Source organism: Saimiri boliviensis, chromosome 1, assembly GCF_048565385.1.
Source record: "Saimiri boliviensis isolate mSaiBol1 chromosome 1, mSaiBol1.pri, whole genome shotgun sequence".
Classification (NCBI taxonomy): domain Eukaryota; kingdom Metazoa; phylum Chordata; class Mammalia; order Primates; family Cebidae; genus Saimiri; species Saimiri boliviensis.
The window spans coordinates 296,655,212-296,943,569 of NC_133449.1; the positions used below are offsets into that span (position 1 = coordinate 296,655,212).

At 42.7% G+C, this 288,358-nt stretch overlaps 3 protein-coding genes across 3 annotated transcripts; all 3 read right to left on the minus strand.

Annotated features, from left to right (window-relative positions):
* Nucleotides 1-10,348: 10,348 nt before the first annotated feature.
* On the minus strand, nt 10,349-192,965 carry ADAMTS16 (ADAM metallopeptidase with thrombospondin type 1 motif 16). Its single transcript, XM_003932512.4, has 23 exons — nt 192,688-192,965; nt 192,460-192,562; nt 184,716-185,041; nt 148,183-148,444; nt 144,078-144,277; nt 142,575-142,658; nt 140,240-140,399; nt 138,442-138,547; nt 126,323-126,460; nt 117,401-117,554; nt 104,097-104,192; nt 94,775-94,923; nt 92,385-92,557; nt 90,536-90,666; nt 88,465-88,588; nt 87,833-88,077; nt 85,638-85,776; nt 64,914-65,040; nt 28,247-28,448; nt 27,950-28,144; nt 25,291-25,515; nt 12,330-12,477; nt 10,349-11,623 (listed from the first exon to the last, which is right to left on the minus strand). Exons 1-23 carry the CDS (start codon nt 192,757-192,759, stop codon nt 11,508-11,510), a joined length of 3,675 nt encoding a protein of 1,224 aa, XP_003932561.1. The 5' UTR covers nt 192,760-192,965; the 3' UTR covers nt 10,349-11,507.
* A 46,259-nt stretch (nt 192,966-239,224) lies between these two features.
* On the minus strand, nt 239,225-247,429 carry LOC141581550 (syncytin-1-like). Its single transcript, XM_074387360.1, has 2 exons — nt 247,239-247,429; nt 239,225-241,557 (listed from the first exon to the last, which is right to left on the minus strand). Exon 2 carries the CDS (start codon nt 241,550-241,552, stop codon nt 239,825-239,827), a length of 1,728 nt encoding a protein of 575 aa, XP_074243461.1. The 5' UTR covers nt 241,553-241,557; nt 247,239-247,429; the 3' UTR covers nt 239,225-239,824.
* A 4,170-nt stretch (nt 247,430-251,599) lies between these two features.
* On the minus strand, nt 251,600-259,738 carry LOC141581554 (syncytin-1-like). Its single transcript, XM_074387361.1, has 2 exons — nt 259,657-259,738; nt 251,600-253,975 (listed from the first exon to the last, which is right to left on the minus strand). The coding sequence occupies exon 2, from the start codon at nt 253,968-253,970 to the stop codon at nt 252,243-252,245; it is 1,728 nt and encodes a 575-aa protein (XP_074243462.1). The 5' UTR covers nt 253,971-253,975; nt 259,657-259,738; the 3' UTR covers nt 251,600-252,242.
* Nucleotides 259,739-288,358: the final 28,620 nt, after the last annotated feature.

A 288,358-nucleotide genomic window follows, 5' to 3' on the forward strand; every position in this document is an offset into this window, starting at 1 on the left:
TCCCCACCCCACTGACATTTACCATGCAGAATCTTCCTGTAGGAGTTCACTTCCCTGCCTCATTGACATTGGAGTTGACCCTGTGTCTTGCTTTGGCCAGTGGGGCATCAGTGTGTGACAGGGTGCTGGTTGTGGGCAAAAGCATGAAGAGGCAGCTGACACTTTAGCAGATTTTCACTCTTTTCCCTCAGCCAAAACAACAGGATAGGGGCTGTGCTTCAGTCTGGATTCTGGACTGAAGAAAATGCAGACAACAGACCCACGGGCAATGTGCAGCCGGGATATAACAAGTTGAAGAAATAAACCTTTATGGTTGTAAGTGGCTGAGATCATGAGGCTGTTGTTTCAGTGACCAAGTCGACAGAGACCGTGGTGTGCAGTGACCACAGTGAATGAATGGAAGGACAAATGTCCAGGAATAAAGGTTATTTCTTTCCATGCCCTCTAGATACTGTGGTGTTCATCTGCATTTCAGGCCACTACTTTTACAAGTTGGTGATGTGATAGGGAAAATGTGGTACATATACACCATGGAATATTACACAGCCATCAAAAACAATGAGTTCACGTCCTTTGTAGGAACATAGATGAACCTGGAAACCATCATTCTCAGCAAACTGACACGAGAGCAGAAAATCAAACACCGCATGTTCTCACTCACAGGCGGGTGTTGAACAATGAGAACACATGGACACAGGGAAGGGAGCACTACACACTGGGGTCTGTTGGGGGGAAATGGGGGAGGGACGGGGGGTGGGGAGGTGGGAAGAGATAGCATGGGGAGAAATGACAGGTACAGGCGAGGGGACAGAAGGCAGAAAACCACACTGCCATGTGTGTACCTATGCAACAATCTTGCATGTTCTTCACATGTACCCCAAAACCTAAAATGCAATTAAAAAAAAAAAGAATTTGGGCATGGACAAGAGATACCAAGATGAAGGCGCATCCTCGAGAATACAGCCTAAAGCCGGTGTGGACCCAGCGTGGTGACAGTGCCAACATGGGTGCCTCACACGGCTCTGCAGATGACCAGCCGCATAGTGTGACAGATCGAGAGCATCAGCTCCTGCTGCTGCCACTTCCGGCGAGTACGAGTGAAGCCATTGTCTCGCCTGGAGGGGACTAAAAGCAGTTCCAGTGAAGGGGCGACAGCAGCGTGCTGCGTGTGCTGGTGAGCCTGTGCCAGAAGGGTGTGTCATTCTGCCCTTTCTTGTCCTCAGAAGTGGAGTGAACCTGCTTGGTGATGAGACACCTGGCTGACCTAGGGATGGCTCAGCCCCAAATGCAGAACTAGTTCATCTGGATAGTAGTAGATCAGACTAGCTGAAGTCTAAGCAAAAAAGTCTTTAATAACTTTGGGTTGAAGATAATTAAAATGAATTGATATGAAAAGAACTTATTATGTATCTATCTGTCTTACTGATAAGTCAAATACACACACTATACTTAAATATTGCATTCACATATCTGAATGTCTGTGTAGAAATAAAACAGGCTCCTGAATTCACAGGCTTGTGTTTCCAATCCCTCATCACAACACCCCTTTTCCATGTCTAGGTGACCAGGCATAGCTGGGTTTTGATTCCAGGGCAGACGGTCATCCCAGTGTGATCTCTGCTTGATCCTGTGACTCTGCTCACCTGAATTACGCTCTCAACCTGGACAGGTCATGGCAGCTCTTCTTCTGGTGAACCGCAGGCTCTTTTAAGTCTGCTGCCATGACATGGAGGACAATGGCATGTAGATGGTTACTGAGCCCGGAGGAAAACTAGCACACCAAGTTCACCCAAGATGAGTGCGTTAGTCAGCGTTCTTCTGTGAAACGGAACCGACAGGGTACATGCATACATACATAGGCAGGTGTGAATATAGCTGGATAGATACCCCAGAGGGGATTTATGATGGGAATTGGCTCACATGGCTACGGACGTTGAGAAGTCCCCTCTAGTCCCTCTGCAGGCTGCAGAACCAGGGAAACTGGTGCTGTGATTTAGTCCAAGGCAGAAGACCTGAGAACTGCAGGGTTTGGGAAGAGGCTGGTGTAAAGTCCTGGGGTCTAAAGGCCCCAGACTGAGGGGAGCTCTGATGTCCGAGTGCAGGAGAAGATTGGTGTGTGTCCCTGTTCATGCAGAAAGAGCCGATGTGCCCTTTTTCTGCCTTTTTGTTCTATTTGGGCCTTCAGTGGATTGGATAGTGCCCACCCAGTTAGGTGAGAGCAGATCCTTACACAGTTTGCCAATTCAAATGTTAATCTCTTCCAGAAACATCCTCCTAGACATGACCAGAAACAATAATTATGGAAGCTTGTCTGACCCGAGGCCTGCGGGCTGCATGCTGCCCAGGATGGTTTTGAATACAGCTAACATAAAACATTCTTTCTTAGAACATTGTAAGATGTTGTGTGTGTGTGTGTGTGTGTGTGTGTGTGTGTGTGCTTGTGTGTGTGTGTGTGTGTGAGCTCATCAGCTATCGTTAGTGTCAGTGCATTTTATGTGTGGTCCAAACAATTATTCTTTTTTCAATGAGGCCCATGAAAGCTAAAAGATTGGACATTCCTGGGTTAAAGGGACCTGGGCATCCCTTAACCCAGTCAAGTTGACACCTAAAATTAACCAGCACAAAGAGAAATGATGTGAGAGCTGGGTGCTGGCCTCTGATGACCGGCTTGTCTGCCCGCGCCTACTCAGCCTGACAATGCAGACCCACCTCTCTGCTTGCAGCAGCGAAACCATTTTCCAGACTGGCTGCTCCATGACCTCACCAGGCTCCTGGGCTGCCCACACCCAGAGAAATCCTTTTCAAGCATCTGAATTTATGGCACTGTTGAAGGGCCGCCATTTAGTATTAGAGTTTCATTGCATTCCAAACTCTGCATGACTTTATAAAAATGGCCTTTTAAAGAGCAGAATCTTCTACAGGGTAAGAGGAGATGGTGAGTTCTGTGAGGCTGAGCTTGCAATGAGGTGATAATCTGTTCTAGGATCCAGCAGAGGAAATGAGAGCCTATTAGATGTTCTTGATATCTTATAAATAGAAAAGAGTACATAAAATGTACCTACTGATGACTTTTACTTAAGTAAAAATAATTACTTAGGTAAAAGTCATCAGTAGGTACATTTTATGTACTCTTCTATTTATAAGAGTACATTTGACAATGTATAGTTGAAAAGTAAAACTAATCAGTGGGCACTTTTTTTTTTTGACAATGTATACAGTGGAATCAATGATGATTTAGGAGCAGAAAAAATAAATGTGCTTAAAATAACTGAGATGGCCTTGGGCTGGGACCATGTCCTTTTTAGTGTGAGCCAAATCATGGTAATTTACACTGGAATAGGTTTCCCCCCATTCTAGCAACTGCAAAATGGCATCTGAATTAAATGTCAAAATACAGGACTCTTCTATTTAACCTTTAATCTCAATCTTGATATTAATTTTTTTTTTTGCAAAAAAAAATTATAAAACATTGTTGAATGAGGTGCTGATGTTTCTTTCCAAGTGGTGGCTGCTTTTCTTTCTGAGGTTGACAGTTTGCCATTGAATAGTAAAGGCAAAAAGCGAAGGCTTTCCTTGAGCTGTGAAATCCTGGGGAAGGCACTTGTCTTTCTTGGGCATCTGGGTCTTTCTCTATGAAGTTTGGCCTGGACTGCAGCATTTCTAAGATTCTTTTTTTTGTTTTTGTTTGTATAAAGTGATTTATTTAGAAAGAGAGAGCGAAACCAGAGAAGGAGAGAGAAATAAAGAGTTAACTCTCACACAAGAAAGATGGAATCCAGGAGAGGAAAGCAGCTTCCACACTGAGTGGGAGGGAATAGAGAGAGACGGAGTTTAGGAGGGGAAGACAGGCTCCCACGAGAGAGTGTGGAAGGGGACTCCAGAGGGGAAATCCAGGAGAGAGAAAAACAGCTTCCATGAGCAAGAGAGTGTTCATGGAAGCCAATCCAAACATGGAGTCCTCTCTCTAAATTTCTTTTCAGCTCTGACAGCCTGTACCCCTGTGATATGGTTTGACTGTGTCCCCACCCAAATCTCATCTTGAATTGTAGCTCTTGTAATTCCCACATACCCTGGGAGAGACCCAGTGGGAGATGATGGAATTTTGGGGGTGGATTTTCCCATCCTGTTCTCATGGTAGTGAATAAGTCTCACAAGATCTGATGGTTTAATAAAAGGTTTTCCCTTTCCTTTGGTTTCATTCTCTCTTGCCTGCCGCCATATAAGATGTGCTTTTCACCTTCTGCCGTGATCGTGAGGCCTCCCCAGTGACATAGAACTGTGAATCCATTAACCCTCTTTTTCTTTATAAATTACTCAGTCTCAGATATGTCTTCATTAGCAGTGTGAAAACGAATGAACACACCCTGGTTCTCACACACATTTTGATCCCATGGGGTTCAAATCTCTTGGAGCCCTTTCTACAGGGTCTCTGGTGTTGGTGAGCCAGAGCCCAGCACATCACGTCCCTGGAGCCTGTGTCCCACCTTTGCTCATTATTTTCCTCTTTCTTGGGACCTCTTATTTGGTACCACTCTTGACGACCTTTCCCTATTTCTCTGACTTCCTCTTGCATAAAGTCTTTTCTTCTTGAACCTTTATACTCGGTGTTTGCTGAGGCTCACTAGAGGCCAGACCCTGGCTAATCCCAGGATATGCACGCTTGGCTGAAAGCGAAGTTTCTACCCTTGAAGAAATCCCCCTGAGGTGAAGAGGCAGGAGGCTCACCCCCCTCACACGCTGTGGCTGGTGCTGTGATGGGGTCTCCACGGCCTAGTACTGGTGGCTAGAGGAACTTGGGAGGATGATCAAGGCCTCTCAAAGGTGTCTGTGTTTGAGGGGTGGGCAGTGATTAAAGAATAAGCTGGACTTTTCCACCTGCACTAGAGAGAAAAGTGCGTTCCTGGCTGAGAGGTGACTGGAGATTTCCCGTGAAAGGCTGTTGCTAATTAGGAGGAACGAAGGAAGCGTGTTGGGGGAGCGGGGGAGCAGAGGGGGTGGAGGAAGCTCAGGCCACAGTGAGGGGATCTGCGCCCCCACTGAGAAGCACGGGGATTTTCCCACATGTCCTTTATTCAGCAGCTGACTGTGATCTGATGGGTTCAGTTTGGTGGCTAGAGTGAAAGGAGACAACAGAATGGAGACCATTTAAAAGACTATTGCAACAATCTAGGCACGACGATAGAAGGAACACTTTTTTCTTTATTTTGCTGCGGAGTTTTGCTTTTGTTGCCCAGGCTGGAGTCCAATGGTGCACTCTCGGCTCACCACAACCTCCGCCTCCTGGATTCAAGTGATTCTCCTGCCTCAGCCTCCTGAGTAGCTGGGACTACAGGCGCCAGCCACCACACCTGGCTAATTTTTTATTTTTAGTAGAAACGGGGTTTCCCTATGAGACCAGGCTGGTCTCGAACTCCTGACCTCGTGATCGACCCACTTCAGCCTCCCAAAGTGTTGGGATTACAGGAGTGATCCACCACGCCCGGTCCAGAAGAAATACTTTTTAAGACCAGACAGTGGCAACGCTCAGGAAATGATTTGGAGGGGGTCATAGCATGGAGTTTGAGCAAGAGAGTCGGCCAAGGGCGACCTTAAGTTTCTAGTTTAGGACACTGTGAGTAATGACCCCGGGATGCAGCAGACAAGAGACATAGCTTTGGGGGCTGAGAAGTAGGAAACAGTGAGCTTGGCCTGGGGTGTGCCACACCACAGTGTCTGGGAGCATTTGGAGAACTAGGAGGAGACAGAAGAAAGGTATGCCCCAGGCCCATCACGACGAGCGCTGCGGCGGAGGACATGTCTACAGTGAGGGTGCCTGACAGAGGCTGTGGAAGACAGCAATGACCAGGGTGCCTCGATTCGGTAACCAGGAGGCTGTCAGTGCTGTAGCAACAGCAGTGTCCCAAGAGAGCTCAGGGCAGGAACCAGAGACAGTAGACGAGGGGTCGCCGAAATGGACCCTCTCTCCCCTTTCTAGATTACTTTTGATTACTTAAGCCACAATGAGACACCAAGGCAGAGAGGGTTGGTGACAGTGTTTGATGTGCCCTCGGCGCTCTGTCCATGCAATGTCCAAACAATAGTGAGATGCAACCACAAGGTCTTGGCTTCCAGCCTTCTAAGGTCTGCGCCCTGAGCCCCCGTGCTGGGAGGGACGGCGGGCCTCTGCATATCCCCTCCAGGTGTGCCCTGTGCAGGGCTTGGGGACTCCATTCCAGGGGAGTACTGGGTCCTCTGCCTTGTCTTATCACAGTGTCTAGGCTGGGGTGAGAGGCTGGGGGAAAGCTCATGATTACCTCCCCCAGAACGGAGACTTGCTGCCTCTGCCGGTGGCCCCTCCAGACACAACTGACCAATACTGCCTCAACAGGGAAAGAGAATAGGTTTTTCTTTTCATGCATGCAGGATTAGGTAAATGGCAAGAGGGAGCGAACAGCTCTCTTCCCACAGGGGCTTCCAGGCAGGTGGATTTATGGTCCTTATGCAGAGCCGAGGAGCAGCTGTCAGGGAGGGAAGGGACTGGCCTTGCCTATGGACCCTGGACATGATTCTCTTTAAGGGGATGAGCACTAGAGGCAGGTTTCAGGGGTGCCCCAGATGACCCTGTCCTCATGGTGGAAGTCAGAAAGTAAACACAGGGACCGGGGCACACAACTTGTGTAAGTGAGGGAAGGGCGCAGTGCCTGGGATTGCTGAAGCTCTTGGAAGGGTGCTGGAAGAAGTGGAACAACAAGAAGAGGGCACAGAGTGGGCTCAGGGGGGTGAAGGGAGGCCTCGGGCAGCCTGGCCTCCTGCCTTGGGGAGCAGACTCCGCTGGCAAACAGGCCCTGGGAGCCTCTGAACCTGTCCTGTGCGATGCAGAAGTGAGAACGGCAGGCTGAGAAAGGGCCTGCGCTGAGCCTCTGGTCCAGGCTCACACACACCGTTCAGTATGCAGACAGCAGACAGCATCCTGAACTGGGATCCTCACTGGGTCCCAGTTACTGCTGGTTAAATTTAACCCTGGGGAAAGGGGCATAATGGTGAATTTTATGTGGCAGTGTGTCTGGGCTGTTTGGTCAAACGCTAGAGTAGATATGGCTGTGAAGGTATTTTTAAAGAAGCGCTTAATGTTTCAATCAATTGACTGTTAGCAGAAGACCCTCCCTAATATGGGTGGGCCTCATCCAATTAGATGAAAGCTTTAAGAGCGAAGACTGAGAAGCAGCAATTCTGCATCAAGACAGCAACAGCAAAACTCTGCCTGGCAGCAGTAAATAGCTTTCCAACCAAAAAGAGCCCAGGACCAGACGGATTCACAGATGAATTCTACCAGAGGCACAAAGAGAAGCTGGTACCATTTCTACTGCAATTATTCCAAAGAATTGAAAAGGAGGGACTCCTTTCTAACTCATTTTATGAGGCCAGCATCATCCTAATACCAAAACCTCACAGAGACATAACAACAAAAAAGAAAACTTCAGATCTATATCCCTGATGAACACCGATGCAAAAATCCTCAATAAAATACTGGCAAACTGAATCAAAAAGTTTTCCACCATGATCAAGTTGGCTTCACCCCTGCGATGCAAGTTTGGTTCAACATTCACAAATCAATAAATGCAATTCATCGCATAAACAGGCTAAAGACAAAAACCATATGATTTATCTCAACAGATCCAGAAAAGGCCTTCAATAAAATTCAACACCACTTCATGTTAAAAACTTTCAATAAACTAGGTTTTGAAGGAAGAACATACCTCAAAATAGTAAGAGCCATATATGACAAACCCACAGCAAATATCATAGCGAATGGGCAAAACTGGAAGCATTGCCCTTGAAAACTGGCATGATAACAGGATGCCCTCTCATATCACTCCTATTCAGCATAGTATTGAAGTTCTCTGGCCAGGATAATCAGGCAAGAGAAAGAAATAAGGGATATTCAAATGGGAAGAGAGGAAGTCAAATTATCTGTGTTTGCAGATGAAGTTCTGACCAAAATAATCAGGCAAGAGAAAGAAATAAAAGCTGTTCAAATAGGAAGAGAGGAAGTCTAACTATCTGTGTTTGCAGATGACATGATCCTATATCTAGAGAACCCCATTTTCTCAGCCCAAAACTTCTTAAGCTGATGAGCAACTTCGGCATAGTCTCAGGATACAAAATCAAAGTGCAAAAATTGCTAGCATTCCTATACACCAAAAGGCAAGCTGAGAGCCAAATCGTGAATGAACTTTCATTCACAATAGCTACAAAAAGAATAAAATATCCAGGAATACAGATAACAAGGGACGTGAAGAACCTGTTGAAGGAGAACTACAAACCTCTGGTCAAAAAAATCAGTGATGACACAAACCATTCGATGCTCATGAGGTCATGGAAATGGCCATACCACCCAAAGTGATTTATAGATTCAATGCTATTCTCATTAAACTACCTTTGACGTTTTCACAGAAGTAGAAAAAAACTATTTTAAAATTCATATGGAACCCCAAAAAAGCCAAAATAGCCAAGACAATCATAAGCAGAAAGAACAAAGCTGGAGACATCACGCTAGCCAACTTCAAACTATATTACAAGGCTGCAGTTCCAGCATGCTGCTGGTACAAGGACAGGCATATAGATCAATAGAACAAAATAAACAATGTAGAAACAACTCACACCCCTACAGTCACCTGATGTTTGACAAACCTGACGAAAACAAGCGACGAGGAAAGGAGTCCGTGTTTAATAAATGGCGTTGCGAGAACTGGCAAGCCACATGCAGAAAATTGAAACTGGACCCCTTCCTTATACCATATACAAAAATCAACTAAGATGGATTAAAGACTTAAGTGTAACACCCTAAACTATAAAAACCCTAGAAGAAAATCTAGGCAATACCATTCAGGACATAGGCAGGTGCAATTGTAACAAAAGCAAAAATTGACAAATGACATCTTATTAAAAGCTTCTGCACGGCAAAAGAAACTATCATCAGAGTGAACAGACAACCTAAAAATGGGAAAAAACTTTTGCAATATATTCATCTGACAAAGATCTAATATCCAGCATTTACAACAAACTTAAATTTACAAAAAAAAAACACCCTCGTTATAAAGTGGTCAAAGCACATGACTAGACACTTCTCAAAAAAGGACATACATGCAGCCAAAAAACAAATGAAGAAAAGCTCAGCATCACTGATCGTTAGAGAAATTCAAATCAAAACCACAGTGAGATGCCGTCTCACACCAGTCAGAATAGCTATTTTTTTTTTCAAAAAGTAAAAAAAAAAAAACAAAAAAAAAAAACAGATGCTAGCAAGGTTGCGGAGAAGAAGGAACACTTTGTACACTGAGAGGGTGAGGCAGGCAGATCACGAGGTTAGGAGATTGAGACCATCCTGGCTAACACAGTGAAACCCTGTCTCTACTAAAAATATAAAAAAATTAGCCAGGTGTGGTGGCGGGTGCCTGTAATCCCAGCCACTCGGGAGGCTGAGGCAGGAAAATCGCTCGAACTCAGGAGACAGATGTTGCAGTGAGCCGAGATCGCACCACTGTACTGCAGCCCAGGTGACAGAGCGAGACTCTCTCAAAACAACAACAAAAACAACAACAAAAACCCTAAGTGATGGGCTGATCTGTGCAGCAAGCCACCATGACACACATTTACCTGTGTAACAAACCTGCCCATCCTGAACATGTACCTCTGAACTTAAAAGAAAAGTTGGAAAAAAAGAAAGTAAGGAAGGAAGAAATGAAGGAAGGAATGAAGGAAGGAAGGAATGAAGGAAGGAAGGAAGGAAGGAAGAAAGAAAAGAAAAGAAAAGAAAAGAAAAGAAAAGAAAAGAAAAGAAAAGAAAAGAAAAGAAAAGAAAAGAAAAGAAATAAAAGAAAAGAAAAGAAATCCTGCTTGAGGTGCCAGGCTACTGTTCTGTGGAATTCAGACTAGAAGCTACAACATCACCTTTTACCATTTCTCCAACCTGCTGGCCTGCCCTACAGATTCCAAAACTGTCGGCCTCCACAGTCCTGAAAGTCAGTTTCATAAAACAATTTACTCCCCACCCCCCGCCCCACCAACGCTTGATATGTCCTTTTGCTGCTTCTCTGAAGAAGCCTGACTAATATAAGCTGGGGTGGCAGGGGGAGGTCCCACCTCGTTTTAATTAAAAGCAGCAGGAAGCCACCAGCACCAACCCCCGCCCTCTCCCCTGCAGCCTCCTCCTCACTCAGGGGGGCACTTTTCTTCTGGGCCACTTCTAGTTTTCTCCTACAGTCTAGAGCTTCATTTCTTCCGCTTTGAGACCTGTTTCCTAGTATCTTTGCTCCATCCTTCGATTTCAGAAGCAAACCTTGTGAAGAATCATGAGATAGTTCAGAAGCACATTGTACCATATAAACTTTATTATAAAACTTCAGCAAATATAAATATCCAGGTGCCCCTTCAGAATGGAGCCACAGCTCTGGAGAGGACAGCAGTGGCGCTGAGGATGGCAGGGAGGGCGCCGGAGACAGCGGGCAGATTCCCACCGGGACACCCGCGACCTTGCTTCCCACCTGGCGTTATAGAAATGGCCAGACTCACAGAAGAAAAAAAAAGGTTAAAATCTCAGAACACACAGAAACAAAACACAGGCTTCTAAGGTTATTATCGCATCGGCTGCGTGGCTGACGTCTGCTGTAGTAGAACCGCAACTCTTCTCAGGATGGCAGGGTTTTGATGTCACCTAGGCTTCCGATCTGTCATTTACAAAGAAAAGCATGAAGAGGTGGGTTTTCAAAAGGACACTCACTTGCAAATAACTGAGAAAGGTAAAACATAAAATACAAAACATCTCTCCTTCAATGCACGAATCTGAAAGAGGTGGGAGCACCTTAGCAGGGATTTCATTTTTCCCATTTCCATAGGCAGAGTCCCAAATCAGAATGCAGTCCCCTGGCCAGTGACCCTACAGATGATGCTGGCTCTGGTGGTGGCTCCAGATCCCTGGCAAGAGATGCCTGGGAGGAGAAGGAGGAGCTGGGCAGCCTCCTGGAGCTCCCCGGCCCTCCACTCAGGACGTTGGTCACTCCTGATGGTCCGAGCAGCCTCCCCGATGGGAGGGAATGCTGGTAAACTTGGTGGCAGATATTTCACATTTTCCTTATTTTATGGCCTTTCCTTCTTTTTACAAGGCATCATACCTTTTGCAAGTTCAGCCCCGCCTGTCGGTTTGACCTGATTTAGCTGTAATATAAGCAGGGATGAGTGCTGCCTCTCCGGCTGTGGAGCTTGCCTTCTGTCTCACATGCCCTAGCTCTGCCTGGCAGGGTGCCACATTTCAGCCTAACAGGAGAGGCTGTGCACACGGGGACACAGGTCTGCATCCAGGCTCACAGTGAAACATACACACATACACTCCTGGTCAAAGAGCCCTAACACGGATTTCTTCTTTCGGCTTTGATCTTCCTTGGATGTATTCCGAGTCAATTGCACAGCTCACTGGTGGGAAATTCCTCTGCCACGCAGGCACTGTCTCTGCTGTGGAAAGCTGTCCTGACTCACAGATTGGACTTGGAGCAAGTCTTGCAGCACTGCCTGCCGTAGAACTTGTGGCTACACATTCCGTGCTGGGGCACCAGGTAGCACCAATGAAAGTAGTCTTTGCAGAAGGCATCTGAAAAGGAGCAGAGCCATATTACTCAGTGGTCCCGAGCGCACTGACTGACACTGCCAGCTAATAGCTCTGTCTGGCAAATAAAAAAATTTGTCACACTCGACAGCACGGCACAAAGACAGTCCCCAGGTCTAATGGTGGCCCCGTTTAAACTATTATTTCCTCAAGACCCTGAAATTTTCTTCTTGTGCAGAACCTACTCACTCAACCACACATCTACCCATTGGAGCCTCTGTTGGCTGAAGTTCAATTGTCCAATTCTCTGGTTGAGCCAAACCCCTCACCTTCCTTGAGTGACATTCTCTCTTGGAATAGCCTTAACGGGTGTCCATCTGTCTCTGCAATGCTGGGGGAGTTTGTGTGTGCACAGGGATGGCATTTAGAGAGCACCCAATGAATAAGGGAGGCTTTTGTTTAACTTAGGGAGGAAAGCTGCTTTAGTTAAGATTGCTTTCTTTAAATACAGTGAATAGCACTGACAGGAAAGAAGTCATGCTGATGCCATGACCATCTATGTTGTCCTGGGGTGTCATGAGAGGCAGCAGGTCTGCTCTGTGGGCCATTTTATTGGAAAACTGAAGAAGATGTAAGGAGAGAAAAGGTAGATCAGAGGCAGGACCCCAACTCCAGGCCCTCCAAGGAACTGCTCCAGAAACCGACATTCCAGCCCCATGCCCAGGCCATGTTGAGGGCCCCAGGCACTCACCTTTCTTCTCTGCAATGGGACAGAAGTGAGTGTTGCAGGCCAAGGAGGCCGAAGGCTTCTGGTGCAAGAGGCAGCCCGAGGCTGGCCGGCCCCCGGCCAGGCACTGCACGGACCGTGTCTGAACGCCACCCCCACAGCTGGCTGTGCACTGCAAGACCAACACATACATGTCACCATGGCCCCAGGCTCCCAGGCACCTGGTCAACCTCCAGGTGCCTGCGCTTTTTTTTGAGACAGAGTTTTGCTCTTGTTGCCCAGGCTGGAGTGCAATGGCACAATCAGCTCACCGCAACCTCCACCTCCCAAGTTCAAGAAATTTTCCTGCCTCAGCCTCCTGAGTAGCTTGGATTACAGGTGTCAGCCATCATGCCCACCTAATGTTTTGTATTTTTAGTAGAGACGGGGTTTCACTATGTTGGCCAGGCTGGTCTCAAACTCCTGACCTGAGGCGATCCACCCACCGTGGCTTCCCAAAGTGTTGGGATTACAGGCGTGAGCCACTGCCCCTGACGGTACCTGCCTTTCTAAGAGGGTGGCTGCTGCATCCCAGTGAGGGAAGAGTGACAGCTGGGAAGAGAGCCTTGTAGAGGCAGGTGGAGTTACAGTTGGCCACGATGTGTGTGAGCAAAGTCCCTGCTCACCTTTTCCAGAAACAAGCACCAGGCGTGTGCCAGGCCAGGCCTCTAGCTGAGCATTCTAAACCAGCCAGGTGACATGGCTCCTGGTCCCTTCCTGTTGTTCCTGTCTTCCACTCAGACAGCCTTGGTGGTGACAGGATTGCTCAGGCTTGTATTTGAACTGCTAGAGTTAAATGCTACAGTCTCAACAGAGGGCTGCAGGTCTCAGGCTTTTCGCGGGGCTGAGTTCACTTTTATAAAAATAAGTATACTGCTGGGTATGGTGGCTCATGCTTATAATCCCAGCACTTTGGGAGGCTGAAGCAGGTGGATCACCTGAGGTCAGGAGTTCGAGAACAGCCTGGCCATCATGGTGAAACCCCATCTCTACTAAAAGTATAAAAAAATTAGCTGGGCATGGTAGCGGGTACCTGTAATCCTAGCTACTCAGGAGGCTGAGTCAGGAGAATCGCCTGAACCCAGCAAGTAGAAGTTGCAGTGAGCTGAGCTTGCACCATTACACTCTAGCCTGGGCAACAAGAGCAAAATTTCATCTCAAAAAGAAAAAAAAAAGTAAGTATACTGATTATAAAGCTGATACTCATGGATTGGCATATTATCTCCTCAAATCACAGGCGGTGAGGAAGAACGAACTTAGATCCCCTCTGTCAGTCAATTTACCTACAGGTTATCCTTCTGATTGAAAACCACGAAAAGACTTAACATTTTGGTTTCTATTTATGTTATTTCAGAGCACACGATTGCTGACGTTACCAGCTGGGACCCGGCACAAAGGTTCTTACTTACGTGGGCTGGGTTCTTCCATAACCCTTGTCCCCAGGGCCAGCCCTTGTAACTGCTGGTTGGGGTAACCCCTCATTTCCTCTTGCCTCTCCACTTGAAAGCACCACCCCCTCCACCAGGACCATTGGAGGTAGTTTCTCTCTACAACTGTGGGTGGCTGGTCAACATTAATCTCGGGTATGGACAGGAGGAGAAGCGCCTGGAAGTCTAGAGTATTCTTGGGTGTCGCTGATGGTTGCGTGGCCACAGGGAAATGAGTACATATCTGGCAATACCAGGATTGCTCTCTGAGCCTAGCATGAGAGAAGCAGTTCGCTTTAAGGAATGCCCTTGCCAAGCTGCCCTTTCTGGTGGTCCACAAAGGAGAAGCTTGACAAGCCAATCTTCACAGTTACACCATCATCCACATTTCTAGGCCCCCGATGCAGGAGGGTGGGCACTGCCAGGTGCTGGGGGTCATTTTCCTAAGGTGTTGGCATTCTACTGAGGCCTCCCTGCCCCGAACACTCAGAGTATCAACACCACAGGGAGAGAGAGAGAAGGAAGGGAGTGAGCTTGGTTAGATCATTTTTCATGAGCCAGCCTGGTGCACATGACGCAGAACACGAGCGGGACCCATCTGAGATCAACCACCACAAAGAAATCAGGGGATAGGCAACTAAAGAGATGGAGACACTGGTATCTGTGATTGAGTCATTTGAAAAATAAAACTACCCACTGTCTAGACTAAATCATGTAAATTGTGCGCAAATGAGGTTAGGGGTTGGAATATGTTGACAATGTAAGCGATTAAAGGAGAACCTGCAAGAAGATTGAGTCAGATAATGATTTGGAAGTCCTGGCGTGTGGTGGGTGAACAAAACAAAACTTTGCTTTAAAATGCAAGGATCAGACTGAAAAATGGGCCAGGCATGACTCCCTTTGCTACCCCAAAGTTACAAGAAAGTATGTCAGAGCCCATTCCAGTAAGTGAAGGCATCGGGCCTGGGGCTGGTTCTCCACAGCCCAGACTAGCCCGCGGGTGAACAGCAAGGGACTGAACCTGCTCTTGCACCTTTCTGGGACCTCCTGCAATCAGAGATTTGCATAGTGACTTGAATCACAGGGGATGGGACTCAGTGATGGAGCAAGTTGAACCTCTTCATCTTCCCATTGACAGTAGAAAAGTTGAAGATACAAATGGCCCTGAAAGTTACAAGCTGAAGTTATTTGTTCTGGATTTTTCTTTCTTGAATGAAGAATGGCGGAGCCCCTGAGTAAGTGTCTGGAACGTATCTGGGAGGCTTACTCCCTTTGCTTAAAACCCAGTTTTAGCAAAAGTTGTCAATAATTCAGTTTTAATATATGACTCTGGAAGCTAGAAAAAAATAATGCGGGTAGATTCATCTTTGATTTCAGAATTATCAGGGTCACAAGGATAGAGCCAGGTGTGGTCCATCGCATGTTACATATTTTTGAACATCCCACAGAGCCACGCTTCTGCCTCTGTTCTCTGCTGTCTGCATTCCAGATGCCCTCTTAGCTCACACAGCATGCCCAGAACCCTGAGGCTGTGGTCACCCTGCTGAGACAGCAGTTCACAAAACTCTTTGGTCATACCTACAGCCATCAGTGTCCACAACATTTTTCATTTCTTGGGTTAGATTTCTTTCATGATAAGCAGTTTGGACGGAATTACATTCTCGCTCAAGATATACCTCAATCAGAAATCAAGAGATCTCACCTTTTTTTGGTATCATTTAAACAGTTCCAAAATAAGGAAATGTGGTTTGATTCATTTTTGTGCTTATTCACTTATTCAGCAGATTTAAATCACTGATATGGTTTGGCTGTGTCCCCACCCAAATCTCATCTCGAACTGTAGTTCCCATAATCCCCATGTGTCATAATCCCATAATCCCCAAGTCACCAGGCGGGAGGTAATTGAATCATGGAGGTGATTAGCCCCATGCTGTTCTCGTGATATTGAGTGAGTTCTCACAAGAGCTGATAGTTTTATAAGGAGCTTTTCCTCCTTTCCTCAGCACTTATCCTTGCTGCGGCCATGCGAAGAAGGACGTGTTTGCTTCCCCTTCCACCGTGACTGTCCGTTTCCTGAGGCCTCCCCAGCCATGCTGAACTGTGAGTCAATTAAACCTCTTTCCTTTATGAATTACCCAGTCTCAGGTGTGTCTTTATCAGCAGTGTGAGAAAGGACTAACACAATCGCCCACCCTCCCAGTACAAGGCACTGTTCTAGGCCCTTGATATAAGCAGTGAACACAAGCTATTGGGCCCTGAGCCTTAGGACAGCTGCGAAACCTCAATATTCACGGTGAGAACCTTGGCCCAGGTGCAGGGGCCTGCGTGGGAAAACTTGTTAGCAGGGCCGACTGTCAGCATCCCTGCTTCTGATACTCACAGCATCAGAATCTGCGCCACTCCTGGATGATTCCTACGCACAGGAAGTATGAGAAGCACCAGTCCAGAGAGTTTTACAATTCCTCATGGAAAAAAATTCATGGGGAAAGAAGCTTCCATATTTCTCAAAATTTGCATGCCTTCATGTAAAATGAAAGAACGTTTTGAAAATATTTTGAATGGCTAAAGATGGTGATATACTAGGAGACGGAAAAGAAGAAACCCAAAAACATTTATTCACTTTTCCTTTCAGGAAGAAAAAAACTGCAAATTTTTCCTCAGTCTCACAAATACAATAGCTTAAAACTCAGCACAACTGTTTAGAATTCACCTTCCAGACGTTCCTTTGGACCTGAGACTTCCAAACAGAAGGATCCTAAAAATTACCTGGAGCCTTGACAATCACACAGACTCCTGGGTGACCACAGAGGAGCCAGGGGGTCTGGGAGCAACCAGGAGGCTGCAGTCCGACAGGCGTGGTGGGTAAGTCATACGACACAGGACCTTTGGGAAACACACTCAAAGGTGGAAGTGGGGCCTGGGATTTGGAAATGGAAGTCAGTGCTTAGTGCTTCCTCCTCCACCTTTATGGGCTCCAACCAGAGCATCCTACCGATGGCACAGAGAGAGGGGACATCCTGCTGTGCTGTGCCATGGTGGTGACCTGCACCTGGACTTCCTACCTATCCACTGTCCGAGCCAGCTGTCCAAATCGCCTTGATGGTAGCTCCACCCCCAGACCAGTGGCTCTCCAATTTGAATGTGCATTAGAATCACCGGGAGGGCTTATTAAAACACGCCGACTGCAGGACCCCACCGCAAAGGGCTCCAGCTTGAGGTGGTCTGGGTGGTGCCCGAGAGCCTGCACGTCTAACCGTGACGCTGCTACTGCACTGCAGGTGGGGGCCACACCAGGAGAACCACCACCCTAGGTTTGCAGAATTATGTTGGCAAATGCCTTTCTGCCTTCTCTTATTTTCAGAATTGACTTCAACCACATCTGCATCTAACAAAAGTGATGCAGAGAGCCCATGTGTGGCCTGACTGTAGACATTAAAGAGACTGAGACTCCTTTCCCCTCATTCCAGACAGATGGTTCCCCACCCTGCCCCGGCCCTGTCACAGCCTGCAGAGACCCCATGACCCTGTTCTACAGAGCTCTCTCCTTGGGGAGACCCCTCTTCTGTGCACAGAGCAGCTCTGTCTTCAAGGCTTGCCTCTCCTCCAGCTGTGAAAAATCCCCAGGGGCAGGGGAGGGTAAGCCTTGGCAGGCATCCTATCTGAATGGCTGGGGTTGATTCAACCCACATGGGAGCGTGCAGCAGTGTGGCACGGAAGCATCCCAGGCTCCCATGAGCCATCCTCGGGCTGGTCATCCCACAGCCAGTCAATCTTCCAGTGTAAGCCTCTGGGTCTGCCTCCCTCACGGTGGGACGCAGCCGTGCCCAGCTGTCTACCTGGGGCCTGGTGCCAGTACCAAGTGAGCTCAGGGGCTCTTGCCAAGACACTATCCGATTTGGGAAACTGGGTGAGGAAAACCATCAACGCAGTGTCCAGGAGATAGTTCTCCCCGAGGCCCCACAAGCGGGGCTTTTTGTCACCCTAGGATTCAGTGACTTCCTCAAGAAGACAGCAGCTTTATCTTCACTTGAAGACCACCTTGCTGACCTACACACTCTGAGAGAAGCTCAGCAGACAGCATTAGACAGACAGCAGACAGATAGCTCCACCCCCTTCCAGCAAGTCTAACCTAAGACACGGACTTTGCACCCCGTTTCCAGAATGCTGAAGGACTAGAAAACCTCTCCCTCCTGATCTTCCGTATTCTCCTGTCTCAGCGGCAGTCTCCACACTTTTAGAGAGTTCAGCAGCTCATGTACGAGAGGCGAACCACACAACTACACTAACACGACAGAAGAATGGGAAAAATCAATCATTACTTAGTCCTTCGTAAAACAAAAGAGATGCATTTTGCATTAGAACATTTACCTCTAGTACATTTTTAAATTACAGCAATTCCTCCTAGTTACATCACTGCTGTTCGCGGAAAGGAGCTGGTGGGAATTGAGGCTGCCGTCTCTATCACAGCGGAAGCTCTGGTGGCCTCTCCATCATGCTCAGGGCACAGCTCATCTCCCGGACAAAGGGAACAGCAGATAAACAAGTACAGGACAATTCCCGGAGGCCACAGGCTTGACACGTTCGTTTTCTAACTGTGAAGTCTCTCCTGAGAGCCTGCTCCAAGGCCCTCTCTTTATTCACCTTCTTCCTGAGGGTCTCAGTGTGCTCTCTGTCTCCCAGTCTGTAGCTTCTGCCCTGTAACTTTCCCACTATCCTAGGACCAAATATCTACGCTCCTCTCAGGACGGTATGGAACAGACCTCAATGGTCTTCTTTACAGAAACCTCTGCTGTCCATATAACTGAGCTCATGGATTCCTGTACAAATCCCACTGGCTACAAATACCAACGCCCTCAACCTCAGGAGGTGCGTATGGTGACCTTCTCCATCCAGCAGCAGGCCGGTTCTTGTTTTCCTGGACACCACCTCGTTTTGAAAGAGCATGAGAGCAGATTTCGCATGGACTAACCTGGGAGGCTAGACCAGGCTTCAGGGCAACACTCCGTGATGGGCTGCCTGGCGCTCTCCCAGTCCTCATCGGGTGAGCTCTCTGTGCACTCTGTGTGTGTTTGTGACACACGCATGCACCTGTGTGCTCCTGTGTGCACTGGGCTCAGCATGCAGTCTTAATTGCCATGGTGGAAAAATCAAATTTGTGGTCTCTGACATGGCAGCTGCCTGTCAGTGCCCGTGAGTTTCCAAGTCAGCTTTGTGCACTGCCCTAGTCACAAATTGCCCAAACTGTGGGAGCCCCAGAATAAGCCAGGGCCCCCACACTGCCCAGCGCAGAGGGCACATCCCGTCTCTGCCTGTGGGGTCAGGGTCCAACAGGTGATTGCACACATGCCATTCCCAGACCAAATGAGCGTGGGAACACCCTGACACTAAGCCCAAATGACTGCAGTGATTGAAATCAGTCCCACGCTGCCTTGCACCAGGAAATGTGAAGATAAGCAAACCATTTCAATCAATAGAAATCCTGTAGACCAAATAATAGGAACAGCGATCTTCAGACTGTCACAAGAATAAACCTGTCTGGTGGCAAAGTTCAGCCAGGCCTGGGCCATTCATTATCATCTGACAATTTCCCACAGCGTGAGGGCAGAGACTTGGTCACAAGTGCCACGGCAAACATGGCCCTTCCAGCCATTACCACCCCCTGGGGAAAGTGACGACCTCAGAACACAGCAGAGGAATCACGGCGGATAAAAACTTTAGCCAGCTTATGGTAAAAATGACTTAGACAGACGGATTGAATATCTCCGACCAGCAACAGCTATTAAAGATGCATTTTAGGTTTTAGATGTATTTTAGGCTTGAAGTTACATAACAATAAACCTTGTTTTCCACTTTCTAAATTTGCCTGAAGTCTGCAGTAAGCAGGGGGCTGGCAAACGCTGGCCTGGCAGCCAGAGGACAGGGGTCAGTTCCAGGCCCCTCAGTGTCCTCTCTTAGTCCCTGACCCACACTTCTCATAGAGAAGGCAATGAGTCTGCCTGAGAAATGGCTCGGCTCAGCTGCCCAGCTCACTTGCTGCTTCACCTGGCTCAAAAGACAGCAGACCCAGAAGAAAATGAAAGGAAGGGGGCCGGGGGCTGTGGCTCATGCCTGGAATCCCGGCACTCTGGGAGGCCCAGGTAGGCAAATCACCTGAGGTCAGGAGTTCGAGACCAGCCTGGCCAACATAGCAAAACCTGGTCTCTGCTAAAAATACAAAAAATAGCTGGGAGTGGTGGTGCACACCTGTAATCCCAGCTACTTGGGAGGCTGAGGTAGGAGAATCGCTTAAACCTGGAAGGCGGAGGTTGCAGTGAACTGAGATTGCACCACTGACTCCAGCTTGGATGACAAGAGTGAAACTCTGTCTCAGAATGAAAGAAAAAAAGAGAGAGAAAATGAAAGGATATCTCCTGGTCAAAGTTTGTGGCTACTGATATATTTTGTCCATTTCAAATAAGACATGCTTGCAAAGGATATAGTTTGAATGCCCCCTGCTCCAGTAATTTAATTGCAATTATTTATTTCTAGCTGGAATACGTCTATGAAAAAGCCACACCTGGTTTGGAGGTAACAGGAAGCAGAAGAGGAGCTGGCACACAGCTCGGTGTAGCACAGAGCTGGGGAGATGCCTCCTCCCCGGTTTCCTTTTGCAGAGCTCAGGGACTGGGACCAAGAATTACATGAAGAAATATAGAAAAACAGTCATGGCCGGGCTCAGACGCTACGGTTTTAAAGAAGCAGACGGATACATGGCAGCCCTGTCTCACACATGCACACCCGGAGCTCCAGGGAGCGGAATAAAGCCGTGGTGTCATTGGGAGGGCATTCTGAACTGCTTTCATTTTAGTAAAATTTTAGCTAGTACTGAAAAAAGGATTCCAGGGTGGATTGAATTGATTCAAATACATATTTGTTTGTTTCCTTTAGATTTAGATAAAACAATAAGAATGTGTGATGTTTGTTTGTTTGTTTGTTTGTTGTTTGTTTTTGTCCATGTCAAACTCACCTGGCTCATTGCAGCTTCCCATGCAGGGCTGGGCTTAAGTTGGCGGATGCTGATTTGGGGTCTCGGTGGGTGGTGGGTGTGAGTGAAGGTAGAGGGCTGCAGAGCTGGGGCTACCTCGGTTCGGGGGGAGTCAGGAAAGCCCAAGTCTGGCACTTCTCAATGTCCTGGCCACAGGGACTGTGAGGCAGTGGGCCCTGAGGTCTTGATTCTGTGTCTCTTGCTTGACACAGAAGAAGTCCAAGTGCCAGCAGCAGCCTCGGGCATTCGGTGAGACCCAGCCCCCGCTGCTTACATACCCTTGGCCCTCATGGCTCTGGGCTAGGGCTCTGCAGCATATGAAGTGAGGGAGGACGCTCGCCTTCGGGCAGCTGACCCTCTCTGGGTCAGAAACAGATGAAACAAGACAAGAACACAAATAACACCCATGTCAGTTCCCTGGGGCTGCTGTGATGATTGCTACAAACTAGGGGCTCGAAACATCAGAAGGTTCGTCTTTCGCAGTTCAGGATGCCAGAAATCCAAAATCACGGTCTGAGCAGCTGAGCTGCTTCCTCCTGGAGGCTGAGGGAGAACTCGTCATGACTGTTCCAGAATCTGGTGGTGCCGCACTCCTCGGCGTTCTTTGCCATATGCACCCCTCTCCCATCTCTGCCTCTGTCTTCCATCACGCAGCCAGTGCCACCCACCACTTGCTCCCCATGTGAGAAGCCTGTGTCTTCCGTGGTCTTCTCACGAGAACAGCCAGTCCTTGGGTTTAGTGCCCACTCTAACCCAGGATGATGTCAGCCCAGATAATACATGTGCATCTATTTCCAGTAAGGCTACACTCTGAGGTCCTGGGTGGACATGAGTTTTGGAGACATTACTCAGTGCAGAACACTGCCAATGAGACACAGTGTGGGGTCCCTCTCCAGAGGGGAGATGACCGGTGGCAGCTGGAAGTGGCCACAGAAAAGGGATTTGGGGGCTAGAAAGGATGAGAGATGGGCTGTGCAGTGTGGGTGGGGTCCTACGAGGTACAGGATCGGGGACAGGAGAGGAGAGACTCAGGCTTGGGGAGAGCCAGTCACAGTCAGAGACCAGTGGCTCCATCTGACCAAGCACTGGGAAGACTCTTTGGTTGCTGAGCTCAGCCTCCCTTGTTCACTCCTTGATCCTGGGTGCCCAACAGGTACCTGCACTGATTTCTGTTCCAGGACAGGGTGTGCAGACAGGGAAGCCTCTGCCTGCGGAGCGGCCTGTGGTGGGCTTTGCCCCATGGGCAGGTTGGTCTTAGGAATTCTTCAATCCTTACAAACCCAACCAAATTGGTTACTAGGGGACCTGGTCACCTGACCGGGACATGAACTGTGATGACTATGAGCTCGTCTGAACACATTTTGTTTGCTTTCTCTGGCAGTGCCCCTCCCTCTTCTGAACACACACACACACACACACACACACACACACACACGCATAAACACATGAGAGCATGGCCTGGATCTCCTAAACCTGCAGGTACACTCTCCAGCCTACCCCAAACCAGCCACTCGGGTGTGTCTATTTCCACATGCATCAGGGGTCAGCAGCCAGGAAGCATATGGTTGGCCAATGAGGGTCACCTTTGGCTTTTAAAGATGACACTGTCACAAACAGGTCCCTCCACAGATGCACAGTATCCATGGGCAATGAAAGCAAAAGGCCAAGACACGTGTGTGCTTTGATGGTCTATGCTGCAGGAGGAAAGTTCTCCAAAGACGAAATATTGGCAGCTGCCAGGACTCGCTCATTGAATTTGCTTTTCCTTTACAATCTGCCATGCAGCAAGCATTTCCTGAATTCGTCGTGCAGGTCAGGTGCACGGCTGGCGTACAAATGCTATCTCAAAGACAGTGAGCCCTCCTTATCCGTGGGTTCCACAGCCCTGAAATCAACCAATCAAATCAACCAGCTGCAGATCAAAAATATTTGGAAAAAATGTTCACAAAATGCCAAAAAGTGTACCACACACTTCACTGACTCTGTGAGAAGGAAGTGGCGTGCGGGCATTGTGCTGGGTATTATAAACCATCCAGAGATGACTGAAGGCACCGGGAGAGTGCATAGGCTGCGGGCAAACTCTGGGCCATCTTCTATCAGGAACTGGTGCATCCTCAGATTTTGGTATCTGTGGGGAGTCCTGGAATCAATTTCCATGGACGGAGAGGGATGACTGCATATGTGTTTATTGTATGCATGTGTGAGTACATACATGTGTGAATATGCATACACGTAAATATACAAAATGTACAAGCAAAACGTGTAATTCTTGATGGTTTTTATGTGATCCTATCTGATTTTTTTTTTTTTTTTGAGATGGAGTCTCTCTCTGTTGCCCAGACTGGAGTGCTGTGGCACCATCTGTGCTCACTGCAACCTCCACCTCCCAAGTTCAAGCAATTCTCCTGCTTCAGCCTCCTGAGTAGCTGAGATTCCAGACATGCACCACCAGGTCCAGCTAATTTTTGTATTTTTTGGTAGAGATGGGACTTCACCATGTTGGGCAGGCTGGTCTCGAACTCCTGACCTCAAGTGATTTACCTGCCTCAGCCTCCCAACATGCTGGAGTTACTGGGATCCTATCTACTTCTGAGCAGCCTTGATCGATGCTGACCTTACTTGGCTTGAGGTCCACAATGGGATAGGAAGTGTGTCCAGGCAGCTGTGTGCTTTCTTTCCATTCTTCCTTTTAACCCAGGCCCTGGGGGAGGCGGAGGGTGTGGGGTTCTCCCTGGGAGGATGCTCCCTCTTTCATGGCATGGGCTCGTTATGCTGACAGCTCACAGCAACACCTGGTACAGTGCAGGGTCCCCGAACAGGCTGGCCTGAAGAGGCGGATGAGTGGGCGAACCGGGAAGAGAACTTTTGGAGGAGTCCAAGCAGGGACTTCTCTGTGAATCATGGACGAGGCAGGCAGAGAGGAGAGGCTATGTGTACGCTGCAGATAACGTTACTCCCATAACGCCAGCCACCAAGCTGGTCGTTTGGGAAGTGTCTTTGGAGAGAGACAAGGACCCGTGAAAGATTTTCTGAATGACAGAGCACAGGCCACAGCCCAGTTCCTTCTGAAATCGGATGCTGGGAACCATGGAGGACGCCTTGGTGACAGGCATCTTGGTGGCACGGTAAATGTAGGACTTCACCTTGTGTGTGTTGCAGCCAATGCCACCTGTTATGGTCAGGCAACCCTGGCCCGGGCGGACGTGTTTCAATAAGGTGGGAAGGGGAAGCACACACATGAGGTCGTTTTCATTTGCCTTTTAGCAACCAACACTCAGCCACCGTGACAACAGACTCGGACCGGGTCTTTGTTCTGCTGCCCTCACCCAGGGAAGGCAACCTCTGTCTGCCTCCCGGAAATGGGGATATAGAGCAGAGGGACCAGGCAGGACCATCACTAGGATCCAAGGACCCCGGCGTGGCACTGACTGTTCTCCGAAGCCACATGACACATGTGAACCCCACTGAGCAGGTGGGCTCGTGACCCTCACAAGTGCTGTCGGGGCTGACTCTGTGCCTCAGTTGCCTCATCAGGAGAGAGAAAGGAATCAACTCAGCAGTGCCAGTACACGGGGCTCTCTGCGGGGGTAGCTGTTGTCCCTGTGCTGATTCCTGTTCATTCCACTGTGCTACCCAGTTAGGTACCCTCATGGAGATGGGCAAGACAGTGAGAGTGCACACATGGGGGGCTGCTGCCACACAGGGTCACTCCTGTTCCCTCCCGCGCGTTTCCTTCCACTTCCGTCTCTCTGAAACCAGAATCAGAGCTGGGGCCTTTGCAGCAGGCAGAGAATGTCTGTGTAAATTGGAAAGAGGCTCACTTTCCCAGCCAAGAGATGGGAAGACGAGGCCAGGTAAAGGGCGCTCTGCCAGGCAGCCACAAGCCGGTGCACATGCTCACGGTGGGCTGCAGAGAACCGAGTGGCAGCCTCAGGAACTCCTAACAGGTCTGGGCCCACTGCGGCCCAAAAGCAGAAATGCCAGCAACATCAAGGGGTCTGATGGAAGCACAGGAACAGACGTGAACGAGGAGGAACACAGTTACAAAGACCCCGAGGAAGGGATCCCTGCTCCATGGTGGGTGTGAGGCTGCTAGGGACCCAAGCAGGAAACAGGGCTGAGGGTGGGCCGAAACTGACTGAAAACTTACAACCACCGATTTATTCCAGAGCTCACATTCCTTTCCTGCTCACACTCATCTCTGGGGAATTCAGCTCAGATTTTACCCAAAGCATTGCATCTCCTTATACTTAATTGGGTGACATTTAGAACAAAACACATGCGCCCTAAAAGATTCCGTAACACTTGGAGACCATCCTCAGAAAGCCACACCCACACCCAGGAACCAGGCCACCCACCCGCACATGGCCTGGAAAGAAAGCCTCATGCAGTAGCTTGGCCAGCTTTGAGAAAACACCCTCGCAGAAGCATCACTGGAGCCAGCGGCCAACTCCAGGCCCAAGCTGCACTTGCCCACACCGAGAGCCTCCCCTACCTGAGACCAGGGTGAGGCAAACCAGCTGCCCCTTGAGGGTCCCACAGCAGCAAACGAGGGGTGTTTGGGGCATGGAAGTGGGGCGCAGGCACGTTCCAGCTCCAGGCTGGGCTTCGGTAAATGTGAGCACTTCTTTGAGGCCAGCTCTCGGTACTTCCCGGAAACGTACTTTTCCGCACATTTTAAGAATCTTTTCTGTGTTCCTCTTTCACAGGTCACAGAGCACTAAAAATAAGAGGACAAAAGATGTCAGTGAAAAAAAAACTCTTCTTTTTTGCAAAATCTGTGGGTTAAAATATCAAAGATATCCATTTGAACATTTATATAAGTGTAAACATTCAGTGAAAATTATTGGACCTTAGCATTTTGAAAAGACATTATAAAATCTATCATTAAAAGTAAGAAGATCTTGGGGTCATAGTGGCAGAGCATCACAGGACATACGTAGGGGCAGGGCAGTCAGAAACCACGAAGGTAGTAATTCTAAAGCTACCATTTCACTGGAAAATTAAAATGCTGTTCTGTCTCTGATATTAGAACATATTGAAACTTAATATGTAAGGACATGTGGTAACTACCACAGTTCCATGGATTAACCCGCCCCACCCCACGTGTGATGTTGGCCCCTAAAGCAGGGACAGGTAGAAGGAATTCAGGGCTCCCAATCTTCCCTAGGAATCTGAGTGCTGCCTGTGAGGAAAGGAAGCGTGCGTGGAGAGCAAATTCCTTTGCTTCCCTCGAGGGCAGACTCTAAGCTTGAGCTGCCCCAGCTTAAAAATACAAAAACTTGTCTGGGCACGGTGGTGCATGCCTGTACTCCCAGTTACTTGGGAGGCTGAAGGAGGAGAACTGCTTGAGCCCGAGAAGCAGAGGTTGCAGTGAGTCTAGATGGCGCCACTGCACTTCAGCCTGGGCGACAGAAAGGGACTCTGCCCAAAAATAAAAAGCAGATAGGATCACATGAAAACCATCAAGAATGACGTGTACCCAGATTGCAGACACCCTGGCTGTGCAGAGGTGCCCTGGGCAAACCAGCAGGCCGGGCAGGAGGCTGCAGCTCTCGCTTGCAGGGAGAACACACGGGAGAAAGGCACATGGTCCCTCCACAGACTGGTCACGGGGGTCTCTGGGCCAGAGGTCCCGGACCCTGGTGCTGCTGTCTCTTGCTGGGGTGGACTGGGCGCTACTGTGCAGCCCAGTGGACGTCTGCAGGTTCCCAGCAGAGGAGCCCAGATGACTACACCTGCCCAGGTCCTGACCTCACGCTCGCAGGTGTGCTTACAGGTATATTGCTTGGGAAGAAATGGTACCTATTTCCTGAGACAAGTTCTACTTGTGAAAGGGCACACCTTTAGGCTTACAGGTGTGCCCTTCGTGCATCCTGGTCGAAGATGGAGAGGAGTTGGAACACTCCTCTCAGCTGCTCGCTGATCCAGGCACATGCTCTGGCATGTGCGTGTGTGGTGTGGGATATGTGTGTACATGTATTACATTTCAGGGCAAGGACGTTCTACCTGGACACTGCCCACAGATCATGCAGCCCATGTCGCTTGTTTTCTGTAGACTCTGCCTCTAGGGATATGCACCTGGGGATATGTCTTTCCCAATGACAGTGCATTAGGTTCTATGGGGCGCTCATTCCTGCCCTCCAGGAGAAAGAGGACACGAAGTGCGTTGTTCGCAATGACAAGCTCACTGAAACCAGCAAGGGGATTCTTACCTTTTAGTGACAAACTGAAATACTGTCTCAACAGGATTCAGTGCCTTGCTTGGCACTTCCTACCATTCTGAACAAAGAAGGCATCGTCAAAGGGTGGGAAAAATGCAGTGTCTGATGAGACCCAGGCCCCTCCCTGAAGAATGTGGGGTCAGGGAGGAGATTTTTCCCATGACTGCTGTGGGAATGCAGAGGCGCGGGCCTGGGTGATCTCACAGTACCCTGTTCAGACGGGCTCATGCTTGCCTGGTGGTGCTGTTACCACTCTGTGGCGCATAAGATTTCCCAAGTGCTTTTGGAACCATCTGGTCCAAAGCTAGTCACAAAACCATCAGTATTCCAAACTCATGATTCCAAAGTTATTCCCATCATGAAGCGGCCCAGGGCAGCTCCTGAGTGGTGCACAGGAAAGGACTTCCCACCTCCTACAGCACCAGGCGATCGATTTCAACAAAACGAATGTGAGAGGCTCCTTTTACAAGTAGAACTTGTCTTAGGAAATGGGTACCATTTCTTCCCCAGCAACACGTTTTCCCTGTTCTCCAGCCTCTGTGCATTTCCTGGAATATGGCTCCACCTGCCCGGGAGGGAGGTGAGTCCCCAGTGCCCCGCTGTCAGCGACACGAGTGAAGCCCTATTCTCACGCTCACACCCCACAACCCTCTCGTCTTCTGCTCCATGCTGGACCAATGATGATGATGTGGATCCTCCGGGTGAGATGCTCCCAGGACATGTCAAAAGCCGAAGGAGATTGAGCAAGGCCATGAGGCTGACGGAAGCCGAAGGGGTGTCCAGCGCTGGGGACCAGAACCTTGGTGGTGCAAAGAAGCCAAGAGGAGATAAAAAGGGAGGAGAGGAACAGGAAGAGGAAAAGAGGCGGGGAAGAGGCAGCCCTGAGAAGAGAGCTGGCCGGCCTCGCTCCCTGGAGACCAGCGCGCCTACCTGGGACCAGGCGGACACCAGCCACTGCAGCTTCCTGGGCTTGTGGCAGCGCTGGAGCAGACAGGCTTCGTGCGTCCTGGGCCTGGGCTCCGAGGTGCAGACGGCGTCAGGCAGCAGCTGTGCTCTGGCCGAAGGGCTGGTGCTCTTACAGGCCACTGCCCGCTTCCTCCACCCCTTCCCGCAGGTGTGCGAGCACTGCACGGAACAGCCAGGATCAGCGCCCAGCGAGGGCCACAAGCAACACAGCACATCATGCGGGGGCCCTGACGCCACCCTTGCCAACCTCGCCCAGGTTACCTCTGCCCACGGCCCGGCGCTCCATGCGGGTGGGCAGCTCTGAGCGTTGCAGGCCTGCCTGCTGGAGGGAGCAGGCTGCGGGCACAGGCTGGCCGGGACTGGTTCCGACTCATAGTGCACCTGCCGTGTGCACTTCACGGGGCGGCTCTGGGCACCCCCGCCGCACGTCCGGCTGCAGGCACTCCAGTTCCCCACGGACCAGCTGTGGAAGGACAAAGAGACCTCAGTGAGGAACGGCACCATCACTCTGACAGAAGCAGCCCCACGTCTGCTGTGGAGGCGGCAGTGAGGTTTCCCAGCCACGGTCTGCAGTTAACTTCAGTTCCACCTTTCCCGGGCGAGCACTCCTCCCGGACTCTCCCCACCCCTGCTGTTTCTCACCTCCCTGATCCTGATTAATGCTCTGCCGTTTCTTCCCTTTCCCTGGCCTTTGGGTTCCAGTGGAGTTGGAAAGAACCCTATTTGGCACAGTGTGTCTGTTCTCTTCTTTTTTTTTAAAAAAAGCAAAATTACAAACATATAAAAAATACGATACTCTGGGTTCCTGTCTGCTCAACTTTGGCAATTTTCAGCATATGCCCCCAATTCCTACAGCATTTTGAAGGTGGTTCCAGACATGAGCATATCTCAGTATGCATCCCTAAAAAATAAGGAATTTTTTAACATAACCATAATATCATCATAACATCTCAAGCATTAATGATTCTTTAACATCCTTGAACGTTTAGTGTTCCATTTCCCAGCTGTGTAATCGATGTCATAACATAATGTGTTTGAGGAATCCAAATAAACTCCAGATATTGCAACAGATTCACATCTTCTCTTTTATTCTTTAGGACTTTCCTCAAATTTTCGTTTGTTTTTGTGTTCAATATATTTGTTAAAGAAACCGGATCTTTCCCTCACTGAGTCTCCCACAGTGTGTTTTGCTGATTACAGGACTCCTGGAATGGCACTTCTGTGGTGCTGGTTCTCATGTTCCTCTGTCCTCTGTCTTTTAATTCTTTTCTTTTAGTGGTTGGATCTAGAAGCTTCTTCAGATTCGGGTTCCATTTGCTCATATGATTATTTCACAAGTGATCCTGCATTCTTCCAGCAGAAGGCTCATGGTGTCTGATTATCTTTCTTTTGACTCGTTAGCAGCTATTGATGCTTGTAAATGCATTTTCCTTCCCTAGTGATAAAACTACACCCCATTAAGATGTATGTTGTCAGGTGATGGGGTGCAGAGTGGAGTCGGAGCCAGGCTTTGCCCAGTGGCATCACCTTTAATCAAGATACTGCACCTGAGTGTGTCTGCCAAGCCTCAGCTGGTTTTGCACAAGCCCATCCGTGCACCCTGGAGGGGCTGTCAAGAGGAAGGGGGAAACATGGCTCCATAACAGGGACTCACTGGGCAGCAGAGCTTGGGCTCCTTCCTGGAGTCACTTCTGAGAACTTGATGATTTCAATTCCTGTAAATTTCCCTGCGCAACTCCTGGTGGGCCAGGGGCAAGGGGATGGGAGGTGAGCTGGCTTCCTCACCACCTTCTTCCAGCACATCAGTGCAGAGCACCAGGGGTCACAACTAGGGGCCGCCTGCGAGGCTCTGCCTGTAGCTGTGTCTGTGCTGAGGACCCGGTGCGGGGACATCCTGTCTTCCACTCTACAGCATTGCTGAGTAGAGTTAGGGCAACAGTGATTTTCTCCTGAAATTCGGGGTAAACCCGAGGACTTGTGGAAATGTCCAGGCTTCTCCTTTGACCCTCCATCCTGTTCCCAACACTGAACCCCACAGTCACTGTCAGGTTTAAGTGTCAAAGCAGAAGGCCAGAGAGCTTGGCCAGGAACTCGAGGTGCCTCTGGCAGCAGCCACGTCACCTGGGAGAGGAATCCTGGAGAATGGCATTTGTGGACACAAGTTACACAGAGAGACACATAAAGGAGAAGGGAAATCCCACCATAATCCCTCCTACGAACACCACTGCGATGACTTCCTCACTCTTGTTCCTGCTGTTTTCCGTGTAAACATATTTTTTAACATGGTTAAGAGCAGGTAGTATATCCAAGTTTGTTTGTTTGTTTGTTTGTTTGTTTTTTGAGACGGAACTTCGCTTTTGTTATTCGGGCTGGAGTACAATGGCGCGATCTCAGCTCACTGCAACCTCCGCCTCCTGGGTTCAGGCAATTCTCCTGCCTCAGCCTCCTGAGTAGCTGGGATTACAGGCACGTGCCACCATGCCCAGCTAATTTCTTGTATTTTTAGTAGAGATGGGGTTTCACCATGTTGACCAGGATGGTCTTGATCTCTTGACCTCGTGATCCACCCGCCTCAGCCTCCCAAAGTGCTGGGATTACAGGCGTGAGCCACCGCGTCTGGCCATATATGCAAGTTTTATTAAGCATTCAAAAAATTCAATGTGTAGGCTGGGTGTGGTTGTTTATGTCGGGAATCGCAGCTCTGTCATTCCAGCCTGAGGCGGGAGGAAAAAGGCTAGGAGGAGAATGCTTAAGCCTAGGAGCTTGAGACCAGCCTGGGCAACACGACAACACCCCATCTCCACACACACAAAATACAAAAATTAGCTGGGTGAGGTGGGACACACCGGAAGTCCCAGCTACTCGGGAGGATCACTTGAGCCCAGGCAGTTGAGGCAGCAGTGAGCTGTGACTGCATCACTGCACTCCAACCTGGCTGACATAAGTGGACTCTGTCTCAAAAAAATACAACAATACAATACAGTAAATAAAAATTCATGGTCCAAAGCAAGCGTTTTGCTTATACTTGAAAGCCTTTATAAACACATTTCAGTGTCTCTAATTCCACAGTCTGGACCAAGGTATACAGACATTCAAAAAGAAAATACAGACAAAAAAGCTTTGGACCCCAAGCTCCAGGAGATCTAGGGACATCCTGAAACTATCCCAGTTCTATGCGTGCCTGGCCAGATGTGGTTTCTGAGCAAAATGAGTGCCTTTTCTCAAGTTCTCCAGAAGTCTGTGACTCAAGTAATTTTAAAGCCAAGGTCTGGACTCTTCTGAAAGTCCCGAGGATGAATTAGGTGGTGGCACCTCCAAGTAGAGGGAAATTGATGCTACTTCCTGGATGGAAAACAGAATCGATCCCACCCTGAACTCTTGACAGCCACGCTGCATTACTTACGGCCTTCAGACAAGCACTGTGATCGTTTTACTTACTTGTGTTCATAGAAGCCTTGAATTTATTTTGTACCAAGTGTTTTTACTGGAAAGAGTCGATATTTTTAAGAAAATTATAAAAAGACAAAAATGCAAATTTGTGTACACATAAAAAGGAAACACATCAGGGCTGCATGAGTTCCCCATGTGGATTGTGGTAACGCTTCAATTTTTCAGCGTCAACAAGATTAGTGTGTTGTTTTTATTTAATTCCATGTTAAGCCACCTAAATTGCACAACACTCATTGTGAAAGACTGATCCTTGGCTTCCTGGCTGTGATAATTCTGCCGGAAAGCCTCTCAGTTACTCTGCTGCCGCTTCTATGTGAGTTCATGCTGTTTTTAACTTTCCTCCTATTTCTTACATTTGCTCTCTCAATCCTGCAGCCTTATAAATTGTATCGGGTGTTCTCCATGGAGGCTGTAAAAGTCACGCTGGCTGTTCAAGCGCTTTTCACACCGCCCCGTTAAGTCTTCTGTCTCCACCATCTTAAGGCATTCCAACTGGGTCAATCCACTCTCTGCCTTCCCTCTTAGCTGCACATCATTAAAAAAATCCTCCTGAACAAAGCTCCTTCATACCACATCTGGAAACCCCATGCGTCTGTTTCATTTAACAAATAGAGCTTTAGGAAAATGTCTTCCTTTCAGCTCACGAATGAGTCGACCTCCACGCAAGCTTCTGTGCTAATATCTCAGGGTTCCATGAAGAGAAACAAGCTGTTAGGTAGCGCACCGATGGCCACAGGGTTCCCACTTTGTTTTGGTTTTCCTAAGTCCGCCAACTGTAAGAACGCAAAGTGGCTGGTATCACCCAAATCGGTTTCCAAGGCGAGACTCTGGAGACGCAGCCCCCACATGCCCTCGGGACCTCCGCTGCCCAACGCTCCCTCCCAGGGTGCTCCTCTGTGGCTCTCAGCACTGCCCAGAAAGATGATGGAGTTTATAGCTTCACTCAACAGTGTAGCCAGGATTTCCTGGTATCATCTAATCAATATGCAACATCCTTAATGGCAAACAGTCTTGAGTCATTTCTCAATGAAATCACTCCCTCTTTCCCATTAAAAAAATTTAAAATAACATTTTGGTTTTTGCATGTAGTACTTTCTTTAAAAATGCAAGTTTCCAAAAAGGGTTTAGCAAAATCCCTTGTCATGACGCATCACACCAGCGGGCTACGTGTCGTGATGACAATTCAGACACAGAGGCCAGTGCCGGGCAGACCCCAGCTGCTGCAACAGGCTGAGCACCACCAGGGCGGCCACACTCTGCCGGTGGCTTTCACATCCGCAAGTCTCCCTGAGTCCTCCCTTTTAGAATTTAGTTTCAGTTTCCTCTGTCTGCTGATTCTTTTTGAAGGTTCACCATCCAGCACTCTGTTGTTCTATTTTGAAGAATAACTCTTGGCCTCCTTTACAGTCTTGTCTCATAACACAATAAAGACAGGGAATAACATTGGGGCAGAAACCTTGTCATGAGACAAACCTACAAGAGGCAGTGATGAACACTAGGGGCTCCAGCTGCCGGCTGGATTCAGTTCCAGCGGGGTGGGTGCTGGATGCTGTGAGACAACATTAGAACACAGCATTCGCTAGGCGGTGCCTGTTCAGCATCAGAGTTGGGCGTGGGCACTCCTGATGTCCACATGCTGCTGTATGGTCACAGTTTTCCAGTAGGCTGTTCTAAATTAAACTGTTCATGTCACTGACTGTATTCAGATACTCACACGCTGCAGACTCAATGGCCAACACAGCTGCCAGCATGGTCTGACAGGATCAGCGTTACTTGGCTTTTGAAGACGCAACAACCTTGTCATCATATAAAATAGCAGCATACTCACGTGTATGATTTGAGATCTAATGTAATTGTGAGTAAACGGAATGTTTTAGGGATAACAATGCACATTCAACAATAAACAGATGACAGTCGGAAAAATCTGCCTCTTCTCTAGGAAGATTAGTTAACAAATTAACTAAGAAGGCAGGCTGGCTGTAAGCTGAAAGAAAGTACAGTGGCCAAGAGCAGCAGAACTTGGAAGTCACTGATGTCCCAAGCCTGTGTGGCAGGTGGCCGAGGGCCTTTTTAGCTTGTTTTCCTCCTCTCTGGCTTGGAGGTTTGCTATGGGTCTAGGACAAATGACATTTCATCAGTGTCACCTGATGCCAGCTACACTCCAGGCAAGTTCAGAGGTAGAAGTCCAGCTCTGAAACAATGTTCTCCTTAACCAGGTGTGTAAATGAGCATAATGGGTAGACCCAGCTATTAGATATAATGCACTATGTCCACACCCAGTGCCTTCTGGAGCAAAGCGCTCCAGTCTCCAAAACCTCCTGAAATCCACAAGTCAGTGCATCAGAAATCAAATTCTCCAGAACCCAACAGTCAGGACGTCAGAAATGACAGCAACATGCCAGCCCTCAGTCACAGTTCACACAGATGTTCCTGACACTGCCTGGCACAGAAAGACCCTCAGACTGTCTCCTGGAAGGTGCCCGTCTAGGAGTTAATGCCAGGTTCTGTCTGGTTTTTCACATGGGAACGGACAACCTAGTTCTAACAGCTGGTTGACAAGGAACAGGGCCAGCACCGCAGGCCTCGCCGTGAGCATTTGGAAGCTTGTGACTTGACGGTCACTTCATTTTTTTCAGCCTCAAAAGTCAAACCACTTTGCTCAGCTTGTGAAACTGAAGGAGAGGTTTACAGCCAGACACAAACACGGAACTGTTTTCATCTCTAAAGGCAGGATTTCTTTCCTGAAGCACACAAAGCCAAACCCAGGACATCAAAGCTCCCCACACAGGCGGAGCTGAGGGTGTCCGCTTCATGGACTATGAGCAGCCAAAGGTATGTGCAGAGTTACTGCTCTGAGGCCGGCATGCCGTTTTTACCAGGTTTTCCTGTCTCACCATCCTGTCATCAGATCTTATCTTAAAAGGAATCAGTATGATCTACAGAGCTTTCACTGACAGGGGAAAGACAGGGAACATGGAATTACGAGACACACAGACCAAAGAAACTGACCTCGCTTTTCAAAACAGACAGCCTCAATAATTCCCTCTTTCAACAAAAAACCCTCATCTGAGGCTTTCCTCTGCAGAACACTGGGGGCTTTTGCATCCCCATTTAAAAGGGGAGCCATTCAACTCTAAATGGCGACAGCACTCTGGTTCTTGGGAGGCTGCCCCTCTGCCTGCTTTCCAGGCAAGACTGGAAGAACGAGCAAGGCACTCTACTTTTTTCATCAGAGTAAGAGGTCTTCTCCTCCTGTCTGGTGTTGATTCCTGCGTCCTCTCTGCTGCGCTCTGCAGCCATATAAACCACTGCTTGCGGACGTCTCCATCGGGGGTGGAAAGGGCATCCAGAGCCAGTGATCCTCATCTTTGCCCTCTATGCACTGGGAAGGGCTCCAGCATTATCACGTTTACCAGCCTTGCCTTATGTTTGCGGAGACTGAGCTCCCAGAACCAAGGAGATGCACACCTGACTGCCAGTCCTTCTCCAGAACAGCGCTGCCGTCACAATCGGAATCATTCTTGGACTGCGCAAAAGAATGAGAGTCTTTTGGCCTCTTCACGTTTCTCTGCTGGAAGAACACCTCTCCTTTGTTACTTCTGTGCCCCTTCAACACCCGCCCATTGAGCCAACGATTTCTACTACAAACACCTTTGCTGTGGACTAAAAACGATCGGGGTGGAAACACACGGGCAGGCAACCTAATGATCTGGACCTGATTGCATCTGAAGTTGAGTCCTGTCTCAGTTAAGAGGTAACTCCTTCCACTACCAGGCTTAACATCCAACGTTCTCACGCCCAAGGATAGCACAAAGGGGCACCTGCAGTGGGACTATCAAACACTTGCAAATTCCTGGTCTCGCTCCTCTTCTGTATGAACCAGAAATCCGATGGCCCTGGTCTCTAAGGGTTAGGGATCAGGAATCTGAAACTGCGCAAAGCCCTGAGGGCCTGGATGACTGGCAGCTTTGGAAATATGATTTTGGAAATGTAACATCCAACTCTTCAGAAAATCCCCGAGACTGGCCACGAAAATTCTGAACTACCCTCCCTTCCCCTTTGTGGCCTCAATTTCTTGTATTAAAGTTGTACTATTTTTATTTTTTAACCACTATGAGAACTAACTAGAATGTGCCAATACAAAAACTGGGGATGGTGGGGGAGTCTGGTCAGTTGATTCTTCCAAAGGAAAACAGATGCGTTCGTTCCCTGTCATTAGCATCTCAGCAAAGCCCATCTGAGGTCCTCTGTGGAGCAGCCTCTCTGGTTCTGCACAGCCCTCCTGGTTTGGAAGAGCATGTCTGTAGCAGGCTGCTGGCCCAGAGCCCGTGACTTAGCCTCTGTGAGTGCAGCCATGGAAGCCTGAGTTCCTTCTCAAAGGGGGACCCTCCCAGAACCCAAGGTGTTTCAGAGCTGGGATAGACCCCAGCTGCTTCCTTTTATATACTGACTCTTCCAAGATTGAAATAAAGAGTTCTGAAAAGTAAAGGTAATGGTCTCCAATATGAACATTCTCACAAGCATCTTGAACAACCCAGTTTACGAACTGTGGAGATATTCCTAGCCAAGGATTCTCTACCCTCAGGGCGAGATCTTATACTTAAACGCTGCGTTTGGACATGGAAGGTTGTAATGGAGATACTGGTTACTGGGGACACTGTTTGGGTTACAAAGATTCTTCTGCTACCCAGACATCGAAACACACAGTGGTTTTCCATAGGGTATATAACTTCCGGTGTGAGACCCCTCAGCTTTCCACTCTAGGGAGGGCAGAGCACTAGCGTATTCTGTGTGCTCGATCGACTTCTGTCCTGGTGGCTTTCTACCTGTCTGTTCCGTTCATCTCTGGACACTAGATGTGCTGCCTAGTTGGGCTCCTCCCTGCCCACTGGTTTGCTTCCAGCCTTGTTAAAAACTCTTCTTCAGTCATTCTGAACTGACACATCAGACTCACCGCGCCTTTCCATCCCTTGGCAAAGTACATTGGCAGCTGCCCACACTGTGCCAGGTGCCAGAGACTGAGGTGCCAGCCTTGCCCAGGGATGTCAGCATCATTCTGCTGTCACTCCAGGGCTCACAGGGAATGGGTCGTTGTCTGTCCTCCAATCTGTTTATGGCAGCTGAGCTTGTCACTGGAATTGCGTAATATAATTAAATTTGGTGTAGCTCCATGAAACACAAGCCTTAGAAAAGAAAAGCTGTTTCTATGAAAACGAAGCTAAATCTTTGGGATGACTCAGTTGAGACAGTCATTAAATGGCATTGCTGTCAAATTAGGTGTGGGTGAGACAAAAGTAAAATACTGAGGAAATATAAAAATTTTAAAATGACTTCCCACTCAGATAAACGGGGCGAGTTTCCTTCTTCTTTAAAGAAACCCAGGCTGGAAATCACATGCCATGAGTATGTTTGATGAAATGACCCACGGAGAGACTTCCATAGGCAGTCCCTACTCAAAAAAAGTTTGGACCTCAGTTAAAAGAATTAGCAAATGAATGCACATGTATGTCTTTCAAGTGAAAATAAATGTTTCAGGTATATATGTGTGTGCATTTTTTAAAATAATTTTTTCCCTCCGTCTACTTTTTCCATCAGAGTAAGAGGTCTTCTCCTCGGTCTGGTGATGACTTCTGCATGCTCTCTGCTGCACTCCACAGCTGTAGAAACCATTGCAGACATCTCCGTCTGGTGGGTAAGGGGCATGCAGAGTCAGCAGCCCCCATCTTTGCTCCCTCTTCCCTTCCTGCCACCTACCTTTCTTTCACCCCAGAAGCGGGAGGCCCCTGGCCTCATCCTCCAGCCTCTTCCTGATGCCACCAAATCACACAGACTCTGCTTCTCTGTTTTCTAGCAAAGCTACTCCCTCCTGTGTATCTGATATTCATGTTGGCTGAGTCCAGGCCTGTGATGGTTAAGTTTATGTGTCAACTTCTCTAGACTGCAGTAGACAAATATTTAGCCCAGCATTATTATAGGCATGTCGGTGAGAGCGTATTTAGGTGAGATAAACACTCAAATCTGTAGACTTTGAGTGAAGTTGATGACCTCCCATAATGGGGCTGGGCCTTATCCAGTCTGTTGAAGGCCCGAATAGAAGAAGGTCCCCCCAAAAGGAGGAAATTCTGGACTTCAGACTTGAACTGCAATACTGAACTCTTTCCTGGGCTTCTGGACTGCTGATCTGTCCTGCAGATTTTGGACTTGCCAGTCCCCACAATCACATGAGCTGATTCCTTAAAATAAATCTTTCTGGCCGGGCATGGTGGCTCAAGCCTGTAATCCCAGCACTTTGGGAGGCCGAGGTGGGTGGATCACGAGGTCAAGAGATCGAGACCATCCTAGTCAACATGGTGAAACCCCGTCTCTACTAAAAATACAAAACATTAGCTGGGCATGGTGGTGCATTCCTGTAATCCCAGCTACTCAGGAGGCTGAGGCAGGAGAATTGCCTGAACCCAGGAGGCGGAGGTTGCGGTGAGCCGAGATCGCGCCATTGCACTCCAGCCTGGGTAACAAGAGCGAAACTCCACCTCAAAAAAAAAAATAAAATAAAATAAAATAAAAAATAAAAATAAATAAAACAAATGTTTCTTTGTCTCTTGTCAGCTAACAACAACAAAAAAAAAGGTGGGGGGGCAGGCTTTGAAGAATTAAAGTTAGTTTTATTTAGAAGTCGTATCGAGGCTGCAGTGCAGGAGGGCCCTCACCTCACACAGCCACATCCGCACCTGATTGGTGTTGGTTCTTCGCAGAACTCTAATAATACAAGATCCCTGTCATTTTTCACAGGAATTGCTCCGTAATTGCCCCCTAGCTTCTGGGTCTGAGTTGATAAAAGCCAGTCTCCACTCTGCTGCCAGGAAGAAGCGTTTTCAGTGCGAACACGACACAGAGTTACCATAATATTAGAAGTTCTCCATGGCTCCCCATTTCCCAGGGCACAGGGCTCAAGCACATGGACCTGTGGCACTTGCCCCCCACCTCTCTGAATGCTCGGGAGCCCCCGTGTGTCAGAGCCTCGGGAGTTCAAAGCTCCCAGGAAAGGGTCCCGCAGCTGTTGAGTAAAGAGGGGCTGTGTTGGCAAGATGCCCAGGATGGCAAACGTCTGGAGTCACACTGCCTTTAGGTCCAGACCTACGGGTTTGTTTGGTTGCTCCGAGTAACCTAACTAACATGTCCACTGGTTGCTTCCTTTACCAAACGCTCTATTTGGCAATCTTGCCCTATCAGCAATGTGGTAAACTCTTCACCTTTTAGGGGAAAGGAACACACGCTCGCCACGAGCACACCGGAAAGGCACGGGCAAGGTGGGAAACACAGCTGCTCACCATCTCGGGACAGAGAAGCCCCCTCTCATAGCACCTAGGCTCTGGGACAGGCCTGCGCACCTCAGCTCCTGACACCCAGCCAGCGCCTTTCTGTCAGTGCCAGAGGGAGACATCGTGACGCAGGGATGGCAAGAATGAAATCACATATTTTAAGGAAATGAGAGACTGATTTGCCGAGTGAGCGGAAACAGCATGCAAGGCCTCTGAGGGCTTCGTCCTGGGCAGGAGGCCACTTTGCCCACGGAGTATTTTCTTCTTCTCACACAAAGGACTTGTGTGAGGGAACCGAGAAAGCAAACTGGGAACACATACTGCCACAGGAGGCAGTGACTCCTGACCATCCTCAGGTTCAATGCCACACTCATCAAGCTAAGAAGGTGCCAGGGCCGTCATCAGAAAAATAATGTTAGGAATTACATCTCATAAATGAAAACAGGGCTAGAAAGCTGACGCCACCAGAGGCCTCTTCCTGCCACCTGCACACAGGCCAGGAAATGGCCTGTGAAGGTCCTCTCCGTCTCTGTGCCCTTCACGGGGTCCCCTGGACTCACAGCGTCACTGTGGCTTCCATTAGCATGAAACACACCACCTGTGCCTTTCCCTCCATCCACAGCATTTGCTCTGTTGAAGGGAATAAGGGAATGTCTGTTGTCCCTGTCACAGACCCCACGTAGGGCCCATGGGCCAGGCACCACGAGCCCATGCACCCAGCCACACCCGACCGAGGGCCTTGCTGAATATGAAGAATGGCTATGGGTTGGGCGCGGTGGCTCACACCTGTAATCCCAGCATTTTGAGAGGCCAAAGGCGGGGGATCTCGAGTTTGGGAGCTCAAGACCAGCCTGGCCAAGATGGTGAAATCCCGTCTCCACTAAAAATACAAAAATTAGCCAGGCGTGATGGCCAGCGCCTGTAATCCCATGGGAGGCTGAGGCAGGAGAGTCGTTTGAACCTGGGAGGGGGAGGTCGCAGCAAGCTGAGATCGCGCCACTGCACTCCATCCTGGGCAACAGAGCGAGATTCCATCTCAAAAAAGAGAAAAACAAAGAGAGAGAGAGAATGGCTATGAAGAGGGACGACAAACAGATGTGTTCCAAGAAGGAGTGAACGTTAAGATAGGCCGTACAGGAGGTCAGCAGTGAAAGGTTATGGTGATAGCAGGGCAAGGAGGACCTCAGTGTGGCAGGAATGAGGGCTGCAGGGACAGGGCTTCCAAAGACACTGGTGGAGGCAGCGGGAGGTCCTGGAGGGTCATGGAGGCCACATGACAGCATTTGGGTTCCAAGCAATTGACAACGGAGAGCCAAGGAAGACTTGGAGAAGTGTCTTTACTGGGTTTGTATTTTATTTTATTTGCAATTTTATTATTATTATTTTTATTATTACTATTTTGAGATGGAGTCCCACTCTGTCACACAGGCTGGAGTGCAGTGGTGCAATCTCAGCTCACTGCAACCTCTGCCTCCTGGGTTCAAGCCTTTTTCCTCCTGCCTCAGTCTCCCCAGTAGCTGCCCAGCTAATTTTTTGTATTTTTAGTAGAAACGGGTTTCCATCATGTTGGCCAGGCTAGTCTCAAACTCCTGACCTCAGGTGATCTGCCCCCTCGGCTGCCCAAAGTTCTGGGATTACAAGTGTGAGCCACCGCACCTGGCCTGGGTTTGTATTTTCCTTTTTCTTTTCCTTTTTTTTTTTTCTTTTTTCCCCAAAGTCAGCCTTCATCCCAATCCAAGGGTTTGTACTTTAGAAAGATCACTGTCGCTGCAGAGTGAATAAGACACTAGAGGAAGCTAGACTATAGGTAGAAATTTCTACTCAAATCTTCTGAGGCTACACGGGTGAGAGCTGGTGGCCTAACTATGACTAGAGGCTTATTTCCACTAGAGGGGGCCATTCTGTCTGTCCACAAAACCTACACTTCATGACATTTCATCAGTGCCTCCATGAAACTCACAGGACTGGGCACATCAAAAATGCTAAACATTTGTTGATGAGTTGACAATGAACATCAGCCTCCTCAATTCACAGATACAGAACTATGTTATTTGTTAAATATAGTAACCCCACTAGAAGTTTCCTGTGGATAGAGAAGTCCATAAAGTTATAACCATGCACCAACAAGGCAACCCAAATTGAAGTTCTCTGGAAAGCCTTGCTCTGGTCCATGACGCTGGCTGGCTGATTGCCTGAGGACAGCCTTCCCTGTGTCTGAAGCCTTGCAGCGTGCGGGACCGGGGGAAGAAGTGGTGCCTCTGTGGTCAGGATGCCTGTGCTCCAATCTCAGCTCCACCCTTGCCAGCTGGGAAGCCTTCAGGAAATCACTGGACACCAACATTTCCATTTTCTCCTCTCCAAAGGGGAGACGGTCACAGTATCTTTCCTATGCAGTGCTGGGCAGGCTGGGAGGACTAGCAGAGAGGAAGTGCTGGGGAAGGGCTGGCTGTGGTTATCACGATTTCATTCCTTCACGTTTTCTTCATCCTGCCCCCTGCCTCTGCTCCTCCTCTACATCACCTGGGAAAGGGAGGTCGTTCACATGTGGTTCAGCCTATGTACAAGAGGGAAAGCCATGTTTCCCATAGCAGTATTATTTTATACTTATTTTATATAACCCTTCTGAAAATCAACAAAGAACCACTCAACACATGGCTGGTAAATACGAATTTTTAAAAAGAAAAAAATCACAGAGACATAGAAATGAATTTCGTGTGTTGCCTCCTAGTGATTTTTCTGGCATGGGTAAAAATGTAATGACGTGGCCATTACACGCAAACAATGTAATTCTGGAATATTTACTCTTGTGAGAACGATTAAGAAATTTTAGAATTTCTACAATTAGAAGGATGGGGAGGATGAAAGACTGCAGAAAGCAATGCTCCCAAGCAGCGGTCACTGGACAGATTTATTTAAACCCAATGAAAAGAAAGTGATGCCATCTCAATGACACCAGATGAGCCCTACGCAGGTGTTCTCCACCTCACCTGGGGAGAGAATGTGAGCAAATGGCCACAGAGGGAAGAGCAGGCCATTCAGATCCTATGCCGTGAAGGTTTACAAGGGGAAAGAAAAGACTTCCAGAGCCTCTTACAAATCCCGTCTTTCAAACAGAAAAATGATATTAAATACTTGATTAACTCCCAAGAGAAGTTGCTGAAACCTACTGCACCATGGAAACAAGGAAAATTTTACGAACTCTTGAACTGCCTTTGGGCAACATCTTTTTTTTTTTTTTTTTTTTTTTTTGAGACAGAGGTTGCTCTTGTTGCCCAGGCTGGAGTGCAATGGCGCCATCTCAGCTCACTGCAATCTCTGCCTCCCAGGTTCAGGCTCCTGTCTCAGCCTCCTGAGTAGCTGGGATTACAGGCATGTGCCGCCACATCCAGCTATTCTTTGTATTTTTAGTATTTTAAACCCCATATATTTAGATATGGGGTTTCGCCATGTTGGTCAGGCTGGTCTTGAACTCCCGACCTCAGATGATCCACCCGCCTCACTTCCCAAAGTGTTGAGATTACAGGACTGAGCCACGTGCCTGGCCTGGGCAATACCTTATTAGCATTCCCAGGGGAGAAGTGGCCCTTCTGCCGCAAAGTTCATGGACCATGATCGTGAGACCACTGACTTCGTTTAGACATTTTAGCAGCTGGCTAGAAATGCCTTCCTCATCCAATTTAGGTGAAAGCCAGCTACAAGAACACAAGCTCTTGTGTTACACAGATTGGATGATTTCAGATCTAACTTGCTGCTTTACCTAGTGAAATTTTCCTCTCCTGAAGATAAGCCATTTTCTTGAGAAAGGAAATATGTTTCCTAAATTGCTGAGAAGGTACATGTACTAAACAACACATCATCTAAATCAACAAAACATACTTGCACACTAATAATGAGAAGACCGTAGACTGAAACCAGGTTTAGGTTTTCTGAACTACTTGTAAATCCATGGCCATTAACACTGTTATTTTGCCCTGATTAAAAAGTGATGTAACACTTTTGATTAAGACACTCGTTTTGCTGGAGGATGCTGTCATCTAGCTCAAAAGCTGGCAAATATCTTATTGAAGGGCCAGATAGGAAATATTTCCGGCTGGTGGCAATCTCTGCTCGGAGGACTCACTCCCGCTGCATCAGTGAGAAAACCACTGGAGACACCATGTCAATGAACAGGCCTGAATATTCTGATGAAATCTCACTTACACAATCAGGTATGGCAGGCTGCACTTGGCACACAGATCGTAGGTTGCCACCTACTGATTTAACCAACATTATTTATAAAAAAACAGGATTGAACATGTCTATGGAAGCCAGAAAGCAAGTAGTGTTGTTACAACACTCAAGACACCTTCCGAGATAGGCCTGTTGGAGTTTGGTATCTATGTTGAGCCTAGCCACCGTGGATTACTAGATTAGGACAAACGACCCCGTTGTTGGGAATGTTAACAATGAAATAACAGCAATAGCAAAAAACAGCAATAAGCGCCACATACTAAAGCCTGAAGTCCTTAGAAATTATTAGCAAATCTTAAAGGGACAAAATGAGTCTTATGCAGACAGCTTCGAATATTGCAGCAGGTAAGAGAGCAAACCAGCCGCGCCTTCCATGTCGTATGTGAATTTGGTTATTAACAGCCACGCTGAGTTAGTGCGCCTGGAGGACGCACCCAATGCAAGGCAGGGCACTCAGCTTCTTATTGCTGTTCTCTATTGACTGGATTAATTTACCCCACAAACCAGTGATGTGAACAATGATGTGGACAGATGCTGTTATTTCCTAAAAGTGAAGTGCGGAAAGGTGACCTAAGTGGTGTGGGATGGGATTTAAACCCGGAAAGTCCAGCTTCAGGGCCTGGACTCTCATGACCAGCTCTCGCACCCTTGGAAGCACACATACACACCAAGTGACCCATTCACATTCATCAACTCACTTAACAACCCTACGGGGCAATGTTAGGGTTAGAGTTTCATTTCACGGACTAGGACTTTGTCTGCAGCCACAGCTGGTCGTGGATGGTCAGCATCACACCACTGGAGTGGCAGGACCAGGAAGGATGCCCAGTAAGTCTGGGTTTCTAGCCACTGTGCTGCGGTGCTCCCAGATACACACAACTTCTACAAGGCTGGCTCGTCAGCTGGAGAAAAATCTGCTGTGAGGTCGTAACTTAACGTTGCTTAGCTCTAAAATGACCTAGGAAAAATGCATATATTTAGTGATTTTGTGGGCTTGAATATGTTAATTGGACCATTACAATTTATGTGATACCTATCTATTTTATACCCAGATAACTATAGTATTCATTAATCTTGGTAAAAGTTGTGTATTTCTACTTTCTGGCTAATTATCCACTCAGAGCAGTTTTCTGAAAATTCCTGAATGATTCGGTATTGAATCAGTGTCAAAATACTCAGTGCCTCGATCTTTCCAAAGAAGTTTCCCTGAGTCGTTATGCACATACAGATCGTCTGTAACATCTGAAATGCCTTTTCCTGACTCTCACGGGACCCTACTACATGGTATTCTAGGGAAAGCCTACGTGTCTAACATGAATTTAAACATTTCATGACTCACTTAGGTTCATTTTTCTTTCTTTGAAATGAATGACCTTCCAACAGGAGATGGTTTAATTCATTTCTCAAGGTGAGAGATGCCATTTAAATCGTGGAGGATTCACTAGCAATGGTGGATGGGCTCCAGTTCTCCGGCTCTTTGTTTTCTTGGGCACAAGATGTGCCCAAGAAAAGTAGAATGTTTCCCATTCTATTACAGACGTAAACCCCTACCCACCCCGCTGCGACTTCTTTCTTTTGTGACAAGGATTTTAAAATGATGGCTTCCCTCCTCCTCTAGTTTCTGGCTTTTCTGGCATTTTTGCATTAGGGTTTCTTGGATGTTCACTCTGAGATTAATACTTAGAAATGATCTTCTCCAGGCTCTTGAGCTGTTTTTCCAAGAACGAGCTCCAGGTGTCCTCCTGCAGCAAACCTGGATGCTTTGAGGCTGGCCTGCAGACGAATGGCTCCTAAGGCTCCTGAGCTCCACCAGTGCGGGGGCTGTAAGGGTCAGGGCAGAGCAGGACTGGGCAGTTAGGACCATCCACACAGGTATTATGTGAAGTATTCAGTGACAAGGTCACCAGGAATCACCATAAATCCAATGGATTTTAAGAGAGTAACCAAAGAAGTGGATTAAATCCGTATTTTACACAGATCAAATCCTCAAGCAAGCTGACATTGTGCATGAAATCAACATCAGTATCCTGCTTGTACTCTCAGGCACATTCTTTACTGTCAGGCAGTAAGAGTATCTCGATCACATCGATCACATCATTGGAGCTCTCTCCATCGCTTTCTAAGTGGTTAGCCTGCTCATGCTAAACAAAACTAGGAATTGAGTTGCCTTGCTTTCAAAGAGATTGGTGAAAGCAGTCAATGGTGACTAAAGGATGTGGCATACGAGGTATATGCCTCTGTAAAGGATCTAGGCAAAGAATTAAAAAGTAAAGAGCTGAAATGACAGCAAACCCAGGAATACTGACTCATTTCCACATAGGATTTGGCTTTTTCCAATGATTTGTAAGAATCTGCAAGTTTTATCTTTTTAGCTTTCAAATAGCTACCACGCCGAGACTCAGGTGTGAAGGCATCACGTGCTGCAGACAGTTTTTCTGGCCAATAGATGCTGTTCGGCCAGGGTTCTGCCAAGAATACACGGCTAACGTTTGACATCCAGTCATCTTTCTTGATAAGGCTGGGACAATTCCATTCCCTTCAGGAAGGACTTCGCACTGTGGCACTTTGAGGAGATTAATTAGATCCGGGAAATGAACATATTGAGTAGGTAGAACAACATTTATGTAACCTCCTGGCTCCCGTCCCTTGGAACTCCTTTTCAGATGCCTTCATTCTTCTTCAAGACACCTTCAGATTAGCTATTTCTGATTTTCTTATAAAGTCTTAGGTTCTCATTGGTTGAATGTTTTCCCCATCAAGTGGGTTCTGTGTATGAGCAGATATAAGTCATAAAAACTCTTTAAAATATTTAAATAATGTTGTTAGATGTTTAGTCAGCTAAATAATTAAAAAACAGTTACTGCTTCATTCTTTGGAGTCAAATTCCTAAGTAAAGCTCTAGCCATTACGTCACAAAACTTATCAAATGAATCATGTTGAAAATGTCATATTTATCTATTGCTCTTAAAAACATTTGTCCAGAAAATGAAGGGAATATGAGGAGGAATATACTGTACCGGTAGATTTCATTAATACAATCAGCTGTGGTATAGTTGGCATAATTTATTATTCTATGTTGCAAAAATCTAATGATTCTGTGGTATTTACGTATATATACAGACATCAGAAAACACTCTATTTTAAATAGAGTTCAATGACTTCACATATGCTCAGTATTCTTACGATGAGTTGGGGTAGAACAAGCCTGTGTTTAAATACCTCATTCTCTAGTTCACCTGGTTTAAATGGAAAAGCAGCCAACCTGTGTAACTTTTATAATAATTCATTCTGAAGAATCATATGCAGAACAGAGGAGCAGTGTCTGGGTAGTTTAGGCAGTGTTATGACGTCTTCCTTCAACTACCCCTATGATGCAAAGTCTACATACACACGAGGTACATGAGAGAATTGCATTAGCATTCACAGACTCAGGAAAGCACTGGGGGAATTCAGTTCTTTGAGCTAAAGAAAAGATTCTCAAGAAGAAGAAGAAGAAGAAGAAGGAGGAGGAGGAGGAGGAGGAGGAGGAAGAAGAAGAGAAGGAGGAGGAGGAGGAGAAGGAGGAGAAGGAGGAGGAGGAGGAGAAGGGGGAGGAGGAAGAGAAGGAGAAGGAGAAGGAGGAGGAGGAGGAAGAGGAAAAAGAGGAAGAGGAGAAGGAGGAGGAGGAGAAGAAAAAGAAGTGAAGGCATCTGAAATGTGAGATTAGTAGACAGCTGAATGCAGGTGTCTAATATGCAGTTTGTTGTGTATTATGAGCTAAAAGGCATTAAGTGACATTGAACAGACAGTGAAAAATCTCATTGTCTTAAAGAAACCAACATCTATTGCATGTCTCCAAACCATGTACAGTCAAATGATTCCTGCTGATGAATCCAATGCCCAAATCTCTCTAGTTTACAGAGTTCCTATAATACTAATAGCTAGCATTTAAATCTGTGTGGTAGGTTTTATTATTTTGCACATTTCAGAGATGAATAAACAGGTACAGAAATGCTAATGAATGTACCCAAGGCTATGCAGGAGCACGTGGTGGAGGCAGGATCCCAGCACAGACAGGCAGATGGGGCTGCACCTGACTTCTGGAACACCATGAGACCCACCATTCAGAGGCTGACTGGAGACTCAGCCCACATGTGGGCACAGGGACCACTGGGAAAATGTGGCCCCTGCCAGTGCTGGGGAAACATTTCACAAGCATCCTTCACTGCAGGTGGAAAGGCAGTATGGTTTTAAGAGAGAAGTGACACTCCTGTTGATCAACACACCAGCTTCTGAGTTAATGTCTTTGGTAACTATAAGGCTATACAATTATTTGATGGGTGTGGACCACTGTTTGATAGATTTATAAAGAAAACTCATCTCTCTGAAACTTCTTTTTTATCTTAAACATCATGGTGGACGTTTTGGGATGGATGGTGCAAGTGAGATGCTACAGATTCCTTTTTCCCCAAATCAAATAGAGGTAGAAAAACTTTGAACATCTCAAAAGAACCAAAACAAAAGCACTCTTGTTACAAGTCATTGGTACTGATTCCATACAGCACTCAGAATAAGTGCACCGGAGGAACAAGGCCCACAGCAGAGAGACCAGCTACATTTTTGGTCTATAAATGACTTGTATGGAAATGCCCTGGTCCAAATAAGTTGGGAAAAAGAAACGTCACATGCAACCTACAGAAAAATTACAAACCTCTCCCAACAAAAACACATATGTGAAAAAGGTATCTTAAAAATATTCTGAAAGAAGATTGACTTCAGCGAATCAGTTTCACAAAATGTAATTACACTGTTGGGTGACATAAGAGTATGAGAATTCAATGAAGATAACAAGTGGAGATATGAAGAAAGAATTCTACTAACAGGAGCTGGCGTGGGGCAACAGAGAAGCAGCCAGCAGCCAGGAAATCCAGAAGTAATCCTCCTTCTGAAGGAAACCCCTGAGACACTCACTCACTGAGCAGGGAGACTGATACCATCAAGCTTGAGAATCGGAAAGCTATGGGGCACAGGACTGGCAAGGCCACTGAATCCACTTAAACAGACAATTCAACCTGAGCAATTGTGGTCAAGATTGTAAAACAGAATTTACATGCATTACTATTGAAAGGTTAGAGGTACACAGTGTAAACATAATATTAAAGCTAAACCGAAATGATGAAACTGCAAGCAATTATAACAAAGATTGGAGCCTGAACTGAAATGACAAGACCAGAAAATGAAATATGTAGAAATGTGTCAATTGCTTTATTTTGCCCATGAAGGTCTTTATGGCTTTAGTTTAATTTGTAACATTAATAAGTGAAGAAAGAGTGGCATAAGCATATGGTTTTAAATTGTAGTAGTGTTAGAAATATAGTGTATGTTTACCAAATAACCAAAGGGTACAAAAAAGAAGAAAGTCATATCGCAAAAGCTATAAAAGGTTAAAAAAAAATGAACTCATCCAAAGAAGAAGAAAACTTAGATGAAACAATATAAGACATCTTTTGAAAGGTAACTCACAAATAATATCATAAACCAATCTTATGAAATGTATAAAAACTATAAAGAAAATACTACTAAAGCCACCAGATCATTAAAGAATACATAAAAATCAACTGTGACTCATTACAGGAGTACAAGGTTGGTTTAGTTACTCACACACCCCAAGCCTCATTGGGGTGTGTAAGTAATTGCAATTGTAAGGCCTGCTGCCTTGCAGAGGGTTAAATGGACACATCCATCTCTCTCTGCACCTGATAACTGCGTCATCACCCAAGCTCATTATCTGGCCTCGTGCATAGCTTCCTTGTACCCACCTCTGCATACCAGACCCAAGCCCACATTCAGCACTAAATTATGCATCTGACCCCCAGTCCGCCATTGAAAAACCTGGCAGAAAAATTTTTAATGAAGGCCCATCAGACCCTGCCCGGTAGCAGTCTGCTCTGTATGCCCCTGCAAGGCCCACTTACCCAAGGTCCCGCCCGCCTACCCATGATCACTAGCTCCAGGTATTTCCTGCTTCTTAATAGCCAATAAGATTACCTTCATTTTGTTTCCCCAACAGTCAATCAAGGCCCATTTACCCAAGGTCCCACCTGCCTACCTATGACAACTAGCTCCAGGTATTTCCTGCTTTTTACTAGCCAATAAGATTGCCTCCAACAGCCAATCAAGGCCCACTCTCCCAAAGTCCCGCCCACCTACCAATGGCAACTAGTTGCAGGTATTTCCTGTTTCCTGACAGCCAATAAAATTGCCTTCACTTTGTTTCCCCAATAGCCAATCGATCGCCTTCCCTCCCCATACCCCATGACCTGAACAGCCGGCATGAATTCTTTGGCCCCTTCCTGGACCACAGAACCTCTCTGGGAGCTGAATAAATTAACCTCTCATTTTCTTATACTTGCCTCAGTTTCCTCATTTTACCTTGGCAATAAATCTTACATCATTCACCTAAAGTTATAGAATGAGATGTGCTTTTCTTCACTAATGTAAACTCATGACTATTCACTTCTTTTGAGTGATGAAAGTGTGAATGAGTTCAAGTGTTCTTCATTGATGGGGCTAACACAGTGTCATTAACACAAAGACACAGAACATCAGTCAACACTCAGCATCTTCTGTGACTATGTGGTCTTGTGAGTTTACACCTTTTGCCTATTAAGCCCAGGATCCTGCATGACTGGACAAAGCCAATCTTCTTGATGAAAGAAATAGTTACTAAGAATTGGTAGCCACAGAACTTAAGGTGACCACTGTCCTGTGGACTTTCTGGGGATGAGGTGGGGGTAGGGGTATGGGTCTCTTCCTTGTGCTGTTTACAGACCCTCACAAACTTTAAAAAACATATTTGTCAACTTCTTTTCTTACAGTCTCTCCAAGGCCACTATAGAATAATGCAGGAGAAAAGCCTTGAGTAAAAATTTAGTCATGCAGATAAGATGGAAATAGGTGAATTTTCCATAATTGGATGAACAAATTACAATGTAATAGGCAATACATATGAAGTGAAGAGCCAGCACTTAATTGTGAAAATGCAGAAGCATTCCAACTGAGATGAGAAATAGGAAAGAATACATTGTTGTATTGTTCTAGAAATATGTGCCATTGCCATTAAACTCAGGGCAGGGGTGAACAAGAGAAATAAACACTAGAGAAGGAAGACAAAATTATCAGTATTGACTTATGATATTAAAAATAGATCATTGAAAAAATATAAAAATATAAAATTTTAGCATTGGGTTACAAAACGAATGTTTTACTCTATAAAAATAATGCTAAATAAAATATAAAATTTTATTCCCAATATTAATAAAAATTATTAAATATTCAGGAAAAAATAAAAACACTCATATTCCCCTATATAAATAAAGCGATAAACTGTTCTTTAGAAAACCAGTGACTAAATAAAGTAAAATTTTTAAAAAGTGGTTTCTGACAGTTAGCTTCCAAGTTTTTGAGATTTCAACTTTGCCTAAATTTATCTAATAATACAATGTAATCCCAACCAAAATTTCAGGAAGATTATTTTTCATTTTAAAACTTGACAACAAAAATATAAAATTCTTCTGGAAAAAAAAAACATTCAGGAAGATCCCTAAACCTTCTAAGAAAGACAAGTGTTGAGAGGTGGGCTTTCCCTCTGGGGGAGTAAACTTTAGGAACAGCTGTAGGGATGGAACAGCAGGGAGGAGGAGCCAGTATGCACCACAGGGAAGGGCGGAGAAGGACAGCCAGACTTGGTGAACCTCGCATGGATTTAAGTGAGGAGAGGGCTGGCCTTCCAACTCAATGCAGAGAAAGTGAATTTTTCAATAAATGGTGTTGGAACAGATTGGTGGGCATTGGAAGAATAACTGGGAAAATTATACTTCATTCCTTATATCAAAACAAATCACATTTTCATCAAAATCAAATATTTAAAGTAATCAAAATGTTTGAAGAGAATATGAGTAAATATTTCATAATACTAGAGTATTAAAAACTTTCCAAGTGTGTCATGTAAACAAGAATCTATTAAGGGAAACTCCATTACATAACACAAATATAATATGTAACAGTAACAAATCAGTGTGTCTGGCAAGATGCTACAACAAAAACCGGCTACCCAGAGCGTGAGGGTGATGCGCTGAGGGCCACACAGTTTATCGCCCAAGCCAGGCTGCTCACGAGGGTTGGAGACTGCTAGCCAACAAAAGCGCAAAGGGTGAGCAAACACCGCAAGAGAAAAAAAGCAAAAGAAAGAGAGAGAGAGAAAGAGAAAGAGAAAGAGAAAGAAAGAAACCAAAAACTCTTGTGTCTTTATAGAGAAACAAGTAGAGCTGGATGCCTTAAAAGAGAAGAAACAAAGATTAAAAAACAAAATGAGCATTTGAAAATATAAAAGAGGATAGTCACGTATAAATCAAACAAACGAAAGCAAAATAAAATCAGAAAACCTGGAAGATGAAATTAAAAAAAAAAAAATCTTCCAGAACAAAAAGACAAAGAGATGGACGTTTGAAAAGAAAAGAACATCACAACATTTGTCTGCCGTGTCAGAGTTCAGAAGGCAAGAGTGTAAACAAATGAAGGAGAGTATTAGCAAAACCCTTTTTCCCCAAATGAAAAGGAACCACTGTGGACTCATCAAATGAGTGAAAATACAAAGCCATTAAAGCACTTCAGAGACCAGAGGCAAGTAAAAGTCCCTAAAACTTCCAGATAGAGGAGAGGAAAATCAAAAAAGAACATTCCCAAATGAAGGAGGGGACTGGAGTAGCAATGGACTTCCCAGTAGCCGCAGTGGATGGGGGACAAGGACATCATGCTACGACTCCTGTGGAAAGTAAATTCGACCCCAGAATTCCGTTCTCTGACTCTCTGTTAGTTGAGAAGCCTTAGAGGCAATCAGAAGACTGCTTCTGTGTTTCCCACATACAGACAATGCCTGGCATCCAAAAACAGGGTGTTCAGCATGGCAGAGACACACAGGAAACTCCAGGGGGGTGACAGTCCCAGTCTGGAACAAGGATGGCAGCACTGGGAATGACAAGTGCAGGAACAAAGGGAGGGAGAGACTAGGCTGTGTTGGGAGACACTGTGTGGGCATTTCACACGCTCACCTCCTCCTAACCTTTGTTTAGACGGCTCTTTCTCATTCAGTCTATCCTACAACCCGCACCTCCTTCTCTGGGAATTCTAATCTCCCTTTCTACCTTCATTTTTTTCCCCTTGTTTTTGTTTTCATTTTCAATGCATGCCACTTATCACTTTATAAAATATACTATCATTTAAAATACATTATAAACACCTATAAATAAAAATAGAACTAAACATAAAGTCTAACGAAGCATATGGTCTAAATAAACACTATATTGTTGACTCTATGTCACCCCCAACTTAAACACACCCTCCTCCAGGACAGGGAGCTTTGTCTATTTATTCACTAAGGCATCCCAAGGGCCCGGCACATAATAGACACTCAATTATATTTGTTAATTGAATCCATGAACTTAATATGTCTTTTGGAGTTTATACAACAAACCTAAGCAAACAAAAGTCAGAGAATCATTAGCTTTTAGACAAACAACATTTTGTACATGAAAGGAAGCGGAATCAAGCAGCTCTGCTTAGCCAGCAGCAATAGTAAGTAATGATGACAATGAGCATCCGTGGGTTCCAATCACATAAGCAGGACAGAGGGACAGGAAGCTGGTGGTAGAGAGCTGAGTGACAGAAAACTGGTAAAAGGTGCCACAAAAAGGCCAAGTCCTCACTTGCAATGAATAATAGGATAATCTTTAAATTCAATACATAGAAAAACGGCTATCACGCACGTTATTTCCAAATATCGGGATACCAGAACAGAGAACCAAAGTCACTGCAATTCTCAGCAGCAGGTCATTGAGGTTGGAGTTGGGTGGGTGGCCAGGGCAGGAAATTGGGACTTCTGATAGTTGGCTTTAAAGTACAACACAGGGGAGAGAGATCCAATCTGGCTGATTATTAGCAGCTCAAGACTGTAGCTCCCAGTGAAAGCACAGAGAACGAGAGGACGCCACACTTTCAGACGAATTTTTTTGCTCACGGACCAGGTTATTCCCAGTGGAGGAGCCCTCCAGGTCGTCAGCCCGACTCTTGTGGCCAGCGCGGTGGTTCTTGGTGTAGAGTAAATGGGACGGAGTCCCCTTTTGGTCGACATTGGGAGCTCCGGGAAGGCAGAGTCGCCTATTCAGCTGATTGAAAAAGGGACTCAAGAAGGAAGCCAGACCCGAGATTCTCGGGTAGAAAAGCACCACGAATCTTAGTGCTGCTGTTTTGGCTGGCACAGTGGGTTGCTCAGATTCCGGCGCTGGGAATCAACAAGTTGGACGTCCACTCAGAGACCTAATTTGAAAGTCGGTAATTACAAAGACACAGGTGGATAAATTTACAATGATGGGAAGAAACCAGCATAAAAAGGCTGAGAATACCCAAAATCAGAATGCCTCTCCCTCTACAGGGGATCACAGTTCCTTCCTTGTTACAAGGTAACAAGGCCTGATGGAGCACGAGTGCGTTGCATGAACAGATTTAGGCTTCAGAAGGTGGATAATAAGAAACTTCTGTGAGTTAAAAGAACATGTTCTAGCCCAATGTAAAGAAACTAAGAACTTTGAAAAAAGGTTTGACGAAATCCTAAGGAGAATAGACAGACAATCTAGAGAGGAATATAAGTGAATTAGTGGAACTGAAGAACACAATAGGAGAACTCTGTGAAGTATGCACAGGTTTTAACAGTTGAATTGATCAAGCAGAAGAAAGGATATCAGAGGTCGAAGACCAACTTAATGAAATAAAACGAGAAGACAAGACTAGAGGAGAAAGAGTAAAAAGGAATGAGAAAAGTCTCCAAGAAATACAGGACTATGTGAAAAGACCTAATTTACATTTGATAGGTGTACCTGAATGTCATGAAGAGCATGAATCCAAGCTGGAAAATATTCTTCAGGATATTATTCAGGAAAACTTCCCTAACCGAGAAAGGCAGGAAAATACTCAACTTCAGGTAATACAAAGAACACCACAAAGACATTCCTCAAGTAGGGCAACCCCAAGACACATAATTGTTAGATTCACCAGGGTTGAAATAAAGGAGAAAATTCTAAGGGCAGCCAGAGAGAAAGGTCAGGTTACAACAAAGGGAAGCCTATCAGACTCACAGCAGATCTCTCAGCTGAAACCCTACAAACTAGAAGAGAGTGAGGGTCAATATTCAATATCCTCAAAGAAAAGAATTTTCAACCCAGAATCTCATATCCAGCCAAATTAAGCTTCATAAATGAAGGAAAATTTTTCATGAACAAGCAAGCACTCTGAGATTTCATCGCCACCAGGCCTGCTTTACAAGAGCTTCTGAAAGAACCACTATACACAGGAACAACCAGTATCAGTCATCCCAAAAACTTACGAAAAGGTAAAGAGTATCTCATAATGTAGAATCTATGTCAACTAATGGGCAAAATAGCCAGCTAGCATTAAACAACAAAATTAAACTCACAAATATCAATATTAATCCTAAATTTAAATGGATTAAATACCCCAATCAAAGACACAGACAGGCAAATTGAATAACAAGTCAAATCACAGACTTAAATGAAATATTGGTTGGCTGTTATTTTCTTCTCTTATTCCTTCCTGTCTCCGCTGTTAAGCACAATTATTGGCATAAAAGAGGTTTTTAATATCCATTTTTAGATTGCATTCCAGCCTAGGCAATAGAGCAAGACTCCTGTTCTCTCTCCCTCTTTCTCTTTCTTTCTTTCAAAAAAATAAAAAATAAAAAATAAAGTACAACACAATGTTTCAAAGAGTATTCATGTGGTGACTAATAATAAAAGTTAATTGATATAATAGATGTGAAAACAAAAACCTAGATTTAGTTTAAATGTTGAATGTTAACAATTTAAACAGATTCATCTCTTTAGTCTTTGTTTTTGTTTGTTTGTTTGTTTGTTTGTTTGAGACAGTCTTGTTTACACAGGCTGGACCCTTGACCTCTCAGGCTCAAACAATCATACTCACTGTACCCTTGACCTCTCAGGCTCAAACAATCCTCCTGCCTCAGCCTCCTAAGTAGCTGGGACTATAAATGCATGCTATCACACCTGGCTAATTTTTAAAATTATTACAATTTGTGTCCGTGGGGTTCTCACTGCGTTGCACAGGCTGATTTCAAACTTTTATCCTCAAGCAATCCTCTGACCTCACCCTCTCAAAGTGCTGGAATTACAGGTGTGAGTCACCACACCTGGCCTAGTCTTTGTAAGTTAAGGAAATATATCATGAACGAATCAAAATAATGAAAAAAGTCCTAATTATTAGAATTTCATTTGGCATAAAACAAAATCAGATTCTAGGACAATGTGGGTGACTAGAGCCGAGAGGGGAATTCTTGAATGGATTCGTACCTTGCATTGGGTCCACACAAACCCCACACATTCTAGGAGACTGTGTTCTTCCTTTATGATGACTGCATTCACGGAGCAAACCTTGAAATGATTCTGTGCATTCACTGGTCGGCCTGGTGAACAACCATCCCTCTCTAGCTCCCTGGCCCTATAGCTCAGGGGCCATTTCCAAACCATCTAGTACGGGGCGGGTGCTGGGCTGTCTATCACTCAGTAACTATCTTCGGAGTAACTGAACACATACTGTAGTATACATAATCTCCCTGATAAAAGCTGTCTCATTGAACAGGGAGGAAGCCTGGTTTTCTTCTGTGATGTGATTGTAGCATCTGGCCTTCCACTGACATTTGATTGTTCTTTCAAATTACATTAGCAAACTTCATGCTGTGGACAGCATAAGGAGAGATTTCAATCCAACTCTGTCATTGAAAGTCACAAATTCTAAATTAGTGACGTCTTTATAAATTTCATGTCCAACACATTTAGGATCTGTGATTTTCAGAATCAAAGCATGTTTCAAAGACTGCGAAGTTCAGCCATGTTTTCTTTAACAGAGTTCAATGCTCTCCAAAATGAGGCTTACATGAGTGTCTTGAAAGAAATCAGTGACACGAGCATATTTACTCTGACTAAACACAGGGTTAATGAAGCACTTTTTTCCTTTGCATTTTTCTTGGTTTTGTTTTGTTTCTTGTTTTTGGCAAGAAGAAAGAGAAAACTGAGGCTAGTGGTCACACTCTGAGGGAGACGTTCCCTTTCTGGGGCCAGTTGTGCTGGGTCCTGTTTCTAGCTTCAATAGCCCTGGCTGACCCCACTCCAAATGCGAGCGGTCCCACTGTGTGAGTCCGGGAAGGCATCCCCTGTGCTTGCTGGCCCAGCCTCCTCAGAGACCTTCCATGCTAGTGTGTCAGCTGTGTAGCCCCTGGCTCTTGCCCCCCTTGCTTTCCAACACTCTTTGAAGAATGTTGCACAGAAAATCTAGCAATATTGCATCATGGAACTGCAAAGAGATCTAATCTTCAGTTCAAGCTCATCACAGTTCACTTAGGTCTTTGTAAAAATTACTTATTTCTAAGAGTTTTAAGATTGAATCATGTGTGAGTAATCCTGGTTATTAGCAAGTTACAGTAATTCATACTAAAGTCTGTCTTATAGAAAAATTTATCACGTCTAGCAGTAGTGGAAATGGAAGAGAATAAAGACATGATATGATAAGAAGAAAAGAGGACATGGTGAATAGAAGACACATAATAAATTGGCGGACCTAAATCCAAATAAATATAACCACACTCCATGAGAACAGATTCAGCTTATATTTAAAAAGGTAGATTTGGCCGCGTGTGGTAATTACGCCTGTAATCCCAGCACTTTGGGAGTCTGAGACGGGTGGATCACCTGAGGTCAGGAGTTCAAGACCAGACTGACCAACATGGCAAAACCCCATCTCTACTAAAAATACACAAATTAGCTGGGTGTGGTGGCACCCGCCTGTATTCCCAGCTACTTGAGAGGCTGAGACAGGAGAATCGCTGGAACCCGGGAGGCGGAGGTTGCAGTGAGCTGAGATCGCACGACTGCACTCCAGCCTGGGCAACAGAATGAAACTCTGTCTCCAAAAAAAAAAAAAAAAAAAAAGATAAATTCTTCACTGGATAAAATCAAAAGCCAGCAGAATACTATTTGCTAAAGACATAGAAAAAACTAATGACACAAACATTTAAAAATAAAGAGAATTAAGAAATGTAAGTCAGGTCAAAAAATAATAATAATAAATGGAGCTAGTGTTCATAATGTTAATTTCAGACAAAATAAATCATAAATTGGAAAGCAATATTAGAAACAAGGATGGTCATTACTTAATAATAAAAGAACAATTCACATGGAAACTATAACTAACAATACAAATTGGAATTTTAAAGTCAATTGTCAATTATGAAGTAAAACTAAGAGAAGAAATTGAAAAACAATCAATCATAATGTGAGATTTTAATAGGCTTCTCTCAGAAGCAGAGAAAGCAGATAAATATAGGAACATAACAGATTTGACAAAATAACTGATGAATTTGATCTAGTTGCCACATGAATAACCCCATTCAGAACACATTCCTTAATTCTCACAGGAAATATTTATAAAAATTCTCATTGCTAAGCCATAAAGGAAGTCTCAAAAATGCCAAAAATAAGATAACTTTAAAACTTTCTTTTATTTCAACATAAGAACATTTTAAATAACAGAAAAAATTTACCCTGAAGCTTCCCTACATTTGGAAATGTAGAACCTCAATTCTAAATTATTGATGGATCAGATAATAGAACAATGGTGTGTCATTGTATCTAAAAACAATATATTGTATTCTTCCCTCCAATACCAGAACTTTGATTCTAAATGAAACGTAGTTTTCAACAAATATTTCAGGAAGTACTTATTAATACTGCAATCATTTGCAGTAATTGCATGGACATAAATATAAACAGGTTTGTACTGCAATCTATCTATTCTATCTATCTAGCAGTTTGTGTTGTATTCTCATTCCAAAATATCTGAAGCATATGCTACGGTTTTAATTATGAGGGGACAGTTACGCTGAGTGTGGGGAATCCTAGTGAATTTTAAAACCAACCACGCTGAGTTCCAGAAAACAGAGTAATAAAAATATTATGACAAATTTAATGATTTAGCCTAAATAACCACCTAAGTTTCCTGAAAACCAGAAGTATTCTTAAGTTTGCAAGATACCACATATACATCTACATATGTGTGTATGTATGTATGCATGTGTATACATATATAAAATTCTAAAAATATAGTAAAAGTAAAGCAACCAAGATATCTGTAAGCAGGTGACTGGATAAATGAAACTGGTATATCCAGACAATAAATGTTCTTTAATGCTAAGAAAAAAATAGCTACAAAAGACATGGAGGAAATGTAAATGCATGTTACTAAGTGACAGAAGCCAATCTGAAGAGATCACGTGCTGTGTGATTCCAACTCTACGACATTCTGGAAAAGGCAACACTCTGGAGCAGGCGTCCCCAAACTTTTTACACAGGGGGCCAGTTCACTGTCCCTCAGACTGTTGGAGGGCTGCCACATACTGTGCTCCTCTCACTGACCACCAATGAAAGAGGTGCCCCTTCCTGAAGTGCGGGGTGGGGGGAGGGGGGTGCTGGATAACTGGCCTCAGGGGGCCGCATGTGGCCCGTGGGCCGGGGCCGTAGTTTGGGGACGCCTGCTCTGGAGACAGTGAAAAGGTCAGTGGTTGCCAGGGGTTGAGGGGAGGGAGGGATGAACAGGCAGAGCACAGAGAATCTGCAGGGCAGTGACGCTCCTCTGTATTACACCACCATGGTGGGCCGTCTGTCCACACCCACAGAATGTACGACACTCAGAGTGAACGCCCATGTAAACTGTGGACTTGGGTGATAGGGATGTGTTAATGTGCGTTCTTATAAATGTTAGCAAATGAATGGAGCACTCTGGTGGGGAATGTTGATGGTGAGGAAGGGTGGATGTGCATGGGCCTAGGAAAGAGATGGGAACTCTCTACTTTCTGCTTAATTTTGTTATGAAGCTAAGATTGCTGGGAAAAAAATAGTCTTTACAAGTAAGTAAATAAAACAAAACACATACACATACAACAAAATGAAAATCAAATAAAAAATAAAAACCCAAAGTACAAAATGCTTTACAGAATGACTTAAGGCACACTTCCAGATGTACAATGACACATTCAGATTTAGAAAGTTAATGTTATGTCCCCATGGCTCCTGCAATGCTTTCTATGTTAACATTCTGGCGTTTCATGAAATACGTCCACTCAGTCTGGCTTATGGTTTGTCGTGTTTGTCTATAGTTATAATTGACTTTCATTAGAGATGTATATAGGCCAATGTCTGTACCTGATTAAATACAATGCAAGCTCATTGTTTCGGTGTGAAGTGACATTTTCCCCAGGGAAGATAGTAAGGTATCATCTTTTATGCCTCGGAATCAACATATTGAAGTGATTAGACAGTATCAAGTCACGGCATTCCTACCTGATCTGGTGACGTCACATTGTAGCTGAACAGCTCCCTAACAGTGTTTCTCTTTTGTTTTAGTTTAGTTTATTTTTTTGAGGTACGGTTTCACTCTGGCCCAGGCTGGAGTGTGGAGTGTGCAACAGCTTCCTGAGCTCGAGTACTGAACCCTCCTGGGTTCAGGCAATTCTCCTGCCTCAGCCTCCTGAGTAGCTGGGATTACAGACACGCCCCACCATGCCCAGCTAATTTTTTGTACTTTTAGTAGGGACGGGGTTTCACCATGTTGACCAGGATGGTCTCGATCTCTTGACCTCATGATCCACCCGCCTCGGCCTCCCAAAGTGCTGGGATTACAGGCTTGAGCCACCGCACCTGGCTTTTTTTTTTTTTTTTTTTTTTTTTTCCTATCAATATGGTTTATTTCTGCTCCAGCTCAGCTTCTTTGCACCCTGGCTGGGGAAAAGGGACTCTGGGTGCCGGAAGTTCCAGTCACTGCAGGCAGTGGTGCAATCAGTGCAACCTCTGCCTCTGGGCTCAAGTGATCCTCCCACCTCTGCCTCCCAAATAGTTGAGAGCACAGGCATGTGCCATCACACCAGCAATTTTTTTTTTTTTTTTTTTTTTGTATTTTTGGCAGCGCTGGGGTTTCACCATGTTGCCCAGTCTGGTCTTGAACTCCTGAGCTCAAGCTACCCACTTGTCCCAAAGTGCTGGGTTTACAGGCGTTAGCCACTGCGCCAGGCCCAGAATTCATTCTGGAGGGTCCATAGCATTTCTGGTTTCCCTGATTAGTCTGAGATTGGTGAGATGTCTTTGCAGAGGGCTCAGTGGTGGGCAAACAGGTCACCCAAGAACAATCAGATAGACCTCAGCAAGGTGGCTTCTGCGGGTGAGACGCAAAGTCCTGTGCCCACTCCACTGGGCTCTCTGCCGGCAGAGCAGGAAAAATCTCTTGGGATCTAGAGAAAAAATCTCTAACGACTCTGGAAGTTCCCCTGTTACTTCTTTCCCCTGCAAGTAATCCAACGTTCAGTAAAACTGGCACTCATCCCAGCAGCAAAAAGAAAGTAACAGCAGAGAATGGCTGCCTGTGCTCGCAGCCAGGGTTTGACAACAGTATGCAACAGCTTCCTGAGCTCGAGTACTGAATCCAGAGTCGAGTTGCTAAAACACCAAGCATCCTAATATAATCCCCAAATATTCCAGAGAGCCATGTTGACACAGAAGTGGGGCTGCTTGCCATCCCGGCTGTGCCATTCGTGGGTCCCAGTGCAAAACCAATGTGCCAAGTCCCTTGTTAAAAACCCTTCGGAATCAGCAACAGCAGAGAATAAAATCACACCGGAGGCTCCTCTGAGCAGGGAGCCGGTGGGCTACACGGGCCTCACCCCCAGGAAGCCCATCCTACTGCTTGGGAGCACTCAGCTACTCGGATAATTAAATGCATGGAGCTGTTCACTTCTCCAGCATTCCTGTGAGCGAAACCCTCTCTTAGACAAACACCACCTCAGCAACCAGGTTTCTTTTCATTCCCTTGGTAACCTGCGCATTACTGGGTGGTTAGTTATTTTCAGGGCCTCACTTTGAAGAGAGATAAGAAACATCAGAAAAGGAAATTTCTCTCCTCTTTTCATTGCAGGTGTTTCTATAGGAGAGCAGTGGAAATAAAGCTGTCTGCTGAGTCTTCTGCTTCACTTCTAGCGTGCATGCAGCAGGCAGAGCTGCGGGCCTATGTATCTTGGTTGTAAAAGGAATTATTCCACTAATGGGTTTGTATAAGCAAGAAGAATAAAGCATCCAAATATCAAGTGGAGACAGGGCTGCAGAGAAAACAAAGCATTTGATCACGATACGTGATCCAGACTCTTACTAGGTGTTATCTAGACTCTTATTTGGCATCCCTAGTAGAGTCCTGAAAACAGAGGTAAAGTCTCCGTTTACCATCTGGAAATCATTTCCTGCTGTATCTTCAATCCCCTGTCCAGGAAGGTGTGTGATTAGCGTTAATGCTTAGAAAACGAGACTGAAGATGAATGGTCTGAAGAGCCACTCCATTTAGATAAACTAAGAAGTATAAAGGGAATAAATGTTTGTGTGATTTATCATCCGTGTCTCAAAAGCAAGTGATAAAAATGACTGATTCCTGCTGGAATGCAGATGGAGGCGGGGCAGCCGCGGGAGGGCCGGGAGGGCCGAGGGCTGCCTGTCTGGGCCGTGCCAGCACCGGGAGGAGGCTCAGTGTGAGGGAGGAGTGGGAGCTGGAGGCGCAGGTGGGAAGGGCTGATGCCTGTTGTTTCTCCAGGATACTCCTGCTGACTGAGGCTGCACAGACGTTTTAAGATAATCTCCAGCAAGAAGACACCTGGACACCTAACACCCTGCCCCCTGCAGCAATTTCTGGCCTAGGGGACTCCATCTGGCAAGACAATTGCGGGAGCCTGAGAGGCAGGACCGCCTCTGGGTGCTGAGGCGGAGGCTGGGGCCCCAGCCAGCACAGCTGAAACTAAACATTTCCTTTTCTATTTAAGTTAAACATGAGAAGGCTGCGGATTAAGATCCTTTACAGGTCCCACTCCCCAATCCTTGTGGGTCTCTCCTTCAACTTGAACATGAAACATCAGATAACACCCCACTGAGCCCCACTTAGTGTCAGACAGAGCACGGGCTGTGGAGAAGGAGAGCACTGCCCAATCCTTCAGGGCTGTGGCTCCAGCTTTGCCAGGCTGCCGAGGACACAGCTCGGAGCACCTGCAGCCTAGAGGCCGGGAAGCCTCGCAGGGAGAGAATCCGGTAAGAAGGATGCACAGGAGGAGAAGAGCTCCCTTCTCACTGGAGCCATCCCCAACGTCCCAGGTTTCCTCTCACTGTGAGTGCCAAGGGGGACATATCTGTGAGCAGTATGGGGGAGGTGGCAAGAAAGAAAACAACCGACCAACATGCAGATTGCAACCGTGGGCAACCATGATTTCAAAACTCTTCTGCTCTTTCCAAGAAAGCGCTGAAGCAGCTGCCAGCATCGTCCCAGGTGGTAGGGCACAGGCCCGTCCTGGGGAAAGGACCCATCCTGAGCAGCTGCTCCCTCTGCTGCTGCTTTTCTCTGATGCCCTGGGGTCACCGGCTCTCCTGCTTTCTACGCCTCAGTACTGTGGGGTTTGCAGATGCAAAGGGGCCTCTCCAGGGGTGTCCCAACTATCACTTCAGAGCTAACTATGTGATATTTCAAAGCACACAATTAGGATCCCAGACACTGGTAACTTCTTCCCATGTTGGGGTGAGCTTTCTCTAGCATTCTCTCTAGATGGACTTCACTGAGTAGACCAGGGCTGACTAGATTGCCAGAGTACGCTTGATCCATTAACATGGCCACCTTGAGAACTATCATGCAAGCACTCACTAACATTGCCAATTACCCTGAGCTTTAACATGAACATTCTGATGGATTGGCTTCCACATGGAACTAGTAAGCCCAGTCCCTCCTGCATGTGAAAGTCACATATGCACACACACACATATGCACACACACACACACACATGCACACACACAGATTTCTTTAAGTCTAATTTAGTGGTTTCTCTGCTTCACAGCACTGGTAAGTAGGTGCCTTGAGGAGTCACAGAGGCTTCTTCCTTAACAAACCTGAACTAAACACAGTATGGAAGGAAATTCAGCACAGAAAGCAGTGTTTCCAACTTCCACATGGCAAGGCAAGGACCTGCAATCAAGATCACAGTGATATCAACACCAGCTGAAACACAAGCAGAGCCCACTGTCCAGTCAGCAGGAGAGGGGAGGTCAAGCTGGTGCAGCAGTTGACAATGCTCTGTCCTTGGCCAAACTCTAGCCACGTTCCTCGGAGCTCTCTTCACCACGAGGCCTCACCTTGGCCTCTAAAGTCGTGAATAAACACAAACATGGTTTCTAACAGCTCGAAGCAACATCCCTAAGATGACCCCAGCCCCACTTAAAGTGCCTGTCTGAAAAATCTCAAGGCTTCCCAAGAATTTCCTGTCGGTTCCGGCTGACATCTGAAGAGAGGACCCCTGTCTTCCAGTCTCTGTGGGAAGGCGGAGCCTCACTTCTATGATCACCAGCTGACAAACCAAGATAGATTTCACAGGGACCAACGCTCCTTCATGCTTTTTGTAATTCTTCACCTCTTCATTCTGTGCCTCTAAAGACCCCAGGTTCAGTTGGTAGGAGGGGAAATGGCCTGGCTTCAGGGGAGAGACCTCCTGTCTTCGGGAGAAGATGACCTGCTCTTCTCATCCCCACTCCAGCTCCCCTCTCTGCTGAGAACTGTTTTCATCACTCAATACAATTCTCCACCCTCACCATCTCCAATCATCAATCATGATCTGATTCTTTTTGGATGCTAGACTAGAGTTTGGGATCCACTGAGTGTGGGTACCAGAAAGGCTGTCACACTGGCCCTTTGCCCCTGATGGTGGAAGGCAGCTGCCCCACACTACAGAGTCAGGGGCTGACCGAGCTGCTAACACATCTCTGTCCACTGGGCTGTGGACGATGAAACTAAAAGAGCTAATTACCACATTGACGCCCCCTCTGGAGAGTTGAGGTTTGGGTACCCTTGCCTGGGTACCACCATGCTCTGCTCCTGGCAACACACCTGGTCTGGCCGTGGGCTCTGCACGCAGCTTTCTCCTGTGTCTTCAGAGTGGCCAGCTGCATCTGGTACTCATTTTGCTCACATGCTTCCTCCCACAAGGGGCTGAACACAGCTGGCCGAGCAGATGAGGTGCCCCTGCTGGGAGTCCAGCAAAGGGGCAGAGAAAAATCCTGCATCAACTTTCACAACCCTCTGTGATGTGTCCCCAAGTACAGATGAAGACAGTGAGGACCAGAAAGATCAAGGTTTTGCCCAGACTTGATGGCTCCTGACAGCCCAGTAGGACCGTGGCTGCCTCTAGGCGTCTTTCCCCACCTCCTGCCTTAGAGAACCCAAGCTTGGGTTTAGGAACTCTTAGGGGCAGCAGCAGTGAGAGGAGAGGGGAATGATCAGTGCCCCGGTTTTTTGTGGCTCCAGATCTCACCCCTGCATGTTTGCAGGGCACTGAGGAACCCAGGATCCCTTCCCCCGGCAGGCCTTGTGGTGGGTTCTTCTAGCAGGTTTCATTCGGCAAGAAAAGCACACATTAGTGATCACAACAGCAGGCTGAGAATGCATCACCGTCACCGTGGTGTGTTACCACTGCTGCCAGCCTGCTGCTGATTCAAGCACAAATACAACCAACAGGACACCATTCTAAGAATGTCCACTTACAATCACGAACATTTCCAGACCACTTCCAGCCCAAACGTTCTCTCTAGGTCTCTTGTCCAGGCAGCTTTTGTCCCCTTTGCTTCTCTGCTATTATGAGTGACGTGATGGCAATCAGCACTTCTCTTTCTAAACTCAGGAACTCCAAGACTCACTGAAGGCATCTGCAAACTGGGAAACCCGCTTCCATGAATACGGTGTTTCTTACCTGGGAGGACAGGCAGACACTTTGCAAGGCACCACCCCTGTGATAGGTCGGGTCTTGGGATTGCAGAAGGACATATTGACTTGAAACTTCAGGTCTCTGTAGCAGCCCTCTCTCACGGTCATCTGTCCTGTAGGAAAGGAAGAAATGCAGAATAAAGACTCCCATGCACGCCTCACAATAAAAGGCAGGTGAAGAGCTAATAAAATCTCTTTTAAAAAATCTTAGCCATATTTACATGTCTCTGTGTTAATGACCAACTGGCCAACTATTAATATTTCCCTTTTCCCATCTGTCTTCATAAGTTGTCATTAGCGAATTTCATTCATTCTAAGATGCACATATCTTCCCTCCATATTTTTATTTTAACATCTTTAAAGACAACGTTTGTTTTGCAATTGATGTCATCATACGTGTCGTGAAATTTACTGGTTTGTTTTCTACTCTTTCCATAGTTTTAAACACCAGTTGTTTTTCAGCAGAAACACCAATATTAAATATACCTGTTTCACATTTCCATTTGAGATGACAACAAGAAAAAGTAATCCATCAGCAGGAAACATAGGCAGCAAAATAATAAACAGTTTGTCACCAGAGAGTTCATAGAGCTCAATCTGAAAGGCACACTTTCAGTCATGACTCAGGTGTTGCATAGAAGGAATGGAAATGGAAGTGTGTTTGATTCTCAGCCTCCATCTGTCCAAGACTTTGTGAAATTCTCTATATTTGTTCAATATTTCAATTAATTAAATTTACCCCAAAGGGGACTTTAACTTAAGTAAGGGAACAGGGGTAGTCAGTTCATTAGGACAGAAAGTAGAATGGTGGTTGCCAGGGTCCTGAGGAGGAGGAATTAGGAACTAATGTCTAATGGACACGGAGTTTCCATTTGAGAAGATGAAAACGTTCTGGAGACGACAGTGGTGATGGTTGTACATCAGTGCGAATGTACCTCATAGTACTAAAATGTACATTCAAAAATGGCGAAAGTGGCAAATTTCACATATATTTTGCCACGATAAAAAAGAGACTATAACTAAAAGACACTTTAAGGAATGATATTAAAGAGTGAATGCAGGGCCAGGCATGGTGGCTCACTTGAGTCCCAGCACTATGAGAGGCTTAGGCATGTGACTCGCTTGAGTCCAGGAGTTTGAGACCAGTCTGAGCAATACGGCAAAACTCCATCTCTACATAAAATACAAAGACCAGCCAGTCATGGCGGTATGCACTTGTAGTCATAGGTCAGGAGGCTGAGGGGAGGATCACTGGAGCCCGGAAGGCAGCGTTGCAGTGAGCCGAGATGGCACTGCCCTGTACTCCCACCTGGATGACAAAGGGAGACCCTGTCTTGAAAAAGTTAAGGAGTAGGGAAAAAATAAATAGAACCAAACTAGTGTTGATTTAAAATTAACACAAATTATATTTAGATCTAAAAATGATTTTATCACTGCACTTGCAAAGACCGACGAAGGAGTCCTAAAGGTTGGATGGAACTCCTGTTCTCATTCCTCTGCAGCCCAAGCCGTGTACAACTCAGACTCTGACAACTCAGAGTTTGCTCATAAGGAAATACAACAAAAAGATTGTCTCAGAGGAGCAAAGGAGCAGGTTGTAGACACTAGGCACAAAAATCTCTAATGCCAGTTCCACGGAAGTCAAAACCCTCCTGGCTTAAGGAAAATTAAAAGTTTCTAACATATACATTGAAAACAAGTTTGACATTTTGGCGTTGCTTAGTCAAAAGGAATAAGGCCATTCAGAAGGGAAAGTTATACTCCATACAGTGTCCGTCTTCTTAAGTGTAAGGAGGCGGGCAGCTCCCCTAAGCTCCAAAGCAGGAAGCCACTGTAGGAACTCATGGCTCCAAGCCACAGACCACCCATTTCCTTTAGCCTTTTGAGCACTGATGAAGCAGAAAGAGAGGTGACATAGGACCCTCACAGTTCTGTAAAATCAGTCATCTCTCTGCTAACCTGGCAGAATTATATATTTAACCCAGGTAAGTGGTTTTTACATGGTGCTCCCTTCAGGTGAATTTTGCAATTATTTCTTTGCTTTTAGCAATCTCTGATCAGGAATAGGTTATTTAAAAATGACTTTGAAAGCAGACGCAGTGGCTCATGCCTGTAATCCCAGTACTTTGGGAGGCCGAGATGGGCGGATCACAAGGTCAGAAGTTCAAGACCAGCTTGACCAATAAGGTGATACCCCGTCTCTACTAAAAATACAAAAATTAGCTGGGTGTGGTGACACATGCCTGTAATCCCAGCTACTCAGGAAGCTGAGGCAGGAGAATTGCCTGAACCTGGGAGGTGGAGGTTGCAGTGAGCCAAGATCGTGCTACTGCATCCAGTCTGAGTGACAGAGTGAGACTTTGTCTCCAAAAAAAAAAAAAAAAAAAAAAAAAAACCAATGATTTTGATACATACTCTAGAAATGTAAGAAAATTATTTAAACATATTGAGCCTCTTGAAGAAAAATGTTCCCATGAAATAACAAGATTTTACCAGCTGTAGACTAATAGCAAGAAGGCCAAGGTGGCGATCATTGAAGACGGACCTCAATCCCTTGGGGCAACGGAAAGGAAGTCCGAGAAAATATGTCTAGGACTGGTAAGTTTGCAGCTTCAGCATCTGTTCTAAAAGATCAATTTAGGAAAATCAAAGATGGATTTGGGATTGGCCTTTGAATGTCCAATACCCCGCCGGGCAGGTGCAGTGGCCTTTGAAAGGGGGGCGAGACAGTGGGGCAAGAGAAATGCTAAAAGAAAATAAAAACTTGGGATTTCAATTCACTACACCGAAAGGAAAATTTAAGCTGAAAGCTGAGTCATGCAAAAAGCACCTTTCCTTTGGTTCTTAGCAAGAAAGCTGCGGATACAAGGTTAAACACCCCCACGGGTAGCTACCCATGTTCACCTTATCCTGTCCAGTGCCAATTTACTGACTGAGATGCTTACTCAATTGACAATTTCCTGCCTGTTCCTTTTCCCTTGCCACCTGTGGATCCAGTAATGGGGGCATATCCGTCATCTTTCCCCTCCAGTCCGCTTCTCCCCTTTAAATATCGAAGCCCTCAAATTAAACCATCTTTGGAGAAAGGAGCAGGCCACAGACTGTTTCTGAGCTTCTGGATTCCCTTTTCCTGGCATATCCTTAACCCTGACAAAATAAACTTCTAAATTGACTGAGACTTGTCTCGGATACTTTTTACAGTAAACAGGGTGGACTTCTAGAATTCTGCTGCTCAGCTGCCTGAACCTCGATTCAGCAGATGTGTTCTTGTGTTGGAGACAGAGCAGAAGCAGAATTTGCAGAAGCCTGGGTGGGCACAGGGTCCGGATTCATCAGCGGTGCTGGGAAAGGCTGAGTTTCGGCTCAGGTGGGACTTAGCGGGCCAGAGACATGCGCAGGTGTGTGCAGGATCACAGAGGCTGTGCACGACGACCCAAAGGGCTGCACAGTGAAACTCACTTCAAAAGGAAGTGATGTCCCAGAAACTCATCACTGCCAGTGTTCCTGAGATAGTAACGGACCAGCTCTGTGAACCATCATGTTGCACCCAGCACAGACATAGGTACCGAGGGGTGGGCAATGATACGCCCCAAATCCCTTGTAGTCGAGGCCTCACGGCAGCTCCTGCCCGCAGGAGGGAGGAGCAGCACTGTTCTGGATCAGCTTCTGTTTTCCAGCAAATGAATGTCCTTTTTAAAATGGCATTTCCTTTTAAAAATATACATACACATGCACACATTCCTGCCCCTCCCCGATTCAAAGCCCATATTTCTGTTTTTAAGCTCTGGACTTCCTAGCCTTGCTCTTCTAGCCTGTGATGCTGGGACCTTGCCCTGCAACCTTTCCTTTGTCCTCTGACTCTCCAGGGCAGCCCACCTGCTGTTCTCTCCATCTGGAGTGCTGTCCTCTACAGCCGTGCCTCTGGGCTTACCCAGCGGGTTTCTTCTCATCCCTTTCAATCAGGCCCAGACACACCAGCTTCTCTAGATTCCTTGGCTCACTGGTTCTCAAGCTTAAATGTGTATCAGAGCATTCTGGAAGGGCTTGTTCATTAAAACATGGAGTGCCAGGCTCTGCTTCTAGATTTCAGCTGCAGCAGGTCTGTGGTTGGGTCTTAGAATTTGCATTTCTAACAAAGGCTCAGTTGCTACTGCTCTTGCTAGACCAAGGACTACACTTTGAGAAATGTTAAGTCAGCTCTGGGCAAACTTAGAAGCCGCGGTTGATTCCTGTTTCAGTTTACCCAGGTGGGTTGAGTGCACACAGCTCCTAAGATCCCCAGGACCTCTGGAGTATGGGACTTTCAGTTCCCACTCCCCCACCTCACCAACCTCCAGAAAGGGGAGAGAGATGGGTAGTTGATAAACATATACACGTGGTGCGGGTGGCACATCTCAACTCCATGGCGACAAAAGCTCCTGTGCTTGGGACTGTTCGAGACCCCAAGACTTATGCAACTCTTCATCATTTGTAGCCCTTGTAGTAAACCCATGATGGTAAATCAAGTGGCTTCTTGAGTTTTATGAGACATTTCAGCAGATCAGCAAACCTGAAAGGGAAAGCCTGTGGGAACCCCTGACTTTGTAGGCAAGTTGTGGGTATCCATGAGATCCAAGACTGGAAACTCACATCAAGGTGAGGAAAGTCTTGGGGAATTGAGCTCTTACCCCTCTGGGGTTTGAAGCTAATTCCAGGTGGTCAGTATCAGAACTGAACTGAATTGTAGGATACCAAGCTAGCAGCATCTAGAGAACTGAAGAACTGGCTGTTAGGGTGGAAAATTCCCACCTATTTGGTGTCGGAAGTGCTGTGAGTAAAAACAGTTCATGTCAGGCTAGCTCAGCTTTATGCACATTTGTCCTGGAAAAATGATAGCAGTAACACCTTTCCCTCTCAAAGCCTCCCAGTTGCTTGCATTATGCTGCAGTTTGCATTACATGACACTTTGTATTACATGGCAGTTTGCATTACACCCCACTTTGCATCCCAGTAATTCATTACATGGTGACTCTAATTATAAGGTTCTGTTAACATTTATGTGTCATCTGTTGGAACAGAGTTCTCCGGAGGCAGAGTGCATTTGTTATTCGTTGTTATAATTTCAGTAGCATGCCTGGATTAGTTTGTCACTTCACTTAGTTTTTGAGCCACTGGGCAATTCTGCTACATTCATTAACTTCTAAGCTCCAACAAGTTAGTAGAGGATTAACTAATACTTAGCCCCCACAAACATCATCAAAATAAGGATATATTCTTTTCTTTACATATTACTTAAGGACAAACTGGGGCACAATTTTGATGACTGACACATGTATCAATGCTGAGATGCAATTTGAAGATGCTTTATGAACCCACTTTCCACTTGCTAACTAGGACTGAGAGACTATTAAATTGGAAAAAGAAACAAATGTTTGTTTAAAACTGTTTTGCAGAAAATCTTCTGGACTTCCTTAAGTGTAATAGTTATGATGACCCAATTTAAATAAGAAATATACAGAATAACCACACTATTTTTTGAAAACTGTTAGAAATCTAATGAATACAAATGAAAGTTAAACTGTTTCTCTATTCACACTTACTTTTCAGGTTCAAAGTCCATTTTAACCAAACTTTTATGGCTTTTTTAGGAGGTGTGATTTTATAAACAATGGCTTCAGTTTGGTTTCCTGTTTTGAAATTAAAAACATGTGAAATTCAAATCTTCTGTTCAAGTCTGAACAATTATGCCTTTATGATCACTGATGATTCTGAGCAAGGTACAGTGTCTCAATAACTAAGCAAATAAGAAATTTGTTTTGCTTTGAAATAAACACAGAAGTAGGCTTTATTAATATAGTTAGTTTCCTTTCTTACTGGAGACATTTGCTTGGCTTCACCCTTAAGCTGCCTCAGTGTGGGCCATGTACCAGGTCCGAGTCACAGAACTTTTACCTGTTAACTGGATAACAGGGAAGCCTGGATTTAGTAAGTCATGTGATAATTTAGTAACAACGTAGTAAAAAATATATTAAAAACTCAATGAAAAGCACTGTGTTTGTCCAATGTATGTGCAAGTCTTGCCCCAGCCAGTTAATTTTTAGCTTTGACCTTAGAAATCTTTTGTTTTCCTTAATGACATGTAACTATCATTTTAGGCAACAACATTCCTTGTTATGTAACACAGCAGTGCATATTGCAAGACTTTTGTCATCCCTGGATCCTACCCATTAAATATCAGTAGCATCCCTCTCCCAATTACAATGACAACTAAAATAGTGCCACAGGTTTCTAAATGCACCTTATGAGAGACAGTAGACTCTTCAGTTGAGAATGCTGACAGATGGCAAGCACATAAGGTAAGTGTATAATTAGGAAACAAAAGAGGAATGTACAGTGTCCCTTTGAAAGTTTTAGCAATTAATGGAAATAAAGAAGTTAGCAGGTTACAAAAAATTTACTTAAGAAAATAATGATGAAAATGCTAAAAAAGATAATCTGTGGAATGTAGCTAAAGCAGTATTCAGAGGACAATTCGTGGCCTTAAATACTTATGTCGATAAATGAGTAAGAATGAAAATAAGTGAGCTGGGCACGGTGGCTCAAGCTTGTAATCCCAGCACTTTGGGAGGCTGAGGTGGGTGGATCACGAGGTCAAGAGATCGAGACCATCCTGGTCAACATGGTGAAACCTCGTCTCTAAAAATAGAAAAAAATAGCTGGGCATGGTGGCACATGCCTGTAATCCCAGCTACTCAGGAGGCTGAGGTAGGAGAATTGCTTGAACCCAGGAGGCGGAGGTTGCGGTGAGCCGAGATCGCACCATTGCACTCCAGCCTGGGTAACAAGAGCGAAACTCCGTCTCAAAAAAAAAATAATAATAATGAAAATAAGTTAACAAAATATTTTAATTAAGATGTTACAAATAAAGGATAGCCCAAGAAAGCAGAAAGAGAAATTTGATATATAAAAACAGAAGTCAATATATTAGAAACAGAAGTCAATATATTGACTATAATAATGTACGACTTTGTGTACCTTCTTTCACACTCTCCTCCGTATCACAAGAAAATCAGGAGTAAATTTTCTAACTCTCTTGTCTGTGAGGCTTTCAGTTAGATCCACCAATCAGAGGCACTAGCACGAGATTTGGAAGGTGGGAGTGAGAAGCCACATGCTCCCAAGGATGGGCCTTGGCAGATGCAAAGGTCTGTGGTCATCTTTGGGCATTTTCTAGGAATCACTTGCTCCAATGCTGGATTATCTGTAATCATCACCTGTGACCTCTAAAATTTTCTGCAGCTTTCTGGCTTTTCAAAAGCCAGAGTATCTATGAGAGCTACAGATGTCTGGCCTTTACTCTTTCAATCTTTCAATTTGATAAACAACCAATCCTCTGTATTAAATAACTTACTGCTTGAAATACATAGAATGGTTTCTATTTTCTTGATAAAACTGTCACTGATATGTTGACTTCATGAAGTAAATAAGTAGGAAGCACAAATGAGCAAGATGAGAAATGAGAATAAGAAAATATTTACATATAGAAGAAATGAAAATAATCTAATGGGCTAGTCTTTTCAAATATATAAAAACTAAGTTTTAAATTCTACATTTAAAAAGATGGTGTTCTTAATTAGAAAACTACCTCCAGAAGGGATAAACAATCTAAGAAATCTAATTACCATACATAATAATATAAAAATTTATCAAAGATTTAAATCCTTCAAAAACAATAGATACAGATTCTTCAAATATATTTTACCAAATGTTAGTAGACAGATAACACTAAAGCTATTAAATTGTTCTGGAACATAAAAAATAGGAAAGATTTCCAACACTTATGAAAATGAATGTCTCATATTTTAGCACATAAAAGAAAACTACAGCTCAATAATACTTAGGAGTATTAACATGAAAAATGCTAAATAAGCTAAGAGAAGGAAGGATCAAGTAGCATATTAGAAAGAAATACATCACCAGATAATGATTCATAACAAGAATGCAGGGATGGTTCAATGTTAAGAACAGATGTTAATATATTTCACCATTTAATGGATTAAAGGATGAACACAAACTCCATCATAAATGTAATGAAGTTCAGCATGTCATAAATTTAGCCTCCATTTTTGATAAAAACATTAATAAAACAGATGACAGATGGATATTTACATCAATATATCTGCATATTTGTATGAGTTTGTGTGTTTATGTGTGTATATTTGTATCTACATATATAAATATAGGTAATTGAATGTTTATTTAAACCTAGAAACTAGCATTATGGGAAACACTAGAACTATTCCCATTAAGGTCAGAAATAAAGAAAGAATTTTAACTATTATTAGTCAAAATTATTTTGGAAACACTGGCTGGCACAATTCGACAAAATAAAAAGAATATAAGGAGTATGAAACTTATGACAAGAGGTAAGCTTATGTGGTATGATTATGTATCTAGGAAGCTCAAGAGAATAGGTGTTAAGATGGGTTTGTTAACTGATTATTGGGGGTGGAGAAAAGAAAGGACTAGAAACAGGGAGAGCAAGATGAATAATCAGAGATTCTTGGGTAACTTGAAAAAAAAGCAAGCCTGGATGTAAAAAGACCAGAGAATTCTTTAAAGTAACTGGGAAATTGACCCCTGTTGCCACGATGATATGAATTCGCTACAATGTGGAAAACCAAGCAAAGGTGTCCTTCAGGCCAGTGTAGGTGTGGTACTGACGAGGGATCAGAGATGGAGGCAGAGATTTGCATGAAAAGACACAAGCCGCTTCCTGGATAGTGATGATGGGGAAAAGCATTCAACGAGCCATCACTCTAAAGGAGAGTACAAAGAAAGGAGGCCACTGACCTTGTTAGAGAAGAATTCATGGAAATAAAAAGGTCTTGGAAATCCAGAGGAAAGAAGTTTCAAGGGAGGAGTGGCCAGCTGTTGAAGGCTGCAGGGAGGTCAGGGAGAAGGGGCTGAGAAAGAGCCTGTGGACGTGGTGACCGGGCAGGGTCTGGACTGGAGGGTCTTCGAAGATGTGGACTGCAGAGATGAAACTGAGGCACTGGGGAAGAGTCGGTGGTCTCTGGGTGAGAATGCAAGCAGGAAGTGCAGATTGCACTGATAAGCTTGTGAAAGGAAAATAAATCTTGGGACCTCAAAATTACTAAGCTAAAGGGAAAAGTCAAGCTGGGAACTGCTTGGGCAAACCTGCCTCCCCTTCTGTCCAAAGTCATCCCTCTGAGGCTCATGTGAGACAAACGCACATCTGATTGCTTCCTCACTCCTATTGTTTATGTAAAAATGCAGAAACATTGAGCCAGACTAAATTGTGTCCTCAGTGGAAGGCTGATCGAGGACTCAAAAGAATACAACCTTTTGTCTGTTACCTACTTCTAAACTGGAAGCCCCCACTTCGAGTTGTTCCGCCTTACCGGACTGAACAAATGTACATCTTACACATATTAATTGATGTCTCATGTCTCCCTAAAAATGTATAAAAGTAAACTGTACCCCGACCACCTTGGGCACATACCTCAGGAGTTTCTGAGGCTGTGTCACGGGAGTGTCCTTAACCTTGGCAAAATAAACTTTCTAAATTGACCGAGACCTGTCTCAGTTGTTTTGCATTCACAAGCTTCACACTGAAAAGCAAAAGAAGGAAGAGAAGGAGTAGAAGAATGAAGAGTTTAAGATTAACGAGGCTCGAGCACATTTAAGAAAAAGGAATGGTTGGTAAGGAGAGGGAGGAATGACATTGAATGAAAAGAAAAAAAGGTACATTTGATGATAAGAAATGTGGATAATGGGATGAAGAGCACCAGTGGAGAATTTCATTTAGAAAGGAGGAGAAGCATCCCCTCTGGGGCAAAAAGACATGACAAGATGAATAACAGAGGACCCTTGAGCGAAGGCCGTGGGAGCAAGCTGATGCTTACGTGTGGCACGGCCTTTCCTGCATAGGGGGTTGGAAAATGCCTGGTGTATACACAGAGATCCAGGCTGATGGAGACAAAAACATATGGAAACTATTGCAGCATACTTCATAGTGGGTTTGGCTTTCAATTTGCTTCTGAGGGTAAAGTGTTGACTTTAATCTACAAAGATTAGTAGGATTTGGGATTCTGTTAACAGAAATTGTTTTCCTCTTTTTACAAATTACCATAATTAAAGTCATGTGGCGGGGAGGGGTCTGCTAATGATCCTCAGGCTTGCATCCTGGGAGTTCTCCAGGGAAACACTTGTCTTCAGTTTTCACCCCCACCCACTGAGGCATCTACACTCACCTTCCCAGGTCATAAAGGCAGGCCTCTTCCTACCCCAATCCCTGAGAGGCAATCTTCTGATTGCCACTTTAAAATTAACTGCTGCGAAAATCAAACACCGCATGTTCTCACTCATAGGCGGGCGCTGAACAATGAGAACACATGGACACAGGGAGGGGAGCATCACACACTGGGGTCTGTTGGGGGGATATAGGGGAGGGACAGCGGGGAGGTGGGGAGTTGGGGAGGGATAATATGGGGAGAAATGCCAGATATAGGTGATGGGGAGGAAGGCAGCAAATCACACTGCCACGTGTGTACCTATGCAACAATCTTGCATGTTCTTCACATGTGCCTCAAAACCTAAAATGCAATAAAAAAAAATCTAGACCAAAAAAAAAAAATTAACTGCTGTATTCAGTGGAGTTACAGTTTTTCTTTTAAAATGCAGTTTTCCTCCCAGGGCAATCGTTTTCTTATTGTAATTCTGAATGCCAGGGATTCCAGAAATCTCTCTGGGGGCTCCCTGGAGTAAAAGACAGCGACTGGTGAGTGTTGTTTGCATGCAATGTGTTTGGAGAGAAGTCCCCTGGTAAAAACACAATGGAAAGCAACTTCCATGGGCGTCGTAGACACTGGGACATGGTATCAAAAGCATGGACTACTTGGCCCCATACCCAGGCCTTTTGATTCAGCAGGTCTGGGCTGGAGGCCCAAGAATCTGCATTTCTCGGCAGTTCCCAAGTGATACTGATGCTGCTGGCCTGGGGTCCTACCATGCCGAGAGCATCTCAGTTACTCTTCCACAAGATTTCCCATACAGTGATCTTACACTGTAGGCATCCAGGTTCATGAGAGTGAAATCAGAATCTTTATAACTCCATCTCATTTCAGTCTCTGTGCCACAGAAAACTAAAAATCTCCGTGTGTGTGTCACGCACACACATATTTGTGGTCAGGGTTTTCCCAAGAGAAAAGGTTTTAGACTTTTAAAAACCACCCCATTTGAAACACTCTCCATAAAAGTGAAGCCACTATTTGTAATTTCTAAGAAACTTTCCTCGGCATATGGAAGCATTATTTGTTTATAGTATGTTGAAAGTTGGAATAACACTTGGATATAGTAATAATTGCTCAAGAATGTGACCGGCCACATTAGAAGTGGGCTGTTCATGCACATAACTAAGGAGAAACTCTCTGCAAATAGAGGACACAGATGACATAGTGACATAGAAAAAGCCGATCGCTAGGCCCCTCCTGAAGGAAGGTATGCATTTGCAGAGCTGTGCATGGAGAGAGAGACGAGATGGATGCACTAAGATGCTCACAGTAGCATCTTTTTATTTATTTATTTTTTCTCTATCAAGATGATTTATTAGGCCAAACTACTTACTATGAAAATGCTTCAAAACGCAGTAGGAGAAGATGTAAACGCAAACAAGCGCACAGTGACGATGCCTATCAGAACACACTAAAGAATCAACACTGCTTCCCCCTTTACCTAGACAAGGAAGCTTCTAGACTACCTCCTCCTCCTCAGCACACTCCTCGAACTCCTCCTCCTCAGCTGTGGCATGTTGGTATTGCTGGTATTGTGACACCAGGTGTTTTCACTGGTGAAGCGGTAATTGTATGTATATAATTGTCTCAGGAATGATTTGTGTTCTCTACTTCTGTTTATTTGTGACATTTATAATGAAAAACATGCCCCAAACTAGCAAATCTGAGCCTTTATGAAGGTGAATATCCTGTCTTGCTGATACCTGAGGCAGGCTTGGCTCAAGGACACTGGGCAAGGGGCCCCCGACTGCTCCAAACATTCTTATCTGCCTGCACTCTCTCTGTTCACAGCTGCTCTGGCCTCTCCTTACCGAGTGCCCTGAGGGCTCTTCATTCAAAGGCCTAAAGGGGTGAATGGAAGGAGGAAGGAGCCAGGGGCTAAAGGGCAGCTGACATTTGGTTTTACTTTTGATCCATCTTATATATTGACTGACACAGACCACAGGACATCAAACTGGAAAGACATTAGAGGCCCCTTTAAAACACACATCAGTGTGCCTGTACAGGAGTACACACACACACACACACACACACACACACACACACACACACAGAAGACAGGGTGGTGAACCAGTATAAGTACTTTCCGCAGCAGAAGGCAGAGTGGAAGTCAGTCCCAAACAGCACCCTCTCTACCACACCATCCATCACACCAGAGTCCTGCTCCTGGGCCTGGGCCTGGGCCCCAACACTTACTAAACTCTCGGGTATCATGTGGCGGTCACGTGGTTGGGTTATGAAAGAGTAGGTTTGAGTTATGCTTTAGGAAACCATTTTTCATGGTTAATCCAGTGCTATGGGGAATCACGTGAGATCAGAAGGTCTTTGCTTAGCTGCAGAACCTGAAAATCTGAGGTCATAGGCTGGCCAGGGACATTCGGATTTCTTCTTCCATATCTTTGATTTTGTCCCTTGTTTTCTGCATGGCTCCCATCAGACTAGTTCCCCTGAAGGTTTTCTCCCCTAACCCACTCTCAAACTCTTGCTTTTCTGTTGTCTATTTGATACAAACAGAAGGGAGGGAAATACTGGCTAGAAGAAGGCAGGGTCCCTGGCAAGGGCTCCACCCTCAAGCCTGGACCCACAGCCCAAAGTGAGAACTGTCCCTGTTGTTTTGCCAGAATGTTGCCTTTAGGTTCACCTAGCCCCCTGTCCTGTGCCCATAAGAACCCCAAACCTCAGACTCAGTGGACACATGCACACAGAAGATAGAAGCATCTGAACATCGAGAGAAGTAGCTGGACATCGGAGACTATGGTTGGAGAGGAGCACAGCCAGGGACAGTCAGAGTCAAGTTTGGCTGTGGACAGCCAGATTCCAGGGGAAGATGATCTTCCTACTCCATCCCCTTTCCAGTTCCTCTTCCTGCTGAGAGTCACTTCCACCACTCAGTAAAGTCCTCCACGTTCACCACCCTTCAGTTTGTTCCTGTGACCTGATTATTCCTGGACCCTGGACAAGACCTGGGGTACCAAGAGGGCAGAGTTTCAAAGGCTGTTACCTGATCTTTCACTGAACTGGTTAATAACAGTTAGCAGTCTGCAAATGTTAAAAGAGCATTGATTGTAACAAAGGCCCTCTGGGGCTCCAGGGGTGTGGTTACCCCTTCCTGGATGGCAGAGCTAAGAGAGCACTGTAACACAGTTGGATGCTGCTGTGGGGCCTGCACAAAGCCTGCTTCTGCCACTGAGGAGCTATCAGCAGATTCCAGCACTCATCACACCGGTTCTTATACCCATCTGCTCATGTGCTCCCTCTCGTAAGGGATTGAGCACGGTGTCCAAGTAAACGAATCACTCCTCCATGAGTCTCATGCAGAGGGTCAAGGGCACTCTCCCACCTCATATTCAGAACACTGTGCCAATCCATTATCCAGTCATAAGACATTTATTTCCTACATGACTGCATCACATGTAGGAAAAACTGTAAGAGCTAAAAATGAAGCAAAAGAAACGACACACCAGTTCTTGCATACTACGTCTGTTTTCAAAGAGTTTTTCTTGGATCTTTAATCAGAGACTTGAGACAATACACACATAATTCGCTTGCTCAAGATCTTGGATTAGTCTACTTAGATCTAAAGTATTAAGCTCTTATATTTGACATCAGCAGTCCTGGTCCTCTGGCCTTCAGGCTTTAGGACTCATGCCATTCTCCTCTAGCCATCACCTTCAGTCTCAGACTGGAAGACATCTCTCTGGTTATCCTGATTCTCTAGCTTGCATACAGTGAATTGTGAGACTTCACAGCCTCTGTAATTGCGTAAGCCAATCTCTCCCCATCAATCTCCTTTTCTCTACATAAAACAGATGAGTAGAGAGACAGATACCTCCTTCCGGTTGTTTCTTTAGAGGACTCTAATATACCAACCCATATAAACAGTAATTGACATAAAAGTGAATTTATATATTTATGCCATTGACTAATTTCAAATGTCATATGTTCAATAGCATTGAGGTTTTCCAAGGTCTATTATTATACCAGATTTTGGATTATTATGTTTTCAGATGTATCTCGCATGATGGAATGGGGTCTCCTTGGCTGTTTAGCTCAGGTATTACTTCTCTGGACACGTATGGAGACTCTAGTATTATTTCTCTGACTAAGGGCATGTCCAGGAAATAAGTTCTCAGCAGTACATAAAATCACTTAACTTTTTTAGAACGAAAAATCACAGAATTCATGGGAATGCCAGAATCACGCAGGCCAATTTTGTAAATGATCTATATTAATAGATAAGAGAGGGGAAGGGCATAAGCTTCGAAAGATAATTTAAGAAGCTCAGAGAGAACAATCCATTAGCTGCGGAAAGACAAACCGTGGCCATGGGGTGGTGAGTTTGATGAGCAATGTGCTTGGGCACTGCTTTCATCTTTTTACAGAAACCAGCTCTGGCCAGGTCTTTGGAAACCACTTAAAAATCATCACATTCGCCAGACTGTCTAGAAGAAGAGTCTTAAGTCTGGAAGAGCATGATTTCATCGAAGAATTGCTGAGTTTTCCAAAATTTGAACTATAGAATGAATTTCAGCTGTTGCCAAAAGCTTTATCCTTCTTTCATAAAGAAAAAGAAAAACCAATTCCATAAGCAAACCTGCATGGAAAACTGGATGATATTCCACAAACGAACACATGAGCTCTCAAAAGAAGCATGCGTTGTTTCTATCACATGTGCTAGATATATTATTGATGCCTCGTGCATGAACATTGCAGGACCTTGAACCCAGAAGAGGAAAGACAGCTCGAGGGAACTGGTATATTCCTGGATGCTGTCTGGATTCTGAGTGGTTCCCAGTGTATTGAAGTGAGAGCTTGGCCTGGCAGGATTGCTGTGGACACATGTTATCCCAACATTTATTAGAGCTTGGAGGCTGAGGCACCTTCACGAGTTTACCAGAGGCAGATTCCCTGCTTCACAGGGAACTGGCTTCACTAGACTATTTCCCTGACAGCCTTGACCCGTCAACGGCAGAGGGACGTGCAGCCCATCTGGATATAGGCAGTAATTGCCCATTTTTAAGGCTCCAAGTTTGCAGACTTTAAGTCCTGTGGGCACAAGTGAGTCTCACAGCAAGAGTGGAGAAGAACAGGCATGGCGTTCTCCCATAGTGGGAACGTGGGAGGGACCCTGGTACCCCTAATGAGGAGAGGCTTGCTGGAACTGCAGACTCTGGGAACGAAAAGGAATTCCTGCTTTTTTTGGAAGATGTGGGCTTATTTCACTCTGGACCTCTGTGCACACTTGAAGAAATGGGCCTGTGTGACATCACGTCACCCAGGACCCTGAGGCATACACCCCACTCTCTGAGAGACAAACCTCTGTTTTTCTCTCTGCTTTTTTGGGAAGAAAGAGGTTGGGGTGGGTAATATATTTTATAATTCATAGGGACTTGGATAAAGAACAGGAGACATTTTTGTAGATCAGCTCAAAGGTGACCCAAGGCAGGGAAAAAGAAACCAGAATCATTTCAACTTGAACTCTGGGACTCAACCCTGTAGGGGAAGTTTAAAAGAAAAAGAGACACACCCACTAAGATTCAGAACATTCTAGCACACAAAGTGAGGATAGGGCAGTTCTAATTTAAAGCAGTTCCTGTGAAAAAGATCTAGAGATTTTAGCCTATCAGATGAGCAATAGCAACCAAGACCCGCTGCTGGTCTTTAAAGCCATCTTAGCGATGGAATGCGGAGGAAGACAGGCATCCCTTCTCCAGCTGAGCTGAGACTCTTCCCGTGAACAGGCCTGGAGATAGCTCTGAACTCTCACAGTTCTTAGAACACAACACAGGCTACCGTCTTCCATTGTTACACGTGGGCATATGGGTACCTCCTTGCTCCAGATTGCAAATGATTTTGAGGACAGGGTCAAGTATATACCATCTTGACTTATAAACTTAGCACTCAGCATAGTGGCTCCCACATTTAAGAAAAAATTGCTGAAGTATTTGATTCACTGGTTAAGATGTACAAATGTACAATACCTCAACTAGCTATGACATGAAAGAGGCACTAAATAGTTTTCATGTAAAGCAACATCTATTTAAGCATTTCATTGCTCAATTCAGATAGAGAAGAAATCAAGCAAAGGCCTCTTGCATTTCCCCAGGTGGCTTAAGGATGTTTAAGGTTCAGATCCAAACATGCAAGCATTTGCTGACTGAGCAAGTACATGAATGAATGAATCAATGGCTGGCTGGCTTGATATCAACATAGCAGGGCAAGTTTGCAAGGGATTTCAATCATTTTTCTAAACTTCATCCCTAAAGGAATTAATCCTTAAGCCCCAGATATATTCGTAGATGGTGAAGATAATAATATTAAAAAACTGTAAGAGAGGATGGTTTACAAGCTAGTTTTAAGATTTGTTTGAGAAATTTTAATTGTGAATTAGATGAATTTTTTCATTTGAATAAAAATGCCTCATCCCCAGACATTACAGGATACATGTTGGACAATTTAAGACACACGCCAAATTATAATAAGTACTTTTATTTGGAAATAAATCAGAGGTTGAAGATTAATGACTTGGAATACATTGGGCCAAATGAGTTGTAGGTACTGACTTTAAAAGATGACAGCATATATAATTTTGAGAAAAGGCTGATGTTTTAAAAGGTAAACAAAAGTCTAGTGAAGTCATTACCACATCAAAAAGTATCCATCTCCGAGACAGCCACAATAGGATAAGCTATCTCTGGGTAATATTCTTGGCATGTCTCTCTAGTTGAGTTTTATGCCCCATTACCAATGCCCCAGATGCTCACTGAGTGTCCAGTTAGGGCACGATGAAACAGGAACATTGAAATAAAAAAAAAATGAATTATATCATAAAAGTGAGAGGAGAGAAGAAAGGAACAGAAGAAGCTGTCAGAAAGAGAGACAGAGGCATTACCTGGCTGTGGAAACCGTATTTCCTACAGAGAGATGGACCCATTGCAGGAGATAAGGAAATGAAATCTCTTTAAATCAAAAAGAATTATTCGTCCTTTTTTGACACCAGGTAATGTTTCTGGAATGAAGCAAGAGGTGGGGGAAAGTTTCCAGCTGTCTTCTTCCCATTCATTAATTCCATAACTCCCTTTGTAGATGCTTAAATTCTCAAAAAGAGAGCTAAGAAAAAGATGATTTAAAAGTTTCAAATCCAGAACATTGGGAAGTCTATGTAACTAGAAGTCTTAAAAAATATATAAAATATGCAGATAAGATAAAAATGGCATTTATACTTTCCCTTTTTTTTTTTTTTTTGAAGAATCAGGTCAAGAATTTTCAGGTGATACATTAACCTAATCCTCTAAGAAATGAGAACAATACTCAAAGGTTTTTATATCACGCTCATTGGGAAAGTTAGTTATTCTCTCACAAAATGGAAAAACCGAGGAAGAGACTCATTTTCGGTTTTCATCCTCCAGCATCAATCATCCAAGCAATTAAAATATGCTATTGTCAGATAACGCAGAATTTAATCTTTTGAAATGTAGAAGGCTCCAACAGGATATACCTAATGAAGCATTTAATAAACTTAAAGTAATTGAGGTTTTAGTTCTAAAGGATCTGTGTCATCAGATGTCATCAACTCCCAAAGTTCAGTAAGGCAGAGACAGTAAATTCTAATAAACTACTTAATCAAAACAACCACTTATAATTGAGCAATGAAGTATTGAAAAATAAAAGTCCTTACCTCAAAATCAGTCACTGTGATTAACATTCAGTGAGTAACTATGTAACTTAAGATTATCAGGGGAAATTTGACAAGTCCACCAAATACAGATCAAAGGAAAACTGAATAGCGCAACTGAATGAGATCAGCCTTCACCCTGAACGACCATGAAATGTAGGCGCCTCCCACATGTGAGGGCACCTCCTCACTGCTGACATTTCAGTCTTATGTTCGTTGGACGGCAGCTCCCATTGCCAGGTAGAAGCTGTATTATGACAGGAAGACAGGAAGTCGAAGACTTCCTGTTGTTCTTCCAAGGCAGAATCATCTTTGTTAAAGAGTGTTAACATCAGCAATGTGCTCAGTTGCAGTCTGGCTGTGGTGGGGTGACATAAGAACAGAGCCAGTAAACCCACTTGAACCAAGTTACCTGCCATCTCTGAGATGAGAATAATGCTTGCTTCCAGTCATGGATATTCATAAAATCATTAAGCTTCACATACATAAAAGGCAGTTTCAAAATTTCTAAGGAATGTGGCCTGATGAAGCCAAGACTTGAATCTGATATGGCTGCCTTGCACCTGTGGTCTTTCTACCCTTAACCTGTCAAAGGTTTTGACAAGATAATATGTGTGAAAGCACATAGTAGGTGCTCAATACATGGCAATAATGTGTTTCTTACTTTCATCTTGCTTGAATAGAAAGTAATTCTGGGGATACTAGGGAAGGAAAGAGAATAAGAGAGTGAGGCTATGTGTTTAAGCATCTATGAAAACAGAGGAGGATCAACCGTAACTCAGCCCTGCTGGATAACCATGTGCAAATGTTCCCCTTCCTAATTATGCATACATGGCCAGTGACAGGTTGCCCTGATTAGGTGCTGAGTCTTTCATCCTATGAAGAGCTCAGGTTTTTTTACCAGGAAGACTACAGAGCATTATCCTACAGAAGACAGGAAAGTACAGACATCCTGCACTCCCTCCAGCTGTTGAATTGAGAATCCCTGTTTTCCATCAATTTCCCATTAAAATTGAAAACAAACAACACTCACTGACTCTCTAATGCAGCTCTTTAGAAAAGCGATTAGGGAATGGATTTTGGGTTGATTTACCCCAGAAACTCTCACTTATTTGGTAGGGATAGTTAGGTGCACTAATCATCCATTCAGTGTTTCAGGATACTGAGACGAATAACCTGGTAGCAGCTGAGAAAACTAAGAGTTCCTCTGAATGCTTGATGCTCAACGGAAAGGCACCAGTGAACCTGGTGGAATGAAATAGAATCATCGACTGGCCATTCTTTACAGACGTTTCCATGGAATTCATTATACATTTTTCACAAAATGAAAAGGAACAAGAAAGAGTTCCAAAATTCATACTTTCCGTACACAAATATGAAGCTTTGTGATTCCATTATTATCCTAACCAATTACTATGTATTTGAAGATCCTAAATAGGAGAGGTAAAGTCAAGTGCATTCAACAGAATCCGTGAAAACATGGGTATAGTTACAAGATCAGAGGAAAAGGGAAGGAAAACACATACGGTGAGAAACAACTTTTCCCATGTCACACAGAGAGAAGAGCATACAAGGTGGTTCTGTTCCACTATATTCTAAATGAAGTCAACCGGTGGCTGAGGCGGGCCGTATCACTAGTATGAGATTTCACAGATTTCTCTCTGGTCGCTCCTAGAGCAACATGCTTGCTATCCTTCCGTGCAGAAGGTAGCTATGATTTTCCTCAGACGGTGTTTCACTCAGAGTCACTAGCTTTGCCAGCACCCATAATTTAACTATTTCATCCTTAGTTCATACTGGGAAGAATGAACATATGTCAAGCACTTTTCGGACTATTTAAGCTTTTTGCTCGTCTTTCAGTTTTCCTTTAGTTTCTTCATCTTATTTATTTAGAGCAACTATTGAGAACATACAAATTTATTTTTATTTATTTTTTTATTCATTCATTATCTTCTTACTTGATGCCAGTTCTCATTTGGGAATCACTTTTCTTTACTTAAATATAATATTATGTAAATTAACTTCTTAGTTATTAAAACTCTGATTTTTCAAAGCTGAAATCCACTTGGCCAGATGGAAACTTGTGTACTTGATAAATATCAGATAGAATTTATTATGTTGTTTTAAATTTGCGAATATTTGCTCACCACTGTTGATATCAGACAGTCAGTACATGTGCAGTTCTTTTTGGCATGTTTTTTCTTGATGTTTTCTTTGCAACTTTCAAAATATTCTTTTATTTTCTGGGCAAATCTGACTATATAACTGGAAGGCAAAGCTCTTTCCAGGAAGCGTTTTGAACGAGATTAGCTGGATTAAAAAACCCACTCTAGGTCAGTGCATTTTCCATGAGGGTTTCTGTTTCTCACTATCAACATGATGCATTTCATAATTACAGTGACTTTCACTTGACTAATCTCAATTAACAAAATTATCTTTTAAAATATCTTAAATTAGATGAAAAGCAGGAACCAAAGCACCCACTGACTTCCTCAGAGTCACACACTGAAGTAGATAAACTGGAGAAGGCAGCTCAAGCTTACAAGTGACACTCCCCACCTTGGGAATGTCACCACTCCCCACCTTGGGAATGTCACTGCTACTGGCTGGGAGAAGCCCTGGGCTACTCATTAGGACTCAAGAAGGGCGGGTGCCGTGCACCCCATGGCTGAAGGCTGACATGCTGCCTCCAGGAGCAGCATGGGAGGAACCTCCAAGAACAGCACAGGAAGGGACCTACCCCCTCCGCAGGACACGGAGCACTCAGAACGCACGATGGCCCAGGTGTAGCTGGGCTGGGCAGGGGGCTGCTTCTTGGCCCCCAAGCGAGGCATGGAGTATTCCCAGGCAATGCCTGGATTCCTTCCCTGAAACAGGAGCTGCAAAATAAGAAAGGGGAAAAAGAAAACAAATTAATGCAAAACCAGCCAATGCATGCTAATGTGGCTTAGACTACTTAAAACAACAATCACCCAATAAAAGGTTTGTCATCATGAGAAACTAAATTCAGACTATCATCTAAAGTTACATAAAATTTCTAAACAGGAATAACCCTCTTATCTAGACTCAAGCTCGTCTAAAAAAAAATCTAGACTTTCCATCCTTCTCCTTAGTTAGTGTATGCCTGCATGCAAAACTTCAAACACCTTTGCAACTTAGAAAAAGCAGTTTCAAATTACCATTTTTATTGATACATAATAGAAATACATATTTGGGGGTACATGTAATAATTTGATACATCCTAACAAAAGCATTCGGTTATCTCCCTTGGTGTTTCTTTGGGATCCCCTACAAATTCCCTGCGTCTGAGCAAATCAGAAAGAGATACCTGCAAACACTGTCACGCTTTCTGGTAAGTTCTAATAACCCAGGACCATTCAACAGCAATAGACAGTATTCATGAATGACCAAAGCTAAGTTAGAGTACTTTTTACTGGGAGAGATGAAGGGGACTTTTGCCTACTGGCAGATACCCATCAAATCCAGGGGAAAAGGTATTTTATTAGTAAAAAAGATCACTCAGTCATAGTTTAGGCCATGGAATCAGGTTTGGACTCTACATTTCCTAGCTTGAAACCCAATCATGCGGACCAGCCACCATTTCTCTCATAAATGTATTAGATCCTTGAATTCTGGTTAGACTTTTCTGGAAAACTCACCATAACCTGTTTACATAAATCCCATACCAGCACCTGAGAGTCTTTGCATCCTGATATGATGCCCATGTAGACAAACAGATTCACCCTCCCCTAAGCACCCTGGCCCCATGCTCCACCCTTTGCCTGATGACACAGCTCCAGTCTCAGTGGTGCTGATGTTGCAGGACAGGAACAAGCCCAGGACAGGAGGTTGCTCTGCAAGGCCACTGAGAAGATCTCCAGCCCTGACATTCTGAGCCTTTGCCACGCTTCTTCCATCAAGAACAGTTTCCTAACAAGGCTCGCTTATTTTCAATCCAGAGGCATCTATCTTTCTCTCTGATTGTTAAAGCTAAAAGCCTCCGATGGTGGGAGACATGATCAAGAAAAGAATTCAAAATAACTATGTTTAGGAAGGGGTAGAATGAAAGCATTGAGAGGCAGGACAGGAGATGGAAGTAGAACCTGTGGAGATGCAGCAGCTGCTCCAGCTACTCCACACCTGACTGCCTGGGGAAGCATGTCCCAGGAAGACACAAGAGGATGGGACAGGGAGGCCAGCCCCGGGGAACAGGTGGGGGCATCCAGGTGGCTGGACCACCATAGCAAGGTGTAGACTGATGGGACAACTGTTCACAGAAACGTAACAAGGTGGGGAGTTAGAGCATCCACTACCCAACACTGCCATCTGCACAGTCCCATGCGATAGGTGGTGGTGTCAGAATCCGACTGTATTTTGTGAGCCTCTGCATTCATGAGTAAACAGAATGGTTCGGTTTCGGAGGTGACCTACCCACTGGACACTGGGTTGATGTGACTGCAGAGCTGTGGCCAGCCAAGATCAATGCTGTGACACAGGTAGGTCATCACACAGCAAGGGGCTTCACCTCTTATTTCTCTTCTCCTATTGCCACAGGACACAGCAGAAATGCGGATCCCACCCTAGACACCGGTGAAGTCATAATCCACCTCCCTCCCTGAAGAGTGGCCACTTCTCACAGCTGTCGAGCTTATACAACAGAAGACTTTTGCAAACATCTCCTGCTAAAACTCCCAAATGGGAATGCAGGTGAGCACTTAAATAGAAATGTAATCATACACCAAAAAGTGAATGATAAGAAAAACAAGCCTGCTGCCCCATTTAGCCTGTAGATGGATCACTCTTTTCTATAACTGTTTTTTTAATAACTGTTTACATTCTTCTGTATTCTTAAAATTATGCCAACAGCCATGAATTTACACAAACGCCAGAACACCCTCAAAATCTAAGCCCCCAAACCAAGAGGCTGGACTTTACCTCCACAATCAGTGTTTCGTTGGTTGGTCCAGCAGCGATTAAGTTCTCAGGCTCGTTGTAGGACCGTCTATAGTCAAAAGTAGTGCCTGAAAACTTGTACCGGCCGGGCCAGTCCACAGTCCAGTGTCCATTCAGGTAGTACCTTCTGAGAGCATTGCACACAGAAATGTAGGAGGTAGATACGTTCATTTCATAGATGCGAATACTCCGGGCTCCAGAAGGAATGGTGACCATGTGGTAATACTCTAGATAAAGGAAATGGGGAAGATACAGCTTTTCATTCCATAAAGCCAAGGAGAACCAAGCAACCCCAGTCCTCAGAAAATAAAACCTGAGTATCCACATTTGGAACTGGGGGAAGATGTGTTCTGGTGATCAGTTACCATAGAACTATACCCGACTGCTTTTTATTAATTGGAGCAGAGCTCCCATGATGTTCACTCTTCCTAAGAACAATTTTAATTCAAATAACCGGCTACCACATCCAGTCAAAGCAAGAGACTCAAGAAGCAAAGAGCTAGCTGAGGCAGTGGAAGGAGGGCCTGCTGTTTTCAGTGTCACCTCAAGCTCCTCGGCTAAGAAGCCCCAGTTACAATTTTCTTTGCCCAAGGCTTGTAGACAGCTCTACTCACGGTTGGTGTGGTGGTGCTTGGTGTAGAGACCCCTGTGAATCGTGCAGGCTGAGTTATTCCCCTTACACACCCCACAGGTGTCTTCAACAGCATCAGATCCAAGGACATTGTCACATCCAACTCTCTGGAGGGCCCACAAGGTCACATGTCATTCATGCAAGAAAGGACAATACAGCAATAATGTCACCAATCTCATGCAAGAAATCTCCTCCCCACTAGAGTTGAAAATTTCACCAACATAGGGTAGTTAACAAATATTTATTGGATACCCAATATGTGCACAGTGGGACTACAGTGTTACCCTTCAAAAATGTAGGAAGCTTTTAAAATGTGAAACATAACCTGCCCCCTTTAGTACTGTCACACAAGTGGACCTAAATTAAACCTGTAGGTTGTCACTTTGGAGCCATGGGTGAATTTCATTAGTACAATGATAACCAATGTGTCTAGGCAAGGTTCTATCAAAATATGCCATTGGGGGTTTTAATCGTCCTATGCAATGACAGAGAAGGAGCAGATGACATACAGAAATTCTCCTCAGTAGTAATTATTTAAAGGGCATGTTTATTCACTTGCTTAGAATTTTAGGAGCTCTGTAAAATTTCTGCACTTTCTAACAGAGAATAGGCTCTACATGTCAAAAAACATCCATTTGGAAGCAAAATAACTACAATTCTGGGCTTGAAATCCATAGGGCTAGATGTATTTCAGAACTTAGAGTGTTTTTTTAACTTTAGAAAAGTAATAGATATTATGTATGTAATGCATATGAGAATCCCATAAGGGCCTAGGGTGGCAGCCCATAATCAACACATTAATGTTTCTATAGTAAAACCCCACATATTTACAGAAAGTGAGATAAATAAAACCAATCAGTAGTCTCACATCAGTTCAGGGCAGGCTTTGCCACCAAACAAATTCGGGTCCCCCCAGATTTTCACAGCTTTTTGGATTTCAGAGTTACAAATAAGGGATTACGACACTATATCATTAAAAATACCTACATGCGATAAAAGTGAACACATCAATTAACAGACAAAATTGAGACTGTACAGCTGAAAGAGATCTTAATGGAATCATCCAGCCTAACCCTCATGTATTAAAACTGATTACGCTATCAATCTCAGGGGATAATTTGACTTTAACATGGTCAATAACATAGGGGAAGTGAGAACTGGAAGAGAGGATTTTGGACTCCATAGGATATGCGGATTGAATACCTTCTTCCTCTGAAACCCCACTGTCTACATGGGATGTGTTTGATCTGCTAACACCTTTGCTTGGTTTATAATAACATTTTCCCGCCTCTTCCCTCTGCCAGTAAGGGTAAGGCTACCATCAGCCACTTATGTTCACTTAGCCACTGACACTTTCCCAGCTTGTCTCTTGCACCCCTGGCCACCCACCTTCCTCAGCCAAAGTGTACTTGCTGAATGTTGCTGAGGCCCCTCCTGCAGCTGCAAAGTGACCCACCCAGGCTCTCTCACCCATCCCTGCTTCACTGACTCGCCACACTACTGCCTACAAACTGCAACCGAATCCTGTGAATCCACTGTTCCCAGACTCAGTGCCTGCTCTATCTACTTGGACACAGGATACAAGTCCCAACCGTTCAGACAGCCTTGGAGAGGGCCTTGGAAATCTTCTTCTCGCCTCATCTCATCCCACAGCATCCCCGCAGACCCCACCTTCCCTCTGGCATTCTGACGACTGCATCGGCTGCTAGCAGCCCATGCATCTGGCACCACCACGTCCCTGACATCCCTCTCCAACTCATCCTTTCAGATCTGGCTTGGATGCGGATGTTCCCTTCTCCTAAAAGCCCCAGACCCACATGTCCCAGACCCACATCTAAGACAGGATGGGCCCCTCCCTCTCCTCATGCTCTGCACACACTTCCACTGCAGCAAAGCGGCATGTCATCCCCGTGTTCTGGCTGTCTCCTCACAGGGATATGGCTTAGAGGGAAAGGCTTGTCCTATAGGTCCGGTCTTTCTAGCCTCTGCAGGATGCCTGACACAAAGCAGACTGTCTGGAATCATTTGTTGAATGAATGAAGGATCATGATTACCTCACATATCCCATCTATACAAACATTACGGCTATCCTCCGAGCATGGAGTCCCATCTTTGACTTTATTTGACAAAGAAAAGAAGAAATCAAATCCTTCTGCGATACAGTAGAGTTTGCATAAGTCCTGATCTTAAAAAGAAATACACACACAAACACAAATAAGAAAGATACTTAAGCTCGATCATTTTTGCTCTGAATTTTAGATAGACTTTCTTTCTTCCCCCATAAAATAACTCCCACACAATAATACATTGCAATGGCACTTTTAATGGTTGCCTCGTTATGTTTTGTTTCCTTCATTTTTTTATTGCTTCACTATTAAATTTTACTGTACAGTGTCCTTTAAGTTCTTTGATTTTTATACAGTGTTTGGCACATAGTAGGCATTCAATAAATATTGGTTGGCTACATTAATGCTTTACTATTTCACTAGCATAATTAGCTACCATCTTGTAGAAATGCAAAATAAGTCACTACCATTTTGTAGTAATACACAAAATTCTTACAGATAAAATGTAATAAAAGAATAACAAATCACTGAATTTCTTAATGTATTTAATAGAAAACATTAAAAGTTAAACTAATAAAAGGGATAACTTAGATGAAATCTCTTGAGAACAATGTTTTCTACAGATACAGTAAATTTTTTTAAAATATTGGTCCCTAGAGGAATAAGAAATTCACTTCCTTCCTGGAGAATCCATTTCAAGGTTTTTTTGGTTTATATTTAATATGAACTTTTATTGAAACCATTTCCCCCTTTTGTTCTCTTCTGGGTAAAACTGGGACAATTAATGATGAAAACTTTGCCTGTCTTAGAAATTTCTATAGGCCTAACTCATCTACAGATATTTTCCTTATCATTCAAGATCAGAGGCCCAACTGACTAATTCCATGAATCAAATTTAGTGTGTGTTTCCACGACTAATGAGATTATTCACTGAAGACTGGCAGCCAGGAGGAACACACACACATTTTTGGACCGCGATTTCAAAGTGCATTCTCCCTTTCTCTCACTCCTGGCAGCCTGTAGCACACTGGCTTCATTTGCACAGGTTTAGGAGTAAAGGGACAACCAAACATGCTTGGGGAAATAGTAATTTTCTTTCAGAATTTTCTACCTTTATGAACCTGACACTGTGGAAACACTGTATACATTGAGATGATGAAAGTGGATGTCACCGGGGGCATCCCACTTAAGCATGTCCAAAGGGCTTCTGTCATTTTCTGGGGCAATATTCCCAGTTTCAAGCAATGAGATGGTTAGGTTTTCTCTGAATTTCTCCTTAATGATGCCACTTGAGCTACTGACCTTAAGTTATTTTAATCATGAAAATAACACTTATTTCTTTCCCACTGGGGAGTAAAATCTTATACATGCCACCAATAAACTTCTTGGTTCATAGTTATAGATCAAGACTTTCTGAGCATAGTATACTTCGAAATTATTAAATTTTCCAAAATATACTGAGATTTCTCTTTCATTCTTTGACAATTATAAGTATTCAGTGGGTAACTTGCTTATAACAACATCACCATCAACTACTGTCACTCTTAATCCAAAAAACACTGACTCAGTTTCCATACAGCATCTACTTTATATTTTGATCACTTCTTTGATGAGTTTCATTGTATCATGCACAAGATTTCTATCTGGTGTGTTGATTTCTGACCTCACAGCTGGTCAGGTTTAGATAAGAAATCGTGACAGTGGAGCTGGCAAAATAAAACCAAATCACAGAGTGGTGTCTGGTTTACTTGGGCACCACACTCTCAATCCTGTCCTGCTTTAAAAAGTAAAGGTAGTAAAGCATGAGGCTGCCACGCAAAAGCAGTCTGCAATTTACCTTCTACTTGAGTGTAAGGCTTCCACCTGTAGTGCCGCCCTCGGAACCGTCGGCTGTTGTGCTCAGCGCACTGCGCGGAGCGAAAGTCGACACTGTCCCGGGGACACTTCTGACTGTTGCAGAGCTTCAGAGTGCGAGTGGAGCCCTCGCAAAACCTGCCTCCATGTGATGGCCTGGAATGCGTATTTTGAAGTTAGAATTTTCATATTTTAGTAGCTACTCAGACTTTCTTTGAAATTAGGCTGATGGAAGAGATGAAGCGAAGAGTGTCAGAATGGGTAATTAGGAAAAGTGGATTTCTAAGTGGTCAAGAACACATTCTTGCACGTGACTGGTAAGGTCGTGTTGCCTTTTCTGTTGAGTGAATCTTTTACAAGAGCACAGGGCAGGCTGGCCTGTGCTTGCTCCTCTCTGGGCCCAGTGCCTCTGCAGGAGTGAGCAGGGTGGGCATGGTGGTACAGCGAGCAGGGCTGTCCTCACCTTGCACAGGGAGGGGCTGACTGAGGAGGACCACACTTTCCCAGAATGGCACATTTGAGAGAACGTGGAACTCAGAGTGAAGCTCAATGACTTTGCTTTCCAGACCGAAACTGCTTTCCCTTACCAGTCTTCAGGTGAAAGCCAGGACCGACCCAAAGACGAAGACTAAAGACCCAGTCACCTCTGCTGCTTGGCACTGACAGCCCATCCCTGCTTGCCCCAGAGAATTTGCATGTACACACTTGTAAGGTGCAGGGAGCCCAAGGGGTACAGTGGGGATGGAGGGGGTTTACGAGAGTTCGTGCTTTAAAGATAGGACTGAAACAAGAAGCCGAGTGACACATCTTAAACAAGCTTAGGGGCAAAGGGAGATATAAAAAAACACCGGTCAGAATGGCCGCTATTAAAAGGTTAAAAGATAACAACTGCTGGCGAGGTTGTGGAGAGAATGGACACTTATACGCTCTGGTAGGAGTGTAAATTAGTTCAACCATTGTGGAAGACAGTGTGGCAATTCCTCAAAGACCTGCAGACGAAATACCCTCTGACCTAGCAACCCCATTACTGAGCATATATCTGAAGGAATATAAATCATTTTACCATAAAGACACGTGCACATGAATGTTCACTGCAGCACCATTCACAATACCAAAGACATGGAGTCAACCTAAATGCCCATCAATGGTAGACCAGATAATAAAAATGTGGGACATATACACCATGGAATGCTATACAGCTGTAAAAACGAAAGCGATCATGTTGTTTGCAGGAACATGGACGGAGTCTAGCAGCCTTCATCCTTAATAAACTAACACAGGGACAGAAAACCAAATCTGCATGTTCTCACTTGTAAGTGAGAGCCGAAAGATGAGCACAGACGAACACATAAAGGGGAACTGCCCACACAGGGCCTGTTGGAGGGTGCAGGGTAGGAGGAAGGAGCGGACTATACACAATAACTAATGAATACTAGGCTTAACACCGGGTGATGAAATAATCTGCTTAACACACACCATGACACAAGTTTACCTACGTAACAAACCTGTACTGTACCCTGAACTTAAATTAAAAGTTGAACTAAAAAAACTAAAAATCAAAGTCTGTTCACTTCCCCAAATTGGTGATGCTTCCCAGATTCATTCTAACTTCTTACAGAAGCTGACAATTAAACCACCTATTGTGAAAGTAAATATATTTGATGAAAAACCCCAAATTTTTTTTTCTGAATAAACAGTTGCTCTTCTTCTTCTTCTTCTTATTATTATTATTGCATTCTATATACTTTTCTTATGATTTCTTTATTTGTTTTAAGCGGATCCTTGGTATGTCAAGTAAATGTGGTTAAAATCAAATCCCTGAATATCACTATTGGTGCTGTTATTTTTTTCTGCGGTCAGGTAGTTATAAACCTCTTAAGTTCTAGCACAGAGAGGTAATTAAGAAATGCTGGAGTGAAATAACTTTCCTACTCAGTGCTCCTTACAATCATATGCACAGCACAGACTTGCTATTAAGAGCTGAGGCCGGGTGTGATGGCTTATATCTATAATCCCAGCTCTTTGGGAGGCCGAGGTGGGCAGATTGCCTGAGGTCAGGAGTTGGAGACCAGCCTGACCAACATCATGAAACTGTGTTGAAAACCATGGTGAAAAATACAAAAGTTAGCAGGCATGGTGGTGGCACCTGTAGTCCCAGCTACATAGGAGACTGAGGCAGGAGAATAGCTTGAATCCGGGAGGTAGAGGTTTCAGTGAGCCAAGATAATATCACTGCACACCAACCTGGGTGACCGAGCAAGACTCCGTCTCAAAAAAAAAGAGCTGAGGACCTGAGACACAGGTGTGCTGCCTGCAGGGTTCAGGGCCTGGAAATCACTCATTTGTGAGGAAAAGAGGTAAAGGTATACTTACTTGGGGTTGGTGCAGACGCGACTCCTGTGAGACACCCCTCCTCCGCAGGTCCTGGAGCATGGGGACCAAGGAGACCAGTCAGACCAGTGGCCATGAATGGGCTTGGGGCCTTCATCACCATATTTCACACACTGCCCTCCACGGCACCACTAAAATTTTCAACATAAATAAGTTTATCTGACTCAGACAGATAGGTAGATGGGTTCATCTCATTACTACTGAAAGACTGAGTGGTGGGGAATTTTGTTAATTGTGCAGACATTAGCTTCCCTACCCTCAATTAGCACCTAATACAAATACAATAAATTCAATGTTGCTTTTTTTTTTTTTTTTCCTTTCCAAACCTAGCATCGTCCTGTAAATCCACATACCGGGAAGATGAATAGAAAAATCATTTTCAAATGTCTGAGCTCCTGGAAACTTAACACATTTAATGAAGGAGTGTTATCTGAATACTCAGTCTGGCTGTTCAACTCCCAAGTCGGTGAACTCTGACCTGTCCTGAAAACAAGGTGCTTTTCACATCTCATGTTCAGAACAGAGAGAGTCTCAGGTAGGAAAGTGCAGCTGGAGGCTCCGTGTGGCTCAACACCTTGTCATTTCGGGCCGGTGCTCTGTGCTTTCTCCCCAAAGCACCTGGGCTCGGAGCCTTGGACAATTAACTGGTGGCGTGTTAGAGGTCAGGCAGCTTCCAAGGCAATGAAGCAATCCATGTGGAATTATGTCTGTCTGCAGGAAGGCCGGAGATGCTATCTGTTCCCCTTTCTCCAGAGAAGTGCTCATCCACTTTAATTCATGCTAAATTCCACGTGGCAAATTCACTGTGCCACACATCAGTGCTATGAACTATTTAACACCGTGTCCAACAGCGGTGGTCCCTGGGGTGGTTTGGTGTGGACTTCAAAGATCTTAAAGGTCTAGACTGTCCGTTGGGAGGAAGAAGGAAGATGTTTGTCCCTTGTCCTGGCCCCACTGGAGTGAGAAGAGCTGTGGGCTGCAGAGAACTGAAGTTGAGTTCTCTTTTATCTCCAAGATTAGAGACACTAGATTTGCACTGAGAAAAAAAAAAAAAAAAAGGCTACCTTCATAGGAGGAAAGTGATACTTCTATTATTAATTGATGTATTAGGGTAACACATATGAGACCACTGAGATTTGACCAGTGTCGGCACATACAATGGCAGTTCAAATGGCTCCATTTAATGCTACTGAAGTAAGAACGATTCAATTTAAAAACAAGACATTCTGAGGAGTAACCCTCATCCACTCAATTCTTCAATCCTTTTCTTTAAGCAAAGCATAATCTCTTCCATCCCTACCTGCCCTGCCCTCAGGTGTAGAACAAAGTCCACAGTCCTAGGCTCAAGGAGAAGCCCACTGCCTGGAATAGGTCCCTGCTCCTGGACAGCCTCCCACAGGTGTGGGGGCAGGAGTAGGTTGCACTGGTTGTGCAGAGGAAGGAGATGCCTGGTGTGTGCTAGTTGTCATTGTTGTTTATTTTTTTCCATTTTAAAAAACCATCTGGTCATAGCTTTCTAATGCAGGAGACAGGAAACATGAAAACAAAATTTCAACAGGTCGAAGAACTCTGAAAATATTTCCAGGAAAACATGTCTTTGTTTGAAGAAGAACAGGATTTGAAGCCCCAGAATGAAGTCAGGCTAGTGGAACACAGGAGCGCTGTCTTGAAAGCAAGGATGTTGAACTTACCAAAGAACCACCCTTTTTACAGAGCAGCTGTGAGCAAACTCAGTGTGCATCATAACATGGTTGTTGACTTGCTGTTATTGGCAAAGTTCACAGACTCAGAAGGGGGTACTAACATGGGAATAGCTTTCACTTTTTTGTTTGTCTAAAAGCTTATTTCTTAATGAAAAGTTTAAAGATATACACAAGTAAATAGCAGAGGAGCCCTCGAAACCAGCAGTCCTGCCTCAACATTTATCAACTCACACCCACTCTCACGTCACCTAAATGCCCATCCACTTTCTCTCTCCCAACACTGACTCCCAGACTTGAAACCATCCTTCAAAGCTCTTGCATGAAGGGTTCCCCAAATTAAGGACTTTAGAAAACTTAACCACAACACCATTATCATACCTAGAAACCTACAATCATTCCTTAATATCACCAAATGCCTAGTGAGTGTTCAAAATTCCAATTTGGTGCCTTTTTTCTATTAGTTAACATAGAATCACAATCGAAACACGGTCCGTTTACTGCATTTGGTTGACATGCTTCTCACGATTCTCTCCACTTTCAGACTCTCCCTTGACGTTCTCTTTTACCTGAATTCACGTGATAAAGGAAGGGATCTCTTTGTTGGGAGTTTGTATATTCTGGACCTTGCCGGCTGCATCTCTGTGGTGACATTGCACATGTCCTTGGGATCCCTAGGTCTGCTGCAATCGGGCAGTTGGATGTAAGGTGTTGGTTAGGTTTAGAATTGGATTTTGGCAAGAGTACGCCATTGATGGCTTTATGAATATGCACACAGAATGCTTGGTAACGCTTGAAACGTTGGTGTTAGGATGCTTCAGTGTTCAGGGAATTGCTTCAGTGTTCAGGCTGACTTGCAAAGGTCCCCACCAGCTTCCAAGCTAATGCTTTCAGCAGCCGTTAACAATCATTTCCTAGATCCTTTACGTCTTTGAGTGTTGCAAGAATAATGATATTCTAATTCTGCCTTTTTTTTTCTTTTTCATGATTGGCTGGCTTACTTCTTTTTTTTGTTTGTTTTTGAGACAGAGTCTGACTCTGTTGCCAGGCACCAGGCGGTGGTGCAGTGGCATGATCTTGGCTCACTGCAACCTCCACCTCCCGGGTTCAAGCAATTCTCCTACCTCAGCCTCCTGAGTAGCTGGGAATACAGGCACACGCCACCACACCAAGCTAATTTTTGTATTTTTTAGTAGAGACAGGGCTTCATCATGTTGGCCAAGATGGTCTTGATCTCTTGACCTCGTGATCCACTCGCCTCGGCCTCCCAAAGTGCTGGGATTATAGGCGTGAGCCACCACACCCGGCCTGGATTACTTCTTTTAAGAAAAAACAGCCTTCATCAAATGTCTCTGTACCCTGAGTTTGAGTTCGTACAGGAAAACCATGAATGATGCTTTCTCTAAATGATAAAGAAAAATATGCTAATGTCATATGTTTCTTTTGGAAATGTTGCTTGAGTTTCCTCTTGACAGGAGCCAGGAATCTTTGGCAGGCTTCTGGCTTTCTGAGTCAGCAAGGTATTCCAGGCTCATTCTGTACATCCCTTGTTATAGGCCTGGAATCATCAATTTACATAAGAGGATCTGGCTTCTTTTATTGGGAAAACTAGATTAAGAGGCTGCAGCCTCTTAATCTGTGTGAAAGGTGGTCATTGTTACTGAGTTGGTAAACGAACAGCGCTTTTATGTGTGTGTGTCTTTAAAAATTTTAATTTTAAAGAAAAAAATACTTTATTTGTTCTTAGAAGTGTATTAATTTTAAAATTAGAACTATAAATGTTAATGATTTTCTTTAATTTTATATATGTATCTCTTTTCTCTTACATACTAAATATCTTGATTTTTAACAATATAAGCACATTTAGTACTTCCTTTATCCTAGCAAAGTAAATCCATCAATAATAGCATGATTACTGTGAATAGTTTATTACTTATAGTACCTTTTCCTCCACTGAATCTATCCCAGTTGAAATATACAGTATAATTACTGGGTTTTAAAGTTGCTTGAAATAATTCCTCTGTTAGGATTCTGGTTAAGCCAACAACTTGATACATTATAGGTCAAAATGTGGCATTCTGCTTTTGATATTTAGGGATTGTTTAATAGCATTTTAAGTTACCTAAAATATTTACAAGACTTTTCAGCATTTAAGGTTTATCTTTTTTTAATATAATCAAATAACTGTATTAATCAGTATTTCCTTTTCTTTGATAAGTGATAGTGTATTACACAGAATTTTTTCCATTCTTCTTTTCCACTTAACAATATGTTCTGTACATCATTCCACAGAAGCATATAGACGCATCCCTCATACCACTTTTACAGATGCATAATATTTCATGGGGTGTTTATCCAACCAGTCCTCTATCAATGGACATTTGCATAATTTCCAGTTTTTTGCTGTGATGATGGCTGTTGCAATTAATTTCCTTGTATTAGGCTGATGCAAAAGTAATTGCAGTTTTTGCAAATAAAAGTAATGGCAAAAGAAATAGCAAAAGATGCATTTATTAAGTTGATGCAAAAGTAACTGCGGCTCATACATCTTTTGCTATTTCTGCTAGAGTATCCTTAAATGATTTTCCTACTTTTAAAAAGTCTTAAAACAAAAAAAACTTCTTGAGAATCTGATGAGAAAGCACTATATCTTCTCCTAAGGGGTTGGGGGGTTGGGGGAAATACACACACACACACACACACACACACACACACACACACAATATTAGATATAATTTTGGGCAGATCACATCGGGTCAGGATTAAGAATGCTGTGTTAGATATACATACAGATGTCCACTGAAATCCTAACTAGGTTTCTTAGGACTGACTTTTTCGCAGTTTTGTATTTCACTGACAGATACTGTGGCTTATGAAAAAGGCTTTGTCTTAGAGAGTCTGATGACACAACCAAGTGCTTCTGCCTGTGAATAGATTACTGTTCACAACGTAAGCACGTCACACTAAATGCAGCAGATGCAGGGGAGCAGTGTAGTAAAGCAGAAGAAGCAGCACGGAGTCATCAAATAGGCATCACAGACCCGCTCTGTGACCTGTGTGACCTGGGGAAGGCACCCATGTGCTCTGAGCCCCATGTCCTCCTCTGAAATTGCAGGTGAACTACCAGAAGGAGTTCAGAAGGAGGGTTCAATGTGAGGACCGGGCCAAGTGTCTAGCACTGGACCTGATGGAATCACACAGTGACAGCTGGTTTGACTGAAGAGCTAGACTCCGTCAGGCAAGCAGCTCAGCTGTGGTCCCCACCCCTTGCCCTGGATTTCTCCTGGGGTGAGCAGTTGATCCTAGGATCCCTTTCCCAGAGGAACTCTGGTATGTCCAGTGGGGACTGCACTAGTCTCACCTGTAGGGTTATTTTGAGGATGAAATGTACACAATGTACTAAGTTTAGAATTTGGCATTAAAACTGAAATAAATCTCAGTCCATTTTATGACCTTATGCAACTACTGTGGAGCCTCAGCAGCATCCTCAGTAACAGAGGGAGGAGACAGGTTCCCATCAAGAAGAACGGCACTGGGATACTGCCCACTGGCCACACACACGTCTAAACTGATAAACTTCAGGTGCACACGCAACCTAATGACACATAGACACATGACTAATATCAGAAGGGATTATTTATATGAGACTTGGATGTCTTATATGGTTTGACTGTGTCCCCACCCAAATCTCGTCTTGAATTGTAGCTCCCACAATTCCCATGTGTGGTGAAAGGGACCTGGTGGAAGGTAATTGAATCATGGAGCAGTTTTTTGCCATGCCCTTCTCATGATAGTGAATAAGTCTCAAGAGATCTGATGGTTTTTTTTTTTTTTTTTTTTTTGAGACGGAGTTTCGCTTTTGTTACCCAGGCTGGAGTGCAATGGCACGATCTCGGCTCACCGCAACCTCCGCCTCCTGGGTTCAGGCAATTCTCCTGCCTCAGCCTCCTGAGTAGCTGGGACTACAGGCACGCATCACCATGCCCAGCTAATTTTTTGTATTTTTAGTAGAGACGGGGTTTCACCATGTTGACCAGGATGGTCTCGATCTCTTAACCTCATGATCCACCCGCCTCGGCCTCCCAAAGTGCTGGGATTACAAGTGTGAGCCACTGCGCCCGGCGAGATCTGATGGTTTTATACATGGGAGTTTCCCTACACAAGCTCTATCTTGCCTGCACCATGTAAGACATGACTTTGCTTCTCCTTTGCCTTCCACCATGATTGTGAGACCTCCCCAGTCACGTAGAACTGTGAGTCCATTAAACCTCTTTCCTTTATAAATTATCCAGCCTCAGGTATGTCTTTGCTAGCAGCCTGAGGGAAGACTAATACAATGTGAGAAAGGAAAATAAAACCTTGGAACTTCACGTTCACTAAACCAAAAGGAAAAATTGAGCTTGAGAACAGAGTTGTGCAAAAACTGCCTGGCATTTTGTTTCTAAATAGAGAGCTGCGAAGATGGGAGGTGTGGAGGTCTCCACAGGTGGCCTCCCTCACAAATTGCTCACAAGGAAATTCTTTGTGGGCTCCCAAATGTTTACCCTAAAACAGAGCTCCATTGAATTTCCTCATGACCATGTGAATTAACAGCTTGTTTTCACAGGTACAGGACAAAGATAAGAGTAAAACGCCCTTCCACCCGCCCCAGACAAATGCATATTTGCCTGCTTCCTCCACTTCACATGTAAAATGTGGATTCAGTGAGTGTCCAATGAAGCATCAAAAGAATGCAGCTACTTGCCTCATTTCTCCATCCTCACCCTTTTCTTCTTTCCTGCTTCCCTTGCTGCTCTTTCCTGCTTCCCTTGCTGCTCTTTCCTCTTTAAATATTGAAGTCATCAAGTCCTGGGCCGGGCGCGGTGGATCAAGCCTGTAATCCCAGCACTTTGGGAGGCCGAGGTGGGTGGATCACGAGGTCGAGAGTTCGAGACCATCCTGGTCGACATGGTGAAACCCCGTCTCTACTAAAAATACAAAAAATCAGCTGGGCATGGTGGCGTGTGCCTGTAATCCCAGCTACTCAGGAGGCTGAGGCAGGAGAATTGCCTGAACCCAGGAGGCGGAGGTTGCGGTGAGCCGAGATCGTGCCATTGCACTCCAGCCTGGGTAACGAGTGAAACTCTGCCTCAAAAAAAAAAAAAAAAAATGAAGTCATCAAGTCCTCTCTGCAAAGAGCAGGGGGTCACAGATACTTCTGTGATTTGTGTCCTGCCCCCTCCCAGAGCATGTCCTCAACCTTGGAAAAGTAAACCTCTACATTCATTGAGATTTGCCTCCGTTATTTGCTTTGGTTTAGAGTCCCACACTGGCCACTGAACAGCAAGATGACCCTGGACAGAATACTTTATTGCTTTGGCCCAGGGTTCAGACGTGTAATTTGTAGAAACCTACTCTATCTCAACATAGGTTTCTTTTCGTTCTTTCTTTTTTTTTTTTTTTAATTTGGTACAAATAAAAAAGCTATTTTTGAAATACAAGGGAAAATAATGTCAAATATCAATGGAAATTAATTTAATGGTGATTTTGAGATAAATAAAATGTAACTAGAACATTTGGGTTATTTTGAAAGAGCATCACAGCTACATTATTCAGGAAAAAGTAGCATCTGATCACAAAGAAAGCAGGATGCCTAGAGAACCACCTCATGTTTCATGCAGGCAATAATTCAAGGGCAACATCAGAAAGGCTGTTGGTCTTTAAAGAAATAGGCATAATTTTGCAAATGATCACCTGAAGAATACATTGTGATCAATGACAGCAGAAAAGTCATGATTATCCTCAGCTTAACACTCAAGTAAGTTGCCTGAGGTCCTTTGACAATTAGAATTTTCCATGCCACATCTCATTATACCCATTTTCTTTCAAGAAACTGAAAGCATTGTTATTTATTATGGATTAATTCAACTATTGTCGTCTGTATGACTAACATAAGAATTCAATGAATTAGAGAATTCAATGATCAATCTCATGCCCTTTGAGGGACTGAATAAAAAAGCACATTAGCAATGTGCCCAGAATGAATGGTTGCTGGGGGCTAGTCTCAAATAAGTTTATCTTATTTCTGTTCATTTCTTCAGTTGGCAATGCAATAATTTTAACCTGAAAACATATGTTAACATTTAAAAACTTCTCTGTCTGTAGTCACTTTGAATATGTATAAGCTCTGATATGTTTTCTCTGGTATTTAAATATAATAGATCAATGATAATTAGGCATGTTCAAATATACTAGATCAATGCCTAAATATCGTTTTATATTCACTAGTATCACTAAAAAGCTCAGATACATAAAAAGCAAAAATGAGCCGGGTGCGGTGGCTCAAGCCTGTAATCCCAGCACTTTGGGAGGCTGAGGCGGGTGGATCACAAGGTCGAGAGATCGAGACCATCCTGGTCAACATGGTGAAACCCCGTCTCTACTAAAGATACAAAAAATTAGCTGGGCATGGTGGCACATGCCTGTAATCCCAGCTACTCAGGAGGCTGAGGCAGGAGAATTGCTTGAGCCCAGGAGGCAGAGGTTGTGGTGAGCCGAGATCGCGCCATTGCACTCCAGCCTGGGTAACAAGAGCGAAACTCCGTCTCAAAAAAAAAAAAAAAAGCAAAAATGAACACAGTGATAATTTGGATCCCAGATCTTTCTATTTTTATCAATAGTCTTTTCTATTTAAAAATGCAATCATAAGTTAAATCAAAAGACTTAAAATGTTATTGTGGAGTATTATAATAATTTTTTAAAGGTTTAATAATAAATTGTCAGTCTTTACCATTTAGTAATAAACTTGTGATCTTGCATATTTATTTTTTTCTGATTTTTATTTTAGCTTCAGAGGTACATGTGCAGATTTGTTACACGGGTAAATTCCGTGTCCCTAAAGTCTGGTACTCGAATACCCTCTTCACCCATGCAGCAAGCATAATACTGGACAATTTTTCAACCCTTGCCCCCTCCTACTATTCCCTTTCAAGTAGTTCCTGGGGTCTACGGGTCCCATCTTTGTGTCCATGTGTACTCAATGTTTATCTCCTGCTCACTAGGCAACACGCGGTATTTGGTTTTCTGTTCCTGTATTGGTTTGCTTAGGACACTGGCCTTCAGCTTCATCCGCATTGCTGCAACATCTTGTATACTTCTTTTCTTTACCATAGCTCTGTCTCTTTTCCCAGGAGCAACAAAAGGTGAAAATCATGTGCCTCAGGCTCTTCAAACCGAAGTTCTGTGGCTTTCACAGCACTGCTTCATGCTGGTCCTTTCCATGGATAAATGGTGGTCAGTGGCTTAATGTTTCCCCTCAATAGGTCAGTTCGGTCATCACCTATTGTCTGAATTCTATGTCTATGAATTCCAGGTAGCTCATCAGTTTTATTTTCACAAAAGTGAAAAAAAGATTCCTCTTCACATTATCAATATAAAATAAACACAGTATTTGATAGGAGCATGGGTATTTATATGTATATGAAAAATACAGGTTTTAAAAATACCAATGCCAGAGAAGCAAAGATGCATAGGTTGAAAGGCTAGCATCTGAATATGTTGCTGCACCTCTAGGAGCATGCATACGTAAGTGAAGGAGTGAATAAATGAATGTGAAAGCTTCTTACCATGTCATTCCCACACATAGTGCCTTCTGCTGCTGGCATAAATTTAGTCTCACACTTCCTTCCAATACGATGGCACCACAGGGCTTTACAGATGTCCTAAAGAATTTTTTTAAAAGTTCATTAGGATTACATCATATTGTTCATCTATGATAAAAACACTACTGAAAGATTTAAGGTGAAAACAACAGATAAAATTCACAAGGAAATGCCTACTTAGCAATATGATAGAATACAATAGAGTGAGGAGTGAAGAGACTCATGTTCTAGACTAGTTCAAATTCATTCCACCTCTTAATATGTTATCTATTTAACAAAATTATATTTTCTAAATTAAAAAGTAAAGCATGCTTAATTCAGACATTGTAGAAAACTATAAAAAATTAAAATTAAAAAACTAATATTTCATAATATATCCTTCTCAACCCCACCTTCCATGAATCTCTCCAAGTCTGAATTCTTATTTTTGAGTTAAGGATCTTTAGGATGCTTGCTGGCTTGCCCATCCATCCATCCATCCGTCCATTTAACAATGAATCTACCATCCCCAAATCTGGGATTAAAGCTTAAAATATGTTAGGCATATTGCCAGTCAAGAGGTTCCATTGTGAATATGACCCTCTTTGCGTCTTGGTCTTCATAAGGTAAACAAGGAATTTTCTGTAAATCACCATTTGGCGCATACGAATGAGAAGTCCCAATGAAAAGAAGAACATAATGCAGGGTGAACTCAGAAAGCCAAAAGGGTGGCTCCTAAGAACTCAGATGTGAGCTCAGAGAAGACATAATCCCTGAGCCAAACCCTGAGCAAGAGGAGCCTGTCAGGAGGAAAGGGGCCAGCATTTAAGGAATAAGGGTGTATGAATGAAAGATTCAGGAGTGAAAGGTGTTTGTGAGGGAAGAAGACCCACAGGGCTGACCTGGCAGCAAAATAAGACAAAGTCTAAGATTTATAAACTATGAAAGACTCTCCAAGTGCAAGGAGGAGTTTTTTACTGAGTCCGAAGGAATGTCTCAATGAAGGGCAAACGGTAGGACTTGTGAAATGATGGAACCTTCTGGAATGCTGGTGGTAGATTCAACTGGACATGATGAAAACATTTCTTAAATTGTCTGCACAACTGTTTAGAATATTTAAACAAGTGTTACATTATTCCTCAGGAATTTAAATGGCTGCATCTACTGGGTAATTCGTGTTCTAAAGAAAATGCAGCGCAGTGAGGCATGTCAACCTAGCGCAGCTTGGAAGATGGCGTTTGGCTGCATGGTGATCTCATTCCATGTTTGAGCAATGTTAAAGGAAGGTTTTCTGCATTGTGTGAGTCATCTCATGAGATTTTCACACTAGTTCTTCAATCTCCTGCAGATATTTAATTATATAATTAGAAGCTAAGGTATTTATTAAAGACATAGCCTCATATTTTCCCTGGCTATATCTCCTTCAGCAATAAACCAGATTTTGGTGCTTGAAATATTAACAAGTAAACGTTCAGTGTTTTAATTCAGATAGCAATTGCTTTCACGTGGTGCTATTGTTTAAAAGCTCATATGGTTACAATCACTGTGCAATTAAATGTCATGAACTTTTGCGTCCCCCCGAGATCCTCGCCACTGTGGTGAATGTGTTGTGTTGAGGGCCGGGGCTTTGCCTGGCTGAGGTCTTTGTCAGCAGGGAACAGTGATGCTCCCATAGCTGCTCCTGTGAAGACTGCTGCAGAGCACCCGGGTTTGCTCTCCTTCAGACAGGCTTTAATTATGTCCATTAGTATACAGTGTCAGGGGCCTCTGTTCTGGGCCAGAATGATGTTTAGAGATAAAAAATGTATGAAGAACCCAAGGAATCCATGAATGCAAATGCTCTGAATGTAACTTTCTAAAGAGACGACTTGACAACTCTATTTGCCTGCAGGAATGACAACTTGATAGAATGCCAGGATAAAAATAAACTCTCTTAGAACCACAGTGTGTGAACCCCAGCTTGATATCTGAGTAGCAATATGATGGGTCAGAAATGGAGACTAGAGAGAGAGGTGGGGCAGGCCCTGAGTGGCTCAGAGATACCTCCTGGACCAATGGGGTGTAGGGATCTACTGCTTCAGGAGGCAGAGCGTACATACTGAAGTGAAGGAATGAATGAACGAATGTGAGAGCAGAAGCTGCTCGTGTGGTTGGGTGATCTGGGAGATGGCCAGAATGGTCCAGCGGAGTTTAGGATTCCCAGGTAGCTAAGCAGATCCAGTGTGGATTGCGCAGGCAGATCTGGGCAGGCAGGACCCCCGAGTCCTCACTGTGCACACAAGGATAACAACATTCAATCATTGACTTTCCTGGGGGCTACATGAAGTGGTTCTAGGTGACGCGTTCAGCTCAGGGCTGGGCACCTAAGGGCACTAAGGCACTGCACATTTTCTTTCTCACTTCAAGGGCTCGAGGGGACTCTGGCCCAGGTATCCATCTGCATTTGGGGCTCTGCCATGTGGTTGCTGTGATGTTAGGGAGCTAGGGTCCTAATTCACAGCTGTCTCTAAGACTACTCAAGACAATACAAAGTAAATGGTGTTTTAAAATGTTAAATTATTTTACTATGTTCCTTATCATTGCCTGTTACAGTACTTGCTACCTGTCTTTTAATAAACACTTTCTGGGTACATTGAACACGTATTCATTTGCTCCTATGAACACCAGTGACAGAGGAGCAGGAAAGCTTTACGTACAATAACATTCACAAAAATCAGTAAACTGTGATGGTAAAAAGTCAAAGACGACTTAAGATGGCCGTGATTCAGACTACCATTCAGAATAACTTCAGAATATTCCTGTGTTTTAGTTTTGGAGAGCATTTTGCAGAATGAATACTGATGGAAGACACTGATAAAGGTATGAGCTTTCAACTTCTTAAAGTAAAAAGCCTTCAAATACAGGCTGCTGGTGATAGCTTACCACCAAATTATGTGGCTCTCTGATTCAGTCTGTGCTTCAGCTCAGGCCATCTGTGATTTTCAGCCTCATTTTGGGACCTGATTGATCCCCAACTCCAGTCCTCAGGGCCGGAAAACACCATAAAGTTAGAAGAAACTTGAAAGATCATATAACCCATGTTACTGTCTTTCAACATTTAAAACATCATTTGGGGCCAGGCACGGTGCCTCACATCTGTAATCCCAGCACTTTGGGAGGCCAAGGCAGGTGGATCACAAGGTCAGGAGATCGAGAACATATGGGCCAACATGGTGAAACCCCATCTCTACTAAAAATACAAAAATTAGCCAGGTGTGGTGGCACGTGCCTGTAGTCCCAGCTATTCTGGAGGCTGAGGCAGGAGAATTGCTTGAACCCAGGAGGCAGAGGTTGCAGTGAGCAGAGATTGCACCACTGCACTCCAGTCTGGGAGACAGAGCAAAACTTTGTCTCAAAACAAACAAACAAAAATAAATAAAGTGAAACAAAATATCATTTTGGACCTTGCTATTCTAGAGATGTACTTGTCTGCTATTTAATAAACATGACACTCTGTCCCAGACAAACAAATCAAAACAGTAGTGTCTTAAAGAGTTGCAATGACAAAAATAAAATATTGCACATTCTAAGTCACATGTGGGAGTGAAAAAATGGATTTGGTAGTGGTGGAATGATGGTTAGGAGAGGCTGAGAAGTGTGGGGAAGTGGGGTGGGAGGAATAATGAGGAGCTGGTTAATGGACTCAATGGCACAGTCAGATAGAAGGAACAACACCTAATGTTCAGTAGCACCATAGGGTGACTGTAGATAACAACTTACTGTACATTTCAAAATAACTAGAAGAGTGTGATATTCTTTTTTTTTAAATTGCATTTTAGGTTTTGGGGTACATGTGAAGAACATGCAAGATTGTTGCATAGGTACACACGTGGCAGTGTGGTTTGCTGCCTTCCTTCCCCTCACCTGTATCTGTCATTTCTCCCCATGCTATCTCTTCCCACCTCCCCACCCCATCCCTCCCCCATTTCCCCCCAACAGACCCCAGTGTGTAGTGCTCCCCTCCCTGTGTCCATGTGTTCTCATTGTTCAACACCCGCCTATGAGTGAGAACATGCGGTGTTTGATTTTCTGCTCTTGTGTCAGTTTGCTGAGAATGATGGTTTCCAGGTTCATCCATGACCCTACAAAGGACACGAACTCATCGTTTTTGATGGCTGCATAATATTCCATGGTGTATATGGACCACATTTTCCCTATCCAGTCTATCATCGATTGGCATTTGGGTTGGTTCCAGGTCTTTGCTATTGTGAACAGTGCTGCAACGAACATTCGTGTGCATGTGTCCTTATAGTAGAATGATTTATAATCCTTTGGATATATACCCAGTAATGGGATTGCTGGGTCAAAGGGATTTCTATTTTTGGGTCATTGCAGAATCGCCACACTGTCTTCCACAATGGTTGAATTAATTTACAGTCCCACCAACAGTGTAAAAGTGTTCCTATTTCTCTACATCCTCTCCAGCATCTGTTGTCTCCAGATTTTTTAATGATCGCCATTCTAACTGGTGTGAGATGGTATCTCAATGTGGTTTTGATCTGCATATCTCTAATGACCAGTGATGATGAGCATTAAAGAAATGATGAACATTGAAGGTGATCATTACACATTGTATGCCTGTACTGACAGGGGAGGGGACAGGATAGTGCTGGGTAGAGAAGGGAGGGGTCCCTGGTGAGGGCTCCACCCCCGGGCCTGAGCTCACAGACCTAAGTAAGAACAGGCACTCCTGTTTTTGTGCCCAAATGTTTCATTTTCCAAGACTATCCTGGCCTACCATGCCCCCATTCTGTGCCCATATAAACCTGACACCTTAATGGGCAAACAAGCAGTGGCTGAACATTGAGAGAAGTAGAGGAACGGACCAGCAGACACCAGCAGACTGGCATACCAGTGACAGTGGAATGAGGAAGGACGTGGCAGAGGAAGAGAGGAGGGATGTCTGGATACTAAGAAGAATTCCTCTGGGGGCGGTCAGAGAAGAGTCCATCCCACTAGGCAGCCTGACTCCAGGGGAAGACCAACTTCCCACTCCTGGGGAAGACCTGACTCCAGGGGAAGACCAAGTTCCCCATCCATCTTGCTGAGAGCCACTTCCAACACTCAATAAAACTTCACACTCATCTTTGAGCCCACATGGGTGACCCAATTTTTCCAGTACACTGGGAAAGAGCTTGAGATACAGAATGCTATCACACTGGCCCTCTGCCCTTGGAATAAGGCAGAGGGTCTACTGAGCTGGGCAACACAAGCAGTCTGCAGATGGCAAAGCTGAAGGAGTGCACTGGAACACATGCCCACCAGGGCTTTGGGAGTTGCAGACACCCACCCCTAGACACCGCGGTGGGGCCAGAACCCAAAAGTGCTCCCCACAGTCTCTATACTTGCCTGCCTGCATGCTCCCCCTCAGGGTTTGAGCAGATGGGTGACAGAAGGAGTGAACCACACCCCTGTCTCATGTCCTGAGAGGGGGATAAGGGAGCTCTTCTGTTTCAGTATCAATGTATCACATGTACCCCATAAATATCTGCAACTACTGTGTATTCATAAAAATTAAAAAGTTAAAAAGCAAACTACAAATGAATAGCCAAAACCCAACTGTTCCCTCCAACTTCATCACTTTGACTTAACTGCTAACTTCATGGTATATAACATACCAGGATTTTATTAAAGTATGATTGTTGTAGGCCATTACATCCTTAGTGAAACTTCAGAGTCTTCTTGGAACAAAGATTCTATTAAATCATGGTTCTAGAGTCCAGGCAGTTGAAATATAAGACTTGCTGGGTTTTCAGGAGCTCCCAATTTAACAACAATACCTCGGATGTTAAGGTGATCAAATTTCAAAGCAATTCTGGTGGGTTATGTTTCAGACTGCAGGGTCAGGCCACCAAAGCAATGCTGACAAAGCATAATAGGTACGTAAGCAAGACAAAATGTAATAACAAATACTTAGCTTGGGCAGAAAAGAGTTAAAACCTATGCAGAGTATTTACTCTCACTTAATCTTTGCAGCTAAGGTATACTCTCATTAATGAAGCCTCTCCCGTTTTATTCTAGTCCATAATTTAAGAGTTAAGTTCACAAAGACCAGTTTCAGTAATGCAAACTTGGTTAAGGTTTCACATCACAACATAACACCTCAGATAAAACAGACATTTCAGATTGCTGGGCTGACACTGTATTGTGGTGCTTCAATATTGTGAAGGGCACGCCACCAGATTCACCTCCTCAAACTGCCTGTACTGCACTCTTCAACTCGAGATGAATTAAGGACTTAAAGCTAAGACCTGAAACTATAAAAGTTCCAGAAGACGGCATTGGAAAAACACTTCTAGACATTGGCTTAGGAAAGAATTTTATGACCAAGAACCCAAAAGCAAATACAATGCAAACTAAGATACATGGGGACCGAATTAAAATAAAGAGGTTTTGCACGGCAAGAGGAACAGTCGGCAGAGTAAACAAACAACCTACAGAGTGGGAGAAAATCTTCACAATCTATACATCCGACAAAGGACTAATATCCAGAACCTACAACAAACTCAAACAAATCAGTAAGAAAAAAAAAAAAAAGGCAAACAATCCCATTAAAAAATGGGCTAAGGACATGAATAGGCAATTCTCAAAAAAAGATATGCAAATGGCCAACAAACGTATGAAAAAATTCTCCACATCACTAATGATCAGGGAAATGCAAATCAAAACCACAATGGGATACCACCTTACTCCTACAAGAATGGCCATGACCAAAAAATGAAAAACCAGTAGATGTTGGCACAGATCCGGTGAGTAGGGAGCACTTCTTCACCACTGGTGGGAATGTAAACTAGCACAGCCACTAGCATGAAAAAGTGTGTAGGTTCCTTAAAGAACTAAAAGTAGAATTACCATCTGATCCAGCAATCCCACTACTGAGTATCTACCCAGAGGAAAATAAGTCATTATTCAAAAAAGATACCTGCACATGCATGTTTATAATAGCACAATTCACAATTGCAAAACTGTGAAAACAGCCCACATGCCTATCAATCAACAAGTGGATAAAGAAACTGTGATACATATGATGGAATATATATATATATATATGATGAAATACTAGCCATAAAAAGGAATGAATTAACAGCATTTGCAGTGAGCTGGATGAGATTGGATTCTATTATTCTAAGTTTAGTAACTCAGGAATGGAAAACCACACATCCTATGTTCTCACTGACCTGTGGGAGCAAAGCTATGAGAACACAAAGGCCTAAGAATGACACAATGCACTTTGGGGACTTGTAGGGAAGAGTGGGAGTGGGACAAGAAATAAAAGGCTACAAATATGCTACAGTGTGTACTGCTTGGGTGATGGGTGCACGAAAATCTCACAAATCACCACTGAAGAGCTTACTCATGTAACCAAATACCACCTGTACCCCAATAACTTACAGAAAAAAAAGAATGCAGTTATGATTGATGTTATAGTCAGATATACAGTGCATTGTCATTGTTTATTTTTTAAGCAGAGGGATGCTTTTATCACTAATTCTGATTATCACTTCACATCAGTGTACAGAGAAAGCCACTGTTATATATGTAAACATACATATTCACCAAATATACATTCATTTATACAAAAGAAGGATGCATATGAATTCACATTGTCTATTCACTTTTGAAACTAGTGATAGGTATTTAAAAGAGATTTCTTCCTTTCTAAAATATCATCCATCCATCATATAGATTAGCACATTTCTGAGTGACTCTTATGTGCCCAAGGCTGGTCTGGGCACTGGGTTATTTGCTTCTTATTGTTATTTCCTGTTTTATGTCTTCCATTAGGAAACTTCCTGATCTCCACATTTCATCTGAACTGACTAGGCCCTTTTAAATAACAGTTTAATGGATGTTAATTAAAAAAATAAGTTTTATAGTTTAAATTGTTCTGAGATATTTCAATTCACATAGAAAATAAAAATATCTCTAATTGCCGCATCATATTTAATTTTGAGATTTGGTGTCTGAGAGATACTGGTCACACAAATAGCTTTAAATTTTTAAAAGAAAATACAGAACTGGGTGCTGTGGCTCACACCTGTAATTCCAGAACTTTGGGAGGCCAAGGTGGGTGGATTGCTTGAGATCAGGAGTTCAAGACCAGCCTGGCCAACATGGTGAAACCCTATCTCAACAAAAAATTTAAAAATTAGCTGGGCAAGGTGGTACACGCCTGTAATCCTAGCTACTCAGGAGGCTGAGGCATGATAATTGCTTGAGCCTGAGAGTCAGAGGTTGCCCTGAGCTGAGAGCCGGATGGTGTCACTATACTCCAGCTTGGCAACAGAGTGAGAATCTATCTAAAAAAAAAAAAAAAAAAAAAAAAAAAAAAAAAAAAAAGAAAGAAAGAAAGAAAAAGAAAATAAAATACATAAAGTTTGTGTTCAAGAACAATTTTATATTGTAAGGAGTGATCTGACATTATCTGATTTTAATAGATGTATTGTTTGTTTAATTTCAAAAGATACTTCTACCACCCACTACGAAGTAACTGGTATCAAATTCACTTTTCTGCAAAACAAAATGAAACAACAAAACCTCCACAAAACTATAAAATTACGTACACTACATAGATGGACCAATTGTTTCAGGTTTTGACAGTAGTCAACACATTACTATGATGCTCGAGAGAAGGAAAACACACAAGGAGAATGCCACATTTGCCCACCTCTCTGCTTGGGAGCACTTTGCAGACCCTGCTGTGGGGAGGTGGGTCCAGGCAGATGACAGCAGTCTCACGGATTGGAGGATGCAGAGATCAGAGCTGAGGTCTGTTCAGTAGCTAGGTGGGAGTTGGCTCATATACAAAAAAGTTGCATTGGGCTGAGGGCCCCAGGAGTCTGTCTTAAAATTTACTGCAGGTCCTGATGGTGAGGGGTCGGCAGCTGACACATAGGAGATTCCAGGTGGCCTCACAGAGGACCAAAGCTGCAGGCTGAAAGCTGATAAGGGCTTCAAGACAGAGGATGCACAGAGCTGGGAGAAACTAGAGTTTTGGCTCACACAGAATCAGAGACCTCAATGAGCATCCTGGGCACTGAGTGGAGAGCCCGAAGTCCATGCCTCATGGGGAAGAACCACACACGAGAGTACAGGTTACACCACAGGGCCCAGAGAAAACTGAAATAGATGAGCCCAATGAAGAATAAAACAAAGTCTTCAAGGATCTGAAGGATTCACCTTATATGTAACAACATAATATGACAGAAATATCTATAGCATAAAATAATATACTATTCAAGAAAAAGTAGAGATAATAAGTGAACAAGTTGGGAAAATGCAGAAAAGAAAGTATAAAACATGGAATTCAGGAACTAAAACTTAAACCAAATGTATATTTCACTAAGTTGTCTAAACAGTTTTCATCTTCAAAACTGAGGATGAATTCATGGCATTTTCAGATAAAGAAAACTGAAGGTAATTGGTGGCTCGCAGGTATGTGCTGTAAGAAATACTAAAGGAAGTTCTTTAGGCCTTAGGGAAATGACACCAATTTGAAACAGATCTATAGGAAAACATAGATACCAAACAGTAAATATAAAAGATGGTCTAAATTCTTGTCTTATTTAAAAGCAACTATTTTGAAACAAAAATGGCAGCACTGCATTATGTGGCATTTAATTTGCAGAGAAATAAAGTACGTGTCAATGATAGTGCAAAGAAAATGGAGGCATGGATTTACTTGCTGTGAGGATCTTGCGTTTTGCACAAAGTGGGCACACTGTTCATTCTACATAGGCTTTAAATTAGGGATGCATGCTGTAATCTCTAAAGCAACTACTATAAATTAACTTAAGGACGTATAGTTAAAAAGCAAGTCAAGGTAAAATACTGAATCAAACAAATAGTTTAATCTGAACGAAGGCAGAAAAAAGCGAACAGAGAAACAAAATAGAAATGAGACTAATGGAAAATAAATAGCAAAGTGGTAGATTTAAATCTGCTATATAATTTTTTCATTAAATGTAAATAGGTTAAACATACTGGTGAAAGGTCAGAGATTGTTCAACTGAACAGAAAAGATATTAGATAAAAGGTTATTTACAGCAGGCATGTTTTGTATAAACACACACATCCATTGAACGTTAAAGAACGGAAAATGTGATCACGCAAAGAGCAATCCCAAGTGAGCTGCTGTGGTTATATTAATAACAGATAAGCAGTATTCAAGCAAAGTGATATTACCCACCAATCAAGAAGGGTATTTTATAACAAGAAAAGAGTTAGAAGACATAGCCATCCTAAATGTATGTGCACCTGATTATGGAGCTTCAAAATATATAAAGCAGAAACTAATAGAACAAACATGAGAAATAGAAACATATATAACCATTGCTGGAGATTTTAACACTCATCTTTGTGAAACTGGTGGAACAAGTAACAAATAAGATGAATTATGCAGAAGATGTAAGAAATTTTGCTAAAAAATAGTTAATTCTTAAACACTCTACCCAACCACTGCAGAATTTATATTCAAGTCTCCACAGAAGGTTCACCAAGATAGGATGATATGTGAAGCTATGCAAAATGGGTCAATATATTTCAAAAGTATATGGAGAGTATATTCTCTGACAAAATTACTAAATTAGAAATCAAAACTAGTAAGTTATCTAGAGAGTTAATTATTTGGCAATTAAATGATATTTAATGTATTTCAAATACATTGGTTAATGAAGAAATTACTAGTTAAAGTAGAAAATATTTTATGCATATAATATTAAAAATCCAATATGTAAACATTTTCAGGATACAGATAATGTGCTTGGAAAGAAATTAATAGCTTTACATATATTTAATGGTTATTAGGAAAATAAGAAAGATTTAAAGTCAATTATCTAAGCTGCTACTCCAAAGAGCAAGAAAAAGACAGGCATGCTAAGCCTTGGTATATATTAAGGACAAAAGAAAACTCAGTGAAATAGAAAAGAATCCAACAAACAATTCTTAAAAATTAACATTAAGCCCAAAATTGATGTTTTTGAAAGGATTAATCTGATAAACTCTTAACTAGACTGATAAGAAAAAAAGTTTTAAAAATACATATTATCATTGTAAGGAATGAAAGAGGATATATCATTATAGATCTAACAGTAATTAAAGGAATTCATAGATATTCATTAAAAAAAATCTCCTTTAGTTTGACTTTTAATGATTCCTTTACTTTTTCCAATGTATTTGATCAGTCTGGCTAGGAGTGTCTTCTGAATATCCTTTATATGTTAGTGTTGTTGAATCAATAATTACAAAAACCCTTCCATAGACAGAACTCACTGGTAAATTCTAATCAACACTTAAGGAAGAAACAACAACATTCTTTTACAAACTCTTCAAGAAAACAGAAGAGTAGGGTATATGCTCAGCTGATTTTATTAGGTCAGCACTACTCTGATAATCAATTTTTGAAAAGAAATTATGAGAAAGAAATTTCCCAATATCAATCAAGAACACAAATGTAAAAATCATGAGCAAATATTAGCAAATCAACTCAGTAAATTATAAAAATGAGCAATAGATTACGACCAAGTGAGGTTATCCCAGGAATGCAGATTGACTTAACCTTGAAAGTCCAATGGAAAAAACTAAAGATCAATCAGTAAAATTTACCACATTAATAGAATGAAGGAGGAAACCACATAACTGTATCAATAGATCTAGGAAAAAATTTGACAAAATTCAACACAATTGTGTGATAAAATCTCTCAATGAATTGGGATTAGAGATGGACTTCTTCCTCAGTCTGATAAGCAGCATGTGTATAATAACCAACAGCTAACATCATACTAATGGTGAAATAGCATACACTTTACTTTTCTTATTAATATATGGAGCAAGGTAATTATGATGTTCAAGGGCAGGCAACACTTAGCCAATTATGATAGAAAGGAGAATAATCGTAACTTACTGGATATGGGGAGGGGCTGAAGGAGGGGGCACAGCCCCCTTTTTATTTACATAAAGCCAGAACCACAGGGAAGGTTTTGGCTTAATGTAAATAAAACGTGTCTTGAATAAGATGCTGGTAACATGGGAGAACACATTTGTTAAAATTCAAATTGTACATGCAAAATGAATGTGTGTCTCTGCATGTAAATATTTCCTCAATAACAAAAATGCACCCTGCATTTAACTTTTTATTGCTTATGTTTTCCAAATGACACCAGGGCACCATGAATGACACAGCCCATGGTCACAAAGCTAACTACCGAGGAAACCAGAAGCACAATCTAAAAGATCCTATCTTTGACAAAACCCATTCGTTTTTATCCCTTTTCCTTAACAAACAGAAAAGTAACGCTCAAGACAAATTTCTTAGGGAACTCCTATCTTCTGCCCACAAAGAAAGCAGCATTGAGAATGTCTGCTGCTGCTGCTGATGGATTTACAGCTCTTGCTCCAGTCTGGGACTCCCCAGCTGAGGAGATAAAGATCCAGTTCTGGCACACAGCTGGAGTTGATCTTTGGGGGAGCTCTCTCTGCCTGAGTTTCTAAGAAAGAAGACTATCATGTTAGATTTAAGTTGGAAGTATTCCCAATGCATTTTGAAATGTTTGGAAGTTTCTGGAGGACTATATTTTCATCTACTTTCTTGATTTCATTATAAAATAGAATAAAAGAAACCTTAAAAATAGTGACTTTTATTTAATTTATGGGTTGCTTTTCCTGTGTTTGATAGAGCAAGTTCCTAAATCTCGATTTTCCCTTTCTAGCAAGAGCATATGACTCTGTGTTACATGAGGAAATGATGTTAGGAAATCACTCTGGTAAAGTCCCTGGGGTTGACGGAATGGATACTACCTTCCATGAGAGACAACTCTATAAATACATTATTTGGGGAAATTTATTAATCAGTAGCCCTAGATAGGCCGTTGCTTTATACTAAATTATGCTTATATTGGAAGAGAGGAGGGGACTTTTTTTTTAAAACCATTTTTTAAAATGCAGAGTATTAATTTGCCAACTTACACTGACTAAAAGTTATTGCTGAGCTCCCACATGATAAATCAGAAAGAAAGATCCGACCTAACAGGCCAAGTCAGTTCTCTAACGAAAACTGATACCCACAATAGTATCTCCTGTCATCTTCTTTGCCAGTAAAGCATGTGTTTCCTGTTATACAGGACCAGCCTTAACATACAGGGTTTGACATTTGGTAGGTACCCAATAAATGCAGAATACATCAACATCAGTTACACTAAATAAAACAGTTTTATGAATCATGTTGCACTGAGCATGTGCCAATAATCACTTGCCTTTTTGAAGTCCAGCATGCAGAGCTTGGCTTTCTCTCCGAACTGCCACTTGCATTGTGTGTTTGCATCATACAATTCTCCTGGCAGTTTCTCAGGATACTTGTATTCCTTTACAGGCTTTGGCTGATCAGCGAGGCAGATAGCTTGGGCCGTACTAAAACAAAGAGGAGACAAGCTACTGGCGACTGTCCACAGAGTTACCAAAGGATGTGCCACTAAGTATGTCTTTCTTCCCCATGCAATTTTACAACATATATTGTGTATGGAGAACTTTTTTCTCCTAAGGTACCTATAATATTTATTTTAATTACATTTAAATACAGATATTTCATTTTCTGAAATTATTTATTATATATTGTACCTGTTCCAGGAAGAGGAAAGGTTTGAAAGTTTCTGAAGAACTATACTTTTGAAATTTAAATTTATTAAATTTCTCAAACTTATGAGGAAAACTGCAACTGAATAATGACAACCAAGTGTTCAGTGTGAGAAGCTCTTATTACGGACACTTTTTATGCATTCTTCTTGCCAGAATCAGCCAACATATGGGCATTGTAAAAATAAAACACAGTCTATCTCAAAGACTGGAATTTTCTTTCTTTGCTTTTTATTCTTTTTTCCCCATAGGCTAAGAGTCACCTGTATAGTATCTTCCAGATTCCAGAGTTTCTTCGTGGAACACTGGATTTTTACCAGCAATGCTCTTTGCTCAGGATGATTTCTGATCAAGAAAATTTCTGATCAAGAAAAAGATTAATTTTCTGCTTGACCCCCAAGTCAAGCAGAAAATTAATCTTGCTAAAATTCACTGGTAGATGGCTAAAGACCACCTAATAATTTCTTTTTCCATAAATAGAGTGTTCTCTTCTCTACCAAGATATTCTTTGGTATAATTTATGCTTTTGGGGAAGAGTATTAAAATATTTTTGTTTTTTCAAATAGCAACTAAGTCCCTCCTATAAATTTCAATAGGCCCTTCCCCCAGTAAACCAAAAAACAAAAACCTATAATCACAATACAATGAGCAACAACAGATCATCCTCCAAACTTGGTTTCGAGTGGTTGCCCACCTCAATTGGAAAATTTCTGGCTCATTTCTAGGACCCTGGTCTTACGTTTCACTGCTTCAGAGGTCAGGACTCTATGCATAAAAAACAACAAATAGCCCAGATGGGTTCTCTGTGAATTACACCAGAGATTAGGGAAGAAATTATACCAATTCTCTACAACCTCTTCCAAAAAATGGGAGCAAAGAGAATGCTTCCTAAATTATAATATGAGGTCAGTATTATCCTAATACCAAAACCAGACAAACACATTACAAAAGAAGAAAGCTTTTCTTATCTCTCACAAGCATAGATACAAAAATCCTCAACAAAACATTAGCAAATTGGATCCAACAATTCATGAAAAGAACTATGCACTATGACCAAGTGGGATGAATCCTAGGTATGCAAGGCCTGTTTAGTGTTCAAAAGTCAATTAATGTAATCTATTGCATCAACAGGCTAAAGAAGAAAAAACTCACGATCGTATCAATAGATGAAGAAAAGGCCGGGTGCGGTGGCTCAAGCCTGTAATCCCAGCACTTTGGGAGGCCGAGGCGGGTGGATCACGAGGTCGAGAGATCGAGACCATCCTGGTCAACATGGTGAAACCCTGTCTCTACTACAAATACAAAAAAAAAAAAGTAGCTGGGCATGGTGGCACATGCCTGTAATCCCAGCTACTCAGGAGGCTGAGGCAGAAGAATTGCCTGAACCCAGGAGGCGGAGGTTGCGGTGAGCCGAGATCACGCCATTGCACTCCAGCCTGGGTAACAAGAGCGAAACTCAGTCTCAAAAAAAAAAAAAAAAAAAAAAAAAAAAAAAAAAAAAGGCCGGGCGCGGTGGCTCAAGCCTGTAATCCCAGCACTTTGGGAGGCCGAGGCGGGTGGATCACAAGGTCAAGAGATCGAGACCATCTTGGTCAACATGGTGAAACCTCGTCTCTACTAAAAATACAAAAAAAATAGCTGGGCATGGTGGTGCGTGCCTGTAATCCCAGCTACTCAGGAGGCTGAGGCAGGAGAATTGCCTGAACCCAGGAGGCGGAGGTTGCGGTGAGCCGAGATCGCGCCATTGCACTCCAGCCTGGGTAACAAGAGCGAAACTCCGTCTCAAAAAAAAAAAAAAAAAAAAAAATAGATGAAGAAAAAAAGTTTGATAAAATCTAACACTTATTCATGATAAATGTAACTCCTGGCAAACTAGGAATAGAGAATTTCCATTTACAAAAATACACAGTTAACATTATAATTAATGGTGAGAAACTTTTTTTCTTTTTTTTTTCTTTTTCTTTTTTTTTTTTTTGAGACAGAATTTCGCTCTTGTTACCCAGGCTGTAGTGCAATGGTGCGATCTCGGCTCACCGCGACCTCCGCCTCCTGGGTTCAGGCAATTCTCCTGCCTCAGCCTCCTGAGTAACTGTGATTACAGGCATACGCCACCATGCCCAGCTAATTTTTATATTTTTAGTAGAGACGGGGTTTCACCATGTTGACCAGGACAGTCTCGATCTCTTGACCTCGTGATCCACCCGCCTTGGCCTCCCAAAGTGCTGGGATTATACGCGTGAGCCACCGCGCCCGGCCAATGGTGAGAAACTTAAAGCTTCTCCACTAAAATCAGGAACAAATAAGAATGACTCCTCTCATTACTCCTTTTCAACATTGTAATGGAAGTACTAGCTAGTGCAGTAAGGCAAGAAAATTACATAAAAGGTTTACAGATTGAAAAAGAATAAATAAAACCTTCATAGATGACATGATTGCCTATGCAGAAATTTGAAAGAATCTACCAGGGAACTCCTGGAACAAATAAGTTATGTCAAAGTTGCAGGACAAAGGTCAATATGCAAAACTCAACTGGTTTTCTATATACCAGTGACAACCAAGCAGAATTTATTGAAAATTTAAAACATGTCATTTATATTAGCACCCCCCAAATGAAACAGATATAAATCTAGCAAAATACGTACAAAGCCTACATGAGCAAATCTACAAAACTCTGATGAAAGAAATCAAAGAAAAACTAAATAAATGGAAAGATCCTTCATGTTCATAGATAGGAAGACTCAATCTTGTCAGATTAATTCTTTCTGTTTTAATCTATAGCTTCAACGCGATGCCAATCAAAATTAAAGGAAGTTATTTTGAGGATATAAACAAATTGATTTGAAAGTTTATGTGGAGAGGCAAAACACTCAAAATAACCAGAGCAATACTTAAAGAAGAGAACAAAGACTGACAATATCGTACTTCAAGAAGAAGTGGTATTGTAAAAAGAATGGACAATTAGATCAATAGAACAGTTTAGAAAGGCCAATAATATACCCACATAAATATAATCAAATGATACTTGACAAAGGAGCAAAGTCAATGAAATGGAGAAAAGATAGCCTTTTAAAATGATCATACTGAAACAATTGGTCATCTACATGCAAAAAAAAAATGAATCTGCTGGGAGCAGTGGCTCACACCTGTGATCCCAGCACTTTGGAAGGCTGAGGATGATAGATCACTTGAGGTCAGGAGTTCAAGACCAACCTGGCCAATATGGTGAAACCTCATCACTACTAAAAATACAAAAATATTAGCCAGGTGTGGTGGTGTGCATCTGTAATTCCAGCTACTCAAGAGGCTGTGGCAGAAGAATCACTTGAATCCAGGAGGTAGAAGTCACAGTGAGCCAAGATCGCACCACTGCACTTCAGCCTGGGCAACAGAATGAGACTTTGTTTCAAAGAGTAAAATAAAAATAAAATAATTAAAAAATGAATCTAAATGCAGACCTTATACCCCATATAAAAACAAACTCACAATAGATCATTGAGCTAAATATAAAATGTACAACTATAGAACTAACATAGGAGAAAATCTAGGTGAACTTGGATATGATAATTACTTTTTTGATATAACATCGAAGGCATAATCAATGAAAGAAATAATTGATAATGTGTACTTCATTAAAATAAAAAATGTCTGCTCTGTGAAATAAATGTCAAGAAAATGAGAAGACAAGATACAGACAGAGAATATAGTTGTAAAAGACATAGCCAATAAAGGATTGTTATAGAAAACATGAAAATAACACTTCTAATTCAAGAATAAGAAAACAAACAAAAAGTGGACAAAAATCGGGACGCCTAATCAAAGAATAGATAAAGATGGCAAATAAGCATATAAAAAGATCTCAACATCATATGCCATTAGGGAATCGCAAACTAAAACATCAATGAGACATCACTACACAGCGGCCTTCAGAAAAGGTTATATTACCTGCGAAGGTCAAGACATCCCCACACATGGGTAAGCACGACATGACCTGATTCCCTCCGCCCTTCTCTCCTCCTCAGCAAAGTGCCTACCCTCCAACCTTAAAGTCAGTCACACTTAGCACCACAAAGACGACAATTGGCCATGACCTGAGATGAGCTTTGTAGCCCAGAGCAGGGTCTGAGTCAAAATGTATTCTTTTCATTATGTGCAAAAGCAAGCTTACTGGGCTCTCAGGTCACATCTCATTTTCCTATCAACAGAAGTAGCATGGGGTATAACACCACCTATGCTCCCAGTTTCCTGTGATGACGGTCACCTTTCACATGCTTGGATGTGTTCAGATTCACGTGGTCGGAGAGCTGGCATTTTCACTGATCTGCAGGGCATGACTTAAATGTTTTCAAAGTAAACTGAAGATGAGTCCCTGCTTCACTCAATGTAAAATAATGAGCTAGAATTTCCCTAAGCCATAGACCTCCTGGACGCAGACGTGAATACTCTGATGAGGTCTGTGTCTGTTAATGGAAAATGACACAAGACTTTGTTGACTAGGTTGATGATTCAGCCCAAACGAGCCTCTGGCCTTCGCAACTCTACCAAGAATGGAGAAAAGTTGTACTGAAAACACTTGAGGCCAATTGAGTTCCCTTACATTTTTTCCACTATCAAATGCTAGACTACTAATAAAGAGAACAGATTCATCTTAAAAGGTAGCCATCTGTCCTTACTCATTGTTGGGATCATATCCAAAAAGCCATCTAATTGGTGGAGAATATGATGGTATTTTGATTAGTTGGAAATCAGGAAGTCAGCAAACAATCAAATAAGTCAGATTCATTAAATCAGTGAAAAAGCAAGATTCAACACTGTAGAAGTGTCCAATTTGCAACTTGTTTTCCAGTAAAACGAACCTTAATAGTGAATTTGACAAGAGACTTTCTTGGAAAATTTAACCATTCAAGAAAACAAATTTGTAAGCATGTAAAACATTACCTATTTATTCATATTCACATGGTCCAAAGAAATTAGTAAAGTCCCTGAAAATAAATGTTTACCATTGAAATGCTACAGAAGTGTTTTGCTGGATTAGCCAAAAACACATCAGCACACTTCAGCTTATAGTTCAGGTGTTCCAGTATCACATACTGAAAACGACTTTTAATTTAAGTATCTTAATAATATTTCTTAGGACTATATTACGTTTTCAAGATTACATTCTATTTTCAATGTCCTTGAAATAATTATTCCCTGAGCATGCAATTATTTTCTTTCCATGAGTCTGTCTATATTTCTTGGCAGTTTCAAAACTTTCTTTGGACTTTCATGATGCTGGTTCTCACGACACACCCAAATTATAATTCCCTCAGTTTTTAAGTTGTCAGAGGATATTTCAAAATATAAAAAGTGTTACTATATCTTCCTCATAACCATTAAGATGAAAAAGAGGTTTAAAAAATTCTTAATCTAGAAAAATTATAGAAAGGATCTGGGATATGGAAAACTCCAAATTTTCCTCGTTAATGCAAATAAAAGCATGGTGAGCCTAAAGTGAATGAGAGAGAAAAAGAGAGAGAGAGAGAGAGAGAAAGAGAGAGAGAGAGAAATGTGAACAGCTGTAAGAAACAGCTAAAAACAATGCTAACAATCCCCAGCTTGACTCTGACAATACCATGCAGGGAAAAAAAATCCTAAATGTACTCGTATGCATTATGCTAATTGCAGAATAGCTTTAACATTGTCTTTTTTGGTAATAGAAGTTAAAAAAAAAGAATCAAGTGTATACTCCTAGAATATGGGTTTATATTACCTGATACACATATTGTCCAAAATATTGCCACTTATTCTGGGTGGCATAAACTACGAAACACAGTCGTTCCTTAATGCGTTAAAATACCTTGAGTTAGGCCTTGGAGTACGAACACCAAAAAGGATGAAGCTAGAGGAACAGAGCCCCAGGAGACTGGTGATCAAGATTCTGGCTGGGAAGATGGAGTGTCAGGATCTCTAGAGAATGAAGGAAGAGGCAGCCATAGGGGCACCCCGGCCACAGGTGGGTCCTGGGGCAACAGGCCACTGGAAAATAAACTGGAGTAAAACCAGCAGAAGTACTGGTGTGATCCCACTCAAATAGCGTCCTAGGAATAAGAAGATTTAATTTGCGCAACAGGAAGAAAAGAGCTCTATTAATTAAATAAGTGAATAAAAAAGAAAGAAAGAAAAAGTGGGACACAGAGAAGTCAGGTCAGTGAAAGGCACCGAAGAGGCCAGTTAAGCACTGAAGAGTCTACAGGATCCAACAGTGTAGGGGAACTTTGTCCTTGGTTCTCAGTTTGGAATAGCTAGTTCCTAGTTTTGACTGCAAGAACGTGTAACTTACAAAGACCCAGAAGGTAGATATTGGTTTCCTGGCCTGAGGACTTCATGAGTGCTGCCAAGATATTTTTTCTTCCCCCAAATCTGGTGGAATCTCCAAGGAGATTATTTTATTGGTTCGTGCAAATGTCTAAACTCATCTTACTGTATACATTAAATATGTGTAGTTTTGTATATTAATTTTATTTTATTAAAGCTGTTACTTAAAAAAAAAGCCTTTGCTTTTGTTGGAAGGATTAGTATTTGCCCTACTTTCTAATAATAGAAATATATTTCCTTTCTTGTCAAATTTCAAACTTTCCTGTCACAAGCAGGTAGCTCCTTAGAATCTATACATTTGTGTCCTTACCTCTGTTGTTCATTTTAAAATTTTTATTTGCTTTTCTTCCTCATCTGACTTTCAATTTTACTAGTAATCTTGTAATTTCTTGTGTAATCTTCTCGAAATTCTTAAGGTGGTTGTGTTTATTAGTGTTCCCCAAGATCATTCCCTTGAATTAAGAATAACTTTTATACTTTGATGAATCTCAAAAATAAAATTTTCAAAAACATTGTGAATGATTTTAATTGAGAACTAAACACAGCAGTCCATTTCCCTTTAGTATTTTCAAGCATTAGTGTATTTTGAAAATAAGGAAACATTTTTGTGTATCTTCTCTACTAGAATCAGTGAACTACTGTGAGTCAACGTGTTTGTTAAGAGCAAACACAATCCTATGTGTCTAACAAAGTACATGTCTGCCTAATGAATAAACATATCCTCCATCCTGAATAAGAGTAGGTCTTTCTGCAAGGGCTGAAGAAACAGTATTCCTTAGACAGCAAAGCTGTAAATCGGTGTGTCTTTCATGAGGAGCAAAAAAAATCAAGCTGCAGTCTGTCCCGGGTGCTGCCATTCAATCTGAGCAGAAGTGTTCAGAACGGAAGGAAAGGAGTGTTGAGTTTAGGCGGGTCCAGCAGAGCCCGTGAATGCAGACCTAGCATGTGCCCTGCCTCTGCTGGTTCTCACAGATCAGTCATCTTCAAGACACAAAAGCTGCTTTCTAAACACATACAGACTCTCAATCACCTTTTTAGTAGTTGACCAAATTGTTTTGTTAGTACTTAAGGATCAACAATAGTAATAATAATAATCAAGACTAGATTGCAACACAGTTGCTTTTCCTCTGCCGGCTGCATCCATTGTTCTTGAGTTAAATTCAGGGAGATCAACTTTAGGGTCCAGAACGCCTGGGTTCTACTCACAATTTGGCCACCAACCAGCTGGTCCCTCCCGGTTTCATTTACTTTTCTGCAATAGGATTTGGGGTTCATCATGTGGCACAGACGGCGCTCTGTCACCTGAGCACACGGGTAGAGGCCACTTCTCGGTGCCCCTTGCACTTCTGGGAGGTCATGTGAATTCCTCCAAGAACACCACCCTTGTCCCGCATGCCCTCCTGTGCTCTCTATCCTCAGTCCCCGATGGCTGCAGTGGGGGACTAGGTCTTGGAAGAGAAAAGACCACTAGGTCCTGGAAGAGGAAAGCCTGGGTCTCTGAATGACTGTGTGGAGCAGAGACATGCCAATCCACACGGCAATGTAATGTCAGAAATAAAGTTTTGGCTTAAGATTTAAACCAAGCTTCAAACTTAAAGCCAAAGAGATTTGAAAAATAGTGTATAAACTAGCAGTCCTAAGAATGTTTTATAAAGTTCCTCATTTCTCTGAAATTTTCCAATCTACTAACTATTTTTTAAGGGTCAAACCCTGCCTCTCCAATGTTTTATCTCCTAAATAAGTCAGTGCTTAGAGAAAATTTCTGAAAATATTATTGCTGATTATAGAACATTAGGGCTAGCTTAAAGTTTATATACACACATGTCTTCAGGTAATGAGGAATGCATTTAGTAAAATGAAAGAAAGGGAGAGAAAAAAGGAAGAAAGAGAAAGAAAGAAAAAGAAAGAAAAGAAGAAAAAGAAAAAAAAATAAAGAGAAGAAAATTCAAAAAAGTTATGCTTCATTATTGTGTATGGAGATGTGTACACCTCCGATCTTTCTACTCACTTACTGAAGATTCCTAATTATAGATGTGAGAATTGTAAAACTTAAGTGTCTTACGGCTCCCTTTTAGTCTCAAGACATTGATTCCCTTTGAAGCACAGCCTGGGGCTGCTTGCACAGGATCTGGCTGACCAGGCAGTGAGCATCAGAGGCACCAAAAAATCAGAACAGTTTGAAGAGTTCCTACCTTAGAAATTTGTGTAGATACTGGCGGCTGCAGGGTGACCAGGAGAAGACTCCATTGCGTCCTGCCAACGTAGGGGACATGATGTTGCCCTCTGACTTTTTGCACACGTTTCCTTCTCCATCATGAATCATGCCAAAGCTATGAGAGAGAGAGAGAGACAGAGAGAGAGAGAGAGAGAGAGAGAGAGAGAGAGAGAGAGAGATGATTCTTTCAGAATAAAAACAGTTTAAATTATCTAATACACTCTGCCAATTATAAGTCAAGATTCTGAGACTCCCTTACTCCTGTATACCAGGCAGGCAAAAGTAAAAGCCACACCAGCTGATTGGTTGAGAATATTCACATGTTCACAGTTTCTGAAGAATGGACCATCCACCAAATTGCTTGAAAGTGTACACCAATATCAAAGTACAGTAAATGTCCAGATGCCTGCATTTCAAATGGGGTGGAGGTGAGGAAGGAGACCCAGGCATCTGGGATTCCCTCCCCCTCTGTCATCCACTGCAGCTCAATAGAAGAGAGAGCAGGCCAGCTGGTGCCTCCTGAATCTCCTTCCTGAAAATAACGTGCTTGGTCTACGGGGAAACTCTCTGGCAGACACTATTTTTACTTAAAACAAGATTAAACCAGAGACCTTTTCACATGTGAATCCTAAAACTGTAAACCAGCACCCTTTCATATGTGATTCCTGAAACGGTAAACAGAGATCTTTTTGCATGTGAGTCCTAAACTGTAAACTGGAACCCTTTCATATGTGATTCCTAAAGCTATAAACCTAAGATTCTTCCAAGTGTAACATCTAAAGTATAAGCCTATTTAAAGGCAGAACCTTCCTTTGTTAAATGAGCTGGGCTTTTGATAAATTACTGCCTGGTCTCCTGGCCGAATAAACTCTTCCCTCCTTTACTTGGTGTTCGAGAGATCCATTTCCCGTGGCCACTCCTGCTACATTTTCGTGTATGGGCTGGGAAGCAAGTCTCAGATAGCAGATGGCAGGGCGGGGTGGGAGGGAGTCTCTTAGGTAGTTTGCCTAGCCCTGTGGAACATCCCTGTATGGGGACTCCTGCTCGCTAGGGTGACGCATCCTGAGAGCGCTCCTGGGCAGGTATTTGCCTGGTGGAAGAGCCTCGCTAGAGTGGTGCAGGGAGACCCTGCAGTGTGGATCCACCCAGTGGCTGAACACCGAGGAGGAACGAGTATTTGGGGAAATCCAGACCACTGAATTTGGTAAGATTGAAGCCGGGAAAGTAGCCCACCCCATTTTGGGTGGAAGCGTGGCCTGATCACTCACAGGTACCAGACCAGCACTTTTGAAGGTAGCTCTCTCTGTAACTAACCTTGGAAGCTTTTTGCTTATGGTTTTGAATTGGAAGGAGAGCAACTGGATGTGCCTCTGTCTGCGTAGATGTGTCCAGCCGGACTCATCAGTCGTAAAAGATATTGGGCCCATTAGGAAGGGCCTCATGTGTCAAGCAATTTATAATTAGAGACAGCCATGGAAGCCTGAGTGAAGAAGCCTCTGGGCATTATGAAAGGATTGAAGTGAGTGTAAATCGGGGAGTGCTGTGTGCTGCCTCTTGCTAGGTGGTAAGGGGAACTGCTGTGAGTGAACTAACACTCTCCTAACTGTGGGAATTGTTTCTTTGAAGTGTTATTATGGGTCACTCCCATAGCTATTCCACCCCTTTAGAAACCATAATGAAAAATTTCGAGAAGGGATTTAGTGGGAATTACAAAGTAACTATGACACTAGAGAAATTAAGGGTTTTATGTAGGGAATATTGGCCAGCATTTGGGGTCGGTTGGCCCCCAGAGGGGACGCTGGACAGGTCCCTTGTCTCCAAAGTAAGGTATGAGGTTATATTCAGAGAGCTAGAACACCTCGATCAATTTCCATACATAGACTCGTGGTTGCAGTTAGTGTTAAACCCTCCGAAGTGGCTAAGAGAGCAGGCAGCAATTGTTTTAGTAGCCAAGGGACAGACTGCTAGAAACCACCATCCCCCTCGTCACCAAGAAAAGCGGACTCCCAAGGTTTTGGTCGACCCAGCAGCAGAAGAGTTTTTGCCAATAATGCCTCCTCTTCCTCCTTAAGGACTCCCTGCCCCTGAGCCAGAAGCCTCAGCATCCCCACCAGAGCTGCACACCCCTACATCCTCCAGAGCAGACAAAAGAGAGTGTGGAAAAACTCCGCCCATTGCTGCCCACTTCCCAGAGAGAACTCCTCCTCTGGCAGCTGGTCTGCGACCCAAGGCCGGGATGCAGATGCCTTTAAGAGAGCAGAGGAGCCGGGCGCGGTGGCTCAAGCCTGTAATCCCAGCACTTTGGGAGGCCGAGGCGGGTGGATCACGAGGTCGAGAGATCGAGACCATCCTGGTCAACATGGTGAAACCCCGTCTCTACTAAAAAGTGCAAAAAATTAGCTGGGCATGGTGGCACGTGCCTGTAATCCCAGCTACTCAGGAGGCTGAGGCAGGAGAATTGCCTGAACCCAGGAGGCGGAGGTTGCGGTGAGCCGAGATCGCGCCATTGCACTCCAGCCTGGGTAACAAGGGCGAAACTCCGTCTCAAAAAAAAAAAAAAAAAAAAAGAGAGAGCAGAGGTACACGGGAGTGGACGAGGATGGCCATATTGTAGAAAGGCGTGTTTTCACGTATCTGCCGTTCACCTCGGCTGATCCTATCAATTGGAAGAATAACAGCCCGTCTTATACCGAGAAACCCCAAGCTCTCATTGATCTACTGCAAACTATTATTCAGACTCATAACCCCATTTGGGCTGATTGCCATCAGCTGCTTATGCATCTTTTTAACATGGACGAAAGGCGGAGAATACTTCAAGCAGCTTCTAATTGGCTGGAGGAGCATGTTCCTGCAGATTACCAGAACCTCCATGAGTATGTCAGGGTCCAGTTCCTGGGAACTGACCCCCAGTGGGATCTGAACACCCCGGAAGGCATGCAAAGGCTAATCAGGTACAGAGAAGCCTTGCTGGAAGGATTTTTAAAAAGGGGCCCAGAGAGTTACAAACATTAATAAGGTCCCTGAGGTTCATCAAGGAAAAGAGGAAAGCCCTACCCAATTCTATGAAAGACTGTGTGAAGCTTATCACGTGTACACTCCTTTTTGATCCTGAGAGCCCGGAAAATCAGCATATGATAAATATGGCATTAGTCAGTGTGCAGAAGACATTAGATGAAAATTGCAGAAACAGGCAGGATTTGCATGCATGGATACGTCACAGTTATTGGAAATAGCTAACCAGGTGTTTGTATACCGAGAGGCGGTGAGCCGGAGGGAAAATAGTAGGGAAGAGGAACTTCAGGCTTGGCGAAATGCCGCCTTGATAGCTGCCACTATTAAAGGAGAGCCCCCTGGAGGGCTGGAAAAGAGGGGTTCCTGGAAAGCCCCACAGTCTGCCCTCCCGTGCCTGCGACACGATCAGTGTGCATTTTGTCAAGAAGTAGGACACTGGAAGAAAAAATGTCCACAGCTAACTGAGGAACAGGACGATCCTAAGCATAAGGATCCAAATGAGCGTGAAGGGGCTCTGTTCAATCTAATGGAAGGGACACTGGACTAAAAGAGGGGAGGCTGGACTCATATGCCCCCAAAAAGCCCGCAGTCCGTACAATAGCCCTATACTCCCCTATCCAAAAACAAACAAACAAACAAACAAACAAACAAACAAAAACAAAGCCAGTGTTGTTAAATCTATTAAGGTATTAAGAGAACAGACTTTCTTGTACTTAATGAATTGCCCCTGCCTCCCTTCTCTAGCAAAACCTGTTGTGCAAATCAAGGGCCATTATCCCATTCAAAAAAAAAAAAAAAGACTCCCTGCAGCTAAAACTGCCTCCATCGGGGAGTTATCCAGGCTCTCATTGTCCCTTGGGAAGGAGGGTGGAGAGTTCCTAGCCAAAAGCAGAATACTGATATTATCGCCCAGGCCAGTGCAGGGCTTGCCTGGTTTGCACCCAACTCATACATGCAGTTGGGATTATTGCCAGCAGAGGATACTTGGTTCGCTTAATTGGACTTAAAGAATACTTCCTTAGCATTGAACTGGCCTTGGAGGGTCAAAAACTATTTGCATTTCAATGGGAGAAACCCAGGAGCAGGTGTGACCACTCAATACACCTGGACCCAGCTTCCCAGAGGCTCAGAAACTCTCTCATCATCGCTGGGGATGCATCAGCCTGTGACCCCCCGCTAGCAGTTTCTTGCTTGCATGCTGCCCCCGTATGCTGATAACCTTCTATTGGGACACCCCACGGCAGTCAGGTGTGCAAACAAATGCCTTACTTCGGCACCTGGAGGACTGTGGGTAAAAAGTGTCTAAAAGGAAAGCCCAGGTTTGCCAAAAAGCAAATGCAATATCTGAGGCTCACCGTCTGGAAGGGGGAACGCAGCCTAGAAGCAGAGAGGAAGGCACTCGCAAAGTAACAGAATCTGAGACTAAAGAGCAGGTGAGAAAGGTCCTGGGAGCAGTGGGCTTTGTAAATTGTGGATTTCCAAACCTCGTGATACTGGCCAAACCCTTACACGAAGTGACAAAGCAGGGAGGGGAGAAGACAAGACACCCTTCGAGTGGGGCAGAAGCTAAAAGTGAAACTCCCGTCAGCTCTGGCTTTGGGGCTAGCTGATTTAACATAGCCTTTTCATGCTGTCAGAAAAAAAAAGAAAGAAAGAAAGAAAGAAAAAAGATGACAATTAAAGATTCTAGCCTCAACTCTGGGAAGAATTTAAATATCAAAGCACCCCACACAGTGGTGACTCTAATGAATACCAAAAGACCTCACTGGTAAGCCTGCCAAATACCAGGGCCTGCTATGTGCAGCGGGTGTACAAGCTGTACATGAGACCACTCACTTAGGTCAAGAGTCACTTGAAAAGACGCTGGGCTGGTAATTTTACAACTCACACTTATCAGGCTTGACCAAAACTTTGGGTCAGTGATGCATTCATTACATGTCAGCAACACAACACAAGGCAGGGTCCCAACTATTCTCCCTGGTTTTCAAGCTTATGGAGCAGCTCCGTTTGGAGATCTTCAGGTGGACTTCACTGAAATGCCCAAGTGTGGGGAACATAAGGATTTGTTGGTCTTCGTGTGCACATACTCTGGGTGGGTAGAGGCCTTCCCACCTAGGACTGAAAGAGCCCATGAAGTAACCCGTGTGCTGCTTCGAGATCTTAGCCCTAGTTTTGGACTGCCACTGCGCATCGGATCAGAAAATGAACCAGCATTTTTGGCAGATTTAGTCCAGAAAACAGCAGCGGCCTTGGGTATCACCTGGAAACTGCACACTGCCTACCGACCTCAGAGTTCCGGAAAAGTGGAAAGAATGAACCGGACCCTCAAAAACAGCTTAGGGAAAGTGTGTCAGCAAACAAGTGTGCAAGCACTTCCCTTGGTGTTATTCAAAATTAGATGCACCCCTTCTAGGAAAACAGGATATTCCGCTATGAAGTCTTATACTATAGGCCCCCTCTCCTACTCTGGGCATTCATAGAAGGAACTCCTCAGGAGTGGGGAGAGATTGAGTTAGGATGCTAGTTATCAGCTCTGGGGAGAATAGGATACTTCAACCTGAGTAAATAACAAATGTCCTACAAGCCTTTTTCTCCCTAGTTCACCCTTTCTCACTAGGAAATCACTTGTGGATAAAGGACAGGAGGACAGCCCCTCTAAAGACCTGATCCTGACCACTTCCACGGCCGGGTTGCAGAGTCAAGGCTACAACCTGGACACGTTGATGTCAGAGCCAAGGCAGGGTTTGTGTAACTGTGTATCCTGAACGTGATTGAAGGCTGTATCCAAGGAAATCAGCCGGGCAAATACTGCTGAATTTCTGCAAAAGTCCTGGTCAGTACCAAGGGTGATGTAGATCTAGTGATTTTAGCCTCCGCCCGTTCTCCGAAGTTCTATTAAAGGCAGCTAATCAAAGCCAGGGTAACCATATGGCAGAGGAAATGTGTCATGGCTGTGAAAAAGATTCAGGCTGAAATCCCAAATGGGAGGGTGCCTTAGGGAGAAAAGGAGGAACACAAAATACCAAACGACGCTCCCCTGGCTGGCCCTTGAGCTGCTAATGAGGAAGACACATTATGGTCCAGAAATTGACCTTGATACATTTGCTGCCACTTCTGCTTACATTCCTAAGGAATTCAAAGTCCACAGTGTCCCAAGCCAGGGGAAATCTTGGTCTTGCACTTTTACATTTCAAGTGTTTTCAGTGATTTTTTTTTTTCTAGTATCAAGTCTCAAACTCTGAGAGGCATCAACCTTTGAGAGAAACACAGCACAATGTAGCCACCCAAGCCTGCAGCGTTATTGTTCTAATTTTGTAGGTTGAGGTTTAGGATCTGGCATTTGGGTGTATTCTAACACATTTCCAGGTGATTCTGATGCCCACAAAAATCTCAGCACCAGGATTTCACAGTTTGTTTCTCCAATCACTACCATGCTCGCATTTGTGATGCAATGAATGCCAGCAGACCAGCGCAAAAGTAGCACGCAGTGATTACATTTAATACCAACATTAATAACATCACAGAAGAATGAATAGAATACACTTTGAAGGTAAGGTTGCTATTTGGCACCAAGAAATATAACTGCTATTCAGATTATGCATACCAGAGGCTGTATCTTGCTCCTGTGTACCACAGTACTTTAAAGTGGTCATCATCACATTTGCTAAAATCATAAATATATTTTATCTTTTTCTCTTTACTAGCCTGTAAGTTTCTAAAAGACAGAGACTCCTCTTATCCATGCTCACAGCCCCACTGCTAGTGGACTAGACAGTACGAAGCAGGTTTCTCTTCGTGTTTGTTGGGTGAAGAAGGGACCTTTTCTACCGTAACACTAACTCAAATACCCAGACATAAACCTAATTTCAGATTAATTTGAATTTGGGAATTATATTTCAATGTCATGCTTTTACTGTCTGCTACAGTATTTTTGAGTGATTCAATTACTATTGGGAAGTGTTTGTGTGTTACTAATGATATAGCGAGAATGATGAACAGCCAGCCAAGTGTTTGTAGAAAAAGTGTCACTTATTTCAGGCCATTCAGACAGTAGTGGCTAAGGACATGAGATAGTTTTCAAATGGACCACGGGCCAATGTTATCTGGTTGCCAAACTCTGCCCTTGGCATAATGATGGTGACCACAGGTAGGACTGAGCAGCTCAGAGCCCTGATGCAGGCTTCATGCTCATGCATGCATCTGGAGCAGCACAGCTCATCCGCCGTGACAGGCAGAAGGCTGAGCTGAAGACAGCAGTTGCAGGGAACCGAGGGACCTGGGAAGGGTAGACAATGGGAGAGGGCATGGGCTGCGGAGGTGCATGGACCTCAGACAGGGTCTTGGCTCCATCATTCACAAGCTGCTTGATACTGAGCAAATTACCTGACCCCCCCCACCAAGCCTCAGTTTCCTCATTTATAAAATGAGTTAGTAAAACCTTTCTCATAAACTGTTCAGAATACCTGGGACTGTGCACATCACAAAGGAAAGTTCAAAACTTCTATTCCCTCTGTGATCCAAACGTGGTCCTAGTCAAATCACATAACACCTAAGTGTCATTCACGGTAGCGATGCATATGTGTATGCACGTGTATGGGAAGGTCTGGTCAAATATCAATGGATTTCAAATACTTGTTGGACACAGAAACAGACAAGAAATCCTAAGAGGAATGACAACAACTAAAATTGGTAAGAACTGATGCTCTGACCTACCACAGCTTCCCAGAGCGCAGCCTGACAATCTCCAGTCCTGTTGATGGTTAGAGGGGCTGGCTTTGTCCAATATTCTTCAAGTCTTTAAAAATCAGCACGTGCCTCCCTTATGCACTATAAGAGGCCCAGTCTGGTGACAGAGCACAGCCACAAATTAGGTGGATGCACGTGTCATCATCTAATACTGAAAAGGGCCTCGCCAGTGACTGGCTGAGCTGAATGGTGTTGGTATTATCAAGCTTACAAGTAGTGACACCACCATTGCTGCTTGCTGTTTCTTTCATTTTTTTTTTTTTAACACCGAGTCTCACTCTGTTGCCAAGGCTGAAGTGTGGTGGTGTGATCTCGGCTCACTGCAACTTCTGTTACCCAGGTTCAAGCAATGTTCTGCCTCAGTCTCCTGAGTAGCTGAGATTACAGGTGCCTGCAATAACGCCTGGATAATTTTTGTATTTTTATTACAGACTGGGTTTCACCATCTTGGACAGGCTGGTCTTGAACTCCTGACTTTGTGAGCCACCGGTCTTGGCCTCACAAAGTGCTGAGATTACATGTGTGAGCCACCGCGCCCGGCCCAGTGCTGCTCCCTGATTGTCCCTGTGTGGGCTCCTGTAATACCAACAGCTCTCATTCCTTGATCTCTTGCATGGCATATCTATATATTATTTTCTTTTCAACTGTCGAAGGTCACAGATCACTATTCTTTTTGTAGACTCCTACGCAATGCTTTGCTGTCAGAATGCAAACTCTGTCCAATGACTGGGACCATACACTTGGGAAAATGCAAGAGACAGACAGATGAATAAAGAACTTTTGAACACAGTTAGTACATTTGTTTCAGTAGCACCTCAGTGGTCTCAAACGATAGTGCCACTTAGCTATTTAAGCCTATTTTACCAAAGTGGAATGCAGCTCAAATAATGCAACCTAAATTACACCTGCATATATGAGCTACGGAGCATACAGCGCTCTGTTAGTTTTGCCGATGGGAAACCTAGGTAAGAGCTAGGTTTTTAAGGGGACACTCACTGGTCACTATCAGACTGTGGTAGCACTATGCTGATCTGGAATCTGAATCCCAGAGGCCTACCCATCAAATGACATGACTTCCCTTAGCAAATGGGAATTTTTCAGATGAATTCATGCACAGATGACATATTATCCTAAATGCACAGTTCAGCCCTTGTTGTATCTGTGCCAATACCTCAGCACCTGCATTAGCAAACTACATGTCCTGTGTCAAGTGATTTAACGTAACTGGGAAACTCTCTTTGTACCACTGGCTTAATACAAATCTTGATTCATTCCAGTAGACTACAGGAGAATACATATCTCAGTTCTGGTTCCAGCCTCGCCTTTTTGCTTTCCAGTACAAATCCAAACACCTGCTCTTAGTAATTTCTATTTTTAGGTCACATTCACCAGCATGAACTGCATAATATTTTGAGATTAAAAAAACAAAATTTAGGGGGAGAAATTGCATGGACACTAACTGAAATCTTTATTTGCATAAACAGTTAAAAACCTATGGCTTGAGGGCATGGAGCAGTAGTCCTTCCTGCAAATAATGTCCTTGGAAGGTAAACAGAAGTGAAAAAGTAAATCTACCTTCGAAGCAGGATGTTTTACATGTTTTCTATAGTAAAAGTCATCATAGATATAGAATTGCTTTTTAATTTTTGAAGTACAGAACATAAAAAAGTTGACTCTGCTTCGAGCTTATGGTGCATCAAACATATTATTCCTTCCTCCAAAAATAATACTCACTAAATAAATGAACTGAACAAACGTGTTTGTCTTCAGTTTAGTTCAATGAAGATTCAAGGAGTTTTATCACTGAGTCTCACACATCACAGCCTTTCTCATTTGAAGCGGTGGTCGCAGCTAAGAGTTCATGTGAAATGCTCACTCCTCACCTGTCGCTTGCTCATGCCCTGAATTACACATTCTCCTCGCTCCATTCATACACATTTGCTGAATACTTCACATAATCTCCCCTAAGTAAGTGAAGGCAGCAGAAGGGACTGTCCTGAGTGGTCTCCATGGTTTGAGTTGTACGTGAAATTGCTTGGGGAATTTTACAAAAAGTGCTCCATGAAGAGCAGATACTACCATTATCATGACCATTCCTCCTCTTACTATTATTGCCAATCATTTTGGCATTAGCACACGATAAATACCTACGTTTCCTATTTTCTCAGCATGGTCAGAAGCGTTTTCATTGACAAGCTCCAGGTTCTCTGTCTCAGAGAACGTGAAGAAGTCGGGTGTTCAAGAAAGATCTGACACTTTCAGGCAGTTAATCCTACTAGCAATGGGACTCTCCTTCATCTACATGCAGGGCTTATATTTATTTTTTTGATACACGGTCTCATTCTGTTACCCAGGCTGGAATGCGGCGGTGCAATCTCAGCTGACTGCAGCCTCGACTTCCTGGGCTCCTGTGATTCTCTCACCTCAACCTCTCAAGTAGCTGGGACTACAGGTGCACACCACAATGTCCATCTAGTTTTTTAAATTTATTGTAGAAAGGGGATCTTATTATGTTGTCTAGGCTGGTCTTGAACTCCTGGGCTCAAGTGATCCTCCCACCATGGCCTCCCAAAGTGCTGGGTTTACAGGCATGAGCCATCACGCCCAACTGAGCTTCTTTTTTTATTCACATCTATGTTCTGACTTTCCAGAAACAAACTAACAACAAACAAAAAACCAGCTTTTTCTTGTTTGGAGAAAATCTTTTTCCAACTACACCCAATTTGGGTGAGGAGAAAAAAATAGTAAGAATTGACTTCTGAGAAAGATAAATGCCAACACTGATACTTGTGTGACACTGAAGGCCGACTGAGGGCCTTGTGCGGGACACATCAAGTTTAACTTAGTTAAGCTGACCACCTGCAACGGCTTGTGCTGCCAATGCCCGTATCTCAACTGCTGATCGAACGTTCACTGGCTCGGCCCTCAGTGCCTTAAATATTTCTTACCTTGATTGTTTAATTAAATTCAGGTATGGTTCAGAGGACAGCAAGGGCCTCATGTTGTTGCAATAATGAGATTTTTTGAAGTTTTAACTCTAGCAGACTATTAAAAATACAACTATGATTCAACTGAAAGCTTTATAAAGTGAAGGTATAATTGTCTAAGCAATGAAATAGTCAATCATTACCTGCAGTGATGAAGGGATCAGTAATAGGATACGAAGCCTCATTTTTCAGGTCATCAGTTCACACACAGTCAAAGCATGCAGAACCTTCATGGAATTCCATTAAACACAAGCACATGTATATACACATGTATACACACACACACACACACACACACACATACACACACACACACACACACATTGCTTTGAACAAGTCTGAGACCTCAGTCCATTTTCCAGTAATGGATAAGTCAGCTTTGTAAAACCACAAATCACAAACACTTGCCTTGTTTCCCTTTTGCCAATAAAATCAGGTTGAAAATTTAAACAAATAAAAAATTATAATTCCTGGTTGCACATTTTTTCTAGGAGAAATTTCAAGTATTGTTTCAGCATAGCAAGACAATATTTGCATTTCATCTGCTGGTTCTGGGATTCATTAGGGTGATTGCGGGAAGTCCCCAGCTGCTTAGACAGCAGGTAGGCCCTTGATTTTTTTTTATTTAATAGACAGTGCTGCAAAGTAAAGCAGCTCACAGAATTGTTAGCCCCAGAAATTGTATTATGAATAACAGTTTCCACAAATAATTGCTAGAAATTGTCCAATACACACACACACACACACACACACACACACACACGAATACAAACGTGAGGGTAACAACAGGAAGCAATGGGAGGGTTGACACTGTACTTCATCATTTACAGCAGCTAAGCATGGAATGAGATACGGTGATCCTCAATCTTAGGCCCAGGTGTATACAGGAGTGTCAGAGAAACCCCAGGGACTTGGACGCATGTACATTGTTGTGGTTTTAAAATGTGCATAGCCTGAGCAACATGGCAAAACCCCGTCTTTCCAAAAATTACAGAAACTGGCCAAGCATAGTGGTGCGTGCTTGTAGTCCCAGCTACCTGGGAGGTTGAGGTGGGAGGATCACTTGAGCTAGGAGGCAGACACTGCAGTGAGCTGAGGTCATGCTGCTAAACTCCAGCCTAATTGACAGAGTGAGCCTGTTTCAAAGTAAATAAATAAATAAAAATAAAATTTGCATGATAGGTCATATAGAAACAAAAGTCCTAAGTGACAGCATTTTATAACTGTCAATGGCATTCTCATTGATATGTGAATCCCTTCATGGACTTGACTTGATGAGTCAATAGTTCCGTGGAAATCATCCAGTAAGCAAAAAACTCGGGGTGCCGTATTCCCATGGAGATGCACTTACTTGTGTCCAGACTCATGGGCAATGGTGAAGGCCAGTCCAAGACCTGTGTCTTCATTGATGGTGCAGCTGCGATATTTACTGCACATTCCACTTATGGGAGCAAATCCTATGAGGCACAAAGATCAAAAGAATACATAGCAGTGTTGTCATAAAATAAAGCATGGTATATATAAACATATATATATTTCCCCATATGAACATAAGAGCTAAATCTCACTAAGGGGCAGAAATATATATATATATATATATATGAATATATATATAAATATATAAATATTATATATATAAATATATAAATTATATATATATATAATTATATATAAATATATAAATATTATATATATAAATATATAAATATTATATAATTATATACAAATATATTTATATATATATATTTTTCTGCCCCTTAGTGAGATTTAGCTCTTATGTTCATATGGGGAAATATGAAATGGGAAACAGCCAACCATAAGAAGGGAACTTGATAAAGTGGGAGAGCGAATTCTATTCCAGGGAGCCCAAGGACTCTGTATCGTGGAACCCAACTCATGGCTCCTGGTACGAGCTCTAACTGGGGCAAAATAGAAAGGGGAATCTGGCAGATGGAGGAAGCTTCTTTGCCTTATTCTAAACAGCTATGTTCCCAAAAGACCAAGTGAAGAAGTGCTGTGGAGAATGGGTGTGTTGGGAGGTCCTCAAGACCACCATCAGCTTTAATGATTCACATGTGTCATACTCACAGTTGTTATTTAGTATGGCGAAAGGATACAGGGCAAAATCAGCAAAGGGAAAACACCCGGGCAGAAGTTGGGGGGAAACAGGCAGACACGTCTGAGTCCTTTCCCAGCGGAGTCTCAGAGGATGTGCTTTCTTCCCCAGCAATGAGTCATGACAATGAAGGTGAATGTTGCCCACCAGGGACACTCCTTAGAAACTCAGTGTCCAGGTCACATAGGCACCCACTGCCCAAAGTGTACCAAAATTCCAGACCCTCAGAAGGAAACCACATTATTTGTACACACAATTTAGGCACAGTGAGCCACTCGTAGGAGGTAGGCAATGGGAATCATCCTACAACCTGAGTTCTCAGAGGCCAGCCAAGCACCAGCCTGGTGAGCAGGCCTGTCCAAGCACAAGCAGCCAGGACACCACGTTAACTCGTTTTTGCACAATAACACTAACTGCTTTTAAAGTGGGTCTTATCTGAAATTTTTTTATAAATAAAAACCCCTTCCTCCCTAAGAACTTGGGAAGAAATGGCAAGTTAGAAGAAATATTCAGGAGAGTCCTGATCAGCAGCACAGTGTTTTACACGGACCATCTGGAAAAATCATAAACTACTGCATCTAAGTCACACCCAGCCCTGTAAATGTCCAAAAAAATTGCTAAGATTGAGATGTATAGAGAGGAGTGAAAAAACAGGAAATATAATATGGTCGTAGAATCTTCACAAATACTCATCAATGTACTCTTTTCACTACATAATGAGAAACCCTTCCGTCTATCCACTCCATTCTCACAAACAGTAGAAGACATGGAAAAAATTATTTGTTATGTTTGAAGAGATGGGAATTCTGGAATCTGTGAGTGACATTTCCCTGTTCAATAATCACCCTTGAAAAATACAAGCTTCTGTTTGGCTAAAGTCTATACAGGGAAGTGAGTGTACTGTTTACACCTGCACTAAGAAGCTGCTACTGCCTATTAACAAGGAACAAGGGCAAAGGTACTCGATACTCAGGGCCACCGCCAGGGGTGCACATTCCACACGTGGTCCTCACACTCTGCTGGAGGGTCTCACCCAAAGTGTCGCAGGGCTCATTCTTCCAGGAACATATATCCAGACCAGTCAGTAAGATGGCGTGGTCATGACGAGTCCCATCTTTCCCCATCAATCCAGACTGCCACTGGCAGAAGCTACTTAAGGTGTGGTCTGCATGGTGACTTATCACCAGCCCTGGCTGTGCAAGAGACAAGGACCAAGGACCCCAGTATAATGGAGAGAAAACAAGTTATAACAGTGCATTGTCATCATAGCAAACTCTCATTGATCTGAATTTCAAATACATGGATGGATCTGGATGGCATATGAGCTAATGCGTCTATTTTACGTATTACATAAAACCTGCACAGAGCCACTGTAGACGTTTATGGACATTTCTCTAGTTCCATGCATAAACAATTGGAATGTATCTGACCGATTCTGAGTGCATGTTCAAAGCCCCAAGAAAGATTACTTCTGTGCATGAATTTTTTTGTATTCAAAATCTTTGTAAAACACTTTTCAAGAACAAGTAAAGTCACAGAATCATGTATACATGGCTTTGCATATACATATACAAAAACACATCTAGACGGCGATATGTTTATCTCATAACCAAGTTAAGCAAGTGAGAGTTCCAATAAACAAGTCTTTTAATGTATATCATTACAGCGTTAAATGAAACGCCTTTTCTACAAAGGCTGTATGTTTCTGAGAGGAGGTAGGTCAATTGGTAACGTTTTGTTTCTGGAAAATAAACTGCAACTATAAAAGAAAACTTTGCAAACCATATTCAACCTCCTATATCTATTTCAAGTTCTGATAACACAACAGTGAAATTACAGAGTGTAGAACACTGGAACTCTTGGGAACAGAAGAATTTGAGATGTAGGAGGGACATGCATCCGACCAGGCTGCACCAAGTTCTTTGAACATTATTCACAGGCATTCTCTATTTTCACAAGGCTGGTCAGACAACAGCAGGTTTAATTACCTCAACTCTAGGACACTAGCTTGCTTAAAGCTTTCGCTGTTAGAATGTCATATTGAAATTTTTGTATCTTAGTTACTGAATATGTTTTCTACTGAAAAGTTTATTTTGTTTCTCCAGAAAGTCAAATATACCGAAGCTAAATGCTACACATAAACACGGTGGCGTGCCTGACCATCTTTAGCAGGTGATTTCCAGGAAAGCTGCATTAATTAAAGTTAACACAGGTGTATGATCAAGCGATAGCCTCGCTTATTCTTTGCAGCTTGGATGAATTCCAAGGTGAAAATGTTTTAATACAAGAAATAATTAACCTGTCACCTGAGAAGCCTGGCAAGTTCAGCAACCCCCTCCCCAACTGCAACCTCACACAAAAGACTATGAGGTGGTATCTTCCCTGACTAGTCAGACGAGCATAGCCCTGCCGACACATTCCCCGACCCTGCACAGAGAAAGAGCAGCATCCCAGAACTTCACCAACGAAGGCATCTTAGATCTTATGAATAATCTCAGATTTCATCTAAAAAATTCTTTGTTTTATAAATTTAAAAACTATGGCTAACGGGAGGCTCTGAAAATGTGAGCAAGGGTGGAGCGAGGGCTGGGCACCTGGCTCCTGCCTAGCACCCACTCTCCTTTGTCCGGTTAATGATTAGCTTGGGGGAAAACAGAAGTGAGAGCCTTTTGTGCCTAAAATGCCTCCCCATCACTTATGTCACGAGATGTTCATGTCCATCCACACTGTGAACGGACCACCTCTATGCATTTACGGGGAGGTCCCAAATGAACGCAAAGGATCTTTAACCCACTGCTACCAAGATCTGCGTCATCTGCGTTTTTGCATGCAGTGAGAGAAATGCACTTGACAGTCCACAGAAATCCTAATAAAAATAAAAATCTCAGACTGCAGGTGGTGAGGGCTAAGAGCTGGGAGATAATAGAATAAAGCAATGTAAGGCCACACAGTACAATGTATCTTCATGGCCACAAAACATTTTTACTCTTCTAGCAAGAAGCAGAAAGGGCTCCTTCCCACGGGCATCCTAAAAGCTGCTCATGATGGCTAAAGAGACAGTTTGTTCTATGTATTCCTAGTGTGTCCCACCTGTATGTTAAAGGTAGCTTTTACATGCCATTTTCTTATAAGCCGATTAAAGGAGAATTTCTTAACACTTCTTCATGCACATACAAAACCCACAAAAAAATCCAAAAAATGTTTAAAAGGATTGAAAAGACATTCATTTGCCTCAGACACAAAATATTAAATACTTTTCACCCTCGAGAGAGAAGAACCCACAGAACAATTATATTAAAGAAGAAAGCATTATTTTGCATTTATTTTTCTGGGAATAGAATGAGTAGATAAATTCAAAGATAAACTACCTGTTCGTCTTCTAGAAGAATCAGACCTACAATTGCAATATTGATGTTTCCTCCTATTGTTCCATCTTTGAATAAAGCAGATACCTGCAAAAGACGGGAAATCCATGTCAGCCCCATAAATGGCATTTCTCCTCGATCTACTAGTGGGTCTAGAATCCAACGCCCTTGTTCTTCAGTGACAGAGCAATGTTAATGTTCTTGTATTGCTAGGCAGAGAGATATGTTAATCATATCACTGTAAACAGCCGAAGTTTTGGGTGGAAATGGGGTCCACGTCTTCCTGTCAAACACGCATGAAAGGACCATGAGACCTGTGGGTTGGCCAGCGTTCTTCTTAGAAAGTCAAGAGGATTTTTAAACCAATCATGATGATGACGGAAGCCAGTCACTTCTCAAGCTCTCCTGGGATTCCAAGAGGATACAAGAAAGTGAAAGAAAAAATCGTGGTGACAAGATGATGAGAGAAAGACACAAATATTAGAGGTGATGGACCACGGAGGTGGAACTGAATGAGGAGAGTGACATCTGGGGTGGTGCAGGAACAGCGTGACTACCATGAACGGCAACCTGAAGTGACCTGACGCTGAGGTGCAGAAGTATTGGAAAAGTTCTGCAGAATAGAGGCAAACACTTCCCCACATCAGAGCAGCTTGTTGAGGACAAGAGGGCAATGCCTCAACCCCGTGCAGCGGGAGGGTGGCTCTATTTCACCACCTCCTCAGTTTCCTGGGAGACCGTCACCCAAACGGTTTGGTCTACCAAGAATGACACTAGCCATAGTCACCACATGGCATCATGGAAAGATGGGCATATTCAGGGGTACTCTGTTTACTGAGGCAGAAGAATGTAAAGACATACTTTTAAAATACTGTCATTAAAACTACTCTTAAAAACGCACTTTGGTGACCCAAGATTTTGTCTTCTGTCATCTAGATTTCACGTACATGAAATGAGGCTTAGTATACCTCTCTTCACTCTTCAGTGATTAATGCAGCTGCCAATTTGAGACACAAACACATTTTACCTGAGGTGATATTCTAAAAGGTTGCACTTTCCCCGTTTTTGTAGATAAAATAACTTATATTCAGCATTTGAACATTAATATTTCCAAAACGTTGGGCATTTCTATAGAGCCATCTAAAAAAATCACACCTCTAATGCTGATCATCAGATTTACTGCACTACAGTGGCTCAGCATCCCCTTAGAGATGTCTAGTAAATAGACACCAGTAAACCCAAAACATCTCACAGGCTTAAAGAGACATACAGAGGGGGTCAAAGGATTTTTCCTATTTAATTATTCTCTGAAGTTCTGAAAATGGCTCTTTTCATTGGAGTATATAAAACTAAAGGAGTTACTACCAATAAAATATTTCTCATCTATGAAACATAAATCCACAGGTAACAAAATGTAAACACACACACACACACAAACACACACACACACACACACCCTATGAAGTGCAATGACACAGGTGGGCTCAGCTGGAAGGACGATCCTACCATGTTGAGTATCGTTAACACGTAGGTGGTGATATTTTCATGGCCATGGCTTAGCATCATCTTCTTGTCTACCACCACCAGGGTCTCCACGTTCAGTTCTTCATTTCTATGAGACTTCAGAAGAGAGCGCTTATGTCGTAACGAAGACTTATACTCGTCTGGCAAGATGAAGAGGTCTTCCTTGGGAGGCTGGGGCATGTCTGTGGAGGGACACGCAGAGGGCAAATGAAAGCAGAAGTCATCACACAAAATCAGGGGCACACCTTGTCACAGAGAAATGTGGCCTCAAAAACGAATGCTCATGATAAAAACCATGTAACCTTTAAAACCTTATGATGCAGAAGCTTGTGTTAAAGTAGCACACTAAATTTAAATAAAATTCATGTAGTCTAGGGGTCATGGAAATCTTTGCCGTATTTCCCTTTATGTAATGCCATCCTAATTTAAAACAGCAAGAGAAGGCACTTTTTTTGCTCTAAGTCCTAACATCCAGCGGCACCAGCGTTCAAAGACTTCAGGTGTAGGGATTTGTAGAACAGACTCGCCACAGACAAAGCAATGGAACAAACAGTGACAGGAGCCCGGGCTGGCTGGCTTGCATCCTTTGCCTACTTGAAGACATTTAACGACTCAACGATTTTTAAAGTTGATTTCAGTGTCTGGACACTGGCTTGACTAAATTGTTTCCAGTGGATTATAAAACGCTTGAGGCAGATCCACTTCGCTGCAGAGCTTAATTTCCTAGAAAGTACCATAAATATGTACCTAATTTGATTAGAAGACCAATTATACATGCCAAAAATCCCTTTAAAACTATTTTTGGCATGTATAATTGTTACGTTAACACTGTACTGAAAACAATTAGGCTTAGTGGATGCCTCAGAAAATGTGGTTAGAATTGTCTCATGTGAAAGTGGACTTCAAAAAGCCCATATATTTAGGTGGCGTGCACACAAAAATCTATGCAGACTGTAATCACGGAGCACACTGTACGCAGATGCTATTTTGTTTGACTGGTACAACCAATACATTTTATTTCCCTTTGCTAAAATACTTCCAAAACTAAATAAAGCCTTTGGAGAATAATAAAGACACAAGGTAATGTTTACTGAGCACTCATCATTTGCCATTCATGTTTATGAAACGCACACAGGTGTGACCTCCTCCCTAGGAGATGGCTCTGTGTAATTCCTGCCGTCTGTACCCAGCCTGAGCACGGGGTTCTGAGGATGAGGTCATGAAGGGAAAGGGGAGGAACATTACATGCTCACAGCCCTTCCCTCGAAAGCCTTGGAAATGGCTTTCGGATCTGGTCAGCGTGGTCCTAGAGCTCTTGTTCTTACCACTAGAGGAAAATGTCTTTAGGATAAAAACAACATGTTAGTGCAGGGCCCAGCGGCTACAGGCCCTCAGTATTGGGGATAGGAGTCAGAAGCACCTCGCGGTGGTGATCTCATGGGCCGCGGCTCTGAAAACCCCTCAGCAAATGACTGCCCCTCAGTGTGGAGCTTGAAACATTGTCCCCAGAACACATGGGCCTCAGGTGCACATCCGCCGTCACCTGAAGGGCAGCAGGTCCACCCATCAGCCTGAGGTCCAACCTCACTCTTGGTTTTCAGCAAATCAGCCTGCCCCGTGCGCCCTTTTCCACCAACAAATGCCTCAGTGAATACAGAAAAGGGCTCCCATTTTCTGAACTGAAGACTCTAATAGGAAAGGATCCTTGTAAGTGTGAATTCCACTGAGACAGAGGAGGACTGCCCCGACTTTGAGGGAAAGACCAAAAGCCTCAGGGACAACATGGAAATATTGATGAACAGATGACACAGGGCCCCTAGAATGTGCCTGTGCACAGGTGATGCAGCGCCCTGAGGGAGCGTCCATGCACAGGTGACGCAGTGCCCTGGGGGTGGGTCCATGTACAGGTGACACAGTGCCCTGAGGGAGCGTCCATGCACAGGTGACGCAGCGCCCTGGGGGAGCGTCCATGCACAGGTGATGCAGTGCCCTGGGAGTGGGTCCATGTACAGGTGACGCAGCGCCCTGGGGGAGCGTCCATGCACAGGTGATGCAGCGCCCTGGGGGAGCGTCCATGCACAGGTGATGCAGCGCCCTGGGGGAGCATCCATGCACAGGTGACGCAGCGCCCTGGGGGAGCGTCCATGCACAGGTGACGCAGCGCCCTGGGGGAGCGTCCATGCACAGGTGACGCAGTGCCCTGGGGGTGGGTCCATGTACAGGTGATGCAGCGCCCTGGGGGTGCACGCTTCAGTGGGAAGCAGTGCTGTGGATTCTGCTCACTTTTCTGGTGCCAGGGCTGGTCACATGGCCGCTGGTCACCCGAGACCCAGGAGTGTGACACTGTCACCTGCATGGCCCAGAGAGGACAGAAATATTTGTCAAACGAAACAGCAGGATGTCAATCACCAATGTCCTCCACCTACGGCAGGCATTTTGTTGAGCTTGCTTTCTATTGTTTTGTTATAAAAACCATGGGAACTTTTTTCCCCCACTTTTCAAATACAAAATGTATTCTAGAGTTTAGAATCCTTTTTCAAATAACTGACTTTCACTAACCACCACTACTGCAATTCTGAAATGTCTCTCAAGGGAACATACACTACACACACACACACGCACACTCACATGCCTATGCACACATGCACACGTGTGGATCGTCTCCACTGCCTGCTATGCAGAGCTATGCCTTTGCTGTGCGACTAGCCTACATGATGCTAACCACCTTCAGATAAGAATGAAAGCGTCGCAGTCCTCACACAACGGTCTGCTTTGCATGACGTTTTCAAAGTCCACTGCAACATCTGCTTAAGAACCCGATGTGTGGTGTGTCAAAGAGGTTAAGACTGCCCCGCTATCTCTCCTGCTGAGATCCAGGTGTGTGGGCCACTTTATCGCCTGCTATATGGAATTTGTCCTGCTCTGACCACATCCTCACCATGAACCCGGCAGCAGGAGTGCTGGCTCTGACCTTGTCGCAGCCTCCACCATGCATCTGGGTCCTGAACCTGCCGGTCAAGGCAGCCTCGGGCAGCTGTTGCTGAGATGCACACTCTTTTCAAACACTCACCCAACCTCAGTCTTCCCAACTTTCTCAGCTTCCTGTTCACCTCCGTTTGTTCTCAGCAGGTTCTTCCTGCTACCTCCCCTACACCTGAGCCCACTGAGTCCATCTGGGTGTGAGGTTTTCAAGCCATCTGAATGCAGCACATGACTTTCGGGGACAGGATGAAATGAGTTCAGAGGACACAAGCACTGATGATTTCACAAGCACCGATTCTGTTGCTGTAGGTGCCAAGAGATTTTTGTTCCTTCCCTCATTCAATGAGAGTCACTAAGCACCTGCAGCAGGTCTGCGTCTGTTCAGGGTGCTGGACGGAGCAGTCACAGAAGCAAAGCAAGCAGCGAATGATGGGCCGGGGGAGGGGGTCTGTCCAGAGGCTCCTGGGAAAGGTAGACCAGGGATGCTGGAGGAGAGAGCTCAAGGAAGGGAGGGACATTCCAGAAAGCACTCAACTTCCGTTCCTGAATTTCTGAGAGGTTTCTACATAAAATGTAAATAACAAATCATTTCCTAGTCATGACAAAAAAAAAAAAAAAAAAAAAACAGACTTTGATAAAGCCTTGGTGGTGAATTGTAGGTATATTATGTCACGCTGAGTCTGCCTCTTTTGATGTGGTAATGTACATAAATACGCATATAAATGAATTACCTCAGCGAGAAAACTATGTAGGCTTGAATAAATCTAAGCGTCAAAAATATAGAATGACTGAGTAGGGATGCCAGGGTTCTTTTGAAGATGTCTGGTGGATTCTGCACTTCCGCACAGTGTCATTTAATCCACCCAGGAAAGAGTTCCTAAAAAAACATCGTTTACCACGATCCGTCCATCTGACATGGAGAGATATCCCATGCTGAACTTACAGATAAGGAACTCTCTCTGAAATGACTGTTTTAGTTTAGCAAGGAAAGTCAATAGATGTCACCCTCGTGGGCAGTCATGCTTTGAAGAAAACGTTCAAGGTTCCATCAGCTTACATAAAGGTCGAAATCACTAAATACATGCAAAGATTCACCCTTACATACATTTCTTGCGTCTTCCACAGAAATGCTGCTTTTGTGGCTGCCCCAGGCGAAGGTCGCTGCTGAGCTGGTGTCCATGCGCCAGCTCTCGTGTCCTGGAGGTCACCAGGACCTCACTGGCCCCGGGAGCTCGGGGCTCTGTGGATCTCTTGTACAGGACGTGGGACGGGGAGCCGCCCTGGGCAGTGCTGCTGAGTTTCCCCGCGAGGTGGGAAGGAAGTGGCTTTAGGAAGTAATCTGCCTCTTCTGTTCTTATCATGCCTGACTGGAAAAAATACAAAGGGAGAAAGCCAACGCAGTTAGATTTTCCGGCTGAAGCCAGCGTTTGTTACCGTTCTCTGGCAGGCAGGCTGTTCCCTCCCGCGGGCGCCAGCACTGGAAAGGTTCAGGAACCCCGGCGGAGAATGAGCTACAGGAAAGGCCTCGGCACCCAGCCTGAGCTCTCCGGCTCTGCGTCCCTGGCGAAAGACGGCGTGGAGCTGCTCCAGGACTGGAGTCCAGGGTGGAGAACGGGACAGAGGGCGCAGGACATACCCAAGTCACTTAATTCACACCAAAAGGAATGGGGGTGCAAGAAAGAACACGGGCACACTAAAATATTCAATGCTCAAACCGGGGAGGGGTCTCAGATAAGGAGATAAGAATTAGAATCCTAATAGAGGGATGTGCAAAACTCAAAGCGAATTTGAAAACAGAGAAAATGTAACACTTTTTTTTTTTTTTTTTGAGGGAGAGACTCTCGCTCTGTCACCCAGACTGGAGTGCAGTTGCAATCTCAGCTCACTGCAATCTCTGCCTCCCAAGTTCAAGTGATTCTCCTGCTTCAGTCTCCTAAGTAGCTGGAATTACAGGCACACACCACCATGCCTGGCTACTTTGTTCGTATTTTTAGTAGAGACTGGGTTTCACCATATTGGCCAGGCTGGTCTCAAACTCCTGACCTCAGATGATCCACCCACCTCGGCCTCCCAAATTTCTGCGATTACAGGTGTAAGCCACCATGCCTGGCCTAAAATGTATCACTTTCTAGAAAAGTGTAACTTAGCAAAATGAATCCAGAGGAAAGCATAAAAAAATTATTAGGGAATCTGGAAGGTTTTTCTAAGCAAAATATTAACGGAAGTAAGAAAGCAGTAGTGATTTTATAACAACACAACAATCAAGGAAAATAGGGTTTGGGATGTGAGACATAAGACAAAGAGGAGAGCAGGTTTATCAAATATCGGGAGAGGAAGCAATGGCTGCAGTGTTACCACTGGGGGTGGGAGAAGGCAAGAATAGACTATCAGCTAAGCCATCAGAGCCACCACGGGGGGTTAGACCTCCTGCGGCCCGAATACCACAAAGCCATGGGAAAGTGAAATACTTGGAATTTATGCCCAGGATTGGGGGAGAGGGCAGAGGCAGCCTGCCCTGCAGTGCTGTTCGTGAATGACTTCGGAACCTTCTTGGCCTTCTGGAACTCCAGCACAAAGACACAAACACTGTGCCTTTTACAGTTCTACCAGGGAACGTCAAGTATGAAACAAGTTAAATAATGGTTGGAGATAATTAGGTTTCTACTGTTCTGCATTTTAACAGAGAAGAAGCATAAGCAGTCACCAATGTGCTGAACCTTGTATAACAGTACCCAATTGGGGTTCGTATTACCGAAGGAAACCCGCGTAGGTATACCCAAAAAAGAAGAAAAATGTGTGCATGGCTTAAAAACCAACGACATTTTTCTGATATACAAACAATTGCTCACTTTCCAAATCACCCCTCAGAGGATGATTGGCTCCTAAAGAAGCTAGAATAGATGTGATTCAGCATCAGGAACGGCTGGACGAGTCAGACACTGCAGAATTTATCATCCCATTTTCACATTTATTAGCTGTGTGACCTTGGATGATCTACTCAGCCTTTCTGTGCTTCTCTGTCATCTAGGGAGCAGGTAGAATAGCTACTTGTCACGAGTTTGTAGGATTGAATATACTTAAAGTAGATGATCTAGTGAACATTCAAACAAGATTTGCTGAATTAATAAAAGGAAGGACGTAAAATATCATACTTCACCCTGATGACCTTTCATTTCCTTCTGATAGCTCAAAGAGCCCCTGAGGGGTTTTTCACTGTGCAGTTGGAGATCCCTCTGAAGCCCTGAGTGTTGGCGCACCCAGCATCACCGTCATCCCGAACACAGTTTTGCTTCTGACCAGGTGCTTTGCTTTTTACACTCTTCTAACTTCCTTGCCTACACATTTGTGATCTGACAGCAGCTCCGGATTCAGAACCATCTTCTCCTCTCCCCTGGGTTCAAGGCTACATTCCGGGTGGCCCAGGCTGAGAGGACCAAATCCCCAGGCAAAGGTGTCCGGTGGCAGCTGGCAGATTTTTGAGTTTTCATCAACAAAGTCATCAAGCATTATAGTTGTTTCACTAATAATTTAGTCTGAGTTACAATATTCTGTATTTAAATAATCTCCAGTTGCATTAAATACATAGAGCATAGCAGCTGATAAGGCTGATATTTTGATATCCCTTGATAAGCAACAGATAAAAATACAAAAAAGTTGCTTCATTAGCTTGTTGCATTATGAGTTTGCAAGCTTATCTAAAAGATAAGGTAAATTGCAGGAGATGAAATGTTTTCTTCTTATCAGAATAAGAATATTTGTTTGGAAACACAAAATGTCTGGGGGAACCTGCCTGTAGCTCACAGTAACCACTGGAATGTAAGGCGGGTGGATTATTAACCAGGCTTCAGAAAAGGCCAAGTCCTTCGGGCTTTGCAAAGGACAGGCTTTGCTCTAGCAGGGCCTGCCTCTCTCATGACCACTTCCACAGATTATTTTACACTAGAAAACTCACCAAACACTTATATTGCCTTCATAAGAAATGAGCAAATGCGTGTTGGTTACTGCTGGGAAATGCTGGTTCTGAATAACGTAAGTAAAGAAAACATTGAAACTTAGCAGCAGAATGTTTACTGTAGTGTATTTGTTGTCATTCATAATTAAAAGTTGATAGATTTGTATTAATTGTGATCCATTGAGATTCATAGAAACTGCTTGTTAAATCAAAAAATAAAATAGAAACTAAGAAGAAATGAATACATGTCCAACCACTGAGCTTATTTCTACTGCAGTGAAAGAGGCTCCCAGTGATCTAGTTCCAAGAGTGTCACAGGTGACACCAAACACCCTATTCATGACAGCTACTTATCCACAAACACAGTAAAGAAGCAATTGGGCTTATTATGAGAAAGAGGCATTTTAATTTTCAAGTACTTTTATGTTTAATCTCCTTCTTCATCTTTTCTTCTGAAGTGTCATTTGTTTTGGGAATATTCTATTCATTCTAGATCTTATTAGTGATATTTCAGAAACATTCGACAATTTTGACTTTTATTAAATTTTAATCAAAGTGTAAGTTTTTCCTCAGAACCAAACATGAATCTACACTGAAAGCCACAGTAAGTCTCATTGTATGATTATATGTGATATCATGAAAGTCAAAATTTGGCTAAAATCTTCTAAGAAGCTGAAATAAAACAAAACCTTCCCCTTTTCCAAGAAATTTTGTATCTGATTCTTTTTCCTCCCTCTCTCCACTATACCTGACCTAGTTGCTGGGCTCACTCAACCTTTCTATCTTCAAGGACAAGGAGGCTGAAATGCTGGTCAAAGGAATCAGGCATCAACCTAAACAACTAAACTAAACTAAACTAAACTAAACTAAACTAAACTAAACTAAACTAAGTAAAAAAGAAGTCCAGGCTTTATGATTTCAGTCATTTGTTCAGCTCTTAACTTGGCCCCGGTCACTTTTCAGTTGCTTATGTATAGACTCAAACTACTAACATTTTGACACTGGACACACTGACAAAGTTTCTGGTTAAAGTTGAGTCTTGTGAGTTGGAAGCTATTCCAGTCATTATAATCCACCAGAGAGGACTCAGTCCTTGCTTTCTCACAAACCCCAGCTCCTCTTGCACTGATACCAGCACACGTTTGTAAAACATGAGCACCTGTTGCTTGTGCGTGAGGAAGAGAAGGGCAGGGGTGAGGTAGGGCTGGACGAGGGAGAAGCAGGACAGGGAAGGAGTCATCTGGGGGTTAACTGGACATAGGCATTGATGGAATTGTTGCTTTCTACTTGGACCTCCTGGCTCGGCTAAACTGGACCAGTGTAATAAACATCCCAGAAGCACAAGTGTGATTCGGGTGAGGTGCCAACTGTCTACATGACCCACAAATACTCTCACAGATGGCCTATGTGCCTCCCATGGTTTCTGCACAGCTGGGAATACTTGAGTCAACAGCCAATCAGGCTTTGGATGAATTCTATGGCAGCAAGAAGGCTAGAGAAAACTGATGATAATTTAATAGTGCAATTTAAGACTGCACTATGATGATCCTTGGTTATTCCAAATAATCATTGACTGTGGATGTGCTCAAAACTATTCCTGTATCTAAATCTTCCTTGTTTAGGAGGAGAAGCAGTGATTCTTTGTATGTTAAAATCTCATTACTGAAGCCTCAAGGGTACAACACTGTGAACATTCACACTTCTGGCCTTGTTCTTAGAACATGAAGAACTGTCATGTTTTTAGTATTTAATATTCATTTAATTCACCTGGACATTAATTAAATTTACCAAGATTTCTTGCCAAACTCTACATTCTAATCTTCATAGTGATAGAACTTTTGATTAGAGCTTAGATGAAAATGATATTTGTGACTTCCTCCATCCCTGGCTGAAGGAACCCGGAGGGACAGGTGATCCTCTGTCAGAGGTAAATACTTCTTACCAAGTTCTTAGGGTTTTCTAAGAAGGGCAGGACTCAGGAGCACAGCACTTGTGAAACCCAAAGTGCAACAAGGACGCATTTCAGTGGGAGAGAGGACGTTCTCAGCCCTGTCCTTGCCTGTGGTGTCAAGGGGAAGGTCAGGTGGAGGCAGCCCACTGTGAGTGACAAGTCAGAGCCAGATGGCCAAACAGCAGCTTCCACCAAACCTCCTCCCCACAGGAACACCAAATTGAACAAACATCACAAAGAAGTATCTTCAAGAGAATCAGAATGCAAGTAAGCAGCCACGGTACATGGTTTTGACTTCGTATTGTTGAGTCACTTGAGGCACTGCAGAGGTTAGGAAAGACAGTACTGAATGGCCAATGCTACCTCTTACCCCATCTTCCGGCAGAGGCCACATGGCACAGAGAGAATCTGTGTGTTTGCAGGAGGGAGAGCACAGCAGTCATGAGACTGCATTGGAACTCAGTGCTACCAGATCACAGTGGAAAGCGACACAGTGATCAGCCGACACCCACAGAGGGAACATTTAGACCAGACCAGGCCAAGCTGGAGGGTCAGAACCATCCCAGTGGACAGAACCTGAGTTTCAGCAAGCCTTGCCATTGTGGGCTAAAGTGCCCTGAGGTCCTACATACACTTGAAATGCAGTCTAGGCCACAAGAACCGAAACTCCTAGGCAAGTTCGGGTGCTGTGCTGAGCTTGGAACCGGTGGCCTTGGGGCATGCAACCTCTCATGCAATGAGACAGCAGCCCGGGTGACCAAGGGAGTGACGGTGCCAACCCTCTCCCAGCTTCAGGCAGCACAGCTTGCCACTCTGAGCCAGACTCCTTGTCTCTGCTTGAGGAGAGGAGTAAAAAGAGTAAAGAGGACTTTGTCTTGCAACTCTGAGACCAGCTCTGCCCCAGGAAGATAGGGCACGAGACAGAATTCTGAGGCCCCCATTCTTGGACCTAGCTCCCAGATGACACTGCTAGACACATGCTGGGCTTGAAGGGAGCTACCTGCATTGAAGGGAAGGAGCCAGTCCTATCAGGATGCATTACCTGCTAACTAGAGAGCCCTGAGGCCTGGAGTAATCAGCAGGGGAACCCAGGCAGTCTCGACGTGGGCCTTGGGTGACAGTCAGAGACCTGCTAGCTTCGTATGTGACCCAACACATTCCCAGCTGTGATGGCTACAGGCGGAGACTTCCTCTGCTTACGAAAAGCAGGGGAAAGTGTACAGGGGACTCTGCCTTGCAGCTTAAGTACCAGCTTTGCCATAGAGAGGCAGAGCACCAAGCAAGCTCATGGGACCCCTAGTTCCAGGCCTTGGCTCTTGGATGGCATTTCAGGATCAGTCCTGGGCTGGAGAGGAGCCTACTGCCCTGGAAAGTGAGTCTCAGACCTGGCAGCATTCAGCACACGCTGACTGAAGATGCCTTGGGCCTTGAATGAGCATTGGAGGCAGCCAGGCAGTACCTATCAGGTAAATTTAAGAAAGAGATGGAAATAATTAAAAAGATTCAATAAGAAATTTTGGAGTTGAAAATACATTAGACATATGGAAGAATGTATTAGAATCTTAACAGCAGAATTCATGAAGCAGAAGAAAGAATTAATGAGCTTGAAGACAGCCTATTTGAAAATACACAGAAGAGACAAAATAAAAGAATAAAAAAGATTGAAGCATGCCTACAAGATCTAGGAAATTATTTCAAATGGCAAATCTAAGAGTTATTGGCCTGAAAGAGAAGGTAGAGAGAAAGATGGAAAGTTTATTCAAGGGATAATAACAGAGGATTTCCCAAACCTAAAAAAAAATATCAAAATCCAAGTACAGGAAGGTTATAGAACACTAAGCAGATTTAATCCAAAGAAGACTACCTAAAAGCACTTAATAATCAAACCCCCAAAGGTCAATGATAAAGAAAAAAATCCTAAAAGCAATAAGAGAAAAGAACATATAACATACAATGGAGCTTCAGTACATCTGGCAGCAGACTTCTCATTGGAAACCATACAAGCCAGGAAAGAGTGGGATAACACATTAACAATGCAGAAGGAAGAAAACTTTAATCCTAGAATAATATATGCAGAGAAAATATCCCCCAGACATGAAGAAGAAATAAAGACTTTTCTAGACAAAAGCTGAAGATTTTAATCAACACAAGACCTGTCATATAAGAAATGGTAAAGAGAGTTCTTTAGTCTGAAAGAAAAAGACATTAATGAGTAGCAGAAAAATAATGTGAAGGTAGAATACTCACTAGAAATAGCAAATACACAGAAAAACACATAATCTTATAATACTGCAATTACATTTGTAAATCATATGTATCTTGAGTAAAAAGACTAAAAGATGAATGACAACAAAAATAATAACTAAACAACTTTTTGAAACATAATACAATAAGATACAAATAAAACAACAAAAAGTTAAAATGCAGGAAGACAAAGTCTAGCACAGAATTTTTATTAGTTTTCTCTTTGCTTGTTTCTTAGTTGGTTTACGTAATCAGTGATAAGCTGTCATCAGTTAAAAGTAATGAATTACAAAATATTATTTGTAAGCCTCATGGTAACCTCAAATAAAAAGCATACAAAAGTTACACAAAAAGTAAAAACCAATAAATTAAAATATAACACAGAAAAAATCACCTTCACTAAAAGGAAGACAAGAAAAGAAATAGAAGACCACAAAAAAAAAAAAAAAAGACAAAATAGCAGAAGTAAGCCCTTACTTAGCTATAATTAAATTGAATGTAAATGGACTAAACTCTCCATCAAAAGACATGGAGTGGCTGAATGGATTAAGAGAAAAAAAGACCCAATGATCTGTGGCTTATAGGTAACTTCATCTATGGATATACATAGACTAAAAATAAATGAATAGGAAAAGATGTTCCATGCAGATGGGGAAAAAAAAAGAGACTGGAGTCCTAAACTTGTATCAGAAAAAATAGATTTCAAGATATAAAACTATAAACAGAGACAAAGAAGGTCATTATATAAGAAGGTCAATTCGGCAAGAGGATATAACAACTGTAAATATATATGCATTCAATATTGCAGCACCCAGATACAAAAAGCAAACGCTATTAGAGCTAACAGAGAAAAAGATCCCAGTGAAAAAATAGCTGAATATTTTAACACGCATTATCAAGACAGAAAATCACCAAGGACCCATTAGAATTAATCTGCATTATAGATTAGATGAACCTAACAGGTATTTACAGAACATTTCATCCAAAGGTTGCAGAATGCACATTCTTCTCCTCAGGACATGGATAATTCTCAAGAACAGACCATATGTTAGGCCACAAAAAGTCTCAAAAAATTAAAAAACCCCTGAAATTCCACCAAGAATCTTCTCTAACCACAATGAAATAAAACCAGAAATCAATTAACAAGAGGAATTTTGGAAACTATAAAAACACATGGAAAGTAAACAATATGCTCTGAATGCCCCACGTGGGTCAATAAAGAAATTAAGAAAAAAATTAAAAATTTGTTTAAAAAATAATAATGAAAACACATCATACCAAAATTTATGGAATACGGCAAAAGCACACTTAAAGAAAGGTTTATCGGTAAAACTGCCTACATTAATAAAGTAAAAAAAAACTTCTACTAAACAACCTAATGGTGCATCTTAAAGAACCAGAAAAAAAGCAAGAGCAAACAAAACCAAAAATTAATAAAAGAGAAATAATAAAGATCAGAGCAGAAATAGATGAAAGTAAAACAATAAAAAGGTCAACAAAATGAAAAGTTGGTTTTTTGAAAAGTTAAACAAAATTGATGAACCTTTAGTTAGACTAAGAAAAAAGAGGGAATACCTACATAAATAAGATTAGAGATTACAAAGGAGACATTACAGAAATACAAAGGATGACTAGAGGCTGTGAACAACTATATGCTAATAAATTGGAAAACCTAGAAGAAATGGTTACATTCCTAGACATATACAAACTACAAAAGTTGAATCATGAAGAAATCCAAAACCTGAACAGACCAATAACAAATAATAATATCAAAGCCATAATAAAAAATCTCCCAGGAAAGAAACATCCAGGACCTGATGGCTCTATTGTTTAATTTACCAGACATTTAAAGAATTAATACAATCTTACTCAAACTATTCTGAAAAATAGAGAAGGTAATACTTCCATACTCATTCTTTGAGCCCAGTGTCACCCTGATATCAAAACCAGATAAGAACACATTAAAAAAAGAAAACTACAACCCAATATCCCCAATGAACATTGATGCAAAAATCCTCAACAAAATACTAGCAAAGCAAATTCAACAAGAGAAAAAAATTATTCATCATGACCAAATAGGATTTATCCTGGCATGTAAAGATGTTTCAACATAGGAAAATCAATCAGTGTGATACATTACATCAACAGAATGATGGAAAAAATCATACAATCATTTCAATGATGATGAAAAAGCATTTGAAAAAATTCCACATTCCTTCATGATAACAATCATCAAAACAGGAGGTATAGAAGGAACATACCTCAATACAATAAAAGCTATATATGACAGATCCATCGTTAGTGTGATAGTGAATGGGAAAAAAAACTGAAAGCCTTTCCTCTGTGACCTGGAACACAACAAAGACGCTCACTCTTACCACTGTTATTCAAAATAGTACTAGAAGTCCTAGCTAGAGCAATCAGACTAAAGAAAGAAAGAAAAAGCATTGAAATTAGAAAGGAAGACATCAAATTATATTTGCCAATGAAATAAACTTATGTTTGAAAAAAAACTAAAGACTCCATAAAAAAATTATTAGAACTGATAAATTCAGTAAAGTTGCTGGAGATAAAATAAGCATATAAAAATCAGTAGTGTTTCTATATGCTAACAATGAACAATTATGAATAAAGAAATCAAGAAAGTAAACCCATTTGTCATAGCTACAAATAAAATAAAATACCTAGGAATTAACCAAAGAAGCAACAGATACTTATTAATAAAATATTAGAGAGACTCTTCAGAACCCTAGAATGGTCAAAGTTTTCTGGAATATACCCCATAAGTACAGACGACCAAAGCCAAAATGGACAAATGGGATCATAGCCAGTTAAAAAGCTGCACAGCAAAGAAGACAACCAAGGAAGTGAAGAGACAATCCATCGAATGGGAGGAAATATTTGCCAAGTACTCATCTGACAAGAGATTAACGACCAGAATATATAAGGAGCTCAAACAACTCTACAAAACAACAACAACAACAACAACAACAAACAACTAAAAATTTGATTTTTAAATGGGCAGAAGGACCAGGCTCGGTAGCTCATGCCTGTAATCTTAGCACTTTGGGAGGCTGAGATGGGTGAATCACCTGAGGTCTGGAGTTCAAGACCAGCCTGACCAACATAGAGAAACTCTGTTTCTACAAAAATATAAAATTAGCCGAGCGTGGTGGCACATGCCTGTAATCCCAGCTACTTGAGAGGCTGAGGCAGAAGAATCGATTGAACCTGGGAGGTGAGGTTGTGGTGAGCTGAGATCGTGCCATTGCACTCCAGCCTGGGAGACAGAGCAAGACTCCGTCTCAAAAATTAATAAAATAAAATAAATAAAATGGGCAAAAGATATGAATAGACATTTCTCAAGAGAAGACATACAAATGGCAAACAGGTATATGAAAAAGTGCTCAACATCATTAGAGAAATGCAAATCAAAACTGCAATGTGATATTATCTCACTCCAGTAAAATGATTCTTATCTGAAAAAAAAAAAAACAAAACCAAAAAACAGGCAACAAGATGCTGGTGAGGATGTGGAGAAAAGGGAATCCTCATATACTATTGGTGGGAATGTAAATTAGTACAACCACTCTGAAGAACAATTTGGAGATTCCTCAAAAACTAAAAATAGGATCCAGTAATCCCATTTCTAGGTATATATCCAAAAGAAAGAAAATCAGGATATCAAAGAGATATCCACACTCCCATGTTTATTACAGCACTATTCACAAAAGCCATGGTTTGGAAGCAATCTAAATGTCCATCAAAAAACAAATGGATAAAGAAAATGTGGTACATACACACAATGGAGTACTATTATATCATACATAAAAAAAGAATGATATCTTGTCCTTTGCAACAGCATGGATGGAACTGGAGATCATTATGTTATGTGAAATAAACCAGGCACAGAAAGACAAACATTCCATGTTCTCACTTATTTCTGAGGAGCCAAAAATTAAAACAATTAAACTTGTGGAGTGAGACAGTTGAATGGTGGTTACTAGAGGCTGGGAAGGATAGTGTGTGTGTCAGTGAGGGGGGGAATGGGGGTGGTTAATGTAATTATTGACAATATAATTAGATAGAATGAATAAGATCTAGTATTTGATAGCACAGCAGGGTGATTACAGTCAACAATAATTTATTATTCATTTAAAAATAACTGAGAGTAGAATTAGATTGTAACACAAAAATGATAAATGCTTGAGGTGATGAATATTCTATTTACTTAGTTGTGATTATTACACATTGCATCAAAATATCTCAAGAACCCCAAAATATATACACTTACTATGCATCCACAAAAATTAAAATTAATCTTTTAAATGACAAATTTACAAAATAAAAATAAAAACTATTTGTGTAAAAAAAGAAGCTAATTTTGATGTATTAAACTCTTTTTGAAAAAAAATTATTTCAAAATTATCCAAAATTATTACAAAATCTCTAAAAACAAGCTGTTGCCTAAATCTGTTTCAGAATTGATGCTCTTCGAGGAGATGAATGTGACGGACAATGAGGGATGAATGTGGGGTTCCTCCTAGGCCCTTCCTCAGCCCTCTCTGGTCATTTAACAACATGGGCTGGAGGGATTATCAGTCTGTGAGAATTCAGAGCAGCTAAGCATGGATATTTTCCAAAGGCCAGTATATCCTCCTATATTGAAAGAAGACATGTTGCCAGAAGCCACACAATAAGAGTTATTCATGGAGCTTCCATTTTTGAGCCTATCATCTATTCAAGGAACTGCATTTCATAGATGTTAGTTTGTTGGTCTTTGCTGTAGACCTGTGAAGAGGCTGCAGGAACTGATGCCTACCAAGGTTAAACAATCTACAGGAGTTCCCAAGCTAGAAGTGAGTAAATTAGAAATCAAAGTCCCCATGCCTGGGGGTACTCATGCTCTATATCACTACCTCACACCATTGAGGAAACGGCACTACACAGCACTGGGAGGAATCTGGGCTCCGTGTCTAGAACAGCTTCAATGTGCTAAGCTGCTCCTGACAGCTTGTTACCTGCCTGGGTACTGATTTCTCAGAAAGATAACATTGTTGAGCAACATTCTTTTTTAAAAAAATGTGTTGAAATCTGTCTCCCTCTTGCCTTTATCTTTGGTGCTACACAAGACAAATTCTAATCACTGTTCTGTGAAACGTTTTTCAATATATGCATTTAGTCATGTCCTACTTAACTATTCTTTCTTCCCTGCCAGATATCATTTGGCGAGTCACCATAGCATTTTTACATAAATGCAAGCACCTCTTCTGTGGCTCTGCTGGGTCCAATACCAGTTTTTCAATGTTCGTCTGAACACACATTTCCAAACAGGGAACAGTCAGTGACAGGATTAGATTTGAGGAGGTTAAGTAATATGGTATAAGATTTCACAATCTGCTCAGCAGCTTACACATCATAAACTCACCACCTTTTTCTAACAGCCATCATTTCGAAAGCAGGCATTCTCAATCCTACTTCTGTAAGTGAAACGTTCCCCAAATTTCAGTTTATACATCTAGGAAATCATAGTCGCTCGTTAGCAGTACTGTTAAGTCATTTCTTGACCATTGAAAATATGCAAGCAGAAGATGGGCAACTGGAAGAAAGGTGCCCACAGGTTCCGACACTGTGGTTAAGAAGAACTTCTGGCCGGGCATGGTAGCTCATGCCTATAATCCTAGCAGTTTGGGAGGCCGAGGCGAGTGGATCACTTGAGGTCAGGAGTTCGAAACCAGCCTGTCCAACATGGCGGAACCCCATCTCTACTTAAAAAATATAAAATTAGCCAGGCATGGTGGTACATGACTGTAATGCCAGCTACTTGGGAGGCTGAGGCAGGAGAATCACTTGAACCTGGGAGGCGGAGGTTGTAGTGAGCCAAGACCGTGTCACTGCACTCCAGCCTGGGCAAAAAGAGCAAAACTCCATCTCAAAAAAAGAAAAAGAAGAACTTCTGCCCTAAGAGGAAGAACTTCTGCCCTAAGAGGAAGAACTTCTGTCCTAAGAGGAAGGCAGTGTCCTTGATGTCAAAACTAAAAACCATAGACTGAAAAACACAGTCATTGGGCCCTCTCTGTCCTCTGTGTGGAAGCAGCATAAGCAACCAGAAATACTAGTAAAGCAAAGGCTGCTTTCCCTGTCAACTCTGCTCATAGTTCAGGCATCACCTGGACTACAGAATGGGAAGCTGACTTGCTACAGCATGGAAAGTATTCTCTGATGTGGCCCCAGTGCTGCCCAGCCATTACATAGTCACCTTCTGTTCTATTACACGTCATAGAATTGGCCAGTGATTGGGGTGGGTAAGAGTGTAGTACATCAGTCCTTGGAAGTATATTTGCCTCAAAAATGAAAGCAATGTAAGTGTAGTGCCATTTGCAAAACAACCGATGAGTTGAGCGGAATTCCGTGAGCAGCTACCCCCACTTGCCGATTTTGACTCTCTAGCATAGTCAATGAACCAATATTTAGAGATGCAGGAGAAGCGGCTCACAGTAGTTCAGCAGAGGTGACACATCTCCAGGGAGTGGACACATTCAAGCCCAGGCAGGACCCCGAGGGCACATGAGCAGATGAGAACAGGAACCCAGTAAGCACCCTCTCAGCAGACACTGGGCACGGACAACCTGCTTCTCACTCAAAAAGGAGCCACAGAAGAAGTCAGTGAATGGTCTATGAATATGCAGCAAGGACACCTAGTGAGCAATCCCGTGACTAAATAGCAAGCATGTGATTAAATGTTAATGAAGAGAATCAGGGCTGCAGAAAGGCAAACCAGCCATGTGGAGGAAGATCACTAATGGCTGTGTCACATGCGACAGAGGAGGACCAGGACATAAAAGGCTCATGGAAGGTGATGATACAGAAGCCAGCCGAGGCCCACCTAGGGATTCCACAGTGCACATCCAGTCATGAGATGTCACAGATAGTAACTAACACGGTCAACAAAATTCCAGGAGACCAAGTGTGCTGTGCAATAAGGAACGAATGTGGGGTCCTCCTAGGTCCCTCTTTAGGCTTCGCTGGGCATTTAACAAAACGGGAAGGACCTTCTGTGAGAGTTCATAGCAGCTAAGCGTGAATGTTTTCCAAAGATCAGTATTCCCCCTTACCTTGAAACAAGGAAGGTTGCCAGAAGCTACATAGGAATAATTACTAACAGAACTTCCATTTACTGAGCCTATCATCTATGCAAGGAACTGCATTTCATAGATATTAGTTTATTGTCTTTGCTGTCGACCTGTGAAGAGGTTGCAGGAACTTCGTAATGTGCTACAGCATGGGAAATTAGTTAGTACTCAATAACCAATGACTAGAGTGGATTTTTGTGAAAGCTTCCACGTGAAAGTCATGCTGTTGATTTGGTTACGAAGGTTAAACAATCAATGTGAGTTTACAAGCCAGGAAGTGAGAAATCAAATTCCAAACCGTCTGGCCACCATGCCGTGAGGATACCCACGCTAAGAGGAAGAGGCACTGTACAGCGCTGGGAAGAATCCAGGGCTCAGGGTCTAGCCCAGAGTCAATGTGTTAGGGCGTTCCTGACCCAGCTTGTTAGCTGTTCCTTGCTAATTAGTAACTACTAGATCAAAAACAAAAGATTATAATAATTAGATAATTACAAAGTGGAAAATAAGGGCTCTATCCATAGTAAAAATGGTAATATATACTTAGGGTGCAATTAGAGAAATTTAAAGTCCTGAATGCTTTTTTTAAATTAAAAATAAATAAACTATGCATTAACTCAAAGAGTTTTAAAAAGTGCAAAAATGACCTCCCACAAAACAGAAAAGATTTGTAAAAACCATAAATAAATAAGTTTATGATAAAGATGTAAAAGAGTAAAGCAATGTGAATATTACAGAAGTCTAGACAAGTCAAGATCTGATTTTTAGACCTAAAGGGACATGCCTCATAAAAATGGAATCAACAAAAATATTAAAAAGTCAAGAAAATAGATACTATAATGTATGACTGAGATTTAAAACGAGTGATGGAACTTTTCATGGAGATTAAATGTCTCTATAGTAAGTGTTCTTACTTTACGTCAGTGAATTTGTTGTCATATTTGTACTTATATTTGTTGTGCTTTTCAATTCTATGACATCTTTCAGGCCAACATACTAAAAAATGATTTAACTTTTTTAGTATGGATTAGAGGAAGCCTTCCACACATGGGCTGTTCAATCTGGCAGACATTAGTCACATGTGGCTACGCACATTTAAATTTAGATGAATTGAAATTGAATAGAGTTAAAAACTCAGTTCTCCAGTTGCTGAATAGACCCACATGGGTATTCAAATTCAAGTTTAAATAAATTAAAATGAAATAAAATTTAAAATTTAGGCCTTCAACTCTTCAAATGCCATATGTGATAGGTGGCTACTACATTGAACAGCACAGATATTTGTATCCCAGGGCAAAGAGCCACTGGAGAACATGGCTCTGGAACCCTGGGTGATTAACACATCTTTGAAAGCTTACTTAAGACTGATTTGCTAGACAAATGAGAAGTGGTTAAAATATTTCTCTATAAGTGGCACACATAGCCCAGGTAGGGGCAATCTCAAAAATCACACTCACCAGCAACCTTCTAAAACTGCCCCAGCTAAAATATTCAGAACACACCAACCTAGACTGATGAATCAATAAAACTACTTTGGTTGACACAAAAACATCTGAATTAAAAATGACCAAAACTTAGATTCAGAGATCCTGTACTTATAAATTTTGCAAGACACAAAGAGAAATACTGAAGCAAATGATGATTGGTCAAGGAGGTGAATATATTACTGGGACCTAAGAGGCCCAAGTTACATTTAGACACGAATCTCATTCCATACTGTGGAATAAATTCAGACATGAGTCTCATCCCAAACTGTGGAATAAATCCAGTCTCTCTTATCCAGGGAGTGTAGTGTTTTTGTTCAGTCACTCAGTCACTATTCATGAGCTGCCTGGTATGAGACAGGCACGCTACTAGGCAATCCAGACACAACAACGGATCAACAAGGCAAACATCCTTACCCTCATGAAGCTTAGGTTCCATGGTGGGTGGGGGAACTGAAAATCAACAGTAGTCATCATACAGTGTAAAGCATAGGAAGTTAAAAGGTAATGAGTACTACTAAAAATGAGTAAAATAAAGAGAAAATTCTGGATGAACAGAGACATCAGAGTGTAGGAAAAGGGGTTTGATTTTTACATAGGGTCATCAGGTGGGGTCATCATTAAATAGGGTTATTATTTCAGTGAAGGCTTTGATGAGGTGAGCAGTTGGCTGTGAGCACTCGGGAAGAAAGCCGTGGGCCAGGCAGAGGGAAGAGACACTGCAAGCACTTGCAGCTCCATGTGGCGGCCACTGACATTTGTGTTCTTTGCAAAATATCCACAAATAGTACCTTCACCAATGAATAGTGATAGTTCGGCAGGTCCTTATTTTCCAAATGGAAACATTGTCTTGGAAATTATCTTCCAGCACATCATATAGAAGGGACAGTTCAAAGTTTTGAGGTTTTCTATGCCATCTGAGACATCGCCATCTTCTTCCTCAGAGAGCTACACTTGTCATCTGACCACTACCACTCTGGCAATGCTTATATTTTTTTTCCTTCTATTTCTATATAAACCAGATCACCCTCTCCTTACAACTGTGCAGGAATGTCTCTGGGAATACAGCCCAGCACTCCTGCAGGAAGGCTTCCCAGGAGCCTGCATGCCCTGGCCAGTGTCGGTTCCTCCAGGCTCTGGTCATCCTGCCTCTCTGGGTGCTTAAGACTCTCCAGCCATGCCATGTTGCTCTTAAAGGTGCAGCACATATTAGACCCAGGTCTGTGGCACACACAGGGGCTACTGGATAGCCCGTGGTGGCATCTGAGATCAAAGAGCTGGTGCAAGTTCTGACTTGGCCTGTATTCAGATCTCTCTCTCTCTCTCTGTGTGTGTGTGTGTGTGTGTGTGTGTGTGTGTGTGTGATGGTGAGTTGGGCAGGGGGAGAGAGTAACTGTATGCCCAGAGGCTAGTTTCTATGTTTGCAATTAGAGGATGAATCCATAACTATTTCATAGGGTGACTGTGTAGATTAAATAAACAAACTTTGAAGATGGCAAAAAAATATTTTAGAGCTATCAATCAAGACTACAGGACATATTTTTAAACAATAAAGGCAGTGCATGGGGACCTGTGGAAGACAGGAGATAAAGGGGGTGCAGGACTCCATGCCGTTGAAAATGATCGAAAGGTGGAGGGCAGCACAAGGGAGTCGCAGCTGATCTGGGACAGCTGTTGCCTGAGTAAGGGCAGAAGAGGCAGCCACACTGGCAGGTGCGGCGAGAGAAAGTCAGGCATGCACATGTTTCTCATCAGAAGCCATGGGTCCTCAGGGGCTGTCACCTGGACCTATGAGCTGTGGCTGAAATCACCCACGGTTTTGCACTCGAACTCAATTCATCCCAGTGTGCAGCCCCATGGCGCCCTTCCCTCTGGCCACAGCAGGCTGCCAGCCTAAGTAAATTCTATGCTGAGCTCATCAAGCTGACACTTAGCTCATGAATCAGCTGTTTTCTCTATTTAATTCTGACATTAGTGGTACTTCTCCCAACCAGTTTTGCTGTTGATATCTCATCTCTCGCAAAGATGCTCTTTAGGGTTCAGCTTCCAGGAAGATTACATCATATTAACAGCTCTTCTCTTAGTCATATCAACATTGATGGCGTTCACTTAATCACCTACTACACCCCTGCCCGTGTCTCACGTATTATTACGTATATTATCCACAATCCTTGGAACAGATTTGCAAGGTAGGGATTAGCAACTGCATTTGTGTAGATAAAACAAACTGAAGCCCGATCAATCCAAATGTCCATTAACTGGTGAATGGATAACCACAGTGTGACACAATGGGATGCCACTGAGCAACGGACAGGGGGAAATACTGACAGTCACAATGTGGATGCATGCAAGCGCATTACACTTGGTGAGAGAAACCAGAGCAGAGGACCCAACATTGTGTGATTCCATTTCTACGAAATGGCCAGAAAAGGCACTGGAGGTGGGAAGCAGATGAGTGGTTGCTGGGGATGGGGTGGACTGGAGTGTCCACTAAGGGGTATGTGAGTGCTTTCTGGGTACTAGAAATAATCTAACACTGAACTGTGAAGAAGGCTGCACAACTCTACATTTACCGAAATATTACTGAACTGTGCACTCAAGTGGTGAGGGGTAGCTATGTAAATTATGCCTCACTAAAGCATTTAGAAAATAAAACAAAGCTGAAGCCCTGGAGGGTGACCAGGACACAGTGAACCCAGGGCTGGCGGGCTGCTGCTCCGGCCACTTCCTCCACACCGCAGTGCTTCCTTGGTGCACGGGGGCTGTGCTGAAGTCATTCGGAGAGAGTGTCCTCGGAAAATAATCAGCCTTACAGTGCAGCAAAAAGACTCAGAAGGCTGACTGAAGGGCCAGATTCCTCACAAAAGAACACAGAGGCAAATAAGAAAGCTGAGAGCCTGCAGCCAGTCCCAGGAGGTGGCATGTGCTAAACTCACTCCCCTTGACTCATGCAGAACACGGCAGGATGGTGTACAAGAATCTGTTTCCTTTTTCAGCAATGTCACTCTAAAGGCAGCTACGATTTGAGACCAGCTGTTTACTGCCTCCTCCACACTGCCACTGCACAGCACAGGGCAACCCGAAAAGCGGAAGGTCAGACATATTTTCACCTGTGGGTTTCCAGCTGTGGGCACACAACAGGAACTAACTGAATGTATCTTCGCTGAAAATGGGACTGATAGGTTGAGGGTTATCTGTGGAGTTTGCCACCTTCTGCATAGCCACTCATGATTCTCAAACTCTGGTCTGAGACTCATCTGAGCAGCTCTTCCTTCCCCAGATATTCTGCCTCAGCAGGTGTGAGTGAGGTGTGATAAAGGACGTGTTTAGTAAGATTCACGAGCTCAACAGTGGGACATACCACATGGGTCACAAAGGCCTGAGTCCTGTTCACGCTGGGCTCTGTTTGCTGTCTTTATTTTACTCCCCAGCCCTGCAGCCAGGGAGCAGGGCGTGGCCTCTGCAGGAAAGCATGGTGTTATTGGGTGTCCACCGTGTATCCAAAAGCTTGTTAGGACACAATCTGAATTTGTGTGGAGTGTGTCATTACTGACATTTCCTTATTCTCAAGCAAGTTGACCTTAGACATCAATATTTTCTGATGGCAAATAGATAAATATCGAAAGCAATACTGAGTACAACAACCCTCGTTAAGTTCACTGAAGACATGGCCTGGTCATGCTTTTGCACTGCAGCGCCCGGGGATGATAATTTGTACCAATACTCATATTCTACATGACTTCCCTTACATATGTAACACCCCAGGCCATTACTTTAAACATCTGTTGCTGTGGCTACCAAATTTGACCATTCACAAATTCCAGCCCCAGTTATATATATGACTGCATATACTCTCATACATGTCAGAATCCCATGGGGATTATAAAAGTTATGATTGCTCTTTCAGGATGCTAGCTCAAATTGTATAATCATCATATGAGGTGGTAATGTGTATTCAAGATGGTCTTTTTAGAATGCCTTCCTAATAAACTGTTATCAAGAATTTATTATGCAAATTTCCTTTTATTTCTAGAAATAAAATAATGACAAAGCTATGGCAAAATTAGCCCATGAGAATCTAGGATATTACTCTACATATCTCCTAAAGGGCATCAGAGACAGTTCACTGCTAAAAAACTTAGGCAGAACCATCTCTTTTAGAGAAACAAACAAACAATAAAAAACCAAGACAAATAAACAAATGATACCAACAGTTAATCAATAGAAAGCAGGCTTAGGTGGGCCCTTTACTGTGACTGACTGCCCCCATTTCTCTAAACCCTCATGATGCCGTCTGCAGTTACCTCTGCTAGCCAGTGAGGAGGGGATGTGATTCCCACTATTGGCTCAGAGAGAGAAACTGCAGATAAGCTCGACAATGACTTCCTCCTCCTATCTTACAGCCAGAAAAACAGCCTCTGCAAAGGCAAACCTGGTGTGTGGCCCTGGAAGCGGAGCGGCAGCTATTCTGAATCACATAAGTATATTTTCTGTATTAACAGGATGCTCCTGCCAATTGAGCCCCACTTTCAGTGATGATTTTAATTCTCTCAACCACTGAATATTTCCCAAGATAGATGAGATAGGTCTATATTATCTGTCCTGCAATTGTCTGTGTTCAATAAGTATTTGTTGACTTTGATTCTAACCTTGCAGGAGTCAGTATCTTCTGTAAAAACTCACAAGAAAGGCACCATGGTTCACCTTAAGCATCTATATGCTTGGTAGTTATTAGCATATTTTTACCTTAACAATCAAAGAATTTCTCAAATAAATTATTTCCAACTTATTACTTAGGATAAGTAAATGGGCCCTTAGGCAATGGAGGATTGGATCTAAAAGGAGACACCCAAATGCCCTGAGCACTACATTATGCAGTGGCAATATTCATGACATTCATATCTGCCCATTCGTTTACCCCTTGAATTTCACCTTAATTCCTGCACATAAAATACCATCTCCTGGGCAGCCTTTACACTGAGATCTCACCGTCATGGCATGGTTTCCGGGCTCTCACCCTTGTTAGACGTCAATTTTTGGCAAGTTAGATAATGGGTCAGATCAGCAGATTCCCCTTAAATAAAATAGGAACAAAATGTTTCTCACAATGTTAATATAATTAAATGCAAATTCTTGTAATGAATCTGCCTAGAAAAATTTAAAAAATTCCTGGCATACAGTAAGTGCTTGTTTTAATATCAATTATTTTCCCTAATTATAATGGGTACATTTTCAGATTTCATTGGAAACTATTCAAATTACCTAATTGACACATAGTTTAACATGCATGAGTCTATGGTAATAAAGCAGAAGTCACCATAGGTTTGCTCCATTACAACCAAACATGGAAATTAGATTACAAGTAACCCCTAGTACTGGAGTATATTAAAGATGAGAAAAAGTTCCTCTCCCAAGCTCTGGTTTGGGAGTTAGAGAAAGGCGATATGTATTTTGAAAAAGAACAGTGAGATAAATAATGCCCTTTGCATAAAACTTTCACAGTCCCTGCCCCCACCCCAGCCATTGTCTAGTCACAGGGAGCAGAAAAACCATTTCTGAAGATCTCCATAACTGAAGCAGGTCAAAGCCTAAGAACGTGTCTGCTCTTCCTACAACAGAAAATATATTATTGAGTGCAACAGAGGGTACTCTCCTAGGTAAGGGCTGTGAATGTCGGTTGCAAGGATGGTATTAACGTGATGAGAAAAACAATCGAAAGGACATGTGAATGGAAGGTGAATTAAGACTTTATGGAAATTTGGAAAAGTAGCTCATCACAAAAGAAGTTATCCAGCCTTATCCAACCACACATCAACCAGACTCCTCTGACACATCTACATACCTATTGATATTTTGCCCAACATTATGATTAACTGTCCATTATACTTATGGACTCTACAGTTTCACCCACATGTGCATTGTATCTAGGACAGCTACGTTATGTCCCTTTATCCCATGACAGAGCCTGGAGTGCGCCACGCCATTGACAAAGGGTGGATGAAAGGCTGAAACTGGAGAAAGAAGTTGGTTGTGGTTGACTTTGAAACCAAGATCAAACAAAAATGACCTCTTGAAAGTCTCCAAGTCTAATCCATTTTAGAGTGCAGAAGATGAAGGTGAAATCTAAACTGTGAATAATTGCCAAATAAGAGGATTAATCTGCAAACTGTCCAATGGAATGTGATACAATGTCAAAATGTAATTAATATGCTTGGCCTTCGTGGTTGGATATGTCTGTTGGATAGAACAGATAACTCTTGATTTTATCATAGTATAGATAATGCCATGTGTGCCCAAAAATATAGTTAATAAACTAGGGTGTATGTAACTGAAGGCTAACACTCAATAATGCATTTACTAAGGTATGGGCTTTTTAAAAAAAAATTATTTATTTTACTTTAGGTACATACTATATTCAATCTGTGAGATTAGCAAATTATTCTATGATACTTAACACTTTAATACAAAAGTGCCCAATTCTATTGAACACTGTGCTCTTTGTTTACATATAAAGGCACAGGGCTCCCAGGGCATTGTCCTCTCTCGTGGGACTAAAAGCTGGGTTTGCCAGTTCTCGGCCAATGGTGCACACATGTAAGTTAGGCCTGAGGTCAAGTAAAGCTGTTTTGTTTTGTTTTGTTTTTGGTATTTTTTAAGTTTGTAAAATCTTAGAAAAACAAAGAAACAATAAAAAAAAGACAAACAAATGATACCAACAATTTAATCAATAGGAAGCAGGCTTAGGTGGTCCCTTTACTGTGACTGACTGCCATTTCTCTAAACCTTCATGATGCTGTCTGCAGTTACCTCTGCTAGCCAGTGAAGAGGGGAGGTGATTCCCACTATTCAAGATAAGGAAGACTTTCTCTAGTTTAAGTAAATGTAAACTTATGCATGACCCAGTCAGTATTTGAGAAACAAAATCAGAGGAAATTGTTATCCCGTAAAGATTTTACATCTACCACAGCCTGGGGTTACAGTCGCAGATATTTCAAGGTTTTAGACTTGAGTCTATCTCAAATATGTGGCCATAAACAATTCTACATTTGTATAAACCCAGTGGCTCTGGTTCTTCATCTAGTAGAGGAGGAATTACTCTAACTTTTCTTAGGGTAATAACAGGAAGCTTCAAAGTGTTGAGAATCAGTGGGCTTTAACTAGACGGCGTAAGCCGCAGCTATTTCCTAATGCAGAACGTACTGAAAATACTGGAGTCAGAATAGGAAATTATGATTGACATTAGATCCAAGAAAGTTTTAAAGTAGTAAACATATAACCATGTTATATGTCGAAACAACACTAGAAATTCAGAACAATGGTGCTGAATGGTGAAGAAAAGGCTAAGTACAGATAATGACTTTTGCTTTTACATGTGGTGTGCCTATTCTGCATAGCTCTTTATTCTTAAACATTCAATATTTACTCATCCAAGTCTTCTACACACACTTGTACATTTCAGCTAGAGATGTGCTATAAAAGATCCTAGCTTCTTTTTGGCTTATGATCTGCAATCCATCATTCCTTATTTATTGCCTAATCATGACCTGGAAAGGGAATAGTCAACGCTCCTCCATCTTCAGTTAGATAATCTCTGCAAATAAAAACAAGGTTTATGGCTCCTTTGACTGCCGCAGGGGGAACACAAATCAAAATGCTGTTTATTCCGGGCACTTCCCACTTTTGTGATACCTTGTTAAGCACAAGTGATTCCCAAGGTGTTGGGAATAGACAACTTTCTTCCTAAATGCGGGCGTCAGCACCGGCTCTACACATTGCAGAACACCCTCACATTTTAAACAGCTTGCTCAAATGAAATGTTTTGTTATCATCCTAATTGCTTTCAGAAGTCACTCTGAAGGTTCTTATGTAATAAAATACATTCTAATCCTATTCCCATCCCATCTGTGGGACTTCTCTGAAGGTCAGTATAACTTCACCTCTCAGTTCCTTAGTTCTGTTTGAACTGGCTTGCATTACAAAATGTGCACTGATTTTCTGATTAGATTTTATTTGCATTATACAGGTCAGTAATGAGTGGGGAAGCTGAGGAGAACAAAAATTTGTTCAATTCCTCCTCTGTGCCAAGCCCTGTATTAAGGGTTTTCATATGTTCTTACTCAAACCTCACTCAGCCCTAGGAGGCCATAGTGTTAATTACGAATTATGAAAGCTGAAGCCCAGGGTAGTGAGCTAGCTGGTTAGTAAGATAAATCAGATTTGATCAAGACTTGTCTGATTTCCAAAGCCATGTTTTTCATCATACTTTCCATTTACCTAAGAAGCACTTTTATTCTGCTTCTTGTTTGAATGTTTGTCTGAGTCAGTATCTTTCTTTGTGTGTGGAGGGTTCATGTTTTCCCGCTGCTCTCTTTTGAAGAATAACTTCCACAGTCCTTCAGTTGCAGATTCTCTGAAGTGCTTGTTGACTCACTTGGTTCTGGATTTTGATAAAAGACATCGATTATAATATGGTGTATCTGAATTAACTAAACAAAGTAAGTGTGGAGCATGTTTCTGCTTTTACGAGAAGTGTCAGCTTTTCGTCTTTGAGTGTCAGTATAGATGGTCACTGCATCGTGGAGGATGAAGGCTGGTGAGAGTGCTCACTCACAAGAATCTTAATCCACAGTAGGCCATCTCTCCTTGGGGTAAGCTTGGTAATTACATAAGACATGCCTAAGAGAATGAAGCACAGAAATTACAACGTTTCTATGCTTAAGCAGGAGACACAAAAGGCTAAGAACTGGACAAATGCCACTTAGTGGCTTGACTTGTGCTTCATATAAATTATATCATATCATGTTACTTAAAGGGTATTGAAACATTTATTATTCAGAATTTGTTTAGGGACTTTCTTTATCTGTAGCTAGAAAAATGACCCTCATGATTAGGACTGCAAACGTGCTCGCCTCCAGTCGGCCTCTCCTGGGATCATCCGCATGTGAACAGCACTTGCCCCATTTGCTTCCCTGCTTTTGAGATGTGCTCCCCTGGCCTCAGAGTCACTCCTTGGACCTGCGTGATGGCTAACTGAGAAATACATGCTTCCCAAACACAACTTAGGGCCAGTTTTAGATTGGGCTTTTTGCAGTCAATACACCCTCTCTGTAGATACAGTGATTCTCTCCAGTAGAGATGGAACTACCTTCTTTTTCCTATCTATTTACCCATCCATCAACTCATTTATCTACCCATGCACCCATCTTTTCACCCATCCATCCAGTTCCTTTCATGGGCTGGGAACACTGCCGGGCAGTGGTGGTACTGTAGGAATCGTGACAATTATGGTGCTGCCCTTAAAATGCCCTTTGTCTATTGAGAGGAAGGAGTAAATGCTAAACTGGTATCCAGATAAGAATTAAATTAAGATAAGTCTTCTTAAAGAGAAAAATCAGGTGTGGCATGAATGCATAAGAAGGAAGCTGGCCCTGGCTTGGAACCACAGTGAAACAGTGTGATATTACTTATGGGACTGACTTTTCAACTCAGACCTAAAGAACAAAGTGACAACCAGAGGGAATGAGATGGGAATTGTTTTACAGGTCGAGTCAACAGCATCCACCAAAACCCGGAGGGGATGAGGAGTTTCTTTATTTTGGAACTTACAAAAAGTTTGTGTGGTCCCCTTGCCCACCATTGCTGGAAGTTCTGCAGGGAAAAAGACTTAAAGTGCTTTATGTGGAGGAAAGCTCCATCGAAAATAACATTCTGATTTGAAAAAGTTCTCCACAAGTGTGGAGGTAAAGAGGGGTTTACCACATTGAAGGGAAAGCCCTTGCTTTTTCCCCTAAGAAAAAAGACGCATATAAATTTTAATTATGATAAAAGAATCAAAGGACCCTAGGGTTTTTGAGACAATTGCTTTTCACAGTCTTTAGATACTAAAAGAAATCACCAACTGCTTAAGCCACATTTCACTTGACATGTTTTGCTTCCAATTTCTAATGCCTTAAGTGATGTACAAATAACTATTCAGTGACAGAAAATTAGAGCCACCAGATATGTCACTACTATTGAAGCTTTCTATTATTTTAATACCAGTTTTAAACTAAAGGCAACCAACCATTTAATCATATATATAAAGCTAGGAAGTAATCAGTATGTGAATTTTTTTTTTTTAGTTTTATTCCAGTGAGGCTTATTTTTGCTTCAAAACTGCTAATATATTATATAATCCTAGTACATGCCTTAGTTGGTATTTCCATTTGTCATCAATTAGACATGAAAAAAAAATAGAAATTCGACCTGATGTTAGAAATTTTTCAAAATAAAGTTTTAATTTAGTTTTCTCATAATGTCTGTGAAATTATAGGAAAAAAGATAAAAAATTAGCACTTATTTTGCTACTAATTTAAAATGCTGATTTACTTGATTTAAAACACATGCTGTTCTTAACAGAAAAAGTTAAACTCTTAAGTAGTGAAAAATACATTCGACAAACGACAAATGATGGATGTTGTTATTCAAAAAGGAATCAAAGTCAGTCAAAATGATCCATGCCTGGAATCACTGGGGGTGGAGGATCAATGGAGGAGCAAGTGCAACTAGGAGTTTCTGGTTCACTTCTGCAGCTCGTGACACTAGAGAGCTGGTCGGGGGATTACTGAGAACTGCTGTTGTTCACAATCAGGAAGGACAGGTCTCCACTGAGCGTGTAAATTTGCTTTGATACAGAGTCTGGCCTCAAGCCTCTAGATGATGATACCCTAACTTCTCCTTCAGGAAGTATTTACAGTAACCAAATTCAGACTGAAAATAGACACACACACAAGCCCCTGAGCGCTAATTTATACCTGTATGAGTCATGAAATACGACCCCCAAGCCTACTGAGGAAATGGTTTCTTCTCCCTCCTGGCAAGCTACACAGGAGGCTTAATTTTAATCAAAGCAGTAAAAGAGGTCAAGTGCAGCCTACCATGGGGGAGGAATGTCTGGACACACTGCGTCTGACAGCTCCAGCCCCATACAGGAATAAGCCTGTCACAAGGCCCAGCAAGATCTAGTTATTGAGCCAGCCCATTCCTTTCCTTATACGCGGCTGGAACATTCCTACCTTAGTTTTTGGGGTCTCTTTTACCCCACTCAAACCAGTGGTTGTGCAGATGACTTGTGTAAGGCAACAGAAGTCTTGTTCCTCCATCACAAAAATCATTCATTCTTTGAAGAAATCGTTATGAGGGCTTTACTGTGTGCCAGGCACTATTGAAAGTGTTGGAGACAAAGCAAGAAAAAGTCAAACATCCCTGCTAGTTATTCTCTCAGTGTTTAGGCTACTATGCTGCTTGACTATCCAAAGACATCATTCCTCTACTCAAAGCTCTCCCTTTAATCTCTGTTTCCTGATGTGAAACTGCAAACATACAAACCCCCTTTCTGCTTTTTCACCTACTCCCTATTCACAGCCACCAATAGTCCCCACAATGGGGACAGTCTAAGGAAGGTGGAAGAACCTGCTTTTTCCTGTCTAGCCCCTGCAGACTATCTACCCTCACTTCCTGTGTGTTCCTCGTGGACTTCCTGTCTGTTCCAGAGGGTTTCCTTTCCAGCCCCAGTGAACTTCCCATCTGCCTCCTCACTTTCTGTTCACTGTGGACTTCCTGTCAGTCCCAGTGGGCTTCCTGGCAGGCCCCCGTGGACTTCCTATCTGTCTCCTCACTTTCCGTTCACTGTGGACCACCTATCTGTCCCAGTTAGCTTCCTGTCTCACCCCTGTGAACTTTCTGTCGGCTCCCTCACTTCCTGTCTGTCCCAGGGGTGGACTTCCTGTCTGTCCCCAGTGGGTTTCCTGTCTAACCCCTGTGGACTTTCTGTCATCTCCCTCACTTCTTATCTGTCCTCCGCCAACTTCTTGTCAGCTCCTGTGGACTTCCTGTCTGTTCCTTCACTTCCTGTCTGCCCTGGGGTTGGGAGGGTGGACTTCTATTTTTCTCCAGTGGGCTTCCCGTCTGTCTCCGGTGAGCTTCCTGCTTCCTGTTCCTGTCATTCTCACTTCATCCTCACAGTGGCAGTTCAGTCCAGTAGCAGCAGCTGATTCCAGTTTGTAGCTTGCTGGAAGACCCAACTACATTGTTCTCCCTCAGAGTCCTAGTACCAGCCAGCTCCTACTACTAAGGGATTTGAGGCTCAGCTCCAAATTTCTTGAGTTTTGAAAATCCCAGCCTCTCCCCTCAGTTCCTTCAGCCCCAGGGGCAGCACATTCTTCTTGTACTTGTTGTCTAGGATGCTTTGATACTCTCTTTTTAATTTTTCAGTTCTCAAATGCCTGCTTAATGTATTGTATTAATTCTCTCTCTTAAAATAATTTGTGTGGTTTCTGTCTCCTGACTTGACTGTGATAGATACAGTTAATGATAAATACCAAGTAGAAAAATAAAATAGAGATAGGAAGTGGGAAACAGGGATAGGAATGAAACAGGGACTGGGTAAGGTTAGATGTTGGGCAAAGAAGTCCTTAACAGACTTCCTGTCTGTTCCTTGTGGACTGCCTGTCTGTCCCAGTGGGCTTCCTGTCTGGCCTTAGTGAACTTCCTTTTTTAAAGGTAATATTTAAGAAGGAAAAAAAGGTGGCATGCATGTTAGGCAGATACAATCAGTCCCCTCTCATTAAATCTCAGGCAAAGCAAGATCCTGCTTTCAAGGCCTTGGTTTCATTTGGCCTCTTTTACTCTCTTTGGTTTGGACTTTTGCTTGAGCAAGCACTCTCTTTAAAAGTAGATTTCAGGCATCCTGTTACACAATCCGAAGCCTGGATCATCCCCTAGAGTCACTGGACACAGGGATCATCTTCTGTTACTCCCAGGGGATCAATTTTCAGGTCTGAGCATTACTGAGAAGTCATCTCTTAATTCCAAACTCTCCTTTTAAAGTCTCCTTTGTAAGGCTGAGGCAGGAACTCTACAAAGCCCATTTTTGCGATGTCACCTGATCCCTATTTCATATAGAAGTAATATCACCAAGTGATTCTTGGTGAAAACAGTGCTGGACAGAGAATCTGAAAATGCACACCCTAGAACTGCCTGAACTCCACCCAGCTTTGCGATATTGACCAAGTGACTCCACTTCACTTGGTTCTCAGTTTCATCACTTTGAAAATGAGAGAAGTGAAACAAAACCATAGATTTTATAGCTAAAATTCTCTAGTTATCCAATTTTTATTTATAACTAATAGTAAATTAATAGAAAAATCTGTCATCACTTCAACAATGAAGTTCTTCTCCAGAAATAGTAAAATATTATTCAATCTTATGAAATATGTTCACTTCTGTTAATTTCAAATTGCACTATTATATTTATTCTTAAGTAATTAGCAGAAAAGTAAGAAAGTATTTACACTTTCAGTTAGTTCTTCACAACCACCTTAAATTTCCTAATCATCACCAGCTTTGAGCATTCTTTATTCAAAAACCTAACTTTTACTACATCTTTCCCACATGCCTCCCAAGACTGACATTTTCATCTGCTTATGTGATCAGCAGTCTTCTCAGATAGTGATACCTTTCTTTCAAAACTCATAGTATATCTTCTGATCATCCCCCACTTGGGTTTTTCCTTTCTATTCCTGTTTTATTATCCTGACTCAAGAACATTTTTTTAAAAGTCAGATGAAAATCTGGCAGTATTTCAGACAGTTTCCTAGGATTTATTGAGTGTTTTAGAAAAATCTCTCAATGACTAGTATTTCCAGGGAATCCCTGGAGTTTGTGGGTAGAAATAAAACCCAGTACAATTCAAACCAGGGCCTAAGTTTCAAATCAAGTGAGAGTATAGACAGAACCAAGAATTACAGCCTTTACAAGTTTTCCAACATTTTTGAAAACAATAATTAGATTTCAGGGAAAATGATACCTATTCTCTGCATTAATGCCTTGACAAACATCATGTTTTATGCAAGAGGAGTTAAATTTCATGCAGATTTAATGCCAAAGGCAGTCGACATATTATATTAATTTTTTTCTAATACAAGTACAGAACTTTCAGAAAATCCCAAGAAAAATCTATTCCCATCATACGCAACAGAAAACATTTTTAAACAAGCCTCATTTAAAAATATTGACTAAAGAAATTTCTAAAAAATAGTTTTGTTAAAAACCCTCATGACTAAACTATTTATTAATAAACCATGTATTTTAAAAGAAAATTGACAGTCTTTGATATTAATCATAGCAAGAAGTAGATTATAAAAATAATTTTACATTTATTAATACCCAAAGATAGAGGTTGAGAAGATACAGGATTTCTGTTTGTAAATTGGAGATACAATCATTCATTACAAGAAAAAAATGAATTTAGATTAATGTTTAACAAGAACTTTGGCATATAAAGATGAATAATAAAGAACTCTTGAAGAGTTCATAGTCTGGTATTTAAAATCCTGTAATAAATAACTATAGAATAAAGCACACATTTACCCATTGCAAATTTAACATTAGACATGGCAAACGTGGTCACTAAGCTCAAACAGTGTTAGATGCTGAGGAAGATGGCACTGAAGTGGAAATTAATGAGAAAGTCATTACCCCTGAGAGACATTTCAGGTGACACAATGCAATTCATGCCCGTGAACTCACAGGTCCCTGTAAGACAGCAACAGCTTCATGATTAAGAGAAGTGAAGTAGTATTGTGCTTTCAAGTGCTAGCTCTGGATTCCCATGTTTTGAAGAATTAGCTTTTGGATTATCTGTAAAATGGGGCTAATAAAGTGGTCCTGTGTGATAATCTGTAAAATATGTTAATAATAGTGTCTATTGAAGATGGACCTCCAGAATGGCAATTTGAGGAGCATCGTAGGGTTTCACTCCAGTGAAACAACCACTTACTTGCTGAAAATTGCACATATGCATGCACACACATGCATCAACCATTTAAACTCCCTGAAAATTATCTTAAGGGCATACAATATGGAGAAAAAAATTATTGAAAACATTTTAATAAACCTTGAATAGAACAGTGAAATTTAGTGGCATTTGAACCATGGTCTTCTCAGTTCTTTGCCTTGGCCCCAGCTCAATGTGACAGAAATTCTTGTGCAGACATGTATAGCCAAGAAGATGAGGAATTCCTATTTCCTTATCCCACCCACCCACCAACCAACTTCTATTCTGAGACTCCATTTGCACCACAGGAGAGGCAAGCCACGTTCATCTGAAATTCCTTCAGTTCCATGTTGCAGAAATTCTACTCCAAGTAGGCATGACCATGAGAGCTTATTTCTTTTCTACCAAGCAACCCCTACACACAGAAAGGACTCTAGTCTTGATAAGCCAACAGCAATGAAACCCTGAATACTTCCACTCCACTTCACTTGTAGGTTAAAATTTCAATACAGGAAGCAAAACCAAGGAAGACGAGGGGTTTGCATCCACAACAGAGATCTACTCATAGAGTATGGGTGTCACAGTGGGAGAAGCAAGCCACTCTACCAGTACCATTTGCAATTCAGTATCTTAGTGGCTTTGCCCAGGGGAAGAAACAGCCTGCAGGAATAAGGAGCTTGCCTCCAGCATCTGATGTTATTTGGGACATAATGTGAGAAGTTCAGGCCTAAGGGCATTGTCAAAAATAATAAAGATTTTGGTTGTGAGAAATAAGAACCATTTATGACAGCAAGGATGACCCTGGTGGACAATATGCTAAGTAAAATAAGCCAGAGTCAGAAAGACAAATACTGTATGATCTCACTTATACATGGAATCTAAAAAAGAAGTTGCATACATAGAAGTAGACAATAGAGTGCTGATTAGAACACTCCTTCCCAGTGGTAGAAAAGAGGAAAAAATGGGGAGAAGTCAGTCAAAGAATACAAGCTTACAATTACACAGGATAAATAGGCCTAAAGACTTAATGTAAAACATGAGGACTGTACTTAATAATATTGTATTGTATACTGAAAATTTGATTAAAGAGTCAAATTTTAGGTGCTCTTAACACCACCACCCCACCACCACACACACACATGGAACTATGGAAAATAATGGCTAGATTAATTTGCTTGGCTGTAGTAATCATCTCATTGTGTGTGTGTGTGTGTGTGTGTGTGTGTGTGTGTGTGTAAACCTGTTTTCATCTTAAATATATACAATAAAAATAGACTAAAAATAAAAATGAAAAAAGAAATAAAGGGACCCATGACAGCAATGTTGTACAGAAAATTGGAATGAAGATACATTTTTAACAGAAGGAAATAAAAATTTTGGAGTTGAAAAGTACAATATATAAAATGTAAAATTCATGACGGGCTTAATAATGTATTTGAACTGCCAGAATAAAATCAATGAACTTGAAGATAAATAGACAGAGATGGTGCAATCTGAAGAACATGGAGAAAAATGAACGAAGAAAAAACGAATGGAGCCTCAGAGAAATGTGGGACATCATTTAAACCTATCAGCATATGCATAATGCAATAGGCATAATAAACCCCAGTGAGATAAACAGTTGACTTCTCACTAGAAACAATGGAAGTCAGAAGGCGGTGGGATGACATAGTCAAAGTACTGAGAGTAAAACAATAAACTGTCAACCAATGCAGGATTCTACAGACGACTCTGGATCAACTGAGTCCTCCCCATTTTCTTTTTTGCCATTCTCAAGGATGACTGTGAAATGTGCTGGAAATGCAACATCATGAGATAGGAGGGAAAGGACAGAATCAACAAGGGATCTGTTGCAGTCCCTGCCTTGGAGCGCGATGTGATGCCTGAACGGTGGAACTTGGCCAGCATGTCATGTGCCCAGATAGAAAACCCAGGGTGGGCTGCTTTCCTGGGTGCCTCAGCCATGGTGAACACACAGACGAGACTTCACCCACTCAGGAAGCTGTATTGAGCTTTGTGCACCAGCTTGGGATGATCCCTAGGCTCCTGCTGTCCCTTGCTGCCTATCTCCAAATAATAAACCGCTTCATGTAACTTGTGTGTGGGGATTTCTGTCTTACCAAACTCAGACAAGGTTGCTAACCTCTTCACGGTGAATGTGCGTCACAAACAAATAATGTCTATCCAGTAAATCAGAACCACAATGGATACCACTTCATATTCATGGGGATATCTCTATTTGAAAACAGAGAACAATAACAAGGTTTGTCAAGAATGTGGAGGAATAGAAACCTTCAGACATTACTATGATATTACAAAATGGTGCAGCCAATGTAAAAAACAGGTTGAAAATTCCTCAAAATGTTAAATGTTGAGTTTTCATATGTCCCAGAAGTTACACTCCTAGGTATTAACCCCAGAGAAATGAAAACACATGTTCATACAAAAACCTGTGCACAAATGTTCACAGCAGCATTATTCACAGTAGCCAAAAAGGTAAAACAAAAATGTCCATCAACTGACAAAAAAAAAGAAAAAAAATATGTGGTATACATATACAAAGGATTATTATTTAGCAATAAAAAATGATAAAGTACTGATACATGCTGCTATGTGGACAAATCTTGAACACATTACTTGAAGTGAAAGGGGTCAGTCACAAAAGCCACATCGTGTATGCTTCTGTGTATAATCAATGGCCAGATTAGGCAAATCTATAGAGAAAGAAAGCCCATCAGTGACTGCCGAGGATGGGAACGGGGAGATTGGAGGAAATGAGGAGTGACATAAGGGCTTTATTTTTGAGGGGATGTAAATGTCTCCAGTTAGATTTTAGTGATATTTGCAAACTTCTGTGAATATACTAAACACAACTGAATTAAACATTTGAAAGGGTGAAACTCTAATAAACAAATAGAGCTAATTAATTCATTAGGGGGTGAGTTATGTCTCAATAAAGCTGTTTTTTAAATAGTACCTATTTCTTAGACTTATCTTCAAGCTAAGCGAGACAGCAATTATGAAACTATTAGCAAAGTATAACATTCGATAAGTCATTGTTGTTCTTTGTGCTATTGCTATGGACGTCACTGTCTCTTACTCTATAATTAGCCTACTAGGTCTATCCATTATTTAACCGAGTACTAGAAAGTACTTACTGAGGGACACGCACTGATGCACTTGTGGTTGGTGATCACAATGGATCTCTAACGCCTTTTTGGCAGACACATAAATATAACGGGTATCTTTTTTTTCCAAAAAATACCCTTATTTAACAAAATGAGAAGTATTTTAAGTCAAGATACTTGGTGGCAATACCAGGCTAAACTCTAGAAAAATTTTAGGGTTTACAGAGCTCATTGAGTGTATTATACTTGCATTTAATATGCAAATAGGAAGCCCTTAGCATTTATAGGGGGTGTTAACAAGAATCTGTGAGCTCGGCAGATGGCAGCAGCCTTCTCCAGGACTGCTTCTTCCTCCTCCATTTATGGGCATCACATTCTAACTTGACTGTGAGGATGGGGCTTGGACTTGGTTTCTGGATAGTCTCCAAAATCCTACCCTGACACTCTCCACCTACCAGCAAGGCACACGGAGACACCCTCCTCTGGGTTCTTCTGGCTCCCTTGTCTGTCCCTGCTTCCTCCCCCTGTAGGGGACTGGCCTGTGTCCTGCCTCCCTCATTAGACAATAAACGTCTGAGGCCCAGGTCCCCAGGCTGCAGCCACATGCAAGGTCATTCAGTACTCACACTGTCATTGTGAACATGAGATTTAATGCACAATGCTTGTTTAGTTTTTCCTTTTTTCTTTACATTTATTTACCATAAATAGGGCAATACCTCAATGATTCACTTTCCTGCTATTCCTCTAACCAGTCACTAGAGGGCAACAGCGGATCCTCCCAAACGCACAGTCTGAGAGCCGGGGTGAAAAACTATGTTTTAGTTTGGAATTGCATTGTCTCGCAACTGTAAACCATTTTCTCTAATTAAATGATACAAGATATTATGTCATAATTAAGCAGTCTATTTTGAAACTCAAAAGTAATATTCTTATCTTGCAAATTAAATAGATAGAATACAATAGAGAGTATTTCCTGCGAGAAGAAATTTTCTTTTCAAAGAGCTCTCCCCTGGGCTCTGCAAAGATACCTAAGTAAGAACAGGGCTCTTTCAAATGCCTTTGATTTGTCCTCTCTTATGACAAACATCCTAAATCTCACATTTCTAAGTCTGGTTGAGATCACATTTATTGTGACCGCCTATGGAGAAAATACCAGGAAAGCTGGAGTATAGGTATTTGGGAGATTAATGGAGAAGACCTGCCAATTTCTCTTCTAGCAACTGCAGTATCGGATACCACTGTTTATTATCCAGAAAAGCATTTTTTTCAGTTATTTATAAGTTCTTTATCTTTCTTTATAATTATACATTTACTTTACTGTTAACTTTTCCTGTTAAATCCCATCAAGCTCAAACAGTGTCAGAAATCAAGCAGCTGACAACCACCACGATTCAGGGAACATTCTCCAGGACAGGACTCAGCCACCCTGGCTCAGGGAGACCCTGAGGGCTCAGGGAGCTTCCATCCCTGCTGCGTTCACAAGGAGCACCTCACTAATTTCCACAACCACATCCAAGGTGACCCAAGTCTGAAGGGCAGGGCATATCTCGCTGCCACACAGATGGCTTCCATTTCTGGTGTAAGCCTTTGTGAACGAACGCCAAGGAAGAGATATCTTCATTTTGTGCATTTCATGAGAAATTCTAGTCCATTAAGGAAGCCTTATTTTTCTTGGGAGAGCGTGGAATAAATCAGCTCCATTGTCTTCGTGCTTAACAAGAGCGCCAAATCACCACCACCCTAGCCCTGACAACTCAACCCAAAACTCTCTTACAAGTGAAATAGCAATGAGATCAACTCATATCAAATTTCCCTAAAAAGCAGAATGTTAACATTTAAAAACATTTTTATAGGATTTAGCATTTGCATACATTTAGTATTTTAAGGAATTGGTTATGAATTCAGCATCCAAAATTCACACACACACAAAATACTTATGAGAAGTGGGGTCTGAATTCCCTCTCCTCAAAGAGGGAAGGAAACCTAAGACACACTGAAAGCGTTTTCTAGAAAAGCAGTAAACATCCCAGACCTGTTGGCTAAACCTTTAGCATCCTCAAGACCTTGAACGGTTGACCACCCATTTTCACTCTGCAAAGTCACCCTTCCCTCCTCTGCACCTGAGCAATTCATTTGTTGCCAAGAATCTAAGAATCTCCTGAGATTTTTCTCACTAAATATATGAAAATATTATAAGAAAAGCAAGTCATTGAAGTTTTGGCTTGAGTAGCCCTGAGGGAGGCAGGTAGATTCTTAGCTTGGCCAGACGCCCCTCACTCTAATGTCCTTGTATAGGGACGGAGAGGGTGGTGACATGTACATGTGGCAGTGATGTCCCTGTAAATTGCACGCCAGAAGCATAGAAGTGATGTGTAATTACAAACCCGATATGCAGACATGGGTGATGCACCCCTGGATTCCCCAGTGCAGGCTGACCTGCAACACCCTGCCATGGATGAACGTCCTAATATGTAAGCTGGTGATCATCATCAGAATGACAGATGTCAAAGTCTTTCAAATATCTGATCAAATAATCCTCTTGGCCAATCTTTTGAATACTGTCATTCTATTCAAAATGAAGACATTTCTCCAGTTTCTGTCAGTTAGAAGCTGTAAATTAGAGTAAAAACATCCTCTAAGAAGACAAAGAATTCAGATTTGGCCAGTGGTTCTTATGTAGAGTTTTCAAGCTGAAGGACTCTTCCACAGTAATTCTAGGACGTCAGCAGCAAGGTGGGTGTGCACAGTTTCCAAACAGGCCAGAAGACGCATACAATGTATTTTGGAAAGTTCTACTTGGCAATATTTCTCCTGCTTAATCTGCACTGCAGTACAAGAAGAGCATCTATGCTAATTTAAGGAAAAGTTCTCCAAACGCTCCCCTTTCCACCATCACCAACCTCACCTCCCTACCAGGGACTGTGCTGTACTCACCAAGCCTCGGCAGGTTGAAAGGGCCACGGAGGAGTTTCTGTGAGATCGCAAAGAGCCCTGATAGAAACAGAAGTCTTCTGGTGGTAAAGTCTGCACAGACTTAGTGCCTCTCTTTCCCAACGTCTGCACAATAAATCCAGGAGCCACCAGGCTGCTGGAAGTTCTCAAATCCACGTGGAAGTCATGCCTGGAGCCTTTCAGCCGAAGGTAGAGAGAGTCAGCCCCTGATGGGGCCACTGCTCTTCGCTGCCGCTGATGGTGCATGATTTCGTGGGACACATAATCGCCCCTGTGGTCAACCTCGTAGGCAGAGACCAGGTCATATTCTGAAATAAAAAGAGTGAGGAGAAGCTGAGTTATTTCAGGATTCTGAGAAGGCTCAGAAAGTCTTAAGATAGAAGATTACTTTACCACATGACCTTTCTACCCAGTAAAAAACGATGAAGAAAAATGCAACATTTACCCATACTCAATCCAAAGTGTAGAATACGTAACATCACCGTTTAAAGGAAAAATGGTTAAAAGGGCTCCATAGGTGCTATTACCAAGTTAGGAAATTCTACGACTCTTAAAAGGGAAAATAAATTACCTAGCAAATGAAACCCAAACTGAACTTTTAGGATGATATTTCATAAATTTTACTAATAACTATCAAATATAATCATTTTCTGGTTTTAAGACATTCCTTCAGTCATGTTCCTTCTGTTTCTCATTGAACTAGTAAGAATGTTAGCTTAAAAATATCTACAATTTTTCAGAAAACAGTTAAAAAGAAAAATGCGATAGGCATACTTTTCTGCTAATTTTCAAATGTTTATTCATGAAATCATTGAACATGGAGGAGGAAAGATGGGGTGCACCCACACTCCAGGTCCGCCACATGTTGACATTTGGAAATGGTCACATGTGCATTTAAAACCATTGGTGACCCTCCCATTGGCCTGGGTTCTTGGGACTTTATCAGATTTCACACTCGAGACCGTCTGAAGACATGCAACACTTTCATCTTCCCACTGTAGGGTAGAGTGTGCTGGTCTAAATAATATTCAAGGAAATTATTTCTTTTAAAAAAGTAAAGAAAGCCCCAAGGAACTGTCAAATTTTGGGGGATCCCTGTAGGTCTGCAGGGCCATGGTCAGAGGCGATGTTCCCAGCAATGCCTTCCGTGTGTGTACACTGGGTCACCACTCTTCAGTAGAAAACAGATGCACACCCTGAAGCTCGTCCGGATCCTGGGCCGCGGTCCTGAGCTGCGTTTCTGTAAATATCATAGTCATCTTCTCCAAGGAGCTTCCTTCCCTTCTCGAAAATGATCGTTGAGTTTTCATGGTTACCAGCAGGATTTGTTCTCTCATAACCACCATAACAATATCATCTCTGCTCTCTACAGTTCAAGGGGTCGTTACTTCTGTCTTAGATGGGCCAGAACTTGGACGAGACGGGAAAGGGTAAGCCTCCTGCCCTGGCCAGATGTTGCTGCATGCCACCTTCTCAACTTAGACCTGGACTTATAGGTCACGTTTTTGTTAGTGATTTGTTAGCTTGCTTTTTACCTATTAAAAATGTAAGTATTGGTATGTGTGCCTCCAGCTGTAGGGGAGCATGGGGTCTCCACGTGTGAGGAGAGGGTCTGCGTCCTAGCCTGCAGTTTTCTTATGAGAAGATAACAGCTCAGCATGATGCCAACCGTTTTTCCAAACTTCCTCTAAGATGTCTTTGAAAAGGATGTCAGAGTCAGGCCCCAGAGCAGATCTTTCTCCAGCCCAACAACGAGGAGGTCAGTCCTCTAAGACTCAAAAGTGCAACTTCCTCTTACTAGTTTAAGACCCTGATTCTAATGTTCTGTATCTTCCCCTTTATTACCAACATATGCTGTGAGGAGACACTTCTGTCAGGCATTTCATAATCAGGGCCCTTCTCTGCCTTGGCCTGAGTTGGACACTCTTTTTGGAATCGTAGGATAATATAGAATAGCATCTACACCAGGGGCATTTGGTCAGAAGTGAACAGTACTCTTGGTTAATCATATTTTTCTGGAAAAAGAAAGTTTCCCTTACAACTAAAACTCTCAGTGCAGATACTTGTCCACCAACTTTTGTCCCATCCTGGCAGGTAATCGGTTACAGAGAAATGGAGAGAGGGTGGCAGCTAGTGGACAGTCTGAACGGCAGGTGTTTGGGCTTGCAAGAAGAGAAGGAGGCCAGAGGTGGCTGGCAAGTCCGCACACAGGTACGGACATGTACTCTGAAGGTAGCCGGATGAGGGGGTCAGCATGTTCTGGCAGACATCTTGACAGCTAACCATTGAGATTTACAGCAAAGCCAGTAACTTGTGGTCTCATTGGTTACGTACGTTGGAATTATTTAAAATTTATTAGGAAAACGAGAAAGTCAAAAGATCTGGCGAAATCATAGGCAATGAGAGGAGAAAAGAGAGAGCATGGCCGGATGCAGCTTGTCTGGCACAGGTATGTGGATTCCCAGTCCGTGTTTGAACCGCTCACAGACAAAGTGAAAAGCACACACTGGTTTGGTTTGCATTTCTCCAGGCCGCTTTCCCCACAGCGAGACTTCATCTTCTCTTATGCTTGGGTCTGTGGATGAAGGGCAGAGGCCAGGATGATGCAGTGATGTTCACAGTTGCCATGCTGCCCTCCCAGCCACTCAGGGGCATGCTCCTCCCCTCCCACCGGCTCCTACCACTGTAGCTGAGGCAGGGGAAGGGGGGCAGAAAGCAGGATGACTTGTTCCAAACACTGGCAGGTTAGCACATTTTATTGTGTGTAAAAAGGCAATTACTCGTTAAAATATCAAGTTATTCCTGGATGAAATAAGCCATATTCTTACGATCTTTATTTTGGAGTGCAGACAATACTTGTCTTTTATTGGAGGCACATATATTTATCATGCCAAATACCTACTGATAAGCCGCTTTTACATAAACACAACGCTGGGCGAATAAACATTCAACAACCCGCTGGATTTTGGCATTTGAATGACCTGGATTTTGGCATTTGCCAATTTCCCCGGTGTAAATCCTCCCCCACCATCCCATGGCTGAATTCAATGACTACTGTGCCATCACTGAACATGCAGCGTGCAGAGACACGCAACAGCCCCCTCGGTGCCGTATTTCTACCATACAGATGCCAAACAGGCCAATGGCGTCAAGGGCCTAAATTATCATCCAATACAGTGAAATAATTATTAAATGATGAGTTTTGAGTCTTGCAATGTTTTTAATAGAATTGATCTCATTGTAAACTTACATATTTTAATTTTTTTACTGTGATTAGTATCTTTATTAATACAGTATTTTTCCATAAACAGGAAAGATGTATTTAAAAGACTTCAAACACAACACTCTTAGAAGAAGAAAAGTTTTTCCTATCTAAAAATTCATATACTTAAGTGAGAGATTCCTAACCTCAACATTGAGGCATTCCTAACCTCAACTCCAAGAAGCCCTGCAAGGCTCCCGTGAGGCCCCAGTTTTCCTGGGAGAGCTCAGTTCAGAAAGGCTGGGGGAGACAGCCAGAGTGCCACGCCTCACCCAACTGACAGGAGCATCTGCCCCAGGCTCCACCCTTCATGCTCTTCCCACAGTTGGCTGCTTAGATGACACCTGACTGCAGCTTGCCCCGGACTCAAAGACAGAGACTGTAACTGTCCAAAAGCAAAGGAATGTTCATCAGGACCCTGAAAGGATAGCAGGGAAGGAGAATCCAGAACATAGAGAGACAAGGGTGGGGTAGGTGGCAGGACACGGATAGCCTTCTAAATAGAAATCAGTTGCATAAACAAAAAATCAGTCCACCACCAGCCACCTCTCTCAAACACTGCTGAGGTCAGGCAAGAAAAATGACACGACCCTCCTAAAGTCTGCTTTGTCCATGAGTTAAAAAACCCTTTGACCTAGGAAATCACCCTGAGGAAATCATCCCAGATGAATTTTAAAAGGTTTATGTAAATATGTTCATAGAAACATTATAAAAAGGCAAAGAGTTTAAACAATAATCAAGAACAAAGAATTGGTAACTAAATTAAAGTAAAGACATAGAATGGAATATCTTAAAACTCGTAAAAAATATACTCTAAAAGAATGAAATCTAAAAGATTATTTCACCACGTGAGGCAAAGTTCTTAATAGAGTAAGCTTTCAAAGTAGGTTGTACACTCTGAAGCCAAGGTGACCTTTTAAAAGAAAAAATAAGTAACCTGTAAGGAACACAAGGAAATAAATAAATCCTTGTAGATTATCTGGACAAAATGCAGAAGGCAAATGATAGTAAGGGCAGCGGGGGCTAGGGATAGACACTATCACAATTTTGTTTTATGTTCTCTGGTTGTTGTTAGGCTTACTAATGAGCACGTGACTTTTTTAAAAAATTATACTTTAAGTTCTGTGGTACATGTCCAGAACAAGTAGGTTTGTTACATAGCTATACATGTGCCATGGTGGTTTGCTGCATCCATCACTTTGTTGTCTATATTAGGTATTTCTCCTAATGCTACCCCTCCCCAATCTCCCCACCCTCACAACAGGCCCTGGTGTGTGATGTTCCCCTCCCTATGCCCATATGTTCTCATTGTTCAACACCCACTTATGAGTGAGTATATGTGGTGTTTGTTTTTCTGTTTCTGTGTGAGTTTGCTGAGAATAATGGTTTCCAGCTTCATCATGTCCCTGCAAGGGACAAGAACTCATCCTTTTTTGATGGCTGCATAGTATTCCATGCTGTATATGTGCTCCATTTTCTTTATCCAGTCTATCTTTGATAAGCATTTGGGTTGGTTCCAAGTCTGCTGTTGTAAGCAGTATTGCAATAAACATACATGTGCATGTGTCTTTACAGTAGAATGACTTATAAGTCTTTGGGTATATATCCAGTAATGGGATTGCTGTGCCAAATGGAATTTCTATTTCTAGATCCTTGAGGAATCACCACACTGTCTTCCACAATGGTTGAACTAATTTACACTCTCGCCAACAGTGTAAAAGTTTTCCTATTTCTCCACATCCTCTCCAGCATCTGTTGTTTCCTGACCTTTTAATGACCATCATTCTAACTGGCATGAGACAGTATCTCATTGTGGTTTTGATTTGCATTTCTCTAATGACCAGTGATGATGAGCTTTTTTCATCTGTTTGTCGGCTGTGTAAATGTCTCTTTTGAAAAGTGTCTGCTCATATTCTTCACCCACTTTTTGATGGGGTTGTTCTTTCCTTGTATATTTGTTTAAGTTCCTAGATTCTGCATATTAGCCCTTTATCATATGGATAGATTACAAAATTTTTTCCCATTCTGTAGGCTGCCTGTTCACTCTGATGGTAGTTTCTTTTGCTGTGTAGAAGCTCTTTAATTAGATCCCATTTGTCAGTTTTGGCTTTTGTTGCAATTGCTTTTGGTTTTAGGTCTTACTTTAAAACTTTAATCCATCTTGAGTTAATTTTTGTATGAGGTATACAGAAGGGGTCAAGTTTCAGTTTTCTGCATAGCTAGCCAGTTTTCCCAAGACCATTTATTAAATAGGAAATCCTTTCCTCATTCCTTTTTTTTGGTCAGGTTTGTCAAAGATCAGATGGTTGTAGATGTGAGGTGTTATTTCTGAGGCCTCTGTTTTGTTCATTGGTTTATATATCTGTTTTGGTACCAGTGCCATGCTGTTTTGGTTATTGTAGGCTTGTAGTATAGTTTGAAGTCAGATAGTATGGCATGTCCAGGTTTGTTCTCTTTGCTATTTTGTAATTACTTCAGACACCAAGAACAATTTGCAATAATAGCTTGAATCACACACTACTTTAAACAAAATATATGGCTACCTATTAGTTATTTCAGAACCATCTTGTCTAATGGATACCTCGACAGGCAAAAGTAAGCTGACCCCAGCAGTCACCAAGTGTCTTCTAGCTCTTCTGCTCCAGGTCAGAGGGGAACAGGTTACACTTTTGAGCGGTGTCTTTTCTCTGGTGATATGGAAGCTTATCATGGATGCTCAGTCTCACACATTAGCTTTTTACAATTAAGGAGCTAAAGTGCATAGAAGGTAGGAGAGGTGGGTGTGCTGTGTCCACTGGGTTAGAACTTCACTGAGGAAGGTTCGCCTCTTCCCCTTCAAATTCTCACCAAGCCAGGTAAGTGGTTTTCATGGAGACTCTGGGCTGTGACAACAGCTGAGACGCCAGGTGTTCAGAGTAGCACGTGGACACCCCACTCCCAGAGAGGGCTCTGAAGTGGATTGAATCGCTCCAGGGGGAAAGCACACTCAGGCAGGAAGCCTGGCTTTTCTTCTTCTTTCTTCCCTGTCTATAATGTGCTTCTCTTAAGTAAGACTTCATAATGCCATAAACTATTCCGGAAATCTCCTGAGGCCCTCTGGAATTTTCGTGATTTTAGGGAACTAGAATTTTTTTGTTACAAAAAAATCTCACTTAAAAAGGTGAATTAGAATTAACTTTTAAAATCGTAATAATTAGCTTTTACTATTGTAAACAAAACACTAAACGAGTCAAGGACGACCACAAGAAGATAGGCTGTAAACAGATAATTAACTTTCTCTTGTAAATACACCTTGACAATTATTTTTTAGACATTTTGTATCATTTGCAGTTAGCGCCCTCTGGTGGTTCTCAAAAAGGTCCTATGGGGAGCGTCAGTCTGATGTTGGTCACCTAATGCAATACACTATTTGTATATTCATTTGGTAGGGAAGAATTTCAAAAGTTAACGCATAAATTCTTGCCTTATGTTATTTTATCAAATTGAAGTAACTATACTGAGAAATTCTGATTTATTAACTCATTAATTTTCTAGATCTCCTGGAAATTTATCGAGAGAATCAAACGTAGTTCTTCCTATAAAAGTCAACTACTATTAAAATTTTATACGGCAATTTACTACTGGTAACAATGCAAGATAATATTTATTAACTGTCATTGGATGGGTTCAGGTTAAAAATCCTCCTAGCAACCATTGTGACAGACTTGCTTTCTCATTTACCGGACGCAGTATGAAGACACAGAGCTCCATTCCCATAAGACAGCAAAATTTGTAAATGTCACTTGTAAGTGGCAGAAGTAAAAGCATGCATTGAAAAAGAGTAAGACCTGCCCTCATGTCAAATCATGGCCCAGGGCATGAACATTGCTGATGGTGTCACAATAAGCTCAGCCGGTTCGGGCACTGTTATGTTTGAAGCAAGCCCTGATTCCTGGAGCATTAACTTTAGTACTGAGATGCTAAGCACTGGGGAAAGATGGTCTGCTTTTATTTCCTTCACTGAGAATGAGCAAGGATACAGAAATACTTCAATTTATAAAGAAGGAGGAAGAGGAGGAGGAGGAGGAGAAGGGGTAGGGGGAGGAGGATCGGAGGAGGTAGGAGGGAATGGAAAAGGGAGTAATTTGCTCTTTATGACGGCTTTCATGCATATATTAATAGCTTTAGATTCTTCCTAAGCGCTTTAGAATAAAATACAATGAATTTCCTCACCTTTTTCCTAATGTTACATCAATAACACTGGCAAACCCTTTTGCCAGGGAATAAAATATAAATATTGGTGGAAGTCCACTCATCGGTGGTCGCTCATACAGTTAAAAAAAAAAAAAAAAAGAAGTTCACAGCAGCATCTTAAAAGTAGGGTTCCACGGAGTCATGAACATTCACAGCACCTAATAAACCAGCGGCACGGGGATTACGAGCCGCTAAATGACAAGGATTGGAGCCCCGATCTCGCGGACTTACCGCCCTTTTCCATCCAGCCCGGCCGCTCCGCAGGAGGGGGAGGACGCGGGACGCTCGGGCTCCCCGGCGCTGCCGCTGTGGGTCCCGGGGCGCACGCAGGTGCCTGCGGAAAACAGCGGCGACACGGCGGTGAGACGGCGGGGTCGCGGGAGAGAAGCCGCGGGGGACTCGCCTCCAGCTGTCGGGACGCGCGGTTTCCGCGCGCCGCGGGGAGCGCCCGGGACTCACCTGCTCGGCCACCTGCGCCAGCAGCAGCCACAGCGCCGCGCAGCCTCGCCATCTGCGCTCGCGGGGCTTCATCCAGGGGCGCTCCGAGGGGCTAGGGGCCTCCGGAGGGTCCCCGGCCGGCAGCGTGCGAGCGGGCAGGGAGGACCCGACCCCGGCAGAGCGCGGGAGGATTCCCCACAGCGACTCCGCCGCCGCGCTGGGGTTATTACTGGGGCTCTGCGCGGCGCGGGGGGCGGAGTGGCAGCCTCGGCGGCGGGGCCGGCGGGGGCGGCGGGGGCGGCGGGGGCCGTGGGAGAGCACGGAGGGGGGGTGGGCAGGGGAGATGGGAGGGGAGGAGGCGAGGGCAGCGGGGGTCAGAGGAGCGAGGAGGGGAGAGGGCAGGGACAAAGAGCCGAGGGGAGGAAGCGAGGGCCGCGGGGCGCTGGGGCGGAGGCGGGCGGGGAGCAGAGGGGAGGCGTGGACCGCGGCGGCGCCGGGGGAGGAGGACGCGGGAGGATGGAGCTGCCCCCGGCCCGCAGTCCGGCCCCGCTGGGTGTGCGGGGACCACGCGGCTGGAGAGGGAACCGGCCCCGGCGCTGGCGGTGCACAGCGTGGACCTCCGGTCGGTGCGCGCTCCTGCTCTGTCCCGGGGCTGGGACGCGGCGGGCTCCGGCTTCTGTCGCTCCGCGGGCTCCCACCCCGGGGTCCGCACCGGTGCCGCCAGAGGCCGGGGCACCTGCAGCCCGCGGAGCGCGGCGGGGCGGCGTCGCCGTGCCAGGGCACAGCTGTGGGGACACTGGGTCCGAAAACGGGGCTCTCGGACCTGGGGGAGCCGTGGACCTGCTTCTAAACTCGTGTGCGTCGCTCTGGAATTTGCGGAGCGATCGGAGACCAGGCAGCCCAAGACGAAGCTCTTCCCCGCTCCGTCTGCCCTGGGAGGTGGAGGCGCTCCTGGTCCCGGGGTCACGGACGCCCTCGACTGGCCAGGCCGCGGGTGCCTGTGACTGGCTACTGGGTGCAATCCCTAGGGAGGTCTCGGGGCTGCGGAGGGGCCGGGGCCAGAGCCGCCTCAGGGGTCGATCCGGCTGCTGAGTGGATAAGGGGGGCCAGAGTTCTGCGTAGCTGGATGGGGTGTGTGAGGCGCGGGTGGACCTGTGCCTGGGCGTGCCCGGGTGTACACCAGCACCTGACTGCGTGTGCGCGAGGACATGCTGTGCGCCCTCAAGACTGCGCGCTTCGGAGTGCGTGTTTGCACACGTGTGTGCGTGTGCGCTCCCCTTCCCTGGCTGCTCTCCCACCCCTCACCTTCCGGGGATTCTGGGCCTTCGGCCGCCCTTTGGCTCCAGTGCCCCTCATAGTCAGCTTAGCTGCACGTTGCCTCTTTTGCACACTTTGGAGAGGGGGAATGAATGGAGGAAATGGTGTCCTGGCCTCTGGCTTTTTTGCCCACCCTGTCCTTTCGCAGCCTGTGGGTCCTCAGGGAGAGCTCCCAGCAAGCCTCCTGCTTCGGTTGTCCTGAAGCGCCAGACCCCAGGCAGGGGCAGCAGAACCGCCTGGCTGTGTGTGGGTCATCCCCATTCCATAGCGACACACGCCCCTCTCTTATTCATTTATTTGAAATCATTTTTCAAAAGTGCAACGATTTTTTACTGTTTTTAGGCTGTCATTGCAGGACGTTAAAACACCTGGCACCCTTCCCCTCTGCCAATGCCTAACAAGTGTCTGCCTCAGCTTACACCTCAGGGAGCTTACACTCACCTGGAAGGGGGGTTGGGCAGTGCCTGGAAGTCTCCAAAATCTCCTACCTACCGGCAGAATTTCCCTTGTCCTGAGTCCATTGCATGCTTGATAAACGGGGATCTCTCTGTACTTCTAACTATGCCCAGTGTAACATGAAAGGGAGTGAGATTTTTCGAGTCTGATGATCACATGGATATACCCAGGGGCCTTCTTCTGTAAGTTCAAACAGATGGAATAAAAGAAAAATGGCTGATATAAAAGGATTCACTCTTAGGGTGTGCTTAAAAAGAGTGAGACCAGAACATTCTTTTTTTTTTTTTTTTTTTTTTTTTTTTTTTTTTTTTTTTTTGAGACGGAGTTTCGCCCTTGTTACCCAGGCTGGAGTGCAATGGCGCGATCTCGGCTCACCGCAACCTCCGCCTCCTGGGGTCAGGCAATTCTCCTGCCTCAGCCTCCTGAGTAGCTGGGATTACAGGCACGCACCACCATGCCCAGCTAATTTTTTGTATTTTTGGTAGAGACGGGGTTTCACCATGTTGACCAGGATGGTCTCGATCTCTCGACCTCGTGATCCACCCGCCTCGGCCTCCCAAAGTGCTGGGATTACAGGCTTGAGCCACCGCGCCCGGCCAGAACATTCTTTATAATGAGTAGTTTCCCGGTTCCTCTAGCTGTGTGCGGAATTCAGCGCTCCTCCCACAGTATGGATGTCTCCAGCTAACACAGAGGGGTGGTCAATTCCAGCCTACAGAGGCCAGGTTGGGAGCTGAGATGTGCAACACACAAGAGGGCCGAGTTTAAGAACAGCCATTCAACATGGTGCAGGATGCGGTAACTCACAGCTGCCTGTCAGTCTCAGGGAGGGATGGAGAGGAGGGGAGGGGCCCCGGCAAACCGGAGTACACATGTCTGCCTTAAAAGTGACTGTTGGCACTCAGTGGCCAGAGCATGGGGTGTTGCCATACAGTCTGAGGACCCAGACCTGCCTAATTTTAAAAGGTAAAATGGAAATCCAAATATGTATGCAGAGTTCCCTCAATTTAAATGTGTCTCAGAAAAGTAACCCTGAGGACAAATATTGGAAGGGTCAAAACAAACCTCCAGGCTCAAAGTTCTGCACTTTGCAGCCCTTCAAGAACTTACCACTCTTCACTTTGAGGTCAGAGTTTAGGAAAGTAATTTTGTCATCGTTTGTTGGGATCCAGGGTCAGAAAACTCACGGCTGCCTGAGACCAAATCTGGCCAGCTGACTCATTTTGTAAATAAAGTTTTATTGGAACGTGATCCATTTGTTTGCAGATCGTCTGTGAATGCTTTCACGATGGCAGACTTGAGTCATTGCCACAGAGACTGTGCCCTGCAAAGCCTACACTATTTACCATCTGGCCCTTCACAGAAAAATGTTGCTGTAAATTATTTAGACCATTCACAGCCAGCCCTTGTCTCCTTTCAGACAGAGGGTCTCATTACTTAGGAGGTTATTTTGAATATCAAGTAGATGTTTGATAGATAATAAAAATGTGGAATAATTAAATCAATCTAGTTAACATATCCATCACCTCAAATACTTATTTTTTTGTAGTGAAAACTTTTGAAATTTACTCTTAGCAAGTATGAGGTATACATTATCAGTCACTATATTTCCCATGCTGTGCAACATATCTCAAAGAAAAAATTCCTCCCCTTTGACGATCATCCCCCCATCCCCCCATGGCCTCCCCCTACTCCTGGTAACCACTGTTCTACTTTCTGCTTCTTTTAGTTCAACAGTTTTAGATTAAATATATAAGTAAGCTCATATGGTGTTTGTCTGTCTGTACCTGGCTTATCTCATTTAGCTTAATGTTCTCCACTCCATCCGTGTTGTTGCCAATGACAAAAAAAAAAAAAAAGAAAGTAAGAGAGAGAATAAAAATTCAATCAAAAATAAAAACAAAAACAAAGTACTTAGCAAAGCCTGGGAGAGAGTATCTCCTAACGGCTGCCCAGTGCCCTTTCAAAATCAAAGGAGCCGGGGCTCTTTCTCATGTGGAAACAGATGGCATCTTAGATGATCAGGACCAAACTTTGTCATAGCCCTTTTCTAAATTGCATAAACTTTAAGCTAAAGCAGTGCAAAGGGGCACATTACCTTGTCTGTAAAACCACTGTCCAATGAAACAGGAGAAGTGGATGTGTTTGTGCCCTGTGAAGATTCTGTTTAGTCTGTAATTCTCTTCCTGCCTCATCTCACACCCAGCTGAAACTCATCAGGTTTCAAAGAAATTACCATTGTGTTGGGCATCAACACTTTTCGTTATTGGAAAAGATCACAAGGATTGGATGAAAATGTATTTTGTAGCTCATATTGTTTTCTGAAAGATTAGTCATTCTTGATCACTTCATAGAAATTATAAGAGTACAATTTCATTAAAACACACACACAATCATGTCAAATGCCTTTCCAGTGTGGAGGCCTGTGGGTGGCTCTTGTCCCTCTTTGCAGGTGTCAGGTGAGAAAGCCAAGCCTCAGGAAGGTCAAGCAGGCCTCCTGGACCTGCAGAGTCAGCGCGCTCTGGCCTCAGAGACACTTCCTCCTTCCCAGCCCCGCTCTCGGCCCCTCTGCGATAAGATGACGTGTGGGCTGAAAGCAGTGAGGTGCCTCACTCTCTCCCAGTGCTGACAGTACCCCCCAATGTGAGAAAGTCACAGTGAAAAACAAGAAAAGGTGATTTTGACAGAAGAAATGTGAAATGAATTACATAAAATGTAGAACTCACTATGAAGCTGGACTGAGCATAACTTCAGAAATGAGAGGGCTCTAGAAGACCAGCCCCTCCGGAATGGTTGGCGACACTGGATACCACCCCCTGGGCTTCCTCACCGCTCCTCAGCCAAGTTCTAACTGATCCTGAGCATCGCAGCTCAGCAGTGCTAATGGCATGAGCGTGTCCTTCAAATGCCTGACGGTAGCGAGATCGCGGCTGCCCGCGGTTTGCAGGAAGACTGTCCGTGGCTACGTTCTTGTCTCTACCGTCTTCCCTAACTTTGATGCTTGACTGTTTATAGTAAAAAGAAGAAAGGAGAATTGGAAACCAATGAGGACAGACAATAGTAGATTCCCAAATTTACAACATGGCATTTATAAGCCCCTTTCCTTTTATTATTAAACACTGAAAAATTTACGTTAAATAGTAATAGTGTATCTCATTGTATGATAATTAGTACTATTATATCAATTGTGTATCATTTTCTAATAATAATAAATTGAGTGTTTGTTATTATTTTATTGTTACTGCTATTGGTAGTCCACACCATCTCTTGCATGAGCCCCTTCACTCTCCCCCGGGGCTGAAGCTCAATCAGGCTCAGACACCTCGGGAAATAAGTCTCAGCCCTTTTTCCTGCAGTCTTCTGGTCCGTGCTAACACTGGCTTCTGCCAAACATACTTTCTTCGAATGAGTACAAAGCAGGTGTAATTGGCGGAGCTCCGTGTCTCAGTTAGCTATTGCTGCACAAGAAAATACCCCCAAACCTAAAACAAAGCCAGTTCTTTTGGCCTGTGCATCTGCATGCTGGCTGGTTATCTGTGGTCACGATCGGCCTGTTGATCTTGGCTAGGTTCACGCAGGTATGCCGTCAGTGGTGTTGGGTGGTTGCCTGGGTAGAGTTGGGCTCGCTCAGAGTTCTGGAGCAAGTGGGCAGATCCAGCTTTATTTCTTACAGTTTATCGCCCTCCTGCAGGCCAGCCTGGGCTTGCTTTGTGGGTGCTGCTGGGTTCTGAGAAAGAGTACCTGCATGGAAGACCTTGAAGACCTGGGCTTGGGGCTGCTGTACCCAGTGACTGATCTTGCCACGTCCTCCTGACCAGCTCTACAGGCAGCTCAGGCACAAGGAAAGAGCCTCTGCTGCTTCCTGGGAGAGGCTGCAAAGCCACATTGAGAAGGTGTGAAGACGCAGAGGGGTAGAGAAAGCGAGTCATGCTTGCCATCAGTCTGCGGACTTTCATTTCAAACCTCACCATTTGTGGATTTTGATTTAGGGAACATGTTTTTGCTGCTCTCACGCCACCTTTGTCGGTGACCTGAGATACAGACTGGCTCTAGGGAATGGCGTTTCCTGTGTGATGCTTTCCCAGAGCATCTGCCCCCCGGGCAGTGCCAGGAGGAGGACAGAGGTACCGGGGTCAGGGCTGCGGTTCTGGCAGGAGTCGGGGTGAGGTGGGGGTGGGGCTGTTTGAGAGGTGGCTTTCTGCACCTTCTCCCAGTCACGCTCTCCCTGGTGGGTATAAAGAGCCTCGGTTTTCCTCATTTATTGGAACACAGTAGGTTAATCAGTGTTTGCGGTTGAATCTGCCCACTCCGTTTCTTATGCTGAAGGCCTAGACTCCAGTACCTCAGATTGGGACCTTCCTTGGAGATTGGGTCTTTACTGAGGTGATCAAGTTAAAAAGATGTCTTCAGGGTGTGCAGACTCATGCAATCAGCTAGAGCCAATGACATCTCTACCCCAGGAAAGAGTGTGGACGCACTGAAACGTGAACATCACTGCAGTCCTCTTTCCACTCCGAGACTCCATCCTGCTCTGGAGGGGCATGGAGGTGCCTCTGTGAGGGGTCTTCAGAGGAAAAGCTCATGTGGGATCTGTGGACGGCCAGCAGGAGAGCTGGGGGAGACTGGCATCTTGAGGCTGTGGGCAGCAAGTGCAGGCAGAGGCCTCGGGCCAGCAGGGAGGCGGCAAGACTCAAGTGCCCTGTGCTTCCTTGGGGACAGCCCCTGGGCTGAAGGCTCAGTCCCCCCTGCTGCACCTGGAGGCCTGTGAGCACTGCGGTCAGCCCCAACAAGGGAGGAGGTTCCCCGCTGCCCCACCACCAACAGCCTCTGCTATGCCCGCCCTGGCAGGGGCTCCCCTCCCAGTCAGCCCCACCCTGAGAAGGCTCACTGGACCACCGGCCTCCCCCTGTGCTCAGAATCCCTCAGGAGTTGTAAACTTACGGATTTCTGGACCCATCACCAGAGCCCAACGTCCCAGGTAAGGGCTAGAGCCTGTATGTCAGGATTCAATATGGAGAATTTCCTGGGGTGATTCCACGATTGCAGACACTGAAACGGAGCTGGGGGAGAAGAGTCATACCAGGCAGCTCCAGCTGAGTGGCTGGGAGGGTGACAGTGAAGACACTGAGTGTCCGTTGGGGGAGATGGCTCTGTGTACAACACTGTGCCCGGCCCCTCAGATATTCTGTGCCACGGAGGCGACCCCACCCTGAAGCATGTGCGCAGTGAGTGTTCAAGCTTCTGTGTGTGCAGGAGTGGTTTGGTTGGAGTGTACATACGAGAATGTGTGTGTGCGTGGACGTCTCTACCGATAATGTAAAGCAAGTTCCCAAGTCATGTGCATATTGTTCTTCGAGTTTTTAAACGCTAAGATTTCTAGAGAAAAAGATGTGCTGGTGGTTCCTGGTGAGAAGCAGGGACTGTGGGCCTCATGCTGAAACACATTTCATGCTGTTTAGGTTGTAAATGACATTATGTATTACTTTTGTAAATTTTGTAAAAAGCCAATAAAATGAATTTTAAAATATGGAATTAATTCTTCTAATTTGAAACCAGATATTGGCATGGTTAGATTTTTTTTCTCCTTATCTCACTTTTAAACAATCAAAGAAAGACTTAAAATCTAAAAATGGCATAGCCATCGTTACTCCTGATTTTACTATTCTGTAAGTAATCATAATGCTATGTTTTGCTAAGAAATGTTGGTAAGTTTAGTTTTTACAAACTGGTCTGTGAAATTTAGATTATGTTTTCAGCAATGTCATTGCTTCTTTTAAAATTTTTTTCAAAAATGTTTTGTAGAGACAGAGTCTTGCTGGGTTGCCCTGACTGGTCTTGAACTCTTAAGCTTAAGAGATGCTCCCACCTCAGCCTCCCAAAGTGCCAGGACTACAAATGTGAACCACCACTCCTGGCCCATTCATTTCTTCTTGGAACAATAATTACGCTGGACAGAGCAGAAAAACCACTTTTCTCTTTAACTGATAAATAAGAAGAAAACTGGGATCAGAGGAGGTCTCATGAGGAGAAACCCTCTGAGTGGTCCACAAGAAAAAACAAGAGGAGAGTTTGTGGGCTCCAGAAGGTGCTGTCCCAACCAGGCACAGAGCAGGCACCCCCTTTTCCTGCCCCTTCATTCTCTATCACTTTAGCATCCCCTTTAGCTCCCAGACAGGTGAGGGGGCCTCAGTGGGGCACAAGGCGCAGGTGGCCTTCCTGACTAGGGATGGAGGACGTGCTCAGCTTCACCACCCAGCAGCAGAGCCAAAGCCCTTCTGGAGCCCAGTGGGCTGATCGAGACTGTGGGGCGCATGAGGCGGGGCTCTCCCCCAGCCCTCCCTGCCTGATGCCTTCTGTCCGCATGCCACAGGGCCCTGGACACTGCTTCCCTGCATGCTTGACCCTTCTTCAGAAACAGCCCCCTATTTCTGTGACTAACCTTGGTGGAGTGTGAAGCTAACTTCAAACAGATGCAAACATCTAGCACTGTATCAGCATTGTGTTACCCAAGAGGGAACACTCCCATATTGAAAAGGGCTCTTGGAGGCCAAAGATTCTCCTGAAAGGTGTGGAACGAGGGGTGCTGCAGCAGAATCCCATCAAAAATGACCTGTCTGCTTCTACAGTCACTCTCTTCCCTCCTTCCACCTCTTCTAGCTTCTAAAGAAAATCCAATTCTACACCACAGGAAGTACTTAGTGCTGTCTGGTATCTGAAATCATTTATTCCCCAGTTTCTAAAACATTTTATTCTTTCCTGTGCACATTAAAAAGTCATGTCACTGGGGTGGGGCACAGTGGCTCACGCCTGTAATCCCAGCACTTTGGGATGCTGAGGCAGGTGGATCACCTGAGGTCAGGAGTTCGAGACCAGCCTGACCAACATAGAGAAACTCCATCTCTACTAACACGAAATTAGCCAGGTGTGGTAGTGCAGGCCTGTAGTCCCAGCTACTCCAGAGGCTGAGGCAGAATTGCTTAAACCCAGGAGGCAGAGGTTGCAATGAGTCGAGGTGGTGCCATTGCACTCCAGCCTGGGCAACAAGAGCAAAACTCTGTCTCAAAAAACAAACAACAAAAAAACAAAAAACGTGTCACTGTGTCTGCCATGCACAGAAATCCTGTAGTGTAGTCTTCCTCTCACCATGTATTGCTCATTTGAGTGCTGTGAAGGTGTCTGCCCTTGTGGCAGCTGGAGCTGAAGAGTGGGAGATCCAGGCTCTGTGGAACCTACACTTTCACCTTCGGGGGATCCTCTTTAAAATAAATTATACACTTATAAATACAAAATTGGTACTAAGTTTTAGAAAACATCAGTGCAAGTGAGGGGCCCCAGAGAGGAAGTTTCATGAGGGGTGTGTGTGTGTGTGTGTGTGTGTGTGTGTGTGTGTGTGTATCCACTTCATGATCATTCCTGATCCTTTATAGCAGCCCCGGTGGCCAGTTGACATATTGTACGCAGAGCTTTACCCCCAGTCCTACCTCCGTCTTACATTCCTCCAGCTCCTTGGCACAGCCATGACCCAACGCCTTTGGGTTATTTGTTTGTGACCTCGGCTGGGATCTGGGACACTAGAGTGCTGAACTCATTCAAGCACATTTTCTAGCAGGACTGTATGGAAAAAGTTTAGACTATCCTGCTAAGGAAACGCCAAGATGTGGTGCAGACTTTGTTCTGGGTATGACTGGTGCTACCGGCTGCCAGCCCACCTTTCCCAGGCTATGCGTGATCAGAAAGCATGCTACCCAGGCTCTTTTGCTGGAAGGAGCTGGGGAGGGCACATGCTCTCCTTGTAAAGGCAAATAGACGGGCCAGCAAGGCAGAGGACAGGTGGGTTTTGGAATCATTTTGGGACAGGAAATCACCTCTGGGGAATCACCCGCCATGGTGCGGTGGGCAGCAGTGGTCTCTTAGGTATTCCGCAACCCCAAGGGGTTTCTGCCTCTGCCTCCCCACCCATGCCCTGGTGTGGAAGTCTCGTTTTCCCGTGTTGAACCTGCTAAAGTGGCCTCTGTTTTCCCCCTGACCTCGAATGCATCGTGAGCCCATGTCCCACGTGACACCTTCTCTGCTCAGCTCAGCATTCCTTTTTTTTTTTTTCTCTCTCTTTCTCTCTCTCTCTCTCTCTCTCTCTCGCAATGTGGTCTTGCTTTGTTGCTGAGGCTGGAGTGCAGTGGTGAGGTCTCGCCTCCCTGCAGCCTCGAACTCCTGCACTCAAGGAATTCTCTGACCTCAGCCTCACGGGAGGCTGGGACCACAGGCATGCACCACCACACCTGGCCTGTAATTTCTTTTTCTTTTTTTTTTTTTTTAATAGTGTGCCAGAAAGTATACTCTTTGCAACTATTTAGATGATGAAACTTTGAGGTATCAACTTAAAAGTTATGTGAAGGGGTATATTGTTTTCCAAAAGTCTTTCTTTTTTTTTTTTAAATCACTTTTTTTTTTATTAGATATCCTCCTATGAAAGTAATTACTACAACTTTCTTTCACTACCTAATTTTCCATTTGTATATTTAAAGCCAAATCCCAAGAAATAAAGCAAGTTTTTCTTAATACTCAGAAATGTAATGAAGAAATATATCTGTACATCAAAATGTTATATAGTTTAACCAAAGTATTATTTTATCCCATCAAATATTTAATATAAACATAGAATACTTTTTAACTTCAAGCAACCATACTTGCTAAGTTGGGTCTTTGTCAAGGCATAGGTGCTTAATGAGTATATAGTTTAATCTGAGGCTTTAAACCCTTTGACCATGAAAATGAATTCCAAGGAATTAGCCAAATTCTTTTTTCTCTCTATTCAAAATTTAACATTTATCTTATTGCCTGTTTTTTTTTTTTAAAGAAAAGGAAGAAAGAGAAAGAGGAAGAGGGAGAGAGGATGGGGGTATTGCTTTATTGCCCGGGCTAGAATGCAGTCTAAATATGGGTATGCCTATAATTGTCCTTAATAATGGAGACATGAAAGAAAATGAGGGAAGAGAATAGCAAACAAGGAGCCAACCAAGGTCTCTTTTAAACTTCTAAGTTGATATGATGTGGTACTGATAAGAGTGTATATTTTGTATATTTAAAGTTCTATAAATGTTAATTACATTTACTTGTTCCAGATCTGAGTTCAAGTCCTGAATATCGTTGTTAATTTTCTGTCTCATTGATCTGTCTAATATTAATGTTGAAGTCTCCCACTATTATTATGTGGGAGTCTAAGTCTCTTTATAAGTCTTGTATGTCTGCGTATTCCTGTATTGGGTGCGTATATATTTAGGATCTTTAGCTCTTCTAGTTGTTGCATTGATCCTTTTATCATTATATAATGTCCTTCTTTGCTTCTTTTGATCTTTGTTGCTTAATTGTAACTTCTGCTTTTTATTTATTTATTTATGCTCTCTGTTTGGTTGGTAAATCTTTCTCCATCCCTTGTTTGAAGTCTTTGTGTATCCTTGAATGTGAGATTGATCTGGATGCAGCATACTGATGGGTTTTAGTTTTTTATTCAAATTGACTGTCTTTGGATGGGGGATTTAGTCAATTTAAATTTAGAATTAATAATAATATATGTGAGTTTAATACTGCCATTAGCTGGCTATTTTGTCCAATAGTTGATGTAAATTCTTCATTATATTGATGCTCTTTTTGATAATTTTTTTAGAAAGGCTGATACTGTTTGTTCCTTTCATATGTGTAGTGGTTCTTTCAGAAGCTCTTGTAAAGCAGGCCTGGTGGTGATGAAATCTCTGAGTGCTTGCTTATTCACAAAAAACTTTATTTTTCCTTCACTTGTGAAGCTTAGTTTGGCTGGATGTAATAAGCATTCCTTAGCTGTGGGCCACAGACAGCCCCACACTGACTCTCCAGAGGAGCGCTGGTCTTCCTTTCTACGCTCCGTTTTCTATCACTGGTTTGAGAGCCACCTGAAAGTCTCTGCTTGAATGCAATCGTGCTTTGGCTTAATTTTTAGTTTGACTGTGACTGGCAAAGCTTTCTTGGTATTTCTTTTCTTCTGGAGGGGAGATTGGTTCCACATTCTCTTCCTTATGCCAGGTTTGATCCTGGCTTTCAGTGTCAACATTTTATGTGCTTGCTATTTGTATTATTTCATTCTTACACTGCTTTAACAAACTACCTGAGACTGGGTAATTTATAAAGAAAAGAGGTTTAATGGGCTTACAGTTCTGCACGTTGTACAGGCTTCTGCTTCTCGGGAGGCCCCAGGAAACTTACAATCATGGCAGAAGGTGAAGAGGAAGGAAGCCCATCTTACATGGCGGGAATGGGAAAAAAGGAGAGAAGAAGGAGGTGCTACACACTTTCAAACAACGGGATCTCATGAGAGCTCTATCACAAGAACAGCAAGGGATATGTCTGCCCCAATGACTCAGTCACCTCCCACCAAGCCCCTCCTCCAAAACTGGGAATTACGATTCCACACAAGATTTGGGTGGGGACACACAGCCAAACAATATCATTATTTAGATGTTTGTTTAGACATCTTCTATCTGCACCCCCAAATTAGAAATATTTCCCCAAACTAATATTTTCATATGTTCTTCTGAACACATTTATTATTTTAATACATTTGCAAAATTAAATTTAAATTGCTATTTATTTTCTTACAAGGTATGAAGCAGAGACCTGATTTTCAGATTTTTAAAAGATTAAAAATAATGTATTTTTCTCAATTACTTGGATAATTCACTTCTTATCACCACTCATTGAAAAATTTAACTTTTTTAAATAAGTATTTTGAGTATGTTTTTGTCTTACTACAGTCATTAAAACAGTTTTAATTGTTAGTGATATATTTTATTTTCCTATTATGATAGATTTCTAACACTGGCTGACTTGTATTCTCTTATTACTCTTTTTCAACAATTTTCCATCTGTTCTTGTCTATTCTTTCAACATTATCTTAGGTTCATTTATATCAAGTTTTAATATCCAATTGGAATTCTGATTGTGATCACATACAGGTATGAATTAATTTAGACAATATCAAAATCATTAAAATATTCAATATTACAAGTCAAGCAATACATTTTCCCATGTATTCTCATTTTAAACACGCTTCTAGATATAAAGTGTGTATTTTTGTTCACACAGGTATTTAACATTTTTTATAATGCTTATTCCTAGGATATTCATATTTTTGTAGAATTCAATTGGCTCATTGTAACTCATTTTATAACCAGAATGTTAAAAGAATGAATGACAGTCAGCTGGGCACACTGCTCGGAGCACGGGCTCTGAGACCTGACGTCTGAGACCCAGGGAATAAACCCTGGCTTGCCTACCTGTCCACAGGTGACGATGGAGGTGTCATTCAGCCTCGCCGAGCCTCAGTGTCCTCAGCAGTAAAATGGAGACGATGATAATGACAACAATAGCACTTACCTCATAACTGTTACGTGGATTAAATGACTGACTATTTTAAAAAACTTCAAACAGTGTTTGAGACTTATTCCTGCTATACATGCAGGTTTTTCCTTTAAAATAAGTAACTTATGGAAATGGTACAGGTACTTTATTTGCCAGTTTCCTCTGCTTTTATGAGGTCTAATAAGCTTTTAATTCTTTTGCTTGCTTTATCCATCAAAACAAAATTACATTATCTCAGATAATTGATAACTCTCTCTTTTTTGTTCTGGTATTTACACCTTAGTTTTTCCCTACTGCAGGCCATGGATAGGGTTTCCAGAGAGAGCAGAATACTGGTGATCAGGAGGCCAGCTGTCTTATTCCGAACTTAATGAGATTGGCTCTTGCATTCTGTTCCTAAGGACAGTATTAGCCCTTGGTTTCCAGCAGATGTGTTTTACGATGCTAAAAAGAGTTCTTTTCTAGTTTGCTAAGAAGTACTAGTGTTCCATGTGTGTACCTATGCATCAATCTTGCATGCTCATCACATGTACCCCCAAACCTAAAATGCAATTAAAAAAAAAAAAAGAAGTACTAGTGTTAAGGAGTATTGAATGTTTCACGTCATCTCTTCGGGTTAGTTTTCTTCTTCAGCAAACCCAAATCTCCATCATGATTCTCATTCTGGAGGTTAAGAAAATGTGAGAAAGGGAGGGTTTTTTTTTTAACCCTTTAAGTAATTCTAATATATCCCTTTGGTGTAGGTTGGGGGAGTGGATGTTTCTCCTTTTTCAATTCCAAAAAGTTTTAATTTTTATTTGCCTCATTCATTAACGTAATTACTTAACTTAAAAAAATTGAACAATGCTATTCTTGAATTTATCCTACTTTGTTTTGATATGTCTAAACTATACTGATTAATATATAAAATTAAAATTTACATTTAAAGTATATTGATTAATTCAAATTTAGCATATTTTGTTGAGTATATTTTCATAAATAATAAGAGATATTGATCAATTGTGTGTGTGTGTGTGTTGGAGGGTTGTCTGTGTGTTGTCCCTGGACATATTGAAGTATAAGACCTAAAATTAAAGGTCACTAGTATATGCTGTCTTGACATCTGGTAAAATTGACAACCTTCCTTGTCATTGAGATGAGGCAGCGTCTGCTCATTCCTGAGTAGATTTCCGTTTTCTGCCATCTCATGGACTTGTTCAAACAGGCCAATCACATCTTCACCCTCTTGTTCCTACAAAGCCTTCTCCACAGCCCTTGTTGTTTGATCTGTTCCAAGTGCAGCCTCATGTGGCCCTCCATGGAGCGCAGCGTCCTCTTCCCCAGGCTGTGAGTGTAGGTGGCTAAGAAACAGCTGCCGTTTCCACTTGCCCGGTGCCCTGTGTCATGCACTTGACCTTCTCCATAACCTTAGGGCAGGAATTCCTCCCTCACCAATGGGGCAAACAAGAGGCAATACAAACCTGTTTGGCTCCCTTTTTACATTTTGCTTTTAGTGCTTTAGCCACTTGTAAAGTTATTGGAAATTTTCCCAAATGATTTCTGTGTTCTAGAACATTTTAAACAAGTGCAAATTATCTGCTTCTTCATGATTTGACAAAACGCCTGTACAATGATTAGAGTATGATTTATTTGATTTATTTTTTGGAGGTAATTTTTTGCCTAACTATTCAATGAGTTTTATTGTTAATGGCCTTTGGGTCTTCCTCCATCATCTCGAGAGCTTGTTTGAAGGTTTTAGCAGGGAGCGCAACTACTCATGTACACTTGACTGAAGACCGGGCCTCTTCCGCAGGGTATGGCGGTCCTCTTGGACTGAGTGTGCAGCTTTAGGACAGATGCACGTGGAGCAGTGAGGGATGAAGGGGACACCCAGTTATCCAGCCAGACCAGCCCCGTCAACCCTGGTGATCAGTGGGGTGACAGATGCAGCCAGATTGCCTTCACTTCCTCTCCATCTTCTTAAAGCAGTTTTTCAGTTTATGTTTTACTGTAAGAGAGTTCCTTTCATTGAGATCTTCAATCATTTTAGGATAGCTTCTTTTGCCTGTTTACTTTTTTATTAGTCTATTACTAATCATATTTAATTAGGAATAATTATCTACTTGTTGAGAACTCACTATGGAGGTTCCTTTCTTTAGTCACTGGGAAGACAAAGGTTGAACAATTTCATTTTCAGTGACTGCATATTTTGAAGAAATACAGAGGGCTGTATGAAGGTTTATTGTACCTTATAATTTTATTTTTGAACTTTTAAAAAGAATACATCTATTAATTGGGCTTTTTTTCAAACATTTTGCAAGTTTATGATAACATATTTTATGTAAATATATAAATACATATTTCTTTGCTGTCTACATTTATAAATCTTCTCATCCCCAGTTTTTTGTTTTCTTCTTAAGAAAGGGTCTTGCTCTGTTGCCCAGGCTGGAGTGCAGTGGCACAATCAGCTCACTGCAAGCTCTTGGGCTCAAGCAATCCTCTCCCCTCTGCCTCCCGAGTAGCTAGGACTGGAGATGCCTGCCACCGTGCTCAACTGATTTTTAAATTTTCTGTAGAGGTGGGACCTTGCCTTGTTGCCCAGGCTGGTTGCAAAGTTTTGGCTTCAAGCAGCTCTGCCACTTTGAACACCCAAAGCACTGAGATTATAGGCGTGAGGAACTGCACCAGGCTTACCCCCAGTTCTGATCAGTAAAGTCTTAATTCTTGTCTGCATGTCCTCCATTGCAAAGTTAATTTTTCCCAATAAATGTCTGTTAAATTGGAATTGCATCTTAAAACCTAAATGTCTGTTTAACATAACAGTGTGGTTTACCACCCTTCCTCCCTATCCTCCTTGCTCCTCACCCCCAATCCCTGCAAAGAAAACCCCTACGTTGGATGTTGGACCCATATCAACGACATTGCAGAGTACAGTTATCTGGCGTCTGTCTGAGCTCTGATTCTCTTACTTGTAATTTGGAAGCCCATTATACTCGTATGTTGTTGAGCATCTTTTGCCTTATGTATAAATTATCTCCTGACATCAATTTGATTTTTCTCTTCTTTTGTTTTCTGTATTACTTAACTTGCATTGGCGTATTTTCTGATTTTTTTTTTTGATTGCTGATTCCCTTTTTAATTTGCTCCACTGTGTTTATGTAGTTTCCTTCTGTATATTTAGTTTTCATGACAAAAAAGTCTCTATTAACTAAATAAATCATTCTATGTTTTCACCTTCACTTTTAGCTCATATTTCTTTAGAACTTCGTGCTCTTGTGTCAACAATTTAGACATTTAGCCCAGAACAAGTCAACCTCTCAACCTCCTCTTCCCCTCTACCACCACAGAGTGGAGGCCAAAGTAGAATGATGAGTTCCCAAGGAAGACGAGGAAAAATCTTGAACTGAAGTCAAACTATCATGGGTAAGGAACACTTGGGACAAATAGTGCATGTCTGACAATTTATATCTGCTCTCTACGTTACCAAAGACATTGACTTGGAGTAGAAATTATAAACCACAGCTTTTGTTCCTCTCTAACATGTCATTGTTGTGATCTGACATGTACTTTTGCAGAGGCGAAAGCTGGAAACAAGTTTGGTTTTGCTATTTTATTGGTAACCCTTTTTTGCTCTTCAGACTGGATCCTCATAGGATTTTCATGTGTCTCTGACCTTGTGTTTTTCAAGATGTGTCTGTCTGGCTCTGCATTCTGCCATTCATTTTTTGCCTGGAACATCATGAACTTTTTTGAGCCTTACACTCAGTTTTGTTTAGTTTTCCAGCTTTAGAAAGATCTATATACTTATGTGTTTATTATTGAGGACATATAATATTAAATGAGTAGTGTCTAGCATTAAAATAGATAAGCTGAGAGTTTATATAACTGTTCAAACCATAAAATGACAAAGACACTTTAAAAAATACATATACATGTGTACCTTTAATTAAATGAGGTTAATAAAAATAGTATGCTTCATATTGTTCATGATAATTTCAAGGATCAGAAACGGAAGAAGTGGCAGAAAAGCAAAGTGAAATTTTACTGAAATTCTGTCTTACAGATGAGGAAATACTGTTTATTCATAACTGAAAATCAGAGAAATGAACTAAAATCATTTTTAAGAGTCAAAAGTAAAATATTGATGGTAAAAATGAGCAGAATACATTATAAAAGTAAAGAAATTTTGGCTGACTTAGAAAAAAACAGCTGTAGCAATAGAAAAATTTAAATCAGAAGCCATAAAATGAATAGAAGATGCAAAAAATTAATCTGTTACATGCAATAGATAAAATTTGTTTATTACAAAACAAGGTCTTAGATTATTTTAAAGAATTGAAATTTAACCGTATAGTCTTGAAATACACACATACTGCAAAGGAAAACTAAAATATGAAATTAAATTAATTGTTAAATTAATATTAATTTTAAAGTATTTTTTCAGGTAAGTAGATAACAGAGAGAATGGATATGAGCATGGATGCATTTATTGGAGAGGAAGACCTCCAAAAGTCTTCATGTTTTTATCTGTGTAGTGGACATGATACAAATACAGCCCAACTCAGAAGGTTTTTATGAGGATAGAAAAGACTAATATTTTTTTAAAAAATTAGAACAATACATGGAACATAGAATCTGCAATGTAAGTTTAATAAAACTTCAATATAAATGAAATTTAATACATTTAAAGGAAAAATAATACATGTTATTAAAAAAATAAAACAAATGGGAAAAAATAGTTGGCAGTATCTGATCAGTAAAGACCAAATTCAACATCAACATGAACATTTTCTTTGTTCTAAAAGTTGCTTCCAAATCTGGTTGATTTACATGGGGAATAGTTCCAGTGATCCTTCCAGGATAAAGATTGCAGCTCTTGAATGGAGTTTAGCATTCCTGCAACCCAAAGACCAAGAACTGCGCAGCAAATCTGTTGTGACAAATCTGATTCATTTTTTCCCATATCACATCGCATTTTTAAGTACCTTGACCAAATGGGAGAACTTCCCATCAGATTCACAAAAATTATAGGAGAAGAGAAACCAGCCTTAATCTTTGCAAAAGCATGTGGGAAAAGTCTGGATTATTTTCAGAGATAGTGAATATCATCTATGATGTTGCAAACACCACAGTTTATAATGTTCTTCATGTGCTGGGACAGATTCAAGTGGAAAACTTTGATAGGTACAGCTAATTAGCATCAAGACTCCGTTATGGAGTGATTTTAGTTCAGCTGTCTCATTCTGTCTTCAAGAGATGAAAAAATTCAAGTTTCCAAATGGTGAAATTCCAACTCCATAACCGTATGATACAATTTTACAGACTAAGACCAGAGCATTTATAATGACGGTATTGTTTCTTTTACGAACAAAATCAATCATATGTAAAATCACGAGCACGTTAACTTCTGATAACCAAGTGATAATTTCTCATGAGAAATTTGAATGGCTGATATTTACATTTTAATAATCAAAATAAAAAAGATCTCAGTCTCTAGCTTTTTCTACCTGTTCTCTCAAAAGAACTGATGGATTTGACTAGTGTTTCTGAAATATCCTTAAGCCAAATCCAGTTTGATAAGGTACGTATATGATAATTTCCCTTAATGCAATTCAGAATTTAGAAAACTGCATATGTAATAATTAAAACAAAATAAATCAATGAAATTGTAGATTTTATATACTTTTTCAAACGCTACCTGACTTAAACCTTTAACATATCTCTAGCAAGGGCAGACACTCTGATTGTGAATCAGTAATTTGGACTTTGAAAAATCCCTTTGTATAAAAACATTTTGATAAAAAACAGGACTAGGCAAACATTATTCTCGTTTTTTTCCTATCCCTTCTGAATCATAGGGTTTGACCACACTGATATGCCTTTATCAGAAGAGGTAATCACACCCTATCCCCTTAACCTGGTTTGTGTTCTTTATCCCTCTTCTACTACCTGCCTTGTTGATCGTTTGCATTCCCCCGGAATGTCTCGATCACTGCTCTATCTCTTGTACTCGGAGAGTGCCCCGCACATAGTGAAGTTGAAGACCTGCTAGTTGCCTGGATGATAGAACAGGTCTATATTCAAGTTTCCTTTTACCTTTTATTATATTCAAAGAAAATTCATGGCTATTAATCTCCTGGAACAGTAATAGAAGGGCTGATATCCTCCAGCCTGTGCTCAAAAACTTCAAACTCTGTTTTCAAGATAGGCAAAAAGGAGGAGACCTCACTGTGTATTTTAGCATGCAAATTATTGAAAGAATGACCTGATTTTTCTGCCCAGAGACACTGTGGCTGGCATAGAAAACCCTCATTTTTCAGTGGAATGCTTATTAACTGTGGTCATTCAATCTCTGTACCCCTTCTCTCATTCCTACCCTCAGTAGTCAGCACAGGAAAGAAGAGAATTTGAACCTTTATATTTTAGGAAGTGAAGAAAGTTTAATCATTTACTTATTTATTTTTACCAAATACATAGACTTCGAGGAGATGTTTAAGCCTTTCAATTCAACATATACCAACATAATTTTAAATTATTTGGGCTGTACCTTTTTTATTCTTTAGGATAAGAGGACTAGAAGTGAAGAAGGGTTGATTAGATTCTAGAGAAGGAACTAAACCAGGAGGCCTAAGTGGGGCTTCTACCCCTCAACAGGCACGTGGCACTGCCAGTGAACAGAGCTGGGCCAGACAACAGATCAACACAGAGTGGCACAGCAAAGCCAAAAGACAGGAGTGGCTAAATGGCTGGGGTGGCACAAGTAGGCACAGAGGCAGGTGCTGAAAGCAAAGGTCAATTAAAACATCAGAGGAGCATGCCTTGTCTATTGTCAGAACCATGCAGGTCAGGTCAATTCCAGATATGCTGGAATTAACCCTTAAAGAACACCATGAACTCATTTCGATTCAGCTGTAGTCTTTTGTGGGAGTGGAGTAAGGATCAGCTTAAAGATTCAAGATTATAAACTAGAGATAGCTCCTGTTCACCACTGTTAAAGAGAGGGGACAAAGTGACGAGTAAACACTGATACTGAAAGATGATCATCGAATATACCCTGTGGGGATCCCTCAAGGGAGTGAGGGGAGAACAGAGATCAGAGAAGAGTGAAGCCGAGCAGCTGCCCATCTGATGTTGGTGTGGAGCCAGGAGAAGCTCCTTAAAATGGGGAAAGGCTGAGTGAGTTAAACCCCCCTGGGAAACCAAACATCTAAGAAGGGCCTGTGAAATCCTGAGAATGAGAGGATTCCACAAACCTTTTGGCCTCTAGACTGATAGAGAAAGCACCTGGCGATTTGTAGTGGAAACACTCAAGTCTATGGGGTCTCATGTGGGCCTTGGACTCTGGAGAAGCCTGACGCCAGTGCCATAACCCCATAGAGGCCACAGTCACAGTGCCTGGGAGTAGTAAGATTGCTCCACAAACCCACACTACACAAGACTTAATGACAGCTTCCAGCACAGTGGCTCTGCTTCTGCCTGAATTTTATGGATAGGTGCTGCCCTGTGTTTCCCTAGAAAGAACTGGAGAGCAGAAAAGACAGCTCCACCCATCCACACAACTCCTAGTTGGATGGGTCATGCCTGCTGGGACTTCCAGCACAGTGGACCAACTTCTGCCTGAACTCTACAGGTGGGCACAAGCCCATGTTCTCCTAGGAAGCACTCCGATGGTGGGACAGGTGACTCCATTCACCCTCATTGTTCTTGGCTAATCAGGACTCACTGGCCTGGGTGACTCCCAAGCAGGAGGGGAGCCCTCACTCTCAGAACACTGAGAGAGATGAGACACTTGCATTTGTGGACTGGTGGAGGTTGGGGCATACCTCTCTCTGCAGAGCCAGCCTGGGAAGGGCATGGCCTGCTGCCAACCATGGCTTCCACCTGAAGGATCCCCTTGGACCAGAGCACCTAACAAACAAAATACGGGTGCGGAACCAGTGACTGGCTGGAGCTCCTTCAAAGCTCAGGAGCAGGCCACGTGAGGGGAGTAATCTCTCTATGCCCTACCACAGAACTCTGCCAACTGCACCAAAAGGCTAACAACCTATCTGCTGGCCAGCACTCTTAAGTGCCACCTACTGATTGAAACCCATGATACAACACCAAAATTTTCTGCCAGTATACAATGCCCGTGAAAACAAAGAAAAGGTTCAGCCACAAATAAAGATCCTGCACAAAATCTTAACCTTCTACAGACACCCAGAAATAAAGCCAGCTGACTACAGTCAATTCCACCACAGTACAAGGAGCACTAGCCCTCATACATGAGAGAGAATTAGTGCAAGAACTCCAGCAACTCAAAAGCCTGTGTGTCTCTTTACAAACAAACACGCTGGTCCTCCAGCAATGGTTCTTAATGAATGGAGATGACTGAAATGGCAGATGGAGAATTCAGAATCTAAATGGGAAGGAAGCTCATCAGCAGTTAAGAGAAAATTGAAATCTAATAAATCAAGGTGTGGGGACTTCAACAAAGATGGCCAAATAGGAACAGCTCAGTCTGCAGTTCCCAGCAAGAGCACACCAGAAGAGGCGTGATCTCTGCATTTCCAATTGAGGTACCAGGTTCATCTCACTGGGACTGGTTAGACAGTGAGAACAGCCCAACATGGGCAAGCTGAAGCAGTGTGGGGCATATCCTCATCTGGGAGGCCCAAGGGGCCAGAGAACTCTCTCTCTCCCAGCCAAGGGAAGCCATTAGGGACTTTTCCAGACACTCTGGCACTCTGGCTCAGAAACTGTAGTTTTCTCCTGGTCTACACAACATATAGACCAGGAGATTTCCTCCTGCACCTACAAAGCCACTGTCCCGAGTTTCCAGCACAAAACTAGGCAGCCATTTTAGTTGAGAGACACCTGGAATGCCACAAGGCAGAACTGCCCATTCCCCTGAGAAAGGGGGCTGAAGCCAGGGAGCAAAGCAAGCTGGCTCAGGAGTTCCCACCACCACGAAGACCAGCAAGCTAAAATCCACTGGCTTAGAATTCTCACAGCCAGCACAGCTGTCTGAGCTCAACCTGGGACATTGGAGCTAGGTAGAGGGAGGGGTGTCTGCGATTGCTGAGGCTCTGGTAGTTGGTTTTGGTTTCAACATTGCCTGTGTAAACAAAGCTGCTGGTAAGTTTACACAGCAGCTGGGCAGGGCCAAGCATGGAAGCTCAGCAAGGCCTCTGCAGGTGGAGTGTCAAGTAGATTTTCTTCTTACTGGGCAGGACATCTCTGAAAAAAAAAAAAAAAAAAAAAAAAAAAAAAAAAAAAAAAAAGACAGCAACCCCTCTGGGACTTACAAAGCCCGCACATTCCTGGGACACAGTACCTGGGAAAAGGGGTGGTTGTGGGTTCCACTTCAGCAGACTTAAATGTCCCTTCCCAGCAGCCCTGAAGGGAGCAACAGATCCCCCAGCACAGTGCTTGAGCTCCATTAAGAGACACGCTGCCTCTGGTGCCTCCTCAAGTTGCTCCCTGACCCCTCATGAATCCTAACTGGGAGATGCATCATACAGGAGAGCTCGGGCTCACATCTGACAGGTACCCTTTTGGAATGAAGCTAACAGAGGAAGGAAAAGGCAGCAATCTTTGCTGTTCTGTAGCCCCCGTGGGTGATTCCCAGACGAGCAGGGTCTGCAGTGGACCTCCAGCCACTCCAGCAGGCCTGCAGCAGAGGGGCCCTGACTGTTAGAAGGAAAACAAACCAACAAAACGAAATAGCTTCAACATCAACAGAAAGTACATCCTCTCAGAAACCCCATTCAAAAGTCACCAACTTCAAAGATCAAAGGTAGATAAATCCATGAAGATGAGAAGGAACCAGCACAAAAAGGCTGAAATCATCAAAAGCCAGCATGCCTCTTCTCCTCCAAGGGATCACAACCCGTCACCAGCAAAGGAACAAAACTGAATGGAGAATGAGTATGACAAATTGACAGAAGCAGGCTTCAGAAAGTGGGTAATAACAAAATTCTCTGAGCTAAAGGAGCATGTTCTAACCCAATGCAAGGAAACTAAGAGGCTTAAAAAAAGATTAGACGAAATGCTAATGAGAAAACCAGTGTGGAGAAGAACATAAATGACATGACGGAGCTGCAAAAAAGATAGCCAGAGAACTTCGTGAAGCATACACAAGTTCCAATAGCCCAATTGATCAAGCAGAAGAAAGGATATCAGAGATTGAAGGTCAACTCAATGAAATAAAGTAAGAAGGCAAGATAATAGAAAAAAACAGTGAAAAGAAATAAACAAAGGCTCCAGGAAATATGGGATTATGTGAAAAGACCAAAACTATGTTTCATCAGTGTACCAGAAAGTGACGGGGAAAACAAAAGCAAGTTGGAAAACACTTCAGGATATTATCCAAGAGCACTTCCCCAACCTAGCAAGGCAGGCCAGCGTTCAGACACAGGAAATACAGAGAACATGATAAAGATATTCCTAGAGAAGAGCAACCCCAAGGCACATAAGCGTCAGATTCACCAGGGTTGAAATGAGGGGTAAAATGCTAAGAGCAGCCAGAGAGAAAGGTCAGGTTATCCACAAAGGGAAGCCCATCTGACTCACAATAGATCTCTTGGCAGAAACCTGACAAGCCAGAAGAGAGTGGGGGCCAATATTCAACATCCTAAAAGAAAAGAATTTTCAACCCAGAATTTCATATCTAGCCAAACTAAGCTTCATAAGTGAAGGAGAAATAAAATCCTTTGTGGACAAGAAACTGCGGAGAGATTTTATCACTACCAGGCCTGCACGACAAGAGCTCCCGAATGAAGTACTAAATATGGAAAGGAACAATCAGTATCAGTCACTGCATAAACATACCAAACTGTAAAGACCATTGATATGAAGAAGCTGCATCAACTAATGGGCAAAACAACCAGCTAGCCTTAAAATGGCAAGATCAAATGCACACATAATAATATTAACCTTAAATGTAAATGGGCTAAATGCCCCAATCAAAAGACACAGACTAGCAAATTTGATAAAAAGTCAACACCCATTGGTATGCTGTATTCAGGAGACCCATCTCACATGCAAAGACACACATAGGCTCAAAATAAAGGAATGGAGGAAGATTTACCAAGAAAATGGAGGGCAAAGAAAAAGCAGGGGTTGCAATCCTAGTCTCTGATAAAACAGACGGTAAACCAACAAAGATCAAAAGAGACAAAGAAGGGCATTACCTAATGGTAAAGGGATTAATGCAACGAGAAGAGCTAGCTATCCTAAATATATATGCACTCAATACAGGAGCACCCAGATACATAAAGTAAGTTCTTAGTGACCTGCAAGGAGGCTTAGAATCCCACACAATAATAGTGGGAGAATTTAACACCCCACTGTCAATACTAGGCATATCAACGAGGCAGAAAATTAACAAGGATATCCAGGACTTGAACTCATATCTGGACCAAGCAGACCTAATACATATCTACAGAACTCTCTGCCACAGTGCAATCAAATTAGAACTCAGGATTAAGAAAGTTACTCAGAACTGCACAACTACATGGAAACTGAACAACCTGCTCCTGAATTATTACTGGATAAATAATGAAATGAAGGCATAAATAAAGATGTTCTTTGAAACCAATGAAATCAAAGACACAATGTACCAGAATCTCTGGGACACATTTAAAGCAGTATCTAGAGGGAAATTTATAGCTCTAAATGCCCATGAGAGAAGTGAGGAAAGATAAAAAATCGACACCCTAATGTCACAAGTAAAAGAACTAGAGGAGCAAGAGTCAACAAATTCAAAAGCTAGCAGAAGGCAAGAAGTAACTAAGATCAAAGCAGATCTAAGGATATAGAAACACGAAAAAAGCCTTCAAAAAACTATTAAATTCAGCAGCTTGTGTTTTGAAAAGATCAACAAAATAGATAGACCGCCAGATTAATAAAAAAGAAAAGAGAGAAGATTCAAGCAGATGCAATAAAAAATGATAAAGAGGATATTACCATCAATCCCACAGAAATACAAACTATCATCAAAGATTACTACAAACACCTCTATGCAAATAAACCAGTAAATCTAGAAGAAATGGATAAATTTTCTGTACACTTATGTTCTCCCAAGAATAAACCAGGAAAAAGTTGAATTCCTCACTAGACAAATAATAAGGTCTGAAATTGAGGAAGCAATTAATAGCATGCTAACCAAAAAAAGTTCAGGACCAGACAGGTTTACAGCCATATTCTACCAGAGGTACAAAGAGGATGTGGTGCCATTCCTTCTGAAACTATTCCAAACAATGCAAAAAGAAGGAATCCTCTCTAACTCATTTTATGAGATCAACATTATCTTGAAACAAAAAACTGGCCTAGATGCAACTAAAAAAGAAAATTTCAGGTCAATATCCATGACGAACACTGATGCAAAAATCTTCAATTAAATATTGCCAAACAGAATCCAACAGCACATCAAAAAGCTTATCCATCACAATCAAGTAGGCTTCATCCTGGGGATGCAAGGCTGGTTCAACATCTGCAATTCTATAAAGGTAATCTGTCACATAAACAGTACCTATGACAAAAACCACATGATCATCTCAATAGATGCAGAGAAGACCTTTGACAAAATTCAACAGCCCTTTATGCTAAAAACGCTCAATAAACTAGTTATCAATGGATTGTACTTCAAAATAATAAGAGCTATTTATGACAAACCCACAGCCAATATCATACTGAATGGGCAAAAACTGGAAACATTCCCTTTAAAACCTGGCACACGACAAGGATGCCATCTCTTACTATTCAACATAGTATTGGAAGTTCTGATTAGGGCCATCAGGCAAGAGAAAGAAATAAAGGGAATTTTAATAGGAAGAGAGCATGTCAAATTGTTTCTGTTTGCAGATGACATAATTGTATATTGAGAAAACCCTATTGTTTCAGCCCCAAATCTCCTTAAGCTGATAAGAAATTTCAGCAAATCTCAGGATACAAAATCAATGTGCAAAAATCACAAGCATTCTTATACACCAGTAACAGAAAGCCAAATCATGAGTGAACTTCCATTCACAATTGCTATAAAGAGAATAAACTACCTAGGAATACAATTAACAAGGGATGTGAAGGACCTCTTCGGGAAAACTACAATCCACTGCTCAAGAAAATAACAAAAACAGATGGAAAAACATTCCATGCTCATGGTTAAGAAGACTCAATATTGTGAAAATGGCCATATTGCCCAAAGTAATTTGTAGATTCAATGCTATCCCCATTAAGCTACCAATGACTCCCTTCTTAGAATTGGAAAAAATTACCTTAAACTTCATATGAAACCAAAAAAGAGCCTGCATAGCCTAGACAATCCTAAGCAAAAAGAACAAAACTGGAGACATCTCGCTACCTGACTTCAAACCAAAACAGCATGGTACTGGTACCAGAACAGAGACATAGACCAATGGAACAGAAAAGACACCTCAGAAAGAATGCCACACAACTACAACCATCTGATCTTTGAAAAACCTAACAAAAACAAGAAATGGGGAAAAAATTCCCTATTTAATAAATGGTGTTGGGAAAACTGGCTAGCCATACACAGAAAGCTAAAACTGGATCTCTTCCTTGTACCTTATACAAAAATTAACTCTAGATGGATTAAAGATTTAAACGTGAGGCCAAACACCGTAAAAACTCTAGAAGATAACCTAGAGAATACCATCCAGGACATAGGCATGGCCAAGGACTTCATGACTAAAACACCAAAAGCAATGGCAACAAAAGCCAAAATACACAAATGGGATCTAATTAAACTTAAAAGCTTCTGCACAGCAAAAGAAACTAGGAATAGAGTGAACCAGCAATCAACAGAATGGAAAAAACTTTTTGCAATCTACTCATCTGAGAAATGGTTAATATCCAGAATCTTCATAGAACTTAAACAAATTTATAGAAAACAAACAACCCCATCAAAACGTGAGCAAAGGATATGAACAATTTTCAAAAGAAGACATTTATGTAGCCAACAAACACATGAATTAAAAAACCTCATAATCCCTGGTCATTAGAGAAATGAAAATAAAAATCACATTGACATACCACCTCATGCCAGTTAGAATGGTGATCATTAAAAAATCAGGAGACAGATGCTGGAGAGGATGTGGAGAAATAGAAACACTTTTACACTGTTGGTGGGAGTGTAAATTAATTCAACCATTGTGGAAGACAGTGTAGTGATTCCTGAAGGATCTAAAAATAGGAATACCACTTGACTCAGTAGTCAGTGCCATAACTAGGTATATACCCAAAGGATTATAAGTCAGTCTATTATAAAGACATGTGTACACATATGTTCACTGAGGCACTGTTCACAATAGCAAAGACTTGAAACTAACCCAAATGCCCATCAAAGATAGACTGGATAAATGAAGTGTGGCACAGATACACCATGGAATACTATGCAGCCATAAAAAAAGGATGAGTTCATGTCCTTTGCAGGGACATGGATGAAACTGAAAACCATCATTTTCAGCAAACTGACACAAGAACAGAAAAACAAACACCACATGTTATCACTCATAAGTGGGTGTTGAACAATGAGAACACGCGGACACAGGGAGAGGAACATCACACACTGGGGCCTAGGGGCTGGGGGGATGGGGAGGAATAGCAGGGGTTGGGGGGATTGGGGAGAGACAGCATTAAGAGAAATACCTGATGTAGATGATGGGGCAATGGATGCAGCAAACCACCACCATGGCACACATAAACCTATGTAACAAACCTGCACAATCTACACATGTATTCCAGAACTTAAAATATAATAAAAGATAAAAATAAATAAAAAAAATTTGTGAAAAGAATCTCAGAGGTTGAGTATTGGTTCTTCTAATCAACTCAGTCAGACAAAAATAAAGAAAAGATAATTTTACAAAATGAACAAAACCTCCAAAAATATACAATTGTGTAAAGAGACAAAATCTATAATTCACTGGCATTCCTAAAAGAGAAACAGAGAGTGTAGAAAATTTGAAAACATATTTGAGGGTATAGCCCATGAAAATATCCCCATTCTTGGTAGAGATGAGGACATAAAATTCAAAACTACAGATAAGCCTTGCAAGCTACTATACAAGATGATCATGAGATCTAGCAAGGAGTAGATTCATCAGATTTACCAAGGTCAATACAAAATGAGACATCATAAAGGCAACTAGAAAGAAAGATCGGGTTACTTACAAAAGGAAGTTCAGACTGACAGCAAACTCTATAAACCAAAAGAAACTGTGGGCCTATTTTCAGCATTCGTATAGAAAAGAAATTCCAACCAAGAATCTCATGTTTTGCCAAACTAAGATTCATAAACAAAGGAGAAATAAAATCCTTCTCAGATAAGCAAGCTTAACTAAGGGAATTTGTTACAACCACAACATCCTTATAAGAGGTCCTTAAGGTAGTGCTAAACATGGAAAGAAAAAATTGAAACCTGCTACCATAAAAAACACAATCAAGCACATAGTTTACAGAAAATATAAAGAAAATACACAATCAAGTCTACAGAACAAATAGCCAACAACATAATGATAGGATTAAAATCATGTATATCAATGCTAAACCTTAATGTAAATGGTCTAAATTTCCCCACTTAACAAGGTGCAGTGTGGCAAGCTGGATAAAAAGAAAAGTCCCAGCTCTCTGCTGTCTTCAAGAAACATGTCTTACATGTAATAATATCCACAGGCTCAAACAAACAAACAAACAAACAAACAAACAAAAACTACGAAAGGATTTATCATGTAAATGGAAAATGAAAAAGAAGTGTCACTATTCTTATATCAAATAAAACAGACTTTAAACCAACCAACTAACCAACAAACAAAACAACCAAGAAGGATAAAGAAGGGCACTACATAATAATAAAAGATTCAATTGAAGATGACTTACCTATTCTAAATACATATTTACCTGACACTAAAGCAACCAAATTAATAAAACAGGCTTTTCTTGACCTATGAAAAGACTTAAACAGCAACACAATAATAGTGGGGGACTTCAACACCCGACTGACAGAATTAGACAGATTATTGAGGCAGAAAACTAACAAAGGAATTTGATTTAAACTCAGCACTTACCTGACTGGACTGAATAGAAATCTACAGAATACTTAACAACCATAGAAGATAATATTTTTTTTTTCATCCACACACAGGGCATATTCTAAGATCAAACACAAGCTTGGCCATAAAGTAACTCTCAATAAATTTTTAAAAATGAAATTATACTAAAGACACTTTTGGACTGCAGTGCAATGAACATAGAAATCAATACCAAGAAGATATTTTAAAAATACACAGACATGAAAATTAAGCAACTTGTTTCTGAATAACTATTGGATGAACAATGAAATAAAGGAACAAATAAAACAATTATGAAAAATTAATGAAAATAGAGACAAAACAAAATCTTTGAGATGCAGCTAAAGCAGTGTTAATAGGAGAATTTATGGTGCTAAATGCCTTCCTCGAGATGTTATGGAGTTCTCAAATTAATGACCTAACATTTCACTTAGAGGAATACGGGACGGGGAGTGGGTGGGGGGAAGAACCATTCAACCACCAAGCTAGTAGAAGGAAATAAATAACTAAAAGCAGATAATAACTTACACAAATTGGGACCCCAAAGTCCACACAAAAGGTCAATAAAACCAAGAGTTGTTTTCTCAAAACAACAAACAAGATTGATAGATCTCTAGCTAGATTAAGAAAACAAAAAAGAGAAGATCCGAGTAAATGTAATTAGAAGTGACAAAGAAGACATTACAACCAATTCCACAGAAACACAAAAGAAACTATTAAGAACACCCTATGCACACATATTAGGAAATTGAGAGGAAATGGGTAAATTTTTAGAAACATACAAACTCCCAATTTTGAACCAGGTCGAAAGTGAAAATCTTAATCGACCAATAACAGATTTGAAATTGAATCAGCAATTAAAAAAAAAACAAAAACAAAAAACAACAACCACAAAAAACTTACCAATCAAAAAGAGCCCTGGGCCAGATGGATGATATGATTTGGCTCTGTGTCCCTACCCAAATTTTTCCTTGAATTGTAATAATCCTTACATGTCAAGGGTGGGACCAGGTGGAAATGACTAAATCATGGGGGTGATTTTCCTTATACTGTTCTCATGATAGTGAAAACTCACAAGATCTGATGGTTTTTAAGGGGCTTCCCCCTTCACTTGACAGTCTTTCTCTCTTGCCACACTGTGAAGAGCTCCCTTCTGCCATGATTGTTAAGTTTCCTGAGGCCTTTCCAGACGTGAAGAACTGTGAGTCAATTAAACTTATTTTATTTATAAATTACCCAGTCTTAGATATTTCTTCATAGCAGCTTGAGAATGGACTAATACAATGGATTTACAGCCAAATTCTATATACCAGACATACAAAGAAGAACTGATGCCAATCTTACTGAAACTATTCCGAAAAATTGAGGAAGAGGGGCTTTTCCCTGACTCAAGCTATGAAGCCAGCATCATCCTGATACCAAAATCTGGCAGAGAAACCACAATAAAAGAAAATGTTAGGCCAATATCCCTGATGATTATAGACACAAAAATTCTTAACAAAATGCTAGTATACTAGAACACATCAAAAAGTTAATTCATCATGATCAAGTAGGCTTTATTCCTGAGATGCAAGTTTGGTTTGACATATGCAAATCAATCAATGTGATTCACAACATAAATGTAATTAAAAATAAAGACTATATGATCATCTTAATAAATGCAGAAAAAGCCTTCAATAAAATCCAACATTCTTCTATGATAAAAAGCTTCAACAGACTAAGCGCCAGAGAATCATACTTCAAAATAATAAGAGCCGTCTGTGATAAACCCACAGCCAATGTCATACTAAACAGGCAAAAGCTGGAATTATTCCCTTTGAGAACTGGAACAAGACAGGGATGCCCAATCTTACTTCTCATATTCAAAATATTGCCAGAAGTTCTAGCCAGCATGATCAGGGAAGAGATGGAAGGAAAAGGCAACAAATTGGAAAAGAAGAAGTTGAAATATCTCTTTTTGCTGATAATATGATTCTATACATAGAAAACTCCATAGACCCCAACAAAAGGCTCCTGGAACTGATAAAGGAATTCAGTAAAGATTCACGACACAAAATTAGTGTACAAAAATTAGTAGCTTTTCAATATTCTAATAACGTTCTAGCTGAGAGCCAAATCAGAAACACATTCCCATCTACAATAGCCACCTAAAAATAGAATACCTAGGGATTCATCTAACCAATAAGGTAAAAAATCTCTATAAGGAGAACTACAGAACACTACTGAAAGGAATCAGATAATACAAACAGAAAAATATTTCGTGCAAATGGATTGGAAAAATCAACACCGTTAAAATGGGTGTACTGCCTAAAGCAATATACAGATCCAATGTTATCCTTATAATAATATAAAATATTTTTTTCACAGAATTAGAAAAAATCTATTCTAAAATTCATTTGAAAACAAAAAAGGGCCCAATGGCCAAAGCAATCCTAAGCAAAAAGAACAAAGCTGGAGGTATCACATTACCCAACAACTTCAGACTGTACTATAAGGCTACAGTAGCCAAAATAGCATGATATTGGTAAAAAAAACACACACATACACCAATGGAAGAAAATAGGGAATCCAGAAATAAAGTCATACACATACAACCATCTGATCTTCAACAAAATTGATAAAATTAAGCAATGAGAAAAGGATCTGAATTTAATTTTCATATAAGATGAGAGTTGGGGATCAAGTTTTATTCTTCTACATTCAACCTGGCAATCTCATTACTTGGTATGATATATATTCAAAAGAAAACAAATCATTCAATGAATGGTGTTGTGATAACAAGGTAGTCATATATAGAAGGATTAAACTTAAACTCTAATTGTCATCACATATAAATATTAATTCAAGATGGATTAAAGATTTAAATGTAAAACCTCAAACTACAAAAACTATAAAAAATACTAAGAAATGTCCTTCTTGACATCAGCTTTAGGGCTAAATTTATAATTAAGTCAACAAAAGCAATGGTAACAAAAACAAAAATTGAGAAGTGGGACCTAATTAAACTAGAGAGCAAAATAAATTACCAACAGAGTAAACAAACAGCGTACAGAGTAGGAGAAAATATTCACAAACTATGCATCTGACAAAGGTCTCATATCTAGAATCTACAAGTAGCTTAAACGCATCAATAAGCACAAACAATACAATTAAAAAACGGGCAAAGGACATGAACAGACTTCTCCAAAGAAGATGCACAAGCAGCCAACAAATATGCTCAACATCGCTAGTCATCAGCAAGATGCGAATCAAAAATACAATGAGATACCATCTCACACCAGTCAGAATGGAAATCATTAGAAAGCCAAAAAATAACAGATGTTGGCAAGGCTGCACAAGAAAGGAATGCTTATACACTGTTGGTGGGAAAGAAAACTAGCTGAGCCACTGTGGAAAACAGTTTGCAGTTTTCTCAAGTAACATGAAACAGAACTATGATTCAACCTAGCAATCTTATTACTTGGTATATATCCAAAAGAAAACAAGTAATTCTACCAAAGAGACACATGCACTCAAATATTCATCACAGAACTATTCACAATAGCAAAGACATGGAATCAACCTAGCTATCCATCAATGGCCAATTGAATAAAGAAAATGCGGTACATCTACACTATGTAATATTATGCAGCCTTTAAAAAGAATACAATCATGTCCTTTGCAGCAACATGGATAAAGTTGAAGGCCATTTTGTTAGCAAATTAACACAAAAACAGAGAACTAAATACTTCGTGTTCTCACTTACAAGTGGAAGATAAACAGTGAATACACACAGAAATAAAAATGAGAACAATAGACACTGAAATTGACTAGAAGAGGGAGGGATGGGTATGGTCTGAAAAGTACTATGCTCCCTACCTGGGTGGCAGATAATTTGTACCTCAAACTTCAGTGTCATGCAATATACCAATGTAACAATCTTACACATGTACCCTTTAATTTATAATAAAAGTTAAAATTATTTTTAAAAATCAGAGGAAAGTGGATATTGAAAAATGAGAACTTTCCATTTTTCCCTATTCATGTGATAATAGCTGTGGGTTTGCCACACATGGCTTTTATTATGTTGTGGTATATTCTTTCTACATCCAGTTGATTGAGAGTTTTTATCATTCAGAGATGCTGAATTTTACCTAATGTTTTTTGGGCAGGCACTGAAATGATCACATAAATTTTCTGTCTTTCATTTTGTTGATATGCCATACCTAATTGATTGATTTTTGTAGGTTGAACCATCCTTGCATCCCTTAGATGAATCCCAATTAATTATGTTGAATGATCTTTTTAATACATTGTTGAATTTGGTTCACCATTATTTTCCTTGGGAATTTTACAACTATGCTCATTAGAGGTATTAGCTTGTAGTTTTTTTTTTGTTGCATTTTTGTCTGGTTTTGGTATTAGGGTAATACTGATCATATATGATAAGTTTGGAACTGTTCTTCTCTCCTTTTCAGTATTTTGGAATAGTTTAAATAGGATCAGTTTTGGTTTTATTTATTTATTTATTTTAACTATTATTATACTCTAAATTCTGGATACATGTGCAGAATGTGCAGGTTTGTTATGTAGGGATACATGTGCCATGGTGGTTTGCTGCACCCATCAACCCATTATCTACATTAGGTATTTCTCCTAATGCTAGCACTTCCTTAGCTCCCCACCCCACTACAGGCCCCAGTGTGTGATATTCTCCTCCCTGTGTCCATGTGCTCTCATTGTTCAACTCCTGCTTATGAGTGAGAACATGAGGTGTCTGGTTTTCTGTTCTTGTGTCAGCTTGCTGAGAATGATGGTTTCCAGCTTTATCCATGTCCCTGAAAAGGACATGAACTCATCCCTTTTATGGTTGCATAGTATTTCATGGTTTATATGTGCCACACTTTCTTTATCCAGTGTATCATTGATGGGCATTTGGGTTAGTTCCCGGTCTTGGTTATTAGAAACAGTGCCACAATGAACATAGGTGTGCCTGTGTCTTTATAATAGAACAATTTATAATCCTTTGGGTATATACTCAGTAATGGGATCAAATGGTATTTCTGGTTCTACATTCTTGAGGAATCATCACACTGTCTTCCACAATGGTTGAACTAATTTATACTCTCACCAATAGTGTAAAAGCTTTCCTATTTCTTCACATCCTCTCCAGCATCTGTTTTTTTCTGACTTTTTAATCACCACCATTCTAACTCACATGAAATGATATCTCATTGTGGTTTTGATTTGCATTTCTCTAGTGACCAGTGATGATGAGCTTTTTTTCATATGTTTGTTGACCACAGAAAGGTCTTCTTTTGAGAAATAGATATTCATATTATTTGCCCACTTTTTGATGGGAATTTTTTTTCTTGTAAATTTGTTTAAGTTCTTTGTAGATTCTGGATAAATGTTTAGTAGACTTCAGCAGTGAAGCAATCAGTTCCCGGTCCTTTTTCTTGATGGGAAACTATTACTACCTCTATTTTGCTCCTTGTTACTGGTCTAGTCAGGTTTTGCATTTCTTTATGGTTCAACCTTGTTAGGTTGTATATAGCTAGGAATGTAACTGTTTCTTCTAAGTTTGTTATTAGCATGACTTACTCATAATATTCCCTAATAAGCCTTAGAATTTCTGCATTATCAGTTGTAATGCATCCTGTTTCATCTTTAATTTTACTTATTTCTAATCATCTGTGTTTTTTCCTAGTTAGTCTGGCCAAAAAAAAAAAAATGTCATTTTTTAGAAGCCTTTTTGAAAAACTTAACTTTTCATACCATTAATCTTTTGTATTGTATTTTTAACCTTAATTTTATTATTTATGTTCTGTTCTTAATTAATTCTTTTCTCCTACTAATTTTTGGTTTGGTTTGCTCTTGTTTTTCTAATTCTTTAAGATACCTCATTAGGTTGTGTATGTAAAGTTTTTCTACTTTTTGATTTAAATGTTTACTGCTGTAAACTTCCCTATTAGTACTGCTTTTGCTGTATCCCACCTGATTCAGTATGTTGTGTTTCCATTTTCAAGAAATTATTTACTTATGTGTTTTTATTTATTTATTTTCTTTTAGAGATAGAATCTCACTTTGTCACCCAGGCTGCAGTGCAGTGGCACCATTAGAGTTCACTGACACCTCATATTCTTGGCCTTAGGGGATCTTTCTTCCTTGGCTTCCTAAGCAGCTGGGACTATCGGTGCACAACACCATGGCTGGCTAATTTTAAAACTTTTTTATAAAGATGATGCCTCAACATCTTGCCTGGGCTGATTTCAAATTCTTGGGGTGCTGGTGGGGCTCAAGTAATCCACCCACCAACTCCCAAAGAATTTAAAAACTTTCTTTCCATTTTCTGCATTGTTTTAATGGTTGTTCAGGAACATATTGCCTAATTTCCATGTGTTTGTGTAGTTTTCACAGCTTCTCTTGTTACTGATTTCTAGTTTTATTTCATTGTGGACAGGAAAGACACTTGATTGATCTGAAAGTTTTCTTTTTTTTTTTTTTGAATTTTTTGAGAATTGTTTTATGACCTAACATTTAGTCTATTTTTGAGAATATTTTATGCACTGAGAAGAATGTATAATCTGCAGCTGTTAGATGAAATGTTCTGTAATTGTTTATTAGGTCCATTTAGTTCACGGTACAGATTATGTCCAATGTTTTTTTGTTGATTTTTGATATGGGTTGGCTCTGTTTCTCCACCCACATTGTAATCCCTGAATATCAGGGGAGGGTTCTGTAATCCCCATGTGTCAACAGAAGGAAGTGATTGGATAATGGGGAGTTTTTCCCCGGCTGTTTTCATGAAAGTGACTGAATTTTTATGAGATATGAAGGCTTTATAATTGTTAGTTTTTTTCTGTATTCTCACAGGTTCTTCTCTCTCCTGCCACCATGTGAAAAATGTCTATGCTTCCTTCTTGATTGTAAGTTTCCTGTTTCCTGAGGCCTCTCCAGCCATGTGGAACTGTGAGTCAGTTAAACCTTTTTCTTTTATGAATTACCCAGTCTCAAGTAGCAATGTGAAATGGACCTAAACAATTTTCTTTGGGTAATCTGTCCCATGCTAAAAGAGGGGTGTTGATGTCAAACCCACAGCTGGCATTATTTTGAAAGAGGAAAAATTGAAAACCCTTCATCTAAGATCTGGAACAAGACAAGATGACCACCTTCACCACTTTTATTGAACATAATGCTAGAAGTCCCAGCCAAAGTAATTGTATAAGAGAAAGAAATAAAGAACAGGCAAACTGAAATGGAAAAAGTCAAATTGTTCTTGTTCACAGATGATATGATCTTATATTTAGTAAAATTTACCTCTACCTAAAAAAACTATTAGGATAAATAAACAAATTCAGTAAAGTTGCAGGATACAGAACGAACATACAAAAATCAGTAGCATTTTTATATGCCTGCAGCAAAAATATCTGAAAAAGGAAACCAAGACAGTAATCCTATTCACAGTTGTTAACCCAAAAAGTAAACAATCTCTGAAATGAGAACTATAAAATATCGATAAAATAAATTGAATAGAATATAAAAATATGAAAAGATATTCATGTTCACAGATTGGAAGGATCAATATTGTTAAAATGTTCATAGAACTTAAATTGTTCATAGAACTCAAAATGTTCTACAGATTTAATGTAATCCCTGTCAAAAATACCAATTGTTTCTATTTCACAGAAATAGAAAAAGTCCTATAATTTATATGAAACCACAAAAAAACCAAAATAGCCAAAGCATACTGAGTGAAAAAAACAAAGTTGGAGCATTACATTACCTGACTTCAAATTATACTACCGAGCTACAGTAAACAAAACAGTGTAAAAACAGACACCTAGACAATGGAACAGAATAGAGAACCCAGAAAGAAATCCACATTTAGAGTCAACTTATTTTTGACAAAGGCACCAATAACATATGTTGGGTAAGGGACAGTATTTTCAATAAATGGTGACTGGAAAACTGGATATCCATAGGTAGAAGAATGAAACTAGACCCCCATCTCTTGACATATACAAAAATCAAATCAACATATTAAAGACCTAAATCTAAAAGGTAAAACTTCAAAATTACTAGAAAATAACATGGGGAAAACTCTCCAGGACCTTTGCTTGGGCAAAGGTTTCGAGTATGATATCAAAAGCACAAGCAGCAAATGTAAAAATGGACAAACGGGCTTACATCAAGCTAAAAAGCTTCTGCAAAGCAAAGATAACTATCAACAAAGTAAAGAGACAACCCACAGATTGGGAGAAAATATTTTCAAATTAACCATCTAGCGAGGGATTAATAACCAAACTATATTAGAAGTTCAATCAATATGGTAGGGAAAAAAAAGATAGAATTTAAAACTGGACAAAATATTTGAATAGACATTTCTCAAAATAAGATATACAAATGACCAAGAAGTATATTAAAAAAATGCTCAATGTCACTAATCTTCAGAGAAATGCAAGTCAAAACTATTATGATATATCATCTTACTCCAATTAAAATGGCTTTTATCAAAAATATGGGCAACCATGAATGCTGGTGAGGATAGGGAGAAAAGAGATCCCTTCTACTTTGTTGGTGGGAATGTAAATTAGTACAACAACTATGGACACTAGTATGGAGGTTCCTCAACAAACTAAAAATAGAACCACCATATGATCCAGCAATCTCAGTGCTTGGCATATATCCAAAGAAAGGAAATCAGCATATCAAAGATATGTGCCTTTTCATGTTCATTGCAATATTATTTACAATAGTCAAGATACAAAAGCAATCGAAGTGTCCATCAACAGATGAATGGGTGAAGACAAGGTGCTGTATATACACACTATAGAATATTGTTCTGTCGTGAAAAAGAATAAAATCCTGTCATTCATGGCTGCATGGACGGAACTTGAGGTTATGACGTTAGGTTAAATAAGCCAGGGACAGAAAGACAAATATCACATGTTCTCACTAAAATGTGGGAGCCAGAAAAACTGAACTCATGGAGATAGAGAGTAAATGATGGTGGCCAGAGACTCAGAAGAGGGTGAAGGGGAGGAGGGGATAAACAAAGGATGGTTAATGAGCATAAAAATACATCAGATAGAAGAAATAAGATGTAGTGTTGGGTAGCACGATAGGGCCAACATTGTTAGCAACAATTTATTGTGCACTTAAAAATAACCAGAAAAGTAGAATCAGTATGTTCCTAACACAAAGAAATGATAAATGTTAAAGGTTATGGATACCCCAATTACCCTTATTTGATTGCTACACATTGTATGCTTGTATCATAATGTTGCATGTAAGTCATAAATATGTACCGCTGTTATGGACCTATAATAATTAAGGGGAGCCCGGCTGCCTCCACAGCTATGACATGGAGAGTTTCTGCCCTTTGAGATGCTTTGGAATTTTGAAGTTGTGATGGTTAGGGTGCTTCTACGCTTAATCAGCAACTTCTACCACATTCATTGTCTGCTTCCATTGCTGGGCATCATCTCTGGTTTCCGATACAAGTACCAGCATGCTTGGGGTTCAGAGTCCTACAATGTAGTCAGTTTGCAATTCCACAGTAAACTTGCCCATCCCAGATTCACCCACAAATGTGGCACCGAATCAAAGAATACGTAACAGCACGGAAGCAGTTAGCAATGATTCTTCCCTGCCCAATTCCGTAAGCATATTGTGTAGGTATCATAAAATTGACTTGACAATGCTTTCCCGGCCTGTCCAGGTTTAGGCGTTTCCTTGGGAGTCTATGCAAAGTAGGAGTTTGGTATGTTCCTCTGCGTATTCTGTACTTAAACATGAAAGAAATGTCTGTCTGATGGACTTTAGGTTAAGAGAGAGGCAGTAAAAAGAAAGGAGATAGTCCTTTCCTTGGGAGAAATCTGCTTTAGCTGAGACAGATTATGGTAGCCTATAGCTGAAGGAAGTCAAAAGAAGAGAGCTGGCAAAGCCTCTGGTCTTCCCTGGATCTTTTCATTGACACGCCAGTTCCTGCACACATTGCCACTGTTCAAAACACCAGGCCCCTGACCCTCAAACCATTCCCAGCCTCCATCCCCAGTCATTTGCCTTGGCTCAGCTCGTGCCATATAGCTCAGCCTGTCCCTATTGCTATGGGACTCTGGCCTGGGGAGGTGGTTCTCAGATCAGCACCTGCTTGCCCTCTGCAGGACTTGTGTCCCTCATCTCTCTCTATTTGTACCCCTACTCATGTCCTCTCTGATTTCAATTAACAAACGCTAATTAGTAAGGTCCAGCCAGTACTTGCAAGCCTGCCTCTAGACCCAGGAACCTCTTCTCTGTCCTGGGGTTTATTCAGCCCTCACTCATGAGCTTCATGGCAAGTGATCTGATCTTGTAAATTTGAGAAGACAGAAGACAGAGAGGTCCATGCACATTCTTGACTGTACTGGTCAGGGTTTTGCTGAGAGACAGAACAACAGGATATAGATAGACAGAGAGAGAGAGAGAGAAAGAGAGAAAGGGAGAGATACGGATGCAGATGAATTTAGATCTAGATATATAGATAGATCAAGATAGACAGATAAATACATACCTACATACATAGCTACATAGCTAGCTAGGTAGCTAAATAGATAGATGGATAGCTAGCTAGCTAGCTAGATAGATAGATAGATACAAACACATGTATACATACATACATACATAGCTACACAGCTGGCTAGATAGTTAGACAGACAGACAGATAGATAGATAGATACATATATACATACATACATACATAGCTAGATAGCTAGCTAGATAGCTAGCTAGATAGATAGACAGACGGATAGATAGATAGATGGATAGATAGATAGATATAAACACATATATACATACATACATACATACATAGCTACACAGCTGGCTAGATAGCTAGACAGATAGATAGATAGATAGATAGATAGATAGATAGATACATACATACATACATACATACATACATAGCTTCATAGCTAGCTAGATAGCTAGATAGATAGATGGATAGATAGATAGATAGATAGATAGATAGATACAAACACATATATACACACAGACATATCTACAAAGCTGGCTAGATAGCTAGACAGACAGACAGACAGACAGATAGGTAGATAGATAGATAGATAGATAGATACATACATACATACATACATACATAGCTACATAGCTAGCTAGATAGCTAGATAGATAGATAGACAGACAGATATAGATAGATAGATAGATAGATAGATAGATAGATAGATGGATGAGAGAGGGTTACTAGGGAAATTGGCTCACATGATTATGCAGACTGACAGGTCCCACGGCAGGCCATCTGCAAGCTGGAGATCCTGGGTTGTCAATAGCTTGGTTCAGTCCAAGTCTAAAGGCCTCGCAATCAGGGAGGCTGGTGGTGTGATTCTCAGTATAAAGTCTAAGGCCTGATAACTCTGGAGGGCCCTGGTGTAATTCTTGGAGTCCAAAGATCAGAGTCTGGAATTCTAAAGTTCGACATCAGGAGAAAAAGAGCGTCCCAGCTCCAGAAGAGAGAAAGAGGAAAACACCTTATCTCTGTTTTTTTCACCTCTATTCAGGCCACCGGTTGATTGGATGGTGCCCACGTGTATTGAGGGTGGACCTCCTCCACTCGTTCCAGGGACTCACAGGCCAGTCCTCCACAAGCACCCTCACGGACACACCAGAATTAAAGCCTTACTAGCTTTTTAGATACGTCTTAATCCATTCAATTTGACACAGTTGAGAACTGACTGGGGAAAAATATAGCCTCAATACCCTGAAAGCTTGGAGAGAGACTGAAACCTTGTCTATGTTGAGGTGAGCTTTCATTGGGAAACAAATGTTTTTTATGAATAATGTAATTTCTGCCTCAGCACCTGCTTCAGTAGAAGTTGTGTCTGCCTGGGTCAGGCTAAAGTCAGCTGCAGTGGCCAGCCCAGTAGACTTGCATGGGTGAGTAACTAGACTACATGTGACCCAAGCTGGTTAGGAGCCAACTGTGCACCTGTGAGGCTAGCACATGCCTGGAGTCACCCCACAGAAAAGCGCCAAGCTCTGCAACCTTCAGGGCTGTGCCTCTTGAGGTCTGTGACCAAGAATGCTGTCTCCCTGAAGCCCATCATTGTCTGTGCTGCCAGGAGCCAGCCAGTCCACGTGCAGAAAGCTGGAGTTCTAGAGGAACATCCATAGGCTGTTCAGCCTGGATAGGTGCCAGGGAGTGGTCTCGATGAGGCCTTATTCAAACTTATCTCAAAAGACTGAGTTGCATAAACACACACACACACACACACACACACACACACACACACACACACACATTCTTATAGGCTGTGCTAGAAAACAATGAGCCTCTCTGACAGTGACAGAGCCCCCACCCCACTAAGGAACAGAGAGCATATGCTTTCTGCAGAGAATTGGACTCTGGAAAAGAGAACTCCAAAGGGATGTGGATATCACCCCAGGTCATTCGCTGGAAGCTGCCAGCAGACAAGTTGCCCTTACTCTCTGGAGGAGGAGAAGAACAAGCGAAGGCAGGTAGTGGTGAGGGTCACGTGGTAGACATTCCTTCTGCTGCAGAGAAGTGGGCATTGCCCGCAGTATAATGATGAGAAGTGGTGGGTGGTATCTGAGAGGTTGGGAAAGGAGGTGGCTGGCTAGGGAATGTCAGCTGCACCCTCAAAGGCTGAAGTCTTGCCCCCAAGGGAACCTCCCTGTGGCATTCACTGTGAACTGGTGGCACAGGGCAGCCCTCCAGCAGGCATGGGTTTCCCTGCAGTGATTTGAAAACTCTTCTCAGGGACAGTGTCTGCCGGTTCACATCAGGTGTCCATGTGCAGATGCCAGATGCAAACATTCTGAATTAATTGGTTGGGAGGGTTCAGGAATTCAGTATTGCCTTTGACTTTATACTTCGGGATGTCAAAGTCTTCCTTTGTGATATTAAGGGCTCTTTATGTACCTTTCTATATATTGATCATATTAGTTATTTTCTGTCATAAATGATGCCAATGTATTGCATAATATTGGTTACTATATAATGGGATTTATTATTTGGAATTTATAGGTAACATGGTAAAATCTGGTCTTTAAATATTTCTTAGAATTACAGTTTTTTTAAAAAAACATACAAAGTCTTATAAATCAGGCCTTTCTAATATTATTTTTATTACTTATTGTTGATATAAATTCTAAGTTTTTTAGTAATAGCAAATGTATTGAACTTTTATTATCATTGAGTATGTGTTTAGTTCTTTGATTTTTGCAAAAGAATCATTAAATTTATTTAGAAGTACCGAAAGTAATAATAGATCGAGTAATAATCATGAATCATGAAGAGGAACTTAGGAAGCAAGAAAGATGTGTTACAAAATGCAATTGGTGTGTACCTATGAAAAACATTTTGAACTCTTAGAAATAAAAAGTATTATCATTTAAAACAAGCAAAATAAGAAAAAAAACAACGCATGACAACTGAGAAAGAATATATCAATGTATTGCTACCAATCTGAGGAGCTCTCTTAACCTGCATCGCCAAATGATAAGACTTTTACAATGTCAGTAAGAACAGAGAGACTGGAAATTTAGACTACAGGTTCCAATGAATGTCTAATGAGGTCGTAATATTTGAAGGGGTGAGTGTGCTGAGCACAGCCTAGAATTCAAGTATTTCCAAGTTAGATGCTATTGACTAAAAAGTGACTAAGGCAGGTCTCAATCCACAGAAGTTTATTTAGCTAAGGTTGAGGAAGACACACCTAGGAAGAAAACAAACTAATAACAACAGCAACAAACTCCATACGTAACAGGAGTACACATGACCTGTGTTGTTTTGTTTTGTTTTGTTTTGTTTTGTTTTTGTTGTTGTTGTTGTTTTTTCCCGAAAGAGAATTTGTGGAACTGCAGTGTTTAATGGGGAAAGAGCAAGATGGAAGCAGAAAAGGGAAGAGAAGGTAGAGACACAAATGGTTACATTCTTGTGAGGCTCTGATTAGCTTCACTAAATCTAAATTTTACATGTGAAAAGAGGAGGTAGAAGAAATGTCAATTACGTATTGTCTTGCATTCAGTAAATCTACATTTTACAGAAGATACATTAACATGGGAATAGAGAGAGTAGAGAAAAAGTCAATTATGCATTCACCTCTGAGTAGGTGGGGGCATAATTTCTGGTCTTGTCCTTGCCCTGTACCTGTGAAAATAAGCTGGTAATTATTACTATAATTATAATTATTATAAGCTGGTAATTACAAGGAACTTTCTTGTAAGCAATTTTTGAGGGAGATTATCTGGGGAGATATGTGGTCCTATGGGTGAGACACAGGGTTGTCTCCTTGGGAAAAAAAGACAGTATTGTGTGACTCAGCTCCCAATCTTAACTTTCCCTTTGATGTAGTGAGTTTGGGTCCCAAGATTCTATTTGCTTTCAAAATGCATTTTAAAAATATCACACCTGGCCAGGTGCAGTGGCTCACACCTGTAATCCCAGTACTTTGGGAGGCTGAGACGGGCGGATCACCTGAGGTCAGGAGTTTGAGATCAGCCTGACCAACACGGTGAAACCCTGTCTCTGCAAAAAATACAAAAATTAGCCAGGCATGTTGGCATGTGCCTGTAATACCAGCTACTCGGGAGGCTGAGGCAGGAGAATTGCTTAAACCCAGGGAGCGGAGGTTACAGTGAGCCGAGATTGTGCCACTGCACTCCAGGCGACAAGAGTGAAACTCCATCTCAAAAAAAAACAAAAAAAAAGTGAAAGAAAAAAAAAAATCACACGAATTTGACCTTCCATGTAGGAAGCGGTCAAACTGGTGTTCTCTCTTGCTTTGTTTTCTGCTGCTGTGACCGAATGCCACAAAATGGATAATTTATAAGGAAAATAAATTTATTTCTCACCTATGGAGGCCGTTTCTCTCATATAGAGTCTGAGAAGTCCAGCATGGCACCAAAACCTGGCTAGGGTTATCTCTTGCTGGAAAGGTGAGGGCTGAAGCCAGCACATGTAGAGAAAACAGGGTCTGGACTCACCTCTGGGAACCTACTCTCGGGATAACCCACCCTCTTCTGTGAAAGTAAAATGATTCCACTCATGAGGATTCTGTCTTTATGACCCAACACCTACCCTAAGCCCCACCTTTCAACACATTAAGTTCCCAACACATGACCCTTCAGGGGATACAATTCTATGGCATGTTCTGAGTAACGTTCACCTCAAATTTTTTAAAAATTAGAATTTTGAGAATTAAAATACATGTATCTATGGTGATACTCACAGAAGTGCATTTGACTGGCCCATCACCTGGCAAATAGAGAAAGTGAGTTACAATGTGAGTTATAAACTGAGTGGTCTGACTCTCCAGGTTTGGAGGACAAATGCATGAACCTGAACAAACACATGTTCAGGAGGAAGCAATGGACAACTCTTTACACCACATATGTGACCCTTATTTTAAGAGACTCACCCAGAAAAGAAATAAAGTCCAGTGAATGCCAGTCATTCATCAGTATCAGCCATCAGCCAAATCACAGGAGTAAGGACCAGGAAAGATCGAAAACAGTCCCCTGAGAAGAGCATCCCTTTGGAAAGGGGAAAACAAGCATTCCTTTTCTCTGAACCAAGGTGGAGATACGTGGATAGCAAAGGATTCAGCCATACCCTCTGTTTTTGGAATATTTGAGCACTAATAAAGTGGGAAGTATTTTATATTTTTATTGGCTATTCATATATATTCAGTAAATTAAATATTGCCTTTGATTTTGAACTTTGAGGTGTTAAAGTTTTCTTTCATGATTTTAAGGGCAATTTAGGTAGCTCTTTATATACCAATTCATATTAATACTTGATGATAATACTTTATGCCAATGTAATGCATAATTTTTGTTACTATATAATAGGATTTATTATCTGGAAACTCAAGGTAACTTAAAAAGTCTGGTTTTTAAATATTTCTTAGAATTATACTTAAAAAATACATAGTATTTTATAAATCAGGTCTTTCTAATACTGTTTTTATTATTTATTACTGTAGATTTAAATTCTAATTTTTTAGTTGTAGCAAATGTATTGAATTTCTAGCATAATTGAGTACTTGCTTAGTTCTTTGGTCTTTATTAATTTTGCTCAATAAATAAAACATTTCACGCTCTGCATTTGCCTCTGAATTCAACTTTGAATGTAATTTTGTTTTTTTCACATTTTGGCATTCTTTGTTGTTATTTTCTCAGTGATTTTCTCTAAAATCTACAAGTGATTTAGAACCTTTGCCATTCATTTCAAAGATGAATACATCACAGTTAGATCTTGCAACTTGTACAAGTCGAAATCTGATCAACTATAAAAAATTATGAACTTTGCTTATGGGAAACAGATAGCATGTGTAGCCTTCCGCTTGATTCTCAGCACTTAACAGACTTGGCTGCCCAGAAACTGAGGAAGTGGAATCATCTCCTGCCTCTAGCATGGCTGCTTGCCCTTCTGCACTGGGAGAATGCATGGCTCACACAACATCCAGCTTGTATTCACCAGCCCTGTCCTGCCTTTCCTCCCCACCCAGAGCTCCAGAAATGCAATGTGGCATGCTCAAAAGCTAGTTCCCAACCTGTCCTCTTCTGGAAGCTTCCATCTCCAAATGGAATTGCAGAGGTATGGAGTAAGGTGCTTGTCTAGTATGAAAAACACTGCCAGAAGTAGAGAAATCGGTATCTAGGTTTTGAACTATTATAGAACTAAAGATACTGAATCATGCGACATGGAGTGGGAAACAAACATGGCGTTTTTCCAGCATTCTTAAACGTGAGTGCTATTTCAAGAGGCAGAGAGCAGATAGAACACTGACCACAAAAGGTTGATTTATTTCAGGTTCCACGGTGACTTTTGGAGTACACTCAGGCACTATCATCTGCTATCTATGCTGTAGAATTAATCTACGCTACCAATTCGCTCATCTGTACAAAGCTTCATGTGGTCTAACTTCCATCCATCGACCTCTTTGTTAATCAAGTGTAATTTCTTAATTAGACTTCTGTTCTGGTGCTATTTCTGTGGACACAGCATTTTACTGCTCTGTCTTTCAAACCCTTTCAATGTTTTATACACTGGGCCAATGCTATATTCTTCTTGAAGACTGAATTGCATACATGATGTCTCAATTTATTTGTCATAACTTTCTCTATTTAAAAATGTGTTTTATTATTGTTATTCAGGTATGGGGAATCATCATTGCAATGTCATCCAATGGCCATTGAAAAGATAGTTTGTTACTCACAGATCTCAAGGGGAGTAGGAATGCCAAAATGCTCTGTCCCGCAGAGCAACAAACAGGAACCCGAGCAAGCCTGTCGTGGATGAGAAAGGGATGGGACAAGAGGCGCGAAGAATGGCAGCAAGACAAAAGTTCTGATCAAGCTGCAAAGTTTATTTCAAAATGGGTTCCTTATATAGGGAGGGGAGAGGGTAGAGAGGGGAAAGGGGAAGTAGTTCTGATAGGCTGGGAGACGAGTGTTTAGCTCATGATCAGCTACCCCATTGGTGCAGCCATGCATGTTCTGTGCGTGATCAGGTCCTTTATTGGTGGCCCTGAGGCATGTCTTGCCCGTGATCAGGTCCTCCATTGGTGGCCCGCCACCACGCCCGGGGCATGCTTTTGGCGGGGAGGGCTGATGCAACCTTTTGTTCCAATAGCATCAGCTTAGCCTGGGTTCCCAACATCTCCTCCCTTTTTCTTTAAAAAAGAGGAGGCGGACCTTAACCAGCTAGGGGAGGTAGAGGCTGTGCTCCTCCTGAGCCTTAATTTTCAGGCTTACAGGTACCTTTTTGGGAGGAGAGGATTTTTCGAGTACCAACCTCTATGCAAGCCAGCTTACCTCTCAGGAGACTCGACAGTAGCCTTAGTAAGGCCTCTCCTTGCAGTGCCTTGCCTTGCACCTAGCGGTGTCCATTACCTTCGTAAAGCATAGTGTCGAGCGGTATGCTGCTCCCGTAGGAGGGGAACCGGCTACAGTCTGCCATATTCTAGATCACGCGTTGCTAGTTGGTGATAGTGGATTTGTATGGGCTTTCCCAGTAGGGAATTGAGCTGATCCCTGATTAACGCTGTTACTCGTCTTAGGATCCAAGGGGCAAAAGAGAAGAACAGGATGATAGCGAATAAGGGTCCAAGGAAGGGGAGGAGGTAAGGGAGAAGTCCATTGAGGCCGGTGAGGAAGGGATTGTCTGCAAGTGCCTTGCGTCTTTGTTCGAGGTCTTCTTGTAGATTTTTTATTTTATCTCGGACAATTTCTGACTTGTTGGCATAAAAGCAGCAACGTTCCTGTAGAGCCAAACAGATACCTCCCTGTTCTGCAGTGAGTAGGTCTAAGCCTCTTCTGTTTTGTAGGACTACTTCGGCTAGGGAATCTAGTTGGTCCTGTAAGTCATTGATGGTGCTAGACAAGGCTTGGACGTCGTTAATAAGTTGATGGGAAAGTTTTGTGTAAGATTGAACAGCCACCCCGAGTCCTGCTGTACCGGTAGCGACTGCTGTAGAGACACCCAATCCTACTAGCAGGGGAATCAGTGTAACGGCTCGTTTCTGCCGCCCTGCAATATAGTCAAAGGTAGGGATAGGGACAGGGTCATCACCAGAAATAATGTCTATATCTGGCAAGAGGGCGGCTAACACACATGACCCTGTCCAGTTTGCAGGCAGAGCAGTAAAGGCGAGGTTGTTGCCGCAAACAAAAGCTTGGCCTGGGCCAGGGCAAAGGGCCTCACTGTGGTTGGAACTACTGGAGCAGTTTACAAAGTTGGCAACGCCAACCGGAATATCAAAGCTGTTGTTTTGTGCACCTTTAAAGAAGCAAGGGTATACTTGGGAAGGCATGGGCTGGACTCTAAAGGGTAAGCTGGGGGTGCAATTATTTTGTGAGGCATTAAAACTAGATATATTGACAGGGAAGGCTAGGGGCATGGAGGTACCTTGATTTAAGCATAACCAGCAATTCTGGGCTAGGCTGGGGTTGGAGATATTGAGGGCCTGGTGGGTGGCTGACAGAATATCAAGCATTTGCGCATCAATGTCAGGTCCTCTTGGTTTTGAGCGAGCTAGGGGGTGGTAGGATAACTTAGGGAATTGGCTTTGAATAACAAGCTCTATTTGTTTTTGTACATAAAGCTCTCTCACAGCATCTTGGGGTCCGCCACCGTCGGAGACGTGAATAGGGGCTTGCTGATTCCAACAAACCGATTTTCCAATCGTGCCATCGCATCCGGCCTGGAGGACCCCATGAGGTTGTAGGCCGCTGGTGACAGGATTGGTTTCTGAGGTGCTCATTGTTCTTTGTAGAATGGCAGTAAAATAAGTATTATTGCCTTGAGTACACTGTGAGAAACTAGAATAGCAGGAGGAGTGCATCTGGGATTTAATGTTGTTTGTGCACTCGCTTGGGCACGGGCCTGGGCGGCCATTAATGACCGGTATACTAGGAGGCTTGCGCACACAAAGCCACTTAGGTGAAGATACTCCATTCCAATTGGTGTCATAGGTAAGATAGGCATTTTTGTCCCCACAATCTGTTACCTGAGTGTAAGTTGGGGTGGCGTAATTATTGGTCTGAGTCCCCCCTTTACAGTCACATGGCGCTCCAAAGAGGGCAGTGTAAATGTCTTCGGATGGCTTTCCAAGTCCTCCCTTTGTGACTGGGCAGAGGCGTGGGTGCAGTAGGAGGATGAGGATGCAGAGCATTCTTTCTGGAAGAAGAGAAAAAGAGCTCCTCAGGGCGAGCCTTTTGGCCCTGGGGCTGTATTTGGGTTACTTGGCCTGTCACACAAGGGGGCTGTCTGATTATTGATGTGTCTAATTAGTCGCTCAGGGAGCCAGCGGGGGCCATCCTCCTTTTGATCGTATATGCAGGCTGAGCCTCGCCCCCATATGAGGACAGGGTCAGGGCCCTTCCAAACACTGGTGAGAGGGTCACGCCACATAACCGTAGCATGCTGCTGAGAAGTTTGGGGATGCCATAGACGGTCAGCTGCCGAGCGACCTTGACTGTCAAGCTGTAGAAAATTTAGTTGAAATAGGGCATGACTAAGAAGGTTTCTGGGTTGTTGCATAGAAAACCCAAGGGGGGAGCGGGCTAAGCGACTTAGGGCATTTTTTAATGTTTGATGAGCTCGTTCAACTACTCCTTGACCCTGGGGGTTGTACGGTATACCAGTAACATGTTTGATTTGGAGTTTTTGGCAAAAGTCTTGGAAGTTTTTTCCAGTATATCCTGGGCCATTGTCTGTTTTAATGGTGTGCGGTTTTCCTATGGTAGCAAGACAGTGGATAACATGAGAGATAACATTTTTTGATGCTTCACCTGTTTGGGGAGTGGCTAAGATAAAACTACTAAATGTGTCAACAGTAACATGAACAAACCTCTGTTTTCCAAAAGGAGTAAAATGAGTGACATCCATTTGCCAAATGGCATTGGGGACTAAACCACGGGGGTTCACGCCAAGATGGGGTACAGGGGTGGCTACGACACATTGTTTGCAAGCTTTTACAATATCTCTGGCTTGTTCTTTAGTAATTTTATAGAGTAATCGTAGGGTGTGTGCATTGAGGTGATGTAGGGTGTGAGCTTGAGTAGCCTCATGTATTGGGTCACTTATAATGGGGAAAATTTGTGTGGCAGCATCAGCTAAGGCATTGCCTTCAGCCAGGGGTCCTGGAAGATTTAGGTGGGCCCGAAGATGTCCGATAAAGAAAGGGTGTTGTCTGTTTAAAATTAGCTGTTGCAGTTTAGAAAATAAGGGGGTAGCATTGGTTGAGGATTTGATAAAGGGGACTGTCTCCAAAAGAGGGACTGATTGAGCAATATACGCACTGTCAGTGTACAAGTTAAACGGTTGGTGAGCTAGAACTGTGAACACCTGGAGAATAGCATAGAGTTCAACAAGTTGAGCTGACAGGTAGGGGGATTTTATTGAGACGGGTTGATTATCAATAACGTATGCAGCAATTCCGTTTGAGGATCCATCAGTGAAAACTAGCGTGGCTTGAGGAATTGGGGCAGATTTTGTGATCTTGGGGAATATGAACTGGTGAAGCTTGGCAAATTGGATAACAGGGTCACTGGGGTAATGATTGTCTATGTCTCCTGTGAAGGAGGATAATGCAATGGCCCATTCGTCAGAGGTTTGCAGGAGCCAGGTTAATTGGTCCTGGGTGTATGGAATGATTATAGAGTGGGGGTCCCTGCCAAACAGTTGGCGGCCAGTGTACCGACCCTTAATAATTAACATGGCGAGGAGCGAAGGGTAGGTGAGTAAGACCTTTGATGGGGAGGCAGGTAGATGGAGCCAAAGGAGGGGGCTTCCGTATTTAGTAGGGTCTGTACCATTTGGTTGCCAAAACACCGCGGTGGGTGTATGGGGAGTTGGGAGCAAGAGGAGTACTAGGGGAAGGTTATACGAAATTTGTTGAACACTTTGATTTTGGATGGCCTTGTTGATGAGGGCTAGGGATTGCTTTGCTTCTGGGGTTAGTGCTCGAGCCGATAAAGGATTTGGATCGCCTTTTAGAATATTGTTAAGGGGAACAAGGGCACTGGTGGGCAATTTTAAATAGGGTCGAAGCCACTGAATGTCCCCGAGTAATTTTTGGAAATCGTTAAGGGTTTTTAAGTGATCAGTTTTTAAGCAGACTCGGGGAGTAAATACTTGCTGATGGTGTAACTCAAATCCTAAATAAGAAAATGGCTCAGACACTTGTACCTTGTCTGGAGCAATTTTTAGTCCATATGAGGTAAGACAGGATATAATGTGAGCATAGCAGGCCTTGGCTGCCTCGGCGCTATCACAAGCAAGAAGGATGTCATCCATATAATGGAGGATATAGGCCTCTGGCCACTGGGATCTTACTGGGGCAATGGCGGCAGCAACAAATTTTTGGCACAGTGTGGGACTGTTGGCCATGCCCTGTGGCAGAACCTTCCACTGATAACGAGGCATAGGACTTTGGAAGTTGATTTGAGGGACGCTAAAGGCAAAGTAAGGTCTGTCTTCAGGGTGTAAGGGGATGGTAAAGAAACAATCCTTAAGGTCAATAACAATTTTGTGATAGTTTAGGGGAATGGCTACAGGAGAAGGAAGACCAGGCTGAAGGGCTCCCATGGGGACCATTACCTTATTAACGGCTCTCAGATCTTGTAAAAGGCGCCAGTTACCTGATTTTTTCTTAATGATGAATATAGGAGTATTCCATGGAGAATTTGTGGGCTCAATATGTCCTGCTGCGAGCTGTTCCTGTACTAACGCAATGGCAGCGAGGGTTTTCTCATATGTAAGTGGCCACTGATCAACCCACACAGGGTCTGTAATTTTCCAGGAAATTTTGTCAGCGTGGGGTACAGGAATGTCAATGGCCGCTACGGTAAATTTTGGTGGAATCCTAGGCCTGTTTTGTCTTTTTTGGGGGTAATAGTAATGGGCTGGGTGATTCCTTGATTATTTTTTCCCAACCCTTGGCCGGGGAGATACCCCTGGCTTAGCATTTGGGTCATAACAGTATTGTTAGGACTGCACATAACGAGTTTCATTTGAGAGAGGATGTCCCTTCCCCAGAGATTGACTGGCAGATTGGGGAGGACATAAGGGGTAATGTGACCATTATTGCCTTCAGAGTCCTCCCACTTAAGCATTTGAGCACTTTGTTGGGGGTTGGTGGCCTGGCCAATACCGCGCAGGTGAGTAGCAACGGTTGTTAACGGCCAGTTCCTCGGCCAGTGAGTGTAAGATATAACGGTGGCATCGGCCCCTGTATCAAGAATGCCAGAAAAGAGCTTACCATTTAATTTAAGTTTCAGGGTAGGCCGCTGTTGAGAAATTTGTTGAACCCAGTAGACATCAGAAGACCCAGGGGCACTAGCCCCGCGGTAGGGCTTATGGAAATTGGAGTTAATTTGTTGGAGGGGGAGAATGACTATTTGAGCTAGTCTGGTGCCCTTTGGGATGGTGACTAAATCTTTAGTTGTAGAGAGAATGATATGGATTTCTCCCTCAAAATCATTGTCTAATATGCCGGGCAGAACTTGGATCCCTTGGAGGGTAGAGCTGGCTCTGCCTAATATGAGGCCGAATGTCTGGGGTGGTAAGGGTCCATATATTCCAACTGGAAGTATCAGAGGGCTATTTTGGGTGGTTAGTATTGTGTCGGTGGTGGTACAGAGGTCCAGTCCTGCACTGCCCGCTGTTGCTCGCCAGAGGTCTGCGACGTAGCGGCGTGGTTGATTACTGGGAGGGCAGGGGTTGGCTGGCGGTATTGGGGGGTGAACTGTGAAGCCCCGGAGTTCATCCCGGTAGTGGGGCCCTGGGGCTGGCCCCTGTTCAAGTTTCCCTGCCTAATAATGGGTTGTCCATTAATGTCTAATCGAGAACGGCATTCTGAAGCCCAGTGAAATCCTTTTTTGCAGCGAGGACATTTTGTTGTGGGACCTAAATTTTTTATAAGGCTAGCCTGTGGGGCATTAGGTTGAGTTGGGAGTTGAGTAGGTGGTTGTATTTTTTGGGGGCAGTTTCTTGAAAGATGGCCGGGTTGGTGACAATTATAGCAAAGGCGGGCCTGGGCTCCAGGCAGTTGCGCGGGGGCAAGATTTTGGAGGGCAGCTCCTATGGCTAGGCCAACAGCATGGGCAGAGCCAATACCAGAGCAGAGGCGAACATAGTCGCAAAGCTCCTTCTGCCTAAAAGGCCGAATTGCACTTTGGCAAGCGGGGTTAGCGTTTTCATAGGCTAGGTGTTTTACAAAGGAGCTCTCACTTTCCCCGGAGCCAAAAAGGCGATCTGCCGTCTCCTGGAGGCGGCTTACAAAATCACTGTATGACTCATCGGGGCCTTGTCTAATCTTTGCAAGGGAAGTAGTAGCCGCTCCCTTTTGAGGGAGTCGCTTCCAGGCTTTTAGGCCTGCGGACTGAATCTGGGTTAAAAGCCCTGGGGGGAATTGGGCCTGTTTGTCATTGTTCTGATAAGGGCTGGCGCCCAGGAATTTTTTAAGGGTCCATCCTTTGGAGGAGGCCTTACGCGCGTTGCGCTCTGCAAACTGTTTGGAAATATCCTCATACTCAGACTTCCAAAGGATATTGTCCCCTCCGCTCAGCGCAGCACGAGACAAGAAAAACCAATCACTAGGGGTAAGCCATCTTTCACTAAGACTCTCTACAAGGGCCACGGTAAAGGGGGCAGTAGGACCATAGTTAGCAACAGCAGTTTTAATTTTTTCTATGGTCTTTAGATTTAGCCGCTTATAGGAATGGGTGTAGGTAGGCTCAGTGGGCTCTGAGCTTTCCTCCTCCTCATCCTCTGAGTCAGATTCTCCGGAGTCTGCTTCCTCCTCCTCAGGGATGGTGTGTGTGTCAGGGTGAGGAGACGCTCGGCCCGTGGTATTGGAGCTAACCTGTCCCTGACTTCTGGTAACGGGAAAAGCCATAACTCCCGCGGGAGGTAGAAGGGCCAAATCGGACAGTTTTGTGACTAAGGTTTTAACCCCATCAAGAAGAGAAACAGTCTCATCAATGGGACCGGAGGGTTTGGCTAGGGCTACACCGGGCAAGTTTGGGGCCGTGGGGGAACCAGGAACGCCTGAAGTAGGGGCATGCAAAACAGGAGCCGCAACTGCCACTGGGGGCACTGCTGTAGGAACATAGGGCGGTGGCCGGAAAGGTGGCAATGCTGGGGTGTTAGTTAATTGGGGCCAATCAGGGTTGTTATATTGGGCAGCTGCCTCTTCCAGATCTGCTTGATCGGCGGGATCTAGTTGATCATCCTGACTACCCGAGTTATGCAAGGTTTTAGAATTAGCAAGCAAGGGCAAATGTTGGGGCGGAGTATGCGCCCGAGAATGAGGACTTTGAATGGGGGGGTCCGTAAGGGTTGCAAGGTTGGGGTACAGTGAAGACTGCCCTGTATCATCTGAACCAATGTCAATTGCAACCGAGGGGCAGGTAGAAGGGGCCCTAGAGGGAGGGCGAGAGGAGGCCTTTTCAGAGGTGGTAATTGTTACAGGGGCTTGTCTAGATGGAGGTCGGGAGTGGCTAATAAGAATTTTGTGACCCTCCTTGCAGAGGCGTTGAATGTCAGGGGAGTCGCCCTGATTAGTAAGGACGTCCCTTATTAAATTATAATAATTAAAAGTGGTGATCGGAATAGTCTCAGGACCAAAAACACGGTAATAGTCGTTCAGACAATCACCAACACGTCCCCAAACACGGGAGTCAATAGACCCTTCCTGGGGGAACCATGGACATGTTTTAAAAATGAAACTAAAAAAGGAGACAAGGTCTTTCTTGCGAACCCGAATTCTACGCACCTTGAGAGATTCCTTTAACTGACTTATAAAGAGATCATTTTCACTGTGTGAAGATGCTTGTCCCATGATTGGGTCTTACCTGAGTAATGCCGCCGTCGAAATGAGGAACGAACTCCAGGAGTCGGCTCGCGGTCGGGTGGTCCGCGGTGCTCCGTGCGGGGAATCGGTTAATCGGGACGGCCGTGCAGGGAACCGGTTACAGGGGACGGCGGTCCACGGAGGCCGGCATCGAGCCCCACGTCTGGGCGCCACTTGCTCTGTCCCGCAGAGCAACAAACAGGAACCCGAGCAAGCCTGTCGTGGATGAGAAAGGGATGGGACAAGAGGCGCGAAGAATGGCAGCAAGACAAAAGTTCTGATCAAGCTGCAAAGTTTATTTCAAAATGGGTTCCTTATATAGGGAGGGGAGAGGGTAGAGAGGGGAAAGGGGAAGTAGTTCTGATAGGCTGGGAGACGAGTGTTTAGCTCATGATCAGCTACCCCATTGGTGCAGCCATGCATGTTCTGTGCGTGATCAGGTCCTTTATTGGTGGCCCTGAGGCATGTCTTGCCCGTGATCAGGTCCTCCATTGGTGGCCCGCCACCACGCCCGGGGCATGCTTTTGGCGGGGAGGGCTGATGCAACCTTTTGTTCCAATAGCATCAGCTTAGCCTGGGTTCCCAACACCAAAACACGGAGGGTTACCTGGGGAAACACCAGGTTGGCCGGGAGGCAGGGGGAATGAGAGGCAAACATGAGCAAGAGCCTGCATTGTTTCTGCAGGAAGGAACAGGTTGATACAGTATAGACAGGCTTAGAATCGGCTAGCTTCAGTAATGTCAGCATGCTCTGGGGGATAGGAGGTGTCCCTTATCTGCTACCTGGTGCTGGTGTAATTAGGACAGGGAAATAGCAGCCCTGAGTGTAAGTGTCAAATAAAGTTGGTGGTCCAAGGTGTAAGTGCTGGATAGGTTGATTTGCGTATGAAAGGTACATTTACAAGCAAGTCCTTTAATACCTCTGGCAATTAGCTAACTCTGGAGCGGGCAAACTCTCCGGAGTTAGCAAGGCCCCAGATGTCAAACATAAAAAATACAGTAAATAAAAAAGCATGATTAATATGCTATTTCTCTTGACATTTAAGTTCTACCATATATTCTTATTCAATTACTTATTTAACTTAGTTAACCTCCTGAATAAGATATTTTCTTGTTCAACTGTATATGTTTTACAGCATTTACTAGTCTTGAATGCATATTTTAAATACTAAATCAATATTTATTAACCAAAATACAGCACATTAGATGTTTTGCTTGGAATATGGCAAAGAATAACAAAAAACAGAGATTAGAAAGGTGATTATAAGTTGTCTCAGGCAGAGTGGTGACTAATAAATAAAATTAAATAGAACATGCGTGCTTTGTCTATGCAATACTCATTATTTGACCTCTAAATGGATCATTACTTAGTCATTTTAGCCTCATTGACTTTCTTTCTTTTCTTTTTTCATCTCTTTTAAAAATCCAATGTTTCTATCTTGCTACCAAATTTTTATCATGTGCTATATTCTACCTATTACGTAGAATCTCTAAAGAAAACCTCACAAAATGTGAAAGTGTTAGTGATTCCGTAGGGTCCAGCCCTACGGGGCCTTTGAGCCCCTCTCTGCTGGTGTGGAGGTGAGAAACTGTAGAAATAAAAGACACAAGACACAGAGACAGAGAAAAGAGAGTTTGGGCCCAGGGGTCCGCTGCCAACCAAAGAGCAGAGTCCGGCAGTGGCCCCGAGTGTCTGCACACTCTGACTTTTATTGAGTACAAAGCTGGGGGCAGGGCAGGTAGGGCAAGGCATTGGTGGTCGGTGATAGGGTCAAGTACATCACATGTCATATAGGTAGGGTCCCAAGACTTTCTAGTAGCCCAGATGAGGTAAGAAGCATAATGTGAGCCTGGCGCAGTGGCTCAAGCCTGTAATGCCAGCACTTTGGGAGGCCTAGGCGGGTGGATCACGAGGTCAAAAGATCGAGACCATCCTGGTCAACATGGTGAAACCCCGTCTCTACTAAAAATACAAAAAAAAATTAGCTGGGCATGGTGGCGCGTGCCTGTAATCCCAGCTACTCAGGAGGCTGAGGCAGGAGAATTGCCTGAACCCAGGAGGCGGAGGTTGCGGTGAGCCGAGATCGCACCATTGCACTCCAGCCTGGGTAACAAGAGCGAAACTCCGTCTCAAAAAAATAAAAAATAAAAAATAAAAAATAAAAAAAGAAGCATAATGTGAAGAACATGCAAGATTGCTGCGTAGGTACACACATGGCAATGTGATTTGCTGCTTTCCTCACTTCACCGCATGTTCTTCTATGTACCCCAAAACCTAAAATGCAATAAAATAAAAAAAAAAGTGCCAAAAAAAAAAAAAAAAGAAGAAGAAGCATGATGTGTCAGCACTTTTCCACACTTGTCAAGAAAGAACAAAGACATTAAGATTTATATTACTTTTACTGATTACCTCTTTTAAGAAAAAAGGAACCAGGTGCAGAAGCGGAACATGAGAGTGGACCTGGAACATGACCACTAAAGCACAGCATCACACAGAGACAGTTACGCCCCCGGATGTCTGCAGGCCTCCCTGACAGTCGGCCCACCGCAAGAGCTTGGGGGAGCGGAGTTTTCTCCTAACTCCTCCCGGGAAGGAGACATTGCTGACATCTCTTTCTGCAGCTTGCAAAACAGCGGGCCACATAGCCAAGGCACCCTCCAGCAGCCCTTTCACGGGTGTGACAGAGGGCTTAAAGCGTCTTGCCTCAGGGTCATTCCTTTTACAATGTCATCCTACGTTCACACTTTGCAACCTGAGAGGCATTAGTAAAAGAACTAAGATCACCTGTGAAAACTAAGATCACATGTGAATAACAAAGATCATCTATGCTATGAATAACTACTATGGTTACAGTTATTTTCTTCTTCATTAATTACATGGGAATAGGCTGAGGCCTCACACTTATGGGGTCTCCCCCTACATGATTCATAAAAGAACTGAAGCATAAACCACTTCTATTTAGATAACTCTTATCTTTCCTTGACTTGGTATGTATTTTCATGCCTAAAGTCTTCACAAATCTAAAGAAAGTTTGCTGTTAACTCAGTGAAAGTGACAGCCCATGGGACTTTTCCAGTGAAGTAGGCTGAATGTAAAAGTGCGTGTTTATTTTACACGTGTGTGTATGAATATGCATGGTGACTGAACTCATTTCCTTTTGGTCGCTTGAAGGATCTGGTGAGGTGTTCTCCAGCTGCTCCTGGCAGCTTGGGCCTGGTGGCCCTGCTCTCTCTGCTGAGGTGATTTCAGGAGGCAAATGCAGGGTCAGGGACCCAGAAAACCACAAGACTCTGGGAAGCTTGCCATAGCTTTGCTTCAAACTCATCTTTCAAATTAGATTTGCAGACGCCTCTTTTTCTCAGCGGGGAATTTGGAGGATAATGGAATATTTGTACACTATGTGTTAATCTAATGATCTATCTCTTTTAACAACTTCAAAGCATCATAAACACAAGACACTAGTTAATGCTTACATGTGAGGCGCACAGCTGGCCGACCATCTGATGCTGAGTCTTGACAACAGCTCTTGGAAATTTCTTATGTCTCTGTTGTGACATGAGACACCATCTAAAGAGACATCTTTTAAGTTTCCTCTTTGGGCACAGAATGTCAGGAGTAAGTATGGCATGAGTGTTCAGTAGTGCTGTCTACAGTATAGGGCTGATGAGTTAAACGAACTGATCCCATATTGCCACCCACTTACTAGGGCTGCCCTCCTGCCACACCAGTCCACAGAGTGAACTTTCTATATGTGTTAGATCAACTTCAGGGCACACTCATCACATTAGTGATACTGCACCTGGGGAAGAGTTGCAGGTGGTGTCACTGGTTTCAAGCTTCTCTCCTGTGCTTCTGTCTTAGATGGACAAATGTTCCTCCTCTCTATCAATGCCATTTCTTCTATCCGTGCTCTGAACTCTGTCTCCTCAACTCCTGGCTTCCACTGGATTCTTGCTCCATCGAGTATCTCAGTTCTCGCTCTTGTTTCTTCTGTATTTTCCTTTTATGTGGCTCTGTTTCTTTTAAGAACACACCCAGTTCTTTCCTCCCATTAAAAGGGTCTTCTGAGTCCATGACTTGCTTAAGCTACTATCATAATGTTCTTCGCTTTACCTCAAAAAGCCTGAGTATCTCCCCTTCCACATCCGGCATACCCCAAGTGAACACCAGAAACTTCTCTGTAAATGTCACTCATGTCATCTTGACTGTCAAATAGGATAGCCTTATTTTGTTTTTCTAGCTAAATTGCTGCTTCTCACATTTGTTTTCTTTAAAGAACAACAAACAGGAACCCGAGCAAGCCTGTCGTGGATGAGAAAGGGATGGGACAAGAGGCGCGAAGAATGGCAGCAAGACAAAAGTTCTGATCAAGCTGCAAAGTTTATTTCAAAATGGGTTCCTTATATAGGGAGGGGAGAGGGTAGAGAGGGGAAAGGGGAAGTAGTTCTGATAGGCTGGGAGACGAGTGTTTAGCTCATGATCAGCTACCCCATTGGTGCAGCCATGCATGTTCTGTGCGTGATCAGGTCCTCCATTGGTGGCCCTGAGGCATGTCTTGCCCGTGATCAGGTCCTCCATTGGTGGCCCTGAGGCATGTCTTGCCCGTGATCAGGTCCTCCATTGGTGGCCCGCCACCACGCCCGGGGCATGCTTTTGGCGGGGAGGGCTGATGCAACCTTTTGTTCCAATAGCATCAGCTTAGCCTGGGTTCCCAACATCTCCTCCCTTTTTCTTTAAAAAAGAGGAGGCGGACCTTAACCAGCTAGGGGAGGTAGAGGCTGTGCTCCTCCTGAGCCTTAATTTTCAGGCTTACAGGTACCTTTTTGGGAGGAGAGGATTTTTCGAGTACCAACCTCTATGCAAGCCAGCTTACCTCTCAGGAGACTCGACAGTAGCCTTAGTAAGGCCTCTCCTTGCAGTGCCTTGCCTTGCACCTAGCGGTGTCCATTACCTTCGTAAAGCATAGTGTCGAGCGGTATGCTGCTCCCGTAGGAGGGGAACCGGCTACAGTCTGCCATATTCTAGATCACGCGTTGCTAGTTGGTGATAGTGGATTTGTATGGGCTTTCCCAGTAGGGAATTAAGCTGATTCCTGATTAGCACTGTTACTCGTCTTAGGATCCAAGGGGCAAAAGAGAAGAACAGGATGATAGCGAATAAGGGTCCAAGGAAGGGGAGGAGGTAAGGGAGAAGTCCATTGAGGCCGGTGAGGAAGGGATTATCTGCAAGTGCCTTGCGTCTTCGTTCGAGGTCTTCTTGTAGATTTTTTATTTTATCTCGGACAATTCCTGACTTGTTGGCATAAAAGCAGCAACGTTCCTGTAGAGCCAAACAGATACCTCCCTGTTCTGCAGTGAGTAGGTCTAAGCCTCTTCTGTTTTGTAGGACTACTTCGGCTAGGGAATCTAGTTGGTCCTGTAAGTCATTGATGGTGCTAGACAAGGCTTGGACGTCGTTAATAAGTTGATGGGAAAGTTTTGTGTAAGATTGAACAGCCACCCCGAGTCCTGCTGTACCGGTAGCGACTGCTGTAGAGACACCCAATCCTACTAGCAGGGGAATCAGTGTAACGGCTCGTTTCTGCCGCCCTGCAATATAGTCAAAGGTAGGGATAGGGACAGGGTCATCACCAGAAATAATGTCTATATCTGGCAAGAGGGCGGCTAACACACATGACCCTGTCCAGTTTGCAGGCAGAGCAGTAAAGGCGAGGTTGTTGCCGCAAACAAAAGCTTGGCCTGGGCCAGGGCAAAGGGCCTCACTGTGGTTGGAACTACTGGAGCAGTTTACAAAGTTGGCAACGCCAACCGGAATATCAAAGCTGTTGTTTTGTGCACCTTTAAAGAAGCAAGGGTATACTTGGGAAGGCATGGGCTGGACTCTAAAGGGTAAGCTGGGGGTGCAATTATTTTGTGAGGCATTAAAACTAGATATATTGACAGGGAAGGCTAGGGGCATGGAGGTACCTTGATTTAAGCATAACCAGCAATTTTGGGCTAGGCTGGGGTTGGAGATATTGAGGGCCTGGTGGGTGGCTGACAGAATGTCAAGCATTTGCGCATCAATGTCAGGTCCTCTTGGTTTTGAGCGAGCTAGGGGGTGGTAGGATAACTTAGGGAATTGGCTTTGAATAACAAGCTCTATTTGTTTTTGTACATAAAGCTCTCTCACAGCATCTTGGGGTCCGCCACCGTCGGAGACGTGAATAGGGGCTTGCTGATTCCAACAAACCGATTTTCCAATCGTGCCATCGCATCCGGCCTGGAGGACCCCATGAGGTTGTAGGCCGCTGGTGACAGGATTGGTTTCTGAGGTGCTCATTGTTCTTTGTAGAATGGCAGTAAAATAAGTATTATTGCCTTGAGTACACTGTGAGAAACTAGAATAGCAGGAGGAGTGCATCTGGGATTTAATGTTGTTTGTGCACTCGCTTGGGCACGGGCCTGGGCGGCCATTAATGACCGGTATACTAGGAGGCTTGCGCACACAAAGCCACTTAGGTGAAGATACTCCATTCCAATTGGTGTCATAGGTAAGATAGGCATTTTTGTCCCCACAATCTGTTACCTGAGTGTAAGTTGGGGTGGCGTAATTATTGGTCTGAGTCCCCCCTTTACAGTCACATGGCGCTCCAAAGAGGGCAGTGTAAATGTCTTCGGATGGCTTTCCAAGTCCTCCCTTTGTGACTGGGCAGAGGCGTGGGTGCAGTAGGAGGATGAGGATGCAGAGCATTCTTTCTGGAAGAAGAGAAAAAGAGCTCCTCAGGGCGAGCCTTTTGGCCCTGGGGCTGTATTTGGGTTACTTGGCCTGTCACACAAGGGGGCTGTCTGATTATTGATGTGTCTAATTAGTCGCTCAGGGAGCCAGCGGGGGCCATCCTCCTTTTGATCGTATATGCAGGCTGAGCCTCGCCCCCATATGAGGACAGGGTCAGGGCCCTTCCAAACACTGGTGAGAGGGTCACGCCACATAACCGTAGCATGCTGCTGAGAAGTTTGGGGATGCCATAGACGGTCAGCTGCCGAGCGACCTTGACTGTCAAGCTGTAGAAAATTTAGTTGAAATAGGGCATGACTAAGAAGGTTTCTGGGTTGTTGCATAGAAAACCCAAGGGGGGAGCGGGCTAAGCGACTTAGGGCATTTTTTAATGTTTGATGAGCTCGTTCAACTACTCCTTGACCCTGGGGGTTGTACGGTATACCAGTAACATGTTTGATTTGGAGTTTTTGGCAAAAGTCTTGGAAGTTTTTTCCAGTATATCCTGGGCCATTGTCTGTTTTAATGGTGTGCGGTTTTCCTATGGTAGCAAGACAGTGGATAACATGAGAGATAACATTTTTTGATGCTTCACCTGTTTGGGGAGTGGCTAAGATAAAACCACTAAATGTGTCAACAGTAACATGAACAAACCTCTGTTTTCCAAAAGGAGTAAAATGAGTGACATCCATTTGCTAAATGGCATTGGGGACTAAACCACGGGGGTTCACGCCAAGATGGGGTACAGGGGTGGCTACGACACATTGTTTGCAAGCTTTTACAATATCTCTGGCTTGTTCTCTAGTAATTTTATAGAGTAATCGTAGGGTGTGTGCATTGAGGTGATGTAGGGTGTGAGCTTGAGTAGCCTCATGTATTGGGTCACTTATAATGGGGAAAATCTGTGTGGCAGCATCAGCTAAGGCATTGCCTTCAGCCAGGGGTCCTGGAAGATTTAGGTGGGCCCGAAGATGTCCGATAAAGAAAGGGTGTTGTCTGTTTAAAATTAGCTGTTGCAGTTTAGAAAATAAGGGGGTAGCATTGGTTGAAGATTTGATAAAGGGAACTGTCTCTAAAAGAGGGACTGATTGAGCAATATACGCACTGTCAGTGTACAAGTTAAACGGTTGGTGGGCTAGAACTGTGAACACCTGGAGAATAGCATAGAGTTCAACAAGTTGAGCTGACAGGTAGGGGGATTTTATTGAGACGGGTTGATTATCAATAACGTATGCAGCAATTCCGTTTGAGGATCCATCAGTGAAAACTAGCGTGGCTTGAGGAATTGGGGCAGATTTTGTGATCTTGGGGAATATGAACTGGTGAAGCTTGGCAAATTGGATAACAGGGTCACTGGGGTAATGATTGTCTATGTCTCCTGTGAAGGAGGATAATGCAATGGCCCATTCGTCAGAGGTTTGCAGGAGCCAGGTTAATTGGTCCTGGGTGTATGGAATGATTATAGAGTGGGGGTCCCTGCCAAACAGTTGGCGGCCAGTGTACCGACCCTTAATAATTAACATGGCGAGGAGCGAAGGGTAGGTGAGTAAGACCTTTGATGGGGAGGCAGGTAGATGGAGCCAAAGGAGGGGGCTTCCGTATTTAGTAGGGTCTGTACCGTTTGGTTGCCAAAACACCGCGGTGGGTGTATGGGGAGTTGGGAGCAAGAGGAGTACTAGGGGAAGGTTATACGAAATTTGTTGAACACTTTGATTTTGGATGGCCTTGTTGATGAGGGCTAGGGATTGCTTTGCTTCTGGGGTTAGTGCTCGAGCCGATAAAGGATTTGGATCGCCTTTTAGAATATTGTTAAGGGGAACAAGGGCACTGGTGGGCAATTTTAAATAGGGTCGAAGCCACTGAATGTCCCCGAGTAATTTTTGGAAATCGTTAAGGGTTTTTAAGTGATCAGTTTTTAAGCAGACTCGGGGAGTAAATACTTGCTGATGGTGTAACTCAAATCCTAAATAAGAAAATGGCTCAGACACTTGTACCTTGTCTGGAGCAATTTTTAGTCCATATGAGGTAAGACAGGATATAATGTGAGCATAGCAGGCCTTGGCTGCCTCGGCGCTATCACAAGCAAGAAGGATGTCATCCATATAATGGAGGATATAGGCCTCTGGCCACTGGGATCTTACTGGGGCAATGGCGGCAGCAACAAATTTTTGGCACAGTGTGGGACTGTTGGCCATGCCCTGTGGCAGAACCTTCCACTGATAACGAGGCATAGGACTTTGGAAGTTGATTTGAGGGACGCTAAAGGCAAAGTAAGGTCTGTCTTCAGGGTGTAAGGGGATGGTAAAGAAACAATCCTTAAGGTCAATAACAATTTTGTGATAGTTTAGGGGAATGGCTACAGGAGAAGGAAGACCAGGCTGAAGGGCTCCCATGGGGACCATTACCTTATTAACGGCTCTCAGATCTTGTAAAAGACGCCAGCTACCTGATTTTTTCTTAATGATAAATATAGGAGTGTTCCATGGAGAATTTGTGGGCTCAATATGTCCTGCTGCGAGCTGTTCCTGTACTAACGCAATGGCAGCGAGGGTTTTCTCATATGTAAGTGGCCACTGATCAACCCACACAGGGTCTGTAATTTTTCAGGAAATTTTGTCAGCGTGGGGTACAGGAATGTCAATGGCCGCTACGGTAAATTTTGGTGGAATCCTAGGCCTGTTTTGTCTTTTTTGGGGGTAATAGTAATGGGCTGGGTGATTCCTTGATTATTTTTTCCCAACCCTTGGCCGGGGAGATACCCCTGGCTTAGCATTTGGGTCATAACAGTATTGTTAGGACTGCACATAACGAGTTTCATTTGAGAGAGGATGTCCCTTCCCCAGAGATTGACTGGCAGATTGGGGAGGACATAAGGGGTAATGTGACCATTATTGCCTTCAGAGTCCTCCCACTTAAGCATTTGAGCACTTTGTTGGGGGTTGGTGGCCTGGCCAATACCGCGCAGGTGAGTAGCAACGGTTGTTAACGGCCAGTTCCTCGGCCAGTGAGTGTAAGATATAACGGTGGCATCGGCCCCTGTATCAAGAATGCCAGAAAAGAGCTTACCATTTAATTTAAGTTTCAGGGTAGGCCGCTGTTGAGAAATTTGTTGAACCCAGTAGGCATCAGAAGACCCAGGAGCACTAGCCCCGCGGGAGGGCATATGGAAATTGGAGTTAACTTGTTGGAGGGGGAGGATGACTATTTGAGCTAGTCTGGTGTCCTTTGGGATGGTGACTAAATCTTTTGTCGTAGAGAGAATAATATGGATTTCTCCCTCAAAATCATTGTCCAATATGCCAGGCAGAACTTGGATCCCCTGAAGGGTAGAGCTGGCTCTGCCTAGTACGAGGCCGAATGTCTTGGGTGGTAGGGGTCCATATATTCCAACTGGAAGTATCAGAGGGCTATTTTGGGTGGTTAGTATTGTGTCGGTGGTGGTACAGAGGTCCAGTCCTGCACTGCCCGCTGTTGCTCGCCAGAGGTCTGCGACGTAGCGGCGTGGTTGATTACTGGGAGGGCAGGGGTTGGCTGGCGGTATTGGGGGGTGAACTGTGAAGCCCCGGAGTTCATCCCGGTAGTGGGGCCCTGGGGCTGGCCCCTGTTCAAGTTTCCCTGCCTAATAATGGGTTGTCCATTAATGTCTAATCGAGAACGGCATTCTGAAGCCCAGTGAAATCCTTTTTTGCAGCGAGGACATTTTGTTGTGGGACCTAAATTTTTTATAAGGCTAGCCTGTGGGGCATTAGGTTGAGTTGGGAGTTGAGTAGGTGGTTGTATTTTTTGGGGGCAGTTTCTTGAAAGATGGCCGGGTTGGTGACAATTATAGCAAAGGCGGGCCTGGGCTCCAGGCAGTTGCGCGGGGGCAAGATTTTGGAGGGCAGCTCCTATGGCTAGGCCAACAGCATGGGCAGAGCCAATACCAGAGCAGAGGCGAACATAGTCGCAAAGCTCCTTCTGCCTAAAAGGCCGAATTGCACTTTGGCAAGCGGGGTTAGCGTTTTCATAGGCTAGGTGTTTTACAAAGGAGCTCTCACTTTCCCCGGAGCCAAAAAGGCGATCTGCCGTCTCCTGGAGGCGGCTTACAAAATCACTGTATGACTCATCGGGGCCTTGTCTAATCTTTGCAAGGGAAGTAGTAGCCGCTCCCTTTTGAGGGAGTCGCTTCCAGGCTTTTAGGCCTGCGGACTGAATCTGGGTTAAAAGCCCTGGGGGGAATTGGGCCTGTTTGTCATTGTTCTGATAAGGGCTGGCGCCCAGGAATTTTTTAAGGGTCCATCCTTTGGAGGAGGCCTTACGCGCGTTGCGCTCTGCAAACTGTTTGGAAATATCCTCATACTCAGACTTCCAAAGGATATTGTCCCCTCCGCTCAGCGCAGCACGAGACAAGAAAAACCAATCACTAGGGGTAAGCCATCTTTCACTAAGACTCTCTACAAGGGCCACGGTAAAGGGGGCAGTAGGACCATAGTTAGCAACAGCAGTTTTAATTTTTTCTATGGTCTTTAGATTTAGCCGCTTATAGGAATGGGTGTAGGTAGGCTCAGTGGGCTCTGAGCTTTCCTCCTCCTCATCCTCTGAGTCAGATTCTCCGGAATCTGCTTCCTCCTCCTCAGGGATGGTGTGTGTGTCAGGGTGAGGAGACGCTCGGCCCGTGGTATTGGAGCTAACCTGTCCCTGACTTCTGGTAACGGGAAAAGCCATAACTCCCGCGGGAGGTAGAAGGGCCAAATCGGACAGTTTTGTGACTAAGGTTTTAACCCCATCAAGAAGAGAAACAGTCTCATCAATGGGACCGGAGGGTTTGGCTAGGGCTACACCGGGCAAGTTTGGGGCCGTGGGGGAACCAGGAACGCCTGAAGTAGGGGCATGCAAAACAGGAGCCGCAACTGCCACTGGGGGCACTGCTGTAGGAACATAGGGCGGTGGCCGGAAAGGTGGCAATGCCGGGGTGTTAGTTAATTGGGGCCAATCAGGGTTGTTATATTGGGCAGCTGCCTCTTCCAGATCTGCTTGATCGGCGGGATCTAGTTGATCATCCTGACTACCCGAGTTATGCAAGGTTTTAGAATTAGCAAGCAAGGGCAAATGTTGGGGCGGAGTATGCGCCCGAGAATGAGGACTTTGAATGGGGGGGTCCGTAAGGGTTGCAAGGTTGGGGTACAGTGAAGACTGCCCTGTATCATCTGAACCAATGTCAATTGCAACCGAGGGGCAGGTAGAAGGGGCCCTAGAGGGAGGGCGAGAGGAGGCCTTTTCAGAGGTGGTAATTGTTACAGGGGCTTGTCTAGATGGAGGTCGGGAGTGGCTAATAAGAATTTTGTGACCCTCCTTGCAGAGGCGTTGAATGTCAGGGGAGTCGCCCTGATTAGTAAGGACGTCCCTTATTAAATTATAATAATTAAAAGTGGTGATCGGAATAGTCTCAGGACCAAAAACACGGTAATAGTCGTTCAGACAATCACCAACACGTCCCCAAACACGGGAGTCAATAGACCCTTCCTGGGGGAACCATGGACATGTTTTAAAAATGAAACTAAAAAAGGAGACAAGGTCTTTCTTGCGAACCCGAATTCTACGCACCTTGAGAGATTCCTTTAACTGACTTATAAAGAGATCATTTTCACTGTGTGAAGATGCTTGTCCCATGATTGGGTCTTACCTGAGTAATGCCGCCGTCGAAATGAGGAACGAACTCCAGGAGTCGGCTCGCGGTCGGGTGGTCCGCGGTGCTCCGTGCGGGGAATCGGTTAATCGGGACGGCCGTGCAGGGAACCGGTTACAGGGGACGGCGGTCCACGGAGGCCGGCATCGAGCCCCACGTCTGGGCGCCACTTGCTCTGTCCCGCAGAGCAACAAACAGGAACCCGAGCAAGCCTGTCGTGGATGAGAAAGGGATGGGACAAGAGGCGCGAAGAATGGCAGCAAGACAAAAGTTCTGATCAAGCTGCAAAGTTTATTTCAAAATGGGTTCCTTATATAGGGAGGGGAGAGGGTAGAGAGGGGAAAGGGGAAGTAGTTCTGATAGGCTGGGAGACGAGTGTTTAGCTCATGATCAGCTACCCCATTGGTGCAGCCATGCATGTTCTGTGCGTGATCAGGTCCTCCATTGGTGGCCCTGAGGCATGTCTTGCCCGTGATCAGGTCCTCCATTGGTGGCCCGCCACCACGCCCGGGGCATGCTTTTGGCGGGGAGGGCTGATGCAACCTTTTGTTCCAATAGCATCAGCTTAGCCTGGGTTCCCAAAAAGAACAGGCCCTAAATTCTGTGGTCTTCCACTCTCAGTAAATGGTGCTTAATCCAGAGGATTATAGCCACAGGTCTGTTCTGGAGCACAGAGATGCTATCTAGAGCAGCAATCAAGAGCACAGATGCCAAAGCCCACTCCCTGGGGAACCTGGCAAGTCACTCCACCTCTCTGTACCCATCTCTAACGTGAGGTTAACTACAGCATCTACTCACAAGATTGCTACAAGCTTTGGATGTGCTAATATATGAAAAGTTTTTTGAACGGTTCCTAGAATGCAATAGGCATGCTCATGTTTGTTATGTTTTTGTTTTATTTTATTTTATTTTATTTCTTGTCTTAGCCTCCACTGATTTCTGGTCAAACACAACGTTCATGTTAAGATGTTGGACACAGGCTTTCTACAGGAACTCAGTCTGTGTTTTATTCTCATTACACTGCATAAGATGAACATTTTTTTTTGACACCCTTTGTCACCAGCTATCCAATATTTGGTCTCTGAAGAGGTGGAGACCTACTGTCAAGAACAGAGAGGTCTGGCTGTTTTGCACATGGGTTTGAATTGTACTTAAAGAGAGGACTGATCATATGTCTGGAGTTAGAGGAGCGAGTTTCTCAACCCTCCGATACCACTATTTGCCTTTGGTAAGGAGTAAACCTTCAGAATTAAATCAAGCAGCACTGTGAGACTCTTCCAAAGTTGGCTAGCACTCATTGAGAGCCACTCATGTTCAGTGCATTTCATGTAAGCTGTGCATGAATTCTGTTATGTGGTTATTGTTTCCCATTCACAAAGGGGAAAACCTAAAAAGTCCCAAACCAGAGAGCATCATTTTATCATTTAGGGAGTGGCAAATATAGTACTTGACTCAGAGCTCTTGGATCTGATTTTATTTTATCACAATTTACTAATAAAAAGAATTTGAATTTTGGTGATAAAGAAAAGAAGATATGAAAAAGACAATAAATCACGGAAGAAAGGTATGCACTGTGGTCTTTGAAGGGCAGCCACTGGCTGGGGGGGTCTCTCCTTCTCAGTTCCTCCTGCCCTGTTGCTCTGCAGGCTGATGCTTATGAGAATCAAGTATGGTTCAGGGAGTACTGGAGCCGCTCTCTTTAAAATAGGAAAACTTTCATACAAGTCGCCTTGGTATTTCAGGGACATTTGCAGGCCTCAGGCTTTTACCTCTTTCTTCATTCTTGCTGTAATAAAATCCCAAAGCCTTCTCCTATACTTCCTCCTAAAGGAACAAAAAAAAATACACCTTCAATCACGTTGCTAAGTTTCATTGTCTTAATTCAAGGTCATCAAAGAGAAAACAGACTCTTTAAACAATGACAATAACAAACATGCTTAATCAATAATTTTAATATTATAATTGACAATTTTATAACCAAAAAGATAATGTTTGCAAATAATCAGAAAATAAAACGTTTAGAGATTAAAGCATTAAACATACAGCAAATATTTTCAAGTGTCGATTGAAAACTAGACTTTCTACAATTTTGAGCAAGAAGAAAGAAGCTGGAGGCATCATAATTCTTGATTTCAAAATATATTTAAAAACTACAGTAATACAAATAGCATGGTACTGTTGTAGAAAGAGACATACAGATCAAAGGGGCAAGAGCAGAAAAGGAAATCTTTGTACATTCTTTGTAGAAATGTAAATTAGTACCACCATTATGGAAAACAGTATGAAAATTTCTCAGAAAAATAAAAATCTTAACTATCAGTATTAATTAACTATTAACTATTAAACATAACATATCATCCAGCAATCTCACTTTTAGGTATTTATCCAAAGGAATTGAAAAAGTATATTGAAGAGATATCTGTTCGTTCGTGTTCATTGCAGCATTATCCCCAACAGCCAAGACATGGAAGCAACCTAAATGACCTTCGATGAATGAAAGAAGAAAGAAATTGTGGTATCTATACACAATAAGATATCATTCTACATTAAAAAGGAAAAAAAACCATTCTTTCATTTGCAACAACGTGAATAGATGTGGAGGGTATTATATTTAGTTAAATAAACTAATCACAGAAATGCAAATACTATATGATTTTATTTATATGTGGAATCTAAAATTGTCAAACTTGCAGAATCAGAAAATAAAATGCTGATTTCCAGGAACTAGATAGAAGAAAATAGGAAGGTGATAATTGAAGGATACAAAGTTTCGGTTATGCAAAATAAATAATTTTTGCAAATCTACTATGCGGCATAGTGCCTATAGCTAACAATACTTTATTGTGCATTCTACAGTTATAAAGAGAGTAGAAGATTTTATGTTGTGTTTTTATCACAATAATAATAATTATAATAATAAATAAAAAGGGCACAGGAAGCTGCTGGAGGTGAGGGAAAGGTTCATGGCATAGATTGTGGTGATGGCTTCACCGGTGTACACTTATCTACAAACTCATTATGTTGTACACATTAAATATCTACAACTTTTTCTTCATTAATTATAGTACAACAGAATGGTTTAAAAAACTGCATTTTATATGAAATACAACTTGTTTGTTTGTTTTTCCACAAAACAACCACTTACAGAGGCATGTAAGGAACCATTAATTTTTTTTTTAGTAATACAAGAAAAGCAAAAAGTGTTTTGTTCATTAAATTTAACCAATCTAATATGGCCAGCACTACTGTCAAGATTTTCCAGAAAATCTTGTGTTGTTTCTGGTCTAATTCAACCTTCACTGAAATTTTTCAGCTCAAATAAAATTCTCTTTCCACTTCTAAAACATTTTGTTTTATGACTTTCTATTGAACTGTTACCGATTGAGCGTCAGTTATGGCCTTCCCGCTTGCGTTTCAGGTCAGGTTCTGGGTGAAGATCTGACCTCCCCCTCCACACACAGTTACTGCCTCCTGAATTTCTGTTAAGTGACAAGAAGAATGAGGTAAATGGAAGAAAACTGGCATTGGCACTGACACATGGGTAATGAAATCCAATATGCTATTCAGAAATAAGAATCTGAAGAATTTCTGCAGGGCACAGAAAAGGCAGGGCTGGCTTGAAGTAAGAACCAACAGGTAAATAATGTGAGACAATGCCCACTGGGAAAATCAGCCAGAGGTAATCCAGGAACACAGGCCACTGGGGAGAAGAGCCTGCAAACCAAGACCAGAGCAGGCAGGGACAGAGATGGAGGGTAGAGCCAGGCCAGAACCTTCCACAGTCAGTCACACTCCAGAGCTGGGACAGAAGAGGCTGAGGCCATTGGGAATGGTGTCAGGGAAAGCCAATGGGTGGGAATCTGGGAATCTGAGGTCTGGGCCTGCAGGTCACCCTGCACCTGGACAGTGAAGTATGGGAGAATCAAAGGGAGCGTGCCTGCAAGAGCCCCTGAGAGGGACAGGGAGGCTCGATAACAGACAGGAACAAAGCTCAGGAGCCCCCCAATGAAGATGACGCATAGGATACCATCTGGAATTCTGAGCATTGAAAATCACTTTGTGAAACGATTTTTAAGACAGAAGAGACTTTTCTCACTAACTTGTAAGAGCTTGCCATGGTCTGAATGTTTATGCCTTTTCCAAATTCATGTGTTGAAGTTGTGACCTTCAAGGTCATGGTATCAGGAGGTGGGGTCTTTGGAAACAGGATTTGTTCCCTTGTAAAAGAGAGTCTAGAAAGCTGCCTTGCCTTTGCAGCAGGTGAGAAGACCGTGAGAAGATGGCGTCTATGAACCAGAAAGTGGCCCTCACCAGATATGGAATATAATGTCTTATGTTTGACTTCACAGTCTCCAGAACCATGAGAAACAAATGTGCTGCTTATAAGCCACCCAGTTTATGGTATTTTATTTTAGCAGCCCAGATGAACTAAGACAGAGCTCGTTCATATTAAAATAGGAACATTTTCTCTTTTACTGCCTGTGTTACACACATTTTCTTCCCAGTGGACAATGGACTTTCAGCTTTCTTCTAAATCTTGTTAATCATAGGTTCTCAGGTCTATCAATGTTTTCCTGCATGAGTTTTGCCTTTGGTGTCACCCTGAAAGGCCTTTCCCCAACTGTTCCCCACTGAGTAACAGAAAATTCTCCCTTCATTCACATTTTTATGTCCTTCATTCATTCACATTTTTATGTCCTCTGAAAAGGTCTTATAGTTCTGTTCACAAAAGTACCGTATTTAAACTCTGCCTCTTACTAATATTATTTTTCAATAACATTTTCTAAGCAGCTTTTCATTTATATTTTAACTAGTCTTGATTTTCTTGTGTTTTTCGGTAGACCGATGTATTTTTTATAAATAATGATTATTTACTACTACAACTTTGTTATTTGTGACTTCTGATATTTCTTTCAGTCTTGTAGTAATAGTTGTTGCTTACAGGAAAATGTAAATTACATAAATAATGTCAAATAACCTTGCTTCATTACAAACTTTAACAAGAATAACACTACCATTCCAAATTATTTATGACAACAGCTATGTATTACTCACTCACTAAGTGTGGTCAGGAGTATGCAGTTGTTCCTTGGTATCCACAGGAGATTGATTCCAGGACTCCAGTGGATACCAAAATCCACAGATGTGCAAGCTCCTTATATAAAGTGACGTAATCCACAGTTGCCATTTTTCTACTGCATTCTTTCTTGTTTTCCACATGAATTTTTTTAATGTTTATTACATTGAAACAATTAACCCTTAGCCTTCATGAAGCATCTCTTTTCATGTCAACTAGTGTCTTAGTCCATGTTCTGCTGCTATAACAGAATGCCAATACTGGGTAATTTATAATAAACCTCATCTCCTATGTATTTGAATATTCTTAGCATGAGCAGTCAACCAACTGTGAATGAAAAATACTTTTGAAAAAAGAATAAAAAAGAATAAAACTATAATAAAATTTAAAATGAATAAAAAGCAACACAGCATAAGTATTTATGTAGAATTTACATTACATTATGTATTACAAGTAATTTAGAGTTAATTCAAGATACATGAATGCTCATAGTTCTATGCAAATACTATGCCATTTTATATAAAAGATCTGAGCATTCACAGATTTTGGTATCCATGGAGTCCCTGGAACCAATCCCCCATGAATGAGGGATGAGAGTATTTGCATATATAACAACCTACACATTCTACTGTATACTTTTAATCAACTCTGTTTTCTTTATAATACCTAATACAATGTAAATGCCATCTAAAGAGTTGTTATACTGTATGGCTCATTTGCTGTTGTTTTGATACAGAGTCTTGCTCTGTCACCCAGGCTGGAGTGCAGTGGCACAATCTTGGCTCACTGAAACCTCTGCCTCCTGGGTTCAAGCAATTCTCTTGCCTCAGCCACCCAAACATCTGGGACTACTGGTGTTCACCACCACACCTGGCTAATTTTTATAGTTTTAGTGGAGATGGTGTTTTACCATGTTGGCCAGGCTGGTCTTGAGTTTCTGGCCTCAAGTGATTCATCTGCCTCGGTCTCCCAAACTGCCAGGATGACAGACATGAGCCACCACACCCGCCCTCTCTATAGCTCTTTATATTTTAAAAAATTGTTATATTCTTATTTTTATTTTTTGTTATTTTTTTCAAAACTGTTGGTCTGAAGTTGGTTGAATCTACAGATGTGGAACCTGAAAATACTGAAGGCCAACTTTACACTATACAAAATTCTATAAAAATTTTGTGAAACTATTAAAATATATATGATTTTTAAAATTTCTTAATACCAGGATGTGATAAACTCATTAATTTCATAAAGTTAATTTATTCTTCAGTCAATATGAGCTTCTGGGTTGATAGAATTTTCCCACTCCAAGCATTGTTTTGGCAGATTTTGTTGGTAGTGAGAAGCCTACTGTCAATTTAACAGTGGCTCTATGGTTGGTGTTTTTATTTTCTCTCCTACAGGAACACCACATACAGTTGTTCATGTTCTGTACTTTACAAACTGAAAAGCGCCATTACAAAACAGTCCATGTGCAGTGCACAGCCGGTGAAGCTATGAGCAAAAGACTTTTAGCTTTCAGGTTTTCCCAAACAGATTTATTTCTATTTATTCTAGTCAGCATATGGTGTACACGTGAGCTCTAGATTCTTATACCTCCTTTATTCTGGAAATGCTTTAGCCATTGCCGATTTCAATGTTGGCTTTCTATTACTCTTTCCCTCTCTCTTCTGGAAATCCTATTTAGATATGTCTTTGTTTCTTTCAATCTGCCCTACATATTTCTTAACTACTTTTCCTAATTTACTTCAAAACCTTTTTACCTCTCTAATCGGATTCTATATCTGTTTATTGTTTTTCCATCTTGTTTTAATTTTATTTTTCACTCTGGGCTGAATCTTAAGAAAATTCTTTCTAGTACAACCATGTAATGTATTAACTATTTATTTGTAGCCAGTATACAGTTTCTCCCATATGTTGTTAATTTTTATTTTAATGACTATTTTAAGCTCTAAGTTTTGTTTATATTTTAGGACGTATTTTTTTATTTAAATAAACGTTGATTTTAGCATGGTTTTAGAGTTTCAGCGAAGATGCAAAGATGACAGTGTTCTCTTATACTCTGCACCTGGTTTCCTTTATTGTTACTGAATGTTTCAGGTTAGTATTATACATTCATCACAACTAATAAAGCAAAATAGTACATTATTTAACTGAACCCTTTACTTTATTCAGATCTCCTTAGTTTTACATACTGTTCTTTTTTTTGGAAACTTTTTTCAATGCTTTAAGTTCTGAGGTAATGTGCAGAATGTGCAGGTTTGTTATATAGGTATACATGTGCCATGGTGATTTGCTGCATCCATCCCCTGGTCATCTACATTAGGTATTTCTCCTAATGCTGCCTCTCCTCAATCCCCCCACCCCCTGACAGACCCCAGTGTGTGATATTCCTTCCCTGTGTCCATGTGTTCTCATTGTTCAACACCCACTTCAAGTGATAACATTTAGTGTTTGGTTTTCTGTTTTGTGTCAGTTTGCTGAGAATGATGGTTTCCAGCTTCATTCACGTCCCTGGAAAGGATAGGAACTCATCCTTTTTCATGGCTGCATAGTATTTCATGGTGTATATGTGCCACATTTTCTTTATCTAGTCTATCATTGACAGGCATTTGGGTTGGATCTAAGTCTTTGCTATTGTAAACAGTGCTTCAAGAAACATAGAATGATTTACAATCCCTTGGGTATATACCCAGTAATGAGATTGCTGGGTCTAATGGTATATCTAGTTCTAGATCCCTGAGGAATTGCCACACTGTCTTCTACAATGGTTAAACTAATTTACACTCCCATCAACAGTGTAAAAGCATTCCTATTTCTCCACATCCTCTCCAGCATCTATTGTCTCCTGATTTTTTAATGATCACCATTCTAACTGGTGTGAGATGGTATCTCAGTGTGGTTTTGATTTGCATTTCTCTAATGACCAGTGATAAGCTTTTTTTCATATGTTTATGGGCTGGATAAATATCTTCTTTTGAAAAGTGTCTGTTCATATTCTTCACCCATTTTTTGATCAGGTTTTTTTTTCTTGTCAGTTTGTTTAAGTTCTTTGTAGATTCTGGATATTAGCCCTTTGTCAGATGGGTAGATTGCAATTTTTTTTCCCATCCTTTTGGTTGCCAGTTCACTCTAATGTTCTTTTTTGTTCTAGAATCCCACCCATGATGCCATGTTACAGTTAGTCATCGAGGCAGTCTTTACTTGGCTGTAAGTGTTTTAATTGAAATCCCAAAAAGTTTGTTAGGAAAGACTGGGACAAGCTCTTTTTACTAACAGGACAACTAAGATCCTCTTTTTATATCTGGAGAACCCATACTGAATTCTATTTTGTCTTCATGCTCTATAGGAAACTATCAGATAAGTTGCTCAAGTGGCTTCCTGATTTGCTGAGATGTAAAAATGTATGTCAGTAGTGATTGTACCAACTGCTGGCATCATTCAGTTGTAGAAAATACCTTTTCTCTTAATATTCTGTCACCCAGGCTGGAGTGCAGTGGCACAATCCTGGCTCACTGCAAACTCCACCTCCTGGGTTCAAGCACTTTTCCTGACTCAGCCTCCTGAGTAGTTGGGATTACAGGTGTCTGCCATCGTGCCTGGCTAATTTTTGTATTTTTAGGGGAGACAGAGTTTCACCATGTTGGCCAGGCTGGTCTTGAACTGCTGACCTCAAGTGATCCGCACACATCAGCCTCCCAAAGCGCTGAGGTTACAGGTGTGAACCATAGTGCCTGGCCAAAACATATATATATACATATATATATATATATATATATATATATATATATATATATATACACATGTGACAGAGCAAGACTCCATCTCAATATATCAAGGGTGTGGCTTCCTCATAAAAGTATAAGTTTGACCTCTTCCCTTTCTCTCATGTGTGTGCTGTCTTGCCCTTCTGCCCTTCCATCACGGGATAATGTATCAGGAATGCCTTTACCAGATGAAGCCTCTCAATCTTCGACTTCCCAGCCTTCAGAATAAATTTGTTTATTACAAATTACCCAGTATTGGTATTCTGTTATAGCAGCAGAACATGGACCAAGACACTAGTTGACCTGAAAAGAGATGCTTCATGAAGGCTAAGGGTTAATTGTTTTAACGTAATAAACTTATTAAAAAATTCATGTGGAAAACAAGAAAGAATGCAGTAGAAAAATGGAAAAATATCTCAACAAGAACTTCACATACCCCAGAAAAATATAATGAAATACATATTAAACATGCTAAAATTTATTCACAATGAAAATGTAGGTTTACTTGGTATCAATTGAAAATATAACACAATTGACTGATCAAGAGAACAGTCAGTATGCTAGCTCTCTTAGGTAAAAGAATCAGCAGTGGTGCAGAAGAATCATCAGTGGTGCACAAGCTTGAGAGAATCTATGATAACACTGGTGGCAGCAGGTGCTGTTCCTGCCCCACCCACATTTCCTGGGCACTATAATCTGACTTCTGGTTGTCGAGCACCTGGTTCCCTCCACCAAGGGTTCACTCTGCCCCAGGCTGCTCATTCAGGGAACACAGGAGGTGTAGGAAATCACAACTGATCTCTAACTAAACAACTCACTTGAGTTGGTGTCGGACACCTCAGTGCCCAGTCTGCTCTGGGGTGAATACACTGAGGTATATACTTCATTCTCACTCTTGGAATTTCCCAGTTGGTAACTTGCTGGCTCCAACACCTATTGCTTGCCTTCGCTGCTCTTCTGATGCTTCCCATGATCTGTTGACGAAGAAATTATTTGCACTTGAATTCTTATGTCAGGGTCTGTTTTCTGGGAAAACCCAAAGTAAAACACTAGTATTTGTATAAGTGTGAATAGCTTACAAGGAGCTTTTCCCTTTCATAATGTCAGCCTTACAGTAGGCATAGCAGTAGTTACAGTGTGGATTTTTCAGCTACATTGATTTTAGGGAGATTGAGTGATGTGCTCATGTTGACACAAAGAATTGAAGAGCAAATACTAAAACCAGTGCTCTTGAGTACCACTTCCCTTCCTCATCTCAAAATTTGCCACTCAAGTAGATAGAGTCAGTACGTAACTCTCAGAAGGGATAAAAACTGGAACCGTTTTTTTAACTGGTCATATGCATAAAAAGCTCCTTGCCTCCACTTTAAGAATTTTTGTTTTAAGGAGAGTAGCCAAGCAGAGTTTGCCAAAGGAAGTTACAGTAGGAGAGAAAACTTAAAGCATGATCACTAAAACTCAGATTTGCCCACAAGTAGATCAAAGTTGTGTAATGAAGACATTTTCTTTGGAAGAAGGAAAAAGCTCTCTGAGGTACAGAGAACTGGGCAAGATGCTGCATGAGGCCAGTAAGTGCTGGCTGATTGATCTGCTGAGCTCAGTTCTATGCCTGGCTCGCTCTCAGAAAACAGGGCTCTTAGTTCATGTTGGCACGGGTCCACTTGACAAAGTTGGACCCAGATGTTGTGATCCACATTTGGTAATTACATTCCAGCATCATGTTTGGCAAGTTTTTAACATGGAAAAGTATATAAAACATACACAACAAAAAGCAATGAAAGTAAAATCATAAAGGCTGATTCAAAAACGCATGAACTAAGAACTTTTGACATATGAAAATAGATTTTGTGGAGAATTTCTTGGAAAAGGGGAAGAATGTGAAAAACAAACAAAAATATAGCAGGTGAGTGTACATATCTGTCCATGCACTTAAGTCCATGATGAAAAAAGGCCAGAATTAGCAAGCCTACTTTCATTTCCAAGTCCTTTTGGAGATTATAGCCACTGAAGAAATATTTTATAAGAAATTTATGTTGGAAAGAGTAAAATCAATATGCTTGCAGCCAAGAGAATACTTCTCAACATATGAAAATCATATACAACCTGCATCCATGAAGCCAACAAAATCTATGCTCCCATGTTGGCCACGAGGCCCAAGTGCCACTACTACATTGCTGATGGAATCAAAACAAGGAGGAAGGTTTTCTATTTGGGAGGTTATGGAGACATTGGGGCTGTCAGATTTCAGATGGCATAGGAGCCAAGTGTGGTCAGAGGACCAACCAAAGAAGTCAGCAGGCTTTGGGGGTGCTTGGAGCATTCTAGGCTGTCTACAGAAACCCTTCCAATCGATTTTACCCAGGCTTCTGGGCAGGGCTCTCCCTTTTCCATGCTATGATGCTTTCAGATACAAACTTAATCCTGGTCACCGGGTCATCTGTGATAGTCACAGAACTTAACACATTTACCTGAAACAAAAACTCGTTTGTAATCGTGTAGACCTATCTTTTTTTAAAATCCTGAATACTTGTGAACCTTTTGCTTTTCCAACATGTTCTATGGGGCATTACAGAACAGAGATAATCAGTCTAGAATGTCTGAAGCATTGCCAGCTGGCCCTGGAGGTCTATTTGTGAAAACCATGGTTTATAACTTGGAAGAGACATTTAACCCCCTGAGACTCAATTGTCCAAATAAAGACCTTCGACCATTCATGTGTTATACAGAATGACTTTTGAGGCCCACCATTTTTCTCTTAACATCCCAACACTTTATTATTGATGTACTCCACATTCATACTAAAAGATCCAGTTTATTTAAATTGCTATGTAATATTCCATTCTATGAATATCAGTTATTTATCTGAATAATCTTTCCAATGACTGTAGTAGGGTGGAAATGGAAGTGATGCCAGTCACCATCTCAGTGATGGCGGTCCTAGTGGACCCTAGTGACCTACTAGAAAAATTTTTGCTTCCTGTCCTGAGACATTATGTTCTGTTGGCCTAGAGGTTTTAGTTCCAGAGGGAGGAATGCCACCACCAGGAGACACAAAAATGATTCCACTAAATTGGAAATTATGATTGCCATCTGGACACTTTGGACTCCTCCTACCTGTAAGTCAACAGGCTAAGAAGGGAGTTGCAGTGTTGTTCGGTGTGACTGGCCTCGGCTATCAAGGTGAAATCAGTCTACTACTCCACAACAGAGGTGAGGAAGAGTGTGCATGGAATTCAGGAGATCCACCAGGGCGTCTCACAGTATTACCATGCCCCATGATTAAGGTCAATGGGAAACTACAACAGCCCAATCCAGGCAGGACCACAAATGGCCCAGACCCTTCAGGAATGAAGGTTTGCATCACCCCACCAGGTAAAAAACACTGCTTGCTGAGGTGCTTGCTGAAGGCAAAGGGAATACAGAATGAGCAGTAGAATAAGGTAGTCAACAATACCAGCTATGACCACATGACCAGTTGCAGACTCAAGGACCGTAGTTGTCATGAGTATTTCCTCCTTCTTTTGTTAAGAACCTTTTTGTGTATGTAAAAACTTGCACTAAAAAATATTTATTTTATTTCCTTTCTTTTTCCTTTATCATGTGACAAGATTTATTGACTCATATCAGAATTAAAGTATTGTTAACTTTGTATAACAGCATTTAGATTCAGGAGTAGTACACTGTGGTTGTATGAAGGATAGCTTTATTATGTTAGGCATAATTATGATCTTATTATTGTCTTCATTTGAAGATTATGTATATATGATTTCAGGAGATATGTATAGGTTCAAGTTGACAAGGGGTAAACTTGTGATAGTTAATACTGACAACCTGATTGGATTGAAGGATGCAAAGTATTGTTCCTGAGTGTGTCTGTGAGGGTGTTGCCAAAGGAGATTAACATTTGAGTCAGTGGACTGGGAGAGGCAGACCCACCCTCAGTCTGTGTGGGCACAATCTTGTCAGCTGCCAGCATGGTTAGAATAAAGCAGGTAGAAGAAGGGGAAGGAGTTGACTTGATGAGTCTTCCAGCCTTCATCTTTCTCCCATGCTGCATGTTTCCTGCCCTCGAACATCAGACTCCATGTTCTTTGGCTTTGGGATACTGGGACCTACACCGGTGGTTTGCCAGGGGCCCTAGGGTCTCAGCCACGGGCTGAAGCTTCCACTGTTGGCTTCCCTACTTTTGAGGCTTTGGGACTCACACTGGCATCCTTGCTCCTCAGCTTGCAGATGGCCTGTCGTGGGACTTCCCCTCGTGATTGTGTAAGTCAATTCTCCTAATAATCTCCTCTTCCTATACACATATATCCTGTTAGTTCTGCCCCTTTAAAGAACCCTGACACCAGGTCTTTGGGAATGATCAACTCAGCATCTGGGACTGCAAAATCATGATATTTGATACCACATAATGCATGCTAATCTGGCAGGAAACACTGGTGAAGTTTTTTTTTAAAGTATTATTTATTCTTTATTTAGAGTTCAATTGGAATTAACTTCTTTTATCATTAAAACTTTAAAAGTATATTAGTTTCATTTATAAAATAATAATAATAAAAAAAAATCACAGCATTTGGAAACCTATTTCCACTTCCTCTTTGGGCCTCTTAGAGGTAACTGACCTGACGGTCAAGTGAGGAGATGAATGTGAAGGTCAAGTCCCTGGGCTAAGGTCCTGTGCTGTGTATAGAGAGGCTGTGAGGAGGAGATAAGACTTTCATTTGCCTTTGAAATTCTCAGCTGCTATTTGTAGAAACTAATGTAAATCACATAATAATTTTGACTCAATATCCTCATTTGTACCTGAGGATAGTTTCTTTCTTGATTGTTTTGCACTGTTGTCTGTGAAAATTGCATAAGGTGAAATAGGCCAAACCGGGTAACAGCACAAAAAGTTAAGTAATTTAATGTGATGCTATAGATAGTTACAATCTTCCCTAGAATGTGTACTTTTCTGTCACCATTTTGCTAGTAATTTAGATGGCCTTAGTAGTCGTAGGGGAAAAGTAGTAAGGGAATTAGGGGAAGGGAAGGTAGAAGGGAAGAGAGGGAGAGGGTAGGGAAGGAAGGGCTCATCCCACACTGCAGACATCTCATCCACCAACTGTCTTTATTCTAGAGCTCAATTACTCTTTCTGAGCAGCAGATAATAATAGTCTTTACTGAAACAAAATGAATTACAGGTAGTGAGGGCAAAGCTGGTTTTGAGGGAGCTCCCAGATTATAGTCACAGTGACCATAAGCAGAAAATAACAGAGTTTGGTTAATATCTGACTATTAGAGAAACACGGCTTTTCTCTATGCTCATCCCCAACACTTCTGTGACCAGGTGTGTGTGTGTGTGTGTGTGTGTGTGTGTGTGTGTGTGTGTGTGTGTTTACCCCCACAACAACACAATTCTCCAGCTTTCCAGAAACCAACTGGATGTCCTACAATTAAATTCAATTCTGACACCATCTATCTGGAATTGATGTTGGATCCCATAAGATAAGGACTCTTCCCACTTCACATGCCAGTCACAATCCATGTTGTCCCTGGAGCTGCTCTCCTTTCTTCTGACCAGCTGGCTATAATTCAGAAGTTCTTATAATCCCCCTCCTTGGGCTTGATCATTTGCTTTGATGGCTAACAGAACTTAGAGCAAAACTTACCTACATTGTTGATTTATTAGAAAGAATATTATCAAGGATATAGAAGAACAGTCAGATGAAAAGGTGCATAGGGGAGTGTCTGGAAGAGTCCTAAGCACAGATGCTTCTGTCTCCACGGAGTTGGGATACAGTAACCCCTCGGCACATAGATGCATTCTCCAACACAGAAGCTCTCTGAAAACTCCAGAGATTTTTTTTTTTTTTGAGACGGAGTTTCGCTCTTGTTACCCAGGCTGGAGTGCAATGGCGTGATCTCGGCTCACCGCTACCTCCACCTCCTGGGTTCAAGCAATTCTCCTGCCTCAGCCTCCTGAGTAGCTGGGATTACAGGCGCGTGCCACCATGCCCAGCTAATTTTTTGTGTGTTTAGTAGAGACGGGGTTTCACCATGTTGACCAGGATGGTCTCAATCTCTTGACCTTGTGATCCACCTGCCTAGGTCTCCCAAAGTGCCGCGATTATAGGCGTGAGCCACTGCGCCCAGCCAACTCCAGAGATTTTTATGGAGACTTCACCACATAGGCATGATTAATTATTACCTGAGTCTCCAGGCCCTCTCCCTTCCTCAAAGGATAAGATTATGGGACTGAAAGTTTCAAGCTTCCAACCATGGCTTTGCCTTTCTGGTGACCAGCCCCCATCCAGGAACACACAAAGACATAGAAACAAAAGATGCTCCTATTGCTAGAAAATTCCATGAGATTAGGGGATATAAATCAAAAAGTTTGGTCAAAGAACAGATATTTGAATGAAAGACACACATAGCATTTCTGTCCTTCAAAAATTACAAGGATTTTAACTGCTGTGTGCCAGAAACCAGGGGCAGAGACCAAATATGTATTTCTTATTATAAATCATAATGTCTCAATACCATATAAAATAAAAGACTCATATAAATGCTGAAACTTTCAACGTAACTACTCATCTCTGGGGAGAAAACTGGCAAGAATTAGGCTATAAATTCATATTAACAAACCCATCATTGGATTCGAAACAACAGCAGTGTAAAGAAAAGTGACTGCTAAACTGGTTTTGAAACTACAATAAATTGGCTTGTCTGTGCTTATAGGGAATTAAGGACAAGCAAAATCTGCAGCATCTTGCTGCCCTCTCATGTAAAAATACGTTTTAGTTTAACGAAGTCCCAGGACATAGCGTGAGGCCCACCTTTCCTGACCAGGAACTACAGTGGGCCGTGTCTAGAACCAGAGCTGTGAGGTTACCTTAATTCTTTCCTGTCTCCCACTATGTTACTTACCATCTCCAGGCCTCAATTTCTTCACCTATGGAAAGGGAGTGGGGTAATATTTCTACCTATTTTTAGATTCTCCAAGAAAAAACAATAATTTTTTACATGCAAAGTAGTTAACACACACACCCACTGCAGTGATGACTGTCCAGGTTGGCAACTGGAGGGAAGAAATCTTTAGGATTCCCCACAGAAACCTCGCAAATGACCATCCTGTTCCCTGGTTGAGACAAAGGCATGTGGAATCTTCTAGTCACTGGGACTCTCCAGAAATTGGGAAGACCTGTGGCCCATGAGCCATGGATGTGAAAGCCTGAGATTGTGATTTTGGTGATCCCCGTGAGCTGGTCAAGAACTCAATTCCAAAAGGAGGATTTCCAACAGGCTAGACAGGTTCATCAATTGTAGGATAAAAATGGAGAATAGCAACACAACAGGAATTCAGACTAAAGTTTCAAATGCACTTAAAGGGAATTAATGCATGTTAAGATGTGGTATTTTTAGGCAGCTCAGGTATCAGAAAAGCAGGAAAACAGAAAACAAGCATCCAGTTGCAGGGCCTAGGGAATGTTTACTCTTCACCTTCTGAAGGTTCGCTGAAAATCAAATGACAGAGGAAAGATTAATAGGAGAAAAGAGGCATACAAATTTATTTTAATGTGCTTAGCATGGGAGAGTCAGAGGAATATGGTCACTCAATAACACAATAGGGTACAAATACTTATATATTCATCTTCATAGGAGAAAAGAAGATGGGAGGTATCGGAGCAAGTGATCTTGAAGGGGAATGAACGAGCCAGAAGATAGAATTATCTTGTGAACAATTCTTTTTGGGAATTAAATAGGACCAAGAAACAGACAACAGTTTAAAACAAAGTTTGAAGTGATATTTCTAAAAAGTTAGTCAACAAGGCTTAGAGAAAAATTTTTCTAGTTGACTAAGACATTCCCATTGAAGATATAGTATTTAAAAGAGACCACAAAAGAATAAAAGCTTTTAATTGAGTTGACATTTGACTGTGGAGCTCTAAAAAATTCTTTTAAGTATACGAGTAGAAACCCTTCTGTCACTCGAGCAGCTGGCCTTTGCTGGAGCCAAAGGAATGGCAGCTGTGAGTGCAATGTCCCCCACCCAGCCCCCTGTCCGGGAGGATCACAGCTGATCTGTTCACCAGTTCAGATCCCAGAGGTGGTGAGAGGCATGTCTCTTCTGCCTGTTAGGGAAAGAAAGATAAATGAGCAAAAAGATACTATCACACTCTAGATAGAAACCAAACCTTTAAAGCAGAGGTATGCCTAAACAAATGACTTAAAACCAAAACACATAAGCACATGTGATACTAAAACCAAGAAGCCCTTTATAGGTTTAACCAAGTTCTCTAAAAAGGAAGCAAAAGCTGCAGTCTTTTCAAGATCCAGACCTCTCACAATGATGGCTGAATAAAGGGAGGGTTTGCTGAAGGCAAATGGGATGTGATACACATCGCCGTCTGGCCATATTCTCCAGGGCTCTCACCTTTGTGGTTCGGCACCTGTACTCAAAAATCCAACAAGCTTATACACTGATAGATGAAAAATTCAAAGAGACAAACACTAAAACAAATGGGAAATAAAAAGCTATTCCTGGGGGAAGAAAGACTGATAATGAATGGGTACTCCAGAGGTCAAGGACCATACAAATAATGTAAATGAATTCTTATAAATATATATATTTTTATCACCCGAGTTAAAGGGCTTACATTTCCAAGGGACTGGCTTCCTGAAAGAGATTCAGGAAATTGAACCACATTCAGGCTACAGCAGTGAAAGGGCCCAATTTTAACCACTGGTGTAAGAGTGGTTGCCTTTTTACAGATCCCACAGGGAATCCAAAGAAGACATTTGGAACAAAGAATTGTAACTCTTGTTTCAGCTTCGACTTTTGTACTACAACTTGTCAAGAGAATTTCTAAGGCTAGCCATGACATTAGTATGCATATTTTTTTTAACTTGATCCTCCCATAAATAAAAATAAGGTCTTGCTTAGAATGAGATATTTCTAAAATATTTTTTAAATATAGGGACCTCACAATGCAAATAATTTGTCTTCTGGCCGCAGATGACTCACCTTCCAGGGGTATACTTATTTCAATATCTACTCAATCTAACAAGCCTCCTTATGGAAAGACCAGGACGTCACCTTCTAAACTCAGGATATATTTTTACTATATAAACAAGAGGCGTTCCTGGAGAGGGCACCAAAGAGGCAGTCCTTATGATCCTCAAAAGTTCACTTTCAGAGGTAGGCTAAGGAAGCAAAAGATCTTTGCCGCCCTGGGCGGTTAAGGATGGGGCAGTGTGAGCAATGTCTCTGGTCTCAGGATTATATGGATGTAGGGGCATATGGAGGTAGCTCCCATAACAAGCCTGCTAACCTGGGATGCCAGGTGGGCCCCTCTGGGTCTGGACGTTTCCAGTACTAAACAGACAATAGAGATCAAACTTATTAAGACAAACTCTCCTGAGAGTGTGGCACATTCAGAACAAAGAGAGTGCTGCTTAAAATTTTATGTGTCTTGGGATTCCCAGTCCTTTCCGAGTGGAAACTAGATGTAACATGAAGTCATGCTCCCAGCTGGCAGAGGCCGGAGGAGAACCTTCCCATTTGATCACGAAAGCCAGATTCTCAGGGTATAAATCAACATGAAGGGGAACCTCTTCAGGCTATCCTAAGGTACCCCTCTTTACAACAAAATAACACAGGAAGACAAGGACAAAAGAAAAGCAAAGACTGTTTAGACTATTTCTGGAAGGAAAGGAACACACTGTATAAATATTCACACCGAAAGTAAAGTATACCAGAGTTTCTACCCCTAAGACTAGCCATACAATGCTTTCCTCCCATTAATATTAAATTTGGAAAGGAAAAAGAGATATGTCTTGGTGACCAGATTTCAGAGAGAGAGAGAGAGACTGGGAGTAGTGAGAACTTGTCATCTTTTCTTTTTACCGGTTTTCAGATCCTGGGTTTCCTTGACTGCAGCTTCCAGAACAGCAGATGGTTTGGGTCTACCCTTCTCACTGTGCCAAATCTGTGGGAGTGAAGGGAAAGCTTCCCCATCACCTTCTGAAGGTTGGCTGAAAATCAACCCACAAAAGGCAGATTAATAAGGAAAAAAGACTCTATTAGTCTGTTCTCATCCTGCTAATAAAGACATACCCGAGACTAGGTAATTTATAAAGGAAAGAGGTTTAATTGACTCAGAGTTCAGCATGACTGGGAAGGCCTCAGGAAACTCACAATCATGGTGGAAGGGGAAGCAAACACATCCTTCTTCCCATGGCAGCAGCAAGGAGAAGTGCCGAGCAAAAGGAGAAAAAATCCCTTATAAAACCATCAGACCTTGTGGGAACTTGCTATCATGGAAATAGCATGGGGTAACTTAACTGCCCCATGATTTGGTTACATCCCACCAGGTCCCTCCCACCACATGTAAAAATTATGGGAACTACAAATCAAGATGAGGTTTGGGTGGGGACACCGCCAAACTATGTCAAGGATGTACACACTTATTTTAATGTGCATAGCACGGAGAAATGACTGGAACATGGTGAACCAACAACCCAACAAGGTACCGATTCTTATATGCACTTCATTATAGGAAAAGGGGAGATGAGCCTGTAGGAGTGAATGACCTTCTGGGGGAATGAATGGACCCATGAGGCAGACATTATCTTGTGAACAATTATTTTTGAGAATTGAATGAGACCTGTGAACAGAAAAATTCAAAGTTTCTCTGGGATCTGGGTGTGGTATTTAATTTTCAATCTCTTCCTCTGTGACGTGAGTTTTCATCTTCTTGGGTTAACAAAATTTCAGGGAAGGCAATTGTGCCTCTCTCTGGGAGGTCTGGTCTCCAGGTAGATAAGGAAATTTCAGAGAACAGTTTTGTCCTGTGCTTGGGGAGAGTCAGAGGATTGAGAGATGATGGTGTGATGGTGGGGGTGAGTGAAGGTCTGACAGACCGTGTGACTTTTACTTTCTTAGTTCACACATATTCTGAAGGGAGATATTCTAGTTTCCTACACAGTCATGGCTCCAAGTAATCCAGAAACATGAAAAGAACTTATAGCGTATACTAAATGTCACCTCTGTGAACACTTGAATAATCTACTCATGTCATAAGATGAATGAATATGGCTGAGCTGACACAGTAGCTCCCAGTAGGGGCTTTCTGTCCCTGCTGAGTAATAAGGCTCCTTGTTTTTTATTCTAAGTTGGGCATAGGGGGCCCTACTGAATAAAGGCTACATTTTCCAGTTTTTGCTGAAGCTTTTTGAGGTCAGCAGATCAGTTCTAGCTAGCAGAATATAAACAGAGCAGAAGCAATTAATGTCCTTGGAGGAAAAATGCTCTTTTCTGCCTCCTTTCTGCTGGCTGGAAATAGACACAATGGCTGGAGCACTAGTGAGAATCTCGGACAATGATGTGACAATTGTGTGTGGAGTGCTGAGGAGGATGTTTCCTCAGAGATCAGGAACCTCCAAAAATCCTGCAAAGCCCATCCTGCAGCCTGCCTTCCCCTGACCATCTTCTCTTTCGTGAAAGAGAAAGGCATATCAGTTTTGTTTAACCCAAATCGACAACTTCTAGGGACAGAAGGAGTGATCGACTATTCTATAAATCATTTGCAGGTTAGAAGACTAAAACTCAATTCCAGAATGACTCATAGTTATCTATAAAGATGAGATGAGAATAAACAAAGAATAGATATTTTAGGACACAAAGGAAATAATAATGTTCTGCAATCATGGAAGGAAGGAAGGTTTAATTTTTTCAATCCTAATTAATAGTTGAAGTAAGAGCAACATGTTTATGTTTTTTTCTTTATTTATGTTATAAGATAAATGTTGTAAGATGAATCATGTCACAAGATGAATAACAATATAAATAATTGATATTCACATGTTGACTGTTCCCATTTTAATAAATTGATGTGTTTCTTACTGTTTGTCACTGTAATAGGGTAGTTGTTCTGAATGACATGATATTATTTTGTTCAGCATCAGTGTACTACCATTGTTTTCTCTTGGACATGGTGCATCAAGAACTGAAATTTGCATGCTCAGCTTGTAGACTTCAGTGTCCAAGTCTCTCTGCACATTGCCAGTTTTCATACTGGGTTTCCAATGAAGCCTGCAGGCACATGGGAGTGATACTGAGGACATACGACAGTCGAGATGTGACAAAGAAAGCTCATCTCCCTTTTGCGTGATGAGCAGTTATGGATGCTGTGAAATAACATCCCACCTGGCCCAGAGCTGATGAGACAATGCCTGGGTGACCTGTGCTGCCCAAACCACCTCTCGACCTCGGTTAACTGTTCACTCTTTACATAACTTATTTCTGACCCCCAGTGATATTTCCAGTGTTCCGGTGACCACGCTCATCACTGGGTAACTGGGGTTAACACAACACATTGCTGTAGGCTCTCAAATTCTTTTACGACCTTCCTGCTGTATATTAGGCTGGGACTTCAATATCCCCCCAGCCAAGAGATTTCCCCTTCATCTAAGCAGAGTGAACTCCTCAGCTCTCAGGATGGCAGAGCCACACTGATGATCTTGGCTGAGGTGTGGGCACAGACCAGCTCATCCTGGGCTAAAAGTGGAGATTGTGGCAATCTTGCCCAAACAGGTATAGCTCTCCCCACACAAACACACACAGACGCAAGCCTCTGTGGGGAGCGACAGAGAGAAAAAGAGAGAAAATGTTCCCCGTAATGCCTGGGGGGTTTTCAATTTTTTTAAACCTTTTTATTTTTTTGAGACAGGGACTCACTCTGTCACCAGTCTGGAGTGCAGTGGCACAATCACGGCTCACTTCAGCCTTGCATCCTAGGTTCAAGCGATCTTCCCACTTCAGCATCTGGAGTAGCTGGGACTACAGATGTGTGTCAGCATGCCTGGCTATTTTTTGTATTTTTTATAGAGATGGGGTTTTGCCATGTTACCGAGGCTGTGCTCAATTTTTTTTAGCAATTAAACTGTTGAGGCCATATCTGACACTGGCTTATAATCATAATTTTCTAAAGCATACACTTTTTCCAAAGTTGAAAATACTAAAGCAGCTTGCCCAAAGTCAACATTTTAAACAAATATCAAAATATAAATAAATGACCCAAATGGCTGCAGCGTCACCCACAGCAGCCCCTGCTTGGTGATTAGAGGGTCAGTGGCTCTGTCTCCTGTAAGTAAAACTTCCCACTTTGCATGGGTAGAAAAGCTCTTAGTGAGGACCCCAGCCTGCATGCCAGCATCTCCCCAGAGCCAGTAAGGCCTCGAGCACGTGTGAGGCAATGGCAGTGAATGGAAGAACAGTGACGTGTGAATTCCAAGCTCTCTCCTGTTTCCCATGAGGTCCACTGCTGCTGTGTTCTCCTCTCCTTATCAGGTAACTCCAGGCAGGTTTAGCGCATCCCTCGTAATCCAGAGAAGCTTAAAGTCAGGCCTGGCCACATTGCTCCTACGTGTGCCAGGAAGACAACATCCTCTGTTCTGATGATCAATTCCAGGTAACAGTCCTACAGCACACAGTCTGTGCCAGAGACTCTATTAACTCTTTAATTATCACCAGTCACGCTGTTAAGAGGCATTAGAACCAGAGTGACTCCATCTTGAATGAAGGCTAGGAAAAGTGAGGCTGGGACTCGCTGTGCTGCATTCTCAGGAGTTCCGTATCCCTAGCCTCTAGATGTTTATGGGTTAAAAGAACAGATTAATAATGTTTACTAAAGACACCCAGGGTCAGGAATGCCCTGATATTCTGTTATCTTGAGGACAAAAGCATTCCTAATTTTGCTTTAAAGATAACAATATCGATTCTTGTAAATATAGTAATTAATGAAAATTAATCCTTTATCACAAACCCTTGTAGTAGAGCACATCCCCCATGATTTATTTATTTATTTTTTATTTTTATTTATTTATTTTTTGGTTATCCTATATATAAACAAGCATTGTACTTAGGGTGGGAGGCTTCTTCCCCTTACTTTTTGGAAACACCCCGCTCTGCTTATGGAATAGCTGTTCTTCCTTCCTTTTGTTTCCTAATAAACTTGTTTTTTCTTTATTCTATGGATTCGCCTCAAATGGTTTCTTGTGTGAGATCTAAGATCCCTCTCTTGGAGTCTGGATCAGGACCACTTTCTGGTCATAATACTGCTATTATCCCTTCCTTCAGATGAGGATGGATTGTGACAAAGAGATGTTAAGTGGTGGCCACAGCTGGAGAGCACCAGGCCAGCCTGGGCTTGGATGGGTTCTCCTGGCTTCTGAGTCTCTGCTGTCACCAAGCATCTCCTGAAAGATGTTCCTGTCTTCCCCAGGGACCCCACTCAGGTTCTCAGAGTTTTGTGTTCTATTTTACTCAAGGGGTTTGTTTGGCCATGGATGTGGAGGACACACTTGCAATTGACAGCTACGGGTCATTGTGCCTCAAGAGAGGACTGTCTTCATCACACCGTTTTGGCTAAAACTTAAAAACTTACCACTTTCATGATGGTTCTCCACCCTCTCCATGCCCAGGAACACCAGCTTTCTGTGGGTGAATATCCTAACCTCCCGGAGGGAAATCATCACCGGCAGGGGCTACCTTTTGAGGTTAAGAAGAGCCTTAGCAGTGAATCCTTATGCTGAGCACATGGCTTATGCTTGCTTTTCTTTCCCTGACTAGGGAATGAGGAAATGCAAGGGAATCACCAAGTTTATGCTCTGGTTTCCATTCAGTGCATTCAAGAATGCCCTTAGGTTGCCAATCAAAGCATTAACAGTCAGCAAATGTTTGTTTCATGTTTGCGCATTTCTTTTGGCAAACACCCAATTTCCTCTCTACCATTTCTGATCAAGGCTCACTCCTGTCTTGGGGGTAACTTGAAAAGTGAGTAACCAGGATTTTAGTTAACATAACCAAAGTCACACAAAGGAGCATGACATAAATGCTGATTTTGCCCCTGGGATGCCCTTGTGGGTAGCTTTTGTGTGCTCTCCACATGGGGTTTGTTTATCACAGAAAGAGAAGAACCAAGACAAAAGCAAAACCATTTTGGTGTTTTCAAACATCGTGATCAATAACCAGGTTCTACTCTAAACAAGAAAACTTCCTAGGATCACACCCTCCCAAAGGGCGTGCTAACAGGTGTTTCTCGATCAAAGGAATCTGTGATCAAATAAGTTCCAGAAACGCAGGATCTGACCAAGCAAGGTGGATTTCTTGGAGCAGAACAGTCCTAGCCTTTACTCCTCTGGGGAATCTGCGGGTGCGGGAGTCCCCCACTGGGTAGCCTAGGCTTAACAGACAGAGAAGAGCTTTGCTGAGGGTCCTTGCAAGGGATCAGTATCTGTTAAGATATCATTTAGAAAATGATATACTAAATTTAGGATTCTAAAGGTGAATTGCTGTGGCTTCTGCTTGCAAAGTTCCAAGTGTTCTAGCTAGGCATACATAAACCAAAGATCAAATTCTAAGCCCCACAGCCAACTCAAAAACCAGTTCATGTCATGATGGAAAAGGTGGCCAGATATGCATTATCATACACTCCTCCCTTTAGGAATTTAGGCACAACAGACCAGCATTAACATGAAAATGGAGATTTTAAGACCGATGAAACCAACTCTTTGTAGCAATAAGATACCCGAATTCCAACCTGACTCTGGTATAGCCTCCCATGACAGAGAACAGATTCTGAAGGAAATCAAAGTATTTTACCCCATTATATAGTAATATTTCTTTGACATATTTGGAAGGGCTCTGTACAGCCTTCTCTTGCGGGGGCAAATTTGCATTTGATAGAGAATCTCCTTCCCTTACTGGATCTTTTCCACAGAGTCTGACACCTTTTCAGGTCAGAAAAGAGATATTTACCATCTATTCTCTCTGAAGTCCGCTACCTGGAGGCTTCATCTACATGACAAGAAGATGGCTTCTACAACCTCTCTTATCTTAACTGAAATATGTCTTTCTGCTGACTACAAAGCTTTCAGCAAAGCTTAACTCTTTCAACCAATTGCTAATCAGAAAATCTTTGAACTCAATCTATGACCTATGAGCCCCCTTGCTTCTAGATGTTCTGCCTTTCCAGGCTGAATAAGTGTATGCCTTACAGGTATGAATGTATGTATGCATATATAGGTCTTTGTATACGTTATTAATACCTTGCAGGTATTAATGTATGTAACGACTGTCTCCCTAAAGTGTGTAGAATCACACTGTCATCTGACCCCCTTGCGTGTTCTCAGGACTTCTTGAGGCTGTGTCTTGGGCCATGGTCACTCATATTTGGCTCAGAATAAACCTCTTCAAATATTTTACAAAGTTTAGCTTTTTTTTCATTAATACGTGTAAGACAAAGTGAAATATTAAGTAAATTAACTACGATATTATGCATTTATATCTGGAAAATTCCAAAGGTATGGTGCGTGATGGAACGATCCATGAGAACACTGCTTAGGACAAATAGCATACTATTTAACAAATGCTTTCAAGTCGCTCCCCTTGGGTAAGTATTGCTTTTTCTCTTTACAAACTCAAGTTTATAAACTAAAGTTCTAGTCACATGGATACTAGAAAACATCTTCTGTAAGCACCTCATTTGATGGCACATATGACAATCATATATATACATATATGCACATGTATGCACACACATACACATATACATAACTATAAAATGGATGCCCATTTTTTTTCTGAGAATAGTGAGTCATAATTTGTACATTGTGGAAAGAAAAGAATGAACAACTAAATACTGTGCTTTAAAGCTAATTTTGAATCATGATTTAATTCTTCTCTTATATTTTCTGCTTACTCACTTCAGTAATAAATGCACCAACTACCTCTGAAACGTACACTTAAAATGGTTAAACTTTAAACTGTTTAATTCTATGCTATGTGTAATTTACTTCAACAAAACCAAATCGGCAGAACTGGAAATATCCATAAATATTTATTGTCTCATCAGTCAGAAGGGAAATGGTATGCTTTGCAAAGAATAGGATTTATCTGACTGACCATAGTTTTGCCAGGGTTCTTTATTTGCTGAAGTAATTTTAAGTAATTTATTTTCGTTTATGAAGTTAATGTCAAAAAAATTTATGGCATCTAACCAAAAAGCCATAACTCCAGTCTAATCATGAGAAGACATTAAACAAATCCAAATTGAGGCATATTCAACAAAATACCTGACATGCAGTCTTCAAAACTGTCACTTACAAGGAAAGACTGAGAAGCTGCCACGATCAAAGGAGAAGAAGGTAACAGGAATAATCGCAACTTTAAGAATTGGCTGGGGACCTGGCACCTGGCACTGCCTGGGCTGTGTGCCCAGGAAACCACCCTGGTGATGTGGAATCCTGCACTGGACAGAGGATGCTGTTCTGTGGAAAGACTGCTGAAATCCGAATAAAGCCTGGAATCTAGTTTCTAGTATTGCACTCATACCTGTTTCTTTTACTTTTAATAAATACACAACAATAAATTATATGTCGGGGCAAGAGAACCCTCTCTCTTCCCTGTTGATGTTTGCTATTTGGGTGTGAGACATGAACTGAAATAGACTGATAAACAGGAGATAAGACATGCATTTATTATGTGCATGGAGACGTCACAATACCCAGCAAGCCAATGAAACGTATATAACCTTTTTCAATATGGGAAAGGGAAGCAGGAGCTGTAGGCACCGTTAGAAGGAAAGTCAATGATCTTTAGGGGAGATGAATGGGTTTGAAGAACAGACAAATGCCTGGGATAGAGTCTCTCCGGGCTCTGGGTGTGGTGTCCACACTATTTTTTTCTCCCATGGGTTACTCTTCCTGGTTTGATGGCATTATAAGGAGCAGGCTCTGGACAACTGCATTCCCTCTAGAGGAACTTCCCTTCGATTGGGAAGTGAACCTCAGATCAGGCCATTTGCCTGTGCTTCTGAAGTGGTACAGAGGCAGGAGTCACGCACGGGAGTAGGGGTGTCATCGAAACCTGATTCTGGGGCTGCTTTTTTAGTTCAAAGAGGCCAGCAGGTCAAAGCACAGTACTTTGGGGTGTTGTTTTCTGAACCCCAACATATGTATAGTGATAACATTAGAGGCAGCTGGGTGGAAGATATCTAAAAACTCTCTATAGTATCTTTGCAACTCTTCTATAAATTTAACAGTATTTCAATATGAAAAAATTTAATGTAAGAAAATAACGAAATTGAGAAATTTTAAAAGTCTCTTTCAAAAGTTTATAAATAAATGGGACTCGATCATCTAGAAATTCTATAATTTTATCTAGATTATCTAGAAATTGGATGCTTCTATCAACTTCAACTTTATTTGTTGGTTGTATGTCAACTGAAATGGATGAAAGTTTCAGCCCCTTCCATCTTTGGTTGTATGTCTAGGGGAGGTTCATCAACTGCTCGGCACTTCAGTCCCTCATCTGAGAAACAGGGTATTTTAGTCAGTTCCAGCTGTCATAACAAAACTCCATAGGCTGTGGGCTGAAACAACTGAATGCATTTTCTCAGGGTTCTGGAAGCTGGAAGTCTGAGAACAGGGTGCTAGCTTGGTTTGTTTCTGGTGAGGGCTCTTCCTGGCTTGCTAACAGCCATCTTTTTTCGTATGGATCTTTCTTGCTTGTGGGAAGGGACAGGGTGAGTTCTCCAAAGTCTCTTCTTAGAAGGGCACTCATCCTATTAAGGGCACCTGTATTTAGTGTGTTCTCACATTGCTATAAAGAACCACCTGAAACTGGGTAATTTACGAAGAAAAAAGGTTTAAGGGACTCACAGTTTTGCAGAATTAACAGGAAGTATGACTGGGAGTCCTCAGGAAACTTACAATCACAGTGGAAGGTGGGGGAAGCAAGCACCTTCTTCACATGTCAGCAGGAGAGAAAGAGTAGGGAGGAAGTGCCACACACTTTTAAACCATTAGATCTCATGAGAACTCCTCACAATCATGAGAACAGCAAGGGGGAAATCCGCCCCATGATACAATCACCTCCTACCAGATTCTTCCTCCAACTGGACATGAGATTTGAGTGGGGACACAAATTCAAACCGTGTCAGAATCCCACTCTCAGGACCCCATGTAAACACAATTATCTCCCAGGTCCCCACCTCCCAATACCATCACAATGGCAATTAGGGATTCAGTTTATGAATTTAAGTCCATTGCACGGGGAACTGCACACCTGCAAGGCAACTTGTTCCTGGTGAGTGACGTTATGTTTACAACGTCCTATGAAGTTGCCGCCATGCGGCTGCCCTTCACTGAGCACCAGTATTGTGATGGCTGCCTACACGATTCCCCAGCACCTCTGTGGATACGGGCAGTGATTCATGGATTTAGGTCCAGCATCTCCCTAACAACAAAAGGGTGAGATATATAACTAATTAAAAAGTGACAGATGGCACCACTGTCAGGAATAGATACAGACTCTTGGGCTCTTAATTTAATCCAGATCATTTACTTGACACAAGTAACTTCGCATCCAGGAACTATGGATTTTTAATCCAGAGTGATAAGCCCAAGGAGTGCAGGACGGGGGACAATAATGCCACATTACACAGGAGGACGACACAGCCAGGAAGGCAGAAGGCAGAGGCTCAGAGGTTGTCTCCCAGGAGCTGGTCAGGGAAGGGCCTCTATTTAGAATGTGCAGGACCTGATCAGTCAGGCCTGAATGAACACCTTACTGCACACTTTTCTTGCACTTTAGTGGAGTGATTCTGTGACTTAGAACATGATCTACTTGAACATGATCTATTTGCCATCCACACAACAGTGATGGCAGCAATGCCACCAGAGTAGAAGAGGAAGGTGTCAGGGAAGCCTCTCCATGGAAGTGAGTTAGAACTGGATCCTGAATGGTTGGATCTGAGGGACTCACTGGAATATAAAAGAAACAAGAAGAATGCAATAAATACAAAAGCGTCTGGAG

Bases quoted from the DNA above. Each gene is read 5' to 3' on its own strand.
- ADAMTS16 (XM_003932512.4), bottom strand. From the start codon at position 192,759: ATGAAGCCCCGCGAGCGCAGATGGCGAGGCTGCGCGGCGCTGTGGCTG. The intron at 142,659-144,077 runs GTAGGATCGTCC...CGTCTTTTGCAG, and splicing joins TGTTAACGATACTCAACATG to GTATCTGCTTTATTCAAAGA. The intron at 104,193-117,400 runs GCAAGTGATTAT...AAAATTCTTTAG, and splicing joins GCATGCTGGACTTCAAAAAG to GACATCTGTAAAGCCCTGTG.
- LOC141581554 (XM_074387361.1), bottom strand. From the start codon at position 253,970: ATGCTCTGCATCCTCATCCTCCTACTGCACCCACGCCTCTGCCCAGTC.
- LOC141581550 (XM_074387360.1), bottom strand. From the start codon at position 241,552: ATGCTCTGCATCCTCATCCTCCTACTGCACCCACGCCTCTGCCCAGTC.